General features: G+C 38.6%; 4 protein-coding genes across 5 annotated transcripts; 1 reads left to right on the top strand and 3 right to left on the bottom strand.

Annotated features, from left to right (window-relative positions):
* Positions 1–731: 731 nt before the first annotated feature.
* ADGRG6 (adhesion G protein-coupled receptor G6) lies at positions 732–117,771 on the bottom strand. Its single transcript, XM_075707705.1, has 26 exons — positions 117,740–117,771; positions 114,926–115,072; positions 109,268–109,368; positions 67,981–68,322; positions 61,485–62,105; positions 56,622–56,690; positions 53,420–53,503; positions 46,104–46,189; positions 44,675–44,727; positions 44,541–44,594; positions 35,118–35,263; positions 34,300–34,414; positions 32,204–32,265; positions 30,510–30,717; positions 29,824–29,989; positions 26,452–26,592; positions 22,632–22,748; positions 21,551–21,596; positions 19,640–19,746; positions 16,720–16,847; positions 15,105–15,373; positions 13,436–13,550; positions 12,054–12,337; positions 8,037–8,138; positions 5,541–5,693; positions 732–910 (listed from the first exon to the last, which is right to left on the bottom strand). Exons 1-26 carry the CDS (start codon positions 117,769–117,771, stop codon positions 732–734), a joined length of 3,927 nt encoding a protein of 1,308 aa, XP_075563820.1.
* Positions 117,772–158,024: 40,253 nt separating this feature from the next.
* On the bottom strand, positions 158,025–197,693 carry VTA1 (vesicle trafficking 1). Of its 2 annotated transcripts, XM_075707110.1 has the most exons (8): positions 197,570–197,693; positions 183,378–183,472; positions 180,077–180,204; positions 179,335–179,410; positions 174,336–174,447; positions 167,635–167,808; positions 165,749–165,829; positions 158,025–158,574 (listed from the first exon to the last, which is right to left on the bottom strand). In XM_075707110.1, the coding sequence occupies exons 1-8, from the start codon at positions 197,676–197,678 to the stop codon at positions 158,429–158,431; spliced, it is 921 nt and encodes a 306-aa protein (XP_075563225.1). In that variant the 5' UTR covers positions 197,679–197,693; the 3' UTR covers positions 158,025–158,428. The 2 variants fall into 2 exon arrangements, with proteins under 2 accessions (XP_075563225.1, XP_075563226.1); XM_075707111.1 differs by lacking the exon at positions 165,749–165,829.
* A 4,588-nt stretch (positions 197,694–202,281) lies between these two features.
* On the bottom strand, positions 202,282–203,258 carry GJE1 (gap junction protein epsilon 1; the record flags this gene model as incomplete). The annotated part of the gene is given in 4 exon segments (XM_075707706.1): positions 202,282–202,561; positions 202,563–202,640; positions 202,642–202,673; positions 203,064–203,258. Coding segments are annotated over 4 exon segments (585 nt in total), but the record flags the coding sequence as incomplete, so codon positions are not given.
* An 8,793-nt stretch (positions 203,259–212,051) lies between these two features.
* On the top strand, positions 212,052–230,757 carry NMBR (neuromedin B receptor). Its single transcript, XM_075708099.1, has 3 exons — positions 212,052–212,467; positions 227,616–227,964; positions 230,356–230,757. The coding sequence occupies exons 1-3, from the start codon at positions 212,052–212,054 to the stop codon at positions 230,755–230,757; spliced, it is 1,167 nt and encodes a 388-aa protein (XP_075564214.1).
* Positions 230,758–288,358: the final 57,601 nt, after the last annotated feature.

Genomic DNA, 288,358 nt, shown 5'->3' on the forward strand with positions numbered 1-288,358 from the left:
TGTACAAATACCTGTTTCCATACATACCAATGGGCTTAAAATTTGCAAGAGTTACTAGCACCCTGCACGCCCTTCTCAGCCAGCACATCTATGTAATAAGTGTGTTTCTATGTACGTGGATACAAAATAGGCTGAATTTACAGCACATACTGTTTTGGTAAGCAAGATTTGCATGATTAGGTCTATTTAGTAAAAAATGGTTTAAAATAACCCTTTAACACTGGTGTTAGGGTTTTATTCACTTACAAATAAAGAACAGACAGCACTAGACAGTCAAGAAGCAAGAATGTAACAAGTGTCGTAGGGGAAATCCATATTCTTCAAAAGAAAAAAGTCCATCAGTAAACTGTTCAATAAGAGCTTGCCTGTATTGCGTGACATGTCTGCTATTTTCTCCAGGAGTCAAGACTTGCTTCTGTTTGGACTATATAATTTAGAGTTAGGCTTGTGGCTCTTCAGTCTTAAAAAATACTTACACAGGATTACAATTAGCTGTCCAGGCATACGTTGGCTGGCACACATTTAAAAACAGCTCAATACCATGGTGGAAAATTGTCTTTTTCCACAACAGTAAAAAGGTAGAGAAATTGGTCCTTGAGTGGAAGCTGTTAACAGGAGAACGTTATAAACTGGGAAAAAATAACTAAACAGGTCGCATTCTGTGACATCTGGTATTCTCAATTCCAGGCAGACTTTTGTCTTCATTTGGTTCAAAAAATTCAGAAGCCCAGTTAGAACTTTGTGCTGTGACTAAATGTTTCAGACATGATGATACTTTTATAGAAGTTGTCGGAGTGAGGATTGCAGTATCCCTTGACCTTGTCAATAACCTGGTGGACAGGGATGATTGATGTCTGTTCTCCATCCTCTTGGGCAAATTTTGAAGATGGCTTGTCAAGAAAAACATTCTCTAGGAAGAGGAAAAGGCAACAAGAAGTTAGGGCTTCTTAAGCAAACTCATAGTTTAAGAGGTGTGTCACTCCCACATAGATAGGCCTTCAATTGCCACTACTGCTGAATGAAATTACTACCCTAAAAGCCAGCAAACAACTTTTTGGCTTGGCATTGCTTCTTCTAAATTCTTTTCAGACACCTGCTTTTGTGGGCAAACCTCTCAGGTCTCTCTTGAAATTATCCCCCTATTATTTTACCTAAAGTGTAACTGACTCCTACGACCCTTTAATGTATTCATTTGCTGTTGATGCTTTGAATCTTACAAACTAAAAATATTTCCATAGCACTGGAAAAGGGGTGACCTCCATAACATCTGGTAAATAATACCTTCATATAATAAAGTAGTGGAAAATGACAGTAAATGGATTTAGTTACTTCAGCAGTGGAGGTTTTAAGCTATGCACAGAAATAATGTATTCTGCACAGAATGTAGCAGATGACGACGTGCATCTTAAATCAGATAACCAGAGCCAAAAATGGCCTAAACTTTGCACTTGCCTAGCACCACTTTGTCGTTTCCATAATGTGGAGGGTACAGACTGAACAACTGCGAAGAGGAAAAGATGCCAAAAATTGGCATCCTTTCAGTGCTCATGTGCTATAAGCCAAAGGTGGAGCTGAAAAGGGAGCAAGGCAATTCCCAGCCTGGCCGGGAAAGTCTGCTTCAGCAGCTAACAGTACTGCTGTTCGGAGAACGGTCAGTAGGTAGAGCTCATGTAGTGAGCAATGAGAAGGAGAGACCCTGTTTCTCATTTTCTGAAGTTCATTGTCCTAATGAGCTTTCTTATCTCTTCCACTGTAGTGAAGAAAGCTGGAATTAATTCTCTTAAGCCAAGGAAGGTTTGGACCATCGCAAGCCGACATTAAGAGGGAGTATCCTATGAAGCAATGTTTTCTACACGTGGCATTTTTGATCGCTATTTACAAAACCTTGGTGAAATGACCTTCAAAAATTCCTTGGTAAAGGATCATTTAAAATTTTTTCATATTATTTAAACTATGATTTAATACAAAACTTGGTTCTTATAGAAATAAATCTTTAATTGAAAATAAACAGAAAAGTAACCCACCCCTGCAGAAGTCATGATATCAAGCCATAAAAGAGTATGAAGTGTTTCATGAAGGAGAAATGGATTGCAGAGTGAGAAATCAAAACAGTTGTACTCATGAAAAAAGAAACAGGCATGTTCAGGCATATCAGAATGATTTTTTCCAAAGCACGCAAGAATGTCCATGAATCGCAGCAAATAACTCCATGCCCAATAGCAAACTGCTGGGTGCTGTGTACCTTTCAAATGTATGCACTTATTAGCTAGTGGTACTACATTTTGAAGTTTTTCTACATATTGAATACCTTATTACAAAGATGAGAAGTTAATTCTTAGTCTATAGGGAAGTTTTTTGAAATTCCTTGCAAATATGTACACTTCTTTTCACAAGGCATCATTACATTGTTAAATACCATCTATTTCCTCATGAAATTTGCACACATGGGAATTACATAAGTCATTTCAAACCAGTGGGGCCCTTTTTTTTTTTAGCTCAATGGGCTTCACACCCAAGTACAAGGTTAAAATCCTGTATCACTGAAGTAAATGGGAGTTGTACCACCAAATCCACTGCAGAAATAATCTTAACTTCTAAGTCATAGAAGTGTTATATGTGGTATTTAAGTACTATCTACAAGAACTTTGTGTCAGACTCGTAGACAGCAGGGCCACAAGATGCTAAAGTGATTTCTTTCATCCACTCAGTAGGGTCCACCCAATATTTCTGTCCCAACCAGTGCATTCTGCATTTAACCACCAGTTCACAGCATGGCTCTCAGGCACATATAGTTTGTCATTCTGACTTACTTTGGGTGTGACTGGATATGAAAAAAACAATGGCTAGAAGACTAATTCCATAATGGCCATAGACCAAATAGAAATACAATATCTTAAAAAAATTTCTAGGATTTCAGATTGGTTTTACTTTTTGATGTAAGCTTTGTGTATGGCTGTTCCAACTTAATCTCCTTTCCCCAGACTACTGTACACAGCCATTAATGTCAGGACATGGTCTGTTTTCTAAAATGGTATCTTCCAAATGCTTCATGCCCCATGCAGAGTGCAGACACCCAGAGTTTGAAGCACGCTTATCCTTTGATTCAGCATCAATGGCACAAGATGCAATAGTGAGAAACAAGCAGCGTTTCTGATTAGCAAAGTCCTTTGTGTCAATGAGGACATCATGCAAGTGGCATCCCTCTACTCTGTGCAAACCATGCATTCAACAAAAGCAATTCTCACTTTACCTGTAATGCTCCACCACTGATGAGGAAAGGGCCTTAGAAGACATTATCTATACCACAAACACATGAATGCTTGTGTCAATTCCAGGGAGCACATTAACCATATTAACAAGAGTTGCCAAGACATATAGCTATTACATTATTTGCCTACAATTTAGCTAAGACATCAAACTGAGAAGTTTAGCTGTATTAAAAATCAGAATCTTAATGTTATTTTCTATTATTTTAACACTTGAGAAGATATGTCAGTATTTAAAAACCTAACATTAACAAAAATTCCTTTGGAGTATCACAGTAAAGTGTGTATTTTCAGAGGTCAAAGCAAAATCATTAAAATTTTAAAAATATAGAGAAAACTGCGGTATTCCCTTAATGCCCAATAAACAATTGCATTACAAACTATGATTACATTACCAACTGCAATCCCTTTTAGGAAATAATTTATGCATGGGATTAAGCTCATCACTTTTGAAGAAAGTACATGAGCATGTTCCTAACTGTAAGTTTCTTTTAACTTACTACTTCTTATCTGGAACTCTTTTATTGCTTTGCTTCAAGAACGCATTGTAAAAACTCCAGCACTGTCTCTTTAATTGTCAGACTGATAAAAAGCCCTGAGTCCAACAAAACATTTGAGCATATTTTTATCGTTAACCACAATACCAAGGGTCTAAAGGTTGAACTGCCATGAGTACAAATAGGAATTCTTTGTCTGCAGAATGAAGAATGTTCTACAGCGGAAAGGGCACAATGCTCTCCTCCTCTACTATTAAATTAATAGCAGCACAGTGATCAGTGAATATTATAGATGTTGTTCGTGGAAGACTGCTGACAGAAGTGCCACTTCATAGGAGAGCGAGCTGAAGACAGCTTGCTCAGGGCAGCTGGGCGTGTGGCACATCAAACCTGAGATGGCAGCAGGGACAGGCACCCTGGTGAGGCAGGCGCCAGCTGTGTGCTCCCAGCGCAGCTGGGAATGTCAGTCCTGAGAGTGAGCTCAGGTACACTGGGGAATTTCTAAGATACCGCTCATTTTTACTGTATTCAAAGCAAATGTACTTCATGTATATTCTCGATAACCAAAAAAGATTTACACTCTTAAGACACCTCATGCACAACCCCTCATGCTAACGGGTGCACTGAATATTGGTTGGCGAGAAAATAACAATGTAATTCTTAAAAAGGGGGATTTCTAGACAAAAATTGTGTGCCTAAGTGAACCAGGTAATGATCGTCAACAAAAAGAAGAAGGTATTTCCTGGAAACTATGCCACATATCAAGAAAGGGGACTGTACCATCATAAATGAGACATTGGGGACTTCTGCAAATAATATATACTTATGAAACAATGTAACTTTTGTTCCAGTAAAATAATATATTTCATATCTTAACATTGCTTCTAACAAATATTTTGAAGAAAGTAAATGCATCTTAGGGTTACATATGTGCACAGATTTTTTTTCTACTATGTTTCAGAAAAGGATTCTGTCATAACGTTATGTGAGTTTATACAGGACAAAAACATGAGTTCACAAAAACCCAGTAACAAAAAAATCTGAACTATTTAAGTGATTTTCTGAAATATTATCTCAGACATAAGCAAACAGACTTGCACATCCAGCTCCTCTCTTTTTTTGCTCCTTTAAAGTGTTCTTAAAATGAGCACATTTTTATTGCATGAGTGGAATACAGATGATGACTTTTATTACATGTACCATTGATATTTAAATAAAAAAGCGGTAGATATGGCATGCTATTTGTAGAAGGGAAAGACAATGCATACTCTGGGAACACAGTATCAATTTCCAAGTAGCCTCCATTTGCCTCTTTACCCATAAATGTGTTCCAGATAAATGGAAGCAGTTTGACCAAGTGAATCAACTGTGGACTTGGGTTCAGAAGACTCGATTCCTATTTCCGCCTGTGCTGCTAGCTTTCACATTACCTTGATGACAACATCATCTCCCTGTGCTTTGGTTACTCTGTTTACAATGGGATAATAAGACTTACCTTCTTTTAGCCAAAGAGGTGAAAACACTATAAAAAAGTAAGGTTTGCTTTCATCCTGCCTACTTTTTTTAGTATGGGAACATATCCAGATCAGAATTATGTATTGGAGGTATTGTATATTAGGTTAAGATTCTTATTAAACAGTAATATATATTTTAAAAATACTGAAACTATATAAATTGGTGAAATGTTCTCACATTAACCTTTGGGTAGAAAACCCTACTGTACCTTTAACATGAAACTACTTATTTACAAATGCACTGTTACAGTGCAAGAACTCACCTGTATGGCTGTTTCGTTTACAATATGTATTCGTTGTAGATTTTGATTTGGATGTTAAGTAGGTTGAATTGGAGCCGATGGAACTAGAGGATAAGGATTTCCCAAGATTATCAGAACTCTTCTTTATAATATTGGTCGCTGTTTTGCTCCAATCTAAAAATGATTGAAAAGTTTTACATGAATAATTACCATAGGTACTGAATGCCTAATTTACTCAATTACAAACGATTCAAGTATCAGACGCATTTCTTAATGTTGTTTATAACAAACAGCCTATCCTTTTCCTGTCAGGTAGCCTCTTTGGTTCTTAAGAAACACAAGAATTATTCCAACTTGATTTACTTTGCTCTTTACCACAGTAGTTAAAATTGGTGGCTCTAACACTCTAACAGTCATTTGGCTGGGTGGCAGAACTGTACAATATGGCTTTCCAGGATGCAGGAGAGCAGTGAAGATCTGTAGCAGTATAAGGATGCCGAAGTTTCATCACCTGAACAGAGAAATCCAAAGGGATAGAAAATGGATGGATAGGAGCATTTACAGAGGTCTTATCATTTGAGGGCTTGATCTGCTGAGGTAGATACTACATACTAGTGGATTTGCACTTGTTGTTGTAGGATTTAGCATATTGGTGCACTATTAATAACAATGAATAATAATGGTTTTCAGTAGTTCACATTCAAAGAGTTTTATCCAAACCATTAACATGATAGGCTCTTACACTGGAACAACTTCCAAAAATGAAATTAAATAACTAATACTAATAAACTTCTTGAGGAAAACTGACACTGAAAAACTCATCACAAGTGTCCCAATACCAGTAGAATAAATGTATGCAACTACTTTTTTATCATATACTTGCAGGTAAGTACAGGTAGTTTCACACTTCAGTCTTCTTGCTGTTATTCACTACACTGCGATGAAATTCACAAAATGGAAGGGATGTCCAAACCAAAGACACATGGGCCACTTTAGCCTTGATTTAAATCAAGACAAATATTGTTTCCTAAATCATTGCTATAGGGTATAGGTTAATATTTCTCTGATCTAGCTATGGCAGTGTTGCAAGGCTTTCACTTGTTTGTTTCTTTGCTTTATCATAGCATGCCCTAAAGTACATTTCAATCGGATAGGTATGCGAGTTCACCTTTGGCTTATATTTCATTGTTCTGCCTGCAAACTGTGTCAGGTTCATGGAGAATAAAACCAGCGGGCGGTGATGGACTGGTTAATGCTAGGTGTAATGATAGCACATTAACTATACCACTGAAATACTCAAATCCTTCAGGTTTTTATTTCTGTCATACCCACAAGCTCCCCACCAGCAGGATAAAAAAATGGAAATAATTTGATCCATCTGTATTTTCCACTTCAGGAGTTACAGCATGAACCGCATGGAAACTGAACATATGAAACAATCTAGATGCCTGAACTGAATGAATATGCTTTTCCTAATTTGCATTAACTCTTTGAAATCACAGATCAGGTTTTCTTACTACAAAATGAAAGCATAAATGTTTTATAGTGTACAATGAGAATGCATTCCCTAAACAGAGCAAGACAAAGCAAAGGTCTTGATGGGAAAGCAGTTACTTAAAACCTTGAAACAAACCTTGGATGCCAGGAGAGAAGGGACACAAGGATATTTGGAGCACTGTTGTTATCCACCATAGACCGGCTTACCTTACTAGGCAATGAGCTTATGCCATTTTACAATAACTGTAGATTTCAACCTTGGTCATTGAGCAAGAACCGTATGAGCAAGAATTATATGGCCCCAAATCATTACATCAGACAGCAAAGCAAGGTCCAGTTGCCTAAACACAGGAGTCTAATGCCATCCAAGATGGTCAAAGATGCAGGAGACTATAAATGCAGTGTAAAATGTTGCACTTCAAAGTGTCCAAACCAACTGCTCTCCTTTCTCTCCGAGTCGCAGATAAAGATGAACTTCAATTCTGGAACCTAATCAGGCTTCTGCTAAAGGAATTGTCTATGTTTTTGAGTCTCTAATGGTCTCTCTGAATTATACAGTAAAGGAGAGAACAGTTTGAAAAGGCAAAGATAAAAGCAAAATATGTCAGCCTATTTCTACCTGCCTTTTGAGAATGCACCTACATCAACCTAACACAATTCAGTCAACACACTGTAATGTAGGAGAAAAGGAATAAGACTGGCTTTTGAATGACAGAGTTTGAATTTCTGGATATTTTTTTTTTCCCCCCCAGGGTGCAAAGGGCCTTCCAAAACCATGCTTATAGCACCACAAAATTTACCAGCTGCCTTCAGTGGAAAACTGAAAGAGAAGACTTGAGAATTTTTATGAAGTGATATCTGGAAAGTCCCTTGGCAATTGTTAGTACTGAAGTGAAGTGACAGCCTATGATTAATCTATTTTTCCACATCTCTGGCTTAGATTGTATTATATTAAAAATCGCATAGCGATTTTATGGACTACTGCAGCATCTAAGGAGGGGAGCTGTGCATTGCTTTTACCTGAATTGTCTGCCAGTCGGAATCTGCCACAACAGAGATGCCTCCTCCATTGTTTCTGCACATTTTCCTTCATAGCGCAATGGAATACAAATATAAATAAACCTGCGACAAAAGCAAATAAACAGCAGATGAAACATGTATTTATAAACAGACAAATAGATTAACTAAAATCTGCTAACAAATGACTATGAAGTACAAGCAAAGGAAAATCATAAAGTTTCTTATTGTCATCTATGCCTCATTTAAGAGGTATGGAAATAAATTAAAGCTTTCTTGTCCTCTAGCTGCTATGTAAGTGCTTGGGATATTAGAGAATAGGACCCCTTTTATTGACACTGTTGATTTACATCCAGCTCAATGCGTTTTTTTTTTTTTTTTTTTTTTTTTTTTGGCTTAGAGGGAAATAATTAAAAGGTTTTGTCTTTGAACCAAATGAATATTTTGCAACAGCAAGAGCCAGACTGCAAAGTAAATACAGACACTATCATATTAGCAAGAAGATATTTTATCTCCTCCTGTTCCAGATCTACAGAACTGTGGACTGTATTCTTTTAAAACCAGAAGTCTTGTCATTGGTACTAAAGAGTGCCCTGAAAAAGCACACTTGGATGTATATGCTCCACACACATGTACTTGAAATGATTATGAAAATGGTAAGAATATGTTCACAAGTACTAATTAGGTGTCCAGCTACTTACTTCTGAAGAAAATTACCTGGTTTGCGCATGCAATCTCAATAAATATGAACTCTACAAAAACATTCTTAAACATATTTCTCATGCAATTGTATAATCTTTATTTTCAAGACAGGAGATAAGCATCTACCATGTGGTAAAGAAGGTCTTAACTGGGTGTATGGTATGATTTCATCATTCTGCAGAGATACTTTGGAGCTAAATATAGAAGCTGAAAATCTCATATGCTCCTGGCACTTCCCAGGCAGGCACTGGCTATGGAATCTTCCGTCGTTCTCTGGCTTGGCCTGTTATTGTTTTATTCTTATTCACTGGGAGAGAGCCAACCTGGGGCTGAACACCTGATGGCAAAATGTTACTGCCAAATCCCTCGTGATTATATCTTAAACATGACTAAATGCTACATAATGTGGACAAACAAGGTTAAGTGCCATCCTCTAAGACTGTTCCTTTATGATCATCATGAATAGCTCAGTATACTAATGCCTACTATGTTTCAGCTGGTAGAACACAATGGCAGGGTATAGCTTGGAAAAAACTGCTCTGGAGCATAAAATTATCCTCTCTCCTCCAAAGTGCTGAGGTCTAATTTTGCATGAATGCTTGTCATTGAACTGGACTTGTATTTGTTATAGCTGTCAGGCCAGGGTGTGACCACTGAGATCAGTTAACTTTAGGTAAACTTTGTGTCATGAAACACATTTTTTGCAAAATTTTTCAAGACCTGATGGGGGAAAAAAAAAAAAAGGAGAAGCACAATTTAAGTACGGCAAACATACCTTAATGCATCCCATACCTTAAAGCTCCATTGAATTATGGTTACTATGTTTGCATTTAGTAAAATATTTCTGTGTGTGATTTGTTTTAAGCACAGCGTTATTCCAATGCAGTCACTAGCAGCTCTTACAGGCTTAGAGTTATGCAGTTGTTTGTGGCCAAAGTACCTCTTAGGACTTCTGTACAGCTACAGACTTACTAAATTGATGCTTAATTAAATTGTGGTGAATGTTGGGAACATTCTGAATGGTTAAAAAAGAAAATGTGTATGCCTATAGTAATACAAAACGCATGTACTGCATTAAGTACTTTGCCTTTGCCCTGTCTGGGCTTGGTCTCTAAATTTTTTTTCTCTGTATTTCATTATTCATTAAGTTTACAATGTGCTTTAGTAATGCAGCTTTGGTTTTGTTTCCCAGAGCCAGATCAGACCCTAGGCTTGGCTCTAGCTTGGCTCTGACTTGAAAGTATTTGGCTTGCCCAGGCATATATATAAAATGAGCAGCCAAAAAAAGAGATCTTCCCAGATTTTTTACTCTGAGCATCAAAGAGAGAAAAATCATTTCCTATGTAGATGAAATAGCAAAGTACAGTAACACCAGTAGTTGCTGCAATTTACTTTTTCCCTGCCAGTGCACAGAAAACTAAGTTGATGAAGGCTGGCTAGTATAGCTGAAAATACTAGTGCAGTTTTCAAAAACTTCTGAGAAAGAATAAACACATTTACTGAGGGCTCAATAATTAAGCTCATGCTAATACTGATGAAAGACTTGCCATACTGAACTGCTTTTTGCTGCTAGGAAATGCTTCCTGATACAAATCCTAAATTTTTATTTGCTCCCTTCCATCTCCTTACTGCTACATGTGCATGACACCAGTTGTATGTGATTTTAAACATCCTCTTGTTTCTTAGCTTTTCCCAGCTCTTTCTGACACAGCAATAAGCATTTTCAGATATGGGATTGTTATCTTCCTGTGCTTGATACGACAGGCCTGAATATATACTGTGCCATCTTTGCTACCACAATCTGTGAAAAGCTCATCACTCCTTTTTGCATTTACTCCTCAGGTTTTTCAGTTTCATCTTCTGACTTAACTTCCTTCCAAATATTAATTTTCCATTGAACAGTGCTATTACCCCACAGAGACTTAAGCAGTGGTGGTCAACCTTATGTGCACTCTGCACATACAAGCTTAATTGATTGCACTGGAAATTCTGGTTGCAGAGAACTTGCTGAATTTGATCCTTGGCATGCTTTTCAGAGTTTTAATCTTTTTTCATGTTCTTCCCATACTTCTAATCTCTCTAGGCCCTTCTGAATTTCTAATATGGACACATTGCAGCAAATACTTCATTATGCTGCTAGGGGAGTATCACAATCTGTGCATTGGAAAAAGAGTCTTTAGCAAGAACACCACATCCAAACAATTTTTGCCATTTTGCCTAGCATTTTAGGTTGAAACTGAACCAAACCAAAAACCACAACATTATTCTCTTTCCACGAAAGCTCAATAAATCTTTTAGCGCAGTAAATATGTCTCAACTGTAACAGATAAAATCGACACAGTGTAACATTAAGTACTTTTTCCATAAAGGGAAGATATGTTGCTGACCCTGGGAAAATCTATATTTTATCTCCATGTTTGTGTGGCATAACACACACTCCTCCAACGACATTTGTGGGTTTGTTTTTTGTTATCTTTTGGGGGGGCAAATTTTTTTTTAATCTCAATATGTGTGTGGTATAATACATGCCTCTCCAATGGCTTTCTTGGGTTTTTCTTTTTGTGATGTTTTCAGTTGTTCCTTATTAGGAGGCAGGGCAAGCCGGGGTGGAGATTCTTACGTCATTTGGTACATACACAAATTTCAGCTCTGAGCTGAAATTTTCTTATATGTCAGCTATATACTTCTGTAATTTATAACCATTTGATTACAATTTATAGCATTTTTCAGAAGGATGAACTACATTGGAAAAAGAAAATATTCAAAACTTCAGTAAAGGAAGCAAAAATAGGCTGTCTACAACAGTCATTTGATTTTCCTTAAAGAACCAAAGAATATTCCATATCTCTGTGCTATCTCTCCACACTGAAACAGGACTGAATTTTGGCTTATACCTTCATGCCTCATGCCTTAATAAAATAGTTATGAGCTTTACAGATTCCCTACCGGAATAAATCAAGGAAAGAGGTTTCCTATATTTGCTATAATCAGTGAAAGGAAATATTGAAGGTCATACAGCATCTATCTCCATAGAAATCCCTGCAGACTGTTAGTCAGGAATAGTACTATTTATAATAAAATGCATTTTATTGAAAAGACCCTGAAACTAATTAATTTAACTAAGATATTCAACCCATGTGTAGTTGGTATCATTGTTCCACATAAGGGGAAACTAATGATGTTTTAGTAGCAAGGAAAGACCCAGAGAGCTTGGATCTGAGTTACTTAGTCAAATCATAGGACATAACATGTCCCAGAACATACTTGTCCCAGAACAGCTCAAATTTTACTTGTTCACAGAACAGAAATTCAGCTTACCTTGCAATGAATTGAAAATGGAGAAGAGGTACAGGAAAGGAAGTGTTAAGGGACCCCAGGCAAAAAAGGCAAAGCCCCACGTCATGCCCAGGAGGAAGGTCAGGCTGACTACGCTACGGAGGTTCCTCAGGATCTCTTCCTTCAGGCTCCGATTAGTTCTTTTCCCATTCCTCCCACAGATCTGCACCATCACCACAATAAACATGGCAACGTTCATCAGAAACATGATTCCAAAGTAGCCAGCACAAGTCACATAAAAGACAACATCATTCTTGATCCAGCAGCTGCAAAATAATACAAAAATATGATCATTTTTAGATAAAGCAAACTATCCTCCAATAATTTATATGACTACAAGGAAGATCAGTCTATGTCTGATTCCACTGATGCAGAGCTATACTTTCAAATGAAACCTTTGTCCATTTTCTGCTTGTAAATAGGATGAAGCAGAGTGGTATCTTAAGTGTGACTATGGAGCATAGTAGTATAATGTCAGAAATCTGAGGGCTGTACCACAGTTTAATTAAAACTATTTAAAAAGGAAATCTGACTTCAGATACAAGGTGTGGGAAATGTAATCCCATAATGGAAAATTTAGACTCAGTATGAGTAGCTTCACTGCTTTCATCTGTGTGAAGCATAGGATGCTTTAGTAACAGAATGGGCAAACCTGGATCTTCAGCGCCAAAATCGCAAGCTTCTGCCACTTGAGCTAAAGGAGAACTCATACAGCTCTGGAGAAGAAGCAGGACAGGTAGTCCTTTGAGGCAGCCATTTGACAGTCAGCCATGTGAGAGATCTAGCTTATTCAACCAGCAGCAAATGGCCAGAATGCTTAACATGATACTTTAATAAAAATGCAGAATGACATTTTTATTTATTGTGATGAAGCTTTGCCAGGCAAGGAACAGAAAATGAAGTAACAAACAGCCACATAAAAACTGTGGCATTTGGAGATTGTTATCTGGACATCAAGAGAAGAACACGGAAAGCTAATGAACTACATTGACAAAAGGCTGGTTTATTCACAAAGGTGAGTATTTTTATATTTACTTCTTTCTTTGCTCTTACCTAGAAGATATAGCTTTCATTTAAGATAAACCAAACCAGACATTTTTTAATTTTATTTTCATGACAAAACTTATGAATTATTCTTTTACCAGAGGAGTGTTTGTACCTGGCACTGGGTAATGCAGATTTCCCTCCAATTTTTCTTCTAGCCTTCTTCATAGCTCAGATTCAAATAATTTAGAAGACAATTTTGCCCACTTCGCTTGTTTAATGCACCTCTGACTTTTCCAAAGCAATCTGACCAATGCTAATTCTTTCCTTTTTTGCAGACTGTAAATGCTAAATTGTAAGAGATTAAAAGAAATACTCACAAGTCATCTCCTCCTTGCCCATTAGCATCTTTGCCGTATAACTCTTTGCCATAAACATGACTTGCATTTGTATTAGCACTTGCTAAAACAATTGCTATCACCAGAGCTGGCAAACCTGTAACACAAGAAAACTTGTAGTTTGCTTTCAAATCTCCTAAACTTTCAAAATCACCAGGCAAAGCTGAATTATTGATGTCTCCATCCCTATTGCTTTAGTACAGAATATCCTGAGGTAGTTCTATGTCAGAAGACTGCACAGAGAAGTAGAAAGAAACGATTTTTCAAACAGTACAAATGTATAAAACCTTCCAAGTACTTAATGAGCATTAATGAATAAGCCTCATTGTTCTGTAAGGTAAAAAATGATATTTTAGTATTTGGTATGGAAACTAGAGTAGAATAATCTCCCTTAATTACTCAAAGTTAAATTTGCAATTGTACACAGGCTCTCATAATAAAATGAAAAGAAGATTAACGAACTGTTACAAAAATGAGATCTGCTGGAGGGATGCTATTGGGATTTTTTTGAGGGATTTTTTTCTCACAGATGCTAATGTCACTTGATTAGGCTAGGGAACTGGGGAACTTGAACTTGAACCTGTAATTTCACCGCTACTTCTCTCAACGCTTAATGTGGTCTTTTTTTCTACAACATTATATATCCTTTACTTAAATGTGTCCAAAAAATTGAAGTAAATTATTTCTTTCTAATAATAAGGTAAGGGGACTATTTTGGGAAAATAACAGAACGCTGTGCAGAGAGGTACAGCTCACACAAAAGAAACGTATGTTTCCTGGCATGCCTTATTTACATGCCTTATCCTTGCTATGACAAAACAGATTCAAAGGGGAAGAGGTTAATTTGCTTTTCCGACCACTCAGTCCTTGTCATCTGCTGAGGTTGCCAAAGAGGATGCTCCTTGCCAATGGAAAGACATCAATTATCAGCTGGACTGAGGTCAGTGCTCTAGCCATGAGGTTAATGGTTTTGTATTGTGTTGTATTATTTCAAACACAATATGCGCATTCAGGCAGAAGGCACAGATTCCTGATATAGAAAAAAACGAAGAATAAAAGCCTTGCTGCCTGAGCCTCGCAGTTATTTTTCAGTATTACATTTTTCATTTCAGTCCTGCAGTGTATACTGCTTAGGGCAGGCAGGATCTCTCTGTGGTTTAAACACTGTGCTGAAGCTCAGGAAATTTTGGTTGTTTTGGATTCCGCCATAGGCTTTGTACTTGTTGGCAAGAAACTTTAAGCTGCATTGAAAGCTTTTTGAAAGTCAATGCAAAGATCCCCATAGGCTATGTAGTAACTGCAAGTGTTTCTGAATTCATTGTTTGCCACAGTTCTCCTCTGATATGATATAACCTTTCCCCTTTCCCATTCTGGCCTCTCTGGAAAGTAAGACCAGATTATCTGGTCTCTCCGCTCCTCCTCGGGCTGTAGGCTGCTCCAGGCAGAGAATGAGAGTTATGGTGTATTTGCACAGAATTATACAGGGGAACTCAGTGACAGAGAGGGCTGGATGCATGCCAGCACTGCCACAGGGTGGGGGGAAGGAAATGCCATGCTGATTTTGATTCTGCTCTGCATTTGTGATAGAGAGCTTTTATAGAGCATCGTTTCAAAATACATGCTATGTAAATACTGCATCTACTGAACTCACCCCACCCAATGATGCAAAACTTCAGTATGTATCGCCGTATATAGGTGTTGAACACTTTCACTAGAGCAATGTACATATGAACGGCTTCTAGTCCCATCCATGTAAAGGTGGCCAGAAGAAAAAAGTGCAAAAGTGCAGCTACAGCTATGCAGAGGCCATCGATGCCAAATGATGCAATCCAACCATCAAGCAAGAAGATCAGGTTAAGAAAGAGCAGGGCTGTGCTCAAATTCATCAGGATTTTGGATGGATAATCTCTTCGCAGCTTCCTAATGAGAGAAATACAGGTGCATATGATTAATTGTCGTTAATCACCCAAGCCACTTACAGCAGCTAGATTTACCAGTTTACAAAGTAAATAAAAGCACAGGGATCTCCTCTTAGCCATTAAGCTTTTGTGGCAATAAGGCATAGTGATGTGTACTTCTGTGAGATATCACTGAAGGCTTCTCTTGTATGTTGTGGGGGAAAGCCAGCACTTCTTTGGGCCCTTAATGAGTTAATTAACTGGCACAGTATTTTAGCAACTGATTTATTATTAAAAACCTTTCAAATTAAATATAATATAGTGTGGTTTGTACTTTAAGTGAAAATTGAAGAAAACAAAAACTTTCAATACACAGCTGGCCAAAAGCTCATCTCTGATCATTTTATATGTTAATCTTTGCTTAATTTTTGGAATATATTGTCCAGTGCTTACTGTTGTTCTCTGTCAGAATTTTTCTTTTTGGGGGGGTGGGGGGGGTGAGGGTGTTGGGTTTTTAATAGGATCTTAGGAAGTCCGAAGATCAAGTCAATTTTCTTTTTTAACTGATACACACTGAAATGCATGAACTGAGGCTATATTGGACCAGAACATTATACCATAGGTAATGCAATAGGAATGCAATCATTAGAGATACTTAGAACTCGAAAACTCCCTTTCCCCTGCCTCCCCTCCCCGCCCCCCAGCAAACTATCCGTCTTTAGCAGCTACTCTGTCCTGTCCTGTTACAAGCAAAATGGTTCCTTTGTGTTGATATGACTTCATTTTCTCTTTTCACTGTTCACAGAACTGTATCACTTCAAAACTTTTGCATTCCCTTGAGTCACTTTCACATTTCAGTAGCACTGCTGTTGAAATTGTTGTAACACTTCACGGTTTATCTTCATTTTATTTCTCTTCCCACTTCTTTCTGAAGGGCTCTAGAATGTAATTGTTCTTGTTGGAAATTTCTCTTTTTATACTTAGGGCTTGTTATGCTCACACAGGCAAGTTTGGTTTTTGTTTTTACAAAAAGCCTGGTTGTGGATTTTAAAACAATACATATCTGTTCAGAATCTAGAGGATACCATACTACCAAAAGAGAAAATTTCGAGACACATTAGCCTTGTTGCCCAGCCTGAGCAGCACAACACATTGGAAACAGGAGGAAAGAGTCTGAACTTATGTCCCTTTGGAAAAAATTTCCACTTACAGCATTGGGACCATAATTTTGCAGGTTTGTTTTTTTTTTTTTTAAACATAGATTTCCCTTCCTAGACAAATAAACCACACCAACCATATAACTAATTTATTTTATTCATCACATACAGGTACTTCCTTTGTGATGTTTTTTACAGAACTAATACTTACTCAAATGCAATATATGTCAGAAGAGTTGCAGCTGAAAATATAGCAGATATCCCACAGCCTACGTAAGTGATAAAGGTCAGGACCTTGGTATTCTGTGGGTCTATTTGTGTAACGGTCCTCTGAAGGTCCTATGTGAGAGAGGAGGAAGAAGCATCAGTTATAGCAAACACCTTTTCCATAAGCACAACACTGTTTTTTGGTAATCAGTCAAGTAAAACTCAAAAGCACTTTGGCAATACCACTATAACCCTGACATTAGGGTTCATGTTTACTGAGTATACTTAGTCTATAGTCGTTACACCTCTCACTTCCTTCCCATAGCTCTTGAAAACATTGTGCTTTAAGTACTATAACTGCTGGAATCAGCAGACAGACAGAGCCTGATACTGATCCTTATAATTCGGTAGCAGGAATTCACATGTCCTTCTCTGGAAAAATCTCCCCTTTTCAAACTTTTTAGGTCCATTGCTTATAGACAACTCTTTTTAAGAAGATGTAACATTTAAGAAAATGTAATTTAAAAGTATTCATACTGAAATATGCACCATTCTGGGGAGCTTCTGACATCACTTCTTGTTATTAAATGTTCGTAAGAGTCAACGTAGCTAATCATCTATGGGTGAAACCAAGGGCAAGATATTGCTTTTTGGTTTTATGGTCTGTTTTGACATGCAAACTACAGTTATAAATAGATTGGTCAGAAAAATAGTGACAAAGACAACATTAAAAAAAAAAAAAACAACTGGAAATGAAGCAGGAACATTCTGAGGATTTTTTTTCCAGCTTTCTGTCCAACTGTAATTGCCACATAGTACCGTCTGAGAATAAATGCCAGTGTTATTTCCTTTTTTAAGGACAAGAAAAAATGAGAATGTTTGGATCTATATCACTGTGGGGTAAATGTGCGCAAATACTAACATATAATGGTGTCCATTCTGCAGTCAGTGTAACTGTTGCCCCTAGCAAAACTATCTAGCAAAAAGAAACCAACAAAATGCTACAAATCTTGCCTTTCTTCGTAGGAAAAGGAAGGAGCTGTATGCAGTTTTTTTACACCCTGTCACAATCTTATATGACAGTTTATATATATAAGGAGAGTGTTATTTGAAAATAATTTAATAGCTAAATTAAAGTAAAAAAAGATTATTTGAATGGAAAAGCAATTTAAAGGGTCAAAACTGTGTAAAAATCTATTGGAACACAGCCCAAATTCAAAGAACTTCTGCCTTATTTCCTACTGCCACAAAAGCATTCAGGGAAGAGAAGGGACTCATTGAATATATCCTAAAGAAAGCTCTTTTTTTCTCCCTTCGAGGATGAAAAGTGAAACAAGACCACAATTTAGCTTGCAAAAAGACAAAAAGCTTGTGGCTTTTTCATATCTACATCTAAGCATGACGTGAAGAGAGCAGCTCTATTAAAAAGGCTCTGGAAGGCCAAAGCTGAAAAAGTCAGTGCATGCCGCTCCCTTGTGCAGTTAAGTCCTATGTGTCACTGCAACAAGTTAAATCAAACCCCAAATACTTCTGCATCATTGCCGTGGTCAGGAACAAACATCTTTTCTTCAGGTATGTTTTAGAGGCCAAAGAAAGTTAATTTCAGATGGAAAGAAATGTTTCAGCCCATTTCTGAATGTACAAAATCACCAAATGTTAAGAAAAGATAGCAGTATTCCATCTTTTTCATGTTGGGAATTTTTTCCTCTCAAAAACACTTCACACGTGCAAATTGCTGGAGGCACCTGAATGCTAGATGACTTATGCTACTGAGGCTGAAGTGCTCTATATGGTTCCCTCTTTCATCTCCCTGATAGGCTATGCTCTACCTATCTCAGCCACCCAGACTAGAGACTTTGCTTACGGCTCTGATAGAGTATGAGTTACACGGTTTGTACCAGCCCTCAGTGGGCAGACTTTTTCCAAGAGAAGGCCTGTACTGCAAGGCATCCCCAAAGCTGATTAAAGCCATTTATAAGAAAACAGCAAATATGGGTTTACACATTTCACGAAAGAAGGTATTGCTTTATACTTTCTGACATTAGATAAATACAAATCTTGTCAGATTTGCAACCTAAATTTGCAAGGGGGAATTTAGTCCCTTGAATCTCAGGAGGAAAAGGAATTATTGTCATCTCTTGACTTTTCATCCTCATCAGCAGTTTTACTCACTGTAGGACATATTTCTTTCCCTGAATACAAAAATCTCTCTTTTTTTGTTCTGAAAACAGCACCTCAACTTTTTCTCCTACTTTTTTCTCCTGCAAACAACTTCCCACTTTCCTGATCTTGAAATTTCAAATCTACCTAGACTTGTTTCTCATTCACTTCCCTTTTGTTACACCCTCCTGACTCAGCTGCAGGTCATTTTCGTCATTATATTGTTAAGGGAAATGACAGGGATCCCCTGCACCTTAGGACTCATTAAGATAAATTTTTTCTGTTTTGCTTGTGGAAGTGTTAGTACTGGGCCTTCATTTTACAGTTCCTGACTTTGTTTTTCACCCAGCCATGTCCCAGCTTTGAAGCTGGATGTTATAATATACTGTTTGTATTTTGGTATCACTCAGAAGTCTCAACCGCAGGTCTTTTAAGGCACAGTATTTGCAAAATTTAGCATAGTCTTATGGGCACATTTTACTTTTTCTTTTATAATACTTCGCCACTTGTAAAGAACATAACAATAATAACATACTTTCATTACTAACTTTATTCTTTACCTCATTCCTGAATCCTTATTGCTAACTATTCTGTTATGAAAAGATAACTTTATGACAGTAAGGGGGAAAATGATGTATTATTATTAAAAACCATCTGCAAAAGGAGTAACCCAAGTAACAAAAATGAGAGTTGTCTTGACCCAAGACAAAAACTGCACTGCAGTTCCCAGGAAAGATAACTTGGCGAACAGTGAGTTTGCCTACCATGAGGACCCCGAAGTGCGTGAGGTGGTTGCATAAGCAAACCGTCTCGTTCTCGTTGGACTCTGCATCCACTCGGCAGCCCGCAGGGTTCCAGCCACCATTGCCACCTGTGGAAATGAAACAGGAGAAACTGTACTTTCCAACAAACTCATGTCACCCTCTCTTTTAACAGACTTCTCACTTCATCTTGCGCAGATGCGGAAGTGCTTGCTCAAATTGAATGAGAGAACATTAAAAACAGTCAGGAAAGAAGGAAGTGTCAGATTTCCTAGTTTCTGCAGAGAATCACACCAGATGACTGTCTCAGTAATGGACTACTGAGTAGAAGCAACAGGTGGACATCTATAATAAAGGTAGGGAACTTTTTGGTTAATGAGGGATGAGTAAGACCTACTATGTGGATCACGCATTAAGACACACCTTAGTTTTACCCAACAATAAGATGGTTTTAGAACTCCCTTTTACCACACCAATGTGATGTCTGCACCTGCCTTCCTCCTACTCATATATCCTCAGGCACATGAAAGTAGCTATGGCTCAGGAGCAGAGGGTCCTGCCATTCCTCTCTGCAGCATGTAATGCAGAAGGTCAGAGTGGATAATCCCAATTATTCTTTGTGGCCTTAAGAAAAAACATGAAGTAAACTATACCCTACCCACCCCATCTGAAAAGGCCATTCTGAAAAATAAGTAGAAAGATTTTATTTAAAAAAAAAAAAAAGTTAAAAAGTAAAATTTGTATTTCTGATTACTTCTCCTTTCATTTTTTTCCTGCTAAAATATGAACTAATTTGGTGAAATAGCTATGAACTCTTTTTAAAGACATTTTTGCACAACTCCAGGCAAAATCCAGCAAATTATCTGTCTAGCCCGATAACTTTACCTCAAATTCAAGACAGATTCTCTCAAAAGACTGTGAAGATGTTCCAAACCCACTTAAAACTCTCCCCGATTCGAGCAGCCACTGAGAATAGCTTCCTCCCTGGGTGTTTCTCCTTTGATGTGCTGCTTAAGTTTAGCTTCCTAACTAGGTTCTTTTTTCTTTTTCTTTTCCTCTTTTTTACCCTTCTTCATGCCTCTCAGTTCTTCTGTCTGAATTTCCTGTTTTCACCTACAACTTTGGGAGGTAAATTTTATTTCTTGCAAGACTCTCTGTACTAAACCCCGCCACCTCAAATCCTACTGCTAGGGACAGTTACTTCTTTGCTCTATCTCTGTTTCTATGGTAAGGAGAAGTAACATTCCAGTAGTGAACTCTAAAATAGAAGGATCTGGAAAGTCATCCCGGAGAATGGCAAAGGTCTGTGCAAAGGGCGAAGAGCTTGAGTTTAACATCACACACAGGTTAGGCAGTAGCAATGAAGAATGAGGTAAAATGATGCCTTGTTAATGTGTGTCTCCATATGGGACCTCATCATGCAAACTGTCTTTTTACAAGCTGCATGTAGCGTCTCTGTCTAAATGCAGGTTGTGTAATATAGTTCCTAACCTTCCACAGAAGAAAAAAAACCAGCTTAAGATTTGTAACAGGCACAATCTCACAATTAAATAACACAACATTTTTAAAATGGCCAGTTAAAAGTATGGCTAAGAACCACTCGTCTGATTAGAATTACTATTTAATTTGCACATACAGGCAGATCAGTGAAAAACTGCTTTCAGATACAGAAAAATAGAGAAACTATTTACAAATTTAAAACGTTAACCAAATTTACATACAAAACTTTTAGTAAGAATATTTAACATCTGTTGTTACAAATGACCTTACTCACTAGAAACGATACAGTCTAAAGATTTCATCTAATTCTGCAAGGACTGATTAAGAAGCAAAAAGAGCCAAGACTGTGACAGATTTTAAAACATAGGCACCTTTATTCCTCTCATAAAAGAAATAAAGTATTTTTAAACTTACCATTTTTATTCATATCCCAGAAGACACAGGTAGGCTTAGGATCTTCCTAAGAACACATTAAAAGTAGACCTTTTATACCTCTTCAGACACAAATCTCATCAACATATAACAACAGATGTTTTAATATATATCTTTTCACTTAATAAGCAGAAAAATAAATATTATTTGGATTGTTTAAATTTTGTCTAGTGTCAAATCAGTACTTGATCTGCTAGAAAGACAGATCGGCCCAGATTTTATAATCTAGAGTACTGTTCCTCTGCACTGTTCCTTTTCCACATCCTTAGAATAATTTTTTTATTGCCTCACTAAAGTTATCCATGAGTATGATGTCTTTACAGAGTCTAAAGTGGAGGTGGTTGTTTTGTGACTTTGAAATAATCATTATAATGAAATGTAGGTAAAGTTAATTGAATTGTGAAAATTATGAACCAGGTTCTCATTACATGAACAATTTATGTAGGTATTGCATTTTAAACTTCTTCCTTAACTTCTCTAGTGCTATTGTTTCTTTTGGAGTAGCTATTGACAACATGTCTGAGAACAGAGTCAAGCTCACAAGTTTTTTTTTAACTGAAACAGTATGTACCAAAAGGTTGCATTTGGTCTGTATTTCCCTAAATGAATTGTAGTCATCTTTTAACAACATGGTTCTGTCCATTCTTCCTTTGCTGAAAAACACGTAACAACAAAATAACTTGGGGAACTATTAACAAAGGAATTCATGTTTGATCAAAGAATTTAAGTAATTCTAAAGTTCCAGTGTAATAAACTGTGTCCCTGGTCATGAACATGGTCATGAACAGAGGTTTTGCCTGCAGTTATTGGCACAGCAATTGCCTCTGAGTGGCAGAATTAATAGTCTTTCAGATAAATGTTAGATCATGAATGGAGTAGGAATGTGCGAGGATGGGAGAGGTTATTTGTTTTTACTTTTTGCTTACTTGCTTTTGTTCTAGAGTTTTTATTTCCATTTGAGTTTATGTTCTTAAAATCCATCCAAATCAATCAGGCTATATGCTTAGCCTTTACTATATATAATCTGCATTCCTGTTCCTCTGAATAATCAGTCTTGTCTTACCTGAATTTTGGTATGCTTAATTGTAACCTTCACATGATCCTGAAGATCCTGAATGGTTATGTTTCCAATACTGCATGCCACCACGAAACTGGTCAAATTGGCAGGATTTTCTGCATCCTTAGAAAGTTTCAGAAAAATATAATAAATGCTTACACAGCACATAACATAAAAGCCAGAGCACACAGTTTCATTTTTGCAGCATGCCAGAATAAATAAGTTGTCAGCATTTCTACAGTTTTGATCATGCAATATAAGAACATTATGTTTATAAAATTATGGGTTTGCCTCATGGAAGTTTCCCTATTTTCCTTATAGTCATAAACATATATAGGCACAATTATAGAGAGAGGTTAGAAGGCATAAATTCTCCTTTTAATCATTATGTCTGATGCCAACAAAATTATAACTCAAACAATGTAGCAGATAACAACCCACGATATGATTAGCTCATTTCCCTAAACAAGAATGACCTAGCTTTCTTATCTTATTGTTGACACCATCCTTTTTAGTAGATGCAAAGTTTTTGGAGAATAACTTGTTTTCTGTGTCTAGTTGCTAAATCATCCTCCATCTTACAATCAATGACTAAGAAGTAGTAAACAAATTCAAAGCAATGTTACATACTGCAAGAGATAATATTTTCTGCAAGGTCTTACTTGATGGGAATTTAAACAGAAGACTGACATTATCACTGAGCAATGCCTGACCAATTTCTAACCTGCAGTCAAAAAGTACCAGGCTGAGAATTTTCTGAAAGAGAAGTTTTCCTTGGAAACTGGTGATTCATTAAAATGGAAGTGCTTTGGAAATACTATTTTCTTTTGATGAGCTTCCATTGAAACTTACGTAGTTACATGCCTGGTTGGCCTTACGGGAAGCTTGGTCACTGCCTGCGGCATATCTTAGGTCAAATGAAATCTATTGCCATTCACTTTCCCTCCAAAAATCTGGGCTGCCAAACTCCTGGCCCCCTCTGATTCCTTCAGTCTAGGGGTTTTGTTACCATCACAAGTTGTCAGGTATCAGCTCAGCACTGGGCTCATGAGATCCCACCACTCATGAGACGCACAATATTTTCAGCTTTTAAGTGCACATTATCCCGAGCAGAATATTTCATTTCTTAAGAACCATATCCAAGAGTTTTCAAACACAGTATTTCAGATTATACTGGAGCTTTGTGACATAACTTCATAAAAACTTAAAAATTGCAGAGGAAAGAAAATGCAGTTTTCTAGACAGTTCTTCAGCATTCAAACAAGAGAAAACCTTTTGGCTACCGCCTAAATTTCAACTTCTGACAAAGTTTATGAAAGCCTTTGGACAGATTTCTATGGGTTTCAGTGGGTTCTGCCTCTAACTGATAACAAAAACTAGGAATAAATATCAGATGGTCTCTTTAGGGGAGGAAATTTAATATATTCTTACTTGTCCTTAGAAAGAAATAGAAATAATGTGCGCATTAAAGTAAAATACAGGTAACTGCTAATTTAGCTATATGGCGTGCTCAGCTAAAGTTAGGGGTAAGCTTTTAGCCAATAAAATATAGAGAGGTACAAAGTAAAGTGATGCTGAGGCTAGCGTCAATGACAGAAATCTGGTCTAGTCTAGGCAGTCATTACAATTCACATATTTATCATATTTGCACATTATTTTCATGGTCTCAGGACTCATGAGGATGATCCTCCCAACCTAACCTAAGACATGTAAAAAGAAGATGTCTAGAACTGAAGTAGCCATTCTAGGGTTTCTTAACACAGTCAGTGAAAGCAAACTAGTACATCCAGGGCATAATCCATCTTACCTATTCTATACATCTAGGTTGAATACAGGTTGCCTAAAAATAAGTGTCCATTTTAGAGGCTTTAAGGTGTCCTGCCAAGTCTCCCACTGCTACTGCAGATCTCACACCTCTTACACGTTCATTATCACATCTGTCAGACAGTAGTACCTTTGTACTTGGGGTACGAAGATACCTTGTGGTATCTCAGATTGCACTGTGCTCCTTTGTTTGGGGAACTGATGCCTACACTTGCACTAGGATGAGATGTGTCACACCTCAACAGTGTCCATTCTTTTCCATTGACTGGCTTTGAAAGCAACTTATGGACAACAGTTCAGGAATAGGTATGTACATTGAACACACCTGCCTTTGGTGAAATGAATCCCACCCTGAATAGCTTACATCAATTTTTGATATAGTCTTCTAAGTAATGTAACCATCAGATTTTAATGGATGACAAGATAAAACTTACTAGTATTCTCTCAGTTACAATAAAAAAAAACCCCTCCAGTGCTATAAAGTATGATGTTTCACTGTTATGTTGAACGCTTATAAGAAATACAGCTAATAGTATTGGGATTTTTTTAATTGCAATTGGAATAAATATATTTATGAAATACTTCTATACTAATGGATAAAGTTATTGGGTTTGAGATGGCATGTAGATCAATTTATTTTTAGGCTTTCTTTTTAGCCTTTATTTATTTATTTATTTTAGACTTACTTTATTTTTAGACTTACTAAAACATGAGGTTTACACATTTTTAATTAATTGTGTTGAACATGTCACCTGTTAATAGTTTGAAAAACACACAAAAAATAGAAGGAATTTTAGTTGTAAATTTAGACGCAAATTTTCCTGGTTTTTGCTTTTCAATGACTATGAAGTATCCCTTAGAAACACATTCTAGCACCATTAAAGGTGCTAGAACATCCTGACTTTATATGATTTTTATGCCATTATGACAAGCCTACATCTGTATTCTTATGGTTTCTTTATTAAATATACCCATCCTGTTTTTCTCAAAAGCAGGCTTAAAATGAACACTATTTTAAATAGTTAAAGATACTTCGGGGTGTATTTCAGAAGGCAACTGAGGGTCATGGGTATTTTCTTGCCTAGATTATCTGAAAAATCTGGATATGCTGCCAATAAAAACGATAATATAGGGACAATACAATACTACGGAGTTCTACGGATGCAGAAGAGCCAAAGGTCACTTGAAATACTAATGGGAAAACAAACTCAAGTCTTCTGAGGCTCAGTCTACAGTTCACTGTGAAACAAGGTTTCCTTCTTAATTAACTCTTTTTTTTTTTTCAAAATAGGTATGTTTTTGGTTGTTTTTTCCAAGCTACGAGCTCTTCCTAATTTTTCTTTTTGCATCTACCATGCAGGAACTATTTATAATTACTGTGTGATGGAACCCAAAGGAGAAAAAAATCAAATCTACCTGAGTCCCTTTAGTTTTTAAGTACAAGTGTTGTTATCCTTATTCCATATTATAATATGGTGTGCTTATGGGAACACATATATGAAAAGAAGAATAGTATGCATAGAATCAAATGTTCTTGAATATAAGTAGTCAGCTGGATATGAGTGTCAACCAACTCTTTTAAAGAAAAGAGAAAGAGTACTTGGCAGTGTTATAGGCCAAATTCCCTTCTGATAGAAAAGAATCTGGCCCCACTGAACGTCATATTAATGCATTTTAACAGAAGTTATGCCCTTTAAGAGGCCTCGCTACTTTACTCTGACTATAAGCAGCTGGGATCCAGTTTTCCATAGATTACCCTGACAAAAAGGTTATCTCAGATGTGACAGGAATTTGCAGTGAAATCACTGACTTGAATTCAACTTGGGCACTTCGGCTATTTTGTCACTCTGAACATAACACTGTCTCTAGTGCCTACATCTGCTATCACTTTCTCATTCCTATAACTCATGAGATTCTGTGAAATGATTATACTACAGGAAACTTTTAGCAGCTGCCTTTGACTCACCCTAACAGAAATGACTTAAAACACATTGAAGTTTACCTGAAAAAGACCATTTTTATTGAAGAAAGTAAATTGAGCCCTGGATATAACTTCAAACTCATCTTGACTTAGATTCTTCAGTAAACTTGGTGGCAGAACAACAGAAGCGTAGGCATTTGTCTGATCCTTGTCAAAATCTATCTGTTAAATAAACAGAAGAACATGTTCAAACAAAAACCAAACCATCCATTGTCCACAAGTGGGCTCACACCCTTACACAAAGATATCTAAACATGGGACTAGAACCAATCAACACTAATATGACCTGTACCTATGTAAAAGTTGATGCAATAAATAAACAAACAAACTGGGTTAGGAGGCTTCCCCACCCTTCCAGCATGAGATCAACCTTCTGCTACAGGAAGGTATTAGACAAAACAAACAAACAAACAAACAAACTCCTCCACTGTTATAATGATGATTTGGAAATAATGAGATGGCAATAATGGCAGTCATAATAATTTTCAGTAACCTTCAAGATACTTTTCCTCATACAATGTTGAGAACTGAAAACTGTGCTCTGAATCCTTCTTTCTTGAGTTATTTGGCTTGATCTGTACATCTGAATTAATTCTCTTATGAGCTTTTCTAGTTTCTCTGTTACAGAAGGGAAATTTAAAAATAATGATTAGTGTCACCTCTATATTTATCATGCTGTGTAGCACAAAAAAAGACACTTTCTTCCGTCAGTATAAGCTTAATCTATGCTGGCAATGTGTCAGACAGCTGAAAGCCCTCTATGGCACAAGGATGTAACAAGTGAGATGGAAATAAACGAGGATGCAGATTTGTATTTTATTAGTTACCAGGCAGCAATTCTAGACTGCATGCCCTCCCACCACAGCATACTCAAGTTGTGCCACACTACCCATCAAAGGAAGGGGCGCAAGCTATCTCATGGTGGCTCTGTAGTAAAAGCGTTCAAGAATTTTACTGTGAGATAAGGAAATTCACACTCCTGACTTCTCCAGAGGCAACTTGGTCATGTGTTGATGCCTCTCATGATCAGTTTTATGATCCTAAATGCACCATTAGATAAAGAAAGTTAAAAACCATAGGTTCCTGGTAGATTTATTTAACTTCTAAACTTTCACTGATTTACTATGAATAACAGGCACCCTTGAAAATTAGCAAGTGGTTCATACATATCTTCTGATGGGGCTAAATGCAGTTGAATAAAAGGTTTTCAAAGGATAATTCTGCCACATTAAACAGAAAATGTGTGTGTGATAAAGATGTCCCATTAGGTGTTGTCTGCAAATAGAGTGGAAGAGGCTTCTATAAAGAAATATGGATATATTACAGGAACAATTTAATAATATGAATCATCAAAAGCTAACTTAGTCAAAGGTTTGGCAAGAAATGTAAAGACACAGGGGACTGAAATAGAATCTTTCCAAATTGCCATGGATACATTTCCCTGATATCTACTTTAAGAAAAAAAAATGAAATAAAATCTGGAAACATTCTGACATACAGCTTGAAGAGTTTAATGCTCCCTGATGAGCCTGGGATAGATCATCACATCACTGGTGAAAAACCTGGGCTTTCACAAGGGAATCTCTCTCCAGCAGGGATAGCAAGTATCTTTCCTGATAGGCATGGAAAATATAAATGGTGACCACAGCTGCTGCAGACTTTTCTGGTAGGAAGGATGCTAAGAATTCTCAGTCAGCTGTTGGAAATGTAAAAGTCTGAGAAAAAACTCATGTTCCAATAGGAACATTATAAATAATTTGATGGAGTTTGGATTTTATGATTATTTAGACAGTGCTGTAATAAATGATTCCAAGGCAAGAAAATTCCTGGATGTCCTCAAGCCACAGATGGTAATTCTTATTATACGTGCGAACATCCCAAACCTGACTTCAGAATTTTTCCTTTCCTCTTTCCATAAATACAGGATGAAATCTGGAGGAGAAATGTTCCTTTGATAACAATCAAAGAACAATCAGCTATTGAGCTTCATTAATAGGAGCGAAACAAAAGTAGATTCACAATGATCAAAAATTTCTAGTAAAATTGATTCAAAGAAATTTCAGCCAAAAAGTCTATGAATATAAATATGTGAAAACTCAACTACATTTAATCCATTTGTATCTATTTAAACCAGCATCTGAGTTTTGATCCAAGGTCTATATACACTCTATGTAGAGGGCCTGCAGCCTATTATATTACTACTACTTTTTATAGCACTGTCTTACTTACTGGCTTTGATTTTTACAGTAGACAGTACTTTATAAAATTATTAGGAATTTATTATCATTGTTGTCTTGCCAATATGCAGTGGGATTAATCTGGTTCCATAAGTTGCTTATACTCTAGTGATTAGTCTTTTACTGTTATCATAATGCCATGTTTTGTCTGGATTCAGATTTGGTTCCTCTGGCCCAAACAACAGTAGGGTTCTTTTTTTTTTTTTCCTGTTTAATCTTTTCTGTGTTTTCTCCAAGTAAGGTTCACTGCATTTGACTCCGAGAAAACTGAGGTTACATTACCTCTGTCATAGACCTCTTAAATAACTGAGAAAAAAATACGTTGCACTATATTTTTAAAAGCATTTAGGTGCCATAAGATGCAGACAGGCACATAGTGAAATTTAAAAAGTCTAGGCACCTCATTGCTACTGATTTCAATAGAACCTTTGCAATATCCCAATAGGTGCTCATGTGCCTCTCAAATGCTATTTCATAGCTTTTACACATCTGAGCTTTTCTATTTGTGAAAAAAGAAGAACAAATGTTTTTGAGGTGATGACAAATATCTTAACTACAGCAGCCTGTCTAGATATTGTAGCACTGCAGACCATTCTGTATTGTGAGTGATCTATGTTTCTTTTGTTTTTCATGTCTAGGCTGGCCAAGCCCCACATGAATGTCTTGAACTGCCTTGGACATCCCAAATGGCACAAGCTTATCAACCTACATGTGGACAGCTGGTTCAGCCTTAGGTCTCTGTTAGCAGTAGATGTTTAAACTATACTGGAAGGTTGAAGAGCTATTGTATCTGCAAAAATCTACATGTAGATACCTATTGTAAAGCTGAAATGCATCAATGGAGTTGTTAGCTAGTGTATAATGGGTAGTACAGCAGACTGTTATTTTCCCTTTTGACTAGTAAAAAAACCCCCAAAACTAAAAAGGATAAAGTTTGTAAGCAAATTCCTTTTTGTCCATATGGAACATGTGAGTTTATCTGGGTTTCCTGTCACTCAAGGAAATACTACATTAATCTGTTTGGATGATTGCAGGAAAAAGGAAATAGAAAGTAGGGGGAGAATTGGGAGTTGTAAGTGGTTTTATAGGAACCACAGTAAACACTCTTGGAACAACAGGCACATTTCACGTTCAAATACAACTGCTTGTTCCATACCTGGAAATCAGATGCATTATTCTGTGGACTGACGCTGAAAGAACCACCTTTGAATGAAGTTGAGTTTATAGAAGACACTCCAAGTGCGAGGTTTCGTGTTGAAATACTCATGGATGGTCCAGTGAACTGGATCTTTAAAGCCAGGGCATCAAGAGTTTTCAGAGCTCTAAAACCAGAAAAAATTATTCTAAAAACTGAATACAGAAAAAAAAAAAATACTATGCTCTGTATGCTCTCCATGTTTAAGATGATCCTCTTATTATTGACTATGTTTCTGTCACCCATAGATGATAGAATTCACAGATAGATAGTATTCATAGATGACAGTATTCACAAGGAGACTGTCAGGCTGTAAATTTATGCATCTCTGTTGAAAACAAAAGTGTTTGATTAACGGAAACTATCTGACTACATATCACTACTCCTGAAATGATTTTCCAACAATACTGAGATCTATGCTGTGTCATGTATCAGGAGACTTCCATCCAAATACTTTATCTTTGTCATGCACATTAATTTTAGTATAAGAAGAAATATTTGTATGTCTAATTTGGAAAATTCTTTTTGATGGAAATCAGAAAAGTTTGATTTTTTTACTGTAATTGTTTGTCTATATATGGAAGGATGAATCCTTCCAACCTTGCAGGTTGCTCTCAAAAGCTTGTCTCAAATGCAGAAATACTTACTCTGAAGATGATGCTGCCAACACACTGTCTGAACTGGTTAGAATATTGGAAAAAATTGTCACCACGGTAGAACCCAGAGATTCATCAATTTCTTCATCGTTCACAATTTTTTTGAGCTTCTGCACAACATCATTTACTTTGTCTGAGGTTAGCTGCTGCCCTTCACCAGTGAGATTCAGAAGCTGATTTGCTATATCAGCTGCATTTTCTGTGAGTATACATGTAAAATGAAGTAAATAGAGAAAATAATGCATATCAGTCCTGAAGTAATTGAGAAATACGAATTTTTATCTTCATTGTTGAAAGCTAGAGCATGTTCTGTGGTACTTCTAATGAACATTGGATTTTATCATTTTATCAAATTTATAATTATATGAAAAAGTATATAGAACCTGCTGATTATTATGCACTGTCCTCATTGCCTGTGTCTTTCTTTTCCTTAATTTGATTTGAATTTGTAAATCAGAACTATTATTGAAAGGGCTGATTGAAAGAAAAAAGGGGAAGTAAGAAAGAAAAAGCATATTTTCTCTCTTTTTTCTCCTTATGTTATCTTTTTTTTTCACTGGGAAAACCAGTTTCACTCTTGAAGTGAAACAAATGCATCCAAAGTCACTATTACTGACAAAATATTCACTCTTTTAAGATTTGGGGAGAAAGTCTGACCCCATTGTAAATGTTTCAGTTCCTTCAGAAGATTGTATTCTTACTCAGAGGGTTGGCAAGCACAACACACAAACAAATTTCATGAAAAGAATCTTCCTGGTAAGGAAAGTTTGATACTGTGTCCAATGGCAAAACATTAGTGTAAATCACATGTTAAACTGTATGTTTGATGTTACCTGGATAGAAAACTAATGTAAACACTAACATTTTACAGTATCAGAATATTTGAGATATATTGGCATTTGCAAATAAGATTTTGAAAGATCAGCCTTCTTTAGTCTGCAACTGGCTGTGTTGTTTTTATGTTGTGTTTTATAATACAGCTTTTGCTACATTTACTGTAGAATGTTCATTTTACATGAGACGATGTTTTCATATAGCCTGACTGCATGTACTCAATCAACTAAGTTAGGTAGCCAGGCTCCCCATGACCCCTTTATCAGTGGAGAAAGAAAAAGAGGCTTCTCCAAGAAGCAATTCAGAACAGGAGCTTACTGTAGGTGCTGAGTATGAGAGTATCATTCTCTTCACTAGCTCTGGCACTAATAAAAGGGGCCATAAAATTGTTGTCTATTTATTTTATTACTCCGTTAAGGCCAGAATGACATCAAGGGGTATTTTGCAAACTGAGAATAAATCTGAAAATGTCTGATCGTAAGCCCAGTGAAGAGAGTGGGAGTCTTTCCACTGGCATCTGCAGGCATTGGAAACATTTTAAAATTTGTCTGAACCTGAACATCAAATTGAGGCAAGCTACCACCTGCCTCTATTCTTGCTTAAATTACCTGAAGAATTTGATTTATTTCATTAATTGGTATCCAGAGCTTTTCATGGGTGGGCTGAATTCAACTTGGTGTACTTCCTCAGAGTTCAAATATTTGCTTTGCACTGATTTTTTTAGAAAGATTTTAAACAACTTAGCATAAGGGAGGAGGATATTCTTCCTTAATGTAACTTCCTTATAGTAAGCAGTAACCAAAGTCTACAAAGCCATTCCTTTAGCCAAAGACCAATACCAATATACCCACCTGAGCAATTTCTAAGATCAGGCTGGCCCCAGTATGATGTATAATTCTTCAGACCCAAATAGCTAAAGAGGAAAAATGACAAAATCCACATGAAATACAATAGCAAAATTATGTAAATGTTTCATAATTCTTTTGTAGGTGTCACAGTGGTCCACTCTTCTCAATTCATTATTTTCCTAGCAACATAGCCCCTAGTGAAATGAAATATGTATGCCTGACAGCGGAAATATGTGATCAATTAAGTGACAGTGCTGAGAGAAACCCTAGCTCTTTTGGACAGATTCCCAGCTGATTCCTATACTGATCTGATAAACTGCATCAGTGGAAATTCTGACCTTGTATTTCAGGACAGACCCAAATGTTGACACAACCTATTATGCCCCTATTATGGCCTAATAAGATGCTGTTTCTATAATTTCCCACTGATATAAACAGCTTTGATCAAGTCAACAGCAAGCTGTAATACCTCTCAAAAGAACATGTATGGAGCTATGTGGAGATATAAACTTATGCCACCCATGAAAACTAGGGTAGGTCACCATCAGATCCAGGTCCAAGGTGAAGGGCAGATATAAAATCTTTTTTTTTTTTTTTTTTTTAAATGTTTTTTTAAAAAGCCGTACCATAGCAAAATACCCTGATATGGCTCCAAAATTAAACACACTTTTTCCTCAGTTTTTCTTTAAAGACAATCATGTTATCAGAGCATGGCAAAGGCAGGATGGAGAATGGGAAAAAGTTATCCTTTCACTGCGCAGAATAACATTATTCCCCAGTTGATCACCTTTATTGTAACAGCACACTAGCAGGTAACCTTCTACTGTGGGATGCACAGGACTAGAAGAGACCATTAGGAGAGCTTCCTCTTCTCTCAGAACATATCCCACCTGTGCTCCATACTGGCAAAAGCTCGTGGAGGCAGAAGCAAGGAAAGCATAGCACAGGGCAAAACACGGTAATTTTTTTTATGAGAAGTGCTGTACACGGACAATCAATGGTATTGTGTAGACCACAAATGAACAATAAAGATAAGCAATACTGGGGCAGCAAAGGCCAGAAGCCTTAATTTTTAATGATTCTGAGGCTCTGACATAAAAACAATTTGACTTCTGCACTACTGACTCTACAACAAAATTTGGTCAATCAGAATCTAGCAGTTCTTGTACAAGACTAAGAGGCTGAGGAAGTGAGTTATTTAAATATAATGCTGGTTTCTTTCCTGTTTGGCGCAGAACCTCAAAGCTGATTCATATCCATGTTGCCATATTGTTTTCAAAAAGTAAAAGATCTAGTCTTCTCAGAACACGTTCCAGACGCAATGTGGGTGGATAAGACTACTATATTGCATTTAATAGTGATCATCCTAAATACTGAAGAAATTAATTAATATTGCATCATCATTGCCATGTCCAAGGCACTCAAACGAGATCAAAGCCATATTGTTTTGATAATGTATCAAAGGAAGTAATAATATTTCCATTTTACAAAGGGGGAATAGAGATACAATGTCTAAGTATTTTGTAAATGTTCACAAAGAAAGACTACATTAGGGAAAATTTATCCTAAACCTTAAAAACACAAGTTCAAATCTTTAAGCACAAGATTGTCCCCACCTTCAATTATGACTAACTACTGGCAAAATGTTAGTTTCACAGGATTTCTTTTACTTTGCCTTAATGAGATGAGAGGTTCTGCATTAAACTAAACACACATCTCATCTTCATAGAATTTTGTTGAGAATTTGTTAGTCAAGTCAGATAGTAGTAGCAGAATGGTAGCAAATGTGAAACTTTGGTTTCAGTAACATAAACATCATGACTTGAAAAAAGGAGTTTCATTCTTTAAGAAGGTGCTATTTTTATAGTCACTTTCAACATGTATTGTGGGCCTTAATATACCCTACAGAAGTGGTAGATGAGCTCTTTTTTTTCTTACCAATGAAGCTCACTGCACACACATAATCTCTCACAGTATAGAAATAATCTTCCTGAAATACAATACCAGCCAATGGCAACCATTATGAAGGATGTAGTTTAACTATATAACCAGAAAGTTGCATTTGAAGCTCTCAGCTTCTCAGATATTTGAATACATACCAGGTTCTTGATGCAGTCTGAACTGAGCTCCCATGGCATAATGTGAAATTGGTCACAGTTGGTCTGGTATCTGGCCAAAAATAGTTTGGAGGGTTTTCTTCAGCTAAACATTTTTCTGCAAAAATAAAAATATATCAGTGTTAATGGTAAATTTCTTCATCTAATCGTCTTCCATTTCTTGCCCTCAGCTCATCAACCAGTCTACAGCACAAAGCTGTCTTCAAATGAAATTCTTTATTGTTATCTGTAGAGTAGTGGCAATGGAGGGGTGCACAACAGGGGACAACATATACTGCTGCTGCTCAAGGGAAAGGATTGAATGTGCATGCTGCATCCGCTTGCACTCCACCAGCCCCAACCTCCTCCCTCCCAAGGGAAGCACAATCTCTGACTGGAAGAAGTTGAATGGGAAAAGATGAGAGCTAAAAAGAGATTGATTAAGGGCTACAGCTGGTGGAAGCACAAACAACAGGGTTGAGGAGTAGGCATAAGGGGCCTTGGAGGTCCAAAATGTCTCATTATAGCTCTGGCTGTAAATCGTACTTCTTTATCCTCAAACTACCAGAGGAGCTGTCAGGAACTGTCCCAGCCTTTTTGAACCAGACAGCAAAACACTGACTAAAGCAATCTGGACAACTGTGTGTGTGTTAAAAGAGATATCTTGAGCACAGGTGTCTCAGATTAGTGGAACAATGAGGCTTAAAGGGACAGTTTAAAACCTGAAACAGTCGTACTGTGTGGTTATTTTAACACAGAAGATGCTTATTTATGGACAAGCAAACAAAATCTGTTGTGTAACAAAGCCAAAAACTACTTACCCACTGGATCAACATCCACAGTCTGAAGCTTATATCCTCCTTCCATGGTCCCATTATTATTTATGAGCCTCTGTCGGATTTCTTCCTCTTCTAAATTGATGTTGTTGGTAGCATTATAAACCAGAAGAGCCAAAAACTCAAAAGGGCTAGGAAAATTAACCAAGGGTTTGAGTCAGGACAGCAGAGGCCAAATGTGTGGAAATAAAAATATCTGACAAACTCTGGTTTTCTGAGTATGGAATAGTGTCACCAAGACAATGTTGCTCATTAGTTCTAAATTATTATTTTTGTATATATAGGGCCACAACAAGAAAGTATGGTTGGGAAATTTCATCCTCTAGTTACCATTAAAGAAGCATATAATCAAAAGAGCTAAGAAATGTTTTCAGAAGATTCAGATTGTTTTAAAAGACATTAAAAGATGAAAGCATAAAGTAGTGAGTTCTAAACGGGCCTTAATTAAATTTAAAAATCTGGTTGCTGATGGCTTAGGAACTTAAGAGCTGATTCATCCCGTTTTACAAGACTTGTCAGGATGGGACAAGTTATCCTCCAGAGGGTCTATCTCTCCACTGGCTACAGAGGAAGACTAGAATATTAATGAAGGATAGATGCCTAACATTTAAATGTCTAAATTTTGATGGAGGGAAAAACACCCTGACACACTTCTGAAACTTTTAGTCCTAATTAGGAAAGTCTAGTTGCTCAGATGAGTAATTCAAGTTTGAGCAGTAATAGCTGTTTTGTACTGTAGCCCACTGCTACTTTCTTGGGCATGAGAAGTAGTTCTAAGTGCCCAAGTCTCTTTCCTGTGAGAGAAATAAAACAGTCCCCACCCTTGTCCAAAAACATAGCTTTTCTGGAAGGGAAATAATGAACAGAAAAGCAGTTCTAGCAGGATACAGGAAAGAAGCCCAGAGTGGAAGGCTCAAAAATTTCCTCCTGGGACACAGAGAACACATGTTGGAGAAGAGAATATGTCGGTACCCAAGAGCATTGCTTGGCTCTGGCTAGTAGGAGGTGACGCCACTGAAGCATGGAACATTGGATCTCCATGGGAGCCAAAATGTGGAAAAAAGGAAAAAGCAAGCTTGCTTTGGGCTGTCTTCATCTTAGCCTTGCCCTTGGATACCCAGCAGCCCGAATAAAGACAGACCTTCGTGATGTGTGAGCAGTTCCTGGCAGCCTGGGAAATGGCAGCACTGCCAGCACACAAACAGTGAGCAGGGCAGACACCGAACTGAGCTGCTTTCACCGGCGGCCCCCAGCACAAGAAAGCAGCAGTGAGTTAAAGGGTCTTGTGGTCTATTTGAAGAAGAGTAGGAGAAAAAAATCTGCAGGGGCGCTGTATGGGAGAGAGCTAGTAGTGTTTTCAGGCACCACTTCCTAGATAGTCCAGGGCTTCATTTCCAAAAATCTTCCAGAAAGACATCCCCATGATGACAGCTCAGAGTTGCACTTTCCAGAGATGCCTAGTCTGGTACAGTATAAAACTACAGCTTAGTGTACAGATATTGCTTTTAGATGGCAGATTTAACCCTCTTTCTGTCAGACATCATTCTGAAAACTGAATAACTCCAACCAATAATTCTGAAGTACTCTCATTAGTGAAATGGCATTAAAAGAGCTAGCATTAGAAAACAACTTCTCAGTCTAGGAGAAAAATAAAACAACAAAACCAAAGCCCAACCTCATAAAGAAATCACGGATGCGAACTAAATACTCCACACCTTTCACTGTTGCAGATGGAAAGAAATAAGTAAATAAATATACATGGTCCCTGGTTGGTGGGTCTTTTCATAGGTTTTTTTTTTTGTTGTTGAACACCAGTACACTTGCCATATCTGCTGTTTTACTGGTAACATGTTGCTGGAGAAGAAGATAAAAATGTGACTACCTGTTGGCTTGTCTTGTTTTTTTCCCAATGGATGTATTTTAGCAGAGAAATTCCAGCTATCCCTGGCCAGCTCGCTCCGGCCCAGCTCCCAGAGATACTGAGTTCCTCCTAAAATTCCTTTGGTCTCTGTGGAGTGTTTAATATATGGCAATAGCCTCAGCAGGGTGGATGTGCATTAGCAGGCTTTTGCTATATACCTTGGATATATTATGAGGCACAAGTTTATTATGGCATTTATTTTTAGCAGAAGCATGGAAATTGCCTATGGGATTGCCAATTCTTTCAGCCCTCCAGTACTTCAGCCCCAGAGTCTCCTGGCGCTTAACCATCTTTCCTAAAAGATTCTGGCTTCACTCTTCTATTCCCTTTACTTCAGAAAAGGAAAACTTAATATACTGTTGCCACTCCCTACCTCAGCACTTTGGCTGCAAAACAGAAGTCATAAGTGAACAGTCACTGCTACTACTATGCTGCCTATTGCAGGACTCCCAACTAACCCAAATGATATTCAGTATCCATAACTGTGCGGAGGGATAATGGCAACAAAACAGAAGGGATAATGATAGATGAGACAGAACTGGTTACAGTTATCTCGAACAATTACAGAGAAAAGTATTGATTATGAAGCACTGATAAAAATAATCTGTTAAACCACTTTGTTATTTGTTTTCTGAGAAACTCTTAGAGCACGAGTCATGTATACTGCGTAATAGGAGCCTGTTCCATATTATGATGAAAACAATTTCTATAAACTTTTCGGAATGACTCATGCTAGCTTCCCAAAGTAAATAGATACCTTTTAACTTGACAGCTGACGCAATATGAAGCTGAATGCTTCCTTCCACTTTTGTCACACTCAGATTCCAGAAAGAAAACATTTTAATGGTGAAGAACAAAATTCTCGATTTGGAAAACAGTAGGCCTACACTCAAATAAATGGCAGCACTGCCATGCTCTGCTGGTGTCACCAGATTTGCTACACCCAACCTTATGTCTTTTATTGTGTGTCATATAAAAGCAGATAGATTCTTGTAGCAGTAATCAATTATAAATTACATATCACCTACAGTAATGCGTACTGCTAGTATTACTGCTGTCAATATAAAAAAGATGGACTGCAGTGTAGGTAAACGCAATGGGGATAAATATTTATGCCTCTCTGACTGAAATGGTGACAGCTGTAGCAAGCAGGAAAGCAGGGGAAGACCGGCGTCTGTCCCACTTTGTCCTGGTCCATTGAGCTAAGCTGGCTCAGAGAGAGGAGTTTATGAAGCTGTATCCTCATCAGAGGCACAAGAGGCGGTGGGGGTGCCTGCGCTGCCATGGTGCATACCACAAAGCCGGCTTTCTTCTCCGGCAGCGTGACTCAGAGCTATTCCAGGACAGTGTGCCTACACATGGGCTGTGGTCTCACTGCTACACGATGCGAGGAGCCTGAAGGAAGGATTAACAAACCATGTGAACCATGCAGCACAGACTGTCTCATACCTGAAGATATGTGGTTGATAATTAGCAATGCATATTTCTCCTCTTGTTTTAGTTGTACTAGGCAGGCTGAACTAATACTGAATTATTGTGATTTTCAAACTGTTTAGCAAATCACTATTAATTTCTTTTGTACTTAACATTACTTGATTTGAAGAATATGAAGAATCATTTTTAAAGCACCTAAGTACTCAGGGAATCTAAATTTCCACTAAAAGTCACTGGGAATTTCAATCCTAACCACCCTAACATATTTAAAAAATTTTTAAGATGTCAGCATTAAATTCTTCACCAATCTTGCTGTTATGTTGGCTTTGAAGATAAGCAGCGATGTGTAGCTATAACTCAAGACTGGCAGCACAGGTAGGCTCACATAGTCACCTGTAAACACTACTAACTTCTTCACATTAACTGGACAGATAAAAAAAGAGCTGACCATTGCATAAGTCAGTCAGTGAAGATGTAATACAAACAACAGACAAAATGTTAGAAAACACACAGAATGAGACAGAAAGAAATATGAAAGTAGAAGGAAATTAAAAGCATTCCACAAAAGCTCTGAGTTGTGGATAAACTATTACTTGAGGTGATTTTGACTGTGATACCATTAAAATGTTCAGAACAGAGAGCAAAAAAATAGGACCAGGCACAACAGACACATTTAAAGTAATGCCAAGGATGAAGAGGTTCCTTTCTCAGCAGGTGATGTTATAAAAAAAAAATATAAAATATGAGATTTCAGGACACAGAACTAAAAATTGCAGCTACGTTTTGTACTAGTAAAAATAAAAGCATCCTAAGCCTTCCTTTTAAGTTAATGGCCATTGTATCAGAACAGTGCTGTGAGCAACATGGTCACGCATCTATGCCTGTCCTTGTGTCTCCAGGGCTTGCTCCTCCCTGCAGGTCTGGTGTGGGAATACAAACAACTATGGCTTTTCAATGGAAAGCACTTATAATACGTGATGATTTGGTATGAAGACTATTCGTTACTAGAGAATGTAGCAGAAAGGCAAAACAGAAAGGGCTGGACCCCCTCACATTTCAACAGCTGGTCTTCGCCGAAATGAGTTTTTGGTTATGCTTGAATTATGTTCCAAAACAACAAAGAAAACCCCCATCCCCCAATACATTACTTTCCTAAAAATGGCATCTAACAATGTCAGGCCTACACTAAATCCAGTTAAAGTCAGTGGAAAGGCAAAGGAAGTCATTGGAAGCTGGATCAAGAGCAGGCAGCTTCAGCAGGATACGAAGAATGGATCATCATTCAGTCTTTCGGGAGGAATTCCCAAATTCCTCCATCTGTGATGAAGGCTTTCTTTACAGGTCATGGACACAAGATGCCAGCAGGGCACTGTGGAGAAACCTGTGGATTTCTGCTTGGCTCTCTGTTGGTCAGTTTTCCAAGCAGAAATATTACATATAATGTACACATTATGTGGCATTTTAAAATGTGCTCTGCACTGGTCAAGGCTGTCCCTTACTGCCTTCAGGAACACTGAAGTTCACGTCAGCGGCAGTAGAGGTGAGCCAGGTCCAAACTGTTCCTAAAACCTCACCAGTAGACACCAGGAAAATTATTAAAATAGGAATAGGTATCACAGATGTGTTCATTTATAACAAGAATAGCATTATTATTTCATAACAAACAATTTGAAGTAATCTACAAAGAATGCAAAAGCCTAATACTTTACTCAGTAAAGATACTTAGGACTATAAAAGCAAAATTATGCTGCTTTGATGTTGCTAACTCCTGTCTATAACCATGACACAACCTAATTAGCTTAAGTTTTATCCAAATGCATTAAACTTTCCATGAAGCAACACAGCACCCAAGAACACAGCATGCAAGAGCCTGAATCTGCCTCACTGACACTGGGGGCAAAACTCCCACGGACTTCAAAAAAGCAGGACTAGGCATGGGCAGCTCTGATTTCCTGCTTTCCTCTCTATTGTCATTCCTAAGAGAAGGGATTTCTGTTTAAGTCTAGTGGTCTTTACACAGATTACTACCACTGTAGTTTTTAATTTGGATGAGTTTAACAGTACTAATGTTAATGTTGTTTCACATAGTAGAAGCAATTGAACACAGGAAATAGGCCAAAATTATGACAAACAAGTAGTGGAAGCTGGAGCAAGCATAATCTTATTTGAATGTTAAGTGGAGAAAAGGTTATAAACTAATTTGGGCCTGAATTCTCAAAATTTCTTGCAAAATAAAAGAAGAAAGGAGAAACAGGGGAGCTAAGCTGCTTAATAAAGACCAATTCCCCTACTGAGGCAGCCCTATGTAGTCATCTGACAAGACCTAGGATCAGTAGGACCCTTCTGAGACAAACAGCAGGAACAGTCATAGAAAGTTTTGACAAAGCTGCAGTCATAAAAGGCAAATAATTAATGAAAGAAACACACACATTTATAATTTATCTACATAAAATCCACAAATTGGCTTCATTTTCAAAGGTTTGTGCAAAATAATGAGGGACAAAGAAACAGCTATGTCCATAGCCCATTCTGAACTCCTGTGTACTTTATTTTGAACAGCTGCCCTCTCATTAAGAGATGGAAACAGTATGACTAGAGGAAAAAATTAAACACAGACACAAAGTCAAGTATAGCTGTGATAAAATTCTGTCTAGTAAAGTAGTTAATAATCTACCAAAGTATTAGCTTGATATACTACTGTCATCCAGAGATCTCACAGTATTAAAGGCATTGATAATAATCTGCACTTTTGGACTTGGCACTCTGTCTCTCATCACCACGTACGTAAACACATAATAAGCACAGTGTACTTTGGATTTCTGCAGCTCATAGAACACAGCAATGAAAGAATAACAATCCAGTTCCATATTTTTGTTTTGTTTTGCTCTTCTCAGAATGCAGTACAGTTTAAAATATTTATTTGGAAAACACCTATTTTTAACATGCCAAAAAAAGCCAGCTGCCTACCTCCCACTTCCAGCTTCTATTTCTTCTCTGAATGATTCCCTCTAATGATTCTTCCCCTTGCACTTGCAAGAAGACTAGGTGGGGAGACCGATAACAGTTTCTTGATAAGGTAGCAATGTGGTAAATAAGGGCTGAAGCAAAGCAAAATGCATCGAAAAGGCTGGGAAAGGTTGTTTTGTTGTTTGGGTTTTTTTTAACTGTATAAAATACTAATCCAAAAGGTAAGGAAAAAAGATGTGATCTGAATTATAAGAATACAAATTCATGTAAAGATAGTGAAAACTTCTCAAAAAGCAATTTAAAGAGATAGTGCCTTAGAAATAAGAAGGCTATGATCTTACAGAAAATTCAGAAAAGAGACATAAGGTTTAGTGAGTTAGACTAATGCATTCACTTCTGTACTTACAGGTTAAGTCTGAAATTCTAACTGTGGAGTGAAATTCTGTTCAGATGAACATGAAGGTTAATTGAATAAGTACTACTTAAAAACTAAGGGGAATAGTGGAATGTCTAAAACTGTAACAGACTTATTCTTGACTATCCAAAATGGACAAATAAGAAAATCTTTGGACAACTATTCACAGGAATAATTTATAGGAATATTTAATCAATAGAAACAGTATGAAATCACACTGTGAGCAAGTTACATGCAAGAACTCAGCCATAACATTCCAGTGGATCACCTGAGTAGTGAGAAATTAACATTGCTTCCATCAGGGATTAAAAACTTCCAACCAGTAACCTGCTAATTTTTTATACCCCAAAATGTTACTCTGGTGTCTTGTAAGATTTCCTTAGAATCCTACCCAGGATAAATCCAAGAAAGTGGAAAACCTGACAAAGTATCTTGAAAGCAATGATCTGGAAGTAGTAGGAAAAAAAGGTTGCTTTCTGGATCTTCAGAAATTCAGCAGATTTCTTCCTCACAAAATCCAGAAACAGCTGTGTGAACCTCAAAGAACTGGAAACTTGGTGACTAAACCCAGGAACACTGAAGACTACTGGGAAGCTGATCCTTCTTTTGTTTCAGAAGGGAAGCAACATACAATGATAGACATATACTCTGACAACCTAAAGCTCGGAGACCAAATTTTCCCAAATGTTTCTCCTGTAAGAGGCAAATGATGTGTGAAAATATATGCAAGACATGAAAAAACAGCAAAAAATCCTGGGTGTATATATTTCTATATATGTATAACTGCATATAACATGTGTAAAAAGTGTAATTTTTGTTAGTCACATATCATGTATCTCAATTAAATTTTTAATTACCCCTGTGTTACCCCAACCGGGTTGCTAGGTTGGGCAGAATCTCGACTTCTCTTTTTTTTTTCTTTTCTAAGAAAACATGCACAGCATAACAATCCTGATTATTTGGAGAACAGTAACATTTTGTGTGACGTGATTAGCATTTATACTAACGTATTCAGAATGACGACAAAATGCCATTTGGCCTTGACACAAAGTGCACTAGAGCCCATGAGAAGACTAGTTTCTCACTAGACCAGACCTCCCTTGAAAAACTTTATGACATATTATGAACATGTAATTCCATTGCCTCTGAAATTACATGTGATGGGCAAAGTAAATAGGAATGGGGTTACTTCCCCACGAAAGTGATATATCGTTAGAAGTAATTTAGTGCCATATTCACTGTATGTCAGAAAGGGAGGGAAAGGAAAGGGGAAGGGAAAAGGAAAGGGAATTACTAGAATTAATTTCTCCCTCTTCACCTCCTTTTTTAAATAGACCAGGAAAAAGAAACAAAATCCAGAGGACAGGTTGGTGGGAAGGTGAGATGAAAAGAAATCAGGTGTGCAGTCTAGGGCAGAACAGATGCTGGCAAGCTGGGCTGCTAGCCTCATAAAAGATGCAGGAATAAGGATGGGGAAAGCTTTACATTTCTCAGCAGTCTTGGATTGTTGGTAAGACCTGAGGCATGGTCTCCACTTAAAAGGTTTTGCTGGCATAATTGTATCATTTAGAAGTGTGAAAAAAAATCCCACCCACATCACTACACCCTACTGTAAATGTAGGCCAAGCAGCAAAATAGCCCATTCAGAGACTGGGTTTACACTACACCAGTTAAATGGTTTTGCCAATAAAAGCTGTCTTTCTGCTGTGGGTGTGTGGGAAGGAGATAGTACCTTTTACAAATCTTTTCATGTCTAGGTGAACTCTGTAGAAAACTGGAAGCATCAGTAACTACTTCCTAATGGTAAATTGGGAATACTGGGCTATCTCTGACATGAAAAAGCCCAGCTGTTATCATGGCAGTTCTCAAGAGTCAGCAGTTAAAGTCCTTTCCTATGAGACTTTTGCCTACACTGCAAACAGATACATCCTCATTGGAAACAGATACATCCTCATACCCACTCATTGCCCCTTTCTCACAAGACTAATTATGTTTTGGTTTCCTCTTCTTAATTTAATCCTAAAATTCACTCCCTCCCAATATATCCCTCAGAAATCAGTCTGCTGCTTTCAAAGAAATCCCCCAAGGCCCAGTTTTCAGTGGGTGTGACCCATCTAACTTTCTTTGGCTGCCTTTGAGGCCGTCCCAACTCCAGTGCCTCCAAGCCCAGCAGAAGTCAGGAAATGAGAGCATATGGTAAATAGTTTAACTCACACTAGTTTGGCTTTCAATTCTAGCACGATTTTTCAGTGTTTTGCATCTAGTAAGATGTCTGTTAACTCAAAAGGTTCTGATTCAAGAGAATAAATGCAGTGGCAGCAGACAGATACCAGTGTACCAAAGCTTGTTACTACAGCAAGCTGGGTGTGCCATATCACATATATATGACACGTCTATGCAGTTTCGTGACAGATGAAACCCGAGCTCTGAAAAAATGATCTGTTAAGGTTTAAAGCTCAGTAAGTTTAAACCAAAACAAACACGATAACCAGTATTAGGTTTCTGAGCACATCCAGAGGACTTAGCTTGCCAGCAGTCATATATTTACAGACTGGCAAGCATATGCCCGATAATAGACAATGAATCCAATAATAGACAATAAAGCCTGTTGTAAAGCCACTTGTAACAGCAGCTGTTGCCTCTATCAAGAACATCTCTTCAAAAATGTTACCTGTCAATATTTCTTTTTTCTCTTACTCCCTCTTTTATGGGGCGAGGCTTCTCGCTATAAAAGAAATAAACATTAATTAGGGTGGGCTAATTCTCAAAAGGAACATAGCATAAATATCTTCCCCCTTCATTTACCTGATATTGACCACATACACAGTGTAGTTCCAGTTCTGGAAAGTACGGTTTAGCTGAAAAACAGGAAGACATTGATCACATGAATGGTGAGATGTTAATGTGGCTTTTTGTTGCTTAAGACAGAGTTAGAATTTCACCCTTCTCCCCCTTGAGAAATCCCCTTCAGCTTTTCAAAGCAAAGAGAACACTCTCCCATTTCAGTGAGGCGATTGTTATATTAGATGTATAACTGGTAGCGAGAGATGTGGGCTTTTTTACTGACAGAAGGAAATCTCTATAAGGTCACAGCACAGTGTGTAGGTGAGTGCACAGGATGCCGAACTTTTGCTTTTCTCCCTCTCTTCCTCATCTTAAATTCTCAGAAACACGTTGATTAGAAAAGACTTACTGACAAAACTACAGGGTCAATTTTCACCTAAAAGTCTACAGCCTTACAATGATCCTTTTTTTCAGACCTTCGTACTATTTATTCTGAGTGGGAAAAGGCTGTTCAGTTTTCCCCCTGGGAGACACTTTTGCATACTCTGCTGGGCCAAGTGACACCTTTCTAGATTCTTTGGCTCAGGCACCTACGTACTTTGCCTGGCTACTGCTGCTAAAAGAACAAGCTTGGCAGGTGTGGATGGCTCATTTCTGGTTGGTGGATGACTATAGGTGATTTCTCTTCCTCAGCTTCTGAAAGCCTCCAGGTTTATTAAAAGAAAAATAAAGAATAATTGCCATATATTTATGACATCATATTTTCATGTAAATAGTTGGTATAAAGACTACTTGCAGCTTGTGTGAGTGCCACTATGTGAACTTTCAAAAAGGACACAGAATATCTGTATTCAGACAGGGGAAACTTTCAGAACGCCAAGAATCCTCCATCCAGAGGGCCCAGAAAGGAGCTTATGTCTGCTAAAATGGGCTGAAAAACCAGGGCCTACTAGAAACCCCATCAACTGACCTATAGCAGAAGACTTCTGAAGTACAGAATATTAGGGTAAATTGGAAAAGTGTATTGCCTCACACAAACAAATACTGCCTGTTTTTTTTATTATTTCTATCACAATATAACTTCAAAACCACATTAGTATTTGGGGAGAATAATTTCGCTCTATATAGTGATGTTGGAACTTAGACTTCTACCTTTTTCAGTGGACAATTCTGATTTCTCCATACTTTCCAAAACCTCAACTAGTATCTATGTTTCTTAAGAAGCTGGTTGGTATAGTGGAGACATTTCAAAATGTTATCCATAGTGCCTGATAGCCCCAGCTAGACCTGAATTCATTACCATGCAACTCAATAATAGAAAGATCTCCAGAGAACACATATTAATTTAAGAATTTATTTGGTATTGTCTCTCTTTTTTCTTTTTCAGATTGATAACATCAGTGGGGCAGATACATATATGTAGTCACACAGGAAAGAAAACTTAACTTACCCATTCTGCAACCACATCACGTGCTCTTGTCTCTGAGTTGGAGTTGGAACTAAAGACAGTTATAGATATCCGGTAGAATAGCCCACCTGTCCATTAAAAACAGCATTTCAACATTAGAAAATGTGCAAATTTACCTTTTTAATAATGAGTTTCATGATGAATATGAAGATTGGGCTGAACGCCAGATACAAGGACACCTCAAGTTCTTGTTAGCATTATACAAGTTTGGAGTGAACAAGCACTGCAGACTTGGGCCCATTCTCACTAGTCCTGTCAAATTAGACAAGAATTCCCCCCCCTCCATATTTTTAGAGACATTTGAAATGTGATGTGGAAACTCACAAACAACAGACATATAAATAGTATTTTGCATATACCTTTAATGTGGTGTGTAAAAGCAAGATCATGAAAATGTCATGAATTTAAAAAATAATCATAATTACTGAAGTCTGTAGAATGGATAAATTCTGCTCTCAGTCATATTGTTATAAGCCAGAATTCAACCACTGCAGATTAGACTTAAAACCTTGTGGGAGCAGATAAGGCTTATCAATTGAAAGTAACAAAATAACTGAGGACTAACTGAGAATTAGGTGGAAGAAGGGTTATCCAGCTCTTTTTTTCACAGCACACTCTTTGCTCTCAGGCCTGGTGATGGCTAGATAGTAAAAGAACCCACATTAGCTTTACAAAACTGGCAGCTGAACAAACCATCTTTCAGTCACAAAATGTGTAACACTTGGCTTGGAGCAATTTTATATTCAGTAAAATTGTTTTGAAGTGGCACTGGGTAAATATAAATTCTCTTTAAGCTCATGAGTTGGTAGGCAGCATTGCAAGATTTCACATCTAATAAATAACATCAAATCATCTCATAGTTAGGCTCTGTGTTAAAAGTCTATACTTCTCACAAGTCAAATTTTTTTCATTAATCTACTAAAAATTCTGTAAGCTCTGGTCGGATAAAATTTCCCAGGATGTGGGGGAGGTTTAAGACCTTCTGGATCCATTCACTTGCATGTATGCACACATGTGGTATTGCTTGGTTCAGGGCTGTTACCAAATGAAGTTGTGGGTCTTGATTAGATATGTGTATTTATATAAATCTTATGTAAATCTTACAGAGACACTACATAGGACAGAACAGGACATGACAACAATTATAGAGAAATCCCTTTCTGTCTCTTGATTGTAGAGGAACTGCTCTCTCTTTCTGAGTCTAAATAAAAGACCTTTAATTCTAGTTATGTACATGTGGAGCAAATTTCATCATTTTACAACTTCATAGAAAATAACAAGAGCTTGAAATAGAAGTATCTGGAAAAAAATTGAAGTCAGTATTTTCTGATTTAATTGTGCCTATTGGTTACTATACTATTCATGACCTGGCTTGAATATAGTTCTTTCCTCTCATTATGGAATTGATCATACGATCACTGAGATCAGTATGAAAATTCCTCTGCGATTAATATGAAAATTCCTCTGCGATAAAACACTAAAGAATCAATTTCTTGCAGGAAGATGGTTTACCAGTTGCCTTCCATGGTAAACCGTGATTAAATTTTAGATGTGAGTAGAATGAACTCGCTTGCTTTTTCATTTATTGTCTTTTCTTTTCCTCCCTTAACTCAGCAGACACACAAATTGGTGTGCAGTTTAATCTGAAAATGTATTTTAGTTTGTTATTACTACTGTGATAGTTTCAAATTAAAAAGAGGAAGAAAAGTCTTTGGAAGTAGAAAATTGGACTGCACAAGTTGGAAACACTTGCAAGACTTGTATCTCATTTATATGTATATATCTCTGTATATACATATATTCAATTTTATATGTATAACGTACCTTTTATATGTGCTATACAGATACGCACATACAGAAAGTGTGCATTGTATACATTCTCTCTCATTCATATATAATCATATACATAATTATAACCTTATTTATATAATTACATATATGGACAAAATAACTTTAATATAGGAATATGCAAAGTATTTTTAAAATCAAACTTAGTAACTACAAACTAATCAACAGCTTCAAGATCTCCACCAGATGGTGACCCAAAGCATGTTTTAATGAGACAAAAAAAGAACATGAACAAAGAACTAATCTACATTTTTAAACACTCTCAGGAGACTGCAGTGGCAGATAATGAAAACTAAAAATGATTTCTCACTCTCCAAATTAAACAGTGGAAATCCCATGTCAAAATGCTGAATGAAAAAAAATATTTTTATGGGCAGAAAATTGCTGAAAGGTAGCCAAAGATAACTTGAAAAAAGAGGAAAAAAGAATCTGGAAAAACAGTTCTCCCCACACCCACCACCAACTACAAAAACATAACGATCAATGAAAAGCCAGGATTGGTTGTTTTTGTTTTGGTTTTTTTTTTAATTGTTAGGCAAATTAGCCAAAACTTTCTTTTGGAAAATCTTTGCTTTTTGAAAGTTAAATCCTCAAAAATGTATGAATACTGAAATGAAAAACATTCATACAATCTTAAACAATAAAATAGCATAAAAAAATATAGAATATCTGAAAACCTGATACATTATTCTCACAGTCTCATGAAAGCTGTCTTAAAGAATTACACAGAAGTTAGAAATCACACATTAATGACATTTACTATCACTAAGATACTACAAATTCCCTTCTACTATAATTAAATTACTATTCTAAAATCTTTTCATATGCTAAATGGATCTATATCTAAAGGATGAAAGTCATCTACTTCTATGTTCAGTCTACAAAATGAATATCTAATAGGTACGATGATCTGGTTTTGTTCTACATCTAACTTAATGGCTTGACATACTGTAGTTGACCTCAGGTCGACACAGGCAGCCCAGCTCAGTGAAGGAGGAACATAAACACAATAAAAAGACTGCAGGAGAGTTAGTAAGTTGATTCCGTTGTGGGTGAGAGGTGGTATTTTGGCTTGTCCCAGATGATAAATTGGCCAAGGAATGAACATGTGCTGAAACTGATGACTGATGGTACATTACAGAAGAAACTGGCATTTGGGACTGCATGAAAGAGTGATGGATTGCTGCACCATGTGTCATCAGAGTGCCATTCAAGATGGTCTCTTTGTGCTGAATAACTCCACTGTATGAAGATGGAAAAGGTATCTCATCATTCATTATTGCAGTTCTCGATGATTCCAGAATAGAAGAGTGATTTGCAAAACGCCCATAATCAGCATTTTCAAAATCCAAGGCATGAGTACTAATAATATTCAGAGAAGACATTCCTTCTCTGTGATTGCTAAAGGATCCATACACCTCCCCTTCCGAATCCCATTCAGAAAGCCTCAGTATGTTTGTCGATGTCAGAACAGCAGAATTCCCCATGTCTTCATTACCACCAATGATTTTTTGTTCTACTGCCCACAGAGAGTATCTCAGATTGTCCCCTGGATTTTCAATGGAGTTTTGTCCTACAACAGTTAGATGACTTCTCGATGCTGCTGTTGTTGGCAAGCTTAATTCTGCTACATCCCACTGAGGGATCAGGCTTGGAGAATTTGTATCAAGATGGTTCTGAAAACTTTGTGGGAGTGGAGGTGTCGAGTAGCTGTTAGGAGGTATGCTGGCTCTGGATTTTGAGTCTGAATGAAGAAGGTGCCTTAATTCCAAAGACAATGTCATTGGAAGGAAGTCAGAACTCATTGAACTGATGTTTTCTAAAAAAACACCTGCATCTATTTGAACTTTATTTCTTGCTTTATCAATAGTATTAGTTACAGCATCATTTGCTGAAAGACTTTGAGACTGCGGTGATCCATATATTCTTGTTCTGTTTACCAAACTCTTAACTGGTGTATTGATCAAGAAAGCTTGGCTATTCCTTGAACATGAAGGCTGGGTTCCTGAATGTGTTGGAAGGACAGAAACAAGCTGCTGTCTATTGATTAGGAAGGTCATGTTGGTTTGATCACTTACTATGTCAGTTCCAATTTGCATGTGCAAACTATCAAATATCATTAATTTTTCTGTCAAGTTTTCAAGTATCTTTTCAAAGGGACCTACCTGCACCTGTACAGAGGGTTGACTCAAAGGTACTTCCAGGGAAGGGAAAGGAAAATCAAAATAAAATTCACTGTTGGAAGACACAGTTAGGTTTGCAGTGTTCATTGTTGACTGCGACTGTAATATTGTCCTGCCATTACTTTTTGAAATTCTCTTTGAAAGGTCTGGAATAAATGAACTAAAGATTTGTGTTTCCAAAGCTGATGCATGACTAGAGAAGTTCATTTCTTCAGCCCTGTGACCTAATAATCTAATGGCCGATGTTTGTTCAGAGATACTGTCAGACTTAGCAGGTGAACTAATGGATGGCAATCTCTCTGTTGCAGAAGAAAGCAATTTACTAAATGAGAGCCACCAATTTTCTGATGGCTCCCCAGAAAACACTTGAGATGCTTCTTTCAAATGATAGGGAACAGTCCAGAAACTTGCTGTTAAAGAAGGGGAAATAGCTACATATTTTGTTGGAAAATCCAAGTAAGCTGAGTCCCAGGAGTTGCCAACTCTATTCACGTTTGCTGGCTCTAATATGGAAAAAGCTGATTCTTCATTTTGACTACTATCATGAAATGGGTCTAAAATTTTCTCCAGGACTCCATTTCTAAGGATCTCACTTGGCTTTTGAAAATATACTGAATGTTTTAAATAATGAGACCAGTAATTACTATTAGATACAAATATGTTATCACTTTCCAAATATATGTCAGTCAACGATTGGTGATAAACAGGCAGCGTCATTACAACATGCTTAAATGTTGAGCTTGTCCAGCCTGTTCCTACCAGAAGTGCTGAAAATGTTAGTAGTTCTCTACTGTGTCCTAGGACTGAATTTGTCAGTTGGATGTCAGGCATAAATTTTGTGTATGTTTTTTTCATGTTTTGAAAAAAAGTTGTTGGGTTTGCATGTGGAGTCTCCTCAGAGGTTAAATTTGTAATGCCTCCTAAATGATGTTCCTTAATGTGTGTAGATTTTCTAAACTGAAATTCACTGTTTGCTGCTAACACAGAAAAAGGTTTCCTGTCAGCATTGTCTTCTATCATTTCCAGGTAAAAATTTTCAGGTGCAAAGTCTATCAAATCTAGCCTACTTTTCTGGAATGACAATTTCTCCTCTGTAGGTGATATAGATAAGCTAGAAAGAGAATGATGTCTGTCTTCTTGAATGTCAGAGGTGACATGATGATGAAATACAGTCTCACTCCACCAACTCACAGGCTCCAAGATGTCACTTATATGCATGAAATTGGTTGTGCCACTTTTGGAGGATGAAATCCACACGGTTTCTTTTTTGTGTTCATAAGCAGTGCTGCTGCTGCTGCTAACAGGAGAGTGGAATGCTGACTCAGAGTCAGAATGGTCTAGTCCATCTGCCAAAGTCAGTGCTAGCTCTGCATTAGGACTTCTGTTTTGAAAAAGAACTGCTGCATTCACAGAAGGCTCTGTAACAGCATCTGTTGCATCAGAAGTGCCATGAAATGAACTTCTAGAATCATTCAAAATATTTTCATTTGGTAACAGATTCATCACAGTATTATCTACGTTGATTTTTTCTGTAAAAGCAACCAAGGTACTGTTGCTGGTCTCCTCAGAAGCAGCTGATGTGGACACAGTTGGAAGAAAAAAGCTGTACATGTTTTTTCTCTCTGGGTTCTCATCTGCTGAGTTTTTACTGAAATGGAGAGGCCTTTGTTTCACTGGCCAAATAATTGGGGTTGAGATAATTCCTATGGTTTTGACCCCTTCTATCTTAGACTCTTGTTGCCTCTGTGGTCGTGAATGGGAGGATTCAGGTGAATTTCTCTTCATTCTGAAGATAACTGCTGCAGGAACTCTGAATTCCTGCAGGTCTGTGTGTAGTAAGCCACATAGTTAACGGATTAAAGAAAATATATGCAACTTAACAGTCTGTTCTGGGCTGTCTGCCTTTGGTCTAAAAATCAACTTACCAAGAATGGAAAATGAAGCTAGTTAGCTGAGTGAAAGTTTAATTTGCTTCTGCTGTAAATTAATTTGGCTTATTTTTCTTAGTCTTTCTACTTTCTCTTGGGAGTTTCAGAGCCAAAGAAAGGACTTAATTGTCCAGGTTTTATTCAACTAACATTAATAAGGCATTCAGTTCCTTCTGTAGTTACAAAAATCAGAGTTAACTCTTCATGGTGAACATAGGGTGAGTGGCTCCACAAAAAGAAAAAAGCACAATTTGGAAGAAAATGTCAATATTTTCTTCTTACTTCTACAGCTTAGTAACTCCAAACAGGCTGAATTCAGATAAATTATTTCACATTGTCTACTCTACTGCCCGATTGCCAATGTACAAGAAATGATGTGCCAAGAGAAAAAATACTCCAAGAATACTAAATCCTACAGTAAAAGCTGATGCATTTGGGGAAAAAAAAAAAACCCAAACAAACCCACAAAAAACCCCCAGATTCTAATTTAATTCTGCGGAGCACACTGAAAAAATAAATCTTTACAAAAAATATCTTTAAGCCTCAGATGAAAATTGCAGAAATCTATCTCTGTGTTGTTAATAATGTTTAATAACTGTCTTTAATAAACTAATGAATATTTTAGCAGCACCTTACAAAATGATGTTCAGTCTCTGGGAGACAGTGATATCATAGAATTTGAGAAAACCACAAAAGAAATCCCTGCTTTTTTCCTGTGCTAATAATAGGCTCATTTACTACCTTATTTTTTCCCTTAATCTTTCTAAATGAAAAGTAAACGATATCTGATACTGTCAACATTTTCCCTAGTAAAGTCTGATCCAGCTCTTCTTGAAGTCAGTGGAAAGATTGCTGTTGACTCAGTGGAAGTGGCTTTGCTCCACAGGAATGATTCCACTTGGCTCCTGTGCCCAACTAGTGAGGAACAGAGAATCCCAGCATACTACCACCCTGGCTGCACAGGCGGGAGCTACACAATGCCTCACAATCTGCAACCTCAACACATTTCAATAGCATGGTTCTTTTCCAACCCTTTTTAAAAATCCTTCTCCCTTCCCTTGTTCTTTGCATGGGTAAACACAACAGGTGACACAAAGTGAGCCCCTTTTGTACAAGACCCAGGTAAACATGATACAAATAAACACCGAGTTTGGTTTTGTTCTCATTTACACCATTCTTGCATGGTCCAGTGAAGTTACTCCTGATTTATTTCAGCGTAAATGAGATCAGAACTGAGACAAGACCCTTGACATTATGACACTATGAAAAACACACCTTAAAATACGGTAAATTTGCTCTAGACACAGTACAAGGAAAAATGTAACACAGGATTTCTTACCATTGTTTGGCTTATCGTTTCTATTACTATCGGGCATGTTAGTGGTGACAGTGGGTGGTGTAGGAGTAGTAGCATTTACAGTAGCTGGTAATAAAGATGAGAAAGAGGTGAACTTGAATGAAATATGAATGTTAATAAGGTAAGACAAAATGGGAACAATGCATGACAATGTAAAATGAAAACCATCTACACACAATGCTATAAATGTTAAATAAACACATTATTTTTTCTGCACAAATTGATGAATGGATATGAACTGAGGCCTCAGTCCTGCAATCTTCACTTTCACTGCCTTCAGTGGGAGTTTTGCCAGTGTAAGGTTTGCAAGATCAGTCCTGTACTGCTTTCATAAACTCAAAATCCTCTTACAAGAGCTTCAGATCCAGACAGCTGTGCAAAGACCAGAAAATAGATCTTAAGTTCTAAGATGCATGCACTTAGAATATTGCTTGTGAATAGAATAATTGTCCCTACTCAGGGACTGAAGATGACAAAAAAATGCGAAAGTAAAACGCCCATGTAAGGATCCAGTTAACTTCACTGAACTCTATACAACGGAGAGAATTGAAATCATACTTGGAATAATTGAGGTGGAATATATATTTTGAAAGCTTCATGTAGGATCTCAGCTGTACTGTTCCCACTGACACTAACAGGAGTCACCCCACACAACACTGGCAAATGTTTCCCAGGAGAACCAGCTAGAACCCTTTACAAAATCAGAGTGAGGAGCCAAAGCTGCAAATTTCCCCCACAGCAGACTGGGAGAGTATACACGCTAGAGCAATTCAAAGATCATGCCACTAAATTTTCAAATAATAGTTTGGAAAAGAACTTAATTTTACCTAGTAACTCCCAAGGAATGCAAATCCACTCACTGACAGATTTCTTTTTTCCTGAAAACTCTTTTTAAAATCTGAAGGTTGGTACAGTATAATCTCACACTGTTACATGGCTTTTGCAGATTTTGACCAAGAACCAACATGGAAAGCTTAAGCAATTGTATTTTAGGCAAGAAACCGCACTTCTGATTTTTTGCGAGGTTGTTTTAGCTAATCTTTTGAGCCCGAAAGTCATAAACTCAGGTCTCGGCTTAGGAAGCAGGTTCGTGTTCAGGTTTCAGTGAAACAAGAAACTTAGGGAAAGGGAAGGAAGAGTTGGACACTTCAGCAAACAGGTTCTAACTGGGAAAGTGAGTATATAAAGTGACACCCTATAATACAAAAAAGCTCTCTTCCATGTAACTTCAGGGCTATATTGTCTCAGAAAGAAGTTACAAGGCTTCTTACTGATTGTATCTTCCAGCCTATGCTGTTAAAGGAGGCATCTTCCAGTGAATGAAAATATTTGCTAAAGGTAATTAGAGAAAATGGCTCTTTCATCAGACTGTAGGTCACATAATCTGACATCCACAAACTTTGTAACTGATGCTATTGCACAACACACAACAAACAAACAAAAAAGGAATCCCAACTGGCCTCTCAGTTTAAAGTAAGTCTGCAGTGCTGACAGAAATAGACAGACAGACATGATTTTCATTATTATGACAATAATGATGATGACGACGAACAGGGTAAATCTGATCTGACACTTCCAAAATGACAAATACAGAACACCAGTGACATTTTACCAAACGCTTTTCAGAGAAGGAAAGAGTATTACCTCCATGAAAGTACTCATAGTGTTTATTGAAGATGTGATGGTCTAAGAAGTTAAGAGAGGCAAGTTTGAAAGGTAGCATCTGTTATTAGAGGCAATATCTTCACCTAGACAAGTTAATAAAGCTGGAAAAAAGGATGAGGCTTTTAGAAATGCAGGCTTGTTTTGCTGAAAGCGTGTCCATTTCTGCAGCCATATTAGCTGACATAATGAAAGATATTCTCTCTCCTTTCACACTATGCCATTTTGATAGAGGAAAATGCTCAGAGTTCTTCCAAGAGAACACACAAAGTTCTTTATAAGGTGGTTGTATTACCCTTTACATATAAAAAGAGTAATACTGAATAACTGTTGCTGTCACACTTACCTAAGGTATTCCAGTAGCAGTATTTAGATCATATTGTGCTATGTGAATATGGTGCCTGAAAATTACTGTTTGAAATCTGATCATGGACATAACTGGTATTTCACTTTCCCTGTGGAGACCAGTATAATACGCTCCAAGAACCTGAACCAAATTTACCTCAACATAATCTGGGAGAAGTACACTGAAGACTGACATAGATCTCTTACTGACTTCCCAAGCAGAGTGCATTTTTCTTTATATTTTCAAGCTAAATCTGATTTACTTGTAAATGTCAGTTTTGAAAAAGTTCTGAGACTTCCTCCTGCCCTTTTATATTTTATTTTCTCCTGTCTCCTTCTTCCACCATTCAGACTGAAAAGGGTTACAGAGCTAGACGTTATTTTTGGTGCAGCTGCTGCTGTGATTAAAGTTTCACATAGCATGCCACCTCATTAGCAGGTCTGTGTTCATGAAGGTATTGTGGAAATGGGCTGATGTTGTTCATGTCGAGCGTTTTGATAGAACTTCAGCCTCTAAGCAGAGCAGAAAGCATTAATTGTCTTTGCATGTCCAATGATTCACATGGCATGGAAATGTTTAGGGTTCACCTATTCCTTGCATTCAACTGAGCTGACCTTTAAAGACACCTAATTAATTCTTACATGTGGTGATTTTTACACTATTAAACCATCACTAAGTGCTGTAACAAGTGTTTCATTAACTAATAGCTGCTGGATTTTGCAGTTTGGTGTTAAATTTTTAACCGCTAATCTCAAAGTATCTAGCCTCAAAACAGTTTATTGGAAAAAAATTAATAATAGTCAGGTCCTTTATTTACATCTGCTCATTTTTTTATTTACAGCTGTACCCACTTCTTATCCTAGTTAATATTTTACTGTCAAAATGTGCAGGAGGAAAAGAGATGGAGAAAGAAATGAAAGCAGTCAATTAATTCAGTTTTGATATAATGGAGACTATTTGGAAAATGTATTATCAAGGGAGCGATCACATTTTTTCCACATATTGTACGTACAGGACACCCACACGCTTGATGGGACTAAAGAATTCCTTTCTTTGCTATTTTTTATCGCAGTTCACCCTTTTAGAAACAATAATGAAAAAGAAATGGAATACAAAACCCAAGGAAAATAAAGATTTCCTAAAGATGAAACTGTGAAAATGACCTGGGCTTCTTACCTTGGCAAAGGCTTCCCAGGTTTGCACAACTGGTTGGTTCAATTGCAGAAGAGGGAATTAGGTACGAGCCTTTAGAAAAAGAAAGTAAAATAATTAGAAAAGTTTGGCTACTGGACATAAAACTACCAGGTCTCAAAATATATCTTGCAGTGATACAGTCCTCTTCCTATTTTCTCTCAATGGCAAAACTGATACTGCCATTTGCCTATAATACTTATATGCTTTCATTTTCTGTTGCAGCTGAGGGATCCATGAAAACCCCGCTGACTTGCAAGTTACAGTCACTTACATATCCTCCCCCAGTTTTCTTAGCTTTCACTAAATAACATCACATTAAATGAATGCAGCTTGTGTGGGGTCAGTATGGCCATAGGATTTATGCAATCTTCATGAGTAATAACACACGCCTTGGAGAAGCAACCATGCTCCGCTGCTGTAGAACAGGTTACCCACCACACACTTCTGAGTAATCTGCCTGTTACAGACACCAACCAGATAAAAGGTGATTAAACTTGTTCCTCTGCCCAGGGCGTGGACATGATTAATATTCTGGTATTCATGATTTATAAGCAGATAATGTTATAAGTCTGTATCTTATCTCTACTGAATTATTCATAACAACATGCACACACTTTGATGATCTGGAGACAAAAAAAAGGGCATATAAGAATGGCCACAGCAAAAGAACTGGTGAAACCGCATTAATTACACTTTGCATATGCCAGCGGTTCAGCTGCAGATACAGCTGCTGATACAGCTGCTTTTGCACACTGTGTTGAAAATAATGGGGCCATAGAGCATGGCATAATCTGAACCTACTGGGAGTGTTGCGCTTTTGGCTTTTGCTTTACAACTTCAGAATCATATTGACCCAGTGAGGTTCTCTCATGAAACGTTGTATCCTTCCATAAAATTACAGAGCTACCACCCATAAAGTCATAAAGATAGCTAGGAAAATATTTCCTGTGATGCAAGAACAGATTAAGCGTAGGGCCTTGACACAGAAATCACTGCACGCCACAGATACCATTACATGCATTGCCAACAAAAATAGGGCAGAATTTAAAACATGTGGTCCTCAACAAATATTAAAGCTCACCATTTTTATTCTTTTTTTAAATCGATTAAGAGGTACAGACAAATTCAATTCCTTGGTACACTTTCTATGAACTCCAGGAAGGGTGTTCTAAGTGAACTGACTACCTCCTGTGGGAGATTTTTTTTTTTCCCCCTAAAATATATTTGCTAATACTTGGTTCTGCATTGTGGAAAGATTACCTGAAAGTTGGCTTGGAAAATCTGTGGACCTCCATATTTTATTCAGTGAGTATTTAAAAAAAGATCGTGATTTTATTTGGTGAAACTAAAAAAAATCTAATGCAACTTTACAAAACACCTAAGTCAGAAAAGTGTATACTTTAAAGAGGAATATTTTCAGTGAATATATTCAATAAGCTTTTTAAAGTTTTAATTGGGTTGAATTCTGGCCAGTCAAGAAAATATAATGATTGGATGCAAACAGGTACTTTGCATAAGCTACTTTATGAAGCCAAGTGGCACGGTCAGTAATGTGAACAGCAGATATGGACCTGTATTATGCACACTTTGTGTGATACATCTCACTCACTTCAAATGTCTAAAAGTCAGCCATCCGTATCTGCTAGTCATGCTAGACTTTCTTTATAGTCAGTGGAGAGGAACAGGCACTCCTACAGCAAAAAAAGTTCTGACTTCCCTGAGACATATTCTCCAGTATGAGATGCACTGACCTTTGGAACAGCCTTTTTCATTCCACTATTCATAAACAGCACTAAGGGCAATTAGCTCAGCCTGAAACATCATTCAGCTCCCTAAGGCAGACAGATCCCACCCTGAGTTAAATCTGACAGCGAAATTAAGAATTCCTCTGGCCTTTGGGAATGAAGGGCTCATATGAAGTATACGTGAAGCAAATGCAATTGCAGGCATGGACAGACATGCAGCCACATTACCCTTAAACTGAGTAAATCATATCCTGCTATAGGTGTAGCCAGTGCAGGCTCCAAAATCAGTACCAGAAGTTGATTAAATGCTCCTCAGTTTGAATGCACTGGGCTCTGAACTGGTGGTGTTACACCACTATTGCTAGGCTACTTGTTTTAAAATTAGTCGGGATACCCAGGCCGTGTACATATACCTTTAAATGCAAGCTGTGTGAAGGTATGGCAATAAAAACAGAATTCTGTCAAGTCTTCCAGAAACATCCCACCATGACTGCACAGCTGTGAAAACATTAGTCTAAGGAATAAACTAGGAGAAGGTAAAACTATGAAAAGATTATCTGGAACAATTTGCCAGTGTTTTTATGCTCCGTAAATCTACTTGTAAAAGCTTTGTCTGAAAAACCATGAAAATAATACCCCTTGAAAAATGCAAGCACTGTTCAGGCACAGATATGTTGAGATCACTGCTAAATGCTTGGTTTGTTTTTTTTAAAGTTACATGCCACTTCCTGGGGAAGCGTTATTGGAGCTGTGCAAAAACCTCTTTTCTGTATAAATCCTTCCATTGCTGCTAAATGAAGCCTAATCAGAGTCATCTCCCCACTGTCAGTGGTTTATTCATGGTTGATAGCCTGACTCATCAACCTTCCTGTCGAAGGCTGGTTTTACAATGAGGGCTTTTATTCAAGAAGATGAAGGGAAGAAAATGCTAACAAGTCCATCTCTGGGATTAGTAACCATTTTTGAAATGGCACTGCACACAGTATTTTCTTTTAGGAAACACTGGCTCAGGAAAGCCTGTATCATAGTGGGTGACTTAACATCTTCAAAAGAAGACGACTGACTGGTGAGCTAGTTTTCTCATAGGCTTAGTTAGAGGAATTAACATGCTTTTATATATAGATACATTTGAAGTGGCTTGTATAGACACTTGGGCCTAACATATGAATGCTAATATATGTTTTCTAAAATAATGTTCTGCTGTAAGGAAATGGCTGAACAATGACATCCCAAGGAATAAAACTGTGGAATGAAAGTAAGTGTATTTTTTCTATGACCACAGCTATGATATTACATTTCTGTCACAGGACTGTACAGTCTTTACAAGAAAGAAGGACAAGACTCATACTCCACTCAATATTAAATGAGACTGCAACACTTACAGAGGTCTTGGTAGGTTGTTTAGGAAAAGTCTTGTGGTAGCCTTCATGGTATAAACAGTCTAAGAGCAGTAAGATTTTCTGGGAAGTTATTTTCTGTTGGATCTGTTTGTACTGATGGAAAAGCAACAACTTTTTTGCCCAGGACACCTTCATCAGTCACAGTCAATGTTTAGATCAGCCTTTTCTTTGTTCCGGTAGAGGGGTGACAGCACCTAGTTGTTCATGTTTTTATAGAGGTGTTTCTTAAATTCTTTTAGCAGAGGCATACTGAGAGCTGTCCCAGTGAGTCTAGGTGTGAATGAGTACCTCATATTTTGGTTTGAGTAAAGCAAGCAAGATGGTTTTTTTTAGCTACCTTAATCCCTCATGAGCTATTAGATACAGAAACTAGCACACCTTAATGATGTCAGTCTCTGTTTTAAGCTAAGGATTCACAGAGCACTAACAGATGCTCTATCAGGAGGCGTTTATATTGACACTATTTAAACTGTGTTTAAACTAGTAAGTAGTAAGGTGTCAGAGGCACAAGAAGTCAAAATTGGAGAGGACAACATTAAATATGAAGAGACCCCACGTGGTTCAGAAAGAACCAGTATTTGTAACTGTTTACTTTGACTTTTTGTTTTTTGTTTTTTTTTTTTTTTTAACAAATGTGTGTTTGCTACTATAGGAGGGCTCAGACTCTGTGGTCATGGAGTTTGATAGCAGTTGATTTCCACAAGCATCATATATGAGTGTATAGGCTACCGCTGGCCACGATTCAAGATTTTCCCCTATGCATTTTATAATTATCCAAGTATCTCTAAAGCTGTTACTAACCAAAACATTCTTAAAATAAAAAAAAAAAAACACAACAAAAAAACACAAACAAAAAACTGGTCCAAAGTGACAAAGAGTTTTCAGTTTTGATTTTTTTTCATCTGGAAAAAATGTTCCAGTAGAAAATTGTCAACCAGCTGTAAAAACATATACATATATAAAAGTTACACCTGGACACTTATGAGAATCAAGTGTCTGAGCCATGAAATGAGAATAGGTTGGACAATGTATTGAAATTTATCTTCTGGAGTAATCTGCAGGCAGAAAGACCTTCAGTAATTACCAATTAAAAGAAGGACTGACAATATGTCATCAGGAAGATAAAACCCAATGATTTTCATCTAAAACTCTTCCTTCCTAGCTGCCTCCTCTAATTTAATCTTTTCTCATATGTTTCTGTCTCATATGCATTGTCATTTTGTCACTGTTTTTGCTGGCTCTGCACACACAGCACAAGGCTTGCAAGTGCTCCTTCTGGCTAATCAAAGGGCAGGTACAAAAACATTTACTAAATGGTTAGTTAACACACATTTTTTTTCTCCAGATACCACTGTAATCTTACTTGAGGCTAGCAGGTACTTGCCTGTTATCCCCATTTTGTATGAGTAGAAGGCCAATAAACAAACATTTCGGAAAAACTTTGATCTGCAGATCATTTCAAGCAGCAACTCGATATACTTTGGGAATTTGTCCTTTTCCTTTAGGGAATCAACTCTATACCCTTTCAAAGACTCTGTGTATGGTAAGAGTTGAGCTAAGGTCTAAGAAAGGTAAGACCTAGCTGTTTTTCTTTCACAGGAACTCTGGGTTTTTTTTGTGCTGGTACAATATGTTCAGCACAATGCAGAAGTGTGTGTGTGGGGGGAAATAAGAAAAAAGATTTGGCAAGGCGTACTCACCACAACTCAAATTGTTTTCTGCTTTCAGTGCTGAAGTTGGAATACTCCAGAATTCATTTTCCCAGTCTACAATGTTTCCTTTCACATCACAGCTGAGGTTGGCCAGTGTTTGCGCATTCATGGTGAAATTCCAGAGGCGGAAGTTGTAAATGTCCCCATTTAGAGAGCTCATGTCATTGCTGTTAGAGCCCAGCACCAGCCTCCCGTTTCCAGGGATAACTTTGCCAAAGATTCCCGGACAGTACACTGTACGATAGGTGCTTTTGGCATATATACCTATACTGCCTGAGAAGCTATCCCCTACCACACAGAGCTGTTGAAAGGTTCCTGTGAAAAACTCTGCATTTTGGGGCAATGCATTCTCAAGGAGGCACTGTGTGCCTGAGATGGACAGAAAATGGCCTTCTGTGGTCTTCCCAAAGCTGAAGAATTCTGTCGACAACGTATCGGTGTAGGAGAAAACCTTCCAGTCGTCATTGTCATCACTACTGCCCTTGGTTGCTTCAAAGCACAGTGTAAACTGGCTAAGATCTGGCACTGAGACAGTCTCTGCCACGGACACAACATCGACATCGGGAACCTGGGGAATGATGACTTTCTGATTCCTCAGGGACACGGCAACTAGAACCAAGAGCAGATAAATAAATTAACAAAAAAAATAAACTCATCATATAGAAATGAAGGGAGACTAGCAGCAGAGGTTAAAGTAACATTAATTAAATCAAACATTCATCACATGGTTTTTATCACTGTAGTATACCAATAACACACATGAAGGGGAATTTGGCCTGGGAGTGCACTCAGCTGAAAATATGCAGAGTTCCTTTTTAATGGCACAGAGAATCATAGAATGCTTTGGGTTGAAAGGGACGTTTAGAGGTCATCCAGCCCAACTGCCCTGCAGTGAGCAGGGACACCTTCAACTAGATCAGGTTGCTCAGAGCCCCATCCAACCTGACCTTGAAGGTTTCTAGGGATGGGGCCTCCACTACCTCTCTGGGCAGCTGCACTACACAGTTAACAACCCCTCGAGTTGCATTAAGAGCAATATTAAGACATATTCCCCACTAACTTCCAACTCTGCCTCAGCCCACTTTATAAAAATTACTACTCATTCATCTAGTAAGGATGCATTAATCAATGGAATAAACCAGCTTTTTGAAAAACACAGTATGATTTGCTTTTAAGATATATTATTTTAATTACTTGTCTGCATGACTGCAATACACCACTGAAGTTCAGGCCTTGCTTCTTTTAAATATCGCAATAGAAGAAAGCCCCCACCACATTTCTTGGCAAACTGAAGCCTTTTGTTCCTGAATTCATCTAATGGGTTTCTGCAAAGCATTAGGCATCTTCTCATTTGTCCCCAGCAGCCTTCTGGTTGAATACTGCTATCCTATGTTCATGAATGTTTATATACAAGTTGTTCACTATTTGCTAATATTTGGGTCAGCAGTTTTGGATTTTGCGCAAGTATCTAGAAATGGCTAGTCCTCTTGCAAATATGCACCACAGTAAGGGTATTTAGGCATGGGCAGAATTACTCTGTCTCTAATCGTTTTTAAGTATTCTCATTTGCACTGGCAAAATGGCAGTCACCAAATGTGAAAAACAGTATCAAAGGACAAATGCTTTTTATCCATGAGTACATTAATGACAATTCTCTTCACTCTACTTTGGAGAACATTATTTTTTGAAATAAAGTGTCAGTATGCTCAGTTTTATTGGCACTTTCATGGCAGCAAAATTCTTCTAGTACATTTCTCCACAGAAAGAAGTTTCAGGTTATCAGTCATGCAAAGGCATCAAGGTCAACAAGACCCGATTGCAGCAGCCCTTGCTTTTACTTCTGGTTCTGCAGTTCTGTAGTGGACCACAACTCCAGCAAATCTCTGCTACCTCTTTTACACATTTTCACAGCGTATATGCTGGAAGTGAAACTGGTTTTTGCTAGACCTGAAGAATAACTGCCGCAGTAGTTAATCCTTATTCTCCCCTGGGATTTTTAAGTGATGCCACAACACATACATTAATTACAACACCTGTTCCCTTCTCAGAATGAAATAAAAACCTTTCAATATGAGAGGGTGAGACATGTGAGGGAAGGGCGACTGTCACGCCACGCTCAAGAAAAGGGACAGATATATGGGGTATAAGCAATTTCTGTAGTCTGTGGTATTGCAATTTCCCTTTGCCAGCTGCTTGCAAATACTCTTAGCTCCAAACTACCATATTTGGATATACACAAGGACATAATTTGACCAATATATTATATAGTAAAATAACATAAAGTATTGCATGTTATCCACCAACCTGGCAACTGAAGAATGGGAAGGAAGAGAGAGAAATACTGGGCTTTTATAGTTACTGGATTTACTTTGTATATTTTTTTTTTATTCCCAAGGGCAAAAGTGTGTTGTAACAATTTTATAGATAGAAAATGTGTTCAACTCTCCATTGAAGACAAGGGCTTTTTTTCATGGGTTAATTATATTGTAAGCTTCTTTACATAACATGGAAAGTGTTCCAGAAGAAGTATAAGGATTCAGGACTTGAAAAAGAAGAAAGCTCATTCATATGAGCACTGTCCAGCCTGTGTTAGGGTGGTCAGGAGAGTTATGGACCATCTGGTCACATTTAAACAGTATAGGAAGAGAAATAAACAGGGAGGACATTGCTCCCTTACTGAACAAGTCTACTCAACTTTGCTGTACTCATCTGACAGATTTAACCACTAGCATCTTCCCTGTACAGTGAAAGGACAAAACTGACAACTATTTTGTCCATGTGGAAACAGAATCCTGCCATCAACATTAAGCACAGGTCTCTTTCCTGATTGCTGTTGCACAGCCAGTCATCATATGGATGAATTTCAGATGTTAGTGTTGAAGAAACTGGTTATTCTCTGAGGAAGAATGTATGTATATTCTTGGAATATTCATCCAAGTGCTTAGACTATTTTTAGAATGATGTTAAATTGTTTCTGCTAGGAAGACAACTGGATTACAATGAACAGGGGGTTTTTTGGACACATTGTTATTTACTAATGAAGAACGTACAAAAGTCTTGGCAGCCTGGATGCAGCAGGAGCGACCAGCAACAGGCAGCTCACTGTTCCGAGATCCTCATCTACTTTTATGGGAGTGCTGGGATGACACACAGCCTGCCTCTGTTGCTTTTTAGAGCCCCTAGCTTACTTGCAGCTCACTGTCTCACATTTCATACACCCCTTTGCACATAAGCAAGCCAGGAGTCCCTAGATTGTATTTCACAATCCCTTGCAGGGAAAACTGCTTTCCTGCTAATTGATGGGCTTTTCAGCATGGTTCAGTGCTTGAGTGGTGGCTTCTGCTGTTCCTAGCTTCACTGCTTTCATCTGCCCTTTCACTGATGCTGGAAGAAATGCATTAACTTTAATAAGGTCTGCAAGTGTCTACATACCAAATATCCGTTTGGGCGTTTTTTGTTACTACCGCACTGAATTGTGCTTTTAATCTGGGCTACTGCAGTACTACTCAACTGTGTGCTAATTTTACATGACATTGACTCCAGCATTTCAGTACTAACAGAGGTCTGCTGGCTCTCCTTCCTCTCCTTTTGGTGACTGAGCGACTTCTACTCACTGGTGGAGCTTACACAGTTAACTACTACTAGAAAAATATTTAACATGGCAGCTCTTCAGCTGGTGTAAATTGACATAATTCCCCTAAGATGAGCAAAGCTGCATTCATTTACTGCAGCTGAGAATATGGTCCATCCATCTGCTGTTGGTGTGTTGCAGGAGGTGACAACCAGGAAAGTCAACATTTGTGCAGGTGGCCAACTTGCTATGGATAACAGGACGTGCTCTGTGAAACTCAGTTTGAAACTGCTCTTACATAAAACTGAGCAGTCACACAAAAGCTGTTCTATTCTTGGCTAATTCCCTCCCAAAATTCACTCACTCTCTTATATTTGTCTTTCCCCACATATATTTTGTCTTGTGTACATATTGTATATTAGGATGTACCATTAATGTCTTTTTAAAGGTCATTTCTAGATAGCAAATTGCTGCGTGTCTTTGAACGGCCCTTTACTTTCCAACTTTGCATTACTTTGTGAAACTCAAAATTGAACAAACTACTTAATTTTTTTATTTACATATGATCATTTCTGAGAAATGAAAGAAAATATGACTATAACACTGTTCCCCTCGCTCTGAGAGAAATCCATGATTTTGCCCAGGTATCATGTTCGTAGTACTAACAATGGTGTCAGCTTGACAAAGGAGCTTTGAAACTCCGTTGGGAACCTGAAGTGAGGGGGTGTACCATCTCTCCAGTGGCTTTGGAAACTCTTTGCAAGGACAGGAGAGGGTAGCACTGAGATCTGCCACGTAGATGAGTTGTAATTTCAGTGTGTGTGTGCATTGATGTCCTATTGTCTACATGCTTTTATAACTTGAAATGAAAGCATACGTTATCATCCCTTTACCAAGACCCTTTTCTGTATCCATTGCCAGCTTAAATGTTGCCATGATCTTTGTGACTATCTTCTGTACCCAGTGTAATTGCACAACTGTTGGCAATAAGCAAAATACAGTTATAATCTGCCCTAGATGCATGCAGCCGGCTCTCCTGGCATCCATGGTCAAAATCAAGAGGTCAGGTGGGAGTTACAGATTTGGAGTAATGAAACAAAATTCAGCAGCCTTAGCCTAGATACTTAACAGCAAGCCTTAACATAGAGTTTCTGAACTAATACATATGTGAACCATTAAAATACAAGTCACTGGTGAAGGTCACTGATACCTTTACTTACACTGGGGAGTAGTCTTATTCAAAATGAAAGGATATCTTCCAGGACTATTTAACTTTAATGGTGCTATCCGTGAACATAAGGTATGATTCAATTTGGCATGGAGGGATTATTTTTGCTTTCATAAAAATACATTACCTATAGTGTATATATATACACAAATGGTTCTCTGACTATGTCTGTGGATCTTTCCTCTTCTCCACACTAACACATCTGAGGGCAACACTGCATCTTTCAATTCCAATTATAAGTCATCTTATATGTTACAGTCATACTTAAACATTAAAATATTAAACAGGCATAAAGAAATAAATCATTTTGCATAATCTGATTGCATATCATTTTTCATGATCCACTTGATTTTACAACTTCTTATAATACAGCAAAAGCTGTTATTTTCAAATGGAGAAACCTTTCAGAAAATTTGCTTCTACTTTCAGAAAATAACAGGTGCTCCTAGAATTATTACTACATTAATTTCATCAGCATGAAAGGACCTCAGTAGAAAGAAGTATCTTTAGCTCCTCTGATATGACATTACCTTTTTTCTTTTCAGAACTACACACAAATTTTGCCAGCATGATCAGGACTACTTTTGTTTTATGATTCCTGGGGGTTACTATCTTAATTATTTTAAAATATTATATGTGTAATAAATATTAAAAAAAAAAAAATCATGAGGAAGATGTGTTTGTGAGTTTGTGACTGAAGAGATAACTGCAAACATCCCTGCTCGGTGTTTTTACAGGAGCCAGCCAACCAGCAGAACATAAGTGTGCTACAATAATATAAATGCTCAGTGCAATACTAGTATGCATTCTAATGTGTGTGACTTCAACAGAAAGAAGGCCTACTGAGAACATGCAACTGTAAACTATAACCCTGAAGTGGAATGAATGGTGAGTAGCATATGGGGCCTGTAAGTGATCATCCTAATGCCCTCCAGTATCTTGCTGCCCTTTACTGTCATGTGAGAGCAACTTCTAATTAGTACTTTAAACAACAAAACAAACATCAATCACATGTTATTTGTACCCTTATCTTCTAGGGGAAAATGTACGAATGTCTTTTTTTTTTTTTTTTTTTTGCAGTTGTTAGGCTTTTTAAAATCTAAGCGGTGCTATGCATTTAAGGAATGGAAAGAAAGGTCAAGGAACTGGAACAAAAGGTAGCCATTTTGCAATGCCAGTTCATCTCTGGGAGTTTGTTCTAGAGGCTGGAAGAAACCCTGAGAAGTTCTGCTTTCTGCACAAACTCCTCCCCACTGTTGGGCATTTCACACTGGCAGAGGTCCAGGCTGGCCTTGTTTCTGGCTCAGCTAAGTTCCCGCTCATGATCTCCTCTAGGCCTCTATGTCCCTCTGCAGGTACGCCGACCTGAAGGACAGGTGTCCTGCTTCCAAACCCTCCAGCATAAATCTGCAGGGAGAGGCACTGCTAGGCCTAAAATGTTTGCATGTGAAAAGTTTTTCTAACACATCTGATGTCATGTCCCAGAATAAAATAAATTATTTTCATCCAAAGAAAAACAAATTAGTTAAAAAAATGTGCAGAACTCTGTAGTTCTACCCTGCAGCCTCCCCATCCTTTCCCTTCTCATGGAGGACTTGATTCCTTCAGGAAGCGTCATTCTAATCCTTATAGGACATTTCCTTCTAACATCTATAAGAGAGATGAAATGCTTTGGATTTACTTACTTCGTACATAGCTGGCATTAAAACCTTTCTTCTGGATACTGAAGTCACTCTTAAATGACACGATCATTTCATTTCCAGTAGAGTTATAGGATAATCCTTTGGCAGTGATGCCACAAAGGTTCATTGAGCTTTCTCCATTGTCTAATGTCAGTGAATCATAAATGCAGCCTGGAGCTTCTTCAATGTCAAAATCAATAAATGTTAGCTGTATGATGAATCCATGAGGTGCTCGGATGATCCATTTGCACGCTTGGCTGTTGGGATAATCATTGGGGAAGCATGGAGAAGTGAAAACTCCAGAGGGGTCAGTTAGCACGATCCTACAGTCAGAGCATCCATGAGCTGGCAATAAAAACAGAAAGGCTGGAGGTCAGGAAGAGAGACAACTTAACAGAAAAGTAATCATCAACGCAATAACTATATGTATTTCTATACAGAAAAACTTAAACAGAGATGGGAGAAAGAAAGGCAGATAAAGGCCTTGTTTCTAGTGGGCAAAATGCTCGAGGAATAGTACAGCAAAAGAATATTTTACATAAGAAATCCTACACAAAAGAAATATAAATTATACTGCTAAATATTCATTTGTGCACATAATATATATCTGCTGTGTATATTGACCTGACAAAGGCAAAGTGAAAGCAACTTTTTCAGAAAACAATTCATAAAGGCAAATGAATTCTTAAACTGCAGCTTCTAACAAGATGACTGGTATAATTTACATTTTTTGGCTGCTGGTCTGATGCTGAGTGGTGGCTATTCTAGCAGCTCTGTGCCATGCTATTGTTTCCAGTGGAATGTCCCTGGAACGCGGCAGCACAAGAGATGGGTTGAAGAGCAGTGGCGCAGAGCTCTTGAAGGTTAGTTATCAGCATTTCCGGCAAATGCTCTCTGCATCACCCAGAAGGTGAGCTATTAGCTTTTGAATCAAAGGCAAATTACTGCACTCCTCCCATGCTGACTCAGCTCCATTGACATATTTGTGGCAGTCAGGCACTAAGAAATTCTTATCCTATTCCTTTGCTCACCTGCTGTGCTTATCCATGAGAATTTCAGGCCCAGTTGGTCCCCAGGGTTACGTTTCTTGTTTGGTTTACATTTGCTCATTTATCATATATTTACTTAGTGTATTATATAATTACTGTGAACTGCCTGCTGCTAAAATCTGTAACAGTTTGCCAAAGCAGCACTGAACAAACTAAGTGGGAACTGAATATCGCCAGTAGATAATCAAAAGAAACTAACCAGCACATTTATGCTGAATTACTTTGCAAATATTTCATTAGGACACAATCCTGCGTCAAGTACTACAGTACGGGGGGAAAAAAAGAAAGGAAGGAAAAAAAAAAAAAAAAAAAGGACAATGTGAACATGCATTATTAGTTGCCGGAGCCGAAAGCAACTAAAAAAGTTGTCAAGTGTAAACTACCTATGGAGCAGGTATAAAATAGGAATAAACGCGTCAAACTTCTCAAAAGAGGCCTTGATGTTTCTTTCCACTGCTTGGGTCCTGGTATTATTCAGTCACATTCAAATGGTGTTTGGCCTAGGCAAATGGACCCTGACTCTGAAGTGGCATGGCAAAAAAAGGCACTTTACATCTGCATGGAGAATGGCAAGGTGTATTTTACAGAGTTTTTGTAATTTTTATTTGCAAATCACAAATTCATATGGCCCCGGGGAGGTAAAGAGACTATTAATTAATTGGGTGCTCAGAGCCAAATACAGGTTAGTTACATTAGAAGAAAATCAGTGGGGTGCTTATTTGTTCAAATGAGAAAAAAAAATTGTCTGAAATATCTGCAGGTAGCTTTGGGAAGAAGTGGCACTCACGACATTGAAAAACTTGATCTGCATAATACAAACAGGAGCCTGTCCACTCTTAATTACTTTGCAAATCTTTACAGTCAGAGGTCTATGCTCACCTGCCCTGAAACCCTGCTGTTCCATTTATTAACCAGAGAGGGAATATTTACTTATTAGTACGGTGACTATAAACCCTGCAGTTGTACAGACAGATGACGGCTTCGTCCAGCAGATTTTGCACAGATAGGTATCGGTTTTCAGAGAACCACCCTAGATTGAGAGGGGGTGGATCAGGAAAAGCATGCTCTAAGCCAGAAGCCACTGTGGTCTCCTAGTCCAGGGCAAGTGAGCCTCTACAGGGCAGAGCAGCTGTAAGACAGCTGTGGCTGGAGCTGCCTCCAGCTGGAAGGCTCAGCGATTCGTGCTCCTGCCTTCGTTATTGCTAGAATGAGGGCTACAGGGGTTGAGGATTTGGCAGCACGCCGCACCCACTCTCCTACTCATTCCTGCCAGAGAAATAAATGACACAGAGCTATCTGGGCAGTTGAGAGCTTTCCCTGTGCACCCAGATGGACCAGAAGCCAGGGACTAAGCTGTTAAGTGACGCAGATACATATAGGAACATGGGTGTTAACGTATACTCATTCAGCCTTGAACCCCTAAAGTAAATCTTAAGGGCATTATAAAACATTGCTGAACCAGAAAAAAATATGCCAGTTGTCAGTAAAAATGTATCTCTCAAATTGGTAGAATATTACGTTCAACCTGAGACTGGAAAAGTCAAATTTGTCCATCAGAAAGAACACAAACATTCTTAAGAGAAGCCTGCCTTTATTAATTCTACCGATCATCATCAGCCAAAACAGGACTCAGCTTTTCTATTTCTCTCTTGAGTATTTATCATTGTTTCTAAGCTGTGTAAAAAAAAAAAGTCAGTACACATAACAAAAATACTTCTATCCCTGCTGTCTGTCACTGTAAATACTAAAACATAAATGTTATTTATGTTATTGGTTTTTTTAACTCATTTAATGTTTTCACTAATATATTCTCATTTTATTATATCCATATTGTTTTGTTGGTTTTACAGAACTAACACACACACAAAAAAGCCAGCCCCTAAATTTAGGTAGGAAAATAAGTGCTCAAAACTTTACATACACACAAGAAACAGATTTGGTGAGCAAAATAGTTTACTACTTTGAAGTGGGTTGGCTCCATTTTGGCATAGTAGCTATTCTGTCCATGACTGCAATTTGAAGGAGAAATATCCTGTTTTCATGCAAATGTCCACAGTAGTAAGTAAAAAGAAAAGAAAACAAACAACAAAACTATATATAAACAGAATGGTTTTGAATGGAACTTTTTGCACAGCTTCTCATGAGACAGTTATTTTTCTATAAACACCACCTATTTTACCCATTAAAGAGAAAAATTGCTGTAGTAACAGCCAAAGCTGACAGATATTTTGCAATCCCATTGGCCCAGAGCAGTTCTGAAGTGTGGATACTGAATACTTGTTGCAATGCACACCACAAACATTTCTACAAGCAATCTGAGATATTTTATTGATTTTAGCGGGAACAAATTTAGGTACCATGTTCTTGGTCAGGAACCCCCCCATACACAGAGTCTGCCTGTCAAGTATTTTTTATCACCCTAGACCACAGGAAATTCACTCTCTAAATATATTTTATTCAAAAAAAAGCCTTCGTCTTTTCTCCCCCTCTTCTTCCCTAAACCAAAATGAACACACTCCCCATACAGTCAAATCAAGCACTTAATTTCAACATTTCCTAAACTGAACGTTTCACTGGGCAATCCATTTGTCTCCATCATGATAATACCCTGGAGTGTGGTTTTCATTTCATAATCACTTTTTTCTCCCCCCCTGCAGGACTCATACTTCCTATAATAAAAGAATAATTAGGTATTTAGTATGACACTTCAACACTATACTAAAAAGGAAAATTAATAAATTCCTCTGGAGTATGCTAGAGCTTTCACCAAAGTTATCTAAGTGATTCACAAATGTTAACTGACTTCAGAAGGGGAACTGACTGTAGGGGAAATGGCTTTTTCCCTCCTATCATGCCCATTTTATAAGGATAAAATCAGGCATGGAGATAATGGGCAAAAATGGCAAAAGTTTCCATGGATTTTGGGTTCTTAATCTAAGAAATGAGAGTACTGATTTTCCTTAACTACTTAGTATTTGTACAGGGTTTTATATGGCCAAAGCACACTATCAATGACTTTAAACTGCAGCTGGGAGAGCAGTCTGCCAATCTGGCCCACTGTAGAAAATCCAAAAATGAGTACTTAGTGGCCAATGGAAAATTTTGGTCAAAGCAATTTGGCCACCTTTAATAGGAACTTATCGGTAAAAGCAGGAATAGAATCCCATTCTCATGGTTGCCAGTTTTCCTAACCATGAGACCATTCCCTCTCTTCTATGAGTCTCCTGCCTACTTCACATATATAACTTTTAATTTCTATGAAGAGGAAAGTACCCTATCCTAGTCTTTCCTACACCATGCTGAATCATCTGAAGACTGTCCTAAAATGAAGGTGCTAAGGGAAACAGTATGTGACTTATTAAAAATTGCACCATACAGACAGATGCAGACACAAACCTCATATCCTACAGAACAAAATTAATTGCCCAGCTTGTCCTGTCTACTGATTTTGTCTCTTCAGAGCCCCAGCACAGAATTCCACCATTTGAACTCCTGAAGACACCTGTAGACACCGAGATACAACATTTGAAAGCAACTTTCACAAGCCATTTGTGGGTAGCTGAAGCCACCCACAGCAAGACCCAGAGCTACAATGTTGAACTACAGATTTGGGAAGGAAACATTCTGTATATAACCTCATCTGATGCGTTCATACTTCCTTTTTTTGATTTCTTCTTACATGACTAACACATTCCAGCACTTGCTTCCAAAATCTGTGCAAATATTCATATTTTCCTCTAGCTCCTCACACTTCTCTACTTCTCTCCGTTGTCACAATTTTCCCCCAAAACCTCATCTTTTGCCCTATTGTACTCCACACTTATTTCTCAGGCATGAGTTTTGACTTCTACCTCTCCACCTGCTTTCATTTCTGCACTTACCCAACCTTGGAGAAATGCTGGACAACAAATTTTGTTTGGCCAAGAATTTTTTTACAAGAGCAAAAGCAATCCAGCTTGGGACACCACCTATTTCAGTCCTAAAGACTTAAAGTTTGTAAAAGTTAGGATCAAAAGAAAACATGGTCTCTGGGGAAAAATGTCTGTGCTTGTAATTCGTGCATTACCCAGTTTGTTTTCACACTAAGTTACACCTTGCATTGGGTTTTTCTTTTTCCAGCTGTAGCATGCAGCTGGCCTTCTGTACAGCATTTTCCACCTGACAGAACTGTAGATGACTACATATGCGTAGGCAGTGGCACAGGATACCAATGATAGCTGGTGTGGGTTGAATTAACATTACTGGTATTTTTTTAAAAAAAAACATTAAAAGTTGCCCTCATAAAAGTAACACAGAATGCGGCTGGATTCCCTTGTGGCATGAAAATTAACTCTACTTCTCCCTGTAGAGGACACAACTTTCATATGAAAATATCCTGAAATAAATCTATGTAGCTCTAGGATCAAATTTTCAGAAAATAAAACAAAACAGTTTACGTTAACTCTAGTCTTATTCAAATGAACAATAAAATCTCCCCTGCTGACAGAATTAGGCCAATCCTAAACCACAGAAAATCTTAGCTACAGCACCCAGAACTTTAGACATAAAAAAGCAGTACAGAATTAATTATAATTTGCTTTCATGTAGACATCTGAGAACCTTTAAGCACTTTACATACATTTGAAAAGGTAGCACTTACGAGGATGGTCATGTTGAACTAAGTAAGAGAGAAGCACCGGGATGTGATATGACATAGGCACTTGCAAGCCTGTGGCAAGGCCCAAAATAGAAGTGAAACCTTACAGTCATTTACTGTGACAGCATGAAAAAATACCTATTTTGATGAACATTAGGCAGGAAAAAGTCTGGCTTTATAATAAGCAATTAATTGTTGGATGTTTTTTTTTCCTATTTCAAGGATGCCATAACAGAGGTATGGCCAAACATTAAGTTAAACATATTTATGACTCCAAATAGATGGGTGAATGAGGTCAGTAATGGGCACACCTGCAGACAAGCAAGAGGAAGGGCCAAACCACCAAGATGTGGGTGGGCTGGAATAGCTACAGAACAAACAAACCCATGTTATTCCAACGAGAGACAAACACTAAACCCAGAACAGCTATCACATGGCAAAGGCTTCAACAGTAGCTTATCTTCATTTAAAAAAAAAAAAAAAATCCTTTCAGACATAAAGGGGATCTGTAGATCTACAGAAATACCTATACAAAAAATGTGAATATATTAATTGCAAAGAAGTGTCACATCATTCACTCTGGACAAAGTAATTCTCTGCTTACTCACTTATAAGTTAGTTACAAGATAAGACCTATACAAATTTCTATGTAAAACATTAAGCATAGCACTCTTCTGGAACCTCTGCACACCAAACCATGTTGTCTACTCTCTGCACAACCCACAATTTGATCGAGTTCTGACTGAGAAAGTGCAAATGAGGAGGTGTGGCAGGTTTATTTTGGCTGCTTTATTTACTTTTCAAATTGTAGAAGCTGTTTGATCTCCCCAAAAGATCCTTATTTTGCTACATTATGCTGGCCCTGATAAAAATTACTATACACAACACATAATTTAATGTTAGCATGCATTGTAATCCTCAAATTAAACAGACAATCCTAATTCTAGCTATTTAAATATCTGAGTTTAAAAAAAAAGGACAAAAATAAAGGACAAAAAACAACAAAAAAGGATTATCTCTTCAATAAATAGAAGGGAAGTAAGACTTTCACCCTGATGTGTATAAAAGTTTGTCCCTGCACATATGATGTTACAGGGCTGAAGTCTACTGGTTAGAAATATGATTGTGATTGTGTATAAAGGTAAATGTCCCCTGATTTGTAATCATAATATGGAACTATTTCTACTTCAGCATTTCCACAGTGTGCACAGCCCTAAATTAACAAAAATCTTGAGCGAATCCTAGACATGATTTGGATTTAAGCATGGACTTAAAATTCAGCAACTGTTTAAAGTCCTTTCCTGCACAATGATGCCTTTGAGTCCTGTATTTGAAGCTTTACAGTCCCGTCTTCAGCCTTGCAGCCCCCTCAAGGCAGAACGGGAGGGCATGACTCCATAACTGCTGCCGTATGAAAACAACAGGGGAGGCACTGCACAGACCTAAGCTGTGAGGAAGGCTCTGCTATCCGCTCTAGTTCTGATCTTTCCTTTTAACGAAAGGAGTAATAACTGGACCAACATATGCAAACACCTATTCAGGGAGAGAGATCCACTCCCAGGCACACAGCTTGCATATGAAAAGCTGGTAGCTGTGTGATTAAATAATTAATATGAACCATTTCATGATTCATATGAACTAATATGAACCTGGCCTAATGTCCACACAGCAACCCATATCCTTCCTTCCTTTCCTTGCCAACCCACTGGGCATATTCTAGATTCCCAAGTTGCTGACTGAATTTTGGGGGAGCGAGAGGTTGATCTTTTATATCAAACTGCCACAAGAATAATTCCTTCCAGTCTTTGAATTTACTTCCCAAATTACTTTCTGCCTAAAGACCAGGAAAGGCAAGGTTTAATTCTAATTCAGTCATAAACTTTCTAAAAATGTCACCATGTCAAAGTCTTTTATTCCCTGCCCTCCCCACTTAAAAATAGAAGCATTATTCCTCTGGGTAGTGTTCAAACCTGTCCCATCACCCTTTGTTAGTAGGATGTTATACTAATTTCCAGCTCTGCAAAGGCATCAGTAGCAGGTTTTGAGGCCGGACAACTTGTGCGTGGAGAAATATATTTCAGCTCACTTTTCGGGGGGGGGGTTAAATTTCCCCAATCACTGAACAGTTAAACTGCTGGTCACTAAAATACCCGGCAGTGCAACACAGGTCATCGAAAAGTGAAACCCAGTACAATTTATATAACTCTCTAAAACATTCCTAAAATACTTATTTATATTAATAGGTGTAGAATATATAGAATCCCCAACAGGATAAACATTACCAGTTTTTATGTGAAACCACCTGCATAAACGTGTCAGTAATATAACCGGCATAATTAAAAAAATAAAAATCTTATAAGCTTTATATGAGTGAAACATTACATTATCCTACTTAAAGCTGCAACAATCAAATGCATTTTGCACAGCATGAGTGTAATAAAGATGTAATTAGGAAGAATCTTCCATCTCTGTGTTATTCTTAGTTTGCAAATGGAACTTTTTTTGTTGATTTGTAAGAAAACACTATTTTAAGCACTATTAAAAACTCAGTCAAGACTCTCATTCTGCATCACTCCCATTGCATCATCTGCATAGTACTCCTTGCACCCAGCAAGAATTTAAAGCCTCCATATTCCTGACTGAAAATAGCACATAACCCTGGCAGAGCCTTTTATAATTCAATGAAAGACAAGATTGTGCTCTCACAAAATAATTCAACAATTGGGTTTTGGCCACTGAAGCCAGGGGACAAAGAGAGTACTATGTCCTGGCCAGTCATATCAGCTTGCCTCGCATCTTCTTTTGTTGATGCATTATGTCCTGCAGCATATGCTTTAAATGGCTGAACCGGTTGGTGCACCTAAGAATAATGAAATGGTAAAAAAAAAAAAATCTCCTCACAGACTAATATATAGATATATATGGATGTGTAACTGTTGTCTGTGAAGTCAATTCTTATTCCTGCTTCCTGTTGCCCTAACCATTATTGCTTATCAGATCATTACCAAATTAAATTTTTCATCACATGGAATTAGAACTGGTTACTTTCTCTCTTTTGTAAGACAAGAACAAAACACTTAATGAAATTATATGTGGCAAATTGAAAACTCAGAAAAGACAATATTTTCTCTTATGTTACAATGTCAGCCTGTGGAACTCTGACCTGAAAAGTATCAAAGCAGGGAACATAAAATTGAGAAATTCAACAGACATTTTTCCAACTATCTAATAAGACCTCTGAATCCCTCCAGATATATGATAATTGATAAAAGGAGACATAATGGTAAGGAATTGTAAACCTCATGGCTTATGCTTGAAACTAATCTCAACCAACTGATCAGGAACAGTATTAATAGCTCCACCTTGACGGTGGGCACGAGCCCAGGCTCTGGCACTTGCCTGCCCCTATGGCCACAGCATGAGACTGACCCCGGCACCACTCGGGCCAGCCCAGCCAGCTCTTTTCCAAACCCTTCCTGGGCACGGCTCAGCAGCCAGCACAGGTCAGGGACCATTCCCAGCATGCAATCTGAATACAGCTACCCTAGTTTTAATAACCGTGTGCATTTGGGACACGGTATGACCTGGCCTCTGAGGCAGAGAACAGCCCTGGGCACGTCTCATTTACTGGAACAGAGGTGGCCAGTACATGTGTGGGAAAGGGAAAGCAGCCATGTGAGGCAAAGCATGAGACCCTATCTTGTGTATCTTGCGTAGGAGCCAGTATAGCAGCTCTCACTAGTTTTGGCGGTTCAAATATTACGTGTAAATCTGGGAGAAACAGGTGGTAGTACATCCTGTTTCGAACATGATAATCAAAATTATCTTTCAGGATACACTTGAGGTCAGTAACAGTAATAATATACCAAAAAAATCAGGAAGAGCAAAGCTTAATTTTCAAATCTGAGGTTAACATTAGAAAAGCAGAAGTGAGAAGAGTAAATTACTGACTCATTTACTATGAACGCAGGCAGTAACCAGCTACTACTAAACCCAGCAGCAGACTTTTCACTAAAACAAAGACAGCAGAAGCTGATCTGCACTTCCTCATGGCACAACTGTATAACATGGTCCTACACCAAGAGAGATTTTGTTATTTATTTTCTCATCAATAAATACATAAACCACAGCATGATTCTTAATCCTTTTCGTAAGGGACATAGACGGACTGGAACTTTACACCAATTTAGAGTGTACTGTTCATATGCAGGCTGTTGAGACTTTGGACAGGACATTTCAGGGAACTGACCTCTTGACTTCTCAAGACTAGCATCCTAACCAGCCCTCAAATGGGGTCATCCAAGTATTGACATTACCAGCATTTGTTATATGTCTGATCTCCAAAACATCATCATAGCCCTGGAAAGATCAGAACTGGTGTTCTTCACTCTCTCAGAGTGGGATGCTAGCATGATACAGAGACCATTAGAAATTCAGTGTGTTTCCAGATATCCATACCTCCCCTCAGGCCCCATTTTACACTGGAATTCAGTAGGTATTTATTTTTGTTGTGGGGCTACTATTGCCACTAAAAGCTCTGACCCCTCTTGATCACCCTAGCACAAATATCCTACCTCCTGACAGCAACCAACTTTATCACAACAGTGACTCCAGCAGGTTTTGATTGATCTGGGAAATTAAGGGAACCAGCTACAATAGAAGAAAATATGTTCAGAGCCAGGGTGGGGGCCCTGCACTGCCTGTTTCCCCTTAGTTGTTTGGTTTTGTGCCAATGAAAATGGAAGTGGAAACAAACACACTGACTGGGTAAATCTGCCCTGACCCATATGAGTGGAGTTCACACTGTAGACAAAGTTATGGATTTCCCCCAGAGGGAGGGGGTAATGTGAAAATCCTGTGTTACACCCATTGTAACTTAAGAATATTTTCATTGGCATTCCTGTGATAATCTTATAAAAATAACAGAATTGACTCGCTAGTTTTGGCCTGAGTTGGATTTTTTTTCCACAAAGTAGCAGAAGTTTGGGACAAAGAGTGGTATTGACAGTTCAGTTTAGATACGCTGGTTAGAAAAGGTATTAACTAGTAAGTATACAAGCTAGTACAACAAGCACATAAGCTAACACACATGTCAGTAAAGAGAAGATTGTTAGGAAAGGGATAGGGTGGGAACAGATGAGGTTTTTTGTGAGGTTGCTGCATGTAACATAGTGGTTTCAAACCGAGATCTACATATCGCACTCCATCACAAATCATGCTGAGATTTACAAGAGGAATGGTCACCAAGAATGTTGTATTTTTGTCCAGTCCAGCAAAAAGTTCTGTCTGCTGGCTCCTAGCTGTTCAGTTGCTGCATTGTTACAAAGAGGATCACAGCCTCAGCTGGAGTAAATCCATAGGTGCAGTTAGCTTCAACACAACTATACCAGGCTGTACAAGCTGAGGAGCTGTATGACTAAATAATTTATTTGGTATCGTTTGTGCAAGCAAGTGTCATGCTTGCCTGGGAGGCTGTTCAAAAAAATGAATGGGAAAACAGCTGACAATCTTTTAGTGAGGTGTGGTTTGTAGGAATTTGACATCCCACCAAACTGCATGGACACTGGATAAAATAATGTTATATCTGGGCACAGGTCATGCATGTTCTTAGTAAAACTCAGTCATACAGATGCATACAAGAAATACATTTCCTCTGCATATACATTGGACACAGGCTAAGAAAACTGTTAGGATGAAATTTCTGATGAAATTCAGACTATTTTGTGCAGTGAAAGTAGAAAATATTGCCTCTTCACTGGGTGCTTTACCCAACAAATCCAACACATGCCAAATATCCAAAGCAGTTTCCATTTGACCCATGATGCATTCAACATCTTTTATTGCTTATAAGAGGACAGTTCAATTGCAGAGTTTTCTTTCCCAGGCTGCAATGTTAGAATGCATTTTCTGGCTGCTACTATCAGTATTTAGAATAAGCATCATTCTTAACTCTTATGAAGGCCTCTAGAAAACAAAAGGTAGGGGGGTTATTGTACTGCTAGTCAGTGATATCTTCATGCTTTGTGTGTTTATAGGCCAAATTTTGGGTCTAGAAGTTTTTTCATAATTTTTTAGCTATCCCAGAAAATCTGCTATCAATGATGTCGGTTTCTTGCAGTAGAGGTTGAAACTATGGCTTGCTGGTGTTTAACAAGATGCAGAAATTATGCAGTTACTTTACACTGGAATTCACTATTATAATACAATACCAAGGCATTCTAGACATACTGGGAGACACCGACTCAAAAGTGATTTCATGCAGAGCCTTTGAATTGCTTTTAGGGTTTTGTTACCTGTCCTTTCTACTAGTTTTCAAAGTATCTATTTCAATATGATTTTGGCTACTTATATTTCTGTACTTTAGTATTTTCTGGGTCCTTTCAGTAAACTATTAAAAAAACAGATGCTGTCAGTGATATATCTGTCTCATCTGATGTGCAAGAAGGAGCAATCTAAGTCAAAATATTTATGATTTTTTAACATCACAAAATAATAAAGAGTTTTTCTATTACACAGAAATATTCTCTTCTACCCCATCATAGAAAATTAGTCATGCTTTCACCTTCCAAAGATAATAACATATTCAGTGTTAACACTTATTATTCCATCAGTTCTGCCCAGAGCAAACTGAAAAGGTGTTCTGAATAATGATATTAGGTATTTTCTTGTACACTATTAATGGAGGAGTCAGAAGACTGGAAAGGGGTTAGAGCCTCTTTTGCTGATTGAAGCTTTGACCTGTCATACTTCATTTGGGGACTTGCTGGAAACAGTGAAACTACAGAAGTAAAAGTGAGATCAGAAATTACTTCTCAATAGTTTGCATTGCTAAGAACAGAATAATGCTATGTACAATATGGCAAACTAACATCTATTGGGGGAGAAGTGTGCACATTTTTGACATTTAGTGTTTGTTACTTTGGCATCACTAGTGTGGTTTTTGCTCCATGTTCTCAAACAAGCAATTCATTATAATTTGTATAATTTCAGTGATACAGCATCTAGAACTGCTTTCTTATTGTGGTGTTTCGATCAGATGTAAAGATGGAAGGGAATGGCATACCTAGCTCAAAACAGTAATTCCTTTACTGCTGTATTACTAATGTCCACCCCTGGTTTGTTGGTGTGTTTCTCCTTTAAAGAACAGGAGAAAACATTATGAATGCAGACAGCAAAGTCTTGTATTAAACAGTCAAGTATCTCCATACTGCTTCCATTAAGCTTACAGTAACTGATCTTTGTGTGACTACACCTGAATCTGTTATTTTTGCCAGTCTAGGCTATGTAATTTATTTTTCTAACCTCCATCCAGTTCTCCAACAGCTCTAGCCACTGAACTCCCACTGCAATCAATCAAGAAGTCTCCCTACACACTTCAGTGCTTTTTCCAACTCTATCAGCTTTTTCTACCAGTTCCCTAGTGAAGAATATTCCATGGATGAATGGACTTCCAAGTTAGGAATTTGATTCTGATCAGACTATATGTGTTTAACTCCTTGAGGATGCACAGTGTGTGCCCCACTTCTGGTTTTGCATCTTGCAAAGAAGAAACACTGAAAGCAAGAAAACAAATCAACAGTGATCAAATCAGAAATAACTGATCTAACTGTGTCTTTCTCATCAACTATGACCGCTTAACACATAAAAACCAGAAAAGATTCTCACTTTAGCAAGGAAACTATGATAGGCTTGACTAAGTTTGGCTTGAAAACCTCTCTGTTAGGTTTCAAAATGCTTTATGTCTTGTTTTTATTATTTATCTACTCTACATCTTAATGAACAGGTTTCCAGATACCAATGTGAAGTTTTTAACATGTCTGCTACAAAGCTAAGCTGGTCTCTGCGTTCAGAACATGTATCGCATTTAATCATGCACTGCTGGACTGCTTCAGCTCTCAGATAACAGGAGAACTCAATTCTTCACTGAAAGAAGAATTCTGAAAATAGACTTACAACTTCTTGTTTCCCCAAATCGAAATCAGCAAGTTATTCAGCCTATTATAAGAACAAAAATGCTGTCTTAGTCTTAACAGAACTTGCTTCATGTGGAGGAACTTACTCTATTTTCTGCGATGGTTCTGCAGTCATCAGCATTATTTGGAAACAACATCTAAAACACTTGCCACTTAATGGAAACTGCAGAGTTTTACAACTGACTTGCTCTGTAATTTCTGAAACCAGACCAAGCCAATCAACAAAAGGAAACCTCTTTCATGAATCTGTTATTTACATATAAAGCAGACAGGAAAAAGGTATTTTGTTAGCTCTGGAGACACAGTTTAAGGAGGTTTTAAAAGATTAGGAAGTATAATGACAGGTGCACAGTGTTCCTTGAAATGAGACAGGAAGTGAGTACGAGACAGAACTTCATGGCATCATCCTTCTATAAAACTAAATGGACAAACTGTTCTCTCTTAATAATGACTATACACTAACATTTACAACAAAGTATTGTACCTTTACTTGACCCTTAACACATTGTACTGCATTAATTGCCTTAACTATTCAATTAATGACAGCCAAGCCCTGGTTTGCTCCCATATTCCTTCTGCCTGAGATTATTTTCTAAAACATTTTCCTGAAATATTAAACTCTGCAGTTGTTTTGTATCCAACAAAGTTTTGAAGTTCAAGCAAGCCAACATGTGTCATCATCTCAAAACTTACCATCCTCACCTTTTAGTTTTTTAGCTAATGTTTCCAGCAAAACCCACCCTCAGAGAACACCAATGACAGTGGTGCTCTCCCTTCTAAACACCGCTTCCAACACCGCTTCCAATCCCATTTGAACTTTTCAGCTGTTCTCAAGGAAAGCCTATTTCAAAGCACAGTTAAAAAGATATATTCTTGTTTAGAATTGTAGTCCACTTATCAATTTTCTCTGTCTTTGCACCTGAAATACAAACTAATACGAAAGTATCTCTTTAAGATCTGCCATCGGTATTGACTATCTACACAGAATATCTGGAACCCTCTGAGAATCAAACCCCAGTTTGACTGCAGGTTTACTGTTGTTGAAATTTTCAAAGCCTCAGAGACTTAATCCTTCAAGATAGTAAGTCCTGGGTTTTGCAGTGATGGAACCTCACTGATATCTAAAATAAAATAGGCTTAAGAAAAAGAGCAAATACAGAGGAGACACTAATCCAACTCTAATATTGAACACCTGACTTTTTGAAGTGCCAAGAGTGCTTACAGTTCCCACTGCTTTCACATCACTTACTTTTGATTATAGTTTTTAATCGCAATTACTCTGATTCTGTAAATACTCAAAATCTTAAAGTTCACGATACTGTAACTTTTAAGCTAGCATTTGAACAAGCAGTGGCACAAGCCCAGAGATGTAAACATATCAGCATGGAGAGTATAAGCATAATTGTCAATAGAGGGAGGGGTATTCTGCCTCCTGAATGTAGATTTACTTTGCCGTAACAGTCAATAACTAGAGTTGGAAGCACACAGTTAAAAGATGGTGTATTTTTACCCATGACTACAGGTTTGTAATTATGCAGAGTTAACTGCAAAGTTTGGAAGGATAAGGGAAGAGAAATATCTCAGTGTCATGACATAGAATCATTAACAGATAAGCAATTTGCCGTGTGTGACAATTAATTAAAAAAGCAACAAAATATAAACCATATGCCAATTTCTATTGCACACACCATTATGTTACCAGTATGACACTTCACAATGCACTAAGTAGAGCAGCAAGGTATTTAAACTTACCTTATACAATAAATAGAATACAGCAGTGTTCTTGGGTTTATCTTTTTTTTTTTTTTTCCCCTGCCTAACTTCTTCACATATGCCGTGTAAACTATTAAACTGCAAACTGTAAACTTGGGTCATAAATGACTTATCTCAGCTCTTTTAGGACTTATCTCAATGATCATTTCCCTGCATTGAATAGTCACTTCAGGGTCTAATGAAGCATATCAGCAAAGCCTTCAAAAGCAGTCTGAGGAGACTAGTGTGAATAGTGTCTGTCTCCCACATCCGCATCCTATCATCCTGTCAATTACCAAGTTAGGATGAACTCTATTCACTGTTGTCTACCCAGATGTTCTAGATATTTTATCGGAAGTTCAGATAAACACTTAAACCCAGGAATTCAGGGTAATAAATTTCAAGTTTTGAAGAAGAATGCTTAAACATATTAAACAAATATCAAACATAAAATTTATCTAATTCTCTTTATTTCAATTTGAGATTCTATGCTTACTAGAGGCTTTTCTCCTTTCACAGTCCTTGGCCAGAGCATCTAGTTTTAGGCTTCATCCAAACCTCTTTTAGCTCAAAGAAATGTTCTCACTTTGCAGTGGGATTTGGATCAAACCCTATAGACTCAAACATGAAAAACTGTAGTTGACAATAAGGGAACCTCAGAGGGTGATCTGACTGCTGGTCATGTACAGTTTCCGAAATAGAAACAAATGACCTATTTTACTATCTTCATACACAAAGTTCAACAGAAATAATAAAGTTGCTTAAGGTGAACACCTTAAGCACGGCAATTTTTTATATGGAAAGCATACTACCTGTGAATGGTTATATCTGGTCAGAAAATAGGAGGCAACAGAGTAGAGACAGTTATTCTTATTACTTCATAAATCTACAGTGTTAGTTTGGAATCATTATTCAAGGCGGTCCCTACCAGGCATACAGAACGAAGAGAAATTCTGCACGAACAAGTAGTAAAAGTAATCTGACAAATCATGCCAACAATGTTGCCCTCAGTCCCTTTAACATTTATCTGAGGGTAGAAAGTAATAAAAACTGTAAGATAATGAAGCAGATCACAGAACATTTCCAGAGGGAAAGAAAAGCAGAAATGCAGGGCCTAATCTGGGCAATATATTACCTTCATAGACGTAGCGTCAAAAAAGGCAAGAAGTAGCCTAAAAACATAGAACTGTTGCTTGGCGAGTCCTAGCTACAACACAGAGTCACAATAGGAAAGCTACAGACATGGAAAATAAGGTAAGGCACACCATAACTGCTTGCTAAATGATCGTATCATTGTACTTATTAAAGGGTGGAACAGAAAAAGGCAGACAAAGCCAGTGCAAAAACAGTGAGGGCTATATCTGACCCTGCCTTTCTCCTAATAGTATCTCCTGAATGTGATATACTGTATCCTGAGAGCAAGGATATTCCAAAATGTCCATCAGGCTACCCTATGGGTAGGAATTAGGAAAAGGCATATCAATGTTGCAATGTATAGGTTGGAACCCACTGTACAGACCTGCTAAAACACAACTCAGCATATTTAACAAGTTGGTAAGTGTTTCTTGCCATGCCACAGTGAGATTTTTTTAGTGAGAATATTTCACTCATGCAAGCAAGAGAAGAATGAGTCATGAATGATTGCATAACAGTTCTGCAGAAATTAGTCCAACATCACAGCTGTGGGAGAACTAACAGGCTGTCAGAGCACTGAGGAACAAGGAAAAAGAGTCCAAAACCATCATTAAGAAGCACAGAGTAAAGAGGATAGAGTCTGTGTAAACAGGAAATAAAGGAAGTCTTGCATTTCACCCTGACCACAGTCCCTAATTGACATGGATAAGAACAATTAAACAATTCCTTTCACACTACCGACATACATAACCAAGCAGTCGTATTCTGCATGCTGTCATGTCCACCTACATCCACCTGGCTACAGTTCTGTGACAGCATTATTTCTTCAACACAAGTCAGTGACTAAGCCTAAAACTATGGTAGACTCCTGTGGCAGGAATGGCAGAATTTTTAGGCAGATCATCTGCGTTTTATTTTGATTTATGATAGATCCACTTTGTTAAGACTAGGTCTTTGGTGAAGAGTTCTGTCAATAAATCTTAGTGACTTTATATTTTCTTTCTTCTAGATTTTTCTATCAAGTACTCTCAGCTAGTAGCTCAACTAAGATACAGTCAATATAAAGAACTCCTTAGGGAAAGTATTTCTTCTTATTCTATTTACTCCAGCTGACCCCAGTGCCAAGGTCTGCAAAACAGCTGCTGCCCAAGAGTTAAGAGTTATTGTACCTACTTTCTTAAGAGACGGGCTATTCCAGATGTCCTAGTTCTTACGAAATTAAATCTATTAAATCTATTTTAGTAGCTGTGTGGCTGGCACTAGCACCAATCATTACAAGTTTTTCAGTGAAAGTTACTGACTAATGTGTGCAAACCAACAGGGAAGTCTTCGGTATGTTCAGGATAGCTTCAGTACAGCTCTCCTTCAGCGTGCACAGAAAAGTCAAGAAATCTTTTACTACTTATAGAATCATAGAATGCTTTGGGTTGGAAGGGACCTTTAGAGGTCATCTAGCCCAATCCCCCTGCCATGAGCAGCGACAGCTTTAACTACATCCGGTTGCTCAGAGCCCCGTCCAACCTGACCTTGAAGGTTGCCAGGGATGGGGCCTCCACTACCTCTCTGGGCAACCTGTTCCAGTGCTTCACCACCCTCATTGTAAAAAATTTCTTTTTTCTGTCTAGTCTAACTCTATTCTTCTTGAGTTTAAATCCATTATTCCTTGTACTGTCACAACAGGCCTTGCTAAAAAGATTGCCCCCACCCTTCCTACCAGCCCCCTTTAAGTACTGAAAGGATGCAATAAGGTCTCCTTGCAGCCTTTGCTTCTCCAGGCTGAACAACCCCAACTGTCTCAGCCTGGCCTCGTAGGAGAGGTGTTCCAGCCCTCGGATCATTTTTGTGGCCATCCTCTGGACCCGCTCCAGCAGGACAATGTCCTTCTTGTGCTGAGGGCCCCAGAGCTGGACGCAGTGCTCCAGGTGAGATCTCACCAGAGCAGAGTAGAGGGACAGAATCACCTCCCTCAACCTGCTGGCCACGCTTCTTTTGATGTGGCCCAGGATTTGGTTGGCTTTCTGGGCTGCAAGCACACATTGCCGGCTCATGTCCAGCTTTTCATCTACCAGTACCCCCAAGTCCTTCTCCGTAGGGCTGCTCTCAGTCTCTTCATCCCCCAACCTGTACTGATATCGGGGGTTGCCCCATCCCAGGTGCAGGACCTTGCATTTGGCCTTGTTGAACCTCATGAGGTTCACACAGGCCCACATCTCCAGCTTGTCCAGGTCCCTCTGGATGACATCTCATCTTCCTGGTGTGTCAACCGCACCACTCAGCTTGGTGTCATCTGCAAACTTGCTGAGGGTGCACTCGATCCCACTGTCTGTGTCATTGATGAAGATGTTAAATAGCACCGGTCCCAGTATGGACCCCTGAGGGACTCCACTTGTCACCGGTCTCCATGTGGACATCGAGCCATTGACCACGACCCTCTGGATGCGACCATCCAACCAATTCCTTATCCATCGAACAGTCCACCCATCAAACCCATATCTCTCCAATTTAGAGAGAAGGATGTTGTGGGGGACTGTGTCGAACGCTTTACAGAAATCCAAGTAGATGACATCCATTGCTTTTCCCTTGTCCACTGATGCAGTTACTCCTTCATAGAAAGCCACAAGGTTGGTCAGGCAGGACTTGCCCTTGGTGAAGCCATACTGGCTGTCTCGAATCACCTCCCTGTCCTCCATGTGCTTGAGCATATCTTCTAGGAGGATCTGTTCCATGATCTTCCCAGGCACAGAGGTGAGGCTGACAGCTTGATAGCTTCCAGGGTCCTCCTTTCTTCCCTTTTTAAAAATGGGCACAACATTCCCCTTCTTCCAGTCAGCAGGGACTTCACCTGACTGCCATGACTTTTCAAATATCATGGAGAGTGGCTTGGCAACTACATCAGCCAGTTCCCTCAGGACTCTGGGATGCATCTCATCAGGTCCCATAGACTTGTGTACATTGAGGTTCTTCAGGTGGTCTCGAACCTGATCTTCCCTTACAGTGGGAGGGGCTTTACCCCCCTGGTCCCCATCTTTTGGTCCATCGATTCGGGAGGGGTGAGGAGAGAGGTTGCCGGTGAAGACCGAGGCAAAGAAGTTGTTGAGTACCTCAGCCTTCTCCTCATCTGTTGATACAAGGCCACCATTCTTGTTCATCGGGGGGGTATGCTTTCTTTAACCTTCCTTTTCTGGTTGACATACCTGTAGAAGCCCATCTTGTTATTCTTTATGTCCCTTGCCAAATTCACCTCCATCCTTGCCTTGGCCTTCCTGATCCCCTCCCTACACAACCGGGCAGTTTCCCTGTATTACCCCCAGGACACCTGTCCCTGCTTCCACTGCCTGTGCAGTTCCCTCTTACTCTTTAGTTTGACCAGCAGGTCTCGACTCAGCCATGCTGGTCTCCTCCCTTCCTTGTTGGATTTTTTACACTTGGGGACTGATAGCTCTTGTGCTCTATGGAAGGTGTCCTTAAAGATCTGCCAGCTCTGTTCCGCTCCCCTGTCCCTGAGGACCATGTCCCGGTGGGGGGGGTATTGAATCTAAATCTAATTAAATCTAATATGAACCTAATACCTGGTCAGCTGATCCAGACATGTTAATTTGGTGTAGCAAAGAAGTAACTGGAAGATTAAAAACGTGATAGCTCCTAATCAGACCTCCTGAAAATAAGTAGCATAAGAATAACTAGACAGGAAATCTTATTTCCAGAAAAAGGAAAAAATTAAGAAATCGCCTTCAAAAAATATTCTGCAAAATAATACCAAATAAGTAACTTCAAGTGAATCAAAACATTTCATTGTTATTGCCTTCAAAACTTTTAGGAAACCTTTTTTAAATACTGAAATCAATTCAAAACAATGACTCAAAACTTTGCTTTGAATTTTCAAAGCAGTATTTTTTCTCCATCATCAAAACATTTGAGCTAGAATTCTTATCCTGTCACTATTCTTTGAAACTGATACACTTTTCAGTTTCAATAAAAACAATATATTTGGAGGGGGGGAAAAAAAACCCACCAGTCTGATTTAATAACACCATTCCTCATCTAAACAGCTTTCCAGGAATTCTGATATTTTCTTTCCTCTTTGTAGTTTTCTTAAGTGTTATTGTGCAGTAAACTCTGTGGTGAGACAGAGTGCTGGAGATCCATCTGTAGTCTGAAAAGCCTTCAGGTGTGCTAGACGTGACTCCTATGACTGCAGGGGTTTCTCCATCCAGGCAGTTCCCATCCCCTCCTGTGTTCAGTCTCAAGACTGCTCAGCCAGAACAGCAAAACCACGCTCTGACAGTATACAGTACTAATAGCAATTATAGCATTTTATAGCATGTGATAATTGAGTCATTATGATCAGGCTGCAACAACTACAAGAAGGAAAAGTCATGTAATAGCTCAGATCGTAACTGCTTGCGTATTTTCTTTAGTTATGAAAATGGCAAAGCACTGCTTGATGGTGTGCCTAGGACACAGTTGGGTGAAATGCCTTCTTTTCAGATGAGGAAGGCCTACAATGCTGAACAGACCCATTCAGGTACCCACTCATATCTATGCAATGTCATAGAAACAAAAGGTTGATGTAATCCTGATCTAAAAGGCCACGAAACTGTGACATCTTCCAGTATTGAATCACATGCTGCACTATGTGGTAGTAATGGTGGCAGACTAAACACTTTTTTGGCTCATGATAACTCTGCTACAGCCTGAACTGTAAACTTAACTAAAATGAAGTGCCAGTAGCAACTGTAAGCAGTTTTTAGTTACGGAAATGGCAGAGGGTTGTTTGTAAGTAATCGGGCAACTCCTAGATTCATCACCACGTACAACTTGCAAACATTTCCCAGAAGTGTCTTTCATTTGTGACTAGACAGCCAATAGCACCTTTTCTTTTCAAACTTCTTGGCTGTTCACAAGTGCTATGTCTGAGGCTGACTCTACTGACAGAACAAATGCAAAATGGTAACAGAGACAAAGATATGAAAACCGTAGCCTAAAACAGGTGATCACACCAACTTTCCAAATGGGACAAATCAATGCCACCATGCTTACATTGGAATCTTCTCAGTAGAGTAAGAATGATCTTATTTTGCATGTCTGGGGAGAAAGGGATGTGAAGCCACTCCAGCAAAGTATAAGGGACAGAGTGGGTTAAGTGACACAGGTATGATGAAGAGTTGTCATGACAGTTCTGGAAAGCCAACCCTGCAGCACCTACTGCTTTTATCAGTATGAGCTGTCACTGCTGCTGCTTGCACGGGTGATCCCACCTCCTCCAGCATAAGCCACACATTCACATCCCTTCCTTAATGGCCACAAGGCCACCTTGGGTCATGTGTAGCAGGACAGCTGCTCTGTTGCCTACAGCAGACTTCTGCTCAAAACAACTCTCTGCTCTGCCTGAAGCTAGTCCTCCTCTCAGGGCTACATCTCCAAGACTAACCAAAGGCCCAGTTTCATTTCAAAAGCCAAAGCAGGAGGTGTAATGGGAAATCACCTCATTCTGGCTGTAATCCATGACTCTTAGCACAGATGCAATGTGAAACATGTATTATTTCATGGCAAATGACAGTGACAAGAAGCAAACAGTAGTTCCAGTGTAGCAATTTCTTAACCTCAAGGTCAAAGTGAAGGCAAACATTGTAGAGGACCAAGATACTATGGAAAAAAGGTATAGGAGAAATGTATTACAATAATCAGAAGTACATAATTTTCCTCCTTTTTGGCACTTAAAGTGGTAAAATACAACTTTAGAATAGAAATGTGGAAAAAACATTCTAGACAAGATACTAGGCAGGTATAGATAGACATACTTCTGCTGAGTTCTTGCCCATGAGACTTCCCTTCCACACCAGTAACGTCACTAATTTTAAAAAAATTCTAAGAAGTTCTAGCTATGAATCATGCCCACTATCTTTATATATATTTATCCTTTTAGAGAGAGGTAGGACTGTTAGTCCCATGACTACCAGATCTGCACTGTGCAGAGTAACATATTTGTGAGATAGAGCTTATAGCATATACGATGAATTGCAGACTATCTCAGTTCCTTCTGCATTTTAGTTTATTCCTGTCTCTTCTGCATTTCAGAAGAAAGCAGAAATTCATGCTTTCTTTTTCCTATGACGGTTCTTTTCTCCCCTTCAGTCTGAGGGAGCCTTATATGAAAAACAGACATTTGATTCCTTCCTCAAGATGGTCAAACTGAGTTCTAGCTATTCGCTGCAACTGAAAAGGTTCTTAGAATCATAGAATCATTTAGGTTGGAAAAGACCTTTAAGATCATCCAGTCCAACCATTAACCTAACATTACCAAGTCCACCACTAAACCAGTTAAGGGTAGAGTAGTAATTTCATGTTTCCTGGCTTGGTGGCTGGATTATTTTTTAATGAAAGTAAAAACTACGAATCATTAAGGTTGGAAAGGACCTCTAAGATCATCAGTCCAACAATCAACCCAACACCACCATGCCCACTAAACCATGTCCCAAAGTGCCATGTCTACCCATTTTTTGAACACTTCCAGGGATGGTGACTCCACCACCTTTCTGGGCAGCCTGTTCTTCTGCTAATGTTCACAATTGTGAGCAGCAAGAGTGACTCCAGGACAAAATAATGAGGAACTAACACTCAACTGAGCTGCTCAAACCTTTCATTACATTTTAATGAAGTACTAGAAGTACCGCTCAGTCCTTTCCACTGCTTGTCAATATCATCAAACATATCCTATTATTTTCAAGCCCATTTCTGCAAGACGCAGTCTTCATCGAGTCATAGAATCATTTAGGTTGGAAAAGACCTTTAAGATCATTCAGTCCAACAATTAACCTACACTACCAAGTCCACACTAAACCAATCAAGGGTAGACTACACTAAACCATGTCCCAAAGTGCCACATCTACCTGTTTTTTGAACACCTCCAGGGATGGTGACTACACCACCTCTCTGGGCAGCCTGTTCCAATGCTTGACTACCCTTTCCATGAAGAAATTTTTCCTAATATCCAATCTAAACCTCCCCTGGCGCAGCTTGAGCCCATTTCCTCTTGTCCTATCGCTAACTACATGGGAGAAGAGACCAACACCCACCTCACTACAACCTCCTTTCAGGTAGTTGTAGTCTTAGTCTAGAGCACTGGAACAGCAGTGCAATTACAAGTCATACATCCTGAAGATTTGCTAATAACGTTAACACCTGTAAAGGTGTTATTGGCAGTCAGGTAAAACTGGTTTACTCCAATTTTATTTTTCTCACTGAGCGGACCAGTGCCTCAGCTACCGCAAGGGATCTGTGGTATAAGAAATGCTAGAATTAGTGGACACCTGGATAAATAAAAAACTATTTGGGAGAGTCAACATGACTTCTGTAAAGTGATGTTTTGTCTCACAAACCTCTTGGAGTCCTCTGCAGGCTTGTCATGCTGTGCGGGTAAGTGTGACCCAGTTGACATAGTTCACTTGGATATCCAGAAAGTTTCTGGCAAAGACTTTTGCCAAAGGCTTTAATTAAAAGGAAACTAAGCAGCCATTACATAATAAGGAAGGTTCTGGCACGTTAAGAGGTAGGGCGTAGGACCAAATGTGAAGCTGTAAAAAGGCAAGAAAGTCACCAGCAGAGTTCCACAGGGGTCTTTGCTGGGATCGACGTTACTTAACATATCCAGAAAGTATCTGGAAAAGCAGTAGAAGAGTATAGACAAAGTTTGCTGATGATAGAAAGCTACTCCAGACAGTAGGTACATTGAAGGCAAACTGTAAAGAACTGAACAATGAGTCTCATATAAGACAGAGTGACTAGACAATACAACGACAAATAAAATTCAACATAGGTAAGTGTGACAGTGCCCTGAGTGCACTAAAAACCCTTAACTGGCTTTCCATTCTTGCTGGACATATGGTGTAGGTGTATCTGTCTCTGGCCTTGTCTTTGTCTGCTCCTGACCCGACTGCCTGGATGGACCATGGGCCTGGTTCATTGCCTCACCCTGTCTGCTAACCCAGCTCGGACATGGTGGGACTGCATCCAGTCAGCAAGGGCCCTGTCTGCTCTGGGGCTGTCCTGGCTCCCAGATCCTCCCCCATCATGGGCCACCCAGCTCCTTCTGCTCCCAGATAGCTGACAGCCCAGTGCACGTATGGGTGTCCCAACCTGGGCTTAAAGGAACCCCTCAAGCCACAGGCAGAGGATACCTGGGTGGGGGTCCTGGGTGGGAATTGTCAGGGCAAGTGAGGGAGTAGTCAAGTACTCTTCAAGCTGGGAAAGAGTAGATGTAATGGAGATTTGACAAAGGTCTACAGAAGGTCTGTGGGTGACAGGAAAAAGGGAGAGAGGGAGTATCTGTTCACTGTCTTCACTTGGTGGCCCCTTGTCATAGAAGTCAGGTTCAAAGTAAGGAGAGAACAAGGTGGTTCTTCATGCAGTGGGAAGTGGACATGTGGCACTCCCTGCCTGAGTGTGGATGTGCGAGTTCAAAGGGATAGTGGGCAACTACTTGGCAGAAATCCATTGCAGACTACTAAACAGGCAAGCCACACCAGCCTCAGTGAGATTTTCATTCCAAAGTGGAAACAGCTGAAGACTGAGAGAGTTTTGAGGGGAAACATCATGTAGGTAGACCTTGTTTTAACTCCCCTATTCCAGGTGCCCATCTATGAACACACTGGGCTGCTTGGACCCCTGGCTTAAACCAGTAACAGACCTAATTTTTTTCTAAGGGCAGATGGGCATCAGCACCTAGGTCCATGGTTACAGGAAAATTAAATTATTTGATGACTTGTAATCCAAAAACTGACACAGTTATTAAACATTTCTTAATTTCTGGAAAACCCATTTGTCCTACCACTAGCTACATGTCTGGAGGGTAAGAAAAACAACCTTAGCTCTAAAGGAAATCCTTTTTCAACTCTGATGTCTTAAGGATTACAATACTTGTTCTTTTTGAGGATGTTGGCACCAAAGGCACTAAGGAAGCAGGGGGATGCTTGGCACTGCATGCCAGTTTCAATCCTTCATCTAGCAGAAGATCTTCACATCAAAGATATCCTACCCTTGACTAAATATATTTATTTATTTATTTTATTTATTTATTGCTGAAGAAGTAGGCATCTTTCCACAAAGCTCTGGGCACCCTGCCATTGCTTCAGATACACAGAAAGATTTTATGCATTTCAGAGAACCCCATTTCCTAGCAAAATGCTGCCTTCATTCAAACCTCAGTCTACACATGACCTACTCATCCAGACTCCAACATTCCCCAAGTGCTCCTCCAGAAATTAACACTGCAGAAGTAGAAGGCTTAACATCTCTTCGTTAGATAGATATTTTTTGTCCCTCTTTTGCTAAGTTTGACATTGAATCCTCTGTTCCAAATGCGAAATGTTTTGTTTTCTTTTTCCAACAAGATAACACAAATCAATCATCAATAAACTAAAAATTACAGTGCCTTAAAAAACAAAACTAAAAACACATCCACAAAAAAACCCACACACAAACAAAAAGAACCCCAAAACCAAAATTCCCATGGACAGTATCACCCTGGAAAGAATCTTGGAGAAGCTGGAGAAAGGATATATCTCAAATGTGTAACCAGAAATCCCCTTGAATTCATGGATGGAATAAAAAATTGAAGGAGGAAAAAAAAAAAGAAAAAGATCTTACAAGTGATAGTAGCATGTAGGAAGTAATACAACAGAATACCTCTCTGTTCCTTTTTTCTTTTTCATTATGAAATACTATGTTCTGGTGTTACATAGGTGATATAGAACCAGGTTGCTATTGTTCTAACTGCTGGGTCATTCAAAGGCCACAATATATAAATAAATTAAAAGGGAAGTTGTTCTACTCCTAAGCAAATTGCTTCAAAGTGAAGTGGCTTGATTACTCCAATCACTGTCAATCTCAGCTTCCTTAAATTTCTCAAAAATTTGGTGAACATCTTGATTAAGTGAGAATGAATGAAACAAGAAAAATAGGTAAGTAATATTTTGTTAACAAGACTTTCTGCTCTGCATAAGGGTTAAATTAAAATTCTGAGTAAGCATCTCTAACAGTAATTATATCTTTATCTGCATATACACCCCCCACCCCCCCAACATTATAAACCCCTCCCAGAAACATGCAGGCATCATTAGGATTGTACAGCCAAGGACTACTGAAGTTAGGAAATGCCAGAGTTAACCTTCCTTTGGCCTTTGTGCATAGATAATTGGGTGGAAAAAAAAAAATCTTCACTTACATAATTGCATGCTACCGCTTTTACAGGACCTCATTCAGTGCTCAGGAACGACAAATCCCATGAAATAAGCAACTTTTCAGTATCCTGCTTTACCTCTGTTCTTCAATGTGTGACCTAAAGCCTTGCAGCAATTCCAGTCCTCTCCTGAGACAGAATCACTGATTTCCTCATGAGCTCTTCTATGGTGGTCATTAGTACATTTGAACATTTCTCCAACGGTTTTTAATTAATAACTTACAATATGACTGTGAAAGCAGAAGTATTCTTAAATTCATTTTATAGAAGGGTAGTTGGGCAATATGAAGGTCAGAAGAATCCTCTGACATTAGGTGTCTAGTTTCAGACGCACAAGACCTAACTTACTCATGATTTGCAGCATTATATAGAGGTTAATATAGTCAAATAGTTCCTATTCACTTCAACTGCAATTACAGATGCAAATCACTTTAAAACTTTAAATTAGGCACAGAAAATGAGACGTGTTAAAAGCCATGAAATTAATTTGTTTAGCCACTCCTAGCAGACAAGAGTCAGAGACAGCATTCAGTTTTCTAGCACAACCTTCAACCACTCTAGCCACGAGATCTTGCAATAAGTAGAATATGTATTCTACCTCTGGCCACACATTAAGCAAAGCCCTTAAAAACCATGTTTGTTTTCAGCCTCATAGTATGTCTGCTCTGTACAAAGCTGGAGGCCAATGGCAAAAAGCACGTGACTTTGTAATTAAAATCTGCATCATCACGGTGGATGTGAAAATGGAAAATTCCATAGGCAACCTGAATTCTTCAATTCTGTTATTTCCAAATTACTGAATTGACAGCTTTCCAGCCTTAGTATTTTCCTTATAATATTTTCTTCCTACAGCTTTCTTCTGTTAATTAAAGTAAGTCAAACTTTGAAAATTGCCATTGTGTGACAATCAAAGGAAACATACCCCACTGGTTTATGCCTTTATTTCCACACAGGTCTCCGACATTTCGACGGAAGTAGCAACTGCTGATTCCAGATTATCATTCTCTGTTTTAGTTCACTAGCTGAATCCCAATCTTTTCCTCACCTCCACATAAGACAGGAAATTATTAGAAAGTACAAAAATGTAAATGTCTTACTCTGTCAGAATTGGTAGGAATGAAGGGTTATGTTACTTTCAAGCAGACATTTAATAGCATGTGAAATTTCAGAAATAAACGTACTGTGTCATAATTAGAAAAGATAAATTACAGGGAAATGTAAATATCCATTTGTAATTGGGAGCCTGGGTATTCACTCAAACCTCTCATACTGCTGCTGATGAAAAGGTGCTCACAATGAAAAACATTATTCAAGTCTTATACAGATACATTTTTCCATGACCAAAGCAGCCCATACTCAAGGACATAATTTACTTAAAGTGTGGACAAAGGCTCTGTGCTATTGGGCTAGACTTATAAATCTGTCAGCGCTCACAGACAGTACAGGAGATCCACCTGCACACAATCCAAATATACACATTAACATGTCTCCATATGGATATTTGTCCTTAAACTGTTCCAAAGGGTTAGCTGAACGTTTTCCTGTATTAAAGTTTAAGTTGCATCATAAGCATATAAAGTTTTATAGACATTTTTATCAGTAATTTTCATCACATATAATTTATATTGTATTTTTAAAGTGGTGCCAAAGAACAAATCAAGTAACTTTATTTATGGCAGTACACAAGCACAGGGTAATGGCTGATCCTACGTCCAGACAATATCTCTCCAGTGAGATATGATGATGCTAACTAGTATTAGTTTATTTATGAAAGATCACGCTACATGGAGAAAAATAATTGTCCTGGTTTTGGCTGGGATAGAGTTAATTTTCTTCCTAGTAGCAGGCATAGTGCTGTGTTTTGGATTTAGTAGGAGAAGAATGTTGATAACACACTGATGTTTTAGTTGTTGCTAAGTACTGCTTATGCTAGTCAAGGACTTTTCAGCTTCCCATGCTCTACCAGGTGCATGGGAAGCTGGGAGGGGGCACAGCCAGAATAGTTGATCCAAACTGACCAAAGGGCTATTCCATACCATATGACATCATGCTCAGTATATAAACTGGGGGGAGTTGGCCGGGGAGCAGCGATCGCTGCTCGGGAACTGTCTGGGTATCGGTCGGCGGGTGGTGAGCAATTGTATTGTGCATCACTTGCTTTGTTTATTATTATTATTATCATTATTATATTGTTATTATTATCATTACTATTTTATTTTATTTCCATTATTAAACTGTTGTTATCTCAACCCAGGAGTGTTTCTCACTCTTACTCCTCCGATTCTCTCCCCCATCCCACCGTGGTAGGGGGAGTGAGCGAGCGGCTGCGTGGTGCTTAGTTGCTGGCTGGGGCTACACCACGACAATAATAAAATACCACCATTATTACTATTTAACATTTATATTATAACTTTAAGGTGACAACCCTCATGGAGTTCCTTTATAACTTTAAAAACATAGCAGGTGAATTGTTAATCTTACTGAAAACCCCGTATGTGTAATATACACCATAACCCCAAGAAACGTCCATATGGGAGCATACTCACTAGATCAGTGTTTAGACAGGGCATATTGGCCTCCAGTGTTTTTCATAATTGTCGACAACTTGTTAAGTATAGCCCAACAATGGTATCTAATGGTGCAGATTATCTCCTTGCGTTTCAGGTAACTGGTTCTTGAATGCATAGACTACCTTAGCCATACAAAGTCTACTTGCATAGCATTTGATTATCATGATATTTGTTACCATCAGTATTTGTATACATACTTCTAAGTTTACACTCCAACGCTGTAAGTTTTATGAGGAATGATATAAAAGGACTAATGGAGACTGTGTATGAGCTATTGTGAGGGCCAATATAAAAAAACTGAACTACGGACATGAAGACAATTAAATTATGACAAACTATAAAGAACAAATTGCAAGTACCACAGAAGAGCTTCTTGGCAAGAAAAAAAAAGTTTCCTTTAATTTTCACCAACTGCTATTAAGTAATTTATGTTTGTGACTCACAACATTCACGTTTTGATGACCAGTTTCTAGTTTAAGACCTTTTTTGGTTTAAAATATGCAAGACTATTTTCCATTCTGCTGTCCTTGTATCATTCCTTACAACTAAGTCTGCAAGGGAAAGTTAATAGAACACTAATGTAAAATACCATGAATTGCTAAAAGACCAGATTCTGTATTTTTTTTTTTCGTAGTTGGCTTGATCCCTGCTAATAGAAAATGTTTCTTCAGATTTTCACATAGTTCAAGCGAATAAACACAGTAGCTGATTAAGATAACAAGCATTGCAGACCTCACCCTAAAAATTAAAACTCTGGCCAGGCTGAGCCATCTTCTCACGAGAAAGACACACACACTACAGTAAAATATGAGGAAAGCTCAAAAAAATCTTTCATGCCACTATAATCAAAAGCAATCCATTTAAAGAGGAAAAAGAAAGTTTTCCTCTGTGTGTTGGGATTAAAACCCAGGCAGATTATGGATGGATGGGTAGGTAGAAACAGGAGTGGATGTCTGGATTCTTACGATATTTTGACTGGCTCTGCCAGTTACTGAACAATCCCCAACAGGGTACAGTAAACCTAGCTGAAAAGAGGGTGATACAGCAAAAATGCTGGCTTCTCCTCGGCTCAGTTTTTGGGAGTGTTGAGAATGCTCATTTCCCACTGAATCTCTGGGAATCTGAGGTGCTTCAAACTCCTCCAGAGGGTACTGTGTCCTGCCTAAAGCATGAATGGTGCTGAAAGAAAAAGTCTTTCAGTATCAGTCCTTCCAGGAGAGTTTGTACATTCAAGTTTTTTTGCTGGAGCTCAAGTCAATTCTTAAGTACCAAGTCAGGATTCACATGACATGGGGATTACACAGACAAAAAGCAGAATACAAAACCCTCTTCCATTTCAAGCATTACTGGGTGAGATCACAGTAATCTGCAGACAAAAACCCCAAGTTACGACATAAACCACTGCCAAGTGTACACAGCAGCTCTTCTTTCATTCTTTAAGCCTTTTTCCTTTCTGAGCACTGAACAGCAATGCTGCAGCACCATGCACGTTAGATCTTTTAAAGGCATGGGGCAGAACTTTGGCTTCCTCTGACATAACATCATTTGGCCAAGACCCCAACTTCCAAATAGTTTCTATTTGGACATGTGGGAAGGGATTTCCCAAAGTGCTCAACAGTGATGTATCTCGGCTCTTATTCAAGGGGGCAGTAAAACTTGCACTAACTTTGGTGGGACCAAACAAAATCAATGTTATGCAATCCAGTTAAAATGGAGGAACCACTAAACTATATATAGCCAAACTTTTACCAAAGATTTTCCTTATATCTCATTCCAAAAGCTGTGCAAAATTATTTCAAGGTTAAAACAGATCTGTCTCGATTTCACCATTCCTAAGCATAAGAAGGCAAATGGCATGTTTGCTATGAATTTATTATTTTTTCAGTGATGTTATTAGTAAGGTTATTTTTCTTTACTTTCTTGAATTTATTTAAGAAAATTAATTCCTTTTAGAAATAGGAAAATATGGTGAAATTTTAAAGTTAACATTGGAATTTTATCTTTCAAATTCAGAATATTTATTACATCAGAAAAGTGATTAAGATGATAAAGCAAGATAAATGTTTGGAAAACAATAGCTTTAAGAACTGGACTCTTCTCAGCTACTTTTCTGACATCTGATACATTTCATTCTTATGATGTGCTATTCAGAAAAGATTTATGCAGCCAAGCACAAGAAAATAGGCAATTTTTTTCCTAAGATCCTGAGTTCAGCTATTGATTATATAATTAAATTGTCAGTCACTCAATTCTGATATGCTATAAACAATATAGAACAACTTCAGATACTTTTGTTGAGGGTAGTAGTCAAAGGAGTCAGTAACTACAGGAGTTGCCTAAAAGAGAATATTTGTATTGTATACATCAACACTGCTGACAATGGGGGGAAGAAAACCACCCAAAACTAAAGACAATTGACTACACCAGACATATATTATTTAGAGGTAACTTCTAAATTACTAGTGTTTGGCAAGGAATTTAGAAATCACTCATTTGATATTACCCACATGTGAAAAATATGCACAGATTTTATTAGAGGGAGGGAGTGTATATAGAGAGGTTTGCCTTTTCAACCTCAGTACTATCTTCTGATTGCCATGTGCCACCAGAGAAATTTATTATTATACCAATGATACTTCTACCATTTTGACTTTCACTGAGACCCTTCTGAGAACATATCCCTGCTTACTGCAGGGGGGTTGGGCTCGATGATCTCTCAAGGTCCCTTCCAACCCAAAGCATTCTATTATTCTATCATTCTAAGTGTCAAATGCAATTCATTCGTAACACAGTGAAATAATCACTTAACAGAAGATTAATTCCCCATATGCAGAGACAGAGAGAGAGAAGCCCTGACTGGTAGTATTGTTGCTATACAATGTCTTTGCCAGTTCCAGTGGCAAGACTTGAGGAGAAGCATACCCAATTCAAAATAAGATCAAAATACCAGACATCGTGGAAACCATATACTCCCAAAATCTGACAGGTCAAAGGAAAAAGCCTACATTTTACAAACTAGTTACATAATAATCTGTAACCAGAGCAGCTGGTGCATACAGCACATTTGATGTACCAGGCTTACACATGGAAGTGAGGGGGCTCATTGTTTTTATAGTTACACTTCCTCTAAACATTTTTATCGGTCAGACAATATTTTGTTTTTTAAAAACCCCACAACTTCTAACTCATTGTATGAATAATGCCTTTGTTCAACATCAGCATTTCACCTTTTTATTTTTGTACATATATTACAGATACAATGTCTTAAAATATAACAATTCTCTAAACCAAAGTTAAAATCCAAGATGAGTTAAACACAATTTGGGCAATTTGTTATTTAAAATATTGGACAGGTGGACACCTATACCCAGCACAAAATCTCTTAGTTAAATCTAAAGTTTCAGTACAAAACACACAATGTTGGTGTTCCTTTGCCTATGTTTAATGACGCAGCAGGCAAGGCGATTTCAGCATTCCCTGTATACTTCCAGTTTCTGTAAAGTGCAGTATGACTAGCATAATTTGAAATTGGAAAATATTTAGACGCAGAATTAGAAGAAAAAACAGTAAAAGATTTAAGATTTAAACCCGCTTATAAAACTTTCCTGTAAATTCAAGACAATGAGAAAAACAAAGCCACACTTCCCCTTACTCCTCATACCACAAAACAAAAAATCACTGAGGACTAGGACTTGTAAAAATGCCTCTGTGATAACTTCAACCATGAGGTCTTTTTCTCCACCTAAAAAGCAAGTTCTGATAAAAAAAATGACTTCAGCTTCATAGTATGGATTTGTCACTGCACAGCTCTTAATGAGAAGAGCAGTGAGAAGCCAGAGCATGCATCTGAACAAAACAAACTCTGTTCAAGATAGGGAGTTGCAGTTTTCTGTCTGACACCCATTAAGAAGCATATTCATGAGGGAAAAAGCTGGAATTGGAAAAACTCTGATCACATTGTATCCTTACAAAAATTAGGTTAGCTGTGTGACGATCTTTTCATGGATCTACCCTGGGTTCTGCAAGAGCTAACCCTTGCAGCTATTTATCCCTAAAAAAAGCAACTGTTTTACAGTGTACCGGAAGACAGTTGGACTACTTTAGGGATATCCAGAAAAAAAGTGGTTTCAAGAATGGGAGCTAACTTTCTGTTACTCTTTAAAAGAGCAAAATATTTTCCAACACATACTTTTTCAGTCTACAAGAACTTTCAAAAAAGTATGTTCTCTGAAAATATGCCATGCTGACATGTCTATGGAATATTAAATATCTTACATCTTAATTGATATAGCTGTAGTTTTGGAGCATTAAACAATCTGAGGTACCACTGTGGTGACCTCTCTTGTCAAAAGTGACTATTTGCTACACTGGAATTTGGACAAACCAGTAAATAACGGAAAAGATGTTCAGAAATTACCAAAGGGAAGATTCACAGAATGGGAATTGGTGAGCATATTCTGAAATCTTGAGGACAATTAGCAAAATTTTTTCCAGCTAACAAATTGAAAACAGTTAACATACTGCTTAAGCTGCTGTTGTCCCAGAAAAGAGGGTAAAACCAACAATATTAAAGATGAGAAAAAAGGAGCACAAGTCCATAGTGGTACCAAAAAATTATGACTGGAGTTGGTTTTAGAGTGGAAAGTGGCTTGATTCTTCAAGAGAAGGCCAATAAAATGAATTGGTATGAATGATACCTGGAGGCCAGACTACATAAGCAGAACCCTAACTATGAATTATGCACTTAATTTTCCTGTACTGCAGCAAGAGTTAGCGCTTAGTCTGTCATTTACAGGAACTGAGCAGACCAGCAAGCACTGAATCCAGACAAAACAAGAGGTGTTTCTGGAAGCCCTGCCTTCCCTCAATATAAATGCCTATATTATCATATTTAGGGCAGGAAAAGTGGTTTTGGTTCAATGTATCCCAGTAAGAGATGTACTCCTCTGATGTAACGTACCATTATTACAATGTTTACAGTCTACAGGTGAAATACTTTATTTTCCTCTCACAGGAGACAGATTTTTCTCTTCCACAATGGGAGGAAGAAATTCTGAGATAGTACAGGTGAATTATTTAATCAGACATATTTCTATATACAATCTTAACAAGGAATGTGATTTTCCAGGTGGGTCTTGTATTTCTTAGTACCTTACTAAGTTGTAGCTAAAATTCCTTCACTTCATTTTTTTTCAAATTCTTGTAAAATACAAGTCATATATGTCTTTCTTCATTTTAATATTGTCCATACATAATACATGGGGTAAGTATATCTATCTCAGACATCTCTGTGCTGTGCTTGTAATAAAAATGCAGATTTTACATTTCAATTATCAGACAGTGATAACAGAGGCCTTGATCTAGTGAACATTACATGTTATACCTTATGCAAATCATTTAATCCCATTAAGTAAGCAAATCCAATACTCTAGCAAAACAACCATGGATATAACAATATGCATCCAAAATCTGCAAGATGAGCCCTTCTTATTAATTGTCAAGTGCTGACTTTACAGCTGAAATCACTCAGTTCTAAAAGGTCCACTGCTGTATGAAATCAACCATTGTAATTACTCTGTATTAATTGTAATACATACTAAAATGCATGTCACATGATTGCTAGACTTACATGTAAGGAACTTTTGTCTGGAAAACTGTTCTATTCCTAGTTAAAACCTTCACTTCATGATGCAACATACCTCACATCACTAATCCACAGGAGAAAAAAAGTGACATTTGCCAAGACTTCAGCCTTTTAATGAGACAGAAACTCATTTTGTTCTAAAATGCTCATTCACTTTATCAAAAGCAACTGACAAATACCATAAAGAATTAATTTCTTTACATAATAACCTCTGTCAGAGGCAGCCTTTTGTAAAGCACAGTCCAGCTGGCCACAAATCATTTTAGGGCTATCGTTGGATATATCACTGAGCTAGATACTTTTACTGTCTGTGTCATAGACAACATTGACAAACTGACAAATTATCATTTGGCTATGGTTTTAATTTTTAAGAGTGAACAGAGAAAATGAGGCAAAAATAAATTATAAAAAGATTCTAAAATCTACAGTTCATAAAGATAGGACCTTCAGTGAAAGGTATAGTCTTTCTTTAAAGGTATATTCTTGAGAAAGGTACATAATTTAGCCTATCTTCTAATAAAGGAGTGCAGAGACCCTGTAAGATGAGGTCCTAGTCAGCTTTGAATTTCCATGATGTTTCATAATATTCCATTTGGGTTTGGCTACAGGTGCATATCAGAGGAAGGGGGGTGGGGAAATCACTGTGCTTTTAAGGCAATATTGTTATGGTTAACGCAATGAGGTCCAAACACTTTAGGGAAAAGAATTATCAGCACCATCAAAAAATTATAACTAAAAAAGTAAACAGAGGTAATGAGAGTTAGCTTCCTGTGAAATTCATTCCAACAGTGATTTACTTTTACATTAACGAACTGTCAGCTAAGGGAAATACAAGAAAGCCAACTAGTAACTTTTTTTCTGCAAGATTTATATGAAAAGAAATTCCAAACCCATGCCTCAAGCCAGCAGAAATTTAGATATTAAACAGAACATAAAGGATTGCTTTTGTTTTGTTTTGCTTAAGTACATTAAAATATAAAAGACTGACAGAGAAAGGGGAAAGAATAAAAATACTTTCAAGCTATTCATTAAATATCCAGAATCCTGCTGATTAATCTCTCAATTACACATGGTGCCTGTGTGAGCAAAGAGACTGCCAGACTGAATACGTTTTTCAAACTTTTTAGGTTTTCTGAGTTTTTCCATAACTTTCAGAAACGTGGATTACCATGCCTGAGTCAGGGACAGCAATCTCAGTCACATTTACCCTGCTCAGCAATATAGGCACGCTCGTTCACACCCTGGGGACACCATGGGAGAAGTTTCACAAGGCGCCAGGAATAATGTTATAAAATCATTCCCCGCCTCCCTGCCATACGCAAGGATTGTGCTGACTGACTGGATTAACGTCTTGGCACTTTGGTTCTTTTTTGCTGTGCACTTGGTAAGAGAGAGAAAGATAAGGGAATGTGCTGACAACCATTTCATCATTTGCTGAGCGATAGGATCTTTGGCCCTTGTCTGGGGTAGCAGTTTCAGATCTGTGGTGAAAAAACACACTTCCTGACTTGGGCTTGTTCAAGATAAAACTCAATCCATTTTCACAGACGACAACGTGACTAACGCTTGCTGCTCGCGCGGGTGGCATTAGCACTACTTCGCAACATCTCTTACTAGGCTCCTGAGCCCGCAGGGTCACTCTGAAACTCTCCCATAAACAAAGGAGGCCTTAATCCCTTCTTTATCTACACAGGCCCAGTTAAGGAGCATGATGGACAGAGATAATCATATATTGGAGACTTATCAGCCATGTGGGTGAAGGACCTGCTTTCAGTTTTACTCTTTTTTTCTCACCTCTCTTTTTCTTGAAGAAAAACAGCACAAATTTTGCTTTGAATTGCCACTAAAAAAAAATGAAATTAAAATTTCAGGGACTGTAACAGAATTGAAACTTACTCTTCGGTGAGCTCCTAGGGATTGATTAAAGCCCTTTGAGGACATGGGAACATGACTACAGACACCAATGCACTTTACTGATGGATGAACAAAAGGACAAATGTTCATTCCGGCATTAGCTACAGTGACAGTAATTATGTGATAACAGCAGTATGGGGCATAATGCAGAAATAGCATAATAAGAATTGTAGATGTACTCATGGCTTTATTAAAATAAATATTTTCCACATCATGTATAAAACTAAATATGGTTGCATGGTAGTCAAAATTTAAAACAGCTATTGACTCACATGATTATGTATCTATTGATGACAGAAGAAGGTAAAAACCCTTACAAGGATGCTGCAATCTCGTCAAAATATGCAAGTATTCAAAACCCTGGAAGTCCAGTACTGACAGTCAAAACCAAGAGATAGTACAATATTGAAACATTAGACATTTTGCTATGAGAGCAGAAAAGCCAAAAAGCAAGGGGAGACTAAACCGAACACTTTTTGTGAGGTTACACACACCTGAAGCGATCGATTTTTACTTTCCATACTGAACTGAATAGAAGAATAGTTAGACTAGACAGAAAAAAGAAATTTTTTACAGTGAGCGTGGTGAAGCACTGGAACAGGTTGCCCAGAGAGGTGGTGGAGGCCCCATCCCTAGAAACATTCAATGTCAGGCTGGATGGGTTCTGAGCAACCTGATCCAGTTAAAGCTGTCCCTGCTCACGGCAGGGGGGGTGGGCTAGGTGACCTCTAAAGGTCCCTTCCAACCCAAAGCATTCTATGATTCTATGAACTGCTGCTTTTTTATGTCAGATAAAAACGATGCCATTGCAACAGGACAAACACCAGCACAACTTTGTAGGCAGAGCAAAAGAACTGTCATATTCTGAGGAGTGCAGTTTCCAGTAGATCTCCTAATTTCCCAGATTTTGAGCCAAAATAGATCTATGGGGCAAAGATTAAGGAAGCACTATGGAAGTTAGGGAAGTTTGGAAATCATCTAATGTATTTCTCAGCCCCAAGGAAAGAGGACTATAGATTTACACAGTTTCTGGCATATATTACTATACATTCCCAAGGACTGATATTCCACAGTCTTCCCTGGCAATCTATTCCACTGCTGTCTATACCTTTCGATGAGATGTCCTCCCCTCATTTCTCTTGCTGTAATTTAAGGCCATTCTTTTTGCCCTTTCAACCGCCCAGAAAGATCAGTCTATCCTTTCCCACTGCAGCTATCTCTTTAAATATTCTCAGTTCTTATGCATTCCCCCTTCTGCCTACTCTAGACCAAAAAATCTTAGTTCCTTCTGTATGCCCTCATTAGTTATGTTTTCCAGAACTCTGTTCAATTTTTTTGTTCTCTTTTGGGCTCTCTGAAACCCACAAAATGCACATACAAATGAAAAGCTTGGAACATCCGAATCTCAGTTAAAAGCAGATTTAACATGTTATTCAAAACATCACCATTCTAACATCTCAGCTTCTGTACAGTCCTTTCACTTGAAAGCTATTTAAAAGGGAGGCAAGACATACACTCATCTGTATAGGCAGGGAAACAGAGGCACAGCTAAATGACTCAATCAAGGCCATCAGGTATGGAAACCTGTCGAGTTGCTTACTGAGCTGCTCTGTAACTTCACCCCATGTCACAACACATGACCTGATGCCAGTATGACCAAACGGTTATGGCTGCTGAGATTTTAACTGAAGTACACATTATATTTTTATAATTTCTTTCAAGACAGAAAGTTTTAAGTGTCAGAGTCCATCCATTGATTCCTCTGAGGTATCAGACATATATTTTGGGATTATACTCCACTGCTGCACCTGCTTGTCGATACCTTACTGATCAAGTTGTGGCTAAACACTTTTCACAGACCATCCCGCTCCTGTTCTCAGTTTTCTGCTCTGTAATCCTTCTCCTAAGCTTTGTTTCTGAAAGCAGGCCAAGTCCTGTAGTTTTTCTCAAATTAAACTATAAAATTATTGCTTTTGCATTTCTTCCATGTCACAGCATGGCTGATATTTTTATCCTTATGAATAGCCCCTTAAATAATCCATAAAACCTGTACCTGCTGATCTTAATCCCTTGCTTGTATGTAACCTCCTCTAGGAAAAGTTTAATAAGCCCCAGTAGCTTTCTAAGCTTACAGCTCACTAGGGAAGCTGGATGAATGTCAGGTGTTACGATATTTCTACTGTAACTTCAGTAAAGCTTAAACTGCCAGAGAGATTATGGATACCATATGAATCCACAGCCAAAGTGACCAATACCTTTTAAGAACACAAAATAAAAATTGCAGGAGCAGCAGTGTTTCCCACCTTGTCTGCCTTGCTCTATTAAAAAGAGCAGATGAAAAGACTCCATTTGCAGCACAACCTATGCTCTTACATCAACATAAAAAGAAACATGAGCCCTGAAGGTCTACAGACAAGTACTGCCAAATGACAGGTTGCTGTAAAGGTAAATGTCTCATTTTCATTTCAGTCGACTATCAACAGCAGACTATCAACAGCAGACTATCTATGATGTCCTTCACTGTTGAACAGCAAACATTTGTCTATTGAACCTGGGTGTTTCCCGTGTACCTTATTTATCTACTCATCATTCAGGCAGACAGAGAAATAGCTTTTCTATTTATTGAAAGTTTTGAAGATTTCAAATCTTTCTTTTCGAAGCAAGAAAGAAAAAGCCCCTAGGGGCACGCACTTGAGATGTAAAAGACTCAGGTTCAGGTCTCTGCTCTGATTCCCATCAGAGACCTGGTTCCAAGTCTCCTACATGCCAAACCAGTGCCTGAGAAAGGAGCACAGACAGTAGCTATAATAGAGGAGACCGAATTAGCTAGAACACTTTGGATGCTTTTACCAATCCAATAGCACCTACGACTTCATTGCTAGCCAAGAGCATATATGATTTTGTAGAAGTGTATCTTGGAGTTTCACATGGGGCTTTGGACCCACCTATTTGTTTAGTACCAGCACAGGTAGCAATGGTATGCTGCAATTAGCTGAATGCACAGATGAGCTTGGGCTTTCTCTGTCCTCACAGCATACTGGCTAGGACCTTCTGGCTCATGGGACTTATTCTTGCCTTGTCACCTGCACTTTCAATAACTAAGCATTTATCAAGAGGAATTAGCAAAGACTAATGGAATGTTCTAGACACCAGATAACAGCCCACAGCAGCTGTTTATTAGAGCAGTTTATGCTGAGAATGGCAGCTGCATGGCCCAGGATCATATATGGCCCAGGAACATAGGGACACAATCATCAGCCAATGGAACCACAGGTGAGAGCTGGGTCCGAAGTACATTTCTGGCTACACAATTTAATGGAAATGGAAAACACCTATTAAAGTGACATGAAGCTGGAAACTGCTACTGCACAGCTACTGCATAGTTTTTTCTCTAAATAAAAAGTGCAGGTGTGAAAAAAAAAAAAAACAAAACCAAACCAACAAAAAACCACTAACCAACCAAACCCCTGCACTTGTTGTTTAGAGAAAAAACAATATCAAAGAAGCTAGAAACTCTTTCTATACATAAACCATCCTTTTTTTCAATGGCAAGCCTGTAACAGCAAAACTACCCATCTGATATGGAATTAGCTGAGCACTATAAGCTGCTCCAAAATTTTCATATGCTCCAGAATAAACTCCAGAGGTGGGGTTGTTTTTTGTTTTTTTTTTTTTCCAGTAAAGCAGCTGGAGCTCCTAAAATATTTTGCACTCTAGTGGTTAGGAAAAGACATTTAGTAAATGAAATCTTTTGTTCGTATGTTTAAAGAAAACAGTCAGAATGTGTAACATTACTCTGTATTCAAGTGTCACTACAGGACAAGAAGATGTTAAGTTTAAACTGATTGTTCTTTACAGTGTATGACTATCATATATATATAGCTTGCTGAGGAATGTTTGTTATTTGAATCATAAAAGCATTTAAAAATAATAAGTACACTACAGTTATTTTACAGCTTTAGACTATAGTGAAGAGTTACTGAATACATATTCTACAGGCACAAACAGTACTGTGGAAAATGGAAGAACTACGCGATTACTCGCAGTATTCCAACAACTAGAAGAAATTCAAAAGAGAGGTAGGTATTAACATGGTAAAAGCAAAGGAAGAGCAAAATGAAAGATTTCAGAGAACAAAGTCAAAGAAAAAAACATAACAATTAATAACAGCAAAATTATAAAAAAAAAAAGAAAAGAAAATTCAGCAGTAGCAGAAAATATGACTCAACCTATGAAATCACAACTAATAATTACAACACATCACTTTTCATCAAAATGTTATATTGTACATAATTCAGTCATATGTAAGCATAATCCTTAGTCATCAAAACTTTGGCTCCTAGACCATTTATTTAAGCAAGAAGATAGTTTGCTGACTTACCTGCTTGCTGCGTGCATATAACATATATGGTAAACAAGCAGAGACAGTGCTGCAGCTTCCATTTCCAGTGGTAGCACCACATTTCACTTACATGAAACATCCTGTGGAAAAAAAGCAAGCAAGAATTCAGGGAGCTTTACAACAAGCCAAGAAAATGAGAAAATACTGGTTTTAGTCAAACGAGTAACTAACAGTAAAAGTAACACTTGAAAATTATGGATGTTGCTTGAATAGAGACAGAAGCCTTCATGCTTGCTAAAAAGGGCCAGAAATGATGCTGCCTGGTCCTTAGCAGACAACAAAGTGGAAGACTGGTCAGTGCTGGGCTTCAAAGCAGATAGGTGTGGGTGGTATTTCAGTAAAAGAAGCAAACAGCCCATATGGTAACAGTCTGAAAGAGTTAAGGTGTAGCATTTTCTTGGAGACTGCAAAGTTCTACTTTACTGATTTACATATACAAATACATTTATGCTGTGTAAAAATATATATAAAATACATACATATTATTAACTATATAAAGATGGCATATGAGAATTTCCCTCTGCCCTTAACTAGCCTTTCCATATTTTTCAGTGCTACTATTTTGATAGCTACAATATTTTCTGCTGACAACTTTAATGAAAAACCTGAAACAGTCATTGCCAAAATCTAGGAGCTCATCTGTGGTGCCAGTGAAGTCAGGGACATCTTCATTATTTAATAAAACAAATGCAATTATACAAAAATCTTTATCAGTTATAGCATGAAATTAAAGTTTCCTTTGCCTTGAAGCATACAGGATATTTAATGGCTAAACCAAAGTGTTTCCTCCATATAGGACAGAAGAGGAAGCAAGAAAGACTCTTAATAAATTTGGTCAGACTTTTAACCATGTATCCAAAATGAATGCTGCTCCATTACATTCTTGTATCATCTTCTCAACAAGTTAGCAACAAGCAAAATCAAGCAACAAGTAATGAAACACAACACGCACCATTTTGACCAAGTCCTTCCCCTCCTATTTGGCGATGATAACTGGCTTTTGTTCAGTAAGATCTTATATACTTATGCTGGGAGAAAATCTCTAACAGAATCCCTAAAATATTTCACAAGTCTATTCCTAGCAACAGTACATGAAGAAACGCCACAAATGAACAGTCATGAAGAGACACCAATGAACACAAATGTCTTCCAGGTTAGTGCATATTAAATATAGAAAAAAAACCCCAAACCCAAAACAAGAGCGGTATTTGGAATGGCCAGCAGTGTGATTTATCGGGATGGAAATGTGGAAGAGGTAAGTGAAGGAAAGTACAGAGTCCATAGTCCGTGGCAAGAAAAATTAATTTTCTTAAACTTGGGAAAATCATCTTCCTTCTGCTCCACAGACGTTGCTGTGAACACACCAGTGAAACCTGGGGGCAAACGTAAATCCTTTCCCAGTATCAGCTTCTGTTTCTTCCCAAAATGGAGTTTGGTAATGTAGACAACCCAAACTTAATGCAGCAAGATAAACCATTGTAAAGGAAAAACTAATGTTTCAGTTTTAATAGCAGTAGTTCATCAAACTGCTCCTTTGGGCTAGAAGCCAATGGGGCCAGGTAAATGGCACTTCAGACTGCTGCATTCAGTTAAGTCTCCCTTCAGTGCAGTGTTACATAGCACAAGTATCTGATTACAAAAGAAGTCCAGTTCTTTATGGGTAGTAGTATCAAATTAGGAATTTGAAGCTGATTTATTTTTCTGAGATATTGTAAAGTCAAACTTAACAAGTGTTGAGGACAAGCACAGAAAACACTGGTCTCTGAAATACAAGAATCCCTTTGATGAAGCCAGACACACAAAATAACCAGATTATCAAACAATAGAATTATTGTCCTTCAATTTAATGACCCAAAAATCCCTATTAAAATCTCAGACAACAGAACGCTGAGGTTTGGGAACAGTTACTGTTCAATGTATATAATTCATAAATCCACAATGCCCTTAATATTCATTTAGAAAATTGGCTTTGAACAGAAGTCCTTTTAAGACATGAAAACAGTTATATGCACATACAAACACAGAGAGCATGCATATATACTCACAGAGTGGTGAAATGGAAATGTCGAGGATAACAGCATGACATACCAGAGATACAGAAGAATATTGCTGTTTCTACCAAAGAAAGAGTTTGCAGCTACTGATGAGATACATGCAAGCCTGCTGCATAATTTACCAATGCAAACCTGTAGAAGTGGTTGCATTACTGGTTTTTGTTTGTTGGTTTGTCTTGAGCAAGCACAGTTAAAGTTATCAGACTAGGAAACAGTCGCAAAAAAATATTTATTAATTCAGCAGAAATCTGTGGGTTTTCATCATACTGATACATTTTATGTGTGTTATAGTAACCATCACTTTTGAGGTCTCTGTAAACTCAGCTGAAGTTTTTGCTCATTTAATAGCTGGAGAATCCAAGAACAAACTTTTTAGATACTCAAGGAAAAATAACATGACAAGTTTCTGCTGCCTAGGTCTGGAGTGAATCTCCCAGCCACATTGCCTTTAGTGCCTTTCTTAAAGAATCTGAGACTCTGCGTTAGTCTGAGCGAGCGATTTAATTTTGCCAATTTCTATTTGTTAATGTTTACTTGCATTGCAGTAATGCTTACAAGCCAGTACGGTGTTAGTTTACAGTTTCCTCATCTTCACTCTTGTAAAAAGCACAAGTCAAGAAAGATGTCAGGAACATGGATAATCAACAGCAGAGCACAGCATAAGTGCAAACAACAAGGCAGGAAGGAGTAACTATAAAGATTCTTTCCCCAGAGAAAAAGGCTAGATAATTACACAATTGCTATAAAAAAATACACAATTCTCCACCAAAATAAACAGATACATAAAAAATAGCTAACCTGTCTCCTCCACTTATATTCTGTACTGCTGAAGGGCAAAACAATTTTCTTCATACCACATCATCTCAGTTGACAAGAAAGAAAGGTTTATCAAACTCAAACAAGAATGACCACAGAAGCAGCCTGCTACCAAAACACTCCACTAATGCAGCATCATGAGTCAGATCTGTTTCTTTTGGAGAGGACTTTTGAAGTTCTATGTTACAAAGCATAACCTCTAGCTTAGTGCTATAAATGAGCGAGGAAATCAGTTATTTACATGTTCTTGAGACCTGGCATAGACAAAAAACCAAAATTCAGAAACCTGACTGCTCACAGCCTTACACTGTGACGTGTGTAACACCCCTGCTCACACAAGAAGTTGTCAGGGACAGGAATCAGCTAACAGGTTGCCAACAAAAAGGCTTCTTCCATACCAAAATCCACCCCTTGTATTTTTATAATGTGACATCCCGATTGGCAGACAATTACAAAAAGGAGCCAGAGCAACTGGTAAATGCTTCCCAGACATTAAGAAAAAAACCAAGTTAGTTGCAGATATTATTCACCTGTTAATACCAACTATGTTCATATTTATTTTAAGGGTCATGTTCTTGATTTTTAGTGTTAATTAACATCGAGAACTGGATCCAAACAGCATATGAATAACTCAACAGAAAAATTAGCAAACAGTTCTGGGCTAGTTTATAGCTTATCAAGGGATGATATGATCCCCTGCTACAACAGCACTGACTTGGTGGCCCAAGAGACCCCTTTGATCTTGTGTTCCTATTTTAAATAGTATTAAAAGGATGTATTCTGTCATTTAATATTCATCAATAGCACAGAGAATGGATATCAGCACAGCAACGTACTAAAACACACCGAGTTTAAGTAAGCGAAGCAGTCCATAACAAAGATCTCAGAACATACATGGATTATTTCAGTCTTTAACCCTGGATACATCAAAATTGCTGAACACTGTTCATAGTGGGTTTTCTTCTCTATTTTGTTTCAGTTTAAATGAAGAACTCCTGTCCTGTCCCCAGCTGGTAACATGCTAGCAGATCTGAACAAGTCATTGCAGATTGCCAAACAGAGAACCAAAACAATATTTTACCCAGTATATTTGGGGACTATTAGGACACCTATATGGAGTACATCCATTACAGCTGGATGTAGTCTCACAACAGCAATCCCTCTTAATGCTTTCCCCCCCTCCCCCCAACAAAAAAGTAGAAAAATTAGGAAGTGCCTTCTATGGATTCTTATAGAATAACTACTAATTTTTCTAGGGACTGGCATTATTCCATTGTAGACACTGTGTGACATGACCAGCTATGCACTCTAGCTACCAATTCAATACAGTCCAGTTCACAGCTACTTTCCTATCCTATAACATAGGGAGACAATGATCTTATTCACAATTCATTCCAGAAGAGCAAAATAGACATGTAATTTATCTAAACCATAAATGGATGGTAGCTTGACATAGATGTGGCAAGACTCCCACTAATTTAATCTTGAACTACTAAACCTTTTACTATCTACATGCCAGCAGCCAGCTAACGCAACATCATCACCTTTTAGGGAAGTATACAGCTCTACAAGAAAACATACACAAAATGTGAATAATCCTGGAGTATTTCATTTGGATACTGTATGGTCTTAAAACATGCAATACATATTTGAATACACCATCTTCCTTGTTCAAAGCTCCGGCAAAGTTCCCTGGAGTAGGATGTGAATTCTGCCCCAGGCAGACTGACATGACTCTCTTTGGTCGTTGACATGTCTAAAGCTATTAAGGAAAAATGTTGCTGACATTTTAAAATTAAAAGAAAGATAACATCAATTTCACAATTTTTTTCTCATATAGGTTGTAAACAAAAAGATTTTAAGCTTAATCACTCTTAAGTGGAACTACAGCAAGTGAAAGGCTATTACGACTCACAGTTTAGTTCCTGCAGGTTAACAGAGGAGTCAATCTTAATTTTTAAACCCTGGCTTTAAACTACTACTACTGTCATACTACACACAAATGTCTTGGAAGATTAATTACACAATGCCACTTAAAACCTGCATTTTGTTAAGCATTACTTGTTCCTAATTATTCTTAGTCACAGTCAGCCTTGAAAACGCCTTCACACTCATCGGAAGAGATGCAAAAATTAAGACTGCCTTTTAATTTAAACAGTGCCACCTGTATCAGATCACAGAATCACAGAATGCTTTGGGTTGGAAGGGACCTTGAGAGATCCATCTATAGCCCCTTGGCTTTCCTTTCAAAGTGAACTTTTCCCAGTTGCAGGCAAGTAATCTGCTGGCTGTTTGCAACTCTGTAGCACTGCAACACCAGGTCTTTAGGAACTCCTTCTCATTTCTGCCTTAACTTCACCGTGCACTGGTTAGAAAACCCTACCTTCTCCCCCTTGCACTGACTCCCGTCAGGTCCAGCCACAGGTCCCCTCCCTCCCCTGGCTGTGAACGCACCTGCGAAACGCCTAACCCCAAACCTTAATACCTTGCCTTACCTTCGGTAAGAGCCTGTCAGCAAAAGCAAAACATATCAGGGAAGGCGCCCAGAGGCCACGGCAGTGGCCCGCCAGGGCCAGGCGGCGGGCGGACGGACGGACGGACGGACGGGCACCGACCCGACCGCCCCTCGCCCCCCGACGGCAGCGGAGCCCCGCGCTGCCTCCTCTCCGCCGTCCGCTGCAGGGAGGAGCGGCGGGACTGGGAAGGTTTTATGGAGCCCGCCCGGCCCTCCCCTCTCCCTTTGTCCCTGCTTGTGCTGGCACCGCACCTGGAGGGCTGGGAACGGTGCCTGTGGTGGACGGGGCTCCCCGACGTGAGCGACCACGGCCCCGAGCCGAGAGGCCGGGCCGGGCGAGGGCCGGGGCACCGGCGTTCACAGCCGGCGGCGAGCTGGGCCGAGGGTTTCGCTACTTGCCTGCAAGCACGGGGAAACTCCCCAGAGCGGTGCTAAGGACGGGATTACAGTGCTGCGAGAAAGGCGGCGGCCGCCCGGGACCCTGCAGGGCAGCCGCCGGCAGAGCCGGAGCCCGGACGGGGCAGAGCCCTGCCTGCCCTGCCCTCTGAGCTCCCGACGTGAAACTCCCTCGTTTCCCCATTCCTTCAGCCTTACCTACCTGCACGGCTCTGCCTGACATTACTCATCCCTTACTACAGGGTGGGGGGTAAGGCGGGGGGGGGGGAGGGGGGAAGCCCTGCCTATCTGGCGCGGGTTTCTTGCCCCACGAAGGAGCCCGCGGGGGGTAAGCCGCAGTCCCTCGCCCCAGAGTCCGGAGAAGAGACTTACATGGTGACATTACGGGGCGGCTCTCCTCCGGGTCTCAGCAACCATCCTCCGCCGCTGCCGCTCGCCCTGCCTCTGGCCCGTTCCCTCGCGGGCTCCTCGCAAAGGTCATCGCTGCTCGCCCACCTCTCTTCCACGCCCGCCCCTGCACACGCCGCCCGCGGTGGCCGGGACCGCGCCGATCCGCTCCTCCTCCTCCTGCTCCTGCTCCTGCTCCTGCTCCGCCGCGGCGATCCCCCCCGCCCCGCGCCGGGACCTGCCTCTCCCGCCACAAGTTGGGGAAACTTCGGTGCCGAGCGAAGCCGCCCCGCCCGCCCTCGCCGCGCCGGGGGCTCAGGTGGCGGCTCCGGCGCGGCCCCGCGGGCTGGCCCGGCCCCAGCCGCCGGGGGGGGGGCAGGACGGGACCCGCCGAGCCGCCGCCGCCGCCGCCGGGGAGAGGGCTGGCTGCCGGGGCGCCGCCGCCTGCGACCCCCGGGAGGGCGCTGCCCGGGCGGCACCGCACCGCCGCCTCTTCCTCGGTCGCTGCCACACAGCGCCACTGATCGGGGGCTCGCCCAGGGGTGCGCAGTCATAGACTCGTAGAATCATAGAATCATAGAATGCTTTGGGTTGGAGGGGACCTTTAGAGGGCACCTAGCCCAACCCCCCTGCAGTGAGCAGGGACAGCTTTAACCAGATCAGGTTGCTCAGAGCCCCGTCCAACCTGACCTTGAATGTTGCCAGGGATGGGGCCTCTGCCACCTCTCTGGGCAACCTGTGCCAGTGCCTCACCACCCTCATTGTAAAAAATTTCTTCCTCATATCCAGTCTAAATCTACCCTCCTTTAGTTTAAATCCATTACTCCTTGTCCTGTCACAACAGGCCTTGCTAAAAAGATCACCCCCATCCTTCCTATAGGCCCCCTTTAAGTACTGGAAGGTCGCAATAAGGTCTCCTCGCAGCCTTCTCTTCTCCAGGCTGAACAACCCCAACTCTCTCAGCCTGGCCTCGTAGGAGAGGTGCTCAAGCACATTTATGTACCCGCAGGAGAGGGTAGCCACAGGCCCAAAGCCATCCCCAAAGGACACAGGTCACCTCTGAGGAGGTCCCACCCCCGGCACACCACCCTCGGTAGCTGTACCTCCTGGGCACACAGCACCACGCAGCACCACGCAGCATCCCAGGGGCAGCAGGTCCCAGGGGGCAAACGCACCCCGCACATCCACCACACTGTACACAGCAGAAGTAAGCACACACAGGCCTGCCTACACACCCTGGGAAACAAACGACCGCGCTGTGTCCCAGGGTTGCTGACACAGACCCCAAGCCACTTACATTGTGCCATTTTTCTCTGATGCGTGCAACGCACTACACTTGGCAGAGAAGATAGGTAGGTGAAGGTGACGCACCTCTGACCCATTTTCTGAAGCATATGAGGCTGTATGCTACTCGTACATACAGTGTTGGCCCACACCTCACCCCTGGGTAGCGTTTTTGGAGGATGGTATTTTGCACCATTTGCTGAAAATCCTGAGTTGTTTTGCTCAGTTAAAATCTGTAGAATGTGGTACTGTACTACAGCTGGGCAGGAAAACATTGAAATGATAGAAAGTGAAACACAAGGTCACAAAAGAAGTCCAAAATTTTCACAGTACTCCTTGGATCTGAGCTGGCACGATTAGGAAAGATGGGAGAAGAGAAGACTTGGTGTAGTGAATCAGTCAAGGAAGTTGTCAGCACGCAATGGCAGTTAAAAGCAAACAGAGTTCCTATTTAAAAAAGTAAAGAAAACATCACTAAATTTTTCATGAACTGTAACCTGAATATTAATATTCACTCATTCTGGTCAATTTTTATTATCTGTCTTTAAAACCGATAAGCTGTAGGCTTGCTTTCATTGTAACCTCCTGGCACTGAACACGGGCGCAGGAGCCGCTGAGGCTGGGTTAGCCAAATCTACATGGCCAACTGCGACTCAAAGGCAGTACGAACAACTCTGTACACGGTCGGCCTTTTCTCCGCGTTAAGAGCTCTGTATTCTGAGTAAGTGTTGTGCTGCTTTCCACCCTGCTTCTGGATCTGGTGTCACACGGGGGATCCCCCCCTGGGGACTGTGGGAGGCACAGGGAGGGGTACGTGCCAGCTTTCCTCCAAGACTTGTAGTCAACTGCCCTATTGCTTTCTCTAGCAATCTGCTCTATTTCTGGGTAAAGTCTGGGTAGATCAGCTTTATATTGCATTTCCAATGAGTCCAATGTGTAAATGCACATAAGACTTATTCTATTATGTACAGTCAGTTTGTGCTTGGGCAATAAACCTACATGTTCTCGCCGCCTGGGTTTATTGTACACATGCCGACTGCATTTACCTCGCGTGCACAGCAAAGTTTGTGCATCTAGAATGCATTGGACCTGCTGTACATGTGCAGATCAATTGAAGATAAAGCTCAATATCTCCTGGGCATATTGGACCCACTGTTATGTGATGCACACGGTAAGTCAAGAGCATCTGGAAGAAGTCAATCTGCTCTTCATGCAGAGATTAGTGATATGTGTGTAGCGCATATCTGCTGGCTATGTTGGAAACTTACATCTTGCTTCCCTACTTGGAAGGCATTAGAGGTGACTGCAATTCCAGAACCTGTGAGTCAAGCAAAAAAAAAAAAAAAAAAAGGAAAAAAGGAAAAAAAGAAATCATGGTTTTTTTTCTCCTGTCATGCTTTTGTTGAGCTGTTTCTTGGTTAATTCTTCTGTTCTGAATTTGCTGTCATATACTTTCTCAATCATCTCAATCAATGCTTTCCCCTTCAAAGCAGGAGCACTGCCACTTCCAGATCCCCAAACCGAACACTGCCTGGTGAGAAATGCCTGTGCTGTCCAGTGGGGATAATGTGCAGTGCAGATTTCTGGATGATGAAGTAGCATATTGCTGGAGACTGTCTCAGAGCTGCAGAGCAGTGAATAGCAGCCTAAATGCTCACGAGAAAATGCCCAACTTTTTCTGGCAGCAGCTCACTGTGTCACATCTGCCTTTAATCAATAGTGAAACAACTCGGTATGGGGTGGGTAGTCAAAGGGCTACTTTTCTGAAGAAGACATTTTTAGGATCGATTTTTTGGCCTAACATCATTGTTGAAACAACTTCTTTGTAAGGGCGATGATCTCTTTAACAGACATAGATATTTCTTACTAACTTCCATAATGTAGTTAATCGTCATGACATGTTAACCCATGGGATGATACTGAAAGGTTCAAGCCATTGGGAATTCACCACTTGTAATGAAAAAAAGGAATATTTGCTTTCAAAACCAATATGAACATGAATGATGTTAACGACCCTTTTGTAATTTTGAGAGAATTAATCTACTACTACTGTCACAGCTGTGGAAGCCTGTTACCTGATACATGTCATGCTGCTGCTTAAGAGTGAGAGTTTCTGTGTGTAGATTACAGTGATTTTAAGGTCTCCATCTCAGAGTGAGAGACTGCAGGCTACCTTACAACACCCATCTCAGGTTAACATTGCAGGCTGTGTTTTGCACAGTGTAAGTAAGAGGAAAAAAACTACCAAAGTATGGGAAACAGTGCTGTAATCAACCAGTGAAAGGTTCTTTATATGGACATCTAATGAGTGATACCAACAGAAAGGTGAGCGGATCTTTTTATTCTTTTCTTACTGTGTCTATAGTGGCAATGTTGCTTTACACTTATTTTTATTCTACTAAAAGCAATGGTGTCTGAATATTGTTAGGTACATGGATAGCATATTCTATGAATATTCCAGAGTGTTTCATGAATGTTCTGAGATGATTAGTGAACTATTTTGTATGAATTTTATAGGCCCCAATTTTTATGGCTTTGTTCATATATTTTTTAAACTTACGGTTAGGATGGTTTCCTTATGTTTTGTGCAACATTGCACGGACCCCTGAAAATATAAGAATGTTAAAGAATGTTTAATGAAGTAATAATATGAAATACAATATTTTATGACTGGATACTTCATTTTAATGTTTGAGAAACATAATTTTTCTCAGAACTTTCATTTTGAAACTTTCCCCCTTGTTATATCAATTATACTAGGAAAACCTGTGTTTATTTTCCAAAGAAGTGCAAATACTGAAGCTTTATTGGCTATAGCAGTGCAAAAGAGAAAACACTTAACACACAACAATAAAAAGGAAGCTTAAAATAAATAGTGCAATGCTATAAACGTAGGAAGAATATTCCAGATCATATGTGATCTCAAAAAGTCCAAGGGCAAAAAAAAAAAAAAAATTGGCTTTGCACTCTACAACCATTCCTGGCTTTCTGCCTGGTCATTCTGAAAAACATGATAGATAACCCCAAGCTGAGTGTGAAAGTTCAAAGGTTAGCTCCCAGAAGCTGGTTTTGAGGATCAAAGTCTGGGCGTTGATCTAAAAGCTAAAGTAGCATAGTTGATACGAACTGCTGCTCCCGATACTTGTAACCCAAGAATTACTTCAGACTGTTGAGATATAGAAGACAAGGACTCTGTTTCACTACGCTTTTACATAAAGTAATCTTTAATTTCCTGCAGATCTTCCTTTTTGAGGGTCTTCTATGTCTCTGAAAACTACTTAATCAACTCCCAGACTTCCCAGCCCCAGTCAGCCTTGTTTGCCCCTAGCTGGGTCACAGCAGAAGCCGAGTTTCACAGTCCAGAGGACAATCTGCCCGAACTTCCCGGCTTTTCTACTGAGTCTGCCAGAAGGTCTCTGAACAGCTCCTCTTTCCTTATTTTGCCTTATTTGAGAGATTAAGAGACTTACCTTTCTGTTTCAGGTGTAGACGAGGTGAGAACAGGATCAGGCAGGTCTTTTTCTTCGTTCAGTTCTTTTTTCCAGAGAGATGTTTTCCCTTCAGATTTGAGATGCTGTCCAGACAGGGTTGGTTCCCATTACTAAAAGACTGAATAGGTGGCAAGTCAGTTTTCTAAAATGGTCCTTAATGCAACGGTTTCATGTACTTGCTGGGCAGGGATGGCTGAATGCTGGGTGAATGAATGTTTCTGAGAGGCTGCTGATCCAGTAAATAGTGGGAAATGGCACGCAATTTCTATGCCTGACCAAGTATCAAGCAAGCACAGGCTTCCAGGGACTTGGGGTGCAAGGGATTTGGAAGGACTGTATTGACTGAAGTTAGTAATTGGTGATACTGCCCATAAATAATTGCACTGACATATATGTTCTTGAATTTATTTTTTTGTCTCCTGAAAACAAGCATAAAGTGAATTGTAACTCTAATATATTTTTTAAAATGCATGTGCAGAAGTTCAGGGGCTAACATGTTTGCCTTATTGGTAGTGTCACTGTGTGCTTTCATGTGCATACAATTTAGGTTACTAAATATTTCCAGTCAGGGAGGTTACCAGTGGCTAAAATGCTGTGCTTTGTGCCAGATGAAATGTCTTTGATGAAGTGCTGAGAGCATGGCATATACAGTCCCTGCACACATTGCACTCCATAAAATTCTGTAAAGTCTGTGACCTCAAGCAAAGCAAGAGGCAGATTGGGCAGCAAATTAATCTGGACAGTTTGCACAAAACATTTCGAGTTTTTAATCACTGTCTGGTTTTTTGAGCCCATTTCAACTCCTTAACCTTGATCAAGCACTCCAGGGAGCCTAAACCTTAGCCTGCTGGAGCATGCTGCCACTAGTGTTCTTGCACACATTTCTGATCTGTGGAGTTGGGAGGATGCTGGAGGTCCCTGCTCGTCCACTTGTAAAGGCTTCCTGAACTTTCATTTCTCTGAAGGGGAAGAGGAACCTCGGAACATTTTCCCAGCTTCAGATGAATGAAGGAGTGCTCACATTACATGGTGAGGCACTCTGTTGTTATAAAGAACCCGTAGGATGATGTTGATATCAGTAATAAACAATTAGCAGCAGCCTGATCTGAGCTGGTGTCTGGTGTTTGAACAGGAAGATAAACCTGGTAAGCAAGAGCTTGTAGAATCAGAGGATATGCAGGGAGAGCTGGTCATTCTTGATGTGATAAGAAGCATGGGGGAAGAAGCACAGTAAACAGAAGGTCACAGGTAGTGAAAATGGGGGCTTCATCAAAGAGATCATTCATTTCTGCAAAGTATACTTTGAACTTATTAGATACCAACCAACAGGGTAGAACACATTAAGCTATCCAATTCTTTTGTCTAGGAACATGTCTCTGTGGCTGCAAGTCATTTCAATGCTACGTTCAACACCAGCTAAACTCCCCCATCTTCTCAACAGACTAACTCTGAAATTAGAGCTATTTAAAGAAGGTAACACTGATAGCTAGGGTTTCCCCCAGAATATTAATACTGGGAGGAAATGCACAGATATTTTTTGTACAAAACTGAGATAACCTTTTGACACCAGGATCTGAGTACTACCCGCTCAGGAATGAATAAATACTTGGCTGGAATGCGAATAAATACTTATCCCTGAAAGCTTCTAAAATGTCACCAAATTTGAATTTTGCTCTGCATATGTCACTTTGCAAATAACCAAATTCTAAGAAGCAAAAGGTTTCAGCTGAGTAGGCTATAGGTTCTGGTACCCGTTAACCTGATTCATATCTAAATCTGGATTATTGATTTTTTTCAGTCATGGATTAACCAGTTTGGTGGAGTGAAAAAAACAGTTGTTCTTCACCTATTTTTAGAACCCAACTTTTCCTATAATACAACTTCTGGGCAGGATTTCTCACTTCCGGTTTCTGTCCAGATGTTAAAGATTTGGAACAACTGGAAGAAAAGCTGACCTCATGGTATTTCCATCAGGTTCCACCAGTGGAACAACTGGAAACCTCATGAGGGAAGCCCTTCTCTGTCTAAGTGTTCAGACTAGTTTTGCAGACTCAAGAGTGTAGGAAAATCTGGATAAGTTTTGAGTAAGCATCAAAATATTTGGATGCTTATCAGAACTGAAACTGAAGTGAACATTATGAAGTTCATTCATCATTCTTTGTAAAAACCACACAAGTGGTAACAAAATCACAGGATTGCATAGAAACGGAAATAATTGCACATTAATGATAATCAATTAGCTTTTTCCCATGTCATAAAAAATAATGTATTTCTTATGCAGAATGGAAATTAGATACTAAATACAAGTGCAACATTAAATCAAAACAAAGTTTTCAAAGAGCAGAGTTGCAGTTGTAGGGTGAAAGCAGTAAATGTACAGATGTATAAACCCTTTTTGACTTTTGAGAGAATGAAATAAAAAAGTGAGGTAGTGTCGTGTTTGAGATTAATGAGCTATCAACTGCTCTTCTAAAACTTTCCACTGTATGCAGGGTGAAACCACAGGAATTACACAGCAGTGTTTTAAGCTAGTACTGTAAAGTATTGTTTTGAAGGTATGAGAAAAAGTTCTTGCAATTTCACTTTTCAAGAAATTATACAAAAAGGAACAATATTGGTTCAAAACTACGTGAAAATTTGACCTGCCTTTATAACTTAAATTCCATTTCCTGTGCATATGCATTATTATAAGCATATACTATCTATTCCACAAGACAAACAAGAAACTTGACAGTTTCTTGAACCTGAAGCACATAAAGGAGTGATATAGGTAACATTTAGTCCGGCAAGCTTCAGCTCCCAAACCAAATTATTAGGAATGCTTTGAAAGCTGAACTAAATAGGACAGACTCTGGAGTGAATTCAGAGTAATGATTAAACTCATGCTTCAGACTACCAGGCCCCAGCCAGTACAAGAACAGTTAATTAAAATAAAAAAGTGCTTTCCATTAAAAGTGTGATCTGAGAAAAGAATCCAAAAAATGAACTTTTCAAAAGTACATTTTAAATTACCCTCACCATAATATCTGAATGCTTGATAACACAGCACCCTTGAGTGAATACATGGACTTACCCTTATTTTCCAAATAGGGAACTGACAGACACAGAGATTAAGGGCTACTTCAAAGTGCCCACATACTAAGTGTCCAGCCTGGAATTCTTAGGATATTATTTTTCCTTGTGATATATGTGCTATATATAAAACTTCTATATTTCTAAGGTGTATTCCTGTTGAGCTCAGGCTTCCTTATAGTAAAAACTAATAGGGAAGAGGAAATACAGCAGCTAGTAATGACTTTTTTCAATTTAAAAAACTCTATGGCAGGGGCAGGAACCAGTTCTTCATAGCTTCCTTAAACTACTTTTTGCCTTCAGCTCCTTTCTCATGTGTTGTTCCTCCTTTCTCACTGGTTGCAGGTATTGTGCACAGTGAAGAAGCAGCTCAAATTCTACAAATAATCCTGATTCTTTCAGGAATATGTACAGACTCCCAGAAGTGAATAAAGCTGGGACCTTGAGAAGGGTGTGGTGAGAAATGAAAGGTTATATCACAACATATACTTTGTTATGTGACTACTTTCTAATCACATCCAGCTCACTGATCTCCTCTTGAAACTGGATCATCTAACTCCAGAACCTCCAATTAAGCCACCATATTTTACTCCAACTTGACCTGACACTGATACAACATCCTTGTTAGGACCTGCAGCTAACAAAGAGCGAGCTGTGAGGGAAAAGAGCTTACCTGAAACAGGTTATAATTTACTACTCAAGGAAATACTGCTAGATGAGCCAAAATGAGTTCAGAATCACTAGATTAATATGTATTTGCCCCACCCAAACCTGGAGTTTTCCATAAGATGATTTAAGAATCCACACCTCTGCAGACCTCCTGGCTACTACTTCTTTGTATCTTCTCTTTCCCTTTCACAGGCAGAATATAATTTAAAAAAAAAAAAAACCAAAAACAAACACCAAACAAAAAAACCCCCAGCAAAAACCCCTGAAAAGCAAAGGCACAGCCCCATTAAGAAAATGGTACTGGAACAGAGTATCTTTTTGTGATTGCAGGGGATGATGAGAGGTATCAGTGGTGACTTTCCTCAGACCAGCTGCAGAACAGGGGAAGGAGGTCAGCAGTGGAGAAACAGACACCAAAGCTTTATAGACAGCTTTAATTCAGAATTGTAATAGAAGACCTAGTCCACCATCTGAACATGCTTAATTCATTGTGAAAGCTCAACTAGATGCATGTGTTTTCAATTTATTTTATTTTATTTCTTTTTAAACTCTGCTGTGACTCTCATCATAGAAGCAAGACTGCACCTACTTGTACTGCAACGTGAATGTGCAGTCCCATGAATTTCCTGTTTAGTGAGGTGTAATTAAGACTGTGTTTGTACAATGTGCTTATAACTTGTCGTAGCCCAAGTCACACTTAGTTTTTTTTAAATCTTTTAGATCCTTTGTGAAAGTTTATGCATTTTCTTCCATTTTTTAGAATAAGACATAGTAAAACATCCTAAAACATAGCCTCAGGAATTGAATTCACTTAATTTTTTAGTCTTACTTCCATGGGGCATGTGTTGGATGGTTATAGCTATGCTTTTCTCCTTAATTTAAGAGAGAGTGCATAAGAAAAACAGTTGAGGCTGTATTTCTTCATGATGGATAAATAAGACATGGAAAATTTTGTGGGGAAGGGGAAAGAAACAAGGAATGTCTACTTCCCTAACTTGAAATCAGGGCTTGACAAGTCACAGAAAACTATGCAAGGAGAAAAGAAAATATTTTCCATTTAACCCTGTGTGAAACTTTGGTGTTTCATTCTTACTATTATAAAATTTTTCCTACCTTCCTTTCCCATTTCTTTCCTTCCTGCCCTGCTTCTGCTCCCTTCCCTGTCCCTTTCTCCCCTCACTTTCCTTCCTTAAAAATGTTTGATGGTAAAATTATTTTAATTAAAGATTCTAAATTCAATGTTATTCAACTTAACTCAATATTAAGATGTACTTCAATGAAGAATTATAACATACATTTTTAAGTATTAAAAATCTATATTTTGCATATATTTTGAAAAATAGTGAGATTAATATATGATTGTGGAAAAAACCCCAAACTCCAAGCTTGTATTACCTAGGTATATTCAGTCATTTCCCTGAACTGTATTAAAATTTGCAAAACATCATAAAAAGAACAAACTGTATTACAGAACAAAGTCCATTAAACCTCTTCGTTAAAAAAAAAAAAAAAAATTAAAAAGGAAGAAAAAACTCTAGCTCTAACTTTTTCATAATTTTTAGGCAGTATTTTCCATTTCTGTTTGGGAAATATGGACGAGTCCTACCTTCAGTAGAGGCGTCGCCTGTACTTTTGCTAGGACCCAGAGACTATTTATTTTACTTCCCTAAGCATTACATTATATGTGGATACATAAAATAATCCTGCGGACTGTACCCCTGCCTGCTGGGAGGAGTTTAAGTGCAGATATAGCCAGCAGCATAATCCACACCATACCCCAGCCCTCTCCCCAGGGCTGTGGTTAAAAAGGCACGGGTCAGCGTTTCCCAGTGAAATAGCTGCAGCAAAAGCCCACAGCTTACCCACAGCAAATTCCAGCCAGTGAGAAGAAATCACCCATTACTTACTGAAGCAAGGAGCAAGCTTTGCCTGCAGCCAGGACACAGGAGGAAAGGACAGATCCCACAGCACAGGAATTGTAGCTACTCCTGTGTTTCTATGGCTCACTTCACATTTCAGCCTTAAGGTCTAGCTAATCATGAGAGCTGCTACTACTTACATGCTCTAAGTGTTACATTATAGCACATACTAGGGCTACTGTGCTTCTAAGGTAAAAGAAATAAGCAAAATCTGCTCTTATGATTAATAATATTAATTACTGACTACTTATATACACTCAATCTCTGAAATCTCTTACAATAAAAGAGTGACAGAGAGAAACCATTGCAAATAATGTAAATACAGATACAAGTATAAATATTCAAGATTCCCAAAGTTTAAAGATGGTTGAATATCATTCCTATTTAACTTTCTCATTTTGTTATTTTAAATATTTTCATTAGAAATGGGCAATGAGAATGTAGAGGGTTAAAGAACAAATTCCAAATAAATCCGTTGTGAAAAAACATCTGAACGTAGATTAATGATCTTTTTTGTAATCCACAAAGACTAATTAAAAAAATACAGTAATTCTTTTGAAGTTCACCATTTTCATTATCATGTTGAAATGTCTTCCTGCAGCTGACCTTTGTCTAATCTATCCTGAACATACTTATTTATTTTTTTTCAAATAGAAAAGGAAATTCAGACAGTCAAATGTTAGTGCTGCTTATTAATGTCACAACATTAATATTGTCAGTAATTTACCAAACTAGAGGTATTTGGCGGACTAGTTAGAGTTAATGACTCAGCAGCTCAAATATGTCCCTAAAGCAATGATCTAATATACAGGTTCTTTTATGTCCTAAGTTATTGGAGTCTGGTTCTTAATGACTTGGTTTTACCATCATCACATCATAACTCTTAACATCTGCCTTGGGATCTTTATTTAAAGTCTCAGTGGAGAAGTGAATGGAAACGTGGTGAGGGCCGACCTCTCTCTTATGGTAGGTATATACCACTTGAGTTATGGACAAGACAGGTTAGCTGAATGACCTGGGAAGGCAGCAACATCTAGCCCAAACTCCTCCTATGAAAAGGGAGTCTGCAGCACTAGAGGCCCACTTTCAAATAACCACCTTAGGGAATTTAAAGTAGTATGCTAGAAATATTAACGTATTAGTAGAGATATTTTGTGTATCATTAAATGATCCTACTATAAAAAGCTGCATTTAGATATTCAGAGTGGGTGTTCCTATGGGAATTGCCCTTTCTCTCTTCTTGTGAAACATGCTTCCTCCCCGTCTTGTCTCTGCCCTTATTGCCTCATGCGTCTTTGGAGGACGATGAAAAAGAAAACAGTAGTGTCCACAGACCACAACAACAGCTCCCTTGTCATCTTTCTGCCCCCCAGGCACACAGAGCACACCACACACCCCCCAACCTTCTCCATGATCAATAATAGGCGACTGGATCATCCTGCACTGGAATTTCACACATCATCTTAGCAAATAAGGTGCATGTAAACAAAGGAGTGCAAACCCCTAACCACTATGGAGGAAGAAGGGTGAATGTATGAGGTGGCAGAAGACAGACATCTGTGGGGTGATTAAGAAACAGGAAATCGCAGCAGCTGGGAAGTTCAGAAGGAAGACCCTGGGAAAATGGTAGAAGTGTTGAAGAAAGATTGGTGGAAGAAGGCTAGATGGATAAACCAAAGAGGTCCTGAAGATGTAGAGACAGGACCAGCTAGTGGAGAGAATAGAGATGGAAATACTGCTACAGAGTGGAAAAAATGGCAAGTCATGGTAGTGAGAAGAGGAAAGAATGGAAGAAGGTAGAAGGAGATACAGAAGGAAAAAAACAAATTAAATTGGAAAACTTTAAAAATATGAAATAAGCATTCAGTTTATTAAAATCAAAATTATTAGATCGAAAGAAAATGGGTATGGAAAAGGTGATGCAAAAACTTGGACCTGGAGTTCATACACTGCAAACAAGTATTTTTGTAAACATTTTAATAATTTAACTGGAAATTCACTTTTCAGAGCACAGTTTTTAGGTATCACACATATTATGTGGGAATGTGTGTGTAGAGATAATGTCCACTATACTAAATATTATAAAGATGAACAATCTAAATCAGTAAAAGCTATGAATTTACAATCACTACACTCTTCCTCCATTTCCCATCCCTTTTTTTATGAACTTGAATGCAGACATCCATTAAGCTAATGAGGAAAATGGAGCTGAATTTGCTCTAGTCTGCCTGGAATGGCTCCCAATGCTGCTTGCTTTGATAGTCAGTAAGATTTAAATCTGACTTTTTGTAGAGTTTCCATAAAGAACCAGCTCAGATTCAGAAAGGTCTGAACACCCCAAATTCCTACTGAAGTCAGTAAGAACAGTGTCTATTAAAGGGACAAAATTTAGAGAGCAGCTTATCTTGTGTCTGAACTTCCTCTACCATTAAAAACAATCTCCAGACAAAACCTAAGTTTTTTTCCTGAGTTATAATAACTAAATTACCTTGTATTATTGACATAAACATTTCAAAAGACAATGTGAAGAATCATTATGATATCTCCACTGACAGTTATTAATGGCACAGTCTTTAGAAGCTGCACAGTTGTTCTTAATTTCTTTATTCCCAGTAGAGAAGAAAAAAGTAATTTATCTGTTGTTTTTCTGGCAGCTGTTACTACTTAAGCTTCTTAAAGCACAACTAAAAGAGTATAATAGTAACTTAAGACATCATCAACTTAGCCATAGTGCTGGATCTCAGGACAGGTTACTGATTTCAACCAGTACTTACACTGTAATCAGCAGTGGAAGTAATTTGAAACAGCTCTGCCTACACAAGCAGAGCTGATTCCTCCTGAGGTCAAGGGAAATGTTCCCACTGACTTCAACAGGCTTTGGATTAAGTTGTGAGTAAGGAGCTGTGCAGGGTAAATACTGGTGACAGAATCTGGGGCTCTGCCATATAAACAGAAAGAGAAACAGGGAATTTCAGAATGCTTTGTTCCTGGAAGAAATTAGACTTTCTATCCATTGTTTTTTGGCTCTAATTATTCCCCATCCAAAAAAAGGTCAGGAGGGAAGAAACAGGAGAAAAGACTGAATTTTTCTTTTGCTCTCAAATCTTCCACAGAATGTGAGTACGTTCATGAGAAACCAATCTGGTTTAAATAGTCTTTACTCTACTAACAGTGATAACAACCAAAATATAGGAAGGTATGATCTAGGAAAAAAGTCATTGGTGTTAGAACCCATGGACAATTCTTCTAAACATGGTTTCAGGTTAAATGTCAGAATGTACATTGGAGAATTTCATTCCCAGTCGGCACCTATTTCATGCTTGTTTGGAGATAATCTGACAATTAGTACTGGGATATCCTCTTCAATATAATATATAATATTACCCACCCCCTTTTATCAAATTTGGGAATATTAAGAGCCAAGGAACATCCCTTTTATTGAATGTTCTTAAGACTACAGTAAGACATCCCTCTAGAAGGTGATTTTATGTGAGGACATAGCAATAATTCCAATTTGTATTGAGTAATATTTCTCTTAATTTTCCATTGGTTTTCATACTTGTAAATTAGTTAAGTGTCAATGCCTTCTGAATTACACTAGATTTAAAAACTATTACAAAGGGGGGGACAACATCTTGAAAATAAATAATTTATATACAAGACGAGAATTAAATACATTGATTTATTTTCATGACATAGGCTGAACATGTATTAAAATAATCATATTAGGCACTGCAAGTGCTTAAACATTGTATTCTTTAGATCATCAATGGATTAACCACTATTTTTGCCTTCAGGCACTTTCTGCTCAAGGAGACACCAGACAAAAGCAGCAAATGTGAGCACTGTATTAAATTTATTGTGGCACACTGATGTTTTTAAGATATAAAAACCAGATTATTTTTACCAGAAAACCAGGTTTGAACAAAGACTTGTGTAGCGAAGCAAGCTCATAAAGACTGCGAGCTTCCAGTACAGAGGAAAGCATTTGTCCTTTCCTGAGCCAGAAAGCGCATTCATCTTTCCCATTGTCAGAAGTGCAAATGCGTGCAATTTACACATTATTGTCCAAGCTTCTGAAAAAATGTGGCCCTTGAGGCTTTCTTCTTTAGAAAATACAAAGTTAAGCTTCCCACTAACATTTTTTTGATGAGAATCATGCAAAAGCAGTTGGGAAGCACAGCTAAAAAATTCCTTGACTGTAACCCATTCATGCCACTGCCAAGCCCAAACTTAGCAGGAATATAATACAGTGATACACTAGGGTTGCCTTACCATGGCAGGCCTAAAAAAGTAATCTTGACAATTAGCTTGTTAAAGCATGGGGACTAATTCAGTGCAATTTTAGTTAATGATGCAGAAGTTGTTGCAGGCAAGTTGGATGAAATATTTTATATTCTACTTTTGTTAGTTGATGGAACAGGTGTATGAATGAGCCTTGATGAGCTGCAGGTCCTCTGACCTGGGTCTCTTTTAGCACGGAATAGGTTTTTACTTTAAATGCATAATAGATCCAAATGCCTGAAGTTTTGGTTTTATTTTCCCTTGAGGTAATAGTTCCTTGGCAACTCACCATGCCTTTTCTACTTGCTTTGCATAAGAAACAGCAGGACAGTGTGAGTACAAAAGACTTCCTCAGAGAAAATATCATGTGTCATGATTAAGATATATTCATATATATCCTATATACACACACATATATATCCATATGAGTGTGTGACTAATAAATAATTAATTTATTGTCTGCATGGGGTCTGAAAGAAACTGAGAACTTGTAGATGCACACTGAAAATGAAGTGCTGTATTCAGAAAATAACATGGAAAAACAATCCACTTGCTAATACGTGTATTGCTGAAGTAAAATATTACCTTAATAAAGGAAACCTACTTGTGTCTATATAGATGTAAATATAGTCTAGTTTATTATTTTAGCTCTAGCTTATGCTAGAATTACTCATTTAAATTCCTGATATAATAAAACCAAGTCTTGCATAGCCCAGTTGAGGAAAATCACCAAGACAACAGTTAAGATCTGGAATCCAAATGAGGGTAACACTGTCTAACCAAAAATCAATGTTCCCTCATCTAATGCTTTGTCCCTGTTTTTCTGCTTGTATTTCAGGCTGCTTAAACCATGTCCAATGCAGCCTTGTAGTCATTCCTTTCACAGCCATTATGCACTAAAATTTCAAAATTGCCTTCTGCTTGACGGGTGCTGAACTGGCTCCCCATGGTGGTGATACCCTAATAACAGAAAGCAGCTGCCTGGGAAAATTTTGATACCTCCAGTATGGTCTTCCTTCCAACCCACATACTGCCCAACTCTTCACAAAAGCCCCTTCCTCTCCTGACCCTCGCTATGCTGTGGAGACCCCAGTCCTGCAGCCTCCATCACATCCCAACTAACCTCAGCACTGTTCCCTGTGCTGCTCAGGGCAATGTGAGAGGATACCAGCATTGAATCCTCTTCCCAGTCTGCTTTCCTCCCTGTTGTGTTCATAAAGCAAATAATTCCTGTACTGTCTTTTTTTCAGACCACAGCCTTTTTACCTATGTCCCTCTTCCTTCACATTCCCTCCGTCCCAGCCTGCCTCACTGCATCCTCAGACTTTGGATGTAGACCTGGGAAATGAGAGAGGCAAGCTGGCACAAGCCAGACGAAAGAAAGGTAACTAGCAGAATTTAACTAATCTGTGGGCTGTTCTTAGAGAAGACTGAATTAACCTCTGTGGAAGTGGGAAAGATATCTGAGCCATTATGGAAACATCCATATACGTAAAACTCTGAGAACAGCTCTGGGGCTATTCTCAACAGAAACACAGAAGAAAAACAAATAAGCTAACACCAAGAGAAAAGTTTTGTGCCATTAAATTATGGCACAAACACCCTTGGAAGGAGGTGCTCCGTGATGAAGGAGTTATGGCTTTGAGGGACTTCGGCTGTAGACAATCCATGGCAGGGCAGGGAAAGCCCAGATGGACTGAGACCTGTGAGTGACCCACGCTGGGGCAGAGGACAATGAGCAAGAAGTGAAGAACAGTAGAGGGAAAAGAGTAAACAAGGAGTGTCAGAAAGTAACCATTATCCATCAACTCCAGTCGCATGCAGTGCCTTGTTGTAAAGCTACTGGGACAGTCTTAGTGTAACAGGTGGTAAAAATGAGGGGAGCTGAGACCAGGAAGGGCAGAGGAGAGACATTTGGCTGAAGTTGAGCCTAGGAAAGGGGGAGGAAAGTCGTTTCCCTTGGTGTTTGTTTAATTGTTTATGTTTTCTTTTTCTGAATCAATGTTTAGAAGTTTATGTTAACTAGCAATAAATAAAATAAATTTGACACTGTTTTGCCTGCCATAATTTTGGAGACCCCTTCTGGTATTTATAAGTCATTGCAAATAATTTCTTCCCTCTTACCCTGCCTCTGCCTCTGTTATTACTGTGTCATGGCAGGCTGTAGCTACTTCTCACACACAAGAATGCTCCTCCTGATTTCAAAATAAGTCTAAGCATTTTTCAAAAAGTTTCAGGTACAGTTGTGACCTTAACTAACACTATTAAACAGAAATTCCAGGAGGAGCTAACTCAGTGCTGATTTTGTTAACTATGTGAACGTCATGATAAACATGTTGAGTTTCACATACTGCGACAACACAGGGAAAATCTTCCTCCCTGCAAACTGAGGCTTATTTTCAAGAAAATCCAGTTACATTTATATATACATACATATATATAAAACCAAATTCCTGTTATGCAACAGGCAATATCACGTTTCTTGACTGTTCCTCAAAATAATGAGAAGCATTTTTAACTGACATGACACTTTAAATATAAGATGGTGACATGTGAAGTTAATAATTAAATTCAGTACCAAAAAACTTGGTATATAAATCTTGACATATCCTGTTACAACCTTTAACATAGGAAACTACAATTTCCCAGTGCAAACACTTATTTTAGGCTTAATCTAATCAGAATGACTGTAAAACAGCAATTCACAAGTTTTGTGTGTACACCCTTATTATGATATACACACAACCATATTTAAGAAAAAAATTAGAATACAACGTAACACATCCACAAGGAGAGACTGAGGTAAACTCCAACAGAGTTTGTTCTTAGAGACAGAGTTCCTTCTACACCAGAAGAAACTATTCTAAAATTATTTTCCATTTTGCATGTCAGCTTAGTTGATAGTCAAAAGATTGCCAGTATTTCTGCAGAAGTTCCTTTCAGTAGCCGAGGGCAGTTTATGCTGTGTGCACAGAAATAAAGTGACTAGACTTTCCTCAAATGGCCATCAAATGAGCGAAGGAAAACCTTTTTGTAATGGTTGCCATGACCATTCATAATATTTGTTAGTTGGTCATCCACTTCTACTCTTTCCTTTACAGAATTACTGAAAAAGAGGATAGACCACAACTTAATTCAATCACAGCAAGCAAAGGATGGAAACAGACCCCACACAGTGCTGTATTTCCTTTCTCTCTTAAGAATGATACTGGCATCTAAACAAAGAAAATTTGAAGAGAAGGAGTCTGGCTTTCATTTTTGGAAAGTATAACAATTAGCCAACAATACGTTTATGGATGCAATCAATAACATACCCATCTCTGAAATGGCTTCGGCAGTCATCCTTTGGTCTCCATTTCCCATTACACAGTCTCAGAACTCAAGGTACAAATGCTCTCTCCACCTGGTTTAGGCTCCCTTCCCTTCTGCCCTCCCAGAGCTTATTGTTTATGGTGAATGAAGTCTCAGCCTGCAGGAAGGTTACTCCCTAAAAGAAATAATGCATAGACCAGACTGGGCTATTCTGACTCCTTTCCCCACTCTGCCTCTAGGAATCTGGATGGTTTCCTGAGTTGTCATCTCATGATCATACCCACTTGTTTTAGCCTTACCAGAACACCAGCTCACTAGATGCCAAGTGAGATTCCATCCCATCCTCCATGGGATTTCATCCACTTCCCAGGCTAACACCTGCTGCTGCAATGCCATCAGGCAGGGGCTGTGACAGAGCTTAAATCTTCAACTTACCTCTCCTTCCGATACTGAATCTGAGTTCCTTTCAGTTGGAACACATGTCACTTAATCTTTCTACCAAGCACCTTTGTAACATGTTGGTTGTAGGTTTTTAACTGCATGTGGTAATCCTCCCACATTTACTGCAAGCTGCATAAGGCCTTTAAGATTTTGGCTGTTGGACTCTACGATGGGATCTCAAGACAGCCCAAACTTTTGTGGTGGATCTGCCTGCACTTTTTCCTTGAAGTGAGTGCACTGAACACCCCAACAAGACCTTCTACCTATGCTGGCATACTCAGAACACAAACTAGAACTAGATGACTCGAAACAGAGATCTTCAGATCTGCAAGGTAAATCAGACAAAAATCAAAGCATTTGAAAAGAGATTTTATGTGTTGCCTGCTCTTGTCTTTGAATGGCAAGACCTTTACTTAAGGCCTGATTTTTAGTCCAGCAATTTCCAGCAGCTTTCTGCACAGCACTGAGCACTGTACTGTTCCCCTTGGGTGTCTATGAAAACTACTTTCTTTTTATTATTTGCCTAGTCCCTGCTTTCCTCATAGTGCTCCCAGTGTCCCATTTGTGCTCTCTTTCACTCTTGTGTTTTGAACTTCTCCCTTGCTAAGCTTGCTTGCTTTTAGCAATGGTGCAATCTTCAATTCTTCTGCAGGGTTTTCTGAGCTGAGACAGCCTTGAGAAGACAAGAGGCAAGCTGCTTCCTTTTTTGCCTTCCAGCCACAGTCCCCTCAAGAAAACACGCAGCACTCTTGGGAAATCAGAACACCTTTCTTATACACACACACCTGCATGATCCAACAGTTCAGAATGATTTTTTTTTCCAAGATCTGAAACCATTAATGGGACACTGTCCTTACTCTCTGAAGGCCTTTCCAGACGTAATGGGATGACAGCCATGTGCAATCTTCCACTGCATGGTTTAAGAGATTAGAGCTATGGCTTTTGAAGGAAAGTCTGTATTACCCTTCCTTCTAGACTAAAGCTTTGGTATTGTCTTTCTCTTGAGATTCATTTTCTTGGCTGTCACTTCAGGGTAGTTTACTCGCAGGAGAGCTTCTAAAACTTTTCGACTTCCTTCCAAAGTCCTTTTGTATTTTGTCAGAATGACAAATAAATTAGCACATGGTGACAGAAATTTTACTTGACTTTGTCCTGTCACTGTAGGAAATTATGCTCCTATTTTCTCTGTTGTGAGATAAGATTCTGCCTTCTGTCTGGATGCTCTCTGGATGTATTAGTCAGCAGGACCCAAAGTTTACACAACCCTCACTTTGGTATGAGCTACAGAATGCATCCGAGTGCTGTATTGATGAGCATTTCTATCTTGTCTTTTACCAGCAAGATCAGCAAGAAACCTCCCTCCAACTTTAACTGGAAATATAGTAATGATATAGCTGAGAAATATCTCTGGTTTCCATTATGCAAAGCAAAAGCCTATGAATAGTCAGGGTTCTAGCTGAAGGACAGTGGGACCAGCACGCAAACTCTTTAGAGAGTGGAACATGGCAAGGACGAGATATGGACGCTTGTCTTTGTGGCCTTTTTGAAGATTATGACCTTGTAACACAAATAGTTCTCTTTGCAGGAAATGTGACTACCACTGAAGTTCAAAGATGCTGGGAGAGTATGCCAGAATAAATGTGATTTTTTTCTTGACAGGTACTGAATGCTGAACTTGTCAGAGCCAGTCAGGGTGAGAATCACTGATAGTGGCACTTGGCATTTATACCTGACATAGAACACCCATCAATTAAACTAAGATTTCAGTTCATGAATGGGGTAGATTTCAGTTTGTGAATGGGGTAGCAAACAGTTGTTTGTCTGGCTGCATTACAGTCCACAGCTAGAAAAGGTCACTTTTCCAAAAATCTCTTTACCCCTCTGTTCATAAATTTTTTTTAAAAAAAGAATCCTTTGCCAATACATCTGTATTAGAATTTAAATTTTTAATTCTCCCCTAAAATGGCCTTAGGTGATGGGCCATTTTTCAGTTACGGACATTACAGAGCCACATTAAACAATTTACTAAGTGCATTTCATCACTCAAGCAACAAGTTCTTAAAGGTGACAGTATTTCCCTTTTCAACAGATGCTATGTCAAATATAACTTTTGTCCTGTAAATATCTATCATTCTCCCATCCACATTTGAAGGCTTCCTTGACATTTTTGCTCCTAATTCCTCCAAGTCAATGCTACTGACATCTCTGTTCCTTTTCCTACTGCACAGAAGAATTTCAAAGCTGAAGCTCTCCAATCCAAAATATTTTTATACATGGTTTAGTAGTTTGTGCAGCACATTTTAAATATGGGAAAGGAACTTAACAATTAACATATGTAGACATAACCATGTTTCTGACAGTAGGTGGAAAGGGGCAGGGAGAGCACGCACAGCGCTCCTTTTCATTAATTCATTTTGACTCATGCTGTCCCTCCTTTTGCTGGAACTCTTTTTAAGAATTGGAATTTCCTTTGGAAGAACTTGCAGGTGGCTGTCGTGCATGCTGGTTGGCTATACTATTTTAGACCTTTTTTGTTTACTGAAACTGCTTGCCAATTTGCAAGTGATTTGCAGTCTTTTCCACTATTGAGAATGCCTGGTGCAGTCTATTTCATATGGGCATGTATTGCCTGTCTTCCATTAGAAAAATATTTTATAGAGGACAACACAATGCTTTAATTATTTTGTTGATTTCATTGCACTCCACTGGATGGATAGGATCCCTTTGCACATCTTGTTTTTCATTTAAATCTTTGTTTTGCTGTAAAAGACATTTATTTTGGCTAGATGCAACTATCAATCTATACCTGTTCATTAATTTGGCAGCATCAAATTAAAAATGTTACACAGTATTATTCATTAAGATTTGATTAAAAAAATAGAGATTAAATATAAGGATAATTCCAGAGGTAAAGAATACTCCCTAAAAAAAAAAAAAAAAAAAAAAAGGGATACAGGCCTTCTTTGCACAGAGAGATTGTTGCACTTCATCAGCTGAGACAACTGGTGCGATCATATCCTAGCACACCTGTTAATACTGAAATAATTTACATCCATCTGAAGGGACAACTAAACTATGCTGGTAAAAAAGCATATTGATGCTCCCAAAAGGCATTGTATTGATGTTCTACCAAAACAGAAATCATATAGGTCCAGCCCTAAGGTGCCACTGAAAGCTATTACCAAATACTATCTAAATTACCCAAATCAGGCACAGAATTACTGGGTTTGATGTAGCACTCTTCAATAAAAGGCAGAGCCAGGACAACCGAAATACACTGTTCCTCCCAATATTGAAGTCTGAAAAAGTGTATATAAAATGAAGATACTGAAAGAAAAAGCTTTGCTATTGTCTGTCATTAACAACGCTATAATTATTATGGCCCTCAGCACCAAAATCTAATTAAACAGATTCAAACAAGCAGTCCCACAGTAGGAAGAGACTTAAGGAGCAGCACAGCGTCAATTTTAAGGAAGGACTTACTTTTCATGCCTAATCTACTATTTCCAGTTATTGTTTACAATTCTTTCATGTCAGAGCACTGCCGTTAATGAAACCATTTGTGTTTACTCCTTTTCACAGGTCCCTCGAAAACTGATGTGTTATTTATCTTCTCTAGAACTAATAATTATAATACTAATATACTAGTTATAAAAAGCAGGCTGCAGTCCAGACAAAGCCACTTAAACTCAACTTTAGTTCAAAGGACAGCAAATAAAGGCTAACAGTGCAACGCTGCGCAGCTAAGAAAGTCAGGCTTCACTGGAAAGTAAATTGTGTTTACACAGCCTTAACAGAAGGTAACCTAAGCGCAGCTTAGAACTACAACACCTAGCAGAGATTTAGGCAGTTTCTTTGATTTTTGTGGTAAAATCCTCTATCTTCTTCACTTCTTCAGGTAACAGTCAAATTACAATTACAATTATAATTAGTCTTTTCTCACTTACAAAATATACATATCTTCTACACTAGAATCAACTACATTCTGTATCTAACAAGCATTCGGGTACCTCCTGCAGACTGGATACAGCTTCAGCAAAGTTTCCAGAATCAAGCTTAACTGCTGACAGGGAACATAGTATTACCTGGAATGGAAGATGAGAAACACAGTTTAGGAAAGTTCACCTCCCTAGGATAAAGTTAGCTTTGGTGGATAACCTTTTCCAGCTGTATATAGAGATGCAAACTAAAAAGTCAGTGAGGAAAACAGTGCAGTTTGTCGTGGGAATATGCTGCATGAATTTTGCTAGAGTGGCTCATTTGGTTTCAGTGAATTTGAGTGGAATTTCAGCTGTACTGTGTTTGAAAATTGCATTTAGCTGTAGTGTATATGATAATGAAATTACATTTATTATAATTACTTCTTTAATACTTTGATACCAATGCAGAACTTGCACTAAAGGTCATAAGACTTTTCTTCCCCCAAGACACAGTTCTTCTTTTAAAAGTACCTTATCTGAAGTGTAGGCAATTCATGTGAAAACCTTACTTTAAAAGTACCTAAATATAAAAAGGAAACACTTTTTCCATTTCTGTTATAGGGCTATACTAATGAAGTATAGCTGATGCCAAATACTCCTCTACATCTGATTTGTTAGTAAGGTTTTTGCATGTACGGTTTGAAAAATAGAAAACATTTGGGCAAATTAAATTTGATTTGGTATGGCTCCAAATGTGTTTCAGTGCACATCAGTTTCAAAATAGAACAATTATTGCATAGCAGTAAAAAAGCTCTTCAAAGACATTTTGATCTGAGGAAAAAAGTAGAACATGATCAGTAGCTAAAGTTTCTGCACTAGTAGAAAATGCAGATTTAATGTGTTAGAAACAATATTCCTAAAGTAAGCTCTTCCCCAGTAAAGGGCATCACCAAAACATTTAATTTGACAGACAAAGAAGTAATTGAGGATGCTGTTACTTTACCATTCAGAGGAACCTGTTTAACAGTCACTTAATTATTTAAGTGTAATCTGACTACTTAAACAATGATGTACAGAGACTAATATTTTAATAAACCCAGGTCCAGAAAGCACCATAACCCACTTGTTGCAACCATCCACAGTACTGATGGCAGCAAAGCACCCCGACACAGGCTTCAGCTGCTCTACTAGCACTCCTAACCTCAGGCCAGCAAGGATAACCAGCAACACTGAAATCCAAGCTGCCACAATTTTGCTGTTAGCAGTATTTAAGATAACTTAGATATGGCTACTTTTGCTGTGGTAAAGCTCCTCACTAGAAGCTAAACAGCCTTCAAAAATATGTCCTTACTTTGCACATGGAGACAAAGAGCTCCCTTTTGGCTTTATCAGTTGGTCTAAATATTCGGGTTTTCAACAACATGGGGAGTGGGAAAAGGATATTTACACTACCCAACTTCAAGTACTTAACATACTTCCTTCCCCCTCCTTGTCTGTAGTGTCTGCCAGGTTTACATTTGCTGCAGCTATAGCACTTCTGTCTCCTCTGGGAACAAAACACCAGAAATGGCCTATCGCCTCTAGCTTTCTGATAAGCAGCAAGGAAACAGGATTTAAATTTAAATTCACAACAGGTACTCAGCTAATAATTTGTCATAAATGATAGCGCTATTATATTAGATATTAAACAGGGAAAATGTGTTTGTGTGTACAGAGACATTCATCTACTTCAAGTCATCTACAGAGAAATACTTTAAGGATCAGGTTCTCATTTACTTAATTGATTTTTCTTCTGCACACACTTATGCAAGGTTATGATGTAAGACGACAACATCAACAGTTCTGGTGAAACAACAACTGAAGAGAGATGTGAGAATACCACTTGGTTTTCAACTATGCAAAGAATGTATCTACAGACAGCTATCAGTGTCATCAAAACTATCACTGAGATGAGGTTTGATTAATATCAAGGCTGCCTTTGGAATAGACAATGTTGGATTAGTAACTATGAAGACACCAGAGTTTATAAATATATTGCTTTCCCCAAATTTCCTACACTTACAACTATAGTTCTCATAGACCACACATACCTGAAGCTTCCTCACCTTGTTCCGAGAACCATAGGGTTATATGGAAGTTGCTACCTGCAACAGCTCTCCACCTGGGCAGACAGGTAATTTAAACTGAAGTGGCATCTGTCTGGTATTTTGAAAACAGAGAGGTTTTAAACAGTAGGTATCAGTGAAATGCAAAGGTTTTGCATCTCTATGGGCATTTTAGAATGGAATACGATGATTCTAAAATTTCATTCTATGCTGTATTGTATTGTCATACGTGGAATTATTAACCCTGCTGACTTGGACACAAGAAGGGCTAGGAATAAGAACAGTGACAAAAATGAAACTTTTAATTCCTGATTGGTGAAAATGTGCAGTAAATTCCATGCAGCCCCATACTGTTCCTTCAGCACAAGAATTCACACTATGCCCTTACAGTTTATCCTTTTCTTGTACATGCAGTTAAGTTTAATACAGTCCTACCTTATGACATGTCACTTTGTATTTCACTAGAGCTACTTCTCCCCAGTCTTCTCTGAAGTCTTCAGTCATGAAAGAGAGAAACTGGAGGGCAATTAAAGCTCTTGTTTATTTGGTGTGTTTGAAAATAACTGATATATTATCTGTGGTCATTCCAGATTACGTTTCTGTGCATCTGTACAGAATTTGTGTGTTAAAAAGGTGCGATTTTAATACTGATATTCTGGAGAGCTAAAAAGATATATTCAGAAATGCCTGCCTTCACTTGGACAATACAATCACTCCTATTAAACTAATTTACTTGTTTACATACCATTTGTCTGTTTTTCATTGTTATAGTTTCCACAGTGTATGGTAGGACCAAGCCTTAATTTATACCACCTTGTTCAGTTGTTCTCAGTCTAGGAGTTGTGATCGCTAGGCCAAAAGCACAGCTAAAACTCAAACACCAGCAGAATCATAGAATCGTTTAGGTTGGAGAAGACCTTTAAGATCATCAAGTCCAACCATTAACCTAGCACTGCCAAATCCACCACTAAACCATGCCCCTAAGCACCATATCTATGCGTCTTTTAAATACCTCCAGGGATGGTGACTCAACCACTTCCCTGGGCAGCCTTTTCCAATGCTTGACAACCCTTTCAGTGAAGAAATTTTTCCTAATATCCAGTCTAAACCTCCCCTGGACAGAAATTGGAAGCATGAACACTAATGAAAAGAAAGGGTTGGTTTAGTCTTTCTAGAATAACCCCACTCGTTGAATTCCAGGCATGATTTATTTTCTCTTTCTAGCATTTGGATAACTTGAGTGCTGCATGGAACCAGCTGTGGGTCTCCTGGGTAGTCCCTTAATGAAGCTGAGTGCTTAGATCTTCTGTAAGATTTAGAACATGTGACAGGTTACGGAAAGTAGAATTTACCCAGATACCCTTCCCTCAAATTACTTGGACAGAACACATTGTTTCCCCGTTTGTTTCCCTTCTTCACCACTGGTGTCATTTATATCTAAATTATTCCATTAGCACACTTCAGGATCAAAGGTCCTGCTTTTATACAAAACACATATTAGAACATAAACGTTTCTTCAAGTTTGGCAGAACTACAGGAAAAAAAGCGGAAAAACACTGGAAGGGGGGATTGAAACAGAGAAGGCAGATTAGATCGTTCACTGGCATAATCTATCACAGTGCTGGATACCAGGTCCAACCGGACAAGGAAAAGGGCGCAGTCACTGCTCTGTTAAAGCCAGAAGCCTGGTTAGACACAGAGGCAATGGTCTGAGCGGTATGTGACAGTCTCTGCCCCGACCACTGCCTCTCTCATGCCTGCACCGGCATCCCTGCAGCAAGCATGCCAGGAGGGATGCTAAGGAAACGTAGCTCTGAACAGAATTTGTGCTGAAAATACTGTTTGCAATAGCACATTCTTGTTGTGCATTTCAGGATTGTTGTTTAAAAACTTATGAATAGCTTTTACTTTTACTGCCAGCTATCTTTGCAGAAAAGCAGAGAGATTGGTTGGGGAATTCCGAACCCCTCCAACACGTACGTTCCTTATGGATGATTGAGGAACAGCCACAGTGGTGATCCCTCTTTTCTGGAGACGGACTAATTTAATCTTTTATACAACAGTGGCAAGTTCCTTTGGGAATAGAGTAAAATATATTAGAACTTTATCATTAGTAAATTTTATTATTAATAAATTGTATCAGGTAAAGTAAGAAGCACTTGATTGTTGAACCTTTTATGATTTTGGTTCCCCTCAATAGCAACTTTTCTTAAAATTTATTGGTTCTCTTAAGCTTGTGCTATAGAAAATAGAAAACATATGCAATAGAAGAAGAGCCACTAGTTGAATGAGACTTATAAGAATTTACTAGTAAAACAAAATAAAAATTAAAGCTCTAAACATTATAACAGAAATGCATCACTGAATCAAAGTAAAGGCTAGATTTTTTAATTTTTTTTTTTTATTTTTTGCTTTGGTGCCAGTGCCATGTTAAGAATGATACATAAAATAAATGATCAAAGTTAAATATAAAAATACACAGCTCGCCCTTTAGAAGTTCAGATCCATTAGGAAGGTAGGAAAGTCAAAGCTCTGTCTGATCCTCTTCTCTGCATGCTCCTAGTTTTGCTAAGGAAGCAGTACACAGTATCTGTTGACTCCAAATAGGCAAGAGTAGGAAGTCTAATTAGTCTGCAAAGAGATGGTTACTCCTTTGTAGTCTAACTAACACTGGATATACTTCAACACATTAATACACTCCCATTTTTAAAAGAAGTGTGCTTTGTAAAACGCTGGTATGCTTACATCCTGTTTCTTTCATAATGCATCACACTGTGGTCAGAAGTACTGCTCTTGGATACCCATCAGAGCAGCTTCCAAGACAAAATTAATGCACACTTAAATCTTATTTTGTTTTCAGAATAGCACTTCTACTTGAAATAAATTAGTTAGAACTAAAGGAAAAAAATAGCACACCTGTTCAATAGACAAATCCCCCATATAGAAAACTGGCAGCTGTTATGCAGTGTAATGACAGCTAGTGATGCGAAGCTGAGGGATGCTGTTTGACACAGCAGTCTGCTTCCCACTCTCCTGCCTGGGTTCATCTGGGTTTGTACCCTAAGGTTTTGTTATCCAAGAATCTTCCAAAAGACAAAGCAAAACTTGATCAAAATGGAGTCTGCACTGCAGAATACTGACTCATGCCTTTTTCGCCCTAAACTAGTCTTGGTTCACTCGACTCTAATTTTGGCAAATCTAGTCAAGTTTCATATCCAAAACTGTAATTACAGGAAATAAACAGAGATGTAGCCTGTTAAGAAATAACATGCTCAAAACTATAATGGAAAGAACAACTGAAAAAACAGTATTTGCCAATGTGGAATAAGGCTATATGCAAAAAATCATATGAAGTGATGTAATTTTCTCCTTCCAGTTCACAAATTGTTTGTCTTGTATAAGATGCTCAAGAAAAATACATTCAAGATTAGCTGTAAGGAGAAAAAAAAATCATATTTGGTCAGTCTGCTGACTTCTAGGAGAGTTGGCAAGATACAGAAATAAGTGAATCCTTCCACCCAGAGCTAGGCTGTTTTGAACAAGAATGCGGAACGAGAACAGAAAGTGAGAAGTTGTGGAAACCTGTATCCCAGAAGAAACCACATGGAAATTCTATAGCATGCCAACAATGTCATGGCACAGGCAGAAAACTGTACTCTCCAGGAGTGCCCAGATGAGGGTATGTCAGCTGATAATTACAACTTCCATTCCCAAGCAAATCTTGGAAGTGGAAAATACTAGAAAGCTAGGAAGTAAAATATCTGAACAAATGCGATGCACAAAAGACTTCTCATAACATATACATAGTTCTTTTTATAACATATGCTCTACAGATACCAGACTCCTGGTATTGCAAAGCAAATGGACAAAATCATGATAGCCATTGATGACATTTAGTCTGTATAAATTTTGAACCTGTGTTAAAAAACTGTAGGAGCACAGCTCGGTAGCTAAAATCTTCATAATAAATTAAGCCTTAAACTTCTGAACTGATTCTTAAGAGTATTTTTCTGTTTTAATCATCCTTGCTTCCACTTAGGGCAATCTGGATGCAAGTTCTCCAGCATTCTCAAATTATTCCCCCCTGCCATCCCTGGAAGTTTTCTCCTTTACATGCTCTGCAGTCATATGCCACCAAAGAATATCCGTCCCTTCTCCAAGAACCTACCATTCCTGTAGTAATTATACGGATTCATGGAAATCACGCTTGCAGCAATGCGCAAAATAGCATACACATGTACAAGCACGCTCCATCTCAGGAGAACAAAGCAAGCCATTCACCAGCAACTCACGTAATTTTTACAACATAATGTTAATAAAAAAAGCCACTGACAAGTCTGAAGTACCTGCCATTACTGTTGCCACATTGCAGGGGTGGGATTGGGTTTCTTTTAAACTGCTTATGTGATTTGTTCATGACTCATGGCAACTCCAGGAACCAAAAAGCTGGCTGCATGCATGAAATGGTAATTGAAAGCAGTCAGAATACTTTTTCTTGCACATAAATATTCATATTGCATAATCTTCTCTGCACAGAATTCCACGTACTTATTGAAAGTTCTGATTTTATCCCCAGGAAAGTGCTAATTTTATCATTTTAGTTAAAGATCTCTGTGGCTCTAGATTCTTCCTCCCATAAGCAGAAGACCTGATGTCTGGACACTAAATTAGATATGACAGAATCAGACAATACTAAGCTGGAGACCGATGTTCATATGTTGAATTTTATTAGCTTTCTTTTCATGTAGAATGTGACCAGGTAATTTTCTTCTCTCCCTGCCTATTTTGATGACTCTAATTAAAATGTGTGGTGCTGGGGAAGGGAACCACTGTAGAAATCTTTATTTGCATTCAACAGCTGAATGCTTGCAACAGATTCCATGATTTGGTGTGATCATGAAGCATGCTGGCTTGTTTGCAAATGCAGTAATGCAAGTTATGAACCTCCATTTGGTGGCAAGTGTAGCATTTAAAGAAATATCAGATAAAAATGGATGTGCTGTGCTAACTTTTAAAGCCACCCTTCCTAAGTGTGGAATATGTTAAAATGTCTATGAGGCAAAATGCAAATTTGCATCAACATTCCCCATACTGTTTACTTTGCCTCTATCTGGTCTAAAATACAATTTTAAATACAATAGTAGTTAGTTGAGCACTTCAACTTAGTAAAAACTCTGGATACAAAATGTCTGTGCAAATCTCTCTCATTCTGGACAATCAAATGAATCTATGGTGTAATCCACTAAGAAAAATACTTGAAGGATGAGTGAACTTTTCTGGGGAAGTTTCTTCTCCCACTTCTAACCTCTCTTACATTTTATGATTTTGAGACTTCAAATACATAAAACCTCTGGTTTTAATTATATCTAGCCAGAGACAAATATTAATTACATTAAAAACTATAATTTCATTTACACTTACAAGAGTTAAGCACATACTTATTATGACGCCCACATAGAATAAAAATAGAAGCTTACAGTAGTGAAAGCAGAAATTAGTATACATGTCCCCAAACCTCCCCCCGCCCCCAATGATGTAAGGCAGTTCAATTTTCAACATTTGTTTTACTTTAGAATCTGGGTCCATTTTTCTTTCTTCCATCCACTTCTGTGTGGAAATTTTTGTGGGGGATGTTCTTTCCAAATAAAGTCCTTTTACTGGGCACTGCCCAGAGCATAGCTGGAAAGAGGATAAATATGAATGTCCACCCTAAATTTTCAATTATTTCATCTTTTGCATGTGCATTAACTTTATAATTTACATTGCATCTTCATCAACAATATCTTCTATGGTCATTTCAGTGATGAAAAGGTGTCTTAAAAACTTGTACAAAAGAGATTAGTTACCTGTAATTAATTCCTTTAAGACAGATTACCTATATATACAGCAGCGTTAGCTAGCGAATTTCTGTTTTCAGCCATCTCCATCCACTCCTTTACAATGGCACACTTCTAGCAGCATCTGCCCCATTGTCACCCATGGTTCTATCTCTTCCCACGTCACCTTGTCACAGTCTACTGAGAGGACCTCCACACCAATTGCCAATTGCTTGTAGACACAGACAAGAGGACAACCTGAATAAACCTTTCCTATGAACAGAAAAAGATGAAGCCAATATGGCATTCACCTAGCCTCAGTTCTGTGAGCAGGCTTACGGAGGAAGACAGACAATGGTTTCAAGTGCAACTTTGATACCCGTTTTCAGAAAAAAAAAAACTTACAGTGAATCCTCAAAGTAGCCTACTCATCAAAGGATGTAGAACATCAGGTTTGTACCCTAGAAACTGACCCTTTCCTACTCTCCTGACCAGATGGATAGCTAGTAGAAAAAACTTTTTTTTTTTTTTTTTTTTACAGGAGACAGAATAGCCCTTGGTCAAAAGGCTGGTAAATCAAAAATACAAAGAAGATTAAGTCACACTAAGGATCTTGGCTTTCAATAAAATGAAAGGCCATCACTAAATGCTTCGATCATAGTAGGAGAGAATATTCAGAAACCTGCGTCTACAACCACCAGCTGCACCTTGGCTCCTCTATTCAGTTCTTGAGGCACTTGATCCATTGACTGACTCCCAGGAAAGTGTGGAGGACCACTCTCTGAGACTATGAAGAGGACTCTAATCTGAAATGGTCCTGATCAGGTCTGATTTAATTGAAAAATATGAACCACTGTAGATGACACCTGTGATATTCTTCACTTAAAACTCAAAAATATAAATATAAAATAAAGACTGGCCTATGATATATCCATTTTTGATGACAAGAAATAATTGTAAATTTCCTTTCTCCTAGGCAAATTCTGAGCCTGATTGTATGAGCAAGTCTAATGAGACAATCGGACACTCATGGGAGGAGTTCTAGAAGAGAAACAAAAGAACAAGAGCTCAAATGTAGTGAAGAAAAACTGTTTCACTGTTTCATAATTTTGAGCATGTCTGAGGTTAGCAGCTGTCAAACGCTGGAGAGAAATGGCATCTAAAATTACATTAGGTCAAAGAGGCCAGTCATAGCACACAGAGGATGAACAATTTGGATTGCATTTCACAAAAAGATGTCTGAACAATTCCTTTATAGCTAGAATGTGTAACATCAGAGGTCATATTGGTACCTCCATGGAGGTTCCCAATATGGAGTCTGCAGGAAGTTCCCTGTGTGGGATTTGGGAGACTGAGGGCAAGAGAGCATAGCATATACAATAGATTTACTATGTTTTAGAGTGAAGTGAGGTCCCCTAGAGACAAAAAGTATCAAGTAGCTATCCTTATCAAAATGATAACCTCACTGTACAGGTGCTAAACATGGTTTCCTTCAAAGGATGATTTCTCATTGCAGGATAAATTTTCTTCAGGAAGAGACACACAGCCGACATTAATACATGTGCTCTGGTATCTTCATGGGAGGCCCAGAGTGTCATATGACAATAGCTCTGTGCTACTCACATATCCGAATCCCAGAAGAAATTATTTAGGGAGTCTTCAAATGTTATCAAATTGTCAAGTGGTTGACAGTCTTCTACTATAAACAAAGCCACTTGATTCTTGTTTGTTCACTCTTTTTAAAGGCTGCAGTAGACATGGTGGCTACTGTGTTTGGTCACATGAACGAAACAATCCTCTTCTGCAGTCTTTTGTACTTTTTGTCAAAAGCTCCTAGATATTTGAATATGTCAAGTATTTTGAACTTAGCCACCCAGCGAGTGCCAGTCAGCAAGACCTTTGTTTTGGAGTGATGATGGAGGAACCTACCAAGACATGGACTGATTCAACATATTATCCTTGCAAAGTGCTTCTGCCAGTTGCTTGCCAAAACCTCAAGAAACTACTTTAAATCAAAGTCTTAATAGACAAAGAATTTCAGAAAAATGGCTGATACTCTCAGGTCTTCTCTAGAGTGCCCTACAAAGACAAAGTCTCTTCAGTCTCTAAAAACATTATGTCTGAAAAACTCAAGGTTCCCACCCTGTGTTCTGCATTCCTTTTTCTAAAGGCTTGAATGTGAAAGAGCTTTTAAGCTGGGAGACGTAAACAGATGTTTTCTCTCAGGAGCTCTCAAGTCCTTACATTTTGCATAACTGAGGACTAAAAAGACAAGGAAGTTGAGTGAAGATCAAGAAATTTCTAGACAGGGGACTAACAGAACACTAGTCATTGAGAGCGAACACTTGTAGGAAGTTATCTTATTTTTAATCTAAGACTGAGGCTGTGTGAACCAAGGGGAAAAAAAAAAAAACCCAAAACAAAAACGTGGGGTGTTCTGAGGCTTGTCCTGAAGATTTGCATAGTGCACATCTGTTTGTGGCAGCATCGGTGTCTACAGTGACTGGAAAGACTGATCAAAGCAGTCAAAAGAGGCAAGATGATCTCTGAAAAGATGAACTGTGACAGAGGAAGAATTTGTGGAATTTCAGAAGACAGTAATCTTGATACGTATTTCCATTGTCAGAAACTGAAGAAATTACAGGTACTAGAAATGCAGTAGCAAGGTGTTTAGAATACTCCAATGTGCTTAGGTTCAAAGAGCTTAGTGATTTGACCAAATACACATGGATCTGTAAACCTGACATACACAGATAGAAACATTTACGAACAGGTTACTTCACAGAAAGCTGACTGAACAGTACCAACAAATATTACCCAGTTACTATGAAAAGTGGCTGTGGAAAGACACTTTCAAATTTTATGCTGTTTGTATCTCACTTGAGCTTCAGCAGGGACAACTGCTAAGTACTCCCAAGAGTCTGTGGGAGAAATACGTCATCTAAATCTGTGTGGTAAAGGGAAGAAAGCTTCAACAGTGTTCACAATACTCTCTTCAAAAGAAAGCTGAATGTTCTGATTTAGGCAGGTGGTTGAGAGTGAACAAGAATAGAAGTTGCTGTCTTTCATGACCACCCAAGTATACACGGCAGGGCCTGTACTGTGAGGCTTGTGCAGTTTCCTGCAGGTGTTGCTGAAAATAAAAGTTTCTTAGCTAGTAGGAGCTGTGTTTAGATATATCTGTACCACAAAATATACTAATTGAGCTTTCAAAGGAGTACTGTCCTTTTCTGCAAGTCTAGTGCAATTAGGTTCAGTAAGATTTATCATTATTATTTTGTATAAAGTACAAATAAAACCTCAGCATTTCCAAACAGAAAACATAAATGGAAAAAAAGTCAAGACTTCTGTCTCAAAATCTATCAGTATAAAGATTATGAGTTTAGAACCCCCGCGCTGGAGAACTAACAGCATACCACACTTGGATCCATTAAAGCCGTTGCCATTGTTCTAGCTGTAATTTACTGAACAAGCAAAGCTTTCTACCGAAACACAGCAAACACTTATGTACATGAGTACTCTTATTGCCTCAGGAGGACCATTCACAGGGGTGAAGTTACTCAGTGTAAGTGTAGGATAAAGACCAGGTATGTGTAAAGCTTCTATTATCAAAGGGCTGCTGAGCTGAAGTGCAGTGGCCATGAGTACCTGCATGCCTGTTTTACAAATACAGATTTAATATCTACACTGACTAAAGTATTTTTTCCCAAGACTGTGCTGATACACTTGATTACTTTCAGCACAAAAGAAATATTTGCAGCACAAAAGAAGTATTTGCTGTTTTTTACAGCAGTGTACAGGGATTTCAGTATGGGCTAGTTCCTGCAAAGCTGTATTCACACCAAGAGATATGGCCTCTACTTTGAGCAGTGCCATATCTTGACAATATGCTATACATCTAAATCTTTGATAAGCTTTTCATATTGCAAGTTTAAAAGGTGTGTGCATTCAGAAACATGCAGACTGTGGATATTCTTCCACAGTCACAAGCAAACATACTACTCATATGATGCATAGAAATCTCTTCATTCTGCCCCACACTCACTATTATTCACAAAATGCTTACAATGCATCACAACAAACATCGGATGTAATAAAGACAAAATGATGTGTCACTGGAAGACACTGGGAGAAATCAGGTCATCACAATGTCTCAGGTCCTGCAATACCTTTTTTACAGTAACATTTCCAGGTATTTTGGGAGATGGACCATTACTCAAGGTTGAGCAGAAGTCAGAAAAATCCTCCCAAAAGCTCAGACTGACAAACTGAAATTTTAACTCTAGAACCACTTCACTCTTGCAATCCAATCCAATCCATAAATTTATCAAGATGTCTTAAAATAAATTAATGCTTTGTCCCTAATGGCTTAAGAAAGCCATTCTGTAACCAGAGTTAATCTATTTTCAACAGGTAAAGATTTTCATCATCTCAGTAGCCCTTCTTTGCATCTCTTACTGGTAAATAACTTTCAACAACAATGATCAGAATCACACCCAGTATTGTGACAGTTTACTTACTCTCTGTACTAAAATGATCTCATCCAATGCACCCTAAATTTGCATTAGCCCACTGAACTAGGTGAGGCTGATAAGAATTACTTCAGCTTCCAGTATCCTAATTTTTCTTTAAAAATATTCTGTTACAACCCGAGTGACTTTGTATTTTGTGCTTTCAGTTTCACTCCATTCTAGTCCTTCAGTCAAAGTCACAGAATTTTTCCCACTTTTCTGCAGTACTCGCAATACCTCCCAACTTCATCTCATCCACAAATTACATGTGACTTAGATGGTGACCTCAACCTAAGTCACTGATATATGAAACAGGATGTGTCCCTAGGCTGATCTCTCTCCATTTCCACCCTGGAAATTACTCAGAATTTATAGCAATCTCTTTTTCCACCAGCTTTAATCTATCTTTCAATTCTCATGTTAATCTATTTCCACCTAAGTATTCTGAGCCTTATGTCAAGCATTACTTCATTTTAAGTAAATTAAATCAATTGCTTTCATTTTCTAAAAACTTTGTGTCCCAAACCACTAAGGGGTGGGGGGGCAGAATGAAAGGGCTGGGAGAAAACATGCTATATGCTATCATACCCATGTTTGAACTTCAGGTCTTTTGTTCACAATCTGAAGTAAGCTTTTGCTTAATATTGTGGTTAAACTAACAGGCCTGAAGCTGATTACAACTGGGTTTTTTAAAATACAATTGCTTTATTTGCTGTTCTGCTGTAAAATACTAACTCTGAACTTATAGATTCATTAAAAGTTCTTATTACTGGAATTAGACTTATTTCTGTATTGCAGAATGGAGGTTATGTTGGTCCTTTGATAAATCCAACAATCTGAGATTTGCATTTGGTATTACTACTCTGTATAAATTGCTGCCCATGACTTACAACTACACTGTCTTCATATCTCAGATCTCCTCATTGCTGCTCATTGTCCCCTAAATTATCCTATCAAGTTTTTGTTCCAGTTCTTCCATTCTCATTATACATCTTCTCATTACATATCAATGCCTTCTCTGCCTCTCTTAAAAACTCTATTTATTCTGGGAACTTGTTACCATAATCAACACTTGTCCTGTCATTGCTTGTCAGGATTACAAAAATCCTGACTATATTAAGTGGTGTTAAATCTCAAGGAGCCCATTTTACAAAGGGGCTAATTGAGGCAAGGAAGTTGACAATTTGACCAACCGCTTAGCTGGAGGTCTCCAGACTTCTAGAGATCAGTTTGTTGGGCTCTGACTGGGAATACAGCTCTGAGTAGACTTAATTTCCACATATCCTTCTTCAAATATTGTAGTCATACTGCTGTCAAAGAGCCTCTAAAGCTCAGGAGGGAAGTACAATCACTACATTTTTCTCCATAGCGCACACCAGGTAAAACCCGGACCTGTTAATCTCCCCAAATAGCCTGAGAGTGTCTAAACACGTGGGCTCTCTCTCATACTTAGCATTATATTCAACCACAACAACCTCCCCTCTAGCTATGGGAATACCACAGAATAAATACAATGAAAAAAAGGGAGGCAAATCAAAACAGGAAGGAAAGCACAAAATCAGGAGATAGCGTTTTAAGGAGAAACATGGTGTTCTCTAGTTCTCTGCAGATACCACAAAGTTATTTACGCAGTCTCCTAAGTTTTCCAAAAGGGCCACATCAAATCAACTTTAATTATTTAATAAACATGACATTTTAATGAGCACAAAGCTCCCAAGTATGAGAAGATCTGCTCCCCTCTATTTTCAGAATGCTGTCAACTTGTATACTTTTTTCTTCCCTTTTAGAGCTAGACTGAGTCTCTGCTATCATTTCCTCAACTAGGTTAACTTTCTCCTGTGCTGTAACACATTTTTCCCAGTTTGCTGTAAAAAAAGGTGGGTTTTCTGTCATTCTAGTGCTCCTCCCCACCTCTGCTCTCTTTCTGTAATCTTCTGCCTTAAGCTCAAGCTTCTTTCTCACCTCTTTCAAGGGTCTAAAGAAATCAGCCAATAACTCTAACCTCATTCCAGTCACTGCCCTGCCCCCATCCCATGTGGAATTTTAAGTATTTCCTCTGTTTTCTTCTGCAATAATTTCTGTGCCCTGTCCCATTCTGTGGAGATTGTGATTTCTTTTTCTAGCATGGCATATGTCTCTACTCTCTTTAAAATTTGTTTTCAATGCTCTTATTCACAAAGTTCCTATTCTGAGATCATTTAGGGCATTGCATTCAGAATGATCTCTATGATCAGACAGTTCCAATACTCTTGTAAGCCAAAAAGAGCTCTGCTGGCAACATAATAACCTTTTCTTGCTGGTAGTGAAATATCTAAATGCAAACTCATGTTTTCTCCAGTTCTCTTCTTACTACATCTGTGTACTGAGAGGTGGAAACGCAGTAAGAAAAAAAGCATTGCTCCTTATCCCAACAAACGTGGTTAAAATTCCAACATTAACAATAGGTACTCTGAGGTGACTGAGAAGAACAGTTGCTGTCAATATCAGCATGCACTGGAGGTTTAGAAACTTAGCATCAAACTTTAGGTTTTCCTAATCCAGATACCCAGGCTCAGGCTTTAATTCCATAAACCGCACAACAAAGGAAATTTTAAAAGAAAGCAAGAACTGTATTTCAGAAGCAAGGGCACTTTCCAATCTCAAACAGAACATTACCACAAAGAATTTACAATAACAGAAACTATGGTTGATCTCTTGTAAATCTAACTTCCTCTAAATTTGTGTTCTCATTCTTTTTGTACCAGGCTCATCTTTTACTGTTGACATGAAAAAGGAGAAAATAAAAGATCATTCACTCTCTGTCATCTGTCAGCGGTCCTGCTTAACAGGGGAGGTCCCAGATGACTGGAGGCTTGCCAATGTGATGCCCATCTACAAGAAGGGCCGGAAAGAGGATCCGGGGAACTACAGGCCTGTCAGCCTGACCTCGGTGCCAGGAAAGATTATGGAGCGGTTCATCTTGAGTGAACTCAACAGGCAAGTGCAGGTCAATCAGGGGGATCAGGCCCAGCCAGCACGGGTTCATGAAAGGCAGGTCCTGCTTGACCTGATCTCCTTCTATGACCTGGTGACCCACCTGGTGGATGAAGGAAAGGCTGTGGATGTCATCTACCTGGACTTCAGTAAAGACTTTGACACCGTCTCCCACAGCATTCTCCTAGGGAAGCTGGCAGCTCATGGCTTGGATGGGCGTACTCTTCACTGGATAAAAAACTGGCTGGGTGGCCAAGCCCAGAGAGTTGTGGTGAATGGAGTTAAGTCCAGTTGGTGACCAGTCACAAGCGGTGTTCCCCAGGGCTCTGTTTTAGGGCCAGTCTTGTTCAATATCTTTATCAATGATCTGGATGAGGGGATCGAGTGCACCCTCAGTAAGTTTGCAGATGACACCAAACTGGGTGGGAGTGTCAATCTGCTCGAAGGTAGGAAGGCCCTGCAGACGGAATCTGGACAGGCTGGACGGATGGGCCAAGGCCAACTGTATGAGGCTCAACAAGGCCAAGTGCTGGGTCCTGAACTTCGGTCACAACAACCCCATGCAACGCTACAGGCTTGGGGAAGAGTGGCTGGAAAGCTGCCTGGCCAAAAAGGACCTGGGGGTGCTGGTTGACAGCCGGCTGAACATGAGCCAGCAGTGTGCCCAGGTGGCCAAGAAGGCCAACAGCATCCTGGCTTGTATCAGGAATAGTGTGGCCAGCAGGAGCAGGGAAGTGATCGTCCCCCTGTACTCGGCACTGGTGTGGCTGCACCTGGAATACTGTGTCCAGTTCTGGGCCCCTCAGTACAATTAGGACAATGAGTTGCTGGAGCGTGTCCAGAGAAGGGCAATGAGGCTGGTGAAGGGTCTAGAGAGCAAGTCTGATGAGGAGCAGCTGAGGGACCTCAAATTGTTTAGCCTGGAGGAGGCTGAGGGGAGACCTTATCGCTCTCTACAACTCTACAACAAAGGAGGTTGTAGTGATGTGGGCGTTGGTCTCTTCTCCCAAGTAGTTAGTGATAGGATGAGAGGAAATGGGCTCAAGCTGCGTCAGGGGAGGTTTAGATTGGATAGGAAAAATTTCTTCATGGAAAGGGTGGTCAAGCATTGGAACAGGCTGCCCAGAGAGGTGGTGGAGTCACCATCCCTGGAGGTGTTCAAAAAACGGGTAGACGTGGCACTTTGGGACATGGTTTAGTAGGCATGGTGGTGTTGGGTTGACAGTTGGACTGATGATCTTAGACGTCCTTTCCAACCTTAATGACTCCTAGTTTTTAATTTCATTAAAAAATAATCCAGCCACCAAGCCAGGAAACATGAAATTGCTACTCTACCCTTAATTGGTTTAGTGGTGGACTTGGTAGTGTTAGGTTAATGGTTGGACTGGATGATCTTAAAGGTCTTTTCCAACCTAAACGATTCTATGATTCTATGAATACTGCACAATTAAAAGCTAACTTTTAGAACTATATTAGTACTATTAAAGTTTAGCATTAACAACATTTGTCAGCAGTGTCTATATATTTGTATCTGACATTTTCCCAATACTCATGAACAAGGTACTAATTATGTGCTTTTGGAAAGCATTCTTACATTGAATTTACATGTATTATATTATAAATGCAGACACGTGTCTGCACACACACCACCACCACCCCCCCCCCCCAATCCTACTTCAGACAGTAAATTTCTCTGTTGTCAATTTGTCATAGGTAAGAATCATATAGCATCAAATACTACAATTACAGTCACATTCTGGAATATGATCATACTTACGTCTGTGCTTCAGAAACTTCACTTACAAAGGACATCATTACAAATTCCACCTGAAATGACTGCAACAATTTGAAAAGAACACCTCCAGTATTAGTAAATCCAATTAGTGCACATTTGAAAAAAAAATCTCCACCATTTCAGAAACAAAGACCGACCTGATCTGCAAGACAATTTTCAAAGACTTTTGTAGGAATCCTGAAGTGTAATATGGAACTTTCCCTGCAGAGAGGTGAAAGTATAAAGAACTGCAAAAACATTAAGTAATACCAAAAGCCTTGCAAGTAACAAACATTGAACAGATTTACTAAAATTCTAGCTTACATAAGTAGCAAAACTGAGTATGGAGTATCTGTCAGAATATGCTTCTTTCTCCTTTCTTAAGCAAGACTGAGAAGATTGGGAACTCACAATCCAAAGAAGAAAGGCCAACAAGCATGTAGGCGGCAATCACACTGAAGAAGAGAGAGTTGTTGGCTGTAGCATGCAACAAAAATGGCACTCTCCTTTATTTAATACTGTACTCATACATGTTGGGAATTGGTTTAAGAGGAGCTATGGGTTGATACTTTATCATTCAGAGTGGCTGTAAAATGAATCAATCCACACTTAAAGCTCACACAATATTTAACAATGGGGCCATAAATTCCAGTGCCTACCACAAATTCCAATTTGGAATAATTACAGGCTATCTACCTACATTCTCCTGACATTTTCAAATATGTACACTTTTTGCATTGTTCTGCAACACTGGTTTGTACTATTGGACTATCTGCCACATTTAAAGCTGTCCCAGAGGCTATACGTAATGGAATGGAAACATTTTGCTATAATTTACTTTAGGCATCAGTTTGGATGATAAATACTCAGTCTGCTGCATCAAATGTTAGCAGCTTAAAGATGTGACTTCAAACATGGTTTGATGGGCTGTTGCAAAACTTCTCAATTAAAAAATAAACGATCAGAGCAAAATAATTTTATGCAAAATAAAACTCAATATGCTAGTTCAGGTATTGTGGTCTGAAGGTCAGTATCAGGATATGTTTAATTTTACAGAATTCATGAGCATTTTATATGATAAATCTTCTGAACACTAATTTATTTGCAGAAAGAAAGTCCTGATAGCTTCTCTAAGAAATTCTTAAATTTTATATTAGCATTTTAATCTCCATTCCCCTCAGAAACACTTATTTTAATTTCTTTCTAGGCAGAAGGTTACACATTTGTAAATGATCACTCAACAAAATTGCTTATGGCTTTTTCACTGCTTATCACTTTTTCACTGATGATTCCCTGGTTTCCTAGAGGAACCTAGAGGTTCAATATAATCATGGCCAACAGACATCTTTTATACACTTTAAGAAATACTTAAATTTTTGTTTTCACCCTTCTTAGTTATGTACTTCCATTTCATATCACTCAATCACCAAAAAAATAACATCAATTTTAATTGAAAAGCCTCAAATTAATACAGTATTATACCACAGCTTGCTTATTTTTCCATGTAATACAAAAGGCCCAAAGTTCCTTTAATTATTTTATAAATAGAAACAGGAAAAGTGACTTTCCTCCTTCAAGTGTTGGGGACTAAAGCTGGTATTAGTAAATAGTGATATGATCCCTAAATGAAAGCAACTTCTCATTTTTTATAGCAATGCAATATATATATTTCTACATAGATCAATATTCTGCATCCTTCTTTCAACTGAAAAGCAGCTTTTCCAGCATGGTGTAACACCACTACAATATACATGGAATAATTTACAGTATTTCAGTTTGATACTGGAGTGAGGGATCTATCTTGCATGAAGCACTGTACAAAACACAGGCTTACTGCCCAGGTCTGTACAGCATTACTGTCAAAAAAGTTTCAGACTGATTTCTTCTAAATTTCCCAAAATAATTAAAATCTAATCCAAATCACTGTCCAGATTAGCATGCTATTGCATATCAGAAAGCAACACAAACAATACCAGATGTTTTATCTTTTAAATCTCAGGCAACTAAAATGCTTAAGCATACGTTTACAAGTTTCATACTACCCTTTTCAAACCTGCTGTCAAAAACTCTACACTCTTAAAAGGATATGACCAGGTAAACTTTAATGCATGCTTATGTTTGATTTTTTCTTCCTCATCCTTTTGCTTTGAATATCAGACTTATTTGAGTCACTGCAAAACAGTGCAGCTATAAGGAATACGTGGATTTGATCTGGCAGCTTGGAAGGAAAGACAGGTCAGAAAATATGTCATTAAAATTATTATATAAATCAGACGCTTTACAGTGTACTCAATTATTATGACACATTAGTTAAAAGACTACTTTTTCTTTCTTTTAAACAGCATGGATGGATTTTTAACAATCAAGAGCTCTATAATTGCAAGGGCAGACCTCATAATGACTCAAAATTCAGTTTCCAAGATACTTTAATTAAATCCCAAGTCCAAAAAGTCTCCACAACAAAGCAGACAGGAAGAATATTAGCTGGAAATACAAAGCTCTATGACACTAATACCAGAGATGAACCTATACTGCTTTAATGGCTGAAGAACAGGCCTTTGTTTCAGCCTCTTAAAATGATGTAACAGCTAGGAAGTAATCTCCCTAAAAGTTCATGTTGTTTAGAATCTCTGCTTCCGGTTTCAGGATCATCTCTGATAAATATTAGTACTTTCTTACCCATACATATACAAAATTGTAAGTATCCACACAAAAGGAGCAAGAACCAATAATCAAGAATACATGTAGCAGTCCGTACAGTTGTAGGGGATTGGGTTGGAACACCATCAAAATGATTCTCTCTGAAGTATCAAGAGATGTTTTTTCCAGCATGTTTTAAAATGAAATACAAATGTCCTCAAGTCTCCCTCAACTGTGACTTACGTCTCAGATAATACCCAAATAATTTATGTATAGAAAAAAGTCCTTCCCACAGTGGATCTGTCAGCCTTCTCACATGCTCTCATTTCAGGAGGAAAGCACTAATCTTAGTTACCATTTTAAAGCTATTATTAAATAATTGTTTGAAATAATAAAATCAGAGTAAGAATTTTAGCAGAACATTCTTATACTCAAGTTTTTTTACAGATTCAGCATTTTCCCATTCTGATAATCTAAATATTGCAAGATGAATTCTAACTCTTGGGCAGTGCTCACAGTACTTTCTTCAGTATTTTGCTTACATCAAGCCACTGCATTGGTATGTTTCTAGCTCCACTGTTTGTAAAATGAAAACAGAGATTCCTACTGTACCATTAATTGCTAATCTGACACTGAAACAGTGATTTCATTGTCATGGGTGATGGGATTGAGGACTTCTGTATAACTCCACTCCCCTAACAGGTACAGTAATAAACTGTTAGTTCTTTAGGCAAAAGACATGAATCTGTCAGATAAAGGCTTCATTCTCTGCCCGTAATCAGTAACTTGAGGGCCTTCTGTAGATTCTGCACAGCAGTGCTCACATCTTCATATTGCAAAGCACTGCCAGCATATTTGCAATATTTTTGAGCTCTGGCAAAGTCCTCTGGAGTCAAACGGACTTCCCCTGCAAAAACATAAGTATTAGAAAGTTACTATAAAAGAAATCTGTCTGAGGCTTCCTTTCACATGATTTCTTTGACTTATATTTGCAGTAATATTATGAAAATCAGGCTATATTTGTGGTAATATTACAAAGACTAAGCTACAGTGTTTCTTCTGTTCATTTTTCTTTCCATTTATATAATGCTTAACTCCTTTGCTGCTGGCATTTGAAAAATATAAAAGGACCTTTCTAAACACTGGTATTTGTACAACCCAGTGCCTTTCAAAAGTAAGTCAATACCTTTGAGAAAGATCTGCTTTTCATCTAAGGCAGCAAAGGAGAGCTTTTTAATGACAATAAGTTAGCTGTAATCATATTACAAACTGCAAGAAACAAGGACAGTGTTTCTTGTGTTTACAGTATAACTACTTTGCTCTCTTCTTCAGGAATAATACATATTAGAAACTGTTCCTTCTCAACTGGAGTAACTTTTCAAAATGTAGAAGCATTTCTCACTGGCATGTTTTTGCACATTTTGTATTTCTGTTTTATCCAAGTAATGTTTATGTTTCCAATTTTATGTAAGATGACTGAAAACACAACTGATCTCATTAAATGTGCCCATTTTTGTAATACTGGAGAACACTAGCAAAAAATATTCTCATAAAATAGTATACAACAATTAACTGTTATTTATTAATCAGAACATTTTCTCGACATAATTTAAAACATTGGGAATTCTGTAATGCTCAACACATGCCTTCAGTCTTCTAGAAAGCACAGCAGGGACTTATGCCCTAACTGGCAGAGGATTTAATATGTGAATAGCATCACTGATATGTGTGTAAAATAAAGCACTGTTATTTTATTGTCCCTCCTTCCACCCACAAATTTACTGGGAGTTTTAAGGCTAATCCCATGCCACTCCAATAACCTATGGATAAATTACAAAACCTTTACTCAAGTTCTTTCAGAACAACTTAATTTGCAAAAGATTGATTTTTATGGACACAGATAAATAATTATATCCAATACTAAAGAATTATGTATTTATTAAGTTTCCCACACAGCATCTTTTAAGCAATGAACAGATTTCACAGATTAAGAAAAAAATGCATTTAAAATGCACCACAAATTTTATATAAAATTGGTTAATCAAAGGTTTAGCTCTCCAGGCACAGCTTTCTCATTTTAAGCAAGGACATGAAAATACTTAAATGCATTTTTTTATGGTACAATTTCAGTCAGCTGGATCCCCTTCTTTCAAAATAAAACTGTTGTTAGCAATACTGTGAGAACGTTTACTAAAGAATCTCAGTTCTTATCAGAAAATGTCTATTATATTTGCTTTTCCTTTCCCCAATCTTATTATTTAAGAACAGCTTTTGAACAAATAAAACGGAAAACCTGGGAATATTAAAAACTAAACTGGTCTGCTAGTTTTCAAAACAAGCCTTCCCCAGTAAAAAGCAGAAGGGTGATCTTGAGATTTATTTATCAATTTTTAAAAGATACTCTAGAAGTCTACTTTTTTTCCCTTTAATAAAAAAATATAACCACAAAATAACTGTTGAATATTGAGGCACATGACAACTCGGTGACCTCATTATCATTGCAATGTATATTAGTTTACTGCTGAGTAAGTGAAGCCACATTAGAATACATACACATGTGAGTAAATACGTGTGAGGGAGTGCATAAACACAGGTACACTTATGTTATTTTGCAACCTAAATAAAGTCACAGACTAAAAGCAGCTGGGCAACCGCATTACTGAACATCTTTAAGAAACTGAAAAGACCAAGTTCCCCTCAAAGTGGCTTTAGGCTATGATGCCAAAAGAAACTACAAAATCATTCTTTAAAAACTGGCCAAGGCATCAGTCCAGTATTCAACTAATTTATTGGAAGGAAGCCTAAATTCACCAGCCTAATCTTATTTTTACAGTATGAGCTCTATTAATGTTTTGCTGGCATAAAGCCTTATTTATTATGAAATCTACTTCAGATGCTATTATGACATAACTTGAGGGAAAAAAGTTAACAATTTTAAATTCATAAACCAAAGTTTACACAGTAAGGGTGTTGATCTTTTGATGTGCTCAGTAGCCTCAGCTGCTACTGAAGTCATCACCTCACAATGGACAAGCAGAATAGAAGAAACAAACCAGCTCTGTGTTCTTAAGTTTTCAAAACAATGCGAAACAACTATAATGTCTGTACTGACATCAAAGGTATAACCACAAAAATTAGTAACTGACTTCAATTTACATATTCTAAGAGTCAAGCAGCTTTGGAGAAAAGGAAAGCAGCTCTGCAGAAAAGGACCTGGGGGGTTCTGGTGGACACCACCCTGTCCATGAGCCAACAATCTGCCTTTGCGGCAGAGGGCTAATGGCATCCTGGGCTGCGTTAGGAGGAGTGCTGCCAGCAGGTGGAGGGAGGTCATCCTTCCCCTTTATTCAGCACTAGTGAGGCCACACCTGGGGTACTGTGGCCGATTCTGGGCTCCTCAGTACAAGAGAGAGACAGACATCCTGAAGAGAGTCCAGTGAAGGGCCACTAAGATGATGAAGGGACTGGAGCACCTCTCATATGAGGAAAGGCTGAGAGAGCTGGGACTGTTCAGCCTGGAGAAGAAAGGCTGAGCAGGATCTTATTAATATACATAAATACCTGAAGGGAGGGTGCATAGGGAATGGAGCCAGGCTCTTTTCAGCTGTGCCCAGTGACCGGAGTGATCGACACAAACTGAAACACAGGAGGGTCCTACTTGAACATCAGGAAACACTTTTTACTGTGAGGGTGACCGAGCACTGGCACAGGTTGCCCAGAGAGGTTGTGGAGTCTCCATCCTTGGAGATACTAAAAAGCTGTCCTTTGAATTAACAGTGACATTTTTTCTCAAAGTTCTGCCTTCAGTGCTGCAAATTAAACCATGGAAAGAGTGCAGGGGCAGGGGGAGACACAAATAACATCGTCCTGAGCAACCCGTTTTACAGGACCCTTGCTTGAGCAAAGGCATTGGACCAGATGACCTCCAGAGGTCCCTTCCAACCTCAACCACCCTGTGATTCTGAGCTCTAAAAAAGCCCAACAACATTGAGATGGGAAAAGTATATTGTATTTATCCTGAAAAAAACCTGCTTCTGTGTTAAACTGAAATTATTAGCACAGTAGTTATTTTTATTACTGAAATGTGACAGACATATGGAATCCATAACTAATGTCAACAAGCATGATTCTTTTTGTTTAAGAGGAACACAAAGCGAAAACCAAAAAGCGATTTGACTAGAGATGCTGAAAATCATGTTGGGAAAAAGAGCAGTTTTAGAATGAAAATAATGTGTATTTTACATGATGTATCTGGTTCTCCCTGGTATCCTTTTCTACCCATCAGATGTTTTTCTTTTTTATGAAGTTGCCCAAATAAAAGGCAACTGATTTAAGAACATTTTAATAATGTAGCTTGGTGTATAAAAACAGTGATGGCAAAGTTTCAAAAATAATTTCAGTTACCAAGATACTCTTTTTTCCCATTAAAGCACTTAAGATATTCAAAATATAAATCCTCAAAGATTTCTTCTTGAGATCATGAAAACATATAAAACGTCAAATTATTATTTCTACTTTTATTTCTACTATTATACACACAACTAGAATGGACAAATGGTTTCTCTATACTATGCCACCTGCGGACGGGAGCTTGTGGTAATGTAAGATTTTATAAAAAAAACTGTAGCACAATCATGAATGCATGTAGTGTTAGCAAAATCTAGGGGTAATAAATTTTTTAAGCAAACTACACCAGAGAAGTGCATGCACACAGTATATAAAGTTGCAGTGTAGCTCTACATTCTGTTGTCAGAGACGTTAACCAATGCTTAATCGCATAAGCTTTGACACTTTCAAAAGTCAATGTTAAACTCTGAAACCTGTTCCCACAGGACAGGACAATTAGTGATTTTAGTCAGCATGAATCCTTCAAAGGAATACTGTTACTTTAACATAATTTTCTTTTGATAAAATATTCCACTCTTCTCCACCAAGTTTCTCTCCCATCAGAGCATTAATCAAATTGCTTCTCCCATGTTATGGCAAGGAAAGAAAATATATAATTTATTTTTAAAATATACATTTGATCTCGCTACCAGAAAGAGCCTTGCAGGAGTATGTGGAATATCCTGTTTGGCTGTGCCTATACTAGTACATTCAACAGTGCCAGGGAATGTGTCTCAGCACTCAAACTTGACTGTCTACACTGTCAAACTGCTGGAACAGACTCCACTATGGTTTTGGCCCATGCAAACTAGCACTTTCCCAAACAATTCCTGAGCACGACTTGTGGTTAAAGCAGGCTAGAGACTATTCAATATGGGCAGCCTTCACAAACTACCCTGTTTAGAAGGTTTAAAAGTTTAATAGCATGGATGTTAGTGGTTCTGTGCCAGCTGTTCTCAGTGTCAAATATTTACAGGCATGTTTAATTTATTAGTATACACAGACATAGTGTCTAAATTGTGGAGCAAGTGTACTTTGCACTGTGCTAGCTCTATGGACCTACTGGAGGGCAACGCTGATCCCTCCTTCCCATCCAAAGGAAATGTCAGTTCCATAGGAACGGTGCATACCAAAGTCTAACCTCAATACACAGCCCGAATATATAGATTGCAACTCAGGAACTGGGGAGGGCTCCTGGGTCCCACAGTTTAGAATGTCCGTTGTGAGATACAGGCATTTCTAAATCTACTTACAGGTCAGGGAACATGGCTACTGGGGAACAAAGTACTGTTGGCGTAAAAAGGACTCCTCAGCAGCATGAGGAGAAGAATGATACCTGCCATTACCCTTACGCGTACAGCTGAAGGGAGGATGCTTTGGGTAATGACCAGGCATGCATGACAGGATGGTGGCAGGCAAAGACAAACACTTTTCATTGCTTCAAGCTTCTTAATTCTATGCATGCAAACAAAACTGCTACTGTATCTCTGCTGACTGGCATATCCCTCAAACTCCTGCATAACTGACAGCATATTTTCTGAGCTTTCAGAAATGAGTATCTGTATGAGCTGTATCACATCTTTGGGTGCACTTCTGCAAAACTCCCTTATAAGAAAGAACGTAACACTTTAAGCTGTTACAGGAGCCAAACTTGTAGTGACACAACAGATGTGCAGAGGAGGAATGCAGGCATGCAAATACTCAGGTTAGATCAAGTTAAGAGATTCATCACTGTGCTTAGCAAGGGTCTTAGTCTCTTAATTACAGGACAGCAGTTATTATGAATTCTCAAAAAAACAGGGTATCTGAATTTACTCAATTCCTTTTTATTTATATTTATCTACTTATTAAATCAGGTTATCACAGGTAAGTGGCTAGAGGGAGCAATGCACTGATACTATCCAGATATCGAATAATGGAACTTCTAACACTTAATGAAGAATTAAAGTTTACATCAAAATTATGACATTTTTGACAACTAGAATTAAACATTCAAACCAAGAAACAATGATGACTACAATTATCAGAGTAGTTATCCAAAAACCTATTAGAATGACTGTCTAGAAGATCATGATAAGCTGGTTAAATATGAAAGCTTTGCTGCCAAACAACACAAAATTTGCTTTCCAACTAGCAGTTACTACGATAAAGCTTAAGTAAACCCTTTAGCTGTTTTGGTTAAGGAGCTACTGAAACTCCCACAACAGCCCCCAAAACTCAGAAACTATCACCAAGTTTCAATGGTTCAGCTACAGGTCTGAGGTACTGTTTTCAATAAAATGAATTAACCGTCACGAGACATTACAGTAATATGCCAGACAAACAATAGGATGTGCCTTTTGTCTTCAAGAGAATACTAAAGGTTAATGTGACTCTATCAAAGGTAAATATTTCTATTTTTATCTTTTTAAGATATCTTCTACAAAAATGGCTTCCTAATATATTAAGATGGACACATCCTTAAGCATTAAGACAGCAGAGTAATATGAAGCTAAACACTGAACTCCTATTATAGCATTCCATTGAATCAAAAATGCTTTTTCAGTAAAGCTGATATTTTAACATAGACACCCTCTTCAACAACACAATAAACTAAAATATCTAGCTAAATATTTGTAAGTTACAATATACAAGAATATACCTATCTAAACTCGCTAGTCATAACAGGCAATATTTGACTGTATCTAGTACTGAAACTTAAAACTTCAATTACGTATACTATCAGCTTTCCCTGGTGAGGATAAACTGTAGGGTAGAATGTGAACAGATTTCATACCAGGACTTCTAGACCTCCTCCTCACTCAACATCCATGTTATATTGCCAAAGAAAATCTGATTATTACAGATTTAACTTATCTTTTTATTATCTCTATTCCACAGACAGAAAAATTCCTAGAAAACAGTTAATAATTTGTCCAAATGCACATCAGTGTTCAAATCACAATCTAGGATTATTATAGCTTTATTGCCTGTCACTACTCTTTCACAGGCCATGGTTTCTCTAAGGTTAGCAATTATGTGTGCACTTCAAAGCACGATATATGCAAGCAGACATAAAATACACGTAATACAGGTTAACAGTGATTTTAGCATCAAAGACAGATGGATTTTAAAGGATAAAAGCCTTGATCAAATGGTACATAAAAATGACGTAATTAGCAGTATTATTTTTCATTTAATTATTTCATTTAATACAGGTACTATTTATAATCAACAAGCACACATAACAATTATGTTGCAACAGAAAACACGACTGGAATGTCGTGCTTATTTAATGAAGTGAATAAATAACTTATTTACTGACCCGGTAGAAGAAGTTTTAAGTGAAGGGAATGTGTATTAATTACCAAAAATACAATTTAGCAAGCCCATCAGGAATATAGGCTTTGCTAAGTGTATCAGAACCTCACCTGAGAAGCAATAACATAAATAATAAAAAGCGTAACACAATGCTAGCTCATTTGTTCGAAAAAGTCAGATAGAAAACACTAATCATACACTGTAGCAAAGCTTTCAGAAACTATTAAACTCTTAGCAACACAATGTTTAGATGATGTCCATTCTTTTTAAAATTTCTGAATTAGTAGCATTCAGATAATGATGATGTTATTTCTCAAACTTCTTCCTTCAGTGCAGGGGAAACACACAGGACACAGCACATCCATGTACAGACAATACAAATGCCACCACCTTACCTGCAGACTGAGCACTGTAAAGGGAAGGATCAACTAGAGGAATATTCTGAGGAGCAGGCTGAATGGTGTTACTTGTCACTCCTGCAAATCAATGCAAAAAATTGGACTGGGGTTATTTTTATTTATAGACTTTAAAAGTAAGCAGACAAAATAAGAAAATAGAACAGGTAAATCTAATGACTCAATGATTTTTAAATTAAGTAGCTGCTGCCTTTCCAATTCTGAAAGCTTGTAACAAATAATTTTAAACCCCTCACCTCAGACTATGGATGTTTTATAAAATAATACAGAAGAGTTTACAGGCTGTCATTCATTTTATCAGTACAGTATTTCACAGAAATTTAATTTCAAGCATTAAAAAAAATAAGCATATACCAGTCCAAAAGACACTGGTTATCCTAAAGCATTGAGGAAAACCTGCTAAAGAAGAGTAGGAGTAAACTTTTACATTTCAAGTTTAAATTCTGCCTTTTAATATCAGAGAGTCTCCATTATTGTGTTTTTAAAGCCCCATGCCTGCCTCCTCAGTTTGCACACTTACAAACTCTCTCCTTCCTAATTCCTTAGAAAACAATTGGTGAAAATAAGAAAGCTAGCTAGATTTAAAAGGGAAATGGTGATGCTAAAAGAAGAAACAGCACTTTACGCTGTGAAGCATTCTTGTGTCTGTGTTCACATTTTAGACACTCTCATTTGCATTGATCCAAAACTGTATATTTGCAGTATGTCCAGAACATACCAGACTAACATACACTTATTTCTACAACATTTGCTATGTAGGAAGATGGTATAATCACTTTTCTAAATTATCTGTTATTTCATGGAATGAATGATGGGGTTAAAACTAAGTAATGCAAAGAATTAATGTATTACAAGGTACATATTTCATAATTTTCAGATCTGGCAGAAACAAAGAGCTAAACATTTACCTAGGCTGAATGTAAAAACCAACACTCTCCCCCTCCCAGACCCAAAAAAACCCACCTATCTGAAGGATTTCCCTTTCATAAAGCTGAAAAAAAGACCATCCTGAACTTTGCATAGGGTGAAGCATTTTTAAAATGAGGAAGTAAAAGAAAAGGATGGTCTGCATTTCAAAAGCATCTCATATGTTCTGTAATATAAAAATGTATCTGAACAATCAAATGATCATCAGGATTGAAATCAATATAAAAAGGTAACATGAGGTGAAAAAGTTGTATTCACAAATCATTTAATGCAACTTCCCCCTGCCCCTTAAATAAAACAACTGGGAAGAAATTTGGATTTCTAACAACTTGGTTTTGGTCCAAAAATGACACAGAATAAGGACGTAGGAGCCAATATGTTTAGCACTAGGGACAAAATTTCCATTAATAATATTGTTTGAGGTCAATCACACTGAAGTACTTGCATGGAAAAAGGAGTGCAAACCAAACAGAAGAAAGGTATGAATGGTACATCAAGCATGATTGTTACAGTGTTGTTCTAACAGTTTCAACACTATGTTGGACATGTTCCCACATAAAGAACAGCAGTCTATCTGCAGAGCGAAAGCTAAATATGAAATGAAGTAATATAATTTCATCTATCAAGTGAACGATTCAAATGGTGCTTTACAGTATAGATGGTGCAATGCATGATTCTAGAGAAGAAAAAAACATTCTGTCTGCAGGAACACTCATTCTTTCAGTCCCTATATCTCTTCTGACAAAATGCTCCAAAATACAAATTACATATTATAAAAACATAAAAAAATACTTCTGATGACTTTTTTATGATTTTTTTAAATGAAGTTGCCTCTGCCATAGAATACCTATACTATTTTACTTCATATGTAATGGAAAGGGGGCTAGAATTTGTCTCTCAATAAAGGCATGAATTTTTTGGGTGTGATTTGGAAATACCTGTGTTATGAGGTACTTCAGCTGGAGTGTTGGCTGGTGCATGGGCACCTGGTGGTATATGTATGCCAGTGTAATTACTAGTTGGTATGTTGTTAGCTTCATACGTAGATGATGATGTTGGTTGAGTTGTTCCACTATGGAAAGAAGATGACCCTGCTTCTTCCCTTTCAACATCTGCCAAGATGACACAAAATAGGAATTACTGTAACTCTTCTGTACAAAAACTTGAAAACTTAGGCTTTCTTTTAAAACCTCCTTTCAAATTTTTGTTAGCAGAAACACTGCCATGGCAGCGTGACATAAAACATTTATCAACTCAAACCACCTATGGTTGACTTGACAAAGTTAAAAAGCAACATACCATAGGATAAAGATCTAGAAACTCACATACTTTCAAAGATCTCTTCTGTTTAAATTGAAGGATCATCTCATTACTGATCTGAATATAAGCAATTTGTCTCATTAGTACAATCCCTTATACTTCCATGTACTGCATCCACCGTAGTTGAACAAGATATTACAAATATGCAGTAATCTATATTTTAATATATACATGAACCAGAACATGGGAAATTGTATTTGCCTTACAAACTCTTTGTAAAAAGAAAGACAGTGCCAATCCTTCCACCATTTATCAATTAAAAAAAACACAAATAAGTAAGAAAAAAGGGGAACTTTGGGAAAGTAATACCAAACAAGAAAACAAATTGCAGCTTAGCAAAGTCATTATCTAAAAAAGCTAGAGTACATAATGCACTATAAGAATAATGAGGTTCAATATATCCCATAGCATGTACAAAGAACATATATATTATTTTTCAATATATTCTTTTTCAATCTATTCATGTTCTTAAGGTTCTGGTCTAGTTTATTCAATGTTGCTTTGAAGGCTAATGGTCCAATTTTATTATGCTAATGACCCAGTTAATTTAGAATATGGTTGACTTCTACTCCTTAGTTTGAATTCAATTTAAAATTCAATTTAAAACAGATAATTCTCTTTTGCTGTGTATGTGTTCATCTGTATCAATAATGTCAGGTGGAATAAGCAGAGTTTTGGGAATGGCTTTGTTAATAGCCAGTTTTTGAAAGGAAGCAAAACAAACATGGGAGAACAAAACTTGCATGTGTCTAGAGCTGGCAAAAGAGATGTTTCTTCTTCATGAAATTCACACTGATCTTCAACTATACAAGATTATATGTTACGCAAACACCTCTCCTGCTTAATAATTAATAGGTCTACTATTACAAATATCAGATTTTTTTCCGAGGTAAGGTCCTCTTCCTCCCAGAAAAAGTTCAGGTACTACCTTTACTAAAATGACTAAACACCTTCTAATTCACAATACTATTTACTATGAGAAAAGGCTATAATGCAGAGTAAAATTAACAGTATTGTCTTTAGAACATTTTTACTGGACGTTAATAAATACACAGTTAGAGAACATATTTTTGGTTTATACTGCAAAGTTGTAGTAGTTTACTTTCATTCAGAACATCCAAGTACTAATAAACAAATTCACATATCCCCAGTCTAATACCAAGAATCTTTATTTACAAGTATTAAAAAGCAAAGAAACCTAGAAGCAAAGTTCTGTCAGGAGTGTCAAGCACTGCTAGCAAAATTTAATATAAAAACACAGAACATGGTAAAATTTTTATATGTTACTCTTGTGAAAATTACTTTCACTTGCTGCAATCAGTAATTCAGGCTCTGGTTTTATGAAGCTATTTCTGACATATGCAAACAAACATCTGGCAGATTTCTGGAAGGCAAAGGATATCTTAAGGTGCCAGATTTTTCCTTTGCTGTATTTTTTGCTAGTAACTGATACTGCAATATCATGTGGCTAGGATGCATGAAAGTAAAATTAAATGTGTTAAAACTGGCAAAAAAAAACCAGTGAGATTCAAAAGTAAACCCCAGATATGCTACCTTTTAAATAATAACGCAATGATAGGAATAAGCCATTGGTTGAATGCTACGTTTTCCAGTGGGTTTGGTGTTAACTAAAAAAAATATTTTAAAACAGTTTCAGAAAATAAAATTTAGTTTAACAAAATCCCAGAGACATACTGTACATGAGATTAAGGGAATAGTTAGACACAACACTCATCATGCTGTCTGAAGGTAAGGCTGCCCAAGTTTACTTGTAACATTGTTATCAATTATTTATAGCTTGGTCAAATTGTAGCCATAAAGTTGGATTTTCCATGTTGGGTATCTGCCTGAAGCTAGTATTTTGGGAAAGAAGTTGTAAAAATTACTAAGCCACTTTTGAGAACGAGGGAGTGGCAGAAAACATGCTTTCATTGTACTTAGTATCTCAATTAAGAGAAATTACCTGTAAGTTCTTGCCCAGACTTAAACCATTAATGCATTTATTCCTTTGTTCTGCCCCCTGCAGCTTCCTGTTGCCCTTATCTTGCTTTTCACTCCCATTATGATTTCTTTGTCTCTGCACCAGGACTTCATATCCCATATATGCAACCTCTTGCCCCACACTTGTGTCTGTCTTGCACTACCTCCTAATCTTCTCTCCAAGACATTCCCAGTTGCAGCTTCAAACTTCCTCACTGCATAGTTCATGGTCTCTAGTCACTCCTATAAAAGTGCAGTGCTGTAGGCAACACTAGTCACAGAAGATATGAACTCAAATGGTTAAAGTCTGCCAATGTTATAAACAAAGAAAGCAACTAAAAAAAAGGGTTAGAAGTGCTGGCCACCTTTAATAACAGCGCCTGTAAGAGGCAGTTCAGAAAAGTTCAGAAAAGGGCGATATACTTTTTAATCGGGCATATATATCAAGAGATCGAGCTCCACTGTTTGATTTGCTCATTAAGCAATTGGCAAATGTTAAACTGTATTAAACATAAAAGTGGCTTTGTTTAAATTAACTCTTCTTAGGTGTTTAAAGTGCCCAAATGTCATCAAAGCATTGTAGCTATTCTTTCTGCAAAGTAAATATTTAAAATATTCTTTATCAAAGATTAAAGTATTAGAATCATTTTGAGATACGCACTTGCAGTATTCGTGAAGATTTTTAAAAGTAGTGCTAAACAGAAGGAGTCCAGGCTGCTGGGAAAGAACATTTAAGTCAACAAACTGTTTTTAAGTTCTGTGGTTAAAACATCCATAACATTATTGAAAAACAAATCTCTTACAGGGAATGGGAATGAATGCTGGAAAAATTAGAGGATTAATTCCTAATAAAAATAATTTCAAGTTCCTCACAATTTGCTTAAGGATGCGGAAATACTACGCTGTGAAACAGTGACACAATTGTTTCACATTCAGTTTCAGCTCCAGCTGAATTTCTTGTCTTGAAACCTCATCAGCCTTTGTGCCTGGATCCCAGAATAATGAATCCATGTTGTCTTTAGACTTTCCTCAGAGCCACAGTATACCCAGACTATCTGGTTGGTTGGTTGGTTGTTTTTTTAAATTATTATTTATTTATTGAAGGCAAGACTTTGTGGAATAAGGCTGATACCCCTGTCCCCTTAACCAACTGTCCAAAGATACTTTCACATAAACAGAGGATTCTCAAGGCTTAATGGCATTCCCTTGTCTAGTGTAAGGAAGTACTGATTATGACGTAACTTCAGCAGCCCAGAGCACTGAATTTAAAATGAGCAAAAATTTTTTTTTTTTTTAAGGAGCCTGGACTCCTCCAGTTCTCTGGACTGCTATTTTTAATGTTTTAATTTAAAAAAATTTTCTTTTTCTCATTCTGCTGCACTGTTTCTCAGAGGCACAATGTAAGGTTCTATTTGAACACTGCTTTTTAAAAAAAAAAAAAAAAAAGGTGTATTTTTTTCCACAACATTGAGAAATGGTCTCAAAAATCCATCAACTTTTCATACACTGTTCTTTCTACTAGTTGGGACTATAAAGGTTTCCTGGACTTCTGCAATATAAATGTAGAATACATACTATATATTGCAATAAAATTGGTGACATTTAATGTATTTTACTATGGCTATACCATGACCATTTAGGAACTTTTTCATATTTGAAATTACATTTTTAATTTTTTTCCATTAGTATAAAATCTTGTTCGATGACCTAGGGCTACTGCTAAGTGACCTTTATGTGTACTCTAGGACTTGTATTCCAACTGCATTAATAAATCAAGCATGTCATTTAAGGTTTCCATGGTGGCATCCTGACAAAAGCATCCATAAATCCAACAGCAGAGCTGTATAAAGCATGCCTATGTTACTGTAAAAACATCTCCAAGAGTTACAGTATGGTTTTCAAGAATCACAAAGAAAATAACACTTTGGAAAAAAATGGTAATTTGCCAAGCTACAGAGACCTAGTTTCACTCTGTTTAAACAGACTTTTTCCACTTGCAAGCGGAGGAAGAAAATGAGCAAGCAGAAAGGAATGGGGAAGGTCCAGCCGTACATTCAAACAATGCTGCTTTTCTTCTTATGATGCACAAAGTAAGATTTGACACTTTTTTTACTGATTCATCTAATAAAAATTGATTTGCATAAAATTTTTGTCTTGGTTGTGTAAAGCATTATGGACACCTACACTATGGAGTTAATTTCCAAAAATAAACATAAAAAAGTATTTTTCATTTAATTCCTCAGAAAATAAGAGTGTGAGAAATTCTCTTACTACATGAAATACAATTCAACAAATAAGCAGATATTGCCAAATTATAGATATTGCAGGCTCCCTATCAAGGAGGATGTTAAAATTTTGGTTCACTCGGCATTTGCATCCCTTTTAAGTTTTATGTAGACATAACTCGTTAATGAAAGCAACAGTCTTCACCTATTGACACTACCGCTTGTAATGACCTGCAATGAATAGTACTTTCCCTCCTACAACAGTTTCTTTTGCAGCCTTGAGCATGTCATGTACCTTTGCCTCCACATCAATAAAATGAAGAAAGGGCCTATTTGTTGCTTCTGAGGAACAATTATTGTTTCTACACAAGCTGCATACAGAGATTTTTAGCAAAAGCTCTGTAAGCTTTGCTTAGAAATTCTATTTTTGCAATTGTTTATAATTCATAATTGACTTCACATAAACAGGTGAGCTTTGTAAGCATTACCATGCTATGAGCCAGAGCACTAATGAGCACTCATTTAAAGCTAGAAATATTTAATTGGGCTATTCATTACATTCACTATAACAAAAGATTTTTTCCCATGTGTTGTCTTCTCCATTAAATTATCAAAGTGGTGTAATTTGACCTACAAAGATGTGGTGATGTTTGCAGCCGACTTGCATCATACCTCTCGCTACAGCTGCACCAGCAGTTGAGAAAACTGCCTTGAAAAAGATTGTATGCTGAAGAATAAATTCGTTTGCTGATGTTTCACTTCAAATATAGCTGTGCCTAGATTGGAGCATATTTCAGTGGGTAAGATAGCCATTCCAGTGTTTTAGTCTGTAGGGCATCTTTAGGTAAGGAAAGCATAATAACAACAATAAACCAGTAGCTTGGAAATCAAATTGTATCATACGCATTATTTATTCACAAATACTTGAATTTAGTTATGTTGCAGTGTTTCTAGAGTATTAATACCCAACAGTATTTTACCCAGGAAACTGCAAAGAAGTTATAATTGGCACCCAGGCTTTTAGACATTTTTCTTTACTTTTAACAAAATAAAGGCTAACCAATAAACAGGGATAGCTGTTTGGTACACATTCTCATTAAAAAAAAGTTGATTATGTATTTTATAATTTTTTTTTGTTTTTAAATGTAATGGTGGCCAGGAGATAGAAATGATAGGAGATTACACTGTGGAGAGCCACTTTTCAGACTTTTTTGGCTAAATCCGAACCTCAGAAGCACTCTTATCTGGCCCTCTCCCCTTTCCACCCATGCATTCTCTTTTCCATATAAAACTGAATGAATTTTTTCAAGAATCATGAAAAGGCTGAAGGATCCCTTGCAGGTTATCTGGTCCAATTCCTCACTCGTAGCAGTGCTAACACAGATCATGCTGCTCCAGGCACAGAACAGCTGAGGTTGGAAGGGACCTATGACCTCCTGAGATTACCTAGTACAAACCCCTAGTTGCCCAGGACTGTCCAGTCAGGTTTCGAATATTTCAAAGGATGGAGATTCCGTAACATCTCTTGGACTCTCTTTTCAATATCTGACCACATTCATGATGACAATTATTTTCCTAATAATTAATTCATATTTTCCTCGTTGCAACCTGCGTCCATTGCCTGTTGCCGTATCACTACGCACGTCCAAGAAGAGTCTGGCTTAGATCTTCTCTACACTCTCCCATTAGGTAAAGTTTAAGACAGCAATAAGAACTCTCCTTAGGCCCACTTAACTTCACCTTGTATGCCATGTTCTCCAGTTCACATTTGGAAGACAATAGAAAACTCTCAAACAATATACTACTGCAAATGCATAGTTCTGGCCCAAAGGTGACAATGCCTTCTTAGAGAGTAGCTGTATTCAAAATATTAATCTCCTCTACACAGGAAAGGAAAAGAAAATTCATTAAATAAGTCAATCAAGTAGTAAAGTCCAATAAAAATAACAGTAGGAGAAGCAGAGAAGAAAAAGCAGAAGGCGGCCCATCGTGAATGGAACATTAAACAGGGAAGCTGTGGTTCCTGTGGGATGCTCCCTGAAGAACGGTGCATACCACCATCTCGGTCTTGGCCCAGCCCTTTGCTCTTTTAAAAAGAAAAGGGAAACACATACCGAAGCTCTCTCCTTCCATTCCGATAGGCCCTGGCTGAGGAGTCTCTCCGTTCTTCAAGCAGTTATGAATGTATGCTGCCTTCCACCTGGCATACTTCCTGTGCTGGGCGTTCTGGGGAAGGGAAAAGGCCAGCCATTTAACCACTCACTTCTGCGAATTAATGCATTCAAAAAACAAACATAAGCAGGTTTTCCACCCTGAGAAGAGATAGTAAATCAACTGCTTTCTCTGCCATCATTTGACACCCCTTTAAAGATAAACAACACGTGAAATTAAACAGTGAATTAAAAAAAAAAATAAAAAGAACAGCTCTAACAGGATCTCAGTACAAAAGGAAAATGTGGAGATCTTCAGTTAGTGCAGCATGTCAGGAAAAGGAAATAAATTACATCAGGACCATCTAGTGTGAAAGACAGAGCACTGTGTAGTAATTACTGATGTGAAATAATAAAGAAAACTTTCTACCTCCATAAACTTAGATGATTATTTACTTTAGATTTAAATATCTGAAACTTAAAATGCTACTCCTGCTGATCAATAATATAACAATATTACATTATTTCACATTTTAAAAATGTATTTAGAAGCATGAATACAGAAAGGCTGCCATAGTCACAGATTAATGTGGTGTGTGTTCTAGGTTATACAATATTTTGATTTAATATCTTCACAACATAGCTAAAAATCAGATGAAGGACTTTAGCAATACACAAACTACCTGCAGAGCAAGGGGTTATGATAATAACGACTTTAAATAAACTGTTAATGACAAGTTTAATAGTTCAGTTATTAGAAAAAATATTAATACTTCTCAAAAAATTAATTACTATATTGACAGTCAATATAATTTTTGGCCAACTCTCATTTTCTGAAATGGTCTCAATATGAAGCAATAGCAGTGAGAAGAGAAATCTGCTTCTTGTCTTTCTGATTCCATTTCTATTTCCACAGAAAGAGTTTGAAATTGAAAAAAGGCGGCCATAACTTCAGTATTTAAGGAAAATCAACATGATTTTTCACTATTTTCAGTTTCTGGGAAAAAGGAATTGAGGAAAAGCATTTCACCTGGGTTTTCATAAATTCTTCTTTTCACAAAACATGAGTGATTGAAATAAATTTCAATCTCAACTATTTTGAGATTTTCCATTTCATTTTTTAAACTACACTTTACTGTTCTTAGATACAACTTTAATATGCCAAAAACATGAAATGAAGATTGCCCACTTTACATCTCCTGGGACTGTTACAATAGCGTTTTTAATCCAGGAAGAGTTCTCAATTGTTAGGAGAAAACTTAAACTGATTATGCAAATGAACTACTTTGTCAAAAGTTGTAAGAGAAATAACCAGTTCTGACAGTTATGAGGTAATATATTTCAAGGAACAAGGCTGAATATAAACAGAGATGAGAAATATGGAAGGATGAATGCAATAATTTGGCCAAGTGAACAATACAGGTTGGTAGTGTGTTTCACATCAACATCATCACCTGCAGGGTACTGGTGAATTCAAATTTCCACAGTAACAATCACAGGTAAAGTCGTTTGGAAACTGAGGTAGACAGAATAACCTGTCTTTTTAAAAGTCCTGACTGAAATTACATCCAAAGTTTTTGAGAATTAAAATTAAATTCAAATTTGTACATGACAAAGTCTATTGCACTAGAATCATCTAGAACAGGGTAGAAAGTGACAGTATAATGAATATCTCCAGCAAGCTCCCTTGCTCATATTTAATACATTGTTATCCACCAGGATGCTCACACCACCCACGAGAAAGATATGGTCCTCATTTGCACAAACAAAATGCTGTCCAGAAAAAATGCCAGATTTATTAAAATGCCTTCACTATACCTCAGAAAGGAAAAGTACAATTGGAAAACATGGCTTTCTGTTACTTTATTTTAATAATCTTTCCTGTCCAGGTAGTGTTACAGATTAATTCTTTTAGCATTCACAAGCACACTAGAAGCCACAAAATGCAGAAATACACATCCAGAGTATGGTACTTTTAGAAAAGAACATTACACAAGACTTAACAGCCCATACATCTCCCTTCTGTTCTAATACCACAATTATTTCTCAATAAAGTGTGAAGATGCTGTTGTATCAGGTGTCCGTGCCCAGGTGCTGGCAACTGGGGGCGGCAGGGGTGGCATCTGTGAGGGGAGGCCAGGGCTGCTCTCTGCCAGACATAGCCAGCTCCAGCGGACCCACCACAGGACACGGCTGAGCCCCTCAGCCAGGCTGCTGGTGCCTCTTGGAAAGTGTATTTAAGAATGAGCCAAAAAAACCCAAAACACTGGACAGAGAGAGGAAAAGGGAACAAAGAGTGTTTGATGTGTGTCATTATGCATCCCAACTGCAAAGCTTATCCTTCCAGAACTGAGAACCTAAATTTTGTTGCTTTTAGTTTGTTTTTAATATGCATTGCTGTCCCTTTTTGGAAGGCTGCCCTACTGTATGAACATTACTACTAAGGTAAATGAAAATAACACTACCATCACACAGCTTCTTACTGATCTGATGTAAGCTGTGTCTTGGAAAACGTGTCTTCCAGAAAATCCTTTTGCCTAGTTCTAATACTGAGATACGGAACATCCGCTGTTTCCTGTGACACAATCCATTCATATTACCCAATAATCAACCACTTGCCAATTAAAAATATACATATTATTTACAATACCCATTTTCGGATTTTAGCTGTCAAGTATCTGCCTTCTATGCCTTCTGCTGTTGATTTAAAACCCTTTTAATAGTTGATATTCCATACATATGAAGGCAATTACATAGTGAAAAGGCACACAGATGGTCTGAATAATATGAATGGATAGAACATTTAGATCATCTTACTACATAACCAGGTGTCAGGCTGAGGTTACTTCAGGCTAACAAAAGCTTCTGCAAAAGTCTAAGACGGTCACATGTCATACTTGTCCCATCATTCCTTCATGTGACACTGGATAAGGAAACTGTTGAAATGTAATGATGCTAGCCAGAAGTGCAAACCTTCTGCTGTATTTATTGTACACTCTATTTTAACCTCATCTTCACTGATTAAACAATCAAAATGAGGCAATTCTGCTTCTTTCCAATTACAAAGTGCTTCTGTCCTTTCAGCATCAATCCCCACCCCCCACCCCACTCAGTAGTAAACATACCACTGCTAGCAGTCCACATTGACATTTGTAACAGTTTTTTCCATCTACACGAAGGATTGCTTCAGGACCTCTGAGGAGTTACCGAATCAATGCACTGCCCTGTGCACTGGATTCCTACAGTCTAAGATGATCATCTTCTCAGTCCAATTCAACATGCATTCACTCTCTGGCTCTAGGAACCATTACTATTTGATATTTTAAAGGACGTCAGGGTGCAAAGCAGCCAGTTTTAAGCAAACACATGACAGAACAATCTTACTTGCACCTCTTGACAGATGAAAATTGTAGATTGGTGCAGTCTCAGGCTATGGAAGATGTAGAATCTTGCAAGAACACTTGGCCAATTGTTCTTCTTAGGCAAGACCTATCTTTAACAGCTACACTTACATTCCTATAAGTCATAGCATACAAGAAGTGCACCACTACCAAAACCATTCTTTTACCTTCCTTCCAATATTTACAAATGAAAGTAGCCACGGCGACTGCATTTTAAACTGAACAAATGTGCCTGCACGTTAGGCGCGCTTATCAGATAGGCGATTTACATCCAGGATGTCAAGTCTGTGATTTCCAAGCAGGGCATGGAATAGTTTGGGACCAACACAACCACGGGCTTGTTATGGGCCTGCAAAGTAGCAAAACTTTTGGTTTCTAAGGCACTTTTACTAGTGTAAGAGTGGAAGCCTATTAACACCGATGCATGTGAGAAAAAAATATTTGTAGATTACCTGCATGGATTTAGGTGTCCCGAGACATACTCACACTTATGTGATCAGCACTGGCTGATTTTGTCTCAGATTGTTTAGTGTTGTTGCTGTTTCTTATTTATTTTTCCAGCCATTTCAACCTTCATCTAACAATCTTTGAAACTTGTATTAATGAGTCAGTAGCAGCTTTCTCTAATTTTTTTTTCTTTTCCAGAAGTTATCAACTATACCAACACATTTTCAGAATTAACTTCTCATTCAGTTAATTTAGCAAGGAAATCTCACTTCTCATTTTGAGAACGAGGAATACTTTATTAAGAGTACCTGCTCTTCTATATCTGAGGTTAATTCTTCTGTGGCGTATGAATAACAGAGCAGCTGGGTATGCATCTAATAGAAAAGTTTGTTTTATAACAACAGATCAAGAGATTATTCTGGTGTGCCTTAATAAAAGTAACCATGATCTTGTTCAGCCAATTCTGGAATGCTTGTTTGATTAAAAAATTACCTGCCATAAAGAGCACTGTGTTAGTTACTTCAGTAGATAATTTTTTTAATTAAAACATTCATCTTCTGGCCAAATAGCAAGGCATTTTTCATGAAGTAAATTCATATTCTTCCAACTTATCACCTTTAAAAGTGGGGTTTTAAAGCCAAAAATATTTTGAAGCCAAAAAAAGTTTTAAAACCAAAAATAGCTGTTCTAACTAAAGCTGTACTCAATTCCACCTCATTTACTAGCACTAAAGCTCTTGCTTGCAGGGTGAAAAAAGTGAAGGTGGAAAAAGCCAGGAACCTTGCATCATTTTTCCCTATAATCATTCCTACTTGCTCACTGTAATGCTGTGTCCCTCAGTAATAATCAGACTTTGCATTTCTAACTGATATTTAAGTCATGAAGCATCTTCTAATAGGTAACAGTTATCTAGTATTTCACATATAATTTATTTGAAATACTTAGCACAATTCCTTATGACTTACTAAGATGTATTTGCCTACATAACTAGAACCTATGTTCTTTGAAGTTCATATTCACAAATTATAAAAACAACTTTACAGAACTAAAAACAGTAGTTTGCACCTGTGCTAGGAAAAGCAATCAGATAATACACTGATATCCCTAACACTTACCTCTTCAGAGAGCTCCCCAAATACTGTTAGAACGTCTATCAGGAGACTTGCAGTATAAAAGGACTTTATCATGTTTCTGTAAAAAAGAAAACATTTCACTAACTTGGTAATGTCAGTCTTTCAGGATCACATTTCAGAAGTTGGCATTTTAGATCATACTGGCTTATGTCAAGCCAATCATCTGTAATTTTTTTTTCTTTTAATCTGATGTTACAGAAGTTACTTCACAGTGTTTAAATTTAGCAATATATTAGCTAGTCTTCTGACTACTATGCAGAAAGTTTTCAGTATTTTTTAAAGCTGGTCATCTGTTCTACACTTAGTTTCTAGTTCAGAATGTTCAATACAGCACATAGGACATCCTATATTATCTTAGAAAAAGCCTAGCAAAGTCATCAAGCTGTAGTAATTGCTGTAAATCAAACCAGATAATGTATCATCACAAATATTTTAATATCACTGGACAGTAAAAACTGTAACATGCTTGATGCCAACCTCTGTATTAGCCTGGGGTTTTAGAAGGCTTGCCAGCAGGTGAGCAACCTCCTAAAGAACACAAGGATAATACCAGTTAATGTGTGAAGTTAGAGACATAAAAATAGTAACAAATCAAGTTTTCTGAAAGAGAAATGAATGCGAAAAGCACAATTCTTGTTTCCAGGCAAATTAAAGAGAATTTGGAAATTCAAATTTCCTGACCAGTATCTTAATTCAGAGAACAAAACCAAAGATTTTCACCTACTTATGAAATTGCCCAGCCCTGTCTTCATTGTCTGCATACAAAAACATTTTCAAAGCATAGTTCTCCACATGAGCAGAACCAACAATTTCCTGAGTAATTGCTTCGTTATCACCAAATTGCTTTTTCATCTGAAAAAGTTGAAAAAAATACATTCATTACCTTATTAGACCCTAGAAATTCTGCAATCTAATTCAAATACAAGAAGCTGCTGATTTAGACAAAGCCAAGTACAATTTAAAAAAAAGAACCAACCAAAAAACAACACACAAATGCTTTAATTATTTTACAAATCTCCAGCTTCTAACATAACAAATACTAAAAGTCGCATGCTAAAGAGAAAGCACATTCTTTTGGAGGGAGAAACATTATGAATAAGTAGCTCTGAATACCATCTTCAACCACAAATACTTAAGAAAAACCCAAACCAAAATAAAAAAAATGTTAAAAATAAACACAACTACAATATTGTGAAGGAATAGCTACAGGTATTTTCCCCTTACTATCCGAAAGACCAAGCACTGAAGCCTGCATCAGGATTCAACACAGTTCAATTGATAAAGTAATGCATGCTTTATAAAGATACTGTGTGTCAGAGTGATCATGTATCTTCCCTCTTGTAAGGTTATTTCACTGCAGTTCATTACATCTTTCAAAGCGTCTGAGCCCTACCTTGACTGGTCTAGTGACCTATGGATTTACTGGAATTTTCAGTGTAAGCAGTGTACTGCAATTCAAAGACCTCTTTTCAAAGACGTTAGAGTACAAGAATCCTCAGATTTCCTAATAAAAATCAGTAAAGCAAATAACCTTCTAACAGCTTACAACAGGTGGATTTACAGCTTCTGAATAGGCTTACTGTTAGCAAATAAGGAAATCTCAGGTTATCCTTAGAGAACAAAACCAGAACACTGCATGATACTAATCTGCAGCCTTTATTTTGCCAAAAGATTTAAAAACAATCTCTGAATGGCAGTTACTTTTCACTGTGCATGTGAAGAAAGTTTAATCATGCAGGCTGCATTTCCATATTTTTTAGATTGCTGCCAACTTTAATACATAGAACGTTGCCAGAAAGGTTACTTGATTTCAGTAGTGAAATATAAACTTTCCGAAGAGAACTTTACATTTGAAGACTTTCGTCAAACTCATAATCCACATAGTACAAAAAGCATTTCTGTTTTATGAAGTGTAATTGTTTTTCTTGTGAGTGTACCACAATTTGTACCTTGCAAGATATGTAAGTGAAATGAAACAATGAAGTTAACTGAGGAAGAAAATGATTTGTTTATATATATCACCAGCCTATATATACACCTTACACTCAATTACATATGCTTCTAAAAATGTTGAAGTTAACCAAGTTGTTTACTTCTGAAATTACTCTTCACACAATCTGTGATTCAGTACAGCAGTACTGATGTTTTAAATGATGATTCATAATTTGAACATAAAATCAAGCGAATTTGGTTTAATTTTACTAAAAACATTTAAATGAAACAGTTACCTATTGGAAAAGCAAAACACCATAATCATATGTAAAAATATTTCTGACAGAAACATGCATTTTGGGTACAAAATCACTGTATTTAATTAATTCACATATTTGAAGTATTATGAAGTTTCTTGCAAAGAACACATCTGGTAATTTCCAGATGTATCTACACTGTTTTATTCTTTGCTATTATAGAGTTCAGGATTGGTTTTAAGATTCTGTCTTAACCTCTAAAACAGTCAGTTGTGGCAACACACAGAAAGCTGTGAGAAACATTCAGCACAGACCTGCAGCACCCCTTTGTGCCTCCTGCTGGTTAAGGGCAGACTGAAAATGGCTGCTATTGAATTACTGCAGAGGTCCAACTTCTCAACATACCCAAGCTTCCTAGCCCCCAAAATGCTGTATTAGATCTGCTTAGAAGTGCTCTCTCCACCCTTCCACCACTTGGCTATGTAGAAGGAACTTCAATGCCTGAGCATCAGTTGTCACACAGACAATCTTACCAGCAACCAAAAGATGAAACTGTGGTTTTTTTCTGGTTTTCTAGTCTTTCCAAATTTGAAACAAAAGGTGTAACTGAACACCGCAGACAGATCAGTTGCCGCAGTACCACAAGGGATCAAATAAATTTAACAATTTATTAGGGAATGAAGAGGAAAATTTTTCAGAGTTTTAATCTCATCCCTCCTGCCACCTCTCTTCCCTTTTGAGCATGAAAATCAGACCCATTATAGATGCTAAAATTTGATGAAATAACACACCAAGAAGTCACTGTACACTAGATTTTCCATTGCTACAAAATCAGAGATAAAACATAGCAAGTAGCACAAGGTATGAATAAAAGACAAATGATTCATGTTTCTTTTTTTTTTTTTCTGAAGAATTGAAGGCTGTTGCAGTAGTTTCATACAAACTCTTCAAGCATTGTTATGGCTAGATTTTGGATGGAATCATTAATACTGAACACAAAAAGAACCACTGCTTCATTTTTCAATGTTATTTTCTGCTTCCAAATAAGCACTTAAACCTAAAAATCCACATTTCCTTTGAGACTATTGAAAACTACAGCATACGAACATAAATGGCTCCTGAACTTAAACTGACCATCTGTACAATGACTTTACCTTTCTTTAACTCTGTTCTATTTAAGGTTGTTTGCTTTTTAATACTATCGGGTCCACTCAAAAGAACGTGGCATATCTATCTCCTACCCACACAGATAAGACTGTGCTTACAAAAAAATCACAGTATAAGATCCCCAACCTCCAACAGAGGACACGATCAAAAGTATCCTTATCTTTTACAGAATGTTTCAAGGAACTCCCTGGGTACAACAGTTTAGGTCAAAAATTTCAAAAGCACCAAGGCCTAGGCTAGCCAGTCCTACAGCAGTGAAAACAACTCTCACAGACTTCAAGGAATCAAAGACAAATCAATAAAAAAAGTCTTCTAAAACTTCTGCATTTATTTCATAATGAATTATGATTTCTTATGAGAATATGTATGTATAAAGTATTGTAATTCATGTTGTCTAGACAAAACCTTACAGCAAACGTCTGCTGTATGAAATTTCAGTTGGTTGTGCATGCATACATACATATAAACATACATAGACATATAGCTTTATCTCCTTTTAATCCTTCTGCCAATTTATTGCATACAACATAAATTCATACAGTATGCCTGCATGCAGAATAGTTGCATCAATGACTGATGACAGAGGAAAGATAGTATTTGCAGAAGCTTAAATAAAAATTAAAGTACCATCATGAATCATTTTAGAGAAGAGCAATAAATTCTACTTACAGCTTCCAACTGATCCATAAGTTTGGATAAAAATTTACGGCATTCTGGGGTTTTACTATCAATCTTCATCCCTGTTTGCATTGCATACAAACGACCTTTAAAGGAGACAAAACACACAAAAAAATCAGAAATGATTATCTAAGGCACAACCCATAAGCAAACAAAGCAATCCCCCCCCCATTCTGAAAGACAAACTCATCTTGTGGTTTAACAATGTACTACTACAGTACTATTGAGCAATGACAGCAAAATCTTGATATGTTCAGTCCTGCAGAGATACTAGGAGATATCTTTCTTTATTTATGCTTTATTTTTCTCAATGAGTATTTCTGCTGATTTCAGATTGCTGCTTGTATCACTATGATGCAATATTAAGTGCTTTTGTAAATAAACACCATCCTCATTTGCAACTCTCTCAAACAGGAATTCCAAGTTGATTTTTATCCCTAATTATGCATGAATAATTTTCATATGACTTATATATGTGTGGAGTGTGTAGCTATATCTCAAAAATGGAACTTCATGTAGCAGGAACCAGCCAGCTTTAAAACTTCACTTTAACAAATGGAATTAAGCATCTATTATATCCATGTATACACATATATATCATCAAAAGACACAAGACACAAACCTGATCTTTAAATCAGACAAGACAGACTTTATTAAACTTTCCCTGCAAGTAAAATTGCCAGGTTTTCATATGATCTTGAAAATGAATGTTTAACATCTTCTGATTAAAGTGTAGCTTTTTACCACCAAAATTCTATGAATTTTAGATATGTGCATGGCAGAACTTTATATGCTTCAGGAAATTGTGGGTAAAACCAAACAACTATTATTTACTAGGATTAACACACACAGAGAAGGGAAAATGGACAGAAACATTCAGTAACCAAACAGAGAACATTTTTCCCCATTCCACTAACTCTCACTCCTGTCCTCCAAGGGAGTCCTACAAAACACCTTCACATGCAGAGCTTAAGAACTAAAAGCTGTAACTCTACCAAATATTATCACGAGCTAGTTATGGCATACCCCAACATACTTCTTCCTGCAGGACACAGTTCTGCAAGTGATCCTTACTTGCTTCATAGTTTTACTATTTCTCTCCTTCCAAGCATCTCTTTATGCATTAGAGATAGCCTTTTCCCTTCAAATTATCTCAGCAAACACAAATATAACACAACTGTTTTCAAACTACACTTATCCTGATGTTTGCTGCAGAAGAAATCATTATATGCTCAAAAGCTTGTCTGCCTTTTCCATCTATTAGTCTGCCTAATAAAACTGGATCTCTCTACAAAACTTACCTAGGATCTGCTGGTGAGCATCATAATTTAACTCATTTTTCTGGATTTTAAAAGTAGTATTTCATGTTTCACATACAATTGATTATTCAAACCAGACAAAGTGTACATTCCTTATTCAGGACTGCAAAGCTGAAAACTTTTTGAATGTTAAAGCTATTGGGCTGCCCAACCATTTAAAGACACCCCAAAAATAATAAATAAAGTACTTGTGCCCTCCAATGCCTCTCTGCTTCTACATTTACAATTTCTAAAATGACCTAGCACCTTCACAGTCAAGTTTTCAGTAAAAACCAACCAAGTTCTGAGCGAAACTTCAGGAATGAATAAAGGCTATGAACAACTATAACAATTGACCATGACAAATGAAAGATGGCAATTTTAACAAAAATTGCTATGTATGTTCTATGCTATGTAGGTTTCATCAAGTGACAACACTAATATTAAGCTAATTACTGATATGTACTCTTAAGCTCACCTTACTTATCTTCAGGATCCTGACATGTTAATATTAAAAATTATTAAACCAGCACATGTAGAGTTGAAATTACATTTCAAAGAAATCCAAACACAAAAAGATATGGAGATGTGTATTTAAGGCACTCAAACTAATTTAAGACTACTGCCAATTAAAGTACCATAATCACATGATGAGGAGTTAATGCTTACAGTCTTCAATTAAACTGATTTTTTTTTTAAGTACATACTTGATTGTAAGCTTCCCTGAACACATTTCATGGTATGATTTAATAATGTAAGACTTAGGAATTAACACAATGGATACTATACCTATGGGCCATCTAGATCAGTTATTTCTTTTTCACAGATGCAAATATTAGACATTTTCGGAGGAAAGTAAATTGATTTTAGAGAGATATGAGTTCGGGTGACATAAATTCAGAATACCCTTGGTCATTACTGGATATAGATTTATCTTACTTGCCGAAATATGCACCTTCGTATCTCTTCCAAAATTCACTTACATAAAAAGAACTCTGTTTCCATATAAATGGAAATCTTGCAAATGTCTTTAGTCTTGAGGTTCAGTTTAATCATTAAAAGATCTGCTTATTTGTTATCTGCTTAACTGTTACTCTTCTGTTACCTATAAGTGGCTTTTTTCCACATTCATTCCAAATACATCCATTTAAATAGTGAAAGCAAGATAATTTTTTTTTGCTCAGTTAATATCCAAAGGGCTGTATTTACAGGACTGTGACATCTCTATGCTATGTAGGCAGCCCTAAAAAGCCAGCCCTCTCCCCACTTAGGATTTCAGAGACTGAGAAAAACTTGAACACTCCTTCAGGCATTCCAATGAACAAACGCAGGACAGCAAGTCTTGAACACACAGAGAACACAGGTCAGAGAACAACAGTTACAGATAAGAAACATGTTTCTCTCGTCTCTATATAAATTTACTCTGCAGGTGGCATCAAGCAATGTTCCATACCAACACCACTTTCCTGCTAACAAAAGACTCTGGGACCAAGGTGCCCAAGAGTCCTCAGGTCATTCAAGATTGAAGGACTATTACCCAAAGCGTACATAGACTGTCAAGAAAACATGAAGGTGCTCTAAGCAGCAGCTCTACAGATATTATGAACAGAGACATCCTACAGACTATTAATGTCACCTGAACTAAGATTAGACGTGTTGCACCTGTCACAGCAATTACATTGCTGGACCACACAATTGATTATACAAGACAGTTACCACATCTAGCCACCAAACCCTGATTTGTATCAACATCTATATAAATTGGAAAGGAGATTTCCTGCATGATCTTATTAACTGGTAAAAGGTCAAAGCACACTTAAGTGACCCTAACAAGAGAGTCTACTGCAATCTTTAAGAACTTTCAAAGTTCAGAATTTTTGCATACTCACTTCTTCGCATACAGTAATATGTTTGAAAGGAGTACCGCACAACAAAACCATCCCAGAAACAAGCCTCTGATGAGGCAGTCAGTGAGGTAAGGGCAAAAGCTATTCCTTCTTTCTCAAGTAAGTGGTGATCAAGAAAAGAGTATGACGTTTGTGAAAACTGCTATTGACAGAGCATGACTACCTAGTAGCATTCAGGATTGCAACAGAGTCTTTATTCAAATATCTTTGATAAAACCACCTGATTGTAATGAAAAACAGGTCAGAAAAAGCAAACCATACCCTACCACTCAAAATCTCCTAGAACATCGGTTTCAATTGATGAACTGAAGATACAGAAGGAAAGTATACTCTCCAGTGTTTGAAACTCGGCAGTGACAAACAAAATGTTAAGTACATTTAGGCACACTTACTGCTTTATGCAGTGCTGCTCTAGTCAAAGGTTGGGCTCGGGGGTTGAAAACCTCTATCAACAATCATTAAACTTATCAAGCAGACAGCAAGTGAAGTACTTGAAAAACTGAAAGAACTAGGAATTCCTCTGACAGAAACAGAACAGGATGAAGAGAAATAATTTGGTATTGCCTCTACAGACAATACTGAAATGAAAATAATATTCTTTTAATGTTTTGCAATTTTGCTTTTGAAATTATCTGTATGAAGAGCAGTATGCAAGGGAATCTGAAAGCAGTAAGTAATCCCTTGTCTTATTACAGACAACAGGAAAAAGTGTCCGCTAGTTCTACTCTTTGCATTTTTGTGTATTAATATTACGTCTTGTTCCTAAGGCAAAGAATCTTAATTCAGTTCCAAACACAAGTTTTTCCATGTCTGCACCTTTTGTCATTCTTCTCTCTGCTCTCTAATTTTGCAATGTCCCAAGTATTCTATACGAAAGCTATCTGCAAGACTGTGTTGGTTTTGATACTACTACCTTTGCCAATTAAGATGTCAGAAGTCTCTTACATATCTTTTACTTTTGTGCGTAGTTTATCACACAAATACTACTTACGGTAAGGATGCATGATAGTAACTTAAAAGATATGCTTTGATCTAGTGAAGGAAATCTATTATGTCCTTTTCCTGTTTAACTTGCAGCAAACGGGCAAACTCACTTAATTACTGAATTTTCAGCAGCAATAAGCAAAACAATTTTCCTGTGTCAATATCATCAATGACATTTTAAACTGGCAATTAATGGTCAAAGAACTGTCCTCCATGCTTATGTTGACAGGTAACCTCAGTAGCAGAGAACTCATAAGCAAGAGGCCAAAAGTTTACTGCGTCCAACATCTCTGCTGAGAAAGCCAAATGTAACATGAGTTCAGTCCCGTCTCCCCCATCTGAAAGAAAACAGACTCATTATTTACATTCCTTTAAATACAGCTGCTCTGGTTTTTATAATATTGCAAAAGCAGTGGAATGTATATGCTTGCTAAGTCACAAAAATTTTGCTTTAATGCAAGTGGCTCAATTTTGTAATAACTAGAAGTGAATCTCCTGCATGGTATGGACACCACAGAAAGAAATCCTCTTCGTGTTCTGTACTGCAGTTGCATTATTTCACCTTTTAAAAATACTGCAGTTGAGACGCCATTTTATATCAAAATTATTTCAGAGTTCTTCACTTCAGAACTTCTCTCTATACACTGAAAAATGTTTAAAGTGCATGTCCCTAATGACCACAGTAATATACTGTAAAACTAAACAACTAGACTTACAGGAGCCATCGCTTGGTAACTTTTGATAAAAAATTTCCTCTGTGAAAAGCTGAGGTACTGAAAATTCTGATCTAAAAGACAACTAAACCCATACATTGTAGTTGCAAAAGTTTTCAAGTTTTTAAAGCCTAAACAAAGTATTTGAAGAATGCAGACAATCTTGGAAATAAGTGACCTGTAATTCTCATCTCTCTTCACTATTTGTGATGAAGATCTGGAATACCTGGAAACAAATAAATGAATGCAATTATTGGTTCTTTTTAAGCTTGGTTTATGCGCTTGGCTTCATAACAGATACAATCTATATTTTTTGCCCCCTTTATCCAAAACAAATATCAGAAAAGATTTTTGTGTGGCCAACAACAGTAGTATATGCATAAAGTAAAGCACTAAGGAGGTAAAGGAGGCTACATAGAGCTAATGTCTAAATATTAATAAGTAGAGCTAAAGTAATTTGTAATCTTTTATGCATGAAGACAGAACTGTTTTGCCAATTATTAACTAAAAGAGGGTTTGCTCTCAGTTTGCAGACAGGACATTTATCTTCAAATTCATAAAGACTTGGCAAGTAATCATTCTCAGAAAAATCTTTAGCCAAGACAACTACAAAATTTATGTCTTGATTTGTTGCCCTTAATCTTTGTTCAGCAAATACTAAGTGTGGGTGTGCTGGAAGGAATTATACAGTGAGCTTTACCGAAAATTCTCTGCTTTTATTTATGTCACGTAACACCATGTTATTTTTCCTTTGCTAATACACAGCACAATTTCAGAGTATTTTGTCTTTAGTATATGCCAGGCATTCATTCCTAATACACAGTAAGTTATTCCAGATTTATGTTTGGATAACAACTGAAACTCCCCTCACTCCCATTTTAAATTAATTCCGTGCCAAGTAAAAATACTGGAGAACAAAAGTTCCAGCCAGCAAGCATGCACAATAGGCTGATTCTATCTTCTAAATTCTGTCCTACTATCCATCTTTGTTTTTCCTGGTCTAAAAGGATCAACAGAATGCAGTTTTTTTTCCCCACATGTATTTAATTCTCTAGTACAGAAAAAAAAATCATTAGTAACTGGAATATTTTTGAGATTTAATGGTAGCAAATTGACATTAAACAGCAACAAAAAACATTGCTATAAACTTTAGCCATATTTTGATTCTGATTAAGAGATGAAAGTTTTTTCAGGCCATAATTTATTACTCATTCATATTCTACACCTTCCTCTTCCCTTTGTCAAACCACTGACAGAAAAATGTTTGTTAACTACTTGGTACATGAAGACAACGGTTGGAATACAAATGTGGGAAGCCAAGGGACACAAAAACATTAAATTGGATTGTACTCAAACTGCTGCAAACCTGGTTTCATAAAAAATGCATCTGCAAATAAAAATAAAAATTATTTTTGCTTTCATTAATGTATCATACTTCACGTAATTTCTGCATGTGGATCATAAATATATGCTATTTCTACATGGCTAAGTCAAAGTCGTCGGAATTCAAAGACTTTTAAAAACAGATTTAATAGCACTGACAAACAAACTTCAAAGGGCTTGATACCTCCTCTTCATTCTATGATTCTGAAGGAAACTGGCAAAAGACAAGGTAAGCATTAGGACGACAGCACCAATTCAAAATCTGAAACATTCCAGATAAAACAAATTAAAATATTTATTTTCAAGTAAAATTAGTTTAAGGAGAAACGCAAGGAAAAAAAAAAATCTGAGACAAAAGTGGGCGGCAGACTACATGCAAATTTAATTAAGAAACTCAAACCAAAAAAAGGATAGTATCATGACCCCCTCTTCCCCTCAGATTCTTTCACAGTATTGTAAATCCTATAGAGGAAAATGGATTGATAACAGTATATTTTAAGGTTATGTTACATGCTAGACAAACTTTGTCAAAACTATCTCAAGTAAAACGTCTCTTTCTTAAAATTACTGAAAGTTACAGTAAATTACATTAGAATTCACTGAAATTTGAAGAACAGCAACTTGTAAACAACCTAAATTGGTGAAACAAAATTTGCAATTACAAGAGTGGTAATTATTAAGGATAGATGATAAAACAAGTAATGTAATAATATCTTATGAATCCTAGGAAATCACTCAGTATTCCACACTGCCATTCTTCAGTGTGTTTTAAGGACCAATTTTGGTCTTGTAAAATTTGACTAAGAGCTCTATATGTGGAATTCATAGGTTTCTAAGCTTTTGCACAGTATTTAAACTCCCAGTATTTTTCAAAGCTTGTCTCTATAGTCTAATAAAGAAAATTAAATATTTCTAATTAAAACAGAAGAACTACCTTAACTGTAGGATTTATAGTAATTGAGATCTCAAGAAGGCAACAGGAGGATAAGGCAGCTACTTTGGATTAATTATGGTCATGCGGATAAACCAGCTTGTATTGATTAGAGCACAAATCTGAAGCACTCCTGTGGAACACTCTCCAGTTTGGTTTAAACTGGAAGAAACCTATTTCATGTTCTCAAACTACTCCATGAGGTGAAACAAAGCACCCTAGATTAGCATGACCTGACATAAGTTTCCAAAGTGCAGTCCTGACCTTAATTGCTAACAGCATCCATTAGGAGAAGCATTGCCAGCAGGTTGAGGGAGGTGATCTTTCCCTTCCACTCAGCACTGGCATGACACACCTGGAGTGCTGGGTCCAGTTCCAGGCTCCCAGTACATGACACACAGGAAGGGCCACAAAGATGAAGAAGTGCTAGGAACATCTGTCACACCAGGGGAGGCAGAAAGCTAGGACTGTTTAGTCTTGAGAAGAGAAGGCTCAGAGGGTCTTACCAATGTGCATAAATACCTGACGTGGGGAGGGGTAGTGGGGAGTGAAGATAAAGCCAGACCCTTCTCAGTGGTGCCCAGTGACAGGACAAGAGGCAATGGGCACAAAATGAAATACAGGAAATCCTATTTAAACATAAGAAAAATCTTCTACTATGAGGATAATCACACACTGGAAAGGGTTGCTCCCAGCAGCTGTGGAGTCTCCATCCTTGGGGATATTCACAAGCTGCCTGTACAGTCCTGACCAACCTGCACTAGTGATCATCCTTTGAGCAGGGGATTGGACTAGGTGACGTACAAAGTTTCAGTCAACCTCAATGATTCTGTGATTCTGCAAATTAGGAATGATGATATTGATGCATTCCTTCTTCAGAAGCAGCAGCAAACCTCGGGCAGGAAAAGACAGTTCTTAATTCTACTTCCAGAGGTTCAAGTTGAATAAAGATCCACCAAAAACCTCTGAATTATATGGTGGAAAAAATGCATGTCAGTATATTTACACCGTACAATTGAACTTTAGGAGTTTTATACAAATACACATACCTCAGAAATAAAGTTTCAATCTCTGATATACACTTGGTTCTATTTTATGTTCTAATTCCTATCTCTGTCAGAACAGGTTATTTTTAAATATTACCTATGTAATCAAAGCAAGTGCCAAAACCACTGCAGAGTAGTTAACATCATCTTTAATTTTTGCTTCTGCCCACAGTTTGCTTTGAGGACTGTGGGGTTTATGGATTTATCTTTGTTATTCCAATCACTTCTGTTTTTCTGTCTCCACAAACCAGAGTTTTAAAAGCACAGTTTTCCCACTGACAAATCTTTGCAACAAATCAGAGCAAACAAGCTAAGACTGAAGACAGAAAAAATAGAAAGCACAGCAAAAAAAAGAAATGGAGAAATACTTTTAGTTTATACTCATAGCACAATCAAAACAAGTCTCACAGTACTGTATGAAATGGATATCTACTTCTTAAATATTTGACCATTTCAATTAATTTATCCTGACTAAAGAACAGATTAAATCTATTCTTCAGAATGTAATCTCTAATAATAGGCTTTAAATAATTTGTAGTATTAGTAGCACTCTTTTCTGCCACCAGCAATATGAGAATATGGAAAATGTGCTTTTACAAATGGGTTATATAAAACTAGCACAAAAAATGAATATTTAAAATGGAAAGCTCAGAAATTTGATCTTGTTAGATTAGGAATAAGAACATTATTTTATGCATTTCAATTCTACAGTGTCCCAGTAAAAGAAGTCAGTATGTGCAGAACCTCTGCAGTGAAATACAGCAAATACCAGTTACTTTTATTTCCATTACTACTTCTGAATTACATGCATCTTCTAAATTAGTCATTCAAAATGCATCAAGATACAATAAAAAGTTGAATAAATTAAAAGCTTGATTAAAATATCTGTCTGTTATTAGTCCTCTGCTTTGAGCAAGGATCAGTAAAAAATTAACAGTATTTCTGTTGTAAAATTACACAGTAACTATATTTCCCAAGTTCTGAGTCAGGCCATGAACTTTATTTTTTGTCTTTTTTTTAATTTTAAAAAAAAAACAAACCAACTTATAATCGGTATGCAGTGAGAAGCTTGTTTCATGGATGTCAGACTAAACTTGAAAGTAAAAAGCCAGTCACATTTAACAGATGGGTATTTCTGTTAAAAGCTGAATGACTTTTGATTCCAGAGGTTGTCAACTAGTTGTAGAAAAAAAATTGTCTCTTTTGCTTTTCTCTCCTGCTTGATCCCACAAAAACCAGAAAGGTCAACACAATAGTAAGATCCTTCAGAAGGATTTCTCTGGTCCTTTTCTATCTCAAGAATTTGAAAATTGTAGATTTTCTTCACACCTTTTTTTAAACCAATCATGTCTACTGATCTCACATGACTGTTTTCTGATGTTTAGCAGACTTTAAAGCAAAAATCATTATAGCCCTGCTTTTCTGAAGTTACTAAAATATTTTTTCATGTTGCATTCACTGGATATCCAAACACTGTTTTGTGTTAGGAAGGTACACATCATGAAACATCAATGCTTTTCTGGCAACTCACTACATTCTCTCAATACTTTTGAATTAGAACATCAGTGGCCAGTAAGTACAGACATATAAAGTAAACTACCCATCATCTTTGAAAAGAACTTAACACTACTGAAAGGCTGAAATAACAGCTATTGAGGAAAATCTTGCTTTAAACAAAGAGAAAAACTACCTCTCAAACCTTGCAATTTTTCAAAAAATAACTTCTGAGTCGAACTGCCTATGGCATGGTTAGAGATATAATTTCTTTAGTTATTACACAGGCCAGACGTTTTTTTATCAAAGCCTGCCTCCTTGTGTTTGCAAAATAACATCTCAAAGTAGTCAAACAGTCACTCATGTAAGTTTTTAAGATGACAGTTATTTTACTGACCACCAGTCACTTACTTTCCTTTCACCTAGGCAATCAATGTAGTATCCTTTACTGGTATTCCCTTATACCTATCGAATCAGCTGACCTTTACTGAACCCGAAATAGCTACATACTTAATGACAATGATTAACAAAATAATATGAAATGTGAGAAAAAGTACCATATGGGGAGACAAGCATTTTAAAAGAAGGTGGTAGATTACCTCAGTGTTGAACACTTACATTAACCATAAAGCATCTAATCTCCTTAAAAGGAGAGTTATTTTGTGAGATCATGTCCTGTACAACTTAAAAAAAATAAGCTTGGTTTCTTTATTTCTCTACAGTCTATGTTCTAAGTAGAACAAATTTTACAACCACATAAATTTATGGTACATACTGCCAGGAAGCAAATATATTCTCATTGCTTCAATCAGTTATGTCCACTTACTAACAGTGGCTAGGGCTAAAAAAAGTAACCATTTACAAACAATATATAAAGCTACTGATCATATGCTGCTTTGAATTTGAATACCTACAAATGGAGTTAAGCATAAAGGCTTTGTAAGGAATACACAGGACTACCAGAAATAAAACCACTTTTTAATTTTTGCAGTGTTTCTAGCAAGTATCACAACAAAAAGCATCTGTGACGTGTTATGGCGCACAAGAGCATCAATGTTGTTCTTCAACATTTTATTTTTCACATGGACAATCATGTGGCAGTTGAAAAATATGTATCATCCCTGCTGTAGCTATCCATATTGTGTAAAAGATTAATGTTTGCCAAATTAGTTTCTTTAAATCAACATATGCCAGCAATACCAAAAAAGCAGGAGTCTTGTCTTCGCCCCAAACCACTGTGTCCTGTTCCTTGTCTTTGTGTGGGAGCACAGCTGTTTAAGCAGTAGTGAACTGGCCTGGCTGAAAAACACTTATTGTTGATTTTCATCATACAATTACATCAATGTTTGCTTCTGAGGCATGTTAGGGTTGGAAATGAGAGGCTAGAGAAGGACTACAGTATCTTCTTTAGGTGGCACTGCTGGTTTATGATAGTTTAATGCTTCAAATGAACTATACACAAAAAACATAAGAGAAAAAAAATTATAATGGTACACGCAAATAAAACGTGTAACTGCCATTCAAATTCCCAGCTTTGAGAGCACACCTCTAGCACCAGTGGATGCTGATGAGAGACAAAAATAATAAGATGAGTAGTAAGTAGTTGCTCCTGACAATTTTATTGCTGAGCTACAGAAAGTAATATTTTAGGTTGCAAACACATCTTACCAGAGTTCACTTGCTTCTGATATTCAAAATAGTTTGCGTAGCAGCTCTTAGTATCAGAAATATACAAGTAGAATTGAACTAAAATGCACATAAAACAAAACCTAGCAAACATACGTCCATACTGAAAACTACTGTACCATGGAAACATTAATATTAGGACCAAAGCTTTTGGCTAGGGATGAACCACTCCTGGCAACATTCCAAAGCTATAAACACCTTACTTTCTTCTTCAGACTGTTACATCCATCATACAACCAAAATTCAGATGGTCCGCCTCATGCAGAGGTTTGCTGTGCAAGCAGCCTTGTGACAAAACATGCAGCACTGTCCCATCACATGACCTTTCACTGCAGGGTCCCCTTGGCTGGCTGCTGCAGCACACCACCCTCCTGGTCCCACAATGTGCGTGGTGCCAGGCACAGACCTGCAGGCAAGGCTGGCGGAGGAATGCCAGCACAGAGAACACCACGTGTTCCTGCACACACCAAGCTTTCCTCGCACTACTCCTTCCACACAATACATTATAGCAAATGTACAGAGCTCCTCTGAAACACATTCAAAGACTCAACAAAGAGATGTTCCATTTTTTTCAGTGAAGCATCTAATGAGAAATGTTGCTTTAACTCCACATAAAACCTGTGTTGCTTTCAAGATGTTATCCGAAAAGTATCCTGAAAACTTTTTGTATACCCAGACTTACACTTCAAAAAACCCTACCTTTTTAGGAAGCTTTTATTATTCATAGCATGCTAGAAGTATATACAGTACTTTTTTTGACAGTAGCAATATTAATAATTAATACTTTGCGATTCCACATAATTGTTCCAAACCCAATCTTCAAAATTAATGGTTCATCAACCTAATTTTTGCTTCAAAACCAGAATTAAAATAACAAAAAAGTTCCTATGAAACAGGAATTCTGCATTTTAGTCAATCCAGACAAACTCATCAATGATGGGAGGAAGTAAGTGTCATCAGTGGAACACTGGCGAAAATTAATTCTTCTCCCTTGTGTATTTAAAAGAATAAAGGATCCATACAAGACCCGTCTTGAAAAAGAGGTGTCATTCCTTTTTAATGTAATAATATAATGAGATGGATATCTCTGGAATATAGTGCTCACTATATTCAGTAATGAATCAAATGTGCTGAAGTACTCAAATGAAAAAATAAGATATGCAAATTTTCAGACTACTTCAGACAGACAATGCAAAGGACTTTACACAAAATGCTAATTATTCAACACAGTTATTTTTTTCCTGTGCACTAAGACTTACATTAAGTTTCAGAATGGAAAAGGCATTAATAGAGATCAGCCACCAAAATAGTTCTGTTCTAAAATCAAAATGGACTTGTATTCTGTTACCCGCACTAAATGCTAATATTCTTATTGTACAGCCAAACAGGGCGTTACACCTGATAAAAAACCCCAAAGAAATAACCCCCCCCCAAAAAACAGTACAGCTTGATCTAGCTGGTGCTTCCAGCCACACAAAGTATGATTTGTCCTGTGTTTTTCCAGTAAAAAAGAGGGAGTACTATTGAGAACATCCAGTGTTCTAATACATGGCTATCTCGCTTCTCTGGTGGCACTTTTCCACATTAGTACAGTATTCCTGCATAACACATAAAAATACAAATTATTCTTCTGACACTGAGCTGACAGGTTTTTCAGAGCTTTCTGAAGCCTTTAGAGGTCATCCTTCTAAACTTAAGACGGCCTTACAAATTACTTCTATTTTTTATTTAACTCTCTTTGAAGATAAGCTATTGACAAGTAAACCCCCCCAATGACTTCCTCACATCTCAGTAAAAAAGAAAAAAACAAACATCATGAACATGCATTTCTAGTGATCTGCTAAGTCTTAGAAATTTTCCAAGTGTGGTGATTAACTGTGACAGGAATTTAAGACTACTAACAGGCTTGCATTTCTTAATTAACTGTGGAAAGCCTTTTAGAAAGGCTCACAGACCACCCTGACGGCCATTAGCTTAGAAGCCATAAGTTAGCTTGAAAAGTTTACATATTAATTTGAAAGATTTACAGTAAATTATTTTTGTTGTGTTCATTTCAATGAAACAAACAAAAGAAGAGCCACCCACTCTCTCCCTTAGAGAACCCTGAAGAACTGACAAAGCCTCACAGAAAATAAAATTAACGCTATTAAAAGAATCAAAGACTCTCAAACCCAGATTGCTTACTGAGATACAGGACAGAAAGAAGGAGGTCTTTTCAGCAGGTGAAAAACTCTGAAAAGACTCCCGAATGTTAGGTTTTTTGCGATAGTTATTACGATTATCCCAACACAGAAGACTTGACTTTATACACGTGCGTACAAGCATGTATTTAGGCTGCTGTCATATCCACTACGACCGCAAAGAGGCTTAACTCTGCAAAAATAGAGAACGTGAAAGACGGGTTGGGGCTTGCAGCTGAAGCGGCAGACAAGGAAGACCGTGAACACCCCGAACCACCCCAAGAGGAGGGGCTTCCCCCCACCCCCACTTCTCCGGAGCGACATCCGACGGGCACGCCGCTCAACCCAACAAGCCAGGCGGACAGAGGGAGGGCCGCGCTCCGCCCGGTGCAGCGACTGGAGGCCGGGGGGCGGCGGCGGCCTCAGTCGAGGGGGGCGGCGGCAGGGCAGGGCAGGGCAGGGCAGGGCAGGGCAGGGCAGGGCAGGGCAGGGCCGGGCAGGGCCGGGCCGGGCCGGGCCGGGCCCGGCGGGGTGACGCGGCGCTGCGGCCGCCTCACTCACAGTAGTATGCCACCACCGGCTCGCGCTTGTCCAGCTCCTGCGCAGTTCGCAGATGGTGCTGGATGCTCTTGAACTGCGGCGGCAGCGCGGGAAGCGCCGTGGCCGCCATCACGGGGGCAGCGACGCGAAGCGGCAACAACGGGCGGCCGACAACGGCTCTCGCTCCCGAGCCGGGCGCCGGCCGCTTCCGCTTCCGGCAGGGGACGCCGGGGCGCCTGCGCGGTGGGCGGGCTGCCGCCGGTGGCCGAGCGCCCGGGAAGAGTGCCCCCTGCTGAGCGGGAGGGGCAGGGGACGGGCGGCCTCCGCGGACCTCGGTCCGCCGCAGCCGGGCAGTGCCGGGCAGGTTGGGCCGCCCGCCCGTCCGCCTATCCGCCGGGCTGTACGGCCTCACGCGTCTCCTGCGTGGCTCGACAGCGTTTGAAACGCGTCCCACAGCCGCCCTGCGGACGGGCCTGGAGACCTCGGGGCGGCCGGGGCTTCCCCGGGCTCAGCCGGGGGAACGGCAGCCTGGCCCCGGCTCTCTGGGGCCGAGCAGCGACTCCCTCCCCAGCCCTTCTCTGCCCCTTCCTTTGGCACGTCAGCCCCAAGAGCCGTGCAGACCTTTCCCCTGGAAGTAGACCTGCCAGTGAAATTCCTTTTCAGGTTGAAAAACCTTCCCCTTGGGCTGCCCAGAGGCACACCAGAGGTCTGGCAGGCCCTGCAGCGCTGAACCACACCTCTACTCCCAGGCCTCTGCCCTTCGTCCCGTAGCTGCTCGCTGGAGAAGCCTTGTGTGACCAGTGGCCTGGTTCATAGCACTTCACCAGGCTGGGCTGCTTCCCTGCAGCTGTCAGCAAGTCCACCAGCCGTGGAAAGTACATCTTGCAGGATCACCGCTTCCCAGATAACTCTTTCTCGGAGGAACCTCCGGAGATTTCTCTTTTGGCTGAGAGGGGATAAGAACAGCAAAAGAAATGGGAACTGTTGAAACAAAATGGTTTCAAATGGATTTCACAAGTTGCAATATAAATTATTTTAGTGTCTGTCATCTTCTCATTCTGATGACATAGTGAAATGTTTTTTTAATTTCTTTTAAATGGCCCTGTTGCCAAACTTCCTTCTGGTCTCAAAATGGCTGTGTGCAAGGCAGGAGAATGTCAATGCTCCAGGGCATAAGGAAAGATGCATTTTAGAGGGAGGCATGGGGTAGGAGAGGTGGCTGCATTGTCTCGTTGGTATCATGGGAGAGTGCTGAAAAGAGAACGAAAGGGAAATGATGGCTGAACAGAAGGAAGGAAGACAAGAAAGGAACAGAACAAGGAGTGGTTATAGGACTGGGATGTCGTGGTGGTGTACTAGAAGTTGGCTGGCCCAGAGCAACTATACCTTTGATGTAAAGGCAATCGCGTCACTGACTGGGTGTACTTAGCTTGTTTCGTTGAAGATGATGGAGGGAACAATTACAGCTCTTTGTTAAGTGAGAACTGAAATGGGCATGATGTCTGGCTAGAGACAAAACTGACTGCAAACGCATGAGCTGGGGATTGCTTTGAGTGCTGTCTGTGAAAATGAGGCAGGTAGAGTATGGTGGAAAACAATGAAAAAGTCAAAGAAGCACTTCTAATGTGATCCTGATGTAAGCAACAAAAATACTTCCTACTGTGTTCTGGGAGACAGGACTTCATACGTGCTGTGTAAAGAAATCAAATTGAATCAAAGAATCCCCAATATAATTCGTTTCATAATGGAAAAAAAGCCTTCAGGATCATCTCGAATATTTGCTAAGTATTTGAGCTAAAATCAGTGCAACACTGAGAAACGCATGCAGGCATGTTATAAATCTCAGAGGGAGTAAGGGTGGAAGGAAGCTGATAGAAAGCAATGTAAATGAGGGTAAAAGTGGTGGGAGTTTGGAAGACTAGGAGAAAGAAAAGTTTAGAGACACTTGAGAATACAATGAGTGCCAGGAAAACAAATGGCAAATATAAGAAAGAGAAGTGTTGACAGCCATGGGGAAATGGTTTCTTTACATGGACATAATATCTCTGTCAACGTGTTCCAGAAACTAATGATGGAATCAGTCACAGGAAACGTTTGCACTAAAAGGCAATGACGCATGTTTTGTTTTTAAACAAAAAACAAAATGAGGAATTTGACAATTTTAATTTCACAGGAAATGCAGAAAAAATCTGCGTGGTATCTCATTTGGAAGAAGAACACATTTTGATGCGTTCCAGATGCTGACCACCAAGGGAAAGGGCAATCCAGCTCCTAGAGCCCCCCACCCTGGGGTCCTCAGGCAGTCCTGTGCCAGTCCTGGCTCTGCAAGGCTCTTGACAGTAACAGGGAAGTACCCTGAGGGGATGGGGGTTTTGGCACTCGTCTGACCTTTCTGAAGTGTTTTGAAATCCACAGAAGAACAACAAGAAGCAATGGAAATACTAAGCACTAGGGAAAATACTGACAGGGTTGTGATGAAGTTGTTATTATACAAACATCTGATTGTGATCTGAGTACAATTGGTCACAACTGTACCTAGCACATGGAAGTAAACTATTTAGTTTTAATATATATATTGTATTTTGTTTATAAATAAAAAGATTTTTTTACCTGAGATTAAAGGTTTAAATTGCAAAGAATAATTCCAGATGGATACCAACGTATACAACAAAAATTAAGCATTTTTTTTGGAACATGGTATATTATGCAAACAAGAAGTTAGCACACTGATTCTTACTCCACTTGTAATGCTTGCAAATATCAAATAACTAGTTGAATATTGTACAGATCTGACAGTGTTGACTGGACATATATTTAAGACAACATATAACTTATTTCTGTAGGGAGAAAATAACATTAATGCTTTAATACAGTGAATGTGTTGAAATTTATGATCTTGTTCTTGATCAGCATATTAAAAAAAATCACACATCTAGTTGTGACCCACTTTGATTTAAATGGCCTAGAAGCAATCAAATCCAAGACAACTAAATAATGCAATTCCATTTATGTAACAAGGACTACTTTTGTGTTTGAGGATTACAAGGCTCTTACAGGCTAACCTTGTTTGCGACTGCTTCACTAACAGCTAGTGCTAAAAGATTTTATAGTAATTTTTCCAGAATTTTCCAAATATTCCTGAAAGGACCCAAATGCTGTCACCGGGATCTCAACTTTATAAGCTTTTATGCTGAATGTTGCCTATACTGTGTTTTTTCAGATAAGTTAAACTTAATTCAAGAAGCAAAGATGTTCTTCCCTTCAGTGTTACAGGCCTCAAATTGTGTCCAAAGATGCTGGCCAATTCCTTTTGACTTTGCTGGTTCCTGGGTCACTGTTAACTGGTAATGAGGCTGAGTCTCTTGTTTCACTGAGATACCAAACAGAATTTGTTCAATTCAGTAGCTGTAGAAAATGATGGAAGAGGAAGAGGAAGAAAACCTTCTATTTTTTATTTTCCTAGAAATTGAGGGTATTTGAAAAACAAATGGAAAATAGCTAATTGTATATGATTGCTATTTGTACATATTTTATACAGGAAACTACCTCCACCTCTCTTTCCCATTCTGAAATCTGTTTTTTTTTGTTTGTTTGTTTGTTTTTTTCACATTACTTCACTTCAGCACCAGGAATGAAATCACTTCTAAGTTTAGGATATCTGTGAGTCCTTAGGAAGAAACTATCGCACGCAAAAACATCTGGTACCTATATAAAGTTCAAGTCATAACCCATCCAAATACACTTATTACATGGAATAATTTTAGTATGCAGACATATTTTTAACTGTTATTCTAGCAACTTTAGTCAGAGCAATAAGAAGCTAGATGTGACACACATGGCAAAAAACTCTGTGGGCCCAATTCTGCAGTCACACATAAACAAAACTCTCACTGAAGTCAAGGCATGACTGGACCCAGAAGAGGCTTTTCTCTGATACTTTCTTTTGACACTTCTAAGCCTCTTATGCAAAACTAAGTCATAAAGCCCTTTTACTCCTTCAAAATGTGATCATACAAAATTGGTAAAAATCTACATCATAAGCCAAAACATAAAGAGGGTAAGGCATTCCAGTCAGCACAAAGAATTCCATGACAGTCTTTCACTTTTAAAAGGAGATTCTCAGCTAGCAGATGACACTAGCTGGACTGCTGCAAAGTAAGCTGATATCGATGGATATATTGTCACCTCAGCCTAACCAGGAGTCTCTGCCCCTGGGGTCTGGGATGTGGGTTGCAATGGTGGCACTGCTTGGGAAAATGTTTGAACACTTTCTGGTACCCAGAGATTATCCACCATGACTGCTTAATTCTCATGCCATAGAAACAAGTAAGAAATTTGGAATAGTTTTTCCTGGCGGGTCAGTAACCTTACTAGCTCCAATTGCATGTGTTCAGAAAAGCTGTGAATAAAAATACATATATAAATAACCTCCTCCTCACACACAGACACTTCTCTGGCAGCAAAACTATTGTATGTGGCAGGTCAAGAAAACACGTTGCTCTTGTGAATCTTATTGCCTTTGGTCTTTTCATGGAAACAAAGATTATGCACATAATGCGGTGGTTTTTAGATGAGGACTGAGTGTCAGATGGCTACTCTGCAGCAGTAATCATGAATGTGGTTCTCTTCTGCAATACTGCATAGAGGATGGGCGATGGTTTTTGTTATAGCTTCAAATCGTTGTTAGAAAACTGCAGGTTATCAGGGTGGTAAATGACTAGGAGTGATTGACATCACTGAGTTTTTAAGAAACCTAGCCTTCTACATGAGATCTCAAAAATTTCAGCAACACCCAAGACCACTGTAATCACAGTAAATGTGTACATTGCAATAAGAAAAATTGTCTTTTCAAAGTGCTCTGGCACCAGGCACCGGGTAATGTTAAACTTTTTTTCAAGTGCTCCCACATCAGACATGTAGATTGCATTCACTTTGAAACCAAAGAGCTGAATCTGAGGCCAAAAAGCCACAGCTTCAAGGATAATCCTTAAGAAAACAGAGAAGATATAAAAAAGTGTAGAATGACTTTTGGAGGATATGTTCCTGTTCAGTGCTCTTACATGCAGCATAAAGGTGAAAAAAGGCTCCGGGTTACAGTAATCACAAGCTGTAATGCCCAGAATACCTAAAATGTGGCAGAAACATAGTTGTCAGATCATTCACTACTCCATCTGGACAGCTAAAATGCGCACATTTTGGAACACTTTGCAAGTCTGTTTTTAATATATATCAAGTGTATAAACACTTAGATGACAATAAAGGTAAAAATCACTGTTATGTTTTAATTTGAAAAGTTCAGCTGTTTTGTGAAACATGAGGGTTGTTGTTATGAAAGACAGAAAGCACAACTCCATATATAGTCACAGATAAAAGGTTATTAAAAGGAAAATATTAATGGAAAAGTGAAGTGATAATTAGCCCAGTCAGTTACTAGTTCTTATATGGAAAAATTATGTTTAATTTTTGCAGTTTATTTTCTTAACATTGGATTTCTACAATAAAAGAAGAGAATTGCCTGAGGAGTTACAGGCCTGAACTGGTCGTAACAGGAAAGATTAACCTCTCTCTTGTCTGGGTCACAGCTGAAATGCAAGGCCTCATTTCTATAAACAGCAAAGCCCAAAACACCAAGGAAAAACTTATGAACTGAGCCAAAGAGAAGAGTATGGAATTGGCCAATTACCGTTGGTGGTCTGAGCTGCAAATCACAGGGTTATTCAACATGAAAACAAAAATGAACAGCATTATCATTGGAGGCCTACTTGCTCTTTTTCATTATCCAAAATATTTATTTTATTCTACTTGTTTTAAAAGGACTTGCTCTCTTTCATTATCCAAAATATTTATTTTATTCTACTTGTTTTAAAAGGACTTGCTCTTTTTCATTATCCAAAATATTTATTTTATTCTACTTGTTTTAAAAGGACTTGCTCTCTTTCATTATCCAAAATATTTATTTTATTCTACTTGTTTTAAAAGGAGTTTGCCTATGAAGGCTGCAGTAGCTTCCTAACAAAATAATGGCTTAGAACACTTTATTGTGTTGCTAGTAATTTTATATAAAAATTCGTTTGTCTAGCACTTATCAGTTAATTTATTTCACTGCCTTTATCTGTATCCTGCTGTTGCAAGATGCACCAGACGGAGCTGAACGCTTGGACCGCAAGTCCATTCATTTTGCTGTTGTATCGATTTACATGATGTCAGGCGATGGCTAAATAAGGACCGCTGCACCGTCAGCAAACCTGACGATACTTATTCTTGAAAATTAAATTTCAGCTTCCCCAAAGGGGCATTTCTAGCACCCAGGCAGGCCTGTTTCGGCGGGCGTCGCGTCCCGCCCGGGAAGCCCGGCTGCTGGCCGGCCCGGGAAGGAAGACACCCGGCCCCGCTGCTCAGTCCTCGGCGGACGGAGGACGTGGCGCGGCTCCCTCGCGGTTTGGGGCCGGGCCCCTCGCTGCCGGCTCCCGCCTCGGGCCCCGGGTCGGCCCCGGTGTACTCGCACATCCCTCCCCGAAGCTCGGCACGTGGTGGGGGGCACGTCTGGGGAAGGCGCCCTGTGCGGGCCCCGCCCCGCCTCGCTCCGTCCTTTGTCCCCGGGCGGGCGCCGGCCCCCGGGCAGCGAGCGGGCGCAGCAAAAGCGGGGCCCCCCGGCGCCGGACGGTAACCCCCGGCCAGCACCGCCAGCCGCGCCGGCCGCCACCGCCGCACCGCTGCCGGCTGCTCCCCTGCCCCTGCCCCTGCCCCTGCCCCTGCCCCGCCGCCGTACGCCGGCCTTTCACCCCCGCCTCGGGGTACGCGCTGTGCCGACCGCCGCCCCAGCCCGGACCGACAGCGGGGCTCCCCCGCGCTGCCTCTCTCCCGCCCCGGTCCCCGTCCCCGTCCCGGTCCCGGTCCGCAGCAGCCGCAGCCCCGGCGCCGCCGGCGGGAGGAGCTGGGACCCCGTGAGCCGGGGAGGGGGCAGCGGCAACCTCCTGGGCTGCTGACGGGTTCGGCTTACACCATCTAGAGCTTAACAACTTACTTTTAACTAAGTCCAATAAAAAGTAAGGATGCAACCGAACTTGGAAGCTGTAGGTCCACGACTCTGAATTCCTAGAAATAACAGCAATTGAATTAAAACAAATAATATTAACCAATCCAATATTGCTACAAATAACCTAATGGCGGCAATGGCTATTAATAACTTGCCAGAGTATATGCGCAGTTGAACGGACTCCAGAGGAGCCATGCATGGGAGCTCATGCGTGCGCCAGGCACTCCTGGTGGTAAACAGCCACCGGGACAGACCTCAACGCCTTGGTTTGAACCTAGCGGGAGTTTTATGAGAAGGTGGAGAGAGGAAGGATGGAGATGGGAAACCAGAGGAGGGGAAGAGGTAGCTCGTCGTTCAGTCACTGGTGCGCAGTAGCTTCTCTGGCATTCTGAAGAGGATGCTCAGGGAAGTGAAATCCAGCCGCCAAATCCAAAGAGAAGCGTTTACTCTTGTGCATCTAAAGTCATGAGCGAGCCTCCCTTGTAATTGTTGCAGCGTGACTTTAAGCTGATGCAACAAGAGGTATTGCCCCCTCTGTGGTGTATGCTCACACGCACAGAAACATAGGCAGGAGGAGGGAAGGGATGGGAATCGGGGTTCATTTTTACGTGTGGGTTTGGCTGCTGTGGCTCTAAAAGGTACCACAATGACTATATCCATGGCATGGTTAGAATAACTGTTGTAAGGACATCGGAACACCCTTTGTAAGGGGAACCTGTCCTACATCTGCTGAAGCAGCTAGATAACGAAGAAGGTGAAAAGCGCTTCAATAAGCGTGTGTTATTTACTACAGCTCCTTTTTCAGGCAGTTAATTAAATGTCTATTTATCTCCTAGAGAACTGTAAAAGGTGCTGTACTAGTAGCACTGAGACTGGGTTTCTAAACTTTTTTTAATGCAATCTGCTGCTCCGCTGCATAGAGAGAATGCTGAGATTTGTATATATTGAATGAACTAAAAGCAATAATATCTCACAGTGGTATGTGATCTGCAATAAAATACTGTGGTTCTCAGGATGTGTGACTAACCATCACAAAAATGCAATAATTGTGATTACAGTGAATTGTTTTTCTTCTGTTCATAATACATATGGAGCTTAATTATCATCCAAAAGCAATATTTCATGTTCCCACAATACTCTAAAATTATTAAATTATCTCAGCATGCTGGACAGATGTTTAATACCAGTGATATTTTAATAATTTAATTCTTTTAAAATGTGTATTGCTATTGAAAACATACTGTTGAATGTACTTCAAAGAATACTTTTATTTGTATTTCTTATGATCTCTTTAAGCAGAAATGTTTAAAAAAGCAATAATGGAAAAACTGAAAAACTAGTTTCTAAATTGAGATAGATCTTTCAATGCTTTTTATTATGCTTGGTGTAGTAGCAATTATTTTTGCATTAATCGATGAACATGAACCCACAATAATAATAAAGTTTGGTCAGGAAGCATTTGATTTTGGTCTAGAGAGAAACAATATTTAAGAACACATTTAAGGTAAAAAGCTGCACTATACAAATGTTACTTTGTATCTTTTTATTGTTAGGTGGGGATAACATAATTGCTTACCTGACTGGCTTGTCTAATCTAACACAATCAAGTCATTCTCTGTATGACCTCAGGAACATTATGGAAACTTGAATTTATGTCCTGTGATGAAGATGCTAAAAGAAGTGTTAGCTGGCCATGTTCTGCTTTAGTTCTGGGAACTCATAAGGAATACAGCTGCATTGAAATAAAAAATGAGTTCTGGAGAGGCTGTCAAATAAACCCAATACAAACCCCATGGGTGTCTGTGCTCAAACCCACTGAATATGATGAATGGGCCCACAATAAAACTGTTGGTTTCTTTGAAGTGGCTCAATACATGCCATTTGAGCTGAAGCACAGGAAGCCCATTATCTACCCACTAGGAGGAACTAAGAGCAATGTTTTTCTTTTGTCATGTGTGTTCAATAATGTGCTTCATAACACCACATTAAGAGGGTGACTTGAGATGGGAGTAGAGTAAGCTGGCATTGTGCAGTTCCGAATGCAGTCTGCTAAGGCAGCTCAAGCCATTCCTTGGGACTTGACAGAAAATCATTATTTGCTTTGAAACTGCAGGAGCAGCTGTCTGTTGGTTGTCTATCATGCACAAATGGGATGGGAAATGTTGATTACACACTTGGTTCTAAGTGGGTCCTAAGCCTGGCTTTCAGCTCAAGGTTGCAACTCAGCAGTGTGCTCTGTAACCTTTTAATGAGTTGAAGTCCTACTGAATAATCACAGTTAAACAAATGGAAACTAAATGCATGCATAAAGCTGCACTTGCGCTTAGAGGGATGAATTGCGTGTTTAACATTAAGCACCCAGTTCATAGCTTTATGTGTGTGGTTAAATGTAACGGCACCTATTATCCTTGTGCCATGAAAAAATGGCACCATGAAAATGGCACAAAATGAAACGGCACAAAAACTGAACTGGTATCAGTAAGATAGGTTTTTGTCTGCCAAAAGAGAACTTGCGTGCCTAAGTCTTGGAGAACAGCCTCTTCTGCCAGCTTTCCAGCTTTGCCTAGTGCTGGAAGCACCTGAATTTCCATTTTGGTTTGCAGAGTTCCCCACATTGAAGCTTAGGCCCAGTGGAGGCCTCTGCTAGCTGCAGACTGGTGCCTCCACCGCAATTCGGACCTGAGATGGAGGTTGCCTCACCTTCAGCTAGGGCAAGAGGCTTAGGATGCAGGTAAGTTCCTCAGATCCTCCTGCCTGCCTGCTGATTTATGTTTTAGCATGAAGAGTAGCAGGCAGGATGCAAAGTCTGGGGGTTGAGAAGGAGGGACTAAGGAGAGTCTGGGTTGATTGCACAGGGGTATGGGCTCAGCCATGGCGCTCAGTCTGGGGAGATGTGTGTCATACATAAAGCTTCTTCCTCACTTTTTTCAGTTAATGGAAAGTCTGTTTATCTAAAAAGCATATCTTGAAAATTTAAGAAATAGGCATGATGAATCACTCTAGCATTCTTTTCTACAGTCATCGTGTCCAGTCATGCAGACCTAACAAAGAGGAATTTCCATATTGGTGTTTGTTGCAGCTTTGCCAGTCCTGGGAGGCCACAAACTACTGCTTGCAGCCCAGTGCTCCAAGGACATAGTACTGCTGGCAGACACAGCTTGGCTCCGACCACAGAGTGTAGCTACTTCTGCTATCTGGAGTCCTGAAGGGGAAAGGGCTGCATGGCATACATCAGACATCTTTTCTACTAGTTAGCTGCTTCTTAGAGCTTATCCTTGAGCAGCCATATTTGAACTCAGCATTTCTCTTTTGAACATATCTAGTTTGCTAGCTTATGCCATTTGTGACATTCTTTACACAAACCTTTTTACACAAATACACAAAAACAATTCTTCTTTTTAGAATAATTCTTCTCATATCATTTGCCCCAGGGAATGCACTGGCATTGCTTATGAGATGATTAACTTTCAGGGCTATTTTACTAGTGAAAGAGTTGTAGAGATTTTGTGTTGAGATGTCTAATCTTAGAATTTGGGGTCTGGCCTTAGAGATGTGGCCTTAGAAACTGAACATTTCTCCTCCTTGGAGGCTCCACAACACAGAGTGTTTCATACCTAGGTGGAGAGCCCTTGTCTCCATCCTTACTCCAACTCTGCCTATTCTTCCCAGCTGCTTCTTGGACCTACTTCCAGCTACCCACATAGTAGCAGCAGCAAACTCTGTTATCTATGCTGAAACCTGGGGACAGGGGAAGTGTTCTGTTTCTGTATCCTGTTGTCCTTTAAATAGAGCCCCTGACTCAAGAAGCTGAAAGGTAATGGAAGTCTCTGCCAAAAAACCCCTCCATCAAATTAAGAAAGCCTGCATTCAAGTAACAAGAAAGAAGACATGACTTACTTAAGGTTATTGTTCATCTGACTGTCTGGGAGAAGTCACTCTCTGCTACAATGCATGTCCACTTTTTCCAGCTGTATCTGCTGGTCTAATGCGTGATACCACAAAAATGTCTCTGAGGTTTGGTTGCTAATGCTCAGTGTTTAAAATCAAATAGAATTTGTTCCTTGTTTGTTGCCTTGTTTCTTTTTAATGAATGACTGATGCTCGGGCCTTCAAACATGATCAATTCCAGGGTTGCATTCAAACACAGTTCTCATTTAGTTTGCAGGCATGCATACTTAATTAAAGGCTACTTACTGCAGGTAGTTTTGGTGGCAGGTATGCTTGGGTCTTCTTGGGACTACACAAAGTTTGTTGTGATGTGCCAATCTGGAATTAGCCCTGGAATTATCAAGCACCTTGAGCTGCACAAACACGTGAAAGGAGCATTTTTCCTTGTTAGAAGCAGTTCTCTGTAGAGGGCGTTTGTGAGATGTGTGGAGTTCCTCATTCCTGCACAGACTGGTATTGCATCCCCACGTTTGGGAATTACTGATGAAGCAGATTTGCCTCCCACGTTTCCGAGTTGTTGCAGTCCCTGCCCTGTGGTGCTGCACTCCCAGATACGCTCTGTCTGTGCTGGCTGATTTCAGCCTATGCACAGTTTCTTTCCCGCTGCGGAGACTTACCTGTGGTGCTCACTCTCTCTTCTTTGCTCTTGTGCTAAGTACTGTGTCACAGCTGCACAATGATGTTGTCCCTAGACTATAATCTGAAATAACATCCAAAGAGTCGGATGGATTCTTTTGCCTGAAAAGAGAATGATGAACAGTGTGTATGCGGGGATCTGAATTCCGGCTGGTTTATGTCAGGGTCTGTGGATGTTTTCCCTCTCCTTTTTGCCTCTGCAGGAAACTCTATTTGTGCTCTTTGAGTATATTCCGTTGTCTTTACACAGACATCCATGGAATGACAGTAGAAGCATAACCTAACTTTCTGTTTCCTTTGAGCTGGAAACGTTCTCAGTCTCCAAAGCCTATTTCCTTGCTGTTCAGAGTTCTGAAGATATGGACTGGATAAAATCAAGTAATGACAAAAATCAGGAAGATAATTTTCCACTGAATATCTTCCTAATTCCTCAACCTTAGGAATTCCATCCTTTGGACTAAAGGACAGGTAAAAATTATTAGGATAGAAGAAATTCTCCTGGAGAGCAGCATCAGGAGTGGTGATGTTGTGCAATAAAAAGCAAGGGGTCTCACCTCTCTCCATGCAAACTGCAAGAAGTTTATGCCAATAGAAGCTTTTAAAGTGTTCTGTTGATATTCATGCAAAAAGACTCAGCTTCTTGATGTCTCAGGTAAATCAATATTAAAGATGTGTTGACTTTAAACTATTCTCCCAATGGGAATCATATCATATTGATTGATCACATATTAATGAAAGGACAATACTCTGAGGTCACAGTGTTAAGCACATACATTGGATCCAACCAATGGGAACCAAAGAGACTGATTTGTATTGTTTGCAGAAACGTGAATATTGATGGTCTTAGAAAAGTTTGTGTACACTCAGCGAAGTAGAGGGTACCAGCAATTGTGATAAAAACCCAAGCTGACAGTAAGGCTGCCTCAGAGGGAATGTAGTTGAATTTAATAGTGTGGAGGAAACTTGCTCTATAACAAGAATCACTTACAGAGGAGCTCTGTGACAATTCCTATCAGCTGCCTAGTGGTAAAGGTAAAGTCTCCAGCCTGATCGTTTCTGAGGACTAGCACTGGCTGGGTTTCCTAATAAACTAATCAGCATTAATGGTTGGTCTGGATGATCTTAAAGGTCTTTTCCAACCTAAACGATTCTATGATTCTATATGAATCAGTAATTTACAAAACTGTAACACATTTGTATATCAGGGAAGTGAGAAGGGTCACAAAGATCAATCAACAGATACAGAGAGGCATAACTATTAAGAAGCAGTAATACTTTCTGTTTGATAATCTTAGTAGAAGGTTATTTCAGATAAATCACTGATGTCTTTTAAATTTAACTCCTACACTGGACAGCTTGCCATGGACAGGCTATGTATTTACTACACGTGATGTGCTTTACTTCTGGTATTTCAGTGGTCAAACTCTTTCTCCCACTTCAGCAAGACCTCTGCGCATTCATTTGCTTTCTCCATACACCTATCATAAACCCACAGGGCTTCAAGAGATCTGTTTTAATATGAACAAGCAAGTTCACTGCAAGCTCATACATCCTCCTTTTTGAGAAGAGGAAGGGAAAGAATCAGTCGGCAGACAATGTTCCTGGCAAGTGCTGTTTTTCCTCTGCCTTAGCTCTTCATCTTGAAAACTTCAGTCCAGTAGGTCTGCCTCTCTTTCAGCATACTTGCACTGCTAGCTACATTCATAGCTTCTGTTGGAAACAGATGGAGCTGTTTGGAAAGCCTGTGCATGTGCAGACACTTGGAAGTAAAAGATATTACCTCACTGAAAAGCAAGAAACACTAGGGACAAATGCTACACTTCAAAGAGGCAAACAATGTTTATTCTCCACTGTGTTATAGCATTTGCATAGTAAGTCATGGATAAAACACATCACCTGTCCCCATTTCCATAGTCGAGACGGATGTGAAACGCAACTTCGCAAATCAAGCCCTAAAACTTTAAAGGCAGCTGATGTCTTTGAGTAGGGTCTAGTCAGAACCTCCAGCTGGGTGACAGGAATAAAATCATAAAATCTCTTCACCTCCAAGTCCCTCGCTCCCCGTCACCCTGTGTTTCAAAGCGCCCTGGCATCACCTGGCTGGAAGACGGGTCTCCCGGAGGTGATCCCTCCTTCCGCCCGACGTGGCGGACAGCTCTCCGGCTTGCCGGGCAGCGCCTCCCGGGGGGCTGCTTGCGGAGGGCAGCGGCGGGGGGAGCGGCCCCCGCCGTCCCCCTCCCCGTCCCCCTCAGCCGTCCCCATCGCGCTCAGGGGCTGGGACCCCGCGGGACGGCGGCGGCCCCACGCTCCGCGTCTCCCCTCCGCGCAAGACCCGCCTCGGCGGCTCGGGGCTGGGGCGAGGGCACCGGCGCTTGCAGGAGGAGAGGCGGGGCGGCTCCTCCCAGCACCAGGTATAAACCGGGGGGCTGCGGCGTAGGGAGCGGGCTTGCTCTGCGCCTCGCCCCCGGCTCCGGCGGCCGCAGCCGCGGGGCGAGCAGCACCGCGCCCGCTGGACAGCGCCGGCGGCTCCGCGGCAGCGGCACCCGCGGGGAGGCGGCGCCCCGGGGCTGCTGATGGCGGTCGCTGCCCCCCAGGCGCCGGGTCTCGCCCTCCTGCCCCCCCTCCCCCCCCGGAGGAGGGCTTGTCCAAAGCGCTGGAAAGCAGCGGCGCGGGATTTTTTATTCCCCACCCCCGCCGCGCTGCGCCGGCGGACGGTGCTTCCTCTGCATTTCTGAGGGGAGAAAACTCGGCAGAGAAAAAGGGGGAGGAAGACAGGCAGGAGGGAAAGGGGAGAAAGTTTGTTGGCTTGCGGAGAGGCGAAGCTTTCCAGTGATTCCCACTGCACTTTGCGCTGGAGACCTCCGGTCTGCCTGAAGCTGGAGGATGGAGGCAGAGCTGCCACCCGAGCTCACGGCAGTGCCCCTCGGGGGGAATAGGAGCACCCAGCTGGTGCCAGATACAGCCCTGCTGCCCGCGGCTCAGGCCACGGCCATGTTCACCATCCGCTGCGTGATCCCTTCGCTTTACCTGCTCATCATCACTGTGGGCTTGCTGGGCAACATCACCCTCATGAAGATCTTCATCTCCAACAGCGCCATGAGGAGTGTGCCCAACATCTTCATCTCCAGCCTCGCCGCCGGCGATCTGCTGCTCCTAGTGACCTGCGTGCCTGTGGATGCCTCCCGGTATTTCTCCGAGGAGTGGCTCTTTGGGGAGGTGGGCTGCAAACTCATCCCTGCCATCCAGCTCACCTCTGTTGGTGTCTCTGTCTTCACCCTCACCGCCCTCAGTGCTGACAGGTAGGAAAGCTTGGCTGCCCCTTCTCAGCCCTCTGTAGCTTGGGCTAAGGCTAGCTGGAGCTGGCATGAAAGGTAAAGCACCCCTCTGATAAGGTATCCCTGGTTTGCAGTCCCCTCATTCCAATCTGTGAGGTGCCCATACTTCTCCTTCCCTCACTGACTGGTGGTATTAACTTGAGTTAAAGGGTTTCTGGAAATGGGTGCGCCTGGGCCGCCAGCTTCCAGGCTGCCAGCTACAAGAACTGGGTTTAATGCTGTCTTCTGCACCTCTGGGATGGTCCTGTCACAGCCCATATACTGAAGTCTTATTCATTACAGAAAGGTTTTACACCCTAAGTATAGTCCATGACAAGCTGCAGTGATATGTCAACAGGCAGTGAGCAGCTTAAACCAAGTCAAGCACAGAGGTATTTTTAATAGATTTGTTTCTTTCTGCTGAGAAAGTAAGCGCGCGCGCGTGTGTGTGTATTTGCATCCTAACAGAACAGCAAGTTACCAGAGGTGACTGCCAGAACTAGTTAAGCGTCTGGGAATTTGGAGGCATCAAACTGTTCTATTACAATTGTCAGTCTTAAACTTTTAGTTCAAACTATCATTGTGGCTTCTTCTAACTTATAGAAAAGGGGGGAAAAAAAAGAAACAAAAATCCCCCAAAACAAACTTGAAAGTAACACTTACATCTCCAGTACTTGTCAAATTAGGAAGAAACAGAGCTGTCGCCCAAGTTTTTCCTCCCAATTAATACAAATGGGTACTTAAGGGATTTATAGCAACTGTACGGCTGTTAGACTGTGCTTCAGGCTCTGAAAGACAAAATCTTGCAGTGTAATTGGCAACCTGAAATTAAATGAAATTATCCTTCTTCCCTTATCTAAGCAAGTTTTTTTTTTTTTAGCCAGAAATGAAAATGTTTAATTCCTTCTCCGTGGGAATTACCCCATTTCCTTTTGTTGGAGTTTAAGCCAAACAAATGCATTACTTTGGTGCATGATGTAAAGGCTTGAGTTTAGTAGTGTAACTTCACACTTACAGTAAAGTTTCTTTAAAACTTTTAATCCTTTTTTTATAGAGTATAACTGTAATTGATTTCTTTTTTGTAGCCAGTTCAGTAAACCATTTGATTCCACCCGAGAGTAGTCTTCAGTGGCCATCAATTTCAGTGGTGTTTGAATCAGGACCTAAATAAAATACTTGTGTATAAAGACTTTGTAACTTATGAAAATGGATTATATTTTTGAGGAAGAGCTTGCAAAACATACCTCAAAGTGAACACCTATAACTCTCTGATTACCTCACTTAAAGAGTATGTCAAAAACTGTCCTTGGAGAGCCAAGCAAACCTTGCTGTTTTCTTTCTGCTCTATTTCCACTGTTTAGAAGCATGATTGTGGTATTTTATTTGAAAAGGGAAGAAGCTATTTGCAGAGGAGATCATATCTCTAGTGAAATATAGTGTGAGGGAATGCTAGTCATTTAATGATTAAATTTAAACATGTTTAAAGTAACTAATTTACTTTTTATATACCTTTGAGGCACTCATTGTTTGCTTTTTCCATATAATTTTGTATCCTTCTATTAATATCAGTAAAGATTCAAGAATTAATAATGCTGAATCCATTTACACTGCATGCATTTAGGCTCACACAACCTAGAAAACAGCTACAGATGGTGTGCTGTGACCATATAAGCTCATGATAAATACATTCCTCCAGCATTTTGGAGTCCACAGTGTATACAAATATCAGAAATTGTTATACTAAGAATTTAACAACTCTGTCTCTTTAACCTCTGCAGTTACATTTTCAGTTACTGTGAACAAAAAACATTTCTTTTTCAGTCAGAAGAGCAGCCACTGACTTCAACGACCAGTGTCTTATCTCCTAGGGACCCAAGTCACCTCTGAGTGAAGCTGGCTGGACTCTCAATGGAGTTTGGTTGGACTCAGGTCTACTTTTTTATACAACAGACACTTGTGTTGAACTAAAAGGAAGGCACTGCTGTGGAGGGGGTTTTGTTGCACTAATTTGTAGCCAGATCCTAATGTCTGTCATCTTGACTAGATTCGGTTATGCGGAAACTGTTCATGTAATCATGTCAGCAGCTCAGAAATGGTGGCAGCATCCTGCACCTAAGAGGTGATAAGGAAGTGAGGCCTGGCTGGGGGCAGTGTTAGCTCCAGATAAGCAAATCTAACGTAGGATGTTAGCAGTATGGAAGCAGTGATATCGCTAAAAAGGCTCCATCATAATCCAGTACATATCTGGTCTGTTATACGATATCTTCTCAGTGACCCCTTCTTTCACAGATAATGCTCAAAGTATGTTTTGATATATGTTCATTAAAGCCTTTTGTGCTTTTTAGTCCCTATTACCACAGGACTGTATAGAACTCGAGGCATTGATTACACTAAGGAACAGATTTATAAATATTTCGAGTTCTTTACAGTGTGCCTGTGTGAATTAGGATAAGGGAGGTTGTCTTGGTTTCCATAGTGTAATTAGTGCTATTTGTTTATGTGGAAATTCTGCATGGCAAATTACATGTATGTGATACACTTAACAGCAATGGCTACAGAAGCAATAAACTCTGAATGATCGTTACCTACAAACTGAAGCTATAAGGAAGAAAAAATAGTATTCATTACATATATATCTTTTCTAAACTTGCTTTATTTCTTATGGCTTTTTGTCACAGAAGTTTCTCTCAGCATCACTAGTGCTTTCAGTGTGACAAATGTGCACCTTCTATCTGGAAGCTTCATTACCTAGTACTGAGATTATCTGTTTTTTGATTTGGGTGATTTTTTGTGTACAAACATGATAAGTAATTTGTAACAGTGCTTCCCAGACTTCCCTAGAGCACACTTTCAGCTTGAAATTGGCAGCACACAGCTGATCTCCCCAAGGCTGCCCATCCCTATCCCAGGAATAGTAGCTGGTCCCATCGAACAGCCCTTCCCACCCTTGAGCTCCTGTGAGTCTGGCTGCCAGGGGTGGGTGGTGGTGCCCTGCTGTGGCCCCACACATTTTGGGGCAGAGATGGGTGGGAGGTCAGTGGCAGTGACCAGCAGAGACAATGCAGTGATGGCACTGGCGGTGCAGTGTGTTGGCATCAGAGGAGGGTGCAGTCGCCCTCTCCTCTGTGGTGCAGAAGGCGGCACAGGAGCAGTGCTGCTGAGCCAGCCTTCCCCTCTCACTGCCACACAGGAGATGTGCAGGGACAGCACCCCTGCTCCTCACGGCCACTGCTCCTATTGATTTTCCACTATTGTGGAGAAACCAGACCTGGTTTAAAAAAAAAAAAAAACCAAGAAAAAAACAGAGGGTGGATTACAGAAAGAGAAAACCTAATAATTACAGTGGATGACAAATGGAAAAAAGGAAGGCGATTGAAGGACAATGTACAAAACAAAAAAATAGGGAACTGAAGGGACCATAGGGAAGAAGACTTCCCATAGGACTCAGCACATCCTCAAAGTGCCCACAGAGCTGATGCGTGATGGCCAGGGGTGCATTTCCTAGAGGTGTGGAGGGACAAGGCAATAAAAATGGGTCTGCTGTCTAGCTTGATTCTCTAGGGGCCATGGACTGCAGTTTTGGCCAGGGCTAATGGATATTGATGAGAAAGTCCCAGGAACTGGTGTGGTCTTGGATAAGGAGGGTGAAAATAAAGAGGTGAGAGAAGAAGAGGAGAGGTGTAGCCAGAAGGACTGCAGCATGGCACACATGAACAAAGGTGTGCCAGCATCTCCTCACTGCAAAAATGACAGAAGCCAGGGATGAACCTGGCTTGAACTGTGCCTGATTTGAATCATCCCATGATCTTGTTCACTGCTTCAGGGAATGTTTTTCCAATTTATGTCCATAGTGGGCAATGCAGTTACCCCAGAGTGTAGACTGGCCTAGGGGGCTCCTCACCCTTTTTGCAGGGCTGCTTTGTGTCTGGGAAGGATTCTAGGGTAAGGAAGTGGAGCAAAAGTACAGAAAGTTGTTTCCTAGATGTCTTTCAGAGCTAGAGGGCTGAATGATGCACAAACCTTGGTGTGGAGAGGCGGCTGGAAAAGCTCAGGGGACAGTGGATTAAGAATGAGTGAGTGCTATGGTGTGCACCTCTGGCCATCACTGCATTATTGTGTATGCTGTTGAAGAGTAATTGTATCCGAAAAATGCCAAGCAAGCTCGGTTGAATAGACTTTGAAGGAATAAATGGCAGCTCCTCACAACAGCTTTAGATTTGTCCCACATAGTCTTTCCTTTTCTCTTTGTCTGTCATTTATGCTTCATTTTTATGTGATCTGTAAAAATAGGATTAAATTTAATTCTGCTACTTTTTCGAGATTGAATTTTCTTGCTAATGAAGGGTTTAAATGTGTTAGCTCAAATACAGTCCTGCTGCACTCTAATGAAGACAGTGAAGCTGAACAGTGGAGCAACTGGCCCTACTGCAATTGAAATAGCATCTCCTTTGTATTCTTCCTAAAAAGTGTGACAGAAAGACACCTTTGATGAGACACATACTTGATTAACCAGGTAACAAAGTTATTTTTAATTAGTGCCTTGACTCCTTTCCTGTATCTCAATAACAAAGGAGTTTGAAAATTTAAATTCATATTTAAATAGCTAAATACAGTGCCTGAGATGCTTAAAATGTATCCTATAGATTTGAATAGCTAAACTATTTGATCCTTTTTTGTTTGTTTTATTATTTTTATTTATTTGCTTTAACTTTGGAATATTGCAATCTGTATTTTTAAAAGTGTAAAGAGACTCAAAAACATTTTGTGCAACTTTAGTATCTACATGCTGACTTCTGACTATAGCTGATGATAAAAGCCATTCTGGTTCAATTTGCTTGCATACTGTCTCCTACTTTTTGGGGGACTCAGGAAATATTTTGAAGACATTCAGGAGTGTGAAAAGGTACCCTAGTAACTACTTTAGGATTTTTCATTAGTAAAATCACTCTTAATAAAAATTTTTTTCCTCTTCTTCAGAATTTATTTGAAGTTTCTTCTTTTGTTATGTCAGGTGCTGATTCAGGCTGAAGTATAGTGATTGGAGACCTCTAAAATCCTCATTTCTTACTACGTATAGTGAGTAGGTGAAGCAGGAAAGTGGACATGATTTCCTTTTGAGCTTTAATAGTTGACATTCAGGGACTAAAGAGCCTCGACAAGGAAAGTGGTATTAAATGACATCCTGAAAATTGCCTGTAATTAACCAAAGAATAAAGAAAAAATAACCAAAGGTAAAATGAAAGACTATCTGTATAAGAGAAAAACAATGCCTTGACTGTATATAGTAGATGGGAGAACAAAATTATATAGGATGAGTAGAACTATGAATTCTATAAGTATATCTCTTAGAAACCCGAACACTTGAGGTAAATGTATTGAATAAATGACTTAGTGAAGTGCATTAAAAGAAATGATGGTCCAGATATTTCTCTCACTGTAGGCTGTAGCAGTGTGGTTGTAATTATGCGATAACAGGCAAAACAAAATAAATTAAAGAGAGATTGGGCAAGCTTTGTCTCTCTCATTTTTTTCAGCTCACCCTTTAGTTTATATGTGCAAACTTGACTGAAAAAATAAAGCTTGCCAGAACACCTTTGATGAAACTCTGACATACTTTGTCAGGAGCAATCCTTTTTGTCAAGTTAAACAGTGAAGCCTGTCCTCACCTATCCCCACCCCAAAATGTTCCAGTTAATTTGTATCCATTCCATACAGCTAAAAGGGATATGATAGAAAATATTCTAGAAAGAAAAAATGGATGGGGAAAAAAACCACGCAACAATACAGGAGAAATTTTATATCTGGGGTAGATTAAGGAATTACCTATTTCAGGGTAAGTTTGTCCAAGTCATGCAATTCAAGTAAGTTGTTGGAGAAGTTCCTCTTGTGACCATCTTTACACAGCTGAAAATGATTTCTCAGCAAATAACACTTTCCTCCCAAGTTAGGCAATTTTTTCTCAAGCTTCATACAGACACACACATCTGTTAATCTCCTGCCTTTGTGCATGTGTCCTGTGTGTGCTCCTCAACTAATACGGAAACAGCTTAGTCCTGAGGATGGCGAAGTGAGAAATGGCTGTGGTGTTTATCCTAGTCATTGATCAATGCGATGCCTGTGTTGTGCTGGCAGCAGCCAACTTTGCTTTGATTAATGCAAATGCCAGTGTCCAATAGCCTTTCATAGGTTGCAACCTAAACCCTGAGAAACTGTTACAAAACCATTCCTCCTGTTTCCCATTTCTTTGATCAGTTCAGTAAAAGCCTGTGCCTGTGGCAGACAAAATAGCTGCTAAACAGCAGATCCAGTTGCATTCTTAACAAGCAGGCCTGAACATAAATCTTCATACATTTATTTTGTTTGTCTCTCCCCATAACATGGTAGACAATTCCCTTATGTATTACATTGCAATGAGTTTGTCCAAATTGGACTGTAGGAATCCTCAAGTCTGCATTCAGCAGGTCCTCAGAAATAACGTCAAAGATCAAATATCCTCTACCAATGCTCTCTCTGTGGAAAAGATTTCACATGTTTTCTGTGATGATAAATTTGTTAGAGAATAAATAATAAATATCTTTTATATATGTGCAGAGTGATGGATCTCTCAAATATCCTTCCCAAAAGGGACAATTTCATTGAATCCTGATTTTAAATAGTTTAATTATAGAAGAACTGGTGTATTTCTCATACGGGTTTTGCTGCGGGACCATTCTTCCAGACTATATATTCCTAGTGCTAAATTCTTCTTGTCTTTTTATATGTACTAATGAAACAAGGCATATGCAGTCACAATCCATGTGTACCTCCACTAGTAACTTCTAAATCCATGCCAAGATTCAGCCCAATTTGACAGCGTGATTACAAATAACAAGCAAGTTCTTACAAGTTCATGAAATTTGTGGAAGGTAGGAGGAAAACTACTTTGGTGTCCATTGAAGAGAAGTGTGTTTTGGAATTAACTTGGTACAACTTGTCAGATGTCAGAGAAAATAACCAAGAGACAAACAACCCATGCAAACCTTGGTGTAATTAGTTCTGCTGCATGTAGGTTTAATTGTATATTTCCAGCATTGTATGAGTACAAATAAAATTATGGTGTGTGTATGAATATGAGAGAAATGGATTATTCTGAGATGTTATCATTCTGTCTTGTATGATTTTGTCCTTCACATGACTATCCCAAGTATTGTTTCATTTTTCCAACTAATTTTTTGATAGGGTTTTTTTTTGACATAGTCTCATGTTTGTGCTTTGGCTCCAAGTTTGTTTGATTGTATTTTAAGGATTGCTATATTAACTTCTTCCTCTGTGATTTTTTAATGTTCCTTTTTTCACTATGGCTTGTACTTGGTTTTTTCCATCTACATCGATTTAAATGGAAAATTACAACAGAAGTTGCAAATGAAATTGAACTGGAAACAAGTTTAAAAGTGACAGAGTGGAGCCTTCCAAATTGTGATACTAGAGCAAATAAATGAAGTTGCAGCTTTCTGAACTTAGAGATTTGGGGTCTAGCTTCTCAGATGGTAAAATCTAAGTCTGTTCCAGATACCTTAATAGAGGTTTGGTTATTTAATTCTTCCTGGCTTGTATCATTTCTGAAAATCATCTGACTATTTAATGTTCTCCTCAATAGTTATGTTGTCTGCCATGGCATGGACTATTACTGAATTATTCAAGGAAATGGGAGGAATGATTTTGTAACAGCAACAATTTTATAAAGGTAAACTGGCACTGAGCATATGCTACACCTGGGATTTCTGCTTCCAGGCATTTTAGTTTCTGTAACTGATATTTTTATTGACCTTCTGCTCCAGCAGTGATGATTTTATGAGATCTTCTTCATTCAAGTATGTGAGGATATCATTGCTGGAGTCATGCAGTAAGCATATGGTGGGTATGCAGATAAGCATGCATCTTGTCTCATCGATCTAAAGGCAGGTTTATCAATGGGATTTGGATCAAGCCCATTTGGGGAAATGTTTCTCTTTCCTCAACTGCTTTGACCCTTCAAGATTCAGAATATAAACTCTAAAAGAGTAAGACGAGGTTAGGTGTGGTTTTCTAAGATTTTTTTTTCTTACAATAACATTATAGTGAGGAAGAAGTAATATGACTAGAAGGAGAACAGAACACTAGGGGACAAAGCCAAACAGTACGTAAGCTCATCTAGGCTACATATTGCAATGCCTACTCTCTAACCTAGGTGTTGACCTTCCCCTCCTCATGTCCACCCCTTGTGAGCAGAATCCAAAATCCATAATTCCAAATTAGTGTTGGAATGACTAAATGCTCCAGAAAGGCAATAAAAGCCAAGAGAACACACATACTAAGCTGCCATATACTTCCCAGTGGGAAATGGTAAATCCAAGGGTTTGTATGATGCAGCCTGGTAAGAAGAAGGTTCTCTGCTCATTGAAGAAATGTTAATTTTGAGCCACTGCCTAGCAGGCCTGGGCAAAGACCCCTGGACACCCTGGCTGAATGAATGCTCCATTTTGTTCTTGGAGAGGCGGGTACCAGAGCTGCCTTTGCCACAGCTGTTTTGTGAAGGCTAGTGACTTCAATGTGCTCCAGCCATTGTTTAAACATAACTTTGAGATCAGGCTCCTCAGGTTTGCTGTGCTTAGTTTCAGGATCCTAGTGAAGCTTAGATACAAACTGAGTAGGTCTGGTCAGGGGAGCTTCCAGAATGCGCAGCAGGGGAAATACAGCTACTTGCATAATTTAAAAGTCAGGAAAGAAGGGGTGCAGCAGGCCAGGGTAGGCCAGCCATTGTGTGAAGCTGTTGGGTGGTGTTCTTGGGACCAGGCACCTGAAAGTGTGTGTTTTTGCTATGCACATACATTCATATGGAGATATATATCTATGTATATATTTGTATATATATGCACACAAACATATTCAACAGTGCCGAAACATAGGCCTGAGCACTGGAAGTCAACCACTTGTCAAACTGCTAGAGCAGCCCGTGGTGTGGTTTTGACCTGGGTCAATCAATATTCTCCTAAACATTCTCTAGGCATGATTCAGGATTAAACACAAGCCCAGGGGCCATTACCAAAAAAAGTGTAAACTGCCTATCTTGTCTGGATGTGGTGGTCTCATATTGGGAGACTAAAGAGTGTAATGGGATGGTCATGGGTGTCCAGCCAGTGCCACCTGGCCTCCAAGAATAGGCTCTGGCACTGTTTAGCTTGCTAATATAGATGTAGAATAAGTTTTTGTCAGATTTGGCTCCTGGTTGCCTTCTCCCCCTTTCTCTTCTCTTCTCTTCTCTTCTCTTCTCTTCTCTTCTCTTCTCTTCTCTTCTCTTCTCTTCTCTTCTCTTCTCTTCTCTTCTCTTCTCTTCTCTTCTCTTCTCTTCTCTTCTCTTCTCTTCTCTTCTCTTCTCTTCTCTTCTCTTCTCTTCTCTTCATTCAGTAGAAACTTACAGAAACTGCAACTCTGCTGAAGACATTTATCTGTCTTAAGATATGTAAAAATGAGTTCATCAGTGACTTGCCATTATCAGGCTTAAATATAAATCTACTGTGCATACTGGCATATATGAACTCTTCTGAATAATAGTCAGTGAAACAATTTACTATTACTGCTCTCAGGAGGAGAATTGAACAAATCATGAATGGTACTTTTAACTAATGCAGTTGTAAATAAATGGGCTTAGACAGTAGGACTAAAAAGCCAGGTTGCAGGCAGTGAGCTACCATTGCAAGATTTGTACTAGCTTGTAAGAAATATAGTTAGCTAATGTGAAGTGAATAGCAAGAGAAAGAAGTTGCAAGAGAAGAAAAAATGAAAAGGAAAGAGAAAATTTATACTCTGAAATGCTGGGTGGACAAAACAGGTAATATAGCTCATGCAGAAAAAAAACCCCAAACCATCCTGGGAAACTTACGTTTTGATTCTTTTCAGGGTGGAGAAATCATCATCCAAAAGACTAAATCAGGTGTTTTTGTTGAAGCATTATTGATAGTTTTTGGCTCAACAGAGCATATTTCTATAGAGGGGAAAACTTTTTCCACTTAGGAAAATCTTAGCATTTTCCCCCTGAGAAACACAGAATGCATGCCATTGACATTAATTTTAATTGTGTTTACACATGGTCTGCCAGTCTTCATTTCAAACACTATTCATTATATTTAGCTGTCAGACCTTGAACTGTGTTGTGAAAGAAGTTCCCACAACACTGGACATCAAATGATTCCACATTGTTTTCAGCTAAACTGTTCTCCTCCTACAGCTGGACACGATATTAGTATTTTTAACAAATATTAACCATACAGCCATGTTTCCTATTTAGATATATTTTTATCTTTTTATATTGTTAAGCTAAATGCTGTCTTTTTGTGTTTGAATTCTTCCTGTAATGACACAATAAAATGCTAACATAGGAATGGTTTTGATAAATGACTCTAATTTGCAGGAAATGCAGTACAATGACACAGCAACATCACTTAAAACAGAAGCTTTATAATAAAGCCAATGATACCAACCCCTCCAGCTCCAGGATTAAAATGCAAGTTAAATCAAAGCAGTATGGAGCTGCCCTGCTTGAATTAAATCTCTCCTTGGTTTATGACACTTCATTATTATACTTATTTATTTGCATTGGGATGGCATGTAGGAAACCGGGTGATAAATTAGGATCCTATTTGTAGTAGGTGCTATATGAACAGGAACAAGAACAAAGTCCCTGACCTGAAGGGTTTTTAAATACAGACAACGCAAGGTACAGAAACAAAAGGGAAAGGAAATATTGAAGCAATTCTGGTTAGAATGGTAGGCTGTAATCATAGTTTAGTGGCTGCCTGAGTATTGGCTAGTTGTTTAGGTTTTTCTTTTTCATTTGTTTTTGAAGGGCGTCACAACAAAGTACTCTAGAAAAAGAGGTAGCACTGCAATAGAGGGACAGCTTAGGACTAATCATGAAGCAGGTTCTTTTGAAATCAAGTGTGTGGGAGGGAAATAGCATTGTGGACTCAGCAGAGACAAGAATATATCTTCCCATACTAACTGGCAGATGAGAAATACCTTTGTGAAGGCCTTTGAAAACAAAGATGGGGAGGAGTAGGTAAACTATACTGGAGTTTAGAAGGTAGCAACATGTTATAACTCTGGAAGAAGAGGTTATCCTTTCTTTCATCAATGTTTTTTTGGGTTGTGTGGAAGGGAAGAGATTGCTTTATAATGAAAACACACTATACAAACAAAACCAGTATCTGCGGGATAGGTCATTTTGTGCTTGTGTCTGTTGGCAGAAACCACAGCTCCAAAGAAAGGAAACTTATTATAAAAGTATTTCCTGAGTTGGGATGCCTTTGTCAGCAGTGATAATTATAGAGGATGTAGGAAGACAGAATTTACATGAAGGCTTTTAATTAAAACCAAATGCATATTTATAATTATTTCCTGATCTTCATGGCAACCTATGATTTTCTTTTTTCATCAGTGAAGTAAAGGAAAAGATGGATTTTGCTTACTAATTTGACTAAATAATTTGCACCTTTACCCTGATTTACTAGTGTTGTTTATTGATAGAAAACATGCACTTTGTAATTTGAATGTTTGGTGGTGTGTTTTAGCTTTGCACTGGTTTTAGACAAAGGAAGAGGCTGGGTATTCATTTTGGGAACACTTCTAATTTCACGCGGTTTACATTTGATTTTATCTGTAACCTGTCTCTTTCTACTCTATATCCTTTCAGAGATATAAACAAGAAGACAGATTGTATAAAGCACTTAGTGCCTTTTCCTTCCCATTGACACCAAGTACTGTGCAGGGCTGAGTCCTAGGAAGAAGAATGCCATCTTGTAGTTAGCTGAAGTAGAAAGTAGAATTTTGATAGGATTAAAGAAAAAGTTTTTTGGGCTGAACCCAGCTGCTCTTGTGAAAAAGGGCACTCTGCTCCAATGCTTTCCAACTTGGAATCAGTTGTAGCTCAGGGGAAGGCATGTTATTTGCTGAAACAGCAATATATGCCAAGGTACAAATATATGCCACATTTTCTGCTAATGTAAAGGCTTCTGAAAAGGTCTCCCATTTAGATATTAACCATATTGGACTGGATGATCTTAAAGGTCTTTTCCAACCTAAACAATTCGGTGATGATTCTATGATAACAAATGCTGCTGAAACAATATATTGTACACAGTCACTGTCTTGGGGGACAGGACTGTGGTCAAAATAGTTGCAATGGGAAAAGAGAGGGAAAAAACCTCTGTAGTACGAAACATGATTTTTATCCAGTGTCCTCCCCCCGGCAAAGTCCCCAAACCAGCTCTTCTCCAACAATGTAATGTTTTAAAGAAATGAGCAGATGTGAGGACTTGACGTCACCTCAGTTGAATGAAATGAAATGAAATGAAATAGAAGGTCTGTCTTCATGTAATGAAATCAAGGCAAACAGCAATAGGAAGCAAATTATTGAATAATAAGGTCACAGTTTGTGCTGGAGAGTTTTCATGCTTTGTGCAGAAGCTTCTATCCTTCCCATGGCAGTATAAAGGATTTCTTTACACCTTGGTGTCCAGGGAGTTTCTCACTGTGTGTTAGAAGAAATAGTAAACATAAATTAACAGAGACAGTTTATTGACTTTAGTTTTCTACTCTGTAATAACTGTGAAGACACAGTAAAAATCCTCTCTCTGAATTCAGAGAGCTTATGAACATAAATATCCATAAAGAGGACTCCAAGGCACATTTTGACTCAAATATTCTCTGAAGAAAAAATTTGCTAGAGTACCAAGACAGTGCTCTGCTCCAGACATGTTCATGGCATAGCCATTTCCACTGATGGTTTCCAGCAAACTCATAACTTGCTGCATGGGTGTCGTGGTTTAGCCCCAGCCAGCAACCAAGCACCATGCAGCCGCTCGCTCACTCCCCCTACCCCGATGGGATGGGGGAGAGAATCGGAGGAGTAAGAGTGAGAAACACTCCTGGGGTGAGATAAGAACAGTTTAATAATTGAAATAAAATAAAGTAAAATAATAATAATAACAATATAATAATAATATACAAAGCAAGTGATGCACAATGCAATTGCTCACCACCCGCCGACCGATACCCAGATGGTTCCCGAGCAGCAATCGCTGCTCCCTGGCCAACCCCCCCCCAGTTTATATGCTGAGCATGATGTCATATGGTATGGAATAGCCCTTTGGTCAGTTTGGATCAACTGTTCTGGCTGTGCCCCCTCCCAGTTTCTTGTGCGCCTGGCAGAGCATGGGAAGCTGAAAAGTCCTTGACTAGCATAAGCAGTACTCAGCAACAACTAAAACCATCAGTGTGTTATCAGCATTCTTCTCCTACTAAATCCAAACCACAGCACTATGCCTGCTGCTAGGAAGAAAATTAACTCTATCCCAGCTTAAACCAGGACAATGGGGATATAGCTTTTATCTGCAGTTCCTCAAACATCTGCTCAAGGTCTTGAGAGGTTGTGACACACCTGTCAGGACCTGCAAATCAGCCATAAAGGGTATTTGGGATCACAACTCTATTTCTCAACATTCCATTCAGCAAGTATGTTATATTTTGCCATAATCTAACCCTCGGGATGTATTTAGACACCTGTTCATACCCATACATATTTATATTTGTATATGCATGTATACGTACCTACATGCACAGATAAGGAGTTTTATCACCAAGTACAGACATCTAAGTTACAGTTCTTCTCACTCTAAGCTCATTGTATAGCTAACAGAGAGAAATAAGCACCTCAGAGGGTGATTTAATGCACTTAAAACCTGATTCACCCTTTGAAAGTACATCCCCACTGACTAGAAAGATCTTAACATGAATAAAATTATGTACCTGGAGTATGAATCTCTCCTGACTCCCTTCTACCTGTTAAACTTTTCTTTAGATGTTTAAGTAAAAATCATTTTTCCATTTCTCAAAACTTCTGCAATTTCCAAAAAAACCCTCACCCATCCCAAATCAATCAAAACTAGAAACAAATAACTGAAGAAGCAAAAAAAGGGAGAACATCAGATAAAGCAACCCTCTGCATTACCAGAGCTTAGATAAACTGAAGTGTTTTGCTTTATGTTCAGTTTTTAATAAAAACATTAAAATATAATTTACTTACCTTTTGAAAAGAAATGTTTTCAAAATAAATTCAATATCTAAGCAAACATTAAGGTATCCTTGAAGTATTTTTCTCAAAGTATATTTGGCCTTCTAAAGCTGTCCTTTTCTTGTGGTAAGTTTCATTTTGTACCACCTTCTGCAACAATTTATTTTTAAATAAAAGAATTCCTGTCCAGAGTCTACTTGTATTCATTTATTTTACTTTGCTGTAGTGTGATACTTCCATTCTCTGCAATACTTACTGTCTTCATTGTAATGGTTATGAAATTATCAGTTCTGTAAAGGTTTGTATGTAGTCATATATTATTAGACAGTTTCCCAAAACGCGCTACAGAACAGCAGCCTCCAATTGTTTATGTGGAAATGTTTACTTTAAGAGTTTAATACTTCTGCACAGGCCATTGGGAGTCATTCCTGCCTGACTTTATGAAGATGCTTATATTCCAGGCATTACAGTCAGGGCAGTATATCTGCGTGCGGAAAGGTGCTGGGGTGGAAAGGCAAGAGCCACCACAGCAGAAGTTGTTGCTGGTCTGGCAAGAGGTGGTTAATGCTGATTACTGCCCTGTGCTCCCACAGGGCTGGTGGAGTCTGAGAGTGGGAAATCTGTGGTGGCGGGCAGGAGGGAGTCCTGGGCTGCGGGAGCTGAGGAAGGTAACAAACTCGAGCGTGCATGCGCTGGTATGAGAGTGAGGTTGAAGTATGGAGGTAGGATGTGCATTTGTTGTGGATTTGCTGGGAGGATTTGGGGAAAGAAAGAGTGGAGTCATGGCGGCTTCTGTGCTTTCACCAGGCTAGCACAGAACGGGCACCTACAGCCACAGGTTCTATCCAGGGCTCCTTTTGCCACCTCTGGTAGGTACATATGCAGATGAAGCTAGAGATTTACAGAAGGAAATTTAAGAAAGATTACATACCTGTTGACATTTCAAATAAGAACAAAACATGACATTATTTTAATCAAAGGTATGAATCACATGTTGAATTTGAAAAGATAACTTTTAATTTGCATCTGCATTTTGATCAATTTCAGGTACAAAGCAATTGTAAATCCCATGGACATCCAGACCTCCAGTGCAGTGCTATGGACCTGTGTTAAAGCCATTTCCATCTGGGTAATCTCCATGCTCCTGGCGGTTCCTGAAGTGGTGTTCTCTGAACTGGCCCACATCAATGACACGAATAATGTCACTTTCACAGCATGCATACCATACCCCATGACGGATGATATGCACCCAAAGATCCATTCGGTGCTGATTTTCCTTGTGTATTTCCTTATCCCTCTTGCCATTATTAGTATCTACTACTATCATATTGCAAAGGGTTTAATAAAAAGTGCTCACAACATCCCTGGAGAATACAGTGAGCATTCCAAAAGACAGGTAAGCAACTTGCTTTTTACGTCCTGATGAAAGATTTGTGTGCTGTATACACTTATAAATGAAAGTGCAGGGACTATAACATCCAAATTGTTGGATTTCACAGAGGATTAATTCAGTTTCCACATGCATGAACTAAGCCGAGGATTATCTGAAAAATCTCCTTGTATCCACAATTACTCGGTGGTAAGACCAGTATGTAAATGAATGTGAGCAAGGAAAAACATAAATTGAATGTCATTGATGCATATTCCTAACAAGAAATAGGATAGGTATTTGTGTTTGTATGTGGTGTTAGTGTAGTACTTCTGTTCTTACCGAGGAACAATGTTTTTGTAGTTACTGCTAGTGGCTTCACCTATGTCTATAGGCAGCCATTTTGGGAAGAAATCTTCCATGAACTTTTTGAGAATTCTCTCTGTTTTATTTGTGATTGGAAATGAAAAAAATTGACACAGGCAGGGAAAATTTTTCATAGGGGATCTAAGGTTCTTAGACCAACGAGTGCTGAGAATATGAACACAGAGTAGGAACTGATTCTTTTTTGGCTTTCTCAGTAGACCTTTCTTGGATACAATCCTGAACTCACACTTTTCTAATATCCCTTCTATTATAGATGCTATAAAACTTTCAGTATAGGTTCTGCATACCTTTGAGACAAAGCATTTTAAAATGCTGTACAAAGCCAGCTTCCCTGTAAGGCACAACAAGTGATAAGATACCAACAGGCTGTTCATTAGCAGGAACATTTATATATACAAACAGCTTTTGCACTGAAAGTGCCTCAACCACTGTACAAAAGCATTAGTATTGGTAGAGAAAAATACTTTTGCTCATTAAAACGATTTTGGAGGGTCTTCTCTGCCAATATTTTAGAAAATATGTTTATACTCACTGAAATCTCTTTGCGTATACAGCATGTACGTATTCTTTTAAAAAGAAAGACCACATTCCCTCATGTCCTTTTTGCTCAGCATTTCATTTCTACTCTAGCCTGTTTCTTGTCAAAAATGCATACATATTAACACTTCATGTATTATTTTATTTTCCTGTGAAATATAGAGAGCCTTTTGGCTGAACCCTCAGGATGGAAACAATATTTAATTTATATCAGATTTCTGAACCCACATGTATTTTCAAAGTAAGAACATATTTTTTGATTCTACTTAGTTTTTTTCTTTTTGTTAATCTATGAGGCTCAGAAGAATAGAAAATTCCAGTGTACTTACATATCTCCCAGCAGGAGGAAGTAAATTCAGACTATTGCTATCAACTCACATTTCTTTAGGCCATAGCGCCAAAGTGTAATATTCACCCTATATCTCTATACCTTTTAATCTGCCTTTGCAATCTGTCTGAGTGCAAATCGTACCAAATTGGAATGGTAGATTTTTCCCATCTTTTGTGAATTCCCCACTGGTTTTGGTTTAGACAGAGCCAAGAAAACTACTTACAGATTTATTTCACAGATTTTGAAACCCTGTTAGAATAAAATCACTTGAATTTTTCAGGTTAAAATTGATAGCCAATTGAGCAAAACCAGAAAACTTTCCTGCCTCTGCAAAAGTCTGGTACCTGACATAAATAATAAATCTCTTGGGAGGAATATGTAGAAAGTTTCTGCCTCCCTATGGTGCCTTCCACATGGCCAGTTTCCCTCCCTCTCTCAGTTTGGAACTACTGTGTACGCTCATTTCATCTCAACTTTTCAGCTACTCTCAATAACTACATTGTAATCCAATTATACTTTAGCACTGCAATTAAGGTACATTTCTTTCATGTCATTGTTGAAGATTAACTGAACCTTTCACCTTACCCTGGAATTAAGATGCTTCAGACTGTGCAATGCAGTTTTGGTGGTTTGCCTAGGAGAGAGGCGCAAGCTGAGGCATTTCAGGCAAAATAATGGGATATAAGTACCATCATATAACTAACACCCTAGCAATGTCTCTACATTTCACTCACAATGTCTCTACATTTCAAAGCCAATGGTTTCTAAACAGCTTTCTAACGAAAACTAAGTTTCAAGCCAAGCACTGAGATCTCATCAGAAAAGGCTATGTTTCATGGCATCCTTTGGTGAGTGCTTTCAGGCTAAAAGTCAATGTTTACTTGGGTCACGAATCACTCTTGCTGCATATATCATATAGAAGGAGCAACCTTCTGTAACTGCAAACAGCTAGGGTCTGTCACTGAAAGTAAACTGAAAGTGGGAAAGGAAAGTAAATGACATAGAAAAAGTAATTCAGTCCCTGAAGGAAGCACTTTTACTGGCCTTATTTATGATAGTTGTAAAAGCTAATATAAAGCAAAATGCTACATGTTTTAATTAAGTCTGTTATGTGGAGTAGTTCTATTTGTTGTTGTTCATTTGGGTTCTCTTCATCTTTTTAGATGGAAACTCGGAAACGTCTGGCAAAAATTGTTCTAGTTTTTGTTGGCTTCTTTGCTATCTGCTGGTTTCCTAACCACGTGCTATACATGTACCGATCTTTTAACTACAATGAGATTGATCCATCGACAGGACATATGGTTGTTACCTTAGTGGCCCGAGTGCTAAGCTTCTGCAACTCTTGTGTCAACCCATTTGCACTGTATTTTCTCAGTGAGAGTTTTAGAAGACATTTCAACAATCAGCTTTGCTGCAGGAGGAAAGCTCAGCAAGAGAGATCTGCCAGCTACTTGCGCAACTCTTCTGCCATTCAAATGACTTCCCTGAAAAGCAATACCAGGAACACAGTGACTAGCATGACACAACTGAATGGGCACAACTTGAAACAAGAAATGTCATTATGATTTAATAGTTGTGATTTTTGACTGTGGAACAAATTTGAACTTTTTCTTTGCAGTTTGTAACTTACTTTTGGCTCTCATACTCTTAGACTGTCTGAGTCTTCAGCACAGAGGATCTGTTAAAGTCTAGCCAGTCTGAGGTTATTTCACACCTAGTCTTTTAGATAGAAGTGAGGAGTACATTTTATTGAGAAAACAAAACTGACTGGCTTCATATTGTACTTTAAAGGAGATGCTAATGTATGCTTAACATATAAGAAAAGAAAATAATTAATATTAGTGTAGCTGATCTAACATTGCTTTAAAAAGTATAGATTTTCTGATCTGAAAAATATGTATTTTTAACTGAATATTGATTCAGGCTTATGTCTTACTCTGATAGATTTTGCATGATTTTAGCTGTGCTGTGTGTACAAGCATTGCTTATTAAGACTGGTAGGCATTTTTTGAACCAATTAAGGAGCCAATGCAATGCATAGATTCTAGTTTCAGATAAAAAAATATTCAAGTATTGAGTGCCAGATCTTTACCTCATTTAAATCCACCTTGTTTTTTCACTTTGGTAGACATACAGATGAGAATTTACTTTTTGGGGGTTCTGTTTGCTGTTGTGGTCAGAAGTTTGTCTGCTAAAATTACATTCTTTTTGTGATTAACATCTTGAAAGAAAAATCTTGTGTGCAACATGCAGGTTTTCTAGAACTCAGTGTCTGAAAGCTCATTTCTCTGATTTGTTAAGTCTGAAACATCATTGGTTTAGAGTGTCTACATGCTTTATATTTGCTACTACTAACTGATCTTGCTGTTATCAGTACACAGCTAAGAAGGACGCTAAGTGTAATGGGATGGCTGAACATTCAAAAAGGTAAAGTTCTGAATGGCTTTTTCAAAGAAGGTCTGCGACAAGGCTTCCTACAGCTCAGAGCAGTCTCAGAGTGCAGAACCCAGATTGCTAGCAGACAAAACCAAACTGAAGGATGCCCTGCAGGAGCACATCTAACATACTCTGATCACTAATGATTATCCAGCACATGGGGCCAGACAAGCTCTAGTCTGAAATAACCCCCAAGTCATGAAACAGGGGTAGCTGGCATTGGTTGCTCAGTACCAGCTGTTTGCTGTCTAGATCTACTCCTTTTGCACATACTGTTTACCGGTCTAAACAAAGCCTAAGTACTGTTGAAAAACTCATCTTTAAAATACACTTTTTCTTTTCCTGAAGGCCCTTGTGCATAAATAGTTAAGGTACTTCTGAAAATCCTAGCTGGGCTGCCTAAAAGAAGGATTTTCAAATGTTTTTTGTGAGCCATCCCAGTGCCATGGACAGTGCACAGGTCTTTGTCAGTATTCCCAGGAGGATATTTTCAAGGTACATGGTCAGTGCAGATCTGGGATTAAAACAGTAGGGAATGGTGGGTGCTGTAGTTACCAGTTACCATCCTGTCCAGAATATATTTGCTAGGAGGGCTTACTGCTCTCTCTTTTCATTCACCCTCCTCTGCTGGGGATACCTTTTGCAAGGCTTGCAAAGCTGCCCTTCAGACCACAAGCAAGCAAGCAGTTCAGCTTTAAAACACCTCTTTTTTTTTTAACTCTTTTAAAATTTTTTTTTTTCTTTTTTAAAATCAGTTCATGTGTCAACACAGGTAGTCAAATAGACATGATGACTGAAGCTTGTTGCTGCAAAAACTCATGTAAGGCTATCTATATAAAAGTTTGTAATCTGTCTCTGGGCTTCATCAGCTCTTGCTGAAAGAGCTGGTGGGGTAGGAGCAGATCCTCCCCTTATATGGCTGCATGCTGTCAGACTAATAACCATTTCCCAAGCCAGGCAAGAGGTGAGCTGGGGCAGGGTCTGTTCTGGGTCTGAACTCCAGAGAGAATATGCTCACAATGTCCTTCTTAGGAGAAGGGGCGGTAGTGGCAGACAATGGCACCTTGTGGAAGTAGTTTTTTATGGCCAGTTCATGAGCCAAATGTAATTTTAAATAGCTTTTTCTTTCAAATTGGGTGGAACAGAGATCTGTCTCTGTCACAACACTGTAGCCTGTACTTCTGCAGTGACTTCTCTAAAGTGAACAGTAGAAAGTACAGTAGCAATTTATATTGGACTTCAGAGTTAGTTGCTAGTCTTATAATTTCAAAAGCTGAAGTGCTAATACAGTGTAGCAGCTTATAGTTCCTTTTGTCCTTATTAATGCACTTGCTCTTAATTTAGTTCTATTTGTAACTCTGTGGAACCAGCCAAAGTTCAAAATTTCTTTCCCAATTCCCATACCTTCAAGGTCAGTTATCCTCTTACCCCAATTTTTAAAGCAACAAGAAGGTACATTGCTGTAATCTGTACATGATTTTAGCTAAGTACCTGAAAAAAATCCGCCATTGTTAGCACTCAACAGAGAAAGTAACAGATTGAAGGTCTGAATGTCAATCAGTGTGGTCCATCTGGTGAGACCTATTGTATGTAATGTAGTTAAAGCTGTGTGCAGCATTCAAATGACAAAATTTTTGAAGTTCAGTGTGGACCAACTCCATGCTGCCTGCCCTAGCTGACCGCAGTGGCCCTGTGGCTTCAGTCGCTCCTTGGAAGACTTTACATGAAGGAGCAGATTGATGTGATCTTGTAAATCTATCTGTAATAGTTTAGGAAGTTGCCATCCATAACTGCCTAACACTGCCTCATCCTGATTTTTCTCCATTTTGCCTCTTCTTCTCTCTCGCCATGCCTTAATTCCATGTGAGCCCACATGTTCTCAGAACTCCTCTTTAATTTTATACCACTAATTCTTCCTGGATGCCAGCCAGAGTTTGATTCCTCTGGTCTTATCAGTCTTGAATCATTTTTACTCCCGGATATTTTACACCCACAAAACTCAAAAGCTTAAAGCCTTCCTTCCTCGATTCTCAAAGGCGATCATTAACTGTCATCAAGTTTCTCTTTTATTTCTGCATTTTTTTCCTGGTTCCCTGCTTCTCATTTTGTTTGGCAATCTCTCCACCCAGCATAACATTTCATAGGACTTCTAAATCCATTGTGTTTTTTATTTTCTGAAGGCATTTGTCTGATGTGGACGTTACCAGATGATACAGGTACTCTACTGGAAAAATAATAATCTAATTTGTAGTAGATTTGATGCTTGTGTTTGATTTATACTCTTCACTCAGTGTCTTAAATTGCGATGTGTGGTATGGACAGCATGAGTCTGCCTTCTGGCAGAACTGCAAGCTCCAGTCTGTTCTTTTTCATTGTGCAGGGAAGGTATTCCCAGGTAGACTATAACTCCTTCTTGTCAGGAAATCAGCACAATTTTGGTTCATTATTTCCCAGGCCTAATAGTCAAAGCCTGTTTTTAGTAAGTAACCTAAATTGTATATGTCTCCTCTCAAATTCCTGTAGCATGGTATGGGGGAATTAGTTAATCTGCCTGGATCTTTGCTAGGTGTATTGCTAACCCAATATGCACATTTTGGAAGTGTCTGTTAGTGTGTTTTTGTACACGTTGTATACAAGTACATCTGTATGTATGATGATATTTTCAGACAACACTACTTGCTAACAATTAAAAAAATGATTGTAGAATGCATTATATGAAGTATTTTCTTCTAACTGAAGTCAAAGAAACAAAGGAAATCTGTAAATGAAATCATGTCAACTTTTCAGGTACTACATTGAGATCTATGCCAAAAAGGTTGTTAAAATACCATTTGATTATTTTTTTCTGTTGTCAAAACTTTATTTCAGAAACATCAGGTTTTTTCTCTCCTGAATTTTGAGTTGGTTTCCTTCAATAATATTTTTGCAGTGATTGAGAAAACTACCATCCCTTCTTACAGTCTCTGAAAAATGAGAGAATAGAGGTAATTACTGCTTCCTCTGTGTAAGACTTTTTTTTCTAGACTAGAACTAGCACAAAATAAGTCTGAGAGCATCTTGGCACCCCACCCTGCTGGTAATAGAAACATTACAATGCTGAATCCTGGTGTCAGTACGGCTGAATTCTCAACAGACTTGAGGTACCTCATTTAGCATTGCACTGTGACGTGATAATTGTCTTCAACAAAGCCACTTTGGTTACAATACAGAACAATGTCTTTACTTTTCACAACACACCTGCTCTATAGATATTTTTCTTAACTCAGTTGAAACAGATTCACAGAAATATAAGCATGGGAAGAGTCAATTTGGGAGCAGGAGAGAAAAATGCTTTCTCATAAACAGGTTCATATTAAGTTGAAGATTTGCAGTGTTGATTTCCAGTACAATTTCTTTCTTCACTTATTTCTAAAATAAGATCTTGTTGCACAATAGTCAGCCTTCAAAGAAATCACAACTCAACCTCACAAAATCACTGGATGCCTTTGAAAATCCACCTGCATGTTTGTAGTAATTGTAACAATCACAGGGCTCTACATGGATGCTCGGTCTTACCTGCTACTGGCTTCTTTGTTCTTTCTGGTACCATGACAAGCCTTCTCATTCTCCTGCCTGCGTAAGGCTAGGGGTCCCCATCCGCTGTGCCAGAAGAGGATATGGGAGGAGGAAGAATGAGAACAAGGACAGACCAAAAACATATGTCTTCAGATAGTCTTTGCTGGCTCAAAGAATGCCAGCATGACTGCATTTTGACAAACACAGTCTGAAAACATAAGTTTTAATAGGGTAGGGGTCCTTTGGGATCTGGATGAGAAAGACATGGAAAAATGTGCATGCTGTAGCTCAAGAGCTGTAGCTTCCCAAAGAAGTTTTATATTTCAAGCTATGGAAATATACAACAAAGGTAGAACCAAGTACAATTCACAAGTACATTCAGACACTTCTGGGATTGGTCCTGGTCCAGTGGAGGGAAGGGGGAAATCTGACTGAATAACTTGAGTCCATGCTTTACATTACAGCATATTTTGCAGCCACTAACTGTCGGCACCAAAAATACATTGCTTAGCCAGATCTGCTTTTGATTTCTCATTTAATTCAGACAATTGTCTAATTCAGTTTTGAAAATTTGCCTTAATTTCTGATTGTTTCTGACTTATTTCTGACTCCCAGTACTACTGCTATCTTAGTGACTAGCAATAACGTAAAAGAATTGTGTTTGCGTTTAAAAAATATCCATTATTGACTTTTATGACTTAAATCAACAGGAAAATGGCAATATACTGGAGGTGAATATGTTAATTTTTCTTTTAGAGGGTATAGTTGAGGTTTGTCAGTATAGAAGGTAAATTAAAGTTTGGATTTTGTATTACAACATGATACAGTTAGTAAATTTCTATAGCATTGATTTTGAACAGAAAAGGTATAATACGTGGCCATGCTTAACTAGCCTGGTGAATTGTTTTTAATCTATCAGGAGAGGGATTTTGTCACTTCATTCTTTACACAAGGGGAGTAATTTGTGAGTCAGAAGCTCTGTGTCATTACCGGCTCAGTGCACCATGGATTCACCTTGCAGTGCATGTTTGATTCAGAAAAGTTACTTCTATTGAGTGAGCACAATAAGATATTAATGCTCTTTCTCTCCCAAGAGGGATGGCACTGTAACGTAGCTGGTTTTAACCCTTCCTGATTCTGAGCTGCTTCATGAACCAGTCTGTATTATTGCTGCTCAGTGCCTACAGACTGCGTTTCCTGTGCATCCCAGCAGTCTACCTCCAGCAGATATACTGTGTGGATGTGGGCTGCAACTTTCTGCCTTAGCTCCCATAAAGCTGTAGGGTCCCATCTACATGGCATCTGAGACAAGATATCATTGCTGACATTAGCTATTTTGCAAGGTCTTGCTCCATAGCAGACAGCCCCTCCAGTGTTTGTACCATGTAGTACCTACCTCTCTGTCACATAAGGTCCTTCTCATTTTAGTCCTCTCATCTTCTCATTTCATGCCCAAGGCATGTATCAGCCAGCTTCTAACACTAGCTGGGGATTGGAAAGGGAGAACAGGAAAAGGATGAGAAGGAGGTGTTTCAGAGGTATCCTATACATGCTTCTCCCCTCCCTATATGCATAATGGGAAATCAGTTCCACCACAGGTGAACACCTTTGGAAAGCTATCTGTGCTTGATGTAGCTGACGGTGGTCCATCTGAACTACTAACAAAAATGCTATATATATTTTAAGCACAAAAGGCGGGTGCCTGAGAGCCTGTTGTGCCTTCTCTCCATGCATTGTGACTGTCACTCCTCCCACTGCAAACCCCAGACTTGCATGAAAACTAGAAGCACATCCCAATATTTGTCTCCTGTTGCTGAAACTCTTTGCAGCACCTGCCCTGGACAACTAGCCCTTGCCTGAGTGCCACGACTGTTGTCAGAGCACCCCTATTCCCAGTGGCACATATTGTCCATTGGTCCTTTTTCAGTGCTCTGCACAGTTGTTCACAGCCTTTTGCCCAGGCTGAGCTGGGGAGTGCATTCCAGCCTTAAGTTATGCACAGCTTTGGACTGTATGTACTTCAGGAGTTGTGAGAGTCTGGAGTTATACTTAGAGCTAAGGGTAGATGATCTCAAGACAATGAAATAAAATCAATATGATCTAAAAGCACTGCCAGTTCTAAAATGACAAAGTACCCTTACTTTTGAGCATCCTAATGTCTGAAACTAAATGCTGCCAAGCACCCACCATCTTAGCTGGTCTGAGAGCAGAGTTACCTAATTTCTGTAACAACACAGCCATTTCAGAAAAGCACAGCACATCTTTAGGTGGGCTCGTGAGTCTGCAGCAGCTTCCCCAATCTGATCCTGTAGCTGTGGAGAATGGAGCTGTCAGCAGCAGGGGAAGTGTGCGTAGGAGAGAATGCCAGCAACAGCAAATATTATAGCTTTTACTGTGCACAAGCCTCAGTTAAATGCTTCTCCCATGTCTAGACACTGTTTGCTTTCATTTCCTCTCTAGGCGAAGACAGATGTATTCACCATGTTTCATCATTATCACTTTCCTACAGATTCAGCAAAGAAAACCCAGGGACTGTAGCAGTGCTCCACTCAGTGAGGGAATGACACTGTTCTAAACCACCTTTGTACCCCCAGGAGCTGTATGGGCTCCTGTCCCTCAGTTTAACATTATATCTGTCGTTGTTTTAATAGCCTGGCTCCGCTGCTGGACCTGAGCATTGACAGAGAAGGAAAAGCTAAAATCACTGGTGCCTCTCGCTTGTCTTTTGAGTGAGACATCATTGGGGTTGTTGTTACTTCTAGGACCACGAACTCTTCCACTCTCACAGGACTTCTCCTTATTCATTGCACAGGGCAGGAGCTGAAGATAGTAAGGGTCACTGTAAATCCATAATTTCCTAATTTTGGAGAGCTTTGCTTTGCTACTTAAATAATGACCTTTTACTATGATTTTCTTGAATGTTCTGTGTGATGTTTACAGAGCAAGACCAGTTTTGTGGGTTTAGCCTTTATTGAAACAAAGTGGCGGGGTCACCCTGACAGCTTGCATCACAAGAAGTCAGGCTGCATTTTCCAGCATACTGGCTGATACTAACAACACACTCAAGGACACATTTCAATTAAACATCAAAACTTCAAATCAGCTTATACCTGGACAGGATTTAGCAGTGCCTGACCAGAAAAGCAACTAATAAAGACAAGTTTCCAAATAATATTATTAAAACCCGAGCAGAAGCAAATTCATGGTTTGGCTCTTTTGCCCACAAATGCAATAGAGAACAGAGACTACAAGCAGAGGAGAGGAAATGGTCCTTTTACACAGTATGCGTGGGAGGGCCAGTGTGCTGATGATCACATCCTGTGAGATTCCCAAATGGGCAAGTACATGCTTGGAAGTTAAGGAAATTCTGAACTACTTTTCAAAGATGTAAAGACGTTTTATGATGACTTTATAATGACAGTAGCAGCCTGAATTGAGTTAAAAAAAGACCACATTGCTATAGAGTTTTCTGCCTTTCAACAGTGTGTAATCAAGCATTGAATGCTGCAGATCGATGATCGTTTGTGTGGGAGATCATAGAGTCCTGCCTCCTTTTTAGGAACACCCATTAGCTATCCATGGCACTGCTTGGATTGTGGATGCAGGTGTGATCTGAGAAGTTACATGGTGATGTACAGTATCAGTATTCAGTGACATTTAGCTGCCAACGAGCAGAACTGTTGACAATTCCCATGGTGTTTTTGGATCTGCAATCAGGCTGTGTAACTGGAGAAAACAGATACAAAACAGTATTTTTAAGCCTCTTGTACGTAAGAAAATGAGAGGAAGTAAGAGGATCTTTCCATTACAAAAAAGAAAAGGTCTTTTCGGTCTTAAAAAACTCCACTTATTTAGTACACTAACTTGGTATCTTACTGCCATTTGGCTAGCCTGAAATACCTGATCATCAGGTTGATCATACAGAAAATTGTTTTTTAAAACATAGGTTGCTATCTTACAGAAACCATTTTGAAAATACAAAATGATCTCTGGAGAAAATAGCTTGAGCTTAACAAGCTAGCCTAAGTCTACATCAAAATTATCTTGTAGGAAATGCTAATCATGTAAGTAACTAATTACCATTTAATCATTAACATTTCCTGTTAGACATTAAAAAGTAAGCAATTGCAGATATTTCTGACTTGAAATTTGACAAAAATTTTTTAGAGTATGAGTCAAGAAAAGCTGATTCTGCAGACTAGCTGTTTCTTCACTGTTTTTTACTCTGCTGATTCTCCATTGTCCTGTACCTTATGTTGTTCCTCACATAGAGAGAACATAAAGATGCTTTCTGCTCTAAGTTCTGGTCATGTAATTAACTAGTAATCTCAGATACAAGCCCTTTAAAAGTGTTAGGAATTCCCTGAAAGAAAAATGATGGAGGGTAACAAAATAGTCTTGCAAAATATCTCTGGGGTTTTTTTGTTTGTTTGCTTTGTTTTTTAAACTTTTATATTATGGATCACCATAAAGCTTAAAGATGTTTGTTAGACCTCATTTTAAGTCTGGAATAAGTAGAAATCATGAGTTCAGAAGCATTATTTTGGGCTCACATTTGTGTAAGTGGGTGCAAAATAGGAAAATTTACTGTGTATTTTCTAGGAAGGGTTTTCTGTACTAAAGAATTAAGGTGATCCTGATGTTTCTAAAAGATTCACTAACTTTCCTCTTTACCTTTCCAACAGAAACTTTAAGGTCCTGAAATTTAATATTAATTTATGAATGCTTATTTTTGGCAGTGTAAAGCCAAAGTAAATATATAGTAAAATAGACATTCTTATATGACTTTAAAATTTTCTCAAATGTATGCAAAGCAGCCATACAATTGTTATTGATATTAATAGGAAATGCATATTAATATAGGGAGGATAATAAGGTAGTTCTTCAAAGTGCTTGTGGATTATAAATCAGACCATATGGGACTGAGTATTCATTGCACTACCTCAGCAGTTACTTCAATTGCAGTATAATTGGGTTCTAATTAAATTTTACTTTTGGAGAAAGCCTGCTAAAATATTAAGACTTAAGAGCTTTATTTTTCAAGCTGAGAACATGTTGGCAAGTGTTCATTGTAATAAGCCTGTTAAAAATCCATTTATTCATCTCATTTAGCCTCTATAATTCCCATGGAAGCACAAAACCAGCAAAGAACAACTGAAAACCAAACTCAGGTGTCCTGAGTGATGCTTTTCACTAGGATTGTCTGAAAAATGGAAATTCTTCCTAAGAAGAATTTATACAAAAACAATTTTTTCTTGAAAATGTCACATTTTATATGAAAAAAAGTCATTTTAAATCTGTTAAGAAAAATGACAGTCCTGTTTGAATCTAAGCAAAAAGCAGAGAAAATTCAGATTTTATACTTAGTGCCAGAGATATTCTGGTTTTGAGGAGCAGAAGAACCCAAACTGCCCAATTTAAACTCTCTGGTATTAGTTTTAAATCTAGGGAACTGTTTGACAGTCCCCATGCAGCAGTGATATGTGCAAAAGGTCAAGTTTGAAAGGATCTGTCCTGTGTACAGAGAATTTTTACTAGAGAATCCCCTTCATATTTAACTAAATTACATATGACTTTTATTTCATGTGAAAGATATTGATATGAACAAGCACAACATAGTAATTTGACTGAAAAGCAGAAAGTAAAAATGGTTATTCCATCAGTCTGTCAGGTGAAAATAAAGATATTTTCTGACAAAGTCTTATATCAGACACTGCATAAGTGAAGCCATGGCACATAAGAACCCTTCAGCGTGTTCCCAGAGCTTGCACAAGGGCAGAACGAAGAGAAAGTTTTAATGCAAAAGCAGTTTCTCTTCTTACTGAAGCAAAAATGTACACAGCAGATATAGCCCTTGGGTATACCCTTGAGTCATGTCAAATAGATTAAAATGTTTCCTTTTTTGTAAATTGTCTTTCATGAAATCTTGTTGGATCAATGACTGTGCATAATGCTCATGAAGAACAAGAGAAAATGTCAAGTCTGTGACTTTTTAGTTCCCTGTGTTTTCAAAAATATGGCAAATAAAGTGTGACAAGTGAGCAGAAAGTACTATGGGTGGTGTAAACAATGGGAGAATGTTGATTTTGCAGTGCATCTGTTTTGCACTTTCTTTGCTAAGAGGCAAATACATTTAGAAAGATACAAAACCCTCACAAGATATAAATACATAGCAGAGAATCAGAATAATTCACATAGCTGATACTGCTGAGTAGAGACTCATGTAGGCCTGCTGAAGGCTTCTGTACCCTTCAGAGATTGTGTTGTCTTATGGCATTGGTCGGAAGTGGGGACAGCTAACAGCACAGGACTCATCAGGAAAATGGGCTTGACAAAACCCCACAAAACCAGACCAGTATCAGTCTTCAGCTAAATCAATTAAGATATTAAATATTAAATTAATGCTAATTAAGTTAGTGTAAATATTAACGGTGCACTTCATCTGGCTGTAAGTATTCATCCAAATATAGGCTAGACACGTCTTCCAGAATGGATGCTCATTTTAATTGCAATCCATTCCTCCTAACACGGATGTGTAGTTCACCTTCTGCAGAGTGTGTTGCACTGTAGATATTTATGTCCTCATCCAGACTAATGCACAGCCTGAATGCCTGGATGTTTATACAGTCCTGCAACTAAAAAGAAAGTATTTGCTGGGTAGTCACAAATAAGCACACTGATTTCTGTACACAGTCCTCCTTTTTCATCATAATGGTCATAACTGTTGCAAAAAAAAAAAAAAAGGTGGAAATCCTTCTTGCTTTTCAAGACTTGATAACAGAAGAATGCCATAATCTGCAAATAATGGTGTTCTGACAGTAGAGAAAGGCATAACCTCTGTCAGACCAGTGCTGAAAGCAGAAGTGGTTGTGTATCTCAAAGAACACTGTACCACGACCATAGTGCCTGCTTCACTGACTGCCCTAAACAGTAGCCCCTCTTCCATGGTTGGAAAAGACAGCTTGATCAGTCCTGCAGACTTTCCTGTACAATTCAATAGCTACTCAGCATGCACAACAAGTTAAGCATTACACATGCTCTTACCTGGGTGCTACAGCGGCATGTTTGCCCAGAAGGAGGAGTTCCTTTGACATGGGATAGGGAAATAACAGGGAAGAAGACAATACGAAGGTACCAGAGAAGAAGCTCCCAAGGTTTCCCAAAACTGGGGACATTACTCTGGAAACCTGACTTGGTTTCATCCTGGAACTCACAGTCCAAAGGGAAGTGGACATGTACTTCAAGGACCTCATTGTATTTTCTCGGGATATGGTGGACTAGAACACGTCAACACCATATTGGTTTTTGTACATCTTCCTGGTAGGGGACCCCTTTCTGTAGGAATATGCATGGGTACAGTGTGGCATGAACACAGAGGAGGAATCCAGCAACACATCCCTCATGAGGGATTTTGGACAGAGATGGAGCTTCTCTTGCTCCCTTTCAATGGACACTTCTAATTGTGTATTACAATGTCATGCACACGCAAGGATTTTCCATTCTATCAGGTATTCTGATAGCTTGCACCATGAGAAGCATCTGGACAATTTCATATGCTGCAGTTTGTGCTATAGCAGTTAAGAGAGATATTTTTTCTCTTCCTATTTAAATTCAGTGAGTTTTCAGCTCCACAAGAGAAAGAAAAAAACCCCAAAGCCAGAAATTAATCTTTCATATAGTAATATCATGATAGAAATACCTTAAAAGAAAAAAAAGAGGAATATGATATTCTGAGTCTGTTTTTACAGCCCCAGGCTATGGTGATAAATAACATTTTGCTTTTCTTCTTCCCCATTCCTGTGGCAGTGTTAGTGTTGTTCCTTCTGGAAAAACTCCATGGTGCAAATAACAAGATAAAACCACTTTCTCCATGGTGGGAGTTGAAGATGGAACATTAACTTGAAAAATCAATGGTCCTCATAAGATTATAGTTTTATGGAGTGGGGAAAGGAGACATCTGAGACCAGCCTTTAAGTCTTAGGTAATATATGAGACTTCACAGACTATACGGTACTAACTTTACCTACAGAAAATTTATGGTGCTTAGGAAGGCAAATTACTTGTCTACAGACTACAGTCTGTGATGTGCTGGGGAATGTAGCATGTGCCAGGGTCTTGTGCTGATATGAAGCTGGGATATAGGTAGGGCATTCAGCCAGACCTGAAAATTGGGAAGTGTCTGGTAATACAGACATACCTTTACAGCACCAGTATGTGCTTCAGAAAGAAAGAATACAGCATCATTGAGGCTGGTCTCTAAAAAAATTACCACATATATGGAGTTCTAGTAAAAAGGAAGCTTCTCTTTTTTGTAGTTATCTTAAAAAAGAATGGTAGGTCTTTGTGGTAGGACCCTTACTGTGATTTGGATGAGCACTTTATTAGAAGTATGGCAGAGAGAGAGAAAGTAGCTGAGAAGGTACGTAAAAGGACCATGAAATACTATTATTTACTTTTAAAAGTAAAACACAGCATTCTGTATCGACAGAAGAGATATTATACTTATTTTAAAAGTCTCACTGAAATAGGACACTGCTACTTTACCCCAAGCAGATAAAGGAAATTTCAAGGACAGATCATGTCTGGAATAATTCTCAAACTATTGCAGAGAGCAAAAGCTATCTCAATATCTTCTTTCCAGTCTTTACATTCAAACACTGCCTGGTGCTGAGGCCCCACAAGACTGAGAAGCGTCAGGCTCCTAGTGCATGAATGCACCTTTTGTGCTGATCGAGCCAGCCTGACCTTGCTCCAAAAAATGAGCCTTGGGAGCATTGGTAACTACAGTATGTGCCCCATTGTGGCCACCAGCTGAGCACTCCGGCATGAGGGGCAGCTTGTGCTCAGGACACTTAGGCACGCAAGATATGAAGGCAGCAATGTGCTGGTTCTCTCTGAGCCCTCCCAGGGCTGAGTGGGTAGGCTGAGTAGACCTTACACTCCCTACAAACATCTATATCTTGCTTCTGCACAGATTGGAAACTGCTGATGCATATGCTACACCTCCCTTAACTCCCTTATATATGTACACCTGACAGTCACAGGCTTTCTTTCCTATCTTTGGGTATAGAGCAGGAAAACAGAATTGCGGCCATAACAACAGTCCAAACACACCTTTAAGACACACATGCACATGTGCATGCACACACACACACAAACAGAAGTACTGGGAGCAGCCCTGCGGAGAAGGACTTGGGGGTACTGGTAGATGAAAAGCTGGACATAGGCCGGCAGTGTGCGCTTGCAGCCCAGAAAGCCAACCGTATCCTGGGCTGCATCAAAAGAAGCGTGGCCAGCAGGTCGAGGGAGGGGATTCTGCCCTTATACTCTGCTCTGGTGAGACCTCACCTGGAGTACTGCGTCCAGCTCTGGGGCCCTCAGCACAAGAAGGACATGGACTTGCTGGAGCGGGTCCAGAGGAGGGCCACCAAAATGATCTGAGGGCTGGAGCACCTCTCCTGCGAGGCCAGGCTGAGAGAGTTAGGCTTGTTCAGCCTGGAGAAGAGAAGGCTGCGGGGAGACCTTACTGCGACCTTCCAATACTTAAAGGGGGCCTACAGGAAGGATGGGAAGAATCTTTTTAGCAAGGCCTGTTTTGACATAACAAGGAATAATGGATTTAAACTGAAGAAGAATAGATTTAGACTAGACATAAGAAAGAATTTTTTTACAATGAGGGTGGTGAAGCACTGGAACAGGTTGCCCAGAGAGGTAGTGGAGGCCCCATCCCTAGAAACATTCAAGGTCAGGTTGGATGGGGCTCTGAGCAACCTGATCTGGTTAAAGCTGTCTGTGCTCACTGCAGGGGAGTTGGGCTAGATGACCTCTAAAGGTCCCTTCCAACCCAAAGCATTCTATGATTCTATGATTCTATAATTGTCCAGGTGAAAATTACGATCAGCACTAAATCTAATAAGAGATGTTAATTTAAAATATTTCTGCTTTGGCTCTGTGTGCTTGTATAACTGCACTCTCCTAGTCATATATCCAGTCTCAGGCAGGTTTAGGTGTGTTAAAGTGCAGGTCACTGCTAAGATGTTCCACTGGTCCAGCACGATGAACATGGACATGACAATCACAGTGGTGCAGTCTTTTCCTGGTCGTGATGTGTTGTAAGATAAGTCATACTCCATTTCATTTCCTGCTCTTTCACTGGCTTATCTATTTATCCTGTAAATATGTGTATATGCAGCACCTTTGAAGGTGCCCACTCTTTATTGGTGTTTTAAGCATTAGTGTAATGAAACCAATGCTAATAAAAATAATGTCATGTTACCTATTTCTGAAGTCTGGGTGTAATGTTAGACAAATGGTTTCATTAAATACTACTCAAAATATCTACCTCATAACTCTTATTCTTCTCTGTAAATGCTGATGTATAAAATGCCTGCTTTTTGTATACTCTGTGACCCTCAGTGGTTTACCATTCAGGACAATAACGCTGTGAGGTTTGAGAGCCTGAATTTTACTGATCTTATGGTTTATTTCTAAAAGAACAATTTATAAACTCAGACTTACTGTCTCCTGTACTCAGCAGACAAGTAGATCTATCATTAAATTATATAGACATTAGTTTACTTTTCTGGTGTGAAATATTTTCCTTTTTTTCCCTTTTCCCTATCTCAGCATGACAAATACAATCTCACTTAGAACAAACAAAGTTGGTCTGAACTCTGCATCTTAGCTCTCCTTTGAAAGTATTTTTGATAAAACTGACACAAAGTGTGTTGCTTGATTCCTTATTCCCTCTCTCTAAAACTGTTTCATCCAGCTGTTAAAAAAGGTAAGAACAATCTTGCACAAAGGTGATTATTATATGAAAAAGATGGGGAAAAATCAGAAGCCTAATTGTTAGTCTTAGTCCAATACTATGCCTCTCCCCTAATGACAATATTCAATACCTAGAACATATAATAAATAATTTGTCTCAGGTGGACCTCCTATTTCCAAAAACTGTCAGCAGCTGCCTGGTTCCCAGACTTCATGTTCATTCAGCTGTCAGCATATCTGTAATGACTGCCAAGAAGAGGGTTGATTAGTACATACTGTGGTAGCTTTTCTAATTAAGGCTTTTCTCTCCAAGGGTGTGAATTTCACATTTTGGTAGTAAGCCACAATGGATTAGACTCTTTGTTGACACAGATGAATGGAATTTGAGGTTACTTAATCCCCTAATGACTAACCCCTCAAACTTTTGCCAGTTCACTTCCCTAGAATAGTATTTCATAATATGCAACCTCAAACCTCATTTGTTCAGAAGTTTTCAACACAGTACTTTTAAGCAAAGTTGTTACTTTGTACTAGTTCTTGGCAAATAATCTGTCTCTGCAGAAAATATAATCTGTTTTGATGCAGGATCTCCAAAGGATTTGTGTACTTGGAATTGACCAAATAGGTATCCAAATATATATTTCTCTCTCAAATAATTAATCCTCTAGCTGTTTGCTTAAAGCCAACTATTTTTTAATGCTGATGATGTTTCACCAATATAAACACAGAGAAGACTTAAGCTTCTTGGAAGGAAAAAATGAAGCTGAAGAGTCAACCTTGCAAAAAGAGAAAAATTGTCTTCCTTGGGCAAAGGGATGCTTTTTTGGTGTCTACAGCAATGTGACTGACTGTGAGTAGCAATGGCTCAGTCCACCGCTCATGAAGTGGCTGCAATTCTGCAAACCACACACAAAAGGATGGCCTTACTTGGGAGGAAGTATTCCCTGAGTGCAATATTTGGGGTTTTAAAAATCAGGAAAGCATGAGAATGGGTACGAATGAGGTAAGTAGACAAGGAGTTGAAACCTTGTGAGTTTCAACATCTAAATCTTATTCACCAGTATACCCTACTGACCCACCACTTTCTCTGGGGATTCACAATGAGTTTAAGTCGGGTAATTCTCCACTTAGATTTCTGATTAACATACACAGTTAACCTATCTTCTATCTGAGTCCCATTTGGTTTACCTTTTCTAAGGTATGTGTTCCACTCAGGCTGCCAGGGAAGCCAGTAATCCTAGCAGCATGTGGGCCACCAGCAGTTTCCACACACTGTACTGAATGGTGGATCTTAAATCTGAAACAAGATTTATCCGCTGGAACAAAGGTGGCAATTTGCTTGTGACCACGTTGGCCTTTGAGTAAATGACGAGAGTGAATGGGAAGAGAAAGAGAGGGAGAAAGTGATTAATTTGCTTGCCAGCATTACCTAGAGCAGAGTATGTGTTAGAAGACAGACGGACTGCAGAGAGTAGGGAGATGCCAAGAGGCTGTCATATGGTAATGAGGATGTGAGAGGACAGAGGAAAGGCTGGGATAGGCGAATGAGACTAGCAGTGACTCGAGATCGGTTAGCTTGGAGATAAGGCACTGCAGGGGGAAGAGTCAGCAGGGAACTGGGAAGCAGGGAGCTGGGTTAGGGGAAGCTGAAGCTACTCTGTATATTTGCCAGTAGGCTACTCTCACACATGCCTTTTGGCCATGCAGAAGCTGTCATAGCTTCAAGGAAGACAGCTGCACTAAGAAATGATGGCTCAGTGATAAAACTGTGCAGCACCTGTGGGACTTCTCCTGGCAGCTGCTGTAACAGCTTGATTTGTTTTCAATTTACTGAATATTGTTTTCTGTGAAAAAGGTCTAGCTGAGAAGCAAGAAGGAAGGTTGCTTATTTCTAGGTGATGCTGCCTGGCTCCTGTGGCACTCTCTGGAGGCTGCTTCTCCTGAAAGCCACTGGGTAATGCCAGGAAATGAAATGTTCTGTATGGCCGGATGTGTCAGGTAAGCAGCCTGCAATTAGAAAGTAACTCCTGGAAGGAGCGAGGGGAGCTTTTATGGTAGAAAGCAGACACATAAGTGTCAAAGAGAAAGAATTTCAAGGGACCAGATGAAATGATGAAGTTGCTGGAGAAAAGATCTTGTCCTTCAAAGGACAAGGAAAGAGTGGGAAGGGAGGAAACTTGCAGACTGAGCCCAAATCACATGATTCCTTAATTACCCTGAGGTAATTAAGAATGTTCATTCTAGTATCTGGGGATATTGCCTTCTCTCAATACATGGCCAAAGAAAACCATCTGGTCCAAATCCTCCAAGATCCATTCTCCAGGGAACATCCCACTATTTTCTGCAACAGCTTCTATGGCACGGAGAGAGAGGAAACTACGCGTGCGAATACCCCTTGGAGAGGCAGGTTCAAACAATGAATTGGACAGAAGCCTTGTGTGCCTTTGCTGAAAGCTCTAGATCCTGGCTCAGTGGCAGCTGCTCACTATCACTGCAAGTTACAAAGTCACTAGTTATTTAGACGGAAAAACTGGTTGGCCTTGTGCACATGTCTGCCTAAAAAATCCTTGCCAGGCAGCTAGCTAATTGCTAGCTAATAATGTTTGGACAGTGTTTTGCAGGGTGTCTTTTCCATTTCAGCTCCTTTTTTGAGGCAGTACAAATTAGCAGAAAGCTGCTTCAAATGAAAAACTAGTTTAAAGCCGCTCTAGGTAGCATCCCTGTCACTGCCTGTTGCAGTGAAGGAAAGTTCTGGCACAGAAAGGCAGTGTAGTTGTGCCCTCCCATTTTTATCTGATATAGCCTTAAGGCCAGCTGAGATCAGCTCACAGCAGTGGGAAGCCATAAATAATATCTTATAGTTTCTAGTCAAACTTCCCTGAATAAACACTTTTCTGTGCAAGAGAAAAAAATTGTGCTAAAAATGTGTCAGGTAATAGTTATTACTAAAATATGTAGCATATACTAACAACAACCCAGCAACAGTTGTTTCCTGTTGCTTAAGCTAAGAGTATGATAAAGACAGAATTATTTTTAATGTTCAGCAAAATTCAGTTGACTAATTAAATATGAGGCTACACAAATGATGGTATGAATACTGTGATAATGAAAATTTTTAGCTACCAACTTCCTAAGTGTTGATAGGAGATTGTTTTCTGTGTATCCACTGTGTTGGAATCACTCAGTCCAAAGCTGGTGGATGGTGTCATCTGTGACCGTGATAGTCTCATAAAGATAATACAAGGCTACAAAATGATCTAACAAGTTAATTTAATTGTCAGTGCATTGATGCTGATATCTCAGGCTTCATTATTTCAATTTTGAAATTTTAACACTTCAGACAAAGGTTCAAATAAAAAAAAAAAAAAATCACAGTATCAAGCCTTAGAGAACCAATCTGAAGAGAAGATAGGTAGCTGGTTGGCAGAACAAAAGACACTATTTACTTATACCAGAGGTGTATTAATGATTTTGCAAGGCAGTTGTTCTGCCTTCATGGGAGACGGACTTCTAGTAACAGAGAAAGTACATTTTCTTGCCCTATTTCACTCTAGTTGTTTTATTTATTTACTATGGTGGAGACTTACTTGTGACCTAAGACAAAACCTTCAGCTGTTAATGATGGCTGCTGAAAAGTATGAGACTACCCAGGTAACATGAGTAGTTCTTACAAGGATATCAGCTCAGGGTATATGCTTAGTTTCCTATCTTCTTTACTACAGTCTGCTAGTTCATACAACAGCTACAAGGCCACTTTTCCTTCGCTAGGGTTAGTTGCTGTATTTCAGCTGCCACACTGTGAAAATGCCTTTTTCTCCTGATGAAAACAAGGCCCAAGGAACCAGTAACTCAAACAAGAGAATTTAGGCATTCTTTCCTCACTGAATTGCTTGCAAATGATGATAGAAAGATGGGCAAACTCATTTTCAGTAATATGATAAGAAAGACCTAAATTAATGAATATGCAATTAGAGAAAAGAGGGGATGATTATAAATGAAATATCTTTCATTTAGATCAGAGTATGTGGGTCTGCTTTGATCAGTTAACAAAATGTATTGCCTTTTCAGCACTGTATTTGTTCTTAATAATATTAAAGGCATTTGATTTCTTTGACAGAGAAGGCGGCCAATCCTAATCACAGGCACCGTGAATATTTGTCTAATCCCTTTCTTTTTTGTATCTCCCACATATTATTCAACAACATTTCTGCATGTCTAGTCATGTATATGCATTGCTAACACAGCACAGTCTTCTAGAAGGTACGTTATTTTATTCTTCAAATGCTCAAAAACAGTTGCTGCAGTCACTTTTTTAATCACCTTATTCATCACATGGACACCATGGTTTTTTTGAAAGAGCATGAGTTACTATTAAGCACTACAATTATCATAGCCAAGACTGAACAGAAAAAGAAGAAAGAAAGGGGAAGAATAGCCAGAAAACAGATAGAGAGTGAAATAGAGGATCATCATAATGAAAGGAAAATAAAATAATTTTTTAAAAATATGTTTTATCTATTTTATATATTCATCATAGCTCCTTCACAGGTAATTGACTTAAATAATTTTTATGGAAATTCAGGCATAAAGTTAAATCACAAGGAAGAATGATTTGCTTAAATACTTTTAATGAACTTTGCTGACTTCCTGAATGATTTGTATTGCCAGGAAATCTCAGATGCAGGCTTTTGACAGGCTGAAATAATACTGTTTATTTCTTGGGATGAAAGGAGAGATGGACAGGAGAAGCCTGACATAATATGAACTGAAAAGAATTTTAAAGGTCTGCTCTATAACAGCAAGTTTAACCACTGTTACTTTGTCTCTGATAAAAGTTATGAAGTCTGTCTTGAAATAAAAGGATAATTCCAGTCACTGTGATTCCATAATCTACCTTTCCAATGAGTACCATTGACCTGATGTTTGATACAGTGGCATTATTGAGCTTTCCTTCTAGTATTTGACCTTAATATATCTTCTGTATATTTAAGAGGACAGTAACTTATTTTCTTCTCTGAAGTAACTAGAATAGCTGGTTCCTGTCCTAAAGTGCTGATTTAAATGACCTTGGTCAGAATTGTCTCTCATTCCTTTTTTCTCTAATAATGCATTAAGTCAGAGGAGTGTCACTAAAATGTCCCCCTTCCTTTTTCTTCCCCCAGATTTATATGCTGAGCATGACATCATATGGTATGGAATATCCCTTTGGTCAGTTGGGGTCAGCTGTCCCGGCTGTGTCCCCTCCTGTCGTGGTTTAGCCCCAGCCAGCAACTAAGCACCACGCAGCCGCTCGCTCACTCCCCCTACCCCGATGGGATGGGGGAGAGAATCGGAGGAGTAAGAGTGAGAAACACTCCTGGGTTGAGATAAGAACAGTTTAATAATTGAAATAAAGTAAAATAGTAATGCTTAATAGTAACAGTATAATAATGATAATAATAATAATTATACACGAAGCAAGTGATGCACAATGCAATTGCTCACCACCTGCCGATCGATACCCAGACAGTTCCCGAGCAGCAATCGCTGCTCCCTGGCCACCCCTCCCCAGTTTCTATACTGAGCATGACGTCATATGGTATGGAATAGCCCTTTGGTCAGTTTGGATCAACTATTCTGGCTGTGCCCCCTCCCAGTTTCTTGTGCGCCTGGCAGAGCATGGGAAGCTGAAAAAGTCCTTGACTGGCATAAGCAGTACTCAGCAACAACTAAAAACATCAGCATGTTATCAACATTCTTCTCCTACTAAATCCAAAACACAGCACTATGCCTGCTGCTAGGAAGAAAATTAACTCTATCCCAGCCGAAACCAGGACACCTCCCAAATTCTTGTGCACCCCCAGCTTACTCACTGGTGGGGTGGTATGAGAAGCTGAAAAGGCCTTGGCTCTGTGTAAGCACTGCTCAGCAATAACCGGAACATCCCTGTATTATCAACACTGTTTTCAACACAAATCCAAAACATCGCCCCATACTAGGTACTTTGAAGAAAATTAACTCTATCCCAGCCAAAACCAGCACAGTCACTCCTTAGGACATTATTGTTAGCCTTCTGAATTATATTCATTAAAATGTCGGCTTAGACTCCTCTTCTGTCTTCTTGAATTTAACTGAAAAAAAGAAGGCAGTTCAGAGGAAATTTTAAATAATCTTATCATGATGTAGTTTGGTTTTCACACTGGAAGATCCCAATATGGTTTTCATTTTAACTTCCTAGAAGTCACTCTTATGAGTAGGTGAAATGCTGCTAGGAGCACAGTCTAAGCCATTAAACATTTTTACATGCCATGGAAAGTGTGTCACCCTGTGCCACTGCCTCATGCAGGTCTCCCAGAGGAGATATACCTTTGCAAAGAAAAAAAAAGCTTTAAACTGCAAACACCTTACTGCGCTGACAGAGGATTGTCCTGTTCAATGTCCTTCCATTCCCCAGGGCTTCTTTCACTGTCATTGCAGATACACTTATATCCTGTAAAACCTTGTATCTCCTTGTACAAATCTGCTGCTGGCTATTTCCACAACAAATACAAGATCATGAAAATGGCATTCTGAGGAGCTACATGTTCAGGAGAAAAAAAAAAATTAAGGTGCAGGGAGCTATCTGAGTTAATCATTATTTTCTGTCTTTCAGACAGTAAACGGGAAGTCATCATGGACTTAACATACATTTGTCATCTCACATTAAACCTAAACAACATTTGTGAAGATCCAAATGGTAACTGCACAGGGAAACACTGTATCCTATGGTGTTCATGACCCAGACCAGCCAGTTTCCAGTTGGTTCCATGACGGCACACATCTAATGCCACCTAAATGAGGTGGGAAATGAAGGTCTCTGTACTAGTACTTAGATTATATTAAAATAAAATATAAATATCCTGCCCACCTAACATAGGAAAGAGGAGAAATTATTTGCTGTGGTTTTTTTTTTTTTAAGGTATATGGCTTATCTTCTTTTATTCTCAGGTTTTTCTCTCTTTTAAAAAGCAAGCTTTGCTCATATCACCATGTTAAATATGAAGACAGAACAAATTATTTGGGTGCTCTTTCCACGCTGATCTTAAAACTTGTGACTTTCTGTGACACTTATGCTAGAGTATGGTAGGGACACCAAAGAAAATAGAATCACCTCTAACTTTCCTTACTCTAATACATTCAGCATTTATGTTTGTTTCTATAATGAGAACAACCATGGTTTTTATCTCACTAGGAGTCAGTGCCTCCAGCAGCAAAATACCTTCTAATCTTTTTTAGACAATATGTTTCTGTGGAGCTTCTTATAAACTAAAACTGTGAATAATACCTTATGCCAAGTCAGACTGCAAGTCTGAGTGCTGGATTACACTTAATTACATTAATCAATGCAGTTCTACTACTGTCTCTACTAACGACAAAATCTTGACTTATCTGCTTGAATAGTTGCTGGCTGTGATCAGGCATCTGACTGAGCTTTTGAAGAAGAATGCCCTTTTACATGAAGCTAAAGTAGATGTTTGCTCTTACTGATGCTTGTGTAAAGTTCAGCTCATGAACAAGTGCTCTCTGATTTTCTTTCTGAGAATTGGTCTTAGGCACAAGCACTCTGGCAATGCTTTCTAATACTGTAGGGCTTGCAGGTGTTACAAGTCTAAGTCTAGCATTGGAAATTAATTTCAGTACCTCACATGGCTGATTTAGTTATCAGCTTTTCTCATTTTGTGTCTGAAGATAGCACCATCTTCTGATGGCTAGGCCTGGAATAATAAGCAGCTTCACAAGCTACTAGGCAGACATTATAAAGGATTATTTTAAACATTTTGAACATTTTGGAATGCACTCTTATCTCCTAAATTATGTTTAGATTTGGTTCATTTCTCCCTATTGATAAAAAGTACCATTTAGTAATACAGCCCTTCCTTTCTGGAGATCCCTGTGGAGCCTGGTCTACTTTCTTCTGCATGGTGGCCTGTAGGAAATAACTTTTCTCTCCCCTTCTGACAAAAGTTGTGGCTCCACATGCTAGCATTAGGACCCGCTAACACTAGGAACAGCGCTAACATTTTACCTGTGACTACCAAGTCCTTGCTTCACTTGTCCCAGGGGAGGAAGGAAGAAGGAAGGGGAAGGCAGTGGAAATGGGCTCCTGTCACTCCAAAGTCCATGTTTCATTAAGGCAGGGAGTTTAAACTCTTCCTTTCCGGTTTGAAAGCAAAAGAGAATGGTTATCACATGTTTTCTTCCTCATACTGTTACTCGCACCACTTTTAGGTGCAACTGCAGTGTGTGCTAGTACATTTGAAGGATTAAAGTGTGAATGGAAAAGGTGTGGTCTGAAATCTGTAGTTGTAAAAATGTGCCTCATTTATGGGGCCAGTATTCTGGGCTAATACAGTAGTGGAGCTGTGTATGTATGAAACATACTAACAAAATTTTCCCTACAGTATTGTTTTTGACAAATATAATTCCGTCTCTGAGAGTAACTTACTACACACTAAACCTAATATTTGCTAGAGTGCAGGCATATTAATTTGCACAGTCCAGATATGATTAAACATTAAAAAGTGAATGCAACTCCTTAGCATGTGTTGGTCAATACTTTTACTTCCATGTCTGAATATCTATACATCTGTAGCTGCCTCCTGTTTTAGATCACACAAAATGGTGATGCTGTCCTTTTATTCAGCACGTACACATAGCCACAGTTATTTCATATTTATGACTAAGTTCCTACGTGCTGTAAAAGAACAAATAATAAAAGCCCTTGAAGTAAACAAAGAACCACATAATCATTACTGCAAGTAAATAGAATCACAGAATCAGAACTGTTTAGGTTGGAAAAGGCCTTTAAGATCATTGAGTCCAACTGTTAAGCTAACACTGCCTAGTCCACCACTAAACCATGTTCCTAGGCACCATGTCTACATGTCTTTTAAATACCTCCAGGGATGGTGACTAAACTGCTTCCCTGGGCAACCTGTTCCAATGTTCGACAACCCTTACAGTGGAGAAATTTTTCCTAATATACAAGCTAAACCTCCCATGGCACAGCTTGAGGCCATTTCCTCTTGTTCTATTGCTTGCTACTTGGCAGAAGAGACTGACACCCACCTCGCTACAACCTCCTTTGTTGCGATAGGAGAGAGCGATAAGGTAGACAGTGATAAGGTCTCCCCTCAGCCTCCTTTTCTCCAGGCTAAACAATCCCAGCTCCTTCAGCAGCTCCTCATAACACTTTTGCACCAGCTTTGTAGCCCTTCTCTGGACATGCTTCAGTACCTCAATGTCTGTCTTCTACTGAGGGGCCCAAAACTGAACACGGTATTCAAGATGTGGCCTCACCAGTGCAGAGCACAGTCTGGGACTAGGGACAATCACTTCCCTAGTCCTGCTACCACTCTGTTTCTGATACAAGCCAGGATGCTGTTTGCCTTCTTGGCCACCTGCACACACTGCTGGCTCATGTTCAGCTGGCTGTCTACCAACACCCCCAGGTCCTTTTCTGCCAGGCAGCTTTCCAGCCACTCTTCCCCAAGCCTGTAGCATTGCATAGGGTTGTTGTCACCCAAGTGCAGGACCCGGCACTTAGCCCTGATGAACCTCATACAGTTAGCCTCAGCCCATCGAGCCAGCCTGTCCAGATCCCTTTGCAGAGCCTTCCTACCTTCAAGCAGATTAACACTCCCACCCAACTTGGTGTCGTCTGCAAACTTGTTGAGAGTGCACTCAATTCCCTTGCCCAGATCACTGATAAAGCTATTAAACAGAACTGGCCCTGATACTGAGCCCTGGGGAACACCACTTCTGACTGGCTGACAACTGGATTTAACTCCATTCAACACACCACTCTTTGGGCCCGACCATCCAGCCAGTTTTTTTACCCAGTGAAGAGTACACCTGTCCAAGCCATGAGCAGCCAAATAATGGTACATCCATTGATTAACTGGAATGAATCCTTAACAATGTGAAGCTCAACCTTGGTCCAGCTCAAAGACAGAGGTTTAGTCCCATTTGCATTACTGAAATTATTAGCATATCAAGCTGACATTTGCCATAGCTTTGTGTCTGTAAATTGCCTTAAGTCACGCTAGCAGTAGCACTCCAATATGTGTGGCTGTATGAACAGAAAACCCAGAGCATCCTATGGGCTCCACTTCCAAATTTGCTCATGTCTCTGCCTGCTGAGAGGAGGAACAAGCGATATATCCTTGACATATATAGATGCCTTTGCATATATCAGTATTAAGTACATCAGACAGTAACACAAAATGTTGGCTTACAAAATTTGTATAGAAACAGTGGCCTATTTTTGCTTTTTTGCTTAATTTTGGGGTGAAAACCTAAAATATTTGAACATTTTCTTTGATATCTGACTGATTTTTTTTTCTAATAGTGAAATATGAAGATTAAAGTAACTAAAGTTTCTGTATTTCATTGCACCTACTCTAATACTTTAGTTTTTTTCTTGTTTCTAGCTGTAAAGAAAAAAAAAGGAGAAAACTAAGTTTAGGTGTTCTTTTTAATGCACCTTTACAATAAAGTGTTAAGTAGTGTACTGAGTTCTGTTTGATTCTTGTTTTTGTTAACTTGATGAAATAATCTTTGATACATTTCAACACAACATTTTGATAAAGAATAGTATTTGTTTTAAGAATAACCACATTTATTTTTTTTTATTGTCATCTCATATAAAACCATAATTCTCTGTGATTTTAAGACAACATTCTCAGCAAGAGACGGAAATATCACAAAGAATAATCTCCTGGCGAGAAGAAGCAAAAGACAGATTTCTCTCAGCAAAATGCAAATTCTTTTCATGGGGATTTGCTCAGCATAACAAAGGGAACCATAAAAACATAAGTAAGCTTATACATTCAAAAGCTGTAATTAACTGATAAGGTTTAGATAAAATTAAAGAGCAAAATCACTAGTGTTCAAAGTTTGCAAGCAAAGATGTGATGATACTTCAAGTTTTGCATTTGGATCCAGAGTTCATACAAATTCAGGGATAAAGGTCACAGATAAGTAAATTTGAAATCTCTGGATTGTGTTTCTAGTGATATAACAAATTTTAGTAACTAGAAGGGTGCCTTGTGAAATGCAAGGCTTTGTGCAGGATGTTTCGTGGTAACTTCCCCAGTTCCTGGAGGTTCAATGAGTTAGAAAGATAATCTGCCATTCTGGCTATTTTTGCTTATATGCACTGATCAACAATCCTGATCTTGAAATGCTGTTTTACTCCTCTGCAGACCAGAGATTATTTTGCTTGGAGAGTCACAGTCTACTTAACAGAAAAAAATCAGACTGGATTCAATCCGTAAAGAAGTAGAAAGAATATCATTAATGTAGCTGTAGCTTCCTGTGGGGGAAAAAAACAACAAACCACCCCTCCAGAAATTGAAAACACCACCACCACGGAACACAGCTGTTTTACAATATACATCACCATTTTAAATTGAGATAATGAGGTGAGACCTGACCTGGAGCTCTCAAACGTTGTCATTAATAAGAAATAACAGGTGAATGGAGTTTCTAGTGCTGGAGTTTCCACTGAGGATTTTCAAGGAGTGGTTTTCATTGTAGCATGACTCAATATTTTCATCAGTAATCAAGAACCAGATTAAAAAAAATTAATACCAATGCACATATTACACAAAGATGCCACTGAGTGGCAAATAATGAAGGCAAAATAATCATACTTACAAGTTTTGTTAAATAATTTCCAAATAAAAGGATGCATAAACGTTACCACACCCAAATACAGAAGTTGCTGCTACACTTCTGTAATGGCAAAATGCATTTTCCAAAGTAAGAAAGAAACTAGGAATAAAATCACAATGTTGCATTGTAGCAAAAAGTCTAGTGTTACCCTTATTTATAGAGGGAAGGAATTAGCAAATAGAAACATGGCTTTACCTCTGTAAATGGCTTTTTTCCTACACAAGGAACATACTGAATCCCATCGCTATCCACATTTTTAGAAGGATGATGAAAAATTGCACATAGAGAGGTGCAAAGACTAGAAGTGATGGAAGGTCTGTAACACATGGCTTTCTTTTAAAGAATAGAAGGGTTCACTTTGTTTAGTATACCAAAAGGAAAAGTGAGAGATGATGTGATTCAGTTGTAAAAGTATCTTCAGGAGGAGAAAAGACCAAGTTTATTAAAAATTTTTTCAGCTTACTAAAAAATAAAATGTGATGAAAGTCAATGATCTGGAATTGAAGCTGAATAATTTAGATGAGAAATTAAGTACATTTTTACAAAAGCCATAGTTACTCAATTATACAAACTACCAAGACAAGCAGTAAATATTACAAGAACAGTATTTTAATTATCACAGTTATTATTAATTAAGGTCTTCAAATGAAGTTTGAATTATTTCTGGGAAAACATGTTGGCCAAATTCAAATTACTGAGGTTACTATGAGAATAACTGAGAGAAATTCCAGATACACTAGGAGTCAAAGAAATTGCTAGTTCTTCCCAGGTTTCAGGTTTTGCATAAGCATTTGAGGTCTATCTTTTAAAGCAATATACTGTGTATATGGTAGTAATGCATGGAACAGATATGAGGGATGCGTGTGTGGAAAGGAGCAGTGGTGGAAAGGGGAAATCTACTTCTGTACATCTCCCGCAGTACTTTTCTGTCTCCGTTCCTCTCTTTCTCCGAAACTCTCATGGTAGTTTCCTAACAGTAAGCTTGCATAGAGAAGGATTTATCTTAGAAGGATTAAAAAGCTCTATGGAGATAATAATTAACTAAATGCTTTTATGGCAGAATCATAGAATCATAGAATCGTTTAGGTTGGAAAAGACCTTTAAGACCACCCAGTCCAACCACTAACCTAACACTACCAAGTGCACCACTAAACCAGTTAAGGGTAGAGTAGCAATTTCATGTTTCCTGGCTTGGTAGCTGGATTATTTTTTAATGAAAGTAAAAACTAGGAGTAGCACTTGCCTGTTCAACTGATAAATTCATAAAACATATTGGAGAAGGTGGGGCTGTTTCACATATCCATTCAAAACCAGCTGCAATATCTGATATAATCTGGAGAGTGGTAATAAACCTCACTGTTCCTAATTTCTGCTCCAAGTTGCAGTAAAATGTAATTTTTAGAACCAAAAACTGAGCAGATGGACAGTCAGAACAACACTGTAGCTGGCATCAGGACCTTGCTTATAGCACTGGAACTCTGTGACTGTGGCTTGCTAATAGAAATATTTGCAATGCAGAGTTAGCCATTATTCCCTCAGATAATGATTTTAGATCAGCCTTTGCAATTTTATTTATTTATTTATTTAGTCATAATGGCAGCATTCTAAGGTGCTGATTTTCAAAACAACAGCCTAGGATTAGAAAACAATCCTAGTCAAGCAAATATTACTTCATGAAGAAGGTGACCTAATTCCTTTAGTTGCTGAAGGTTTTGTACCAGAAGAAGGGCAGTCATTTTGCAATGGGCAAGTCTCAGCAGACTGGGAGCAGCTGGTGATACCTGGCATGTTTGTGTGGTTGTGATGAAACCCTCTGATTAATTTAACATCTTCAGAAGCAGCAGATACCATGAGATATTAATGTTCAGGATGCCCGAGAGGATGCATGCTATACCAATGGAGACCAGGGCAGGGAGTCCCTAAGTTAACACTGGGCACCAGTTCACACTCTGTGGCAGCAATGCCTTGCAGGTGTAGCAGGTCAGATCCAGGCATGGTCAGGAGGTGCTCTCTCTAGGCAGGGCATGTTAGCTTAGAGGCAGTCTTAGGTGAACACAGCTTCCAGGATTAGCTTTGGTGGATCCAGTAATAGTAGCAACAGTCTGAGGGGTCTGTTGGCACAAAAGTCTTCTGGAAAATTTTACCTCAACAGTGTACTATATTGAAGCTTTAGCTTCAGTAACATACCTCCTACAGTCTTGATAATTATGCTGAAATTTCCCTCTTGAATGCCCAGGCACGTAGAATGGATTGTTTATGATGCAGCTTTTACATGAGAATACCTTGTCTTTATTACATGCTGTGTAATATGTTTTTTTCTTTTTAGATCCGTACCAACGTTATTTTTGTAAGCTAATTTTCCTTGCTCGCCTTATTTTTCCTCTCTGTTTATGCATGACAGAGCCAATTCCAACCTGTTTGAAGTCAGCAGAAAGACTACTATAGACTTCAAAGGAACCTGAATGTGTTTTTAAGAACATTTCAGAATAAGCTTTCTCCTGTGCTGAAGGATAATTTAAACAAGGGGATGTGAAGTGCAAGCAGACACAGCACCAGGATCTGTCATACCCCATAGAAAAGGATGGTTCTTCCCAGCAGAACAGCTCATTTGTGCAGATTACCTGTCATGTTTGGGGAAGTATGTTTAGGATGGTATTGAATAGCCTAAGAAGACAGAAACCATTTTCATTTGTGACGGGTGACAAGGCAAGAACAGTTTTTAAAATTAAAAATCTGCTGGTGGAAATGGCTATACATCTTGTTCCTAACACATCTTTGCACTGAAAATGTATCCTGAATTAAATCTGATTTGATCTGATTTCAGCAAATCTGTTAGTATTAATTTGCCTATTCCAGAGTCCCACACTTCCCCCCATACAGCCTGACTGATTTCTGAAGCAGACAGAATACATTTCTCTTTACCACTGACCCATTTCGTAAGCCAACTCAACTTAGTCATGATGTCTTAAACAATGTGAAATTTTTACTAAGCGGAGGTTCTGATTGCCACTTCTGGAATGGAAGGAATCATTGCCAAACCAGGTTTACTTTTTTTTTTTTTTTAATTTATCATACAAAGAATGATGGCTACTTATGTCTATTTCCTTTATGTTTTGCTAGAGTATCCAGATATAGCAGCTGGTTTTTGTCTTGTGCAAGGGAAAACGCTCTATATCAGTCTGCTCTGCAAAACACATCTAGATTAATCCTCCCTGCAAGGTTAAAATTCATGAACTTAGTGGCTTTGGTTGATTGTCAACAAAACCAAATAAATGTATCCACATTTTTCTGTGCTTATTGTCTTATCAATTATGACTGATATAATTAGCTTTGCACTTTTTGCATTGCAACTGCCTTATCACTTGCCATTTATCCTGTCTTATGCAGTAGAATACATTTGCTGCTTAGATTTACAAATGTTTCATGAAGCAAGATCCCATTAAATCTGTGTGCATACTGGTTTCCTCTTTCACTCTTATGATGCCTCCATCTCATGATAAAAGGGCACAGACACTGCTGAGGGGCTGACTGTGGCAATTACAGATACCTGAAGATAAAGAAACCCTTTTTCTATACCCACACGGGAGAAACTTCCCTCTTTTAAGCATGCATAGGAACTTTTACTGGAAGGATAGCTTAGGCCAAGTTAGTGATTATTTATGTCATGAACAGAATTAAGTTCTAAATTATACATACAGAAGAACACCTATTTGCTTGAACAATTAGCCTGAAGCTACTGTGTTTCCCTGACTGGTGATGTGACTCTGTGAGCTCTGTGTTTTAAATAATATTATCCATCTAATTAATATAGATGGAGGAGATGTCCAGAATTATAATGAATATGGTAACTCTTGAGCTAAACAGATAATTATATCAAGAGGAAAGAATTAGCCAAATTGTGTTGGGTTTTGGCAGACACTAACACTGGGTAACTATATTCAGCTTTATTTGTCCCCAGCTGATCATAGAATCATAGAATCATAGAATTGTTTAGGTTGGAAAAGACCTTCAAGATCATCCAGTCCAACCATTAACCTACACTACCAAGTCAAAGGTAGACTAGACTAAACCATGTCCCAAAGTGCCACATCTACACATTTTTTGAACACTTCCAAGGATGGTGACTCCACCACCTCTCTGGGCAGCCTGGTCCAATTCTTGACCACCCTTTCCGTAAAGAAATTTTTCCTAATTTCCAACCTAAACCTCCCCTGGCGCAGCTTGAGCCCATTTCCTCTCATCCTATCACTTGTTACTTGGGAGAAGAGACCAACACCCACCTCACTACAACCTCCTTTCAGGTAGTTGTAGAGAGCGATAAGGTCTCCCCTCAGCCTCCTCTTCTCCAGACTAAACAACCCCAGTTCCCTCAGCCGCTCCTCATAAGGCCTGTTCTCTACACCCTTCACCAACCTTGTTGCCCTTTTCTGAACACGTTCCAGCACCTCAATGTCTCTCTTGTAGTGAGGGGCCCAAAACTGGACACAGTATTCCAGGTGCGGCCTCACCAGCGCTGAGTACAGGGGAACAATCACCTCCCTGCTCCTGCTGGCCACACTATTCCTGATACAAGCCAGGATGCTGTTGGCCTTCTTGGCCACCTGCACACACTGCTGGCTCATGTTCAGCCGGCTGTCTACCAACACCCCCAGGTCCTTTTCTGCCAGGCAGCTTTCCAGCCACTCTTCCCCAAGTCTGTAGCGCTGCATGGGGTTGTTGTGCCCGAAGTGCAGGACCCGGCACTTGGCCTTGTTAAACCTCATACAGTTGGCCTCAAGCCCATCGATCCAGCCTGTCCAGGTCCCTCTGCAGGGCCATCCTGCCCTCGAGCAGATCGACATTCCCACCCAGTTTGGTGTCATCTGCAAACTTACTGAGGGTGCACTCAATCCCCTCATCCAGATCATTGATAAAGATATTAAACAAGGCTGGCCCCAACACAGAGCCCTGGGGAACACCGCTTGTGACCGGCTGCCAACTGGATTTAACTCCATTCACCACTACTCTCTGGGCTCGGCCACCCAACCAGTTTTTTACCCAGCAAAGACTACGCCCATCCAAGCCATGAGCTGCCAGCTTCCCAAGGAGAATATTATGGGAGACAGTGTCAAAAGTTTTGCTAAAGTCCAGGTAAATGACATCCACAGCCTTCCCATCATCTACTGGGTGGGTCACCAGGTCATAGAAGGAGATCAGGTTGGTCAAGCAGGACCTGCTTTTCATGAACCCATGCTGACTGGGCCTGATCCCCTGGTTGACCTGCACTTGTCTGTTGAGTTCACTCAATATGAACCTCTCCATAATCTTTCCTGGCACCGAGGTCAGGCTGACAGGCCTGTAGTTCCCCGGGTCCTCTTTCCAGCCTTTCTTGTAGATGGGCGTCACATTGGCAAGCCTCCAGTCATCAGGGATACAGGCAATCCAGTCTCCAGAGATAAACAGATATACATAGTTCACTCTGTCACCTGGTTCACCGTCTTCTCATGTATTGTATTCTCTCTATGGCCACAAGTTGCTACTGGTAGAAATTTGGCACGGAGACTTGGGAGTGAAGCATATATGCATCTATCTGAACACACAGGAAGCTTTTGAATTATTGCAATATTTTTAAAAGTTCCTTTTCTTCCCTTCCTTTATGTGCATTTTAATAAATCAAAGGTCTCTGAAGCCAAAGCATTAAGGCTCAGCAGAAGCTCATTATTCTGAATTCAGCTACTATAGTTTTAGCCTCTTGGAAACAGTTAAAATCACTGTAAGTGCTCTTAATTTGTAAATTTTTTGATGCCAGTAGTCTGCCTGGTGTCTCTCACTTTGGTCTTGGCAGTTTCAAAGTGTGCACCAGTTTAGTCCTTGCTTGTGTGCCAAGTAACTAAAGATTATCATCAGTGATAATGTTAATTAAAATTATTCTTTAAAATTATGCCGAAAATATTCCTCATTTGTCAAAAAGAATGTGCATACATGTTATGAAAATATAAAGGTCTCTCCCAACATTATAAAATCCCCAGAAACAGGGATTCTATACAGAGGCAAGTCTTTTCCAAAGAAAAGTCTGACCAAAATTTCATAGACACTCAAACCAAAAAGAAGGCCAAGATGTCAAATGTTACAGACACAGTACATATATATGAGTCTCTCCCGCCCCCCATATATTACATTATAGCATATTATTTATTTGTGGTTTGTTATATAACATGTAATATAATAAAATTATATGTGTATAAACATGTGCATGTTTGTGTATGTGTACACTTTATGTATAAAAATATAATATGTATAATATATACAAATATAAATATGCCTCTATATAATATTATGAACGAAGCACTAGGTCCTGAATATTTTTAAGATTTCCTAAGTTTTTTGACTGTTTCATTTTTACTTCTATTGTTTACTAACTTTATTCAGAATCACCTATGAAACCACTTTTTCTATGAAACCTAATGAAAATCTATTTTATTCTCATTACTACCACTACATGACCTTTCCAGGTACTTGTGCATTTCAAAAAAGGTGTTCATTGTGGGGTGCAGATATAGACTTGGAAAAAATATTTGTGTTCTATTTAACTTAGTCTTCCCATGTTTCTACTTTCACACCTTGTTTAGTAAATTAAAGGACACCTTTCATGGTGCTAATTTTCCTGTAAGCACTTTTATGTTTTCCCTTGTAATGACTCACATCTTTGTTCATAGTGTGAGATGAAGTGTCCTACAACTTCTGCACTCCAGGGAACTTTTTTTTTTTGTGGATTCATAGCACTCATTCCAGTAGTACCTAACCAAAAAGTATAGAGATGCTATGACTGAAAATAAAAACAAAATGAAAAGAATTTTGCATTTGGTATGTGCAAAGTCATTGACCCTTGGCTGCTGTTAATAGGAACTGTATAATATAGACTTTAAACATGAGCCCCCCTTGGGGCATCGTCTGTTTTTATCAGGTTTCGATCAGAGTGGTGTATATTTACTTTCTGTAAGAGAAACAATGTGATCTCTACTTTTTCTTGAAGAGTCTTCATCTTATTAAAGTAATGCAAAGAGAAAAAAGAGACAGGTTTCAGTTTTGTCATACTCAAGGAACATTAGGAGTTGTCATTCAGAACAACAAATACAGTTTTATTAACCTTTTTTCCCAACTAAAATTACTTCATCAAGTTACCCAACCTTTTTGTATTTAATACTGTTCTGACATCTCTCACTTTTATTTTCTGACTGTAGCATTGCAGATAAGGGAGAGTTGTGATTTAAACCACCATGTAGACCAGAGAGTACTCTCTTTTATGAAAGTACCACAGGGTTCTTACTGAGTGTTAATGCTACTGAACAAATGGTGTCTTAGAGCTTTAAATTCTGCGCTATCAGACAATCTATGTGATCCAAGTAAAAAGAGGTTCAATTTTGCTTTTTAAATGTAAAGCGCCTGTGTATAAATTAATGCTCAGAAGTTATAATTCAGTAGGTAGGAATTTTCTGCAAGATGAATGTAGATAAAACTGTGAAGACATAGATTGGTCATTTAACTTCTATTTTCCATTTTATTACATGGGTAAGATATTATACAACATTAACTACATAAAACAGATTTATAAGAATCATTTTTTCAAATTTGTAGAACAAAATACTTTCATCTATTCCTTACTGGTCATAAAAAAAATCTTTGTTACATCACAAACTTTAAAGTGAACTCTTGTAAATTATACTTATTTTTCTCATATGAATAGCTTTTCTATTTGTGAAAAATGGGATTACTTTTCTGTTTACAGTAACCATATAGTCAATATAAAGACGTAGATGTCAAGTCCAGACTGAATATATATTTATGAAAATTTGTAAAGTGGTTGTATGTATCTTCAAATTTAACCTTACTTAGATAATATAAGAGGTCCAGTTTTCTTTATACAGAACAATATTTAATAAGTAACAATTATACATTTTTATGAACTGTCATAAGGCATAGCATGTCCAAATGCACACCTGAAGTTTCATGTCTGATATTCAGCTAAAAATTTACAGCACAGAAATGATTACAAAGAAGTTCTTGGATTGACCACAATTCTTTGGCAATTCCAGGCATCATAAGCACAGTTTAACTACACAGCTAAAGTGACTTTGCATCGCCAATAGATCATAATGGAGCATGAGTAGATAGAATTTAATCTTTAGTCTATTAATAGAGACATGAACCTTAATCAAAATGTAGGAGTACTGAGTTCAGACATACTTGCCAAGATACAGTTTTTTGCAGTCTTTACGAACATACTTAGCATGAAAAGAGTGAGAAAAAGAAGGTTTCTAAAAAAATAACTTGTGCAACAGAGATCATGTCTGCACAGGAATGAAAACTATTTTGATTGTTTCCAAAACATATTTTTTCACATTTAAGAATGGAAAATCTAAAAGTATATGTATTTAAAACTAAAGGAAGGAATGGGGTTGAACATTGTGATTCAAGTTCTCAGTCCTAGGAAAGTAATTGATTGAAGCCACCAGACACATCAGAAGATTTGTAACATTCATATTTCTATTAATGTGTTTTATGTCCTTAAACCTGAACACATTTGGACCAAAGGTTAGCTCTAGTCTCTTTCAGCAGCTTGTAGCATGGTGGGGTCCACTACACTAGCTCTCCCCTGGATGGCACTGACTCTCCCACTGAGCAGGGAAGTTGGGGAATTCAAACAATTCTATATATTTGGTGGTTTGGTATCCAAATCCATTTAACCTTCATACTGTCACTTGGTCTTAAACCATGACACCCATGAAAAATTTCTACTGATTTTAATGACCTTTGACTCAATCCCCCAGAGTTCTACTGGCTTTGAATTTGATCAACTACCACTGTTTCAGAGCATTTTCCACAAACAAAACCAAACCCCCAAACACACAGGAAAATCCCAGTAAGGTTCTCCATTAGGAGACAAAATTTATATATAGACTACCAGTTTAACTACTCCATGACTCATGGAATGATATGCACAATGAGTTCATAAAATTAAACTTGTAGCAAAGAGGCCAAATGGGAGGTTTAATTAGTAAGCCAAATAATTGTAATCCCTACACATTTTTCTGTTCATGCAAAGTATTTGTGTCATCTTTCCATTACATAATTATGCTAAATAGAATTATTAGCTTAATGAGCTCCCAAAGTATCTCATTGACTTCCAATGGCTTTCACCACTGATGATGTTCAAAAACCCTCAGAGCTGCCAGTTAAATAAATAATGCAAAAACCTAGAAAATTTGCAGTTGCATCAGTAAAGACATTTAGTGGCTAAGGTGTTCTATGGAAAAACACTAATGCTTGTACTCCTTATCTTGCTATCTTTATGAAGTAAACTCAGGCAACTGCTGGGACTGAGTGGTGGTCTACCTTAAAATCCACAATATTCTTTGGGACAGATTGTTTGGTGCTATTATGAACTTCTTGTAGTACTACATGCACGTTAAGACTAAAGTACTCCAGACAGGGTGAGTTTAGGGCCAGCACATCATCCTTTGAAGGTGACGACTCAGTGTAATTACAGTGTAATCACTATAAGGGATAGATGATATCCCTTATATCCCATGCAAACAGAAAATTGTTATCTATATGTTCTTTATTTCTATGTTCTTTATACCTTTTACACAGAAATTATTTTCAATTGCTTTTTAAAAAGAAAATCTACAATAGACAAAATTCAATATTATGTCAGTCTATGGTTTGTAATTAAATAGAAAAATTTCAGTGCCTCCCCCTTCCTTTCTTGCATACACATTGCAATCACATCACATCCTTCCCTCATTTTCATGTCAAAATAGTAGGGGAAATGAAGCAGAAGAAACTCATCATGTCTTGCTTGTCGAGCATGACTAGTAGGAGGTTCTGTAGACTATATGATTTATCTGCCATTTTGCTCTGGCCAGGAAGTTAATTTGCAATTGTTTTTAAAATTTCTTGTTGTTCATCAAAATAGGTTAACATTCAGAATTGCTGAAGTACGATGAAATAGAAAAAGCAACACTATCCTTCCTATCTTTTTTTGCACTAGTTGCAGTCTTATCTCTGACATGGTCCTAGCAAGAAGGAGAATTTAGCTGATACTGAGTGCTCAGTTCTTGAATATCAAGCCTGGAGCATCTTTTGTCAGTTTTCCAGTAGTGTTAGAGAATCAAAATATGAAACCTGAACAAATTGTATGCTTTGAGTCTCTGTCCCACTGACAGAGTCTCTGGGTCTCTGTCCATTACACTGTGCTGGCCATTTACTGTGACCCTAAAATCAAAGCCAAGAACTGTAAGACATATGTTTTTTCATGGGTTCTGCAGAGCATGCCTGGAGGTCCCTTTGGGCATCAAGACAGTCACTGATATCAGACTCATGCTGTGCTTGGCTCGACTGCTTCCAAAGCTGAGAATTTGTACTGCTTGGCAGTCTTTAGACACCAAAACCTCATCGCTAATTGTGTGACTTTGCCCTGGAGTGGGAGCTGCTCCAGAGCTGCTCACAAGCTGCAGGAGATTAAAGGGCCACAGATCATCTGTGTTGCACCATATCACTCAGTTGCCCTAAAACATATCTACATCTGCTTTACTTGGTGACTGTTATTGGGAAAAGGGAGTGTTTTGTTCCAAACACTCACCTGATGTAAATCAGTGTCACCAACGTGAGTAGAGATGTAGCAGTGTATGCTGGCTCATGCTGTGTTCTGCTCCTCAGAGTGTATTTTTCTCTACATTAAATTTTAGGGACTGTCACCCCCCAAAAGTGTTGCTATAGTCTACATTAACAAAAGCATGTTTTATTCATGTGTTAATAACATCCTAGATAATTTAATATAATGTATCCTTAACTTGCTATTTAATGCAAATAACATAACTATCATGGGGAAACACACATAATTTTATGCAAAAAGCATTTTAGCTGTCTATTCTTAGTATCCACATGAAAAGCTGTTACTATGATATGTCTTCCGGGCTAAATGTTGTTATACATTTCAGAGCCACTTAACAGTATAAAAAAAGAACAAGAAAATATGCCAAATTTAGCCCAATCACAAAGCTTTTTCTCGAAATGGTTTCTTTCAGAACATACAGAGAATTTGTGCTGTTTGTATTTCAAGAAGAAAACATGGTCTCTAGAAACTTTTTCTCCCTTTGTTGTTTTCATTTGTAAACCCATTGTGTATCTTGAAAACATTATTCTGGTTGTACAGGAAATTATTAATTTCCTCTGTCTGTTTCCATTTTTCATATGCTTGGTCTGTGATTTTCAGGCTCTGTTGCTTCCTTTTAGCTCCTCTACCATTTGCAGGGGAGAGGGGAAAAAAGCTGCTTCTTTTTATTACATACTTGTCTTCCATTATCTCTGCCCTGTTACATTTGTGCAACTCCTATATCACCTGTTTCATAGTATTTTCTCTCAGAATTTCATTGATACGAATTTTAAGAGAGTCTTTTCGATATTTTCTTTTCTTAAAACAGATTTATAGCATTGTAATAATTGTACTAGTGAAATAACAGATTTAACAAATAGTATCTAATCTTCAAACATACTTTCTAATGAAAGGATTAGACTGAGGGCAACATCCTCTGGGGAAAGCTCTAATGTTGACCTGCACTTGCATCTCACTACCAATACCATTGCAAAAGAATGGGAAGGGGAGGGATATTTTAATGTATTTCCACTTACCCATTCCCAGTTTCTGCTACAGAGGTGCCCTGGAGCTTCTTTTTAGAAAAGTGATGGGAATGGGGGATAAATTAAGTCAGGAATCCTGACAGAAAGTACCAATGTGCAGAGTGCTGGGTGACACAGAGCAGACATGGAAAGGTCTTGCACCAGGCCTTAAATGCCTACACATGGGAAAATGTGTCAAGCCATCAACGATGAGGTCAGAGTACCTGGTTTCATTTCAACTATGACAACAGAATTTGATAATGCTGACAATTCTATGTATCTGTGGGTAGTTTGCGTATTGCTCTATATTGCAGTTATGTGAACTACAACTCTTTATTTATAGAGAAACTTTTTCCAGAAGCAGAAAGAAACTACTTTTACTGAATTTGACTGATAAGGCAAATGTTTCACTTTGTGTCTGTTAGCAGAGAAAAAATTCTGAGCATATATGGGAAGTTTTGCTTTGCTGGGTATTGCAAGGCAAGAGGCATATTAGGGATCTTGACTCAAAGGAGCTGTCTCTGAAAGGTCCACTTCCCAAAGAAAACTGAGAATCAGTTGTAGTTTCAGAGAAATTCAAAAAGACATTTAAATATAGATAATTAGAGAAAATGTGTTAACACTGACCTCATTTAGAGGAGTCAATAAGGAATAAGTAACATTTGCAAATGTTACGCTCTGGAATTTTTTGGAAATAAAAACCTCAAAACCTGTCCCAACTCTACTTTCAAAGGTCAGAAGTCACAAATGAAAAGTAATTCCTGTCAGTTTTCTTAACGCATTGAATGATATTTCACTCTGGGGCGTGGGTAATGTTAATTTGGGTATATTGAGGTCCACCCCCACAAAGAGCTTTATACTGCTTGGTCACGTCTTTCTGAATGTTTCCCTCCTGGCCTGCCAGCCCACTATATATTTAAAGATGGTCCAGTACTGAGATTGTTTCTTATCATGCCTGGGCTGTCTGGCCATTGGCATTTATATTCACCAAAGACATCACAAAATTTAGTGGGAATGATGAAAAATTGGTAGCTACAGGAAATAGTCAGTAATGTATCATAAACTACCAGAAGACAGCACAAAGGGACCAAAAATTAAGCTTTCAGGAAAAGCTGGCATTTAGTTCACATAATGCCTCTTATGAAACATTTCTTAGTTTAGGGTGTGTGTGTTTGATTGTTTGTTTTTAATATTTCCTCTGCTTTACCATTGTCTGTTTGTAATGGACCTGAGGGAATGTCTGCATGCTACAGATTTGCCTTTTTTTTTTTTCTCTGCAGGACATATTGTTCAGGTATGCTGAGGTACAAATGTCCTCATCTGTAGTGAGAACAACTTATCTTGCAAGGAAGTAGGTTCAGGGTCAAGGCTGTTTTGTAATAAAAGATTAAATTATTGCAGTTATCCAAACCATCACAGCTGTGTCTCTTTCCTTTAAAACAATCTCTTGGGAACAAACTAGGGGCTTGGGCTGAAGTTAGATGGCAAAGTGAAAAATAAGTCAGGAAGTTTCAGTTTGCAACTAATTAAAACCCAACTTTAATGCTTAGTCTTAAGAAGGACAGAGCTATTTCTAAATGTGCTGGTGACTGTATTTGCTACAGCCAGTAGCAAGCAGTGGTACTCCACAACAACGTCACACTCTTACCACAGCACTTAGCCACAACCGCAGTCAGTACTCCAACAGGTGCAAATAGTGAGTCATCTTGATATTTCCTAACATATTTCCGGAACTGTCATCAGACTGGTCAAACCTATGCATATGATTGCTTTCTTCCAGCTGGTCCCCTCTCACCTCTCTTGTCACGCCTGTGCTTACATGGCATGAGAGAACTGTGAGTATCAGGAGTGAGATATTTCTATCTTCTTGTACCAAGGATGAAAATTTCTTACCTTGTCCTGTATACTTGGAGCTGGAAGATGCAGCAACATTACAGATCTCCCTGTCTTCTTATCAAAATGCACTCTTTTGTTGTACAACTTGTACTAAGATTAATAAGTGTTTGACTGTTAGGAACAGTCAAGATTTGTAATATGTATAAGCAGTCATTAAACCCACTATGCTTCCTAAATCCGTTTGTAACTCACACATTTATCTTGGCTTCCTTCTAATTGCTCTGAAATAGAGTTTCAGATTATTATTTACCTGCTGTATTACAATTATCATGTTCCTAATAGCTTCCAAATGGAAAACTAAAGCTGAACATCTGAGCCTAATTAACAGTTCATGTCGCACATTACAGGATCAGATACTTGTTGCTTTTGGCAGAGTTAAGAGCAAATAGAATAGCATGCATAATGGTCATATTAGGCTGCCAAGCCTAAAATTGTAATTACTAAAGAATGAATGTGATTTGATTTCTGAAGAGGATGCTATCTGAGGAAGAGGGGGATATTACATTATGTTTGGGTGCCTGATGCAAAGGAGAGAAAATGAGCTTGTATTCTTCATAGTGCAAATTCAAAACCAATAGAAACCTGATTAATTTTCATCAGTGTTAATAAGTATAAAGAGCACACAGAAGGTATATCAAGGGAGCATGAAAAATCTATCATTTGGATTTCAGCAGCTATAATCTCTCATAGTCTCTCATCATTTGCATAGGGAATGATGATACGGATGTCCCCTGCATAAAGTACTTTGGCAATGGCAAGTGGCTTCCAGTTAGCAGTCAGTCAGGCATGAAAATCCTCATTCTTACTTCTCTTAGGACTTTGTGGAAGGGTTAATTAAACAATATCACTGAAGACTGTCTGAATCTCTGTCTGGGAATTGTCAGCCTTGTTCTAATTAAATAGGAGCCTTGGAAGAGGATTTGTCTTGAAATTTATTACAAGGAGTGAATACTTCATTGCTTTTCAGAAATAGGTGTTTTTGCCCCTGGCTGAAATGCTTCCTTCCTGGACCTCCTCTGGTAATAGACCTATGGCTCTTCACATAAATCTGCCTGTTCCTGACATTGGTGTTAAACTTCAGTCCTGCTCTTTCCGTTCTTCCTCCTGTGTGCATTTTAAAAAATGTTTTCTTTTATTTATACTTTCCATATGGTATCTCTGGATTCTGGTCTCTGCATGCTTCACTGACTTTTTTGCGGGAGGGTGGGGGGGAGGGAGGGGAGGGAGCAGGGGGCTAACTAGCATTTTCTTTTTTATCTTACTACCACTTTTTTTTCCTATCAGTCTTATGAGAAATGTTGTTTCAAGGTTCCTATTAATAAGTTACAGGCTGACTGTTCCAAGACAGGGATTCAGGTGATCTTCAGTGATATTCTCTTGTTCCTAAAGATAATGAAAGTGCTAAAGAATGGTCAGATGGTTTAAGTATCAGGAGTATGAGGGAGGTTTTGGTGTTCACCACTGAGCTTTGTTCACAGCAGGGACTACCCTAGGCAGATGAACACTGTGTGAGTGCTGGGACAAGAGCCTTTTAGATCTGACATGATTATAGAGGAGTTCTACTAAAGCAAGAAGTTGCAAGCTTATCTTGATACCTGAGAAGAGGAAAATCAGTTATACAAGAAACACTAATGCATGAAAGAGTAACAAACAGCAGGAAAACAAACCAGAAAAAGTGCAAATCATCATGAGAGTAGTAGAAAACTGAATAATAGTTACATGACTTTTTCTATGGGGATTAAAAAAGAGGTAATAATAAAATACAGCTGCAATCTTCTAAACTTACTACATAAAACAAGACTCTAAATTAGAGTAAACTGAAATATTGCTGAAAAATACAGTAACTGGATACTGTGAGATTTGCAAAACCACCAATCTACATGTCACTGAAGACAGCAGATGATATATATATGTATTAGCCAATGATTTTATGTTGTAAAACAGCAGAGGTTTCTAATTGCCAAAGAAGTCGACCTTCATTTTGGTATAGAGGAGCAAAATCTTCAAATGTTTTAAGTTGGAACTCAATTTATTCACCAAAAGGGTTATTGCCATAGCTGCTTGCAACAAGCACTATCTGGGACTTGTTCTATTTTTGTTGTTGTTGTTGTTGTTTCCCACAAATGCACACCGAGTCCAGAGTCATTAAAATTAACTATTGGAAACCCACCAGATTTTAGTTATGTGCCTGGAAAACTCCAGGTTTATCACTTAGCACATATTTGATCTTGGTCTAGACTCTCCAGTCATTCACACATATACATGTAAGCAAAGGTCTGGCACAAACTTCAGTAGAGATTTTTTTCTGTGGATATAAGTGAGCTTGGTTTGCCACAGACTAGCTATCTGGCACTTACCTCTTCATGAGCACAGTGTGAACATTTTAATCCTGACCTACAGACATGTTATCAGCATGAAAAACAGGACACTTGAGGAAGGAGGTCTGCTCTTGACCTTACAGCTCTAGACAGCCTCTTTCCCTCTAGAGTTATTTTGACCTTCAGCTGCTGCTCCAGACTGTCTGTCTCCATCTCATACACTTGCCCCTCTGTTTATTCTACCTACCCTTCCATTTTTGCAGCTTGGCAAATCCATAAATCCACGTGGCTTATCTCTGACATACCATGTAGATTACTGCACAGACCTGCCCATTCATCATGCTTACTATTTTAAGGAGTCCTAATGGCTCCATCTCCTGAGCCAAAAGCACAATTCTGATGTGTTCATTGGGTTCAGTCTCTAATCCTCCTAGATCCAAGTGATTCTTGGATCGCAGTCATTAGTAGCTTTCAGTATAGTACTCTTTGTAGAAAAGTGTCCTTTCTCCCACTTTTTTTCCAAGAAGCCAGCTAGTTAGGATCTCTATAAAAAACAAAACAACCCCCCTGAAAACAGTTTAAGCATCCATTGTTACTTAATTTGTAAACCTACTCAGATTGGCAAAATGGATTAAAAGAGCACATTTTAGTTCAAATAGCTCCTAGAGAAAACTGGAGCTATTCCAAGCCTCCTGTTTTTCCTGGCACACACAGCACTTCTGCCTGACAGCTTCCACTAACTTGTTTTTAATTCTCCCACAACTGTTACGACAAACTGTAAAGACCGAATTGCTTCTTCTGGGTTACATTTGCAAAACTTGTTAGCAGAACTGCTTTATCAAGAAGTAGAGATTTAATATCAGCAGCAATTTCTCTATAACCAACAGGTTTTATCCACTACCAAAAGAACCACGGCAACCTCTTGCAAAATGACTCCTAACCAGTAACAGCAACTAAAAGAAGGATGGTATGTCAGTAGCTTTAATGTGGATGCCATTAAACAGGTCTGTTTTGGTACTGGACATGAAATATATTGAGGGAATATAGACAGTGGAGGGAATTAATTAGTTCAGTTATAAATGGCACAGAGATGGGATTTGATCCAGTCACTGCAGAGATGTACCAAGTAGCTGACTGCTGGAGGACTGCATCTCCAGCCATTTCCAGTGGGAGACCCACACTGAGACTGCAGAGACACGACTCTGGCTTTCTCTTCCTACATAGAATCAGACCAGCACCGTAAAGTGGCTGCTGCACGCTTCCCTCATCTGTAAACGAGTGTGCCATTTACTGCCTATGCACTTAACGTGGTCTGTTTGCAAGGCTTATGTGATTTCTTCCCTTACATTAATTCTCAGTGGTGTTTTCTGGCTTGGTGACTAATCTTGCAATTCCTTCAAGTCTGCTCCTTCATTGTAAAGTTACGTTGTACAAGAAGTATGCAGCAGTATTCTGAAGCATAAGAATTAAAATCTGTTGTTTCTGTACTCTTTTTCAGGATTAAAGGACTTTTGTTTTCAGTTTCGTTTTCCTAACTGTTGCAAACTGGTTTTAAAACATCTGTGACATGACACACTTTCACTCTTTCTGAATCACACTGTTATAACACACAGTTGTTTCATAGCAAAATCACATTATTCTCTGGGTGAAAGAAAGGCAGCATTGTAACACAGCCAGAGAAGAGCCTGGGGTAGAGCCAGAGCATCCCAGTGCTGTGCCAAGGTGAGGCAGACATCTCTTCACACCTTTCCAGCGTTAAAGGCACACTTGCACTGTTAGTGAGAGGGAAGGAGAGGAGAGACAATCTGTTTTGATGAAACAATAAAAAAAGCCCTCTGTATTCCTTATTTTTCCCTGATTTCTTTATCATTACATTGATCTCACTACATGAGTTCTTTCTCTGGGTGGACATTTTCTGTTACAGAGGCCCCTTATAGCACATGCTGTGCCTGCTATCCAGATGTAGGAACATACTGCTTACTCATTCTCACCTCAGGATTTAAAAACAGCTGAGAGATCACTGCAAATTCTTTGCCTTTAAGTATATAGATTAAATTACCACTGTACCTTTTTCCACAATGGAATCCACTGAGGAGGTCTCTTTTGCAAGATGACTAGTTGTGGTGGCAAAACTGTCTGTATCCTGTCACTTTTCTAGTGACAGGAATTATCACTTTTCTGATCTTCTTTTAAAGTTTTTTGGCAGTTCAGTATGCCTGAATTAGTTCCATAACTTGCAACAATATACAATGTGACTTCACAGGTAGAACTGCCTTTTGAAAACCAAATCCTTGTCCAATGAACAGCAGATCTGTCAACTTTGCTAAGATCCACCTTATATGTATGTGAGCTGAGTAAGATATTTGTGCTTGGTCTGGCCTTGCCTCTGGAAAGAAGCCAAATTGTATGCTGTCATTCCTAATTCTGAATGACACTAACATACTGTATAATATAGGTCCCTGTTCTGACTGAATGAATACAATTTTCAGAATAATTATTGTAGATGGCAAAGATCATACCCAATAGATTTTCTGATGTTATAATTCCTTTTCAGATCTTATAATGCTACTAAAGGCTTTAGTTAGAGTATTGAATGAGCCAAGAGTCCCGAGGAAAAAAAGTGAAGTAAGATAATACAATTAAAGATTTAATAAATCTTTAATAAATTAAGATTGCATAGATCATCTTAAAGTTTTGTAATATGTTGCTGGGTAAGATTAAATTTCTGTGCTAATTCTAGAAAAAAAATTAGTTTGAAAACTGTCCTTAGAATGTGACTTCAGAGAGAGCTAAAGTTGTCCAACATCCTAGAAATCCAGCCATTCAGTCTCTGAATACATATGATTGGATTAGAAAATTTGGACCCATGTGTCTGTCTAAGAATCAGGATTCTTGATTCCTGGTTCACTGCTGAAGCTAGCTTCCATTTAAATAGCTGTATACCTTCTGCCTCTCTCTTGCCTCCTGTACAGTGTATTTTTAGGACAGAAGTACATGGTGCACCCCTAGGTCATAAAGCAGTCCCACACCGCATGCTGGAGCAAGCAATGAGATGTGTAATGCACAGGGCTGCACAGACCACCTCAAGTATCTGGAAGACCAAAGAGGTCTTTCTGGAAAGGAGAAGAACAGGAATTATGAACATGCCTGTGGCATGACATGCATCATGGTGAAGACATACTTGGGTATTGGGTAGAAATCATCTGAGGCAGAAAATTTGTTTCTCTTCCCTTCTTGTGTAGTGTGGTACAACACTACACGACTTACATGCTTCAGGCTAGAGGCTATATACTTGCAGATTCGTGATAACAGGATAGCAGGCACTATACAAACATATTTATACTGTATCCAGACTGCAGACAGTTTAGGTGTTACCAAAGTGAATGTCTCTGCACACCAGCACCCCCATTTATTGGGTGTATGGAAAGAGTCAAACTGATTGTCTATGTCTGTGTGTTTCTAAGCGGAGCCAAAGTTTTTGTTGTTTTCCTTAATTGTTTAGTTAAATCTCTGAAGGAATCACCATATTTAAAAATCCACAAATGCTACAAACCTCTTCGTTTTCATTTTGTCTTCAACAAACTAGACTTACCTAGATTTTGGGCAGTTAGAATGATTTCATTGCACATGTGTCATCATGATTACACAAACTTACTCTAATCTTTTAATTAACATGGATGCAATTCCTGATAGTGCATTTATTTTCATTTTATTGCTAATGATGCACATGGTTTCCTGAGTGACCCAGAAAATTTAATGGAACAGCTAACTTTTGTAGTTTTAAATTAATTGGATTGTTCTGCAGCTAGGTAGCTGGGTTTATTTTAAATAGATTTTAAGCATTTTTTACTTTCATATAACAATTTACTTCAAATAACAACTGCAAATATATACATGGTCCAACATCTCATTCCTAACAGGTTTTCTGTTTGGCCAATATCTGATTAAGAAGTTCCCGCTCTGCTCAATAACAGTTAACTACCTCTGATGAGTGTCTGCCTCATATACTGGGAATATAACCCTTGGTCCTAGCACAGAAAGCAGCATCTGCTTAGATTTTGACTAACACAAGCACAGCCAGAATGTTTGTTGATGTCAGGAGGGGACTTTAAAACTTTAAAAAGCACAGTAATGCCAATCTTGCAGCAGTTTTCCATGTTAGCTTGCAAGTCTCTGAGCTTCACAGGGATGTATGCACATTTATCTAAACCATGGGCAGAAAATGGAAGTGAAGATGACCTTTCATTGTACTGAGTTGATCTTTGAAGAAGCTTTTGCAGATTGCAACAGTTGCATAAAGTATGGCTCCAATAAACCTTAGGACACAGCATGATATTATAAAGAATATGCCACTAAGCTTTGCTGAGGACACTTCCCATTAACTTTCAGCTGACTCTGTACTTCTATGTACAGTATTCTAATAATTTCCTTATTTTTTCTTGAATAAAAGTATTGCTGATGTATTGAATAGTTAATTAATTAACCAGATATAATAGACCTAAAATGACCTACGCTTTATCCTTGTTTTTTACCAATTCAACTTTAAAGATTGTTAATTTTAAAAAGTAATGATAACATTATATTTCTTACTCCACCAATTTAGCTATATATATCATTATAAGCTGAAAGTCATAAAGTAATAAAGTCATTTGTGGAAAACAATACCAGCATGGATCAGTGCCACAGATCTTTTAGTCACTAAACTACTGAACTCAACGAAAGCAGATAATGAAACATTCCAGTGAGCCAGTATATCCTTATTGTATGTATTGCCATAGCCAAACCATTCAGGTCTCATGGTGTCTTGGTGCAACTTCACAGTGCACTAGGGTCCCATTGTGCTAAGAAAGAGAGAAATGGAGACATAGAAACAGTCACTGCTCTACTAGAGCTTCCAGTCTGAACTATTGTTAAATCTAGGTGTGCTGAATAGAAGAAAGGCAACAATAACAATCAAATGCAAGCAACTCTCAGTATTATTTGAAAAAGCATAAAGCTGTAGTTTTATTCCCTTGAAAACATGAAAAAAGCACCACAAGCTGTATAACTTTTCATACAAAAATTCATGGAAAGGCTGCCAATACTGTCCAGGTTTCCATAGTATCCCTGACACATTAGAATACCAAAATGTAAATTCAGCTGTAAAGTCAGTTTCTGACATGGATCACCTAGTACATTCTGTCTATCTTTGCTCATTTGAAATATAATTCAATGAAACTATTTAAATTATTTTTAAATAAAAACCAGACTGAAATACAAGTATCTATTATACCTTCATAAAAGAATCAAATGATCTTGAATGAAGTGGTTCATATATGTATGAAAAGCAAAAAACCTCTAAGGTAAAAGCACTCAAGTATACCATTTTAGTAGGAAAAAAGAGGACTTGTATGATGAAAAGTAGCATTAAATAAATATCCATTGCCATTTGAGCAGGTTAATAAAATTTTAAAAGGCCATTTTGTGTGATACTAATTTTTTGCCCTTGAGTGTCCAAAAGGCCCCCTGTATTTCAATCTTTTCTCTTTCACGTTTCCCCCTTCATCTTGGTTTGCAGGATAGGCAAGAAACATAAACATAAATAAAGATAATCAGCAATTTTAAAAAAAAATGCTTTTTTGGATAGACATACAATACAACAACAAGATTTCTCTGCTATAGTTTTATACTATAACCATTTACTTGCAGTTTTGCAGTGAGGTAGTGAAATCAAATATGGCTCACAAAATTCCAGCGGAAACATGCAATCCACACATGCAGTTTTACAAAATGTGCACACTGAAATATTAATAGTGCATACTTATCATTGAATTGCCAGGATTACTGAAGGCAATATTACTGTACTGTTCAATACAGTGAGATGCAGAGATCCCCAGACACCAGCTTCACTTCCTCATCAAGTTGTTCAGCCACGGCATTGTGCTGAAACTAGTGAGCTCCTTCTCTTCAGCATTGCAAGTTTTTAAGGCACAGAGCCACAGAAAAGTAGCTCTACAGTTTTCTATATTGATGCTTGTGCTTCCATGTCTTTTGTGTTCCTCTCCTAGTTGCACTGTGTTAGTTGTGTCATATCAGCACACTCACAGCATGCACAAGATTTCTGTCATTGTGGAGTGGATGTTTCACAGCTGCTATAACTATGTGGAAATGCTTTATGATGGAATGGAGGGAAGTCTGTATCCCCAGACATCTCATCTGGGAACATTTAGAAAGATAAAATAAACACCATATTTTGGGTGCTACCTGAAGGACTTGAAAAGCTATTTGCTCTGTGCAGATCTTTTGATGACTGTGAGAAATGATTTCACTGCACCTATGTGCAAGAAGGCAAGAAGTCTATTTAAGGCAAAAACCAACACTGCAGGGTGGTGGCAAAATTTAGTGTGTGAATGGTCCCTAGCACCTCCTTCACTCTCTGGCTTTAGGAGGGAGCAGTTCCATATCATGACCTGCTTGCACACTTTTGAAGAAGAGATCTCCCAGACAAGCAGCATGCAGAATAAACAGCAGCAGGATAACGGGTAGTATTAAAAACACTGGAACCAATTAAAATGAGCACCCAGTGCTGGAGCTTATAACTATGGGTTGCTAGCATAATAATGGTCAGGCCAAAGAAGACAACTAGTAAGAAAAGGAGAAATGCATTTGTAGGTTGTATCAAGTGCTCACCAGCTTTTAACACAAGTAACAAAACATAACCATATTGTCCTGGAAGTGACAAGTGTTTCAGTGCGGGCATTTTCAAGGACCAGTTCTCCTTTCAATAGTGAACTAAATGGAATAGTGGATGGAGACTTCAGCACCAGAGCAGGCATTAAAAACTAAACTAAACAATATTGAAGGAAAGGCAGCACTATATGCCTTGTGCACTGGACAGAAGCTAAGATGAAATCTACCACAAAGGAAGGGTAAAATTCCACACTGAAAGGCAAAAAGAAACAATGTGGTGCAGAATGACCTTAATTAAGATCTTAAGATGCTCATAATTTATTGCAGAAGGGACAACAGGTCATCTGAACTGCTGTTTTTTTGAAAAAGCCTGGCTTGTTCAAAAAGCTACCCCCATGCTGAGTTCATCCGACTATATTCAGCTAGAACTTTTCTTCTTAAAGGACAGGCAGCCTTGTCTAAGGATAACAAGACACAGAAGCAGCATTATTACACTTGGTAATTGATTTTCGTGGTTTAATCACTGTCACAGCAAATTATGCTTAATTTTTTAGTTTGAATTTGTTTTTTCATGCATTGGCTTTATTATGCCTTTCTTCACTAGATTAAAGAGCTCTTTAGTGACTGGTAGTTTCTCCGTGTAAAGAAACATATAACTTGTAAACAAATATGTTCATCATCCTTTTTAATTTTAAAGATGTAAGTACTTTCTCCAATCCTTCATTAATTTTTCTATGCTGTTGTCAGTATTGTCTCACATCTACCATCCTTCTAAACTTATGGCAACCAGAAGTAGATGTATTCCTTTACTGCAATCTCATTAAAGTTCTGATTTTGCAGAAGTAATGCTCCATGCTAACAGTATGCTTCTTTCTAGGACACAGAATACTGTTCCTGTCATAGATCTATTACTTTGCATTTGCTATACTGAAACGTTGTGCTTTAGCAAGTTTCATTTGCCAAGCAATTCAGAGCAGTACCTGTGATTGCTCTCTCCTTACCAGTATTTAGCACTTTGTCAGCTCTGTGTCATCTGCAAATATTATTGGATTGAGTTTATGTGCTTCTCATCACTGAGGCACAGAGAGCTTTCAGACTATTATCAGGCTCTATAAATGCTAGAAATACGTCTATTTTATGATGATTTCCCTTTGAGAATGGCATTTTGTCATCAGTTAATTGCATAAATTTTAGTCCATTAAATTTATGCTTCGTGGATGCTGTGTCTACTCCTCATTTTTTAATCAGACTGTTGTGCAGCGCTCAGATCAATGTCTTCATTCAGCGTATATTGTGCCTCTATTATGTATTTATCCACTGTAAGTGAAATCCCTTCCAAGGATATCACATTTATTTGACAAGATCTTGTTTCCATAAGACTGTGCTGACTGATATTCATTATATACTTTCTCTTTAATTCTTTATGAGATAATTTTAATTCTTTATACTTTTACAGGCTTAATGGCTGGACCAACAGGCCTACAGACTGCCTGCCAGATGCACGAATAGAGCTAACAAATATTGGCTGTTCCAGCTTCAGCTGCTGCAAAAGCTGGATCTGAGTTTTTTCAGCAGAGTCCCATAGCAGCAGTCACCACCCCCCAGACCAAGCCCCCTTCGGACGGCAGCAGCATGTCGTGTCGCTGTCGCAGTTTGGCATGTAGCTGCCTGGGGAGTGCTGGCTGCTTGGGAGCTGGTCAGATGCTCAGGAGCCTGACGGGTGCTTGGGGGCCTGATGGGTGCTTGGGAGCCTGAGATTTCTTGCCTGTCCTGAGAAAAAGCACTGGCCCAGATGGAAGCAATTCATGGGTCAGCCTGGATCAGAACTGCTGAATAAGCTGCTAGTTCTGGCCAGGAACTTGCCCAGCATTCCATACCTTTGTAAAAATAAGCATCAGCAAACTAGCTGTCTCCTCAGCCAGCACTTTTGCTACTCTGGGTAAGCTGTCTGGGCTTCCTTAGCTTACATTATTTCTCCACCATCCACACAGGTGATTAAAGCCTTCCTTAATTATTAATATAATGAGAAGTGCTTCAACTTTCATATGTAAAATAATATCTCCTTGCTTCTTTCCAAGTACAAATCATAAATATTTATTAAACACCTCACACCTTTATATTTAATGACGTTTTGGCTACTCATTCTCTATTTACATACTCTGGCTTTTTTTCTCCTTTCAAACAATAAATCTGCAGTGTACTATAGCTGTCTAAAAATTAAGTGCTTGCCTATGTATTCATGGTATTAATCTGAAACAGCTTATCTTTTTTTTTTTTTTTTTGTGCTTTACACAAAAAAGAATCTTCTGCTTTGAAGGGTTTGCCTATTGTTATATTTTTCTCATTTTAATTTCTACTTTATTTTCCAAATCTGTAATAAAAATATAACTGACAATAACCATCCCTGTAATTTTCCCTGGATGTGGAGTGAACACTTTCATCCTGAAACATTAGGAACATTCATTTTTAGAGAGTTCCTTCCTCAAAACACAACAAGCCTGATTTTCATTTGGCTCACATTGCAAGAAGAGGAAGATTCAGGCATGTGATCCCTGCTCTATGTCTTTCCTTCACAGCATGTATCCTGACATGGTAAACTGCATTCTCTGGAAGTTTTACACCTTTCTCTTTGAGTTGGGAGGGTAAAAGATGCAGTCATGGATAATTTTTGGTTCTTATTAATAAGCTGGATCTGAAAACCTGCAGAGAGACCAGTGCCTGTGCCAGGCTGGTGTCTATTTTGTGCAAGTCTTCTTGCGGCAAGTGCTCTGGCATGTCATCCTATGCCTGCTGCTGTGTCCAGAACAGACCCAGAGCACACTGTACAAGAGCAGTGTTTATTTGTGCAGCTGTATCTCAGTAGCTATAAAGATTCTGTTTCTGCACTATGTGTTACTCTTGACTCAGAGTAAAGAACATGATTTTATCTCTTTTTGCATTCCTTTACATACAAATGTCTGTTACAAATGAGGAAAGCGTCCTTGGCAAGGAGGAGAGCATGGAGCTTAGTGCGTCTTAGGTTGGATCAGTTGAGTCAAAGGAGTTTCACCACAGAGAATTTAATTTTGATAGTTTTTGCAGCACTGAGGCCACTGGTACTGCAGAAGGATATTACATTTTTTGCTTCATTTTAGATATATTACCGTTGGAGAAGATGACCAAAAGTTTTGAAAGTAATGAAATGGTAAGCTTTTTCTGTAGAATGCAGGATCTTCCAGCACATCCTTCCATGTTCTAATCGCTTCAGGAAACTTGTTCCACAGCTATAGCTGCTTTATTTCTAGCAGTTTCCATTTCCTGGGCTTTGTAAGCTACATTGCCAAAAGCATGAAAGTCTAATCTGAAATAAAATGCAATGAGTGAGTGCAAAGAACAAAAAAATGGGAAAAGGAACTTAACACAAATGGCTTTCCTGAGCTTTGATTAAACTGAGGTATTTCAGTCAGTCTCCTTGAAAGTCTGTTCTTCATCATATTTAGAACTATGCAGAGGAGAACAGTAATAATTTAAAAGTACTTAATGTTTTATGCAGAATTTTTCATATCTGGAAAGGAAAGGAAAAATGTGTTATCTAAAAATAGCTTAAATGGCTGTTTATATTGCATTGCTTATATTACACTGGTAATACACTTCTGTTACTCTACACTTGGAGCATTTCTGTATCATTTCAAAATGAACAGAGATGCTAGGATGAAATAGCTGGAGATAAATATTCTTCAAAGTTTTTGATGTTAATGAACATGCCAATAAGGAGTTCTAAAGAAGTTCAGTGTAAAACAAATCCTTTTTTCTTATTTGTAAGAGCCTGAATACCTGAAAATTAGCCAAGGTATCCCCAATCTTTATTTTGAAGAAGTTTGTGAGTGGACATTGCATATTGTATTCTACTTCTCAATAACCTTCTGAAGCATTAGGACTCTGTAGATTTTTATAAGAGTATCAATAAAAATATTCCAGTCTGTCCCTTGGATGACTTTTTTGGGGAGGGTTGAATGTATTTCTGTTTTACTCATAGAACATAATAAATGGACATTGGATTATCGGTGCTCCAGAGCACAGAGAAATTGCTATGTGATTTCCAGTATGTTGAAATGCATGTACTTTAGCTTAACTGAGACTGATGGTAATTTGTTTCTCCTGAAGTAAATTTCATAGCACTATGCAATCAGCAATAATATCCATCTGGTGTTTTATCCTGTGTAAAGATAACTATTGATCCACGTTACCCCCAACCAACATTAGTCCATCAGCAAGGATATTTTTCACCTATGAGGTGCTAGTGTTCAAGTTGTAACACTGCAAATGTTATGACCTAAAAATAAAAAGCTGCCTTGTTTCCATGTTGCATGTAGTAGTAGAATACTGATTATTAACCAAAGCCTGGCAAATCTCACAAGGACTTGCCTGTATTTATGAGTATCCTGAAAAAACCCACTCCTTAATACCAGACCAGAAATAAATGAGAGTGCAAGTACTAAAAATTATCATCACATTAAAACTGTGGAAACAGGAAAAGAAGCTAAAGAATTTGGCACACGGATCCTATGGAAATTCAATGGGAATTGAACTTCTTAGACTCAGATAGAAATCTTAAATATAGGGCCAGATTTTGAAAAGACTTTACTTATTGAATGCAGATGTGCATATAGTCATGTGCTTAGAAGTATGATGGCTGCCTAGCACAGTGACATCCCCACATCAGTGAATACTTTGATATCAAAATATTAAACATTTTGACTTAGTCACATGCTTCTATAGCTGGAGCCAAGTAATACCAAAAGTAGTGTTTGAAACTACTACATTTTTTCTTATATATTGTTGACTGTCAACGACTTTTAATTTTCTGACCATTTAAGAATATTTTATAGCTGTATTTATTCTTTATAGTTTCTCATGGTTTAGCCCCAGCCAGCAACTAAGCACCATGCAGCTACTCACTCACTCCCTGTACCCCATGGAATGGGGGAGAGAATCAGAGGAGTAAGAGTGAGAAACACTCCTGGGCTGAGATAAGAACAGTTTAATAATTGAAATAAAGTAAAATAGTTATGATAATAATAACAATATAATAATAATAGTAATAATAATATACAAAGCAAGTGATGCACAATGCAATTGCTCACCACCCACCGACCGATACCCAGACAGTTCCCGAGCAGCGATCGCTGCTCCCCAGCCAACCCCCCCAGTTTCTATACTGAGCATGACATCATATGGTATGGAATAGCCCTTTGGTCAGTTTGGGTCAACTATTCTGTCTGTGCCCCCTCCCAGTTTCTTGTGCACCTGGCAGAGCATGGGAAGCTGAAAAGTCCTTGACTAGCATAAAGCAGTACTTAGCAACAACTAAAACATCAGCGTGTTATCAACGTTCTTCTCCTACTAAATCCAAAACACAGCACTATACCTGCTACTAGGAAGAAAATTAACTCTATCCCAGCCGAAACCAGGGCATAGTTATATATATTCTAACATATATATTTAGTCGGGAGATAAAATACCTGATAGTATATTCTGGTCCTGAGACTACTATAGTAATCATGAGCAATCTTACTTATCCCAAATATTCTGGAGCACATTTCACAGGAATTAAAGTGAAAATCTTCCTTCACAACAGTTGCAGAGATTTAATTAAATCTTTCTCTATTAATGGTAATGACAAAAATATATTTCCAGTCCTTCACTGATTAAGTAAAAGACTGTCTTTTAAAGCTTTTATGCTGGTTATTTTTTAAATCTTCATACAACTAATTTCAGAGAACATTAATAACAGAAACGTTTTACAAATAAAACAGTTCCTATAGAGGTCAGAGTAAGAGACTCCATGATTTTTGTAATCCAGTAATGTTAGCTACATTTGAAAGTAATCTTTTTCTAAGTAGGGTTTGAAATAAAACAGTAGGCACAGTTGTAGGTTGTATGTATACAAACAGTATACAAAGGTGTAGGTTGTATGAAGACCTTAACAGAAAAAGAAACTACAACCCTGCCAGAAGAACTTTGTGTAGTAAAGAGAAGATTAATTTATGAACTTGTTCTCTTGCCAGCTGAGAGGAGAGCAGAGAGATAGCAAATTAAAAATCCTATCAGTTACTAGTCCAAAGGCAGAGTTACATACCTGAAGTCCCCACGGTTAGTTTTTCCCTTGATATGATTCTAGGTTCTTAATATCTCTTAAAACATAAGAACTAACTTTAGGCTAAAAGAGTTGTGTTAATAATACATGAAGTTCTGTCACAGTCCATAAGATAATTATTTCCTCTACAATTGTTTCTCTCATAAATTCAGCTGACCACCTCATTTCACCTATGGGGAGATACCATCCTTCTATGGAGAAACCTTGCAAAGCCCACTGCAATGCAAAGCAACCACCTGGCTCCCCATGTAGAAGTGATGCAATGGCATTATTACCCTGTGTCGCTGCAGTCAGAAATGGAGGACAAACTAGGGAAGGAAAACAACTTTCTAAGCTTGGAAATACCTTACCCTTGCTGTACTGAGCAGAGACCCTTCCAACATGCCAGCAAGCATAGGAAGGTGCTCTTGCTGACTGCTGGGCAGAGGCTACAGCAGCAATCAGGTAGCCAGCACAGAGGCACACAAAGAGGGAAAACAGGGACCAGAAACTGCTTGGGAGAGCAGGCTCAGCACTGGTCCCTCTCAGGCCGAAGCCACCCTCAGGACCAAGCAACCCAATGTCAGGACTCTACCAAAGAGGGCAGAAAACACTTGAGAAAAATGGAAGTTCTGTCTGCTGGTTGCAACAGAAGGGAGAAAAAGAGATGCCAAAACTCAAAAAACTGTAGTAATCCCAGTATGAAGACTCCCAATTAAAGCAGTTCCCATAATCCTTCCAGTACTTAAAGGGGGCCTACAGGAAAGATGGGGAGAATCTTTTTAACAAGGTCTGTTGTGACAGGACAAGGAATAATGGATTTAAACTCAAGAAGAATAGATTTAGACTAGACATTAGAAAGAATTTTTTTACAATGAGGGTGGTCAAGCACTGGAACAGGTTGCCCAGAGAGGTGGTAGAGGCCCCATCCCTGGCAACATTCAAGGTCAGGTTGGATGGGGCTCTGAGCAACCTGATCCAGTTAAAGCTGTCCCTGCTCATTGCAGGGGGGTTGGGCTAGATGACCTCTAAAGGTCCCTTCCAACCCAAAGCATTCTATGATTCTATGATTCTATCTACTTTCCAGACTGTTGTGGTTTAGCCCCTGTTGGCAACCAAGCACCACATAGCTGCTTGCTCACCCTCCCCCCCGGTGGGATGGGGGAAAGAATCAGAAGGGCAAAAGTAAGAAAACTCGTGGGTTGAGATAAGAACAGTTTAATAATTGAAATAAAATAATAACAATAATAGTAATAAAAATTGTAATGAAAAGGAGAACAACAAGAGAGAGAAAGAAAACCCAGGGAAAAAAACCCAAGTGATGCAACTGCTCACCACCTACCGACCGACACCCAGACAGACCCTGAGCAGGGATTGCTGCCCCCCGGCCAACCCCCCCCAGTTTATATACTGAGCATGACGTCATATGGTATGGAATAGCCCTTTGGTCAGTTTGGGTCAGCTGTCCTGGCTGTGCCCCCTCCCAGCTTCTTGTGCACCTGGCAGAGCATGGGAAGCTGAAAAGTCCTTGACTAGCATAAGCAGTACTTAGCAACAACTAAAACATCAGTGTGTTATCAACATTCTTCTCCTACTAAATCCAAAACACAGCACTATGCCAGCTACTAGGAAAAAAAAAACCCTCTATCCCATCCAAAACCAGGACACAGGTCCAACACTTTTCCACTAATAATTTTATAATCTCTCTGACTAATAAATTAATTGAGTTCTTTTCTATACTAGTCAAAAATTTCCTCAGTTCCCAACAGATGCAGTAAAAACCAGTGATCATGGTAAAAAAAAAAAAAAAAAAGACTTAATAACATTCCTGCCTCTTCCCAGAGACTGTCAAATGGCTCCTTACCACATGATCCCACTGTGGTAGTAGTTGCCTAATTAAAATTCTGTGCAGCTCTTTGAAAGTGGACCATATTTATCTTAAGATGGTATGTACTCTATTTTAAAGCATTGTCTCGCCCTGCTATTTACTAAATGTTGCATGTTTGATACTTAGAGTGCTATATATAATTGCTAACAGTCTCATGATGCCTA

Source organism: Pelecanus crispus, chromosome 3, assembly GCF_030463565.1.
Source record: "Pelecanus crispus isolate bPelCri1 chromosome 3, bPelCri1.pri, whole genome shotgun sequence".
In the NCBI taxonomy this organism is placed as follows: domain Eukaryota; kingdom Metazoa; phylum Chordata; class Aves; order Pelecaniformes; family Pelecanidae; genus Pelecanus; species Pelecanus crispus.

Bases quoted from the DNA above. Each gene is read 5' to 3' on its own strand.
- VTA1 (XM_075707110.1), bottom strand. From the start codon at position 197,678: ATGGCGGCCACGGCGCTTCCCGCGCTGCCGCCGCAGTTCAAGAGCATC. The intron at 183,473-197,569 runs GTGAGTGAGGCG...TCTCCTTTAAAG, and splicing joins GCCGGTGGTGGCATACTACT to GTCGTTTGTATGCAATGCAA. The intron at 179,411-180,076 runs GTAGGTGAAAAT...TCTTTTTTACAG, and splicing joins AGGGCTGGGCAATTTCATAA to AAACATGATAAAGTCCTTTT.
- NMBR (XM_075708099.1), top strand. From the start codon at position 212,052: ATGGAGGCAGAGCTGCCACCCGAGCTCACGGCAGTGCCCCTCGGGGGG. The intron at 212,468-227,615 runs GTAGGAAAGCTT...GATCAATTTCAG, and splicing joins ACCGCCCTCAGTGCTGACAG to GTACAAAGCAATTGTAAATC. The intron at 227,965-230,355 runs GTAAGCAACTTG...TCATCTTTTTAG, and splicing joins GTGAGCATTCCAAAAGACAG to ATGGAAACTCGGAAACGTCT.
- ADGRG6 (XM_075707705.1), bottom strand. From the start codon at position 117,771: ATGTGTACAATAAACCCAGGCGGCGAGAACAT. The intron at 56,691-61,484 runs GTGAGTACGCCT...CTTTTTCTAAAG, and splicing joins AGAAAACAATTTGAGTTGTG to GCTCGTACCTAATTCCCTCT. The intron at 22,749-26,451 runs GTAAACTTCAAT...AAACTTTCTAAG, and splicing joins ATAAAAATGGTCTTTTTCAG to GATGCAGAAAATCCTGCCAA.